Source organism: Dryobates pubescens, chromosome Z, assembly GCF_014839835.1.
Source record: "Dryobates pubescens isolate bDryPub1 chromosome Z, bDryPub1.pri, whole genome shotgun sequence".
NCBI lineage: Eukaryota > Metazoa > Chordata > Aves > Piciformes > Picidae > Dryobates > Dryobates pubescens.
Window position 1 is genome coordinate 90,273,384 of NC_071657.1, and position 245,015 is coordinate 90,518,398.

The 245,015-nt window shown below is 39.3% G+C and overlaps 1 protein-coding gene across 1 annotated transcript; it reads left to right on the plus strand.

Moving 5' to 3' along the window:
* The first annotated feature begins 70,961 nt into the window (after window positions 1-70,961).
* NIPBL (NIPBL cohesin loading factor) lies at window positions 70,962-243,084 on the plus strand. The gene is made up of 47 exons (XM_054179014.1): window positions 70,962-71,267; window positions 141,608-141,751; window positions 144,256-144,421; window positions 145,537-145,667; window positions 153,007-153,106; window positions 154,652-154,803; window positions 155,852-156,012; window positions 158,535-158,628; window positions 169,945-170,577; window positions 182,696-184,219; window positions 199,645-199,827; window positions 203,418-203,615; window positions 203,788-203,859; window positions 203,948-204,037; window positions 205,104-205,207; window positions 206,636-206,722; window positions 209,272-209,503; window positions 210,256-210,407; window positions 211,192-211,272; window positions 212,308-212,408; window positions 213,984-214,122; window positions 214,344-214,426; window positions 215,390-215,522; window positions 216,498-216,641; window positions 221,483-221,572; window positions 221,826-222,040; window positions 222,137-222,239; window positions 222,819-222,917; window positions 223,019-223,165; window positions 224,605-224,739; window positions 226,106-226,204; window positions 227,337-227,390; window positions 228,553-228,661; window positions 229,437-229,573; window positions 230,944-231,084; window positions 231,423-231,516; window positions 231,623-231,777; window positions 232,042-232,132; window positions 235,598-235,771; window positions 236,288-236,478; window positions 237,284-237,391; window positions 238,660-238,860; window positions 239,272-239,418; window positions 240,517-240,812; window positions 241,104-241,278; window positions 241,882-242,067; window positions 242,632-243,084. The coding sequence occupies exons 2-47, from the start codon at window positions 141,688-141,690 to the stop codon at window positions 242,995-242,997; spliced, it is 8,337 nt and encodes a 2,778-aa protein (XP_054034989.1). The 5' UTR covers window positions 70,962-71,267; window positions 141,608-141,687; the 3' UTR covers window positions 242,998-243,084.
* Window positions 243,085-245,015: the final 1,931 nt, after the last annotated feature.

Here is a 245,015-nt window from a genome sequence, read left to right on the forward strand (position 1 = left end):
CACAGTCTCAGGCTGCACCAGGGGAGGTTTATGTTGGATGTGAGGAAGAAGTTCTATACAGAGAGAATGATTGCCCATTGGAATGGGCTGCCTGGGGAGGTGGTGGAGTTGCCGTCATTGGAGGTTTTCAAGAGGAGACTTGATGGGGTGCTTGGTGCCATGGCTTAGTTGTTTAGGTGGTGCTGGATTGGTTGATGGGTTGGACGCGATGATCTTGAGGGTCTCTTCCAACCTGGTTTATTCTGTTCTGTTCTATTCTATTCTATGAAGCAAGCAATGGATAAGGTAAGTGTAGAAATGCTATTTACCATATCCAACACCACCAGATTGAGCACTTGACACTACTGGAAGAGTATTTTAAAACAGAAAGCTTAAGCTAGTAAAAAGAGAATACAGCTTTACAAAGTGGATAGCAAACTTTGGAACTTGGCTGTCACAGGATGTTCAGGCAAACAGCATAATAGTGGAGGCAAGAATAACAAGTTCAAAAAAGGATTGTACACATTCATTAAAAAAAAAAAGAAAGAAAAAAATACACTTTTAAAAATAAAAAATAAACAAACACACATTAAAAACAAAGAAACAAACAAAACCCCTAACAACTAAAAGCAGATACCAAATGGACAAATCCTCCAGCATCTTTACAACTTTGGGAGGTAAGGAAGTCAACTACAGAAGTGGCCAGCTCACATGCTTTCACTAACCAATGCCACTACTGCAGGACAGTGAGAAAATACTGGATTTAACAGAACATTGGAATGAACTAGTGGGACATTAATAGTCTGTTTACTTTTTTTCCACTGCTCTCACAACCGAGCCCATTCTGTTATCCCCTGGTAGGTATCCTATAGCACCAGTATTTCCTTCTGTGGCTTTCCATTTCACTGACTTAAGTTCTGCATCTTGCATAAAGTAGTCATCCTCGAGCTGCAGACCCATGGTTAGTATCATTCTCCTGTCACACTTGTAATGGTGTGTGTGCTTATGTGTATGATATGTTATCTTCCTTTGCAGCAAGCTACAAAGTTCTTTTGTTAAACTTTTTACAAAACTGATGTGACTTCCTAGGTACAGATCTATCTTCCAGACACAGAGCAACAAGACTCACTTCCTACAGCTTCTAGTAAATGCCATTCTGCATTTCGGGCAAAGCAAGAAAGGCCATGCAGCAAAGAAAATGCTGCATATTCTCATGTCCTGTTTTTCTGTTCCTTAATCAACTTCAGCAAATCCAGCACACCGTCAGAGCAGCCTCCTAAGCATTGATACAAAGCTGTACAGCTGCATTCTGCAGTTTTCCAGCCAACCCACTTATTGCAGAGAAATCTTAAAGTCTGAAACTTAGAGACTTCACCTCATTTACATACACTTACCTGAAACAGAGGTTTGCATTATGATGTTTCTGCCACTTCAGACAATATTCTTTTAAAGAATATTGGGGAGTTACTGTGACTGTGAAAACAAAAACTCCAGAAAACAAACTCCTTTCCAGATTTGTCTCATTCTTGTGATTGGAGAGAACAACAGCAGATAAAGACAGACAGTAGTCCTCTCCAGTAAGTAATCACCTGTTAATGAAAGTGCTGTTCATATCAATCACTGAAGAGCTCAGATTAAAATTTCTTTTAAATTAATTGGGTTTATTTTAATAAATTACATTATTATGGATTTGTTAATACAAGTTATTTTTTAAGTTCTATAGTTAGCAAATCTGTGAATGTACTTTCACTTTTATCCCAGAATAAGGATACATATAAATGACATATCATAAAGATGCCACGCTTTCTCGGTCTTGCAAGATTCTGAGCATTAGAAGTTTCAATTGTGTTTTAAAGCAGTTTTTAAAAGAGATGCAGAGGTTTGCACCATGTGGTAAATCATACTTACCAATTGATTTTGAACCCCTCTAATGCAATTATGTGGTTGAATTAGTGACGAACATATATATCATTAGTGGTAAAATCCTAGGGGCTCCAAATAGGTGATATCTCTACTCTGGCTAGTCTGACAAGCATGATGGAATAAGAGACTCATGTTCCTTCCTGTAACAGGTCAGGCTGGTAAACATTTATAACTCAATCACAGAGCCATCATTCATTGGTCTGATTAGTTGCCTTTGCCAAGATTAATTGTTCCTTCAGCTGACATCATAGAATGAAGTACAAATATATAGCAAACTCTAAGGAATAGCAGCTCTGTTCATTTAAATTTTACCTCTTTTCATCTCTCTGCTTCTTTATTCATTCTTCACTCCTGCCACTTGCTTTCTGCCTGGCAAATTTTGTGCGTTTAGATACATTTTCTGTTAAGAAAGAGGTCTCATTAAAGTCCCTCTCAGAGGCTGGACACTGGCCATCTGCCCTCATGTTATGAAATTGATTGAGACAAGAAGCAACACAGAATTTGTTCCCACTCCCACACCAGAAATTTTACATCTAAAAGCTTCACTATATCAATGCTGTGGTCCAGAATATGCAGCATCCCTACCACATCTATTTTCAACCTTTGTAGGGGCAGAGCTCGCCACACAGAAAAGTGCAGAGGAAGCTTGAACTATACATGTAACCAGCAGCCCTGCAGAAAAATACAGTTCAATGACTGCAAGCTTGTTTCCTCCTCCCTTCATCAAGACGATTTATGTATTTGCAGTAATCCCCAACACCAGAGGGAAACACACCCCAAACTCTCTGAACAGTGTGAATTCTTTGGTCTGCCTGACATCTAGTGGTCCTAAACAGAAATATTTTTATCAACTTGGAATGTTTTTTTCCATCATTTCCCATTTGACCAGTACACACTCGGTCTGAACATCATGTGAAATTGTAGTGTTTCAAATAGAGGGCCTGTGGCCTTTACTATAATTATTCAAATTAGCATTCTTATTTGAATTCTTCTTACCATTCAAGCTATGCAAAGAAAGTTAAATAGAAGTATAGACTTGTCAATCAATATTCAAGACAGCCACTTGCTATGTTTTTTTCTCCCCCGATATGCACAAGCATATTGTAGCAGAACACATGACAAATAACCAGTAAAATAACTATACTATGCCACACAAACATCCTTTTTTTTTTTTAAGAAGTTTCAAAATGCAGATTTTTCCAGAATAACCATATTACCTTTAGACATGGCACTCAGTACAGCTGATACATGCTTTATCTTGGATTTTATTTACATTACTTGTCACTTCAACGTGTCCAGAGAAGGGCAACAAGGCTGGTGAGAGGCCTTGAGCACAAGGCCTATGAGGAGAGGCTGAGAGAGCTGGGGCTGTTTAGCCTGGAGAAGAGGAGGCTCAGGGGTGACCTCATTGCGCTCTACAACTACCTGAAGGGGGGTTGTAGCCGGGAGGGAGTTCATCTCTTCTCTGAGGCAACCAGCACCAGAACAAGGGGACACAGTCTCAAGCTGCACCAGGGGAAGTTTAGGCTCGAGGTGAGGAGAAAGTTCTTCATGGAGAGAGTCATGAGCCATTGGAATGGGCTGCCCAGGGAGGTGGTGAAGTCACCATTCCTGGAGGGGTTCAAGAGGGGATTGGATGTGGCACTTTGTGCCACAGTCTAGTCATGAGGTCTGTGGTGACAGGTTTGACTCAATGATCTTTGAGGTCTCTTCCAACCTCGGTGATATTGTGATACTGTGATACTTTCATTATTCTGACTTAAGGATTTCTTCTCTCTTTCAGCAACAATTTTCAAAAAGACACCCATGAACCACTGGTGTGAAGTGCACTACAAAAAACCCCAAACCAACCAACCAAACAAAAACACCAAAGGCCACACCCAGAAAAGGATAAAAGCTGAAAATAGTTGTGGAGTGGTTTTTTTGCAAAGGGCTGGGTAGAAACTCCTTGCCATTCATCTTTAGCCACATCATTTCAAAGCCTAGGAAACAACAAAAGGGCAGGCCAAGAAAAGGAAGAGAAATTATATTGGAGGAATGGAAAACCTTCTAACTGAAAGGAGCAGAGAAAGAGTAGAACTAGTTGGAGTGCTACCAAAGAAGACTTTAACTGACCAACATCTCCATTTAGTGTAAACATGTGCCATTTATGCTCTGTTTTAATGGAGAAGCAAAGTGGCAGCCCATAAAAGAAGAAGATGAAATTTCACACATTATAGTTACTTCAGATTATATTGAGGGGAAGACTTCAATAGGATCCAAAAGAGTTTCCATCTGGTCTAGTGTGAGGTGTCTCTGCCCACAGCAGAGGGTTTGGAACTGGATGATCTTTGAGGCCCCTTCCAACCCTGACAATTCTATGACTTTATGATTCTATTTATAAAGACAATAAGAGCATCCATATTCACTTCATATAAATTGATATACAAACTTTTTAAAGGGACAGAATTTCTCACGCATCTGGACAGCCACCAGTCTCTGTGTGCCAAGCCCAAAGAAAATCCCCCAGGGCTGTGCTAGATCACACGCTTTCTTCAGCAGTTTTGCACTTTCTCTGAAGCTTTGGCTTGGTACCCTTGCCAAAACCAAATTAACGAATGAAATTAAATGGAAGTCTGATCCAGAATAGCAGTTCCCATGAATCAAATTACCACAGCAGTATGTGAAAGCAAGAGATATATGCATTTATTACTGAGGGACAGGAAGGCTTAAGAAAGCAAGAGCGTGTGAGCCATGTGCTCTCTTATCATTGATGCCAAAACCATACATATCCTGTTGTGATTTTACCTAGCTCCATTTTGAAAGCAATTAGGATTTGGATTTTTACCTCTATCATTATAAATGGGAACCTCTTTATTAACCTATCCAGTGACTAGGATCATGCTTTTAATTTTCTTTTTTATAAACTATTTTATATCCATTTGTCCTTATTCTACTTTCTAGCACACAGGCAGCTCTTATTTGCCATGCTATTTCAGTATTCCCTCTGAGCTTTCCTTTGGCTGGACTAAGAGTAATTTTCAAGTCTACTCCTATGTATCTTTGCTCCCCTGACTCTGATAGCACACTTGGGCACTTACCCTTCTCACATATAAGTGACCAGAATTGCTAATTGTATTTCAGGTGATTCCAAGTTAGGGATGCATCAAAACATTAATTCTTACTAACAGCTACAAAATACTCTCTGATACATCCCAAGATCTCCTTTACTGCTTTATTACCATCTCATTCTTTCTACATTCTTTCTAGAGAATTTTCTCTAATTCTCTCCCAGGTTGTAGCAAAACTCTTAGCAGTCTCTAAGTGAAATGACTTTGTGCTTTGCACAAATGAATGTCATTGCATTCAATGGATACCTGACTTCTTTTTATATAAACATTATTAATCGAATCATTAAGACTTATGTCAAGAGAGGAACTTTGCTAGTAATCCGTTTCAATGTTACTCTTCTCTTTTTCCCTATTAACTAGTGTTTTGAAGTCCTGGGCAGTTCTATACAAACCACTTTTCTCCAATTCAGTTAACTATTTTCTTCAAGGTATTGTACCAAACACTATGTTGAATACCAAATAAGTGGGGTCTAGCAAACTGGTTTTGTCAAGAACATTAGTAATATTTAGAAAGAAAGTTAGAAGCCTTGCTTGGCTTCTAACCTTGTGAATTCATGTTGCCTTTTATCCTGTTCCACTTTAGAGCCCAGATCTTACCAAAAGTCTTGCGATTTTTGCAAATTCTTGACAATCTGCTACACTCAGGCTTAACTGGTATCACACCAACAGGGACTTCAGAGAGATTCATACAGTGTAAGTGTCTTTCCAGAGATGAGATTAGGCACAACCAACATTATCTTTGACAGATCTTTATCCTATGTACTTTCAAAACCTAATACAGCTGTGAAAATATCCAATTAATGACACATACTCTTGTTAGAAGTATAGCCTGCTGTTCACACTTTCTTTGCAACAAAATATTACCTTTCTTTCTTACTCTTTCCCCATTTAGAACAGTAAAATGTATTTAATGTTTCAATAATAATCTTGCTATATGGATAGACTGGATATTCCATCGTCTTCTTTCTTGTAGTCTAAATAAATCCTGCTTTCTCCATCTCTCTTTATGAAATCTTTCACAATCCTTTTATAATTTATTCACATTCTGTCTGGGAGTTTCTCCAGTTTATGTAATAATATTTCAACTATTGTATATTCTAATTTATTCATTATAATTTACAGTATAGTTTCCCTGCAATCCTGTAATTCCTGTTTCAAGCTAGAATGAATCTTGGTAACTACTGTGGTGAGTATTTGTTTTGCAACATGTACACAGGGATTTGTACAAGCAAATATACACAATGTCTGCCTGAGTCTGCTAACCAGTGAAGCAAATGTTTGATGTTGTATCATGCAAATTCATGAAGCATTTTTTTTTTCCTTTCCTCTACAGGCTTAAAAACTTGTCAGTTAAATCATTCTACAATTAATGTATACTGGTTTTGATTGCTACTTCAATATAATTATTATCAAGACATAAATATCTACCTTTTGTAAACAGTATCTAAGACAGATATTTAGACTTAGTATTTCTATGAACAGCACAAAATTTCTATTGGTTTCCACAATATTCAAAATTTTTCAAAGAACATTGAACTGAAATTTCAGTTAATATGTAACTTTCAGCTTCAGGTCTTCCTGCAATAACTCATCATAGGGTAATCCAGCAGTGACTGCAGGCCTAGTCCTGCACTCTCTGAAAGAGACAGATCTTTGTTAACAGCTGCTCTTCCGCTGCGCTCATATTGCCAGCAAAAGGGTGCTCTTCCTTTGGCTGATTCTTGGTTAAAATAAAAGGAAAGTGCCTTTTCATTTCACAGTTGCACTTGTCCCAGAGGTAAGCACTAGCCCAGTAAAAAGCTCTCAGAATGGAGGTGAAAGGGGACAGTAGGCCTGCATCTGCTTGAAATTGTATCACTACATGGAAAAGAATTTTAAATGCTGAGCTACAAATATTATCTTTCTGTTGCTTGGTGATTTGGATATGCAGCTGTGTTCTGGCCTCTACTCCAATGCACAATTTAAATATTTGTATTAAATTGTCAATTACTACAAATACACAGACACAGCTTGAAACAGGCTGTGAAATCCAGAGATTTTCTTTTTTGAGTATAGGAACAGCCATGTAACTTTACCTGCCCATAAATTAATGAAATTCTGTTTGAAAGAAGGTAGGCATTTTGATCCCATGATTCCACATGCAGTAAAATAAAAGATTCTCAGGACATAGAACATAGGGATGCAGACATTCAGAATCATTATAATAGAGACTCTTGGAGACTTATCTTTGCAGTCTGAGCCTTGCCATGCTTTAAGATCTCCCATCCTGTTCTGCAAGGGATTCCTAGGGATTCCTAACTCTTTTCACATACAGCTTTTCCACATGTAGAAGGCTTAGTAAAGTCCTAGCACTTTCTACATTTTATCCCTCTTTTTAAACACCAATTTATCAGTTTGGCAGCAGATATAATTTCATCTATCTCACAGATTTATTTTTTTTATGCAGAACTGTTTTACTTTGGAGTTCCTTCTTGTATCCTAATTCAGAGCCTAAATGATCAATTTAGTTTTTCTTTCACTCCTTTCCATCACAGGAGTAACTAATCATTTGCTGTCAGCTCCGTAAACACTGTTGCAGCCATTTACAGGCTTGAATTTCAATCTTTTTGTCAGAACAACCATGATGAAAGTGCTTGAATATCTGATGCAAGAGGGCAGTCCCAAGGTGGTAACATTCATGACACCTTAACATGAACCGCTCTGTTTACCTGTCTCAGAGATCAACAGTTCCCATAGCTAGTCTCCTCAGCTCCCCTGCTGCTCGCTATGCTTAATTTGGCAGTGGGACTTTCAGAGACATGCTCTCTTCTCACCTTCTGCTCCCCTGTGCTTAAATGAAATGGGATAGACAGGTTGCTGTCCTGAAGCAATCTCAGGTTTTATAAAGAGGATGTGTTCCAGTCCCAGGTAGCTTTCCAAGTTTCCTGCTTTCTGATACTTTATGCTAAATAGTGACAGAATGTCTGAGTCCCAGAAACCTGGGCTTGCATGAAAACTTAGAGGGGAAACTTCTGTCTTCTGCAGCTATGGAAACTTAGATGATTTCATAATCAGTCCTACTTGAAAGCCTCTTCTTGTAAAAGGCCAACAGAGCTTCCAGCTGCTTTTATCTACTTATTTTCAGAGTACAGTTTCTGATTTTGTTATCATTGTGGGTCACACTGCCCCTTAATTTACACAACCCCTTAATTAAGCAGTAATGAAAAGCTCAGTGTAGAATTTACTCAGGCTTCACCACCCCCTCCTTCCCTCACCACCATTATATCCTTTATCTCTCCTCTCCCTCTTCCCTTCCCTTGCAAGAGGAATAGGAGAGATGAATGCAGGTCAGAAAGGTGTCCTGTTGGGGTGGAAATCATATTGTAAAACCTAGGTCTAGTGTTCCTCTTACAGCACCAACCATAGGGACTGCAGCATATTTTCTTCTTGGAGTCTCGTGCACCAATTTCCCACTGATCATGCTGAAAGACACTCCTTTGGAATGGAAATGCCCTTTGAGGCATTCCCTTTAATGAAAGGAGATGACCCTGTCCCATATTAAAATATTATGCTGGTATCTGTCACTTCAATTACTTTTCTATGCTAAGAATATGCTTTGTCCCTATCTGCAAGCAGATGTCTTGAAATAGCTAGATTCTCTTGGGGAATCAATTTCTGCCAGAAACAGCAAATCTGCCTCTGTCTCAGTCTTTCAAGCTCACGTGACTAAATATCTCACTGTATTTATAGGTTATTGCATCCAAGTTATGTTTGCAGCCACAGTTCCCCCACACTGAAGGTCTTTTACCACACTTCCAGGCACTCTGAGAAAATCCAGTTTTTGGCACCAACTTGTTTATTAGTTTTGTATCATCTGATATGAGAATTGAATGCTACAAGGTGACCCCGCCCCTCCCCTTCCAGTTTATACAGGATTCATGCATGCAACATTCAACACTAATTTGAAGTAAGAAACCTCAGCCACACAGACATTGTAAACATTTTAATTTCACAGAGTTATTATTCAGCCAGCATAAAAATGCATGAGTCAGATGTGAAAAAGGATGGTTCAGTAAGCAGTCCCAGCGAGGCAGCAGCACTCTGAACTGCTGCCTGGGAAAGGGAGAGCTGGTGGGAGCACCCTCAAATAAGGAGGTGCTGATTGTATCATGCATGACAGAGATGGAAGATGCATTTCTACAACAGGAACAGCAGTCATGTGTCGGTACCTTTGAAATACATTCTGAACATTAAGTATTAGTTCTACCCTCTGTGAAATCTGAAAATGTGTGAAGCAAAAAGCACACAGGGCAACAAAACCATTATGAGGCACAGACAGAGTTACTGGGGGGAAAAAAAGCGTCTCTAGCATCACCTAGATACATTCAGGGCCAGTGGGATATTTGAGGGTCTTAGGAGCAAAAGAAGCAGACATGTAACTGTAGCCCTGGGGAGGTCTAAGGGTTCAGTAGCACTTACTCTCACCCTAGGGTGACAGGGCAGGACATCTATTAATGACTTCAAAATGAAATGCCAAGAAACTGTAAGTCATGCATCCATGGGAATCAGCCTCACCCCAAGTATTCAACTGTTTTGCATCCCACTGATCTATAACTGGGAGATCCTGTTGATCTCCCTTAGTCTTAATTGTGCATAAAGCTTGATAAAACTCTGATGGTGCCTGCCTGTAATATTTGGGGAGGAGCGGGGGGGGGGGCAGAAAAGGTAAGTGGAAACACAAGACAATGGTGGACTGACAAAATTACTTCTACTTGGAGCCAACGGGGCAGTTGCTGGGGCAAAGGTTAGGGACAGCCACAGGACTGAAGTGCTGTCTCTCAGGAGCATTATCAGCTGGGTGAAGCCATTCCTCATCCAGGCCCAGAAATAACAAGACCTGGAAGCAGAGTACAAGCAGCATCCATCTATGCTGCTCAGTAGAAGGTTAGACATCAGGGAGTTGGTAACGCTAATGTCTGGTAATATGAGGAGCAGCATTTGCTTGGGAACAAAGGTACATTAGTTTGGGTTAGACCCTGTGAACAATTACTTCATATGAGAGTAAGGGAAGAAAGGAGTGGATGAAAAGAGGGTGGATCACCAGAGAAAACCCCCTGCAGCAAGGGCAAAGCTGTCACAACCCCTCCCCCCCTCTACTTTCAAGATGGGCGAAACCCATCACAGTGATGAAACTAAGAACACCTTGATAATTAAGATATTAGAATGTTGCAAATGTGAAGCACCCAGTTCACCATCTCATTTCCAACCTTTATTGATTTTCTTGGGATTACAGTATATATTCTGCTCCAAAAGATGTTTAATCAGGTCTTCACTGTAAATAATGATTGAAATGTTACTCTATCCCTACTCACCAACCTCTATACAGGACAGATCCTGTACTCTCCTTCACAGGAGTCTTGGGGACACAAACTACAGAGACAATCATCTTGGGGGTGTGACTTTCTCATTAGAAACCATGAGCAACAAACCTAAAATTCATGCTGGACACAGTATACATCTTTAGTCATTGCTGTGCAGCTCTATGACAAGTTACAGTTGTATGTCTGACCTCTTAGAAAAATTCTTAGTGCATACTTTGTACAGGAGAACAGAATGAATAGTTGGCATCTAGATCAGTGTTACAGATATCTGTGGCCAAAGGCAGACATGTTTTTTCACATCAAGTGTGCTGCAGGAAACTACTATCTCCATGCTCTCAGTACATAGCACTTGTGAGGCAATGAGACTGAGGTTAACTTTCACTGCAGGTTGAGGCTATACAGGCATTATGAAGTTCATAGACTGGAAACCCAAGGTTTATGAGGTTCACAAATAACACAACCCAAACTAGCACAAAAGAAGGCTGCTAATCCTATGTTACTAGAAAGGCATATCCATAGAGCCAAAAAGTGGTTTTAAAACACAATGGTCTCTCACTGCATTACACAGCAGAATAGTGACTACAAGAAAATGTTGCATCTTGCAAACCTGGTTCAACACATCATAGAATAAAGTATTTGGCATCAACTAGAGATGGAAAGGTTTGAATTTAAATTTATTTTACACAAATTGGGAAACTCCAGAATAACTCCAGCTTCTCTGCATGGGTCACTGTCTACTGTTTCTTCTTGTTGTAGGTCCTTTCTAAAAGAAACAGTCTTATTCTATTCTATTCTATTCTATTCTATTCTATTCTATTCTATTCTATTCTATTCTATTCTATTCTATTCTTCTGTGGTGTGATGTGCTATGCTGTGCTATGCTATGTGATTCTGTTCTGCTTCATTAATTTAATAACAACACACAGAAAAAAGGCAAATCTACTTGGCAGTCTGTCAAAAACCATGTAAAATTGCTTTGGTGTACAATTAGGTTTTTCTCCACATTTCTTTTCAACACTTCATATACTTCCCAGGAAAAATATACTGTAGACAAATCCAAGGAATACTACAGAGACGGTGGTTTTCAATGAGTAGTGACAAATATTTGTGGCATGTTTGAGCACAATGTTGTCCAGCATGAGTCAGAGGGAGTTTTAGCTTCTTTACCTAATGAAAATTAGTATCTATACACACAACACACACACACAAAGAAAAAAAAGGGAAAAAAAAAAGGAAAAAAAGGCACCAGGTTGTGTGTATAATTACATAGTTTCTTTCCAATAAGCATTAGTGACCAGACTCAGCATGCATGTGCATTTTAGATCAAAGGATTCATATGTCTTGTCTCACTCCTTCTGCTATTTTGTCATTCTCTTTTAACACAGCTCCAGGAACTTTAGCCTCATAGAGTAAAAGCTGCTTGCGTTGTGTAGGCTATCATCCACTAAGTCTGGAGTGATCTTTATTTCCAGGATGAATATCAGAACACTGAGCAAGCATGGTTCATACAGTTTAAGAAGGAGAAATGGGCAAACAACACTCCCAGTGTGTGCAACTCACTCCATTAATGGTGTCTTCTGTGGAAAATTGATGCTTCTCTCCTTGTGCATCTGCTATAGAAAATAAATGCACTTCCTTGGTGCCAAAATGTGGTAGCTGGACTGAATGTCGATGGAAAAAGTACAAATCTAATGCAAGCAGCACAAAGCCACAAGAGGATGGGAAAACCAGCAGTGCAGATCTTCTTGTATTATTGGTCATGTTACTTACTTCAGATCATTACAACTAGAGCCCCTCTGCACACAGGCAAGATTAATTACACACTGAGGTAAATCGTGGGACACTTGGACTGAGGCAAGACACACAGTAATTATGGGGTCAGAAGGAAGTCAGCTGGCATTTGCAGCCTTTTAGGAACTGCTATTTCTCAAGTTAGGGCTTGGTCAGGTTCTACTGCTCTGTAGATGTCCAATGGCATGAGATTTAACACATCCAAGTGCCGGGTTCTGCACATTGGCCACAGCAACCCCATGCAGAGCTACAGGCTGGGGTCAGAGTGGCTGGAGAGCAGTCAGGCTGAGAGGGACCTGGGGGTGCTGGTTGACGGTAGACTGAACATGAGCCTGCAGTGTGCCCAGGCAGCCAGGAGGGCCAATGGCATCCTGGCCTGCATCAGGAACAGTGTGGCCAGCAGGAGCAGGGAGGTCATTCTGCCCCTGTACACTGCACTGGTTAGGCCGCACCTCGAGTACTGTGTCCGGTTCTGGGCCCCTCAGTTTAGGAAGGATGTTGACTTGCTGGAACGAGTCCGGAGAAGAGCAACAAAGTTGGTGAGGGGTTTGGAACATAAGCCCTACGAGGAGAGGCTGAGGGAGCTGGGGTTGCTTAGCCTGGAGAAGAGGAGACTCAGGGGTGACCTTATTACTCTCTACAACTACCTGAAGGGAGGTTGTAGACAGACGGATGTTGGTCTCTTCTCCCAGGCAAGCAGTACCAGAACAAGAGGACACAGTCTCAGGCTGCGCCAGGGGAGGTTCAGGCTGGATGTTAGAAAAAAGTTCTATACAGAAAGAGTGATTGCCCATTGGAATGGGCTGCCTGGGGAGGTGGTGGAGTCGCCATCATTGGAGGTTTTTAGGAGAAGACTTGATGGGGTGCTTGGTGCCGTGGGTTAGTTGTTTGGGCGGTGTTGGATTGGTTGATGGGTTGGACGCGATGATCTTGAAGGTCTCTTCCAACCTGGTTTATTCTATGTATTCTATGTATTCTATGTAGTCACCCAAGATCTGAGCATGTGTTGGTCAGAGGGTGTTTAGGGGCCAGTGACCACAAGATAATTGAATTTTCAGTATTCGGTCAAGCTAAGAGGGGCAGCAAGAAGACCTCCATTCTGGACTTCCGGAGGGCGGACTTCAGGCTACTCAAAGAACTAACTCAGAAGGTTCCTTGGGAAACAGCCCTTAATAACAAATGGGTCCAGGAGAGCTGGACCTGCTTCAAGGAGGAACTCTTGAAGGCGCAGGAACAGGCTGTGCCAATGTGCCGGAAGATGAGCCGCCGGGGCAGACGGCCAGCCTGGATGGGCAATGAACTTCTAAAAGAACTAAGGGAAAAAAAGAGGGTGTATCACCTTTGGAAGAAAGGTGAGGCAACCCATGAAAAGTTTGAGGATGTTGCTAGGTCTTGTAGGAAGAAAATAAGGGTGGCAAAAGCACATTTGGAGCTTAGACTGGCCTCTGCTGTGCAGGACAACAAAAAGTCCTTCTATAAATACATTAATAGCAAGAGGAAGGGCAAGGACAACCTCCACTCCTTGGTGGACACGGAGGGGAATGTTGTAACAAAGGATGAGGAGAAGGCAGAGTTATTTAACACCTTCTTTGCCTCAATTTTTTCTAGCAGGACAGAATGTCTTCCAGACAGCTGGCCTACAGAGCTAGCAGAAGGAGCCAGAGAGCAGCATAGCTTTTCTCTGTTCCAGAATGGGGTAGTTGGTGATCTGCTTAGCCGCTTGGATCCCCACAAGTCCATGGGACCGGATGAGATCCATCCTAGGGTGCTGAGAGAGATGGCAGATGTGCTGGCCAAGCCACTCTCCATCATTTTTCAGCAGTCCTGGCTCACTGGACAGGTCCCAGATGACTGGAAGACATGAGAGTAAGTGAGAAGAACATAGCCCCTTGTGGTACAATGGAAATCTGATGGCTTTAAGCCCTATGGCAGCCACAGTCCTGGTTCTCAGGGGAGACAACAGGGGACAGAGGTAGCAGGAGACAAATGTTAGGAAAGAAAGACTGGTTGGCACTGAGGGAATTGTTTATTTTTATCTACTTGGTGCATATATAAGTAATCTTTACTTGAGCTTTTTGTATAATGAGCTAAGTCAGTTGCTGGATTTTTTTTTTTTTCCAGTAAGCTTGTAAGGTGCTGGGAGGGTCAAAGACAGATCTTCAGACTTGGTCTTACAATGCTCAAGCAATGTCAAGAGCAAGAAAGGTGTGAAACATATTACGTGATGCCTCAATGTAACACATTTCCTTTAAAATCCATTGGTTGATGATGTGACTCAACTAACATTTTATGCAAACTTTCATCTGCTTGTGACTCCATGTCAAGAAAAATGTTAAGGCTAATGTATTTTGCCTAGCTTTTCCACTTCATAGCCAGCGAGCAAGTCACATTTCTTCTCTGTTGGTCATACATTGCTTGTAGCAGGTCTTAGAGAGCACAGTGCTGGCACCCCAAGCTCACAAACCAGGCCACAGAAGGTCATGTAATGGATGCAGCTTAGTCTGATCTGAAACAAGATGCATGGATGTGGTGGAAAAGGAGGAAGAAAGCATACCATATTGTGGAGAAGAGGTTATTAATTTATGAATTATGAAATATGAATTATGAAAATATTACTTTTATTAATATTATAAAATTGTTAATAACCGATGAATCACCAACTTATATACATGTTCTAGTGCACGTTCGTGAAATAGATCCCATAAATGGCTTAGTATTATGATTAGAACTTATTTGAACTAATTACAAATTATTTCTGTATTTATATACAAGAAGGGTGCAGTTCCGCCGCTTGGCCACTAGATGGCGACCCGGCGGGACGCGGCGGCTTCTGGTCGAGTTGATGGGAGGGCTCGATCCTGTTCGAGGCCGATAGGCTGGTCCCGGGCCGGGCCGGCCCTCAGAGTCGCAGGCTCGGCTCTCGCGGAACCGGCTCGCGCGCAAGGGCGGGGCGACGGGGTTCCGGCCGAGCAAGGGCTGCAAGTGGGGCGGGCCCGGCAGGCGTCGGCCCGCGTCGGCAGGTCTCCGGGACTGAGGAATACAGTCTCGGAGACAGGAATGCGGCAGATTCAGTATCTGGGCATAGTGTGCCTTCACCACACATACCACCTGTGCACTACCTGTCCCCCTGTGAAGGCGCAACAGGCGCACAGCTCACATCCTTGCCAGGAGTAGGAGGGCAGGGAATAGCAGTGCACAGCAGGAGGAGAAAAGTTGAGAGCCACTGAATTACATCTCTACATTCAAAGCAGGAGACTGACAGATTAATCTGCCTCTCCTGTCCTGCACGGCAGCTGACAATGACTCTCACCTTTCATAGCTTAAGCAAGGTAGAAACAATGGGTGTCAATATATGTCCTATTATTGCTTAATATCTGTACCCATTAAAATCCAAAATTATTCCTGTCTTGGATAGGCAGATGCTATGTTGGGTAAAATCATGACTGGATGGCCAAGCCCAGGGAGCTGTGGTGAATCCATCTGGCAGACAGTTAACGAGCGATGAACCCCAGCACTCACTACTGGGACCTGTTCCATTTAACATTTCTATCAATTATTTGGATGAGACGATTGAGTGTATCCTCAGTAAGTCTGCAGATTACACCGAGCTGGGTGGGCATTTCAATCTGCTCTGGAGGGCTATGAGGCTCTGCAGAGAAATCTGGGCAGATGGGTTAGATGGCCATAGGCCAACAGCGTGAGATTCAGTAAGGTTAGGTGTCAAGTGCTGAAATCAGGCCACAACAATGCCATCCAACACTACACACTTGGGGAAGAGTGGCTGGAGAGCTGCTCAGTGGAAAAGGACCTGGGGGTGTTGGCTGATGGCCTGTTGAATATAAGCCAGCAGCATGCTTAGGTGGCCAAGAAGGCCAGCAGCATTTTGGCCTGTATCAGGAATAAAGCAGGTCTAGATTGTCCAGATCTACTCAGCACTGGTGAGGCCACACCTTATATACTGTGTTCAGTTTTTGGCCCCTCACTACATGAAGGATGTTGAGGTGCTGCAGCATGTCCAAAGAAGATAAGCTAAGGTGTTGAAGGGCCTTGAACACAAGTCTTATGAGAAATGACTGAGGGAAATGGGGTTGTTTAGTCTTTGGAAGAGAAGGCTGAGGAGTGACCTCATCACCTTCTACAACTACCTGAAAGGAGGCTCAAATGAGGTAAGGACTGGTCTCTTCTCCCATGTAACAAATGACAGGACAAGAGGAAACAGCCTCAAGTTGTGCCAGGGAAGGTTCAGGTTGGTACTATGACAAAATTCATCACAGCAAGGACTATGAGACACTGGAACAGGCTACCCAGGGAGGTGGTAGAGTCACCATCCCTGAAGATGCCTGGATGTGATGCATGGGAATGTGGTTTAGTGGTAGTAGCTTTGCAGTAGTGGTGGGATTGTGAGCTCTAGGTGAGCAGCTGGACCTGGTGATCTCAAAGGTCTCATCCATCCTAGACAGTTCCAGTCATATATAATCATATGGTTACCCTAACACATGAAAGCAAGCACAACCTGCACCGGATGCTTTGTCTGTACTCTGTGAAATCACTTTTTCTGGTGGAATGCACAGAGAGGAACAGAGGTATTTCAGCTGTAGGCTGTGGGCACGATATGCAAGAGAAGAAAACTACGCAAAGAATTTTTTCTACAAGACAAAACTGACAGAAAATGCCACTTTATTTTCTAATAGAAAGTAATGTAGGCTATCTCCTTAAGGCAAGGATGCATTTTCCTTTTAGTTCCTTTAGGTTATGACCTATTATATTTCAGGAGCTTCATGACATAATATGAAACTAATTTGTTGAGGAATGTGACATATTATTCTTGTTGTTAATTTTTTATTGAAAAGAACATTCTAGAAAGGATGCTGTACAAGACACCAGGCCTGCTGTCAACAGATGGGGGATAACTGTCTCAAAGGTGGGAAAGGATCCTGAGGCAAGAGCTAGCTGGTCTCATTGAAAGGTTTTTAAACTAGTCTCAGAGAGGAATGGGGATGAAACCAGGCTTGCTAGAGAAGAGTATGGGAGCAGCATATCAGTTCCTGTGGGACAATATGGTAGTAAGGTACTGCAGTCACCCATCCCAGTGGAGGTAGGGGGGTGATAATCCATGCATCAGTAAAAATGTATAGGATGGTGACTATTGAAGCATCTGGGAATGGCCTAGAGGGAATTGGGGCTTCTCCCTCCGATAAGGTCACAGGAACATTAGCCCCACTGAAGCATACCTATACCAATGTATGCACCATGGACAAGAAGCAGGAGGAACTGGAGGCCATTGTGCGTGTTCAGGAGGAGACTTGACAGGATGCTTGGTTGCATGGTTTAGTTGATTAGGTGGTGTTGGATGATAGGTTGGACATGATGATCTTGAAGGTCTCTTCCAACCAGGTTTATTCTATTCTAGTCTATCAAGAAAACGATGACATAGCTGCCATCATGGAAACATGATGGGATGACTGACATTACTGGAGTGCTGCAATTCATGGCTACCAACTTTTCAGAAAGCCAGGCACAGAAGGTGAGGTGGTGGGGCAGTCCTCTGTGCCCAGTAGGGATACAGATGTCTACAACTTAATGATGGTGATGACAGGCTTAAGTCTTTACAGGTAAGAATCAAGAGCAAGGCCAACAAGGCAGACACAGTGGTGGGAGCTTGTTACAGATTGCCTGATCAGGATGATGAGACTAATTAAGTACTCCATAAGCAGACATTTCCCTTACCACTACTTCTTATTCTGGTGAGGGACTTCAACTTCCCAGATGTGTGCTGGGAATATAATGCAGCAGAGAGGTTGGGGATGTTCAGTTTGAAGAAAAGGAGGCAGATGGGATACCTTATTGCTCTCTACAACTACCTGAAATGAGGCTGTAGTGAGGTGGGTGTCGGTCTCTTCTCACAAGTCATAACTGATAGGACAAGAGGAAATGGCATGAAATTATTCCACGGGAAGTTCAGCTTAGGCATTAGGAAAAACTTCTATACCAAAAGGGTTATCAAAAGCTGGAACAGACTTCCCAGGGAAGTGATTGAATCACCATCCTTGGATGTATTTAGTAGCCATCTAGATATGATGCTAAAGGATATGATTATAGAGTCAGATAGTGGTTAGTCTTGATGATCTCAAAGGTCTTTTCCAACCGTAGTGATACTGTGATTCTTTACATATGGGCAAAATGGGTTCTGGGTAAAATAAAAGAACTAATAATTTCCCTTTAGTCATAATCTGCAATGTTCTGCAACAGATAGTTTCCAGCCCTTTATACAAAGAACATGAAATTCTTCTCATGATGTCTATTATCTGTTATTGCAAGCATGTTGTTTGTTCTTATCAGCAATGATGAATAGTCTTATTACCTTGGACTTTAAAATTAAAGTCTCTCTATTAAAGCATTATATTGGAAAATATCTAGGACAAATTACTATATTGGAATTTTCTAGGACACTAAAATCACTACAGCTTATTTGAAACTTACTTTTGCAATTTTTACAACCAAAATAATTTCTATCAGTTGAAGGATGGTGTACTCAATCAGAGCACAAAATCCTGTTTGATTTCATATTGATATTGAAATGTAATATCATTGCTGCATTAACTGTGCTTCCCCTGAGTTATTCCTCAAGGCAATGTTTTCCTCGTAACATAAAACCCCATTTTAAACTACCAATTCGTACCACCAGAGGGCAATGTGATAAGCGTGATTTTACAAGGTACATTAGAACGAAAGAGTGAGCTCTAAACGACACTTTCATATTAAACCCCCCTTTTATGAAACTCAAGATACATTATCTCACTTATTAAACATTTTCATCATTCTGCTTTTCATAGAAAACAAGAAACTGTACTGCATATCCATACACCAAGGAGTCACCAGGCTATTTGAAAGAAGGCATTCTGGAGAAAATGATAACAAGAGAACAGAGCATCAGTAACAATTCCTGTTGATTCTGACCCACCGAATTTGTACTCTGAGGCAGTGTGGGATGCTGAGGGCCTAGAAGGAGAAGGAGCTATCATATATCAGTGTGTTTTCAGGCAGAGAATTAAAAAGTGTTCAATTAAATACGTATTTAAAAAAAAAAAAAAAAAAAAAAAGAGGTAAACTTCAGTTAATTTTTAACATCTATTGATGTTCAACAATTGGATATAATAGCCCATGATGCCTTTACTACTGCTGGCAAGAAGTTTATGTACAAAATCTCTTCCAAACTTGTGTATGCAAATACTGCCTTACAAAAGAAAACCAAAACTCTGTTATTATAGAGCTGACCATTCTGTTAAATCTAACAAAGCTGATATGTAACTCACTGAAATGTTGATCAAAACTGGGGAGGAAAGAACTACAGGGAAATTGGTATCTAAAAGGAGTAGACAGTTTCAGAAGTCATGTTTATTCTTACAAAACTCATACTGCAGTCTTAAATTAATGTAATTTGTATGCAGAGTAACTAGATTTCCAATTAGATTTCAAACATTGTCTACACAGTCTTCATGTCCATTTAAGATCATTCAGGTCAGCTGAGAAAGGGAAGACATTGACTCAAGACCAGTGACAACAGTAGGAAGTTCAAGTCTTCTTACATTGAAATTACAGGGGTACCAGTTTATGAACAAAAGCCCTACTTAGAGTTCTTCAAATTGCATAACAGTTCCGAAAGGAACTGACTATTTTCCCACACAGGAAAATTATTACAGAGATTAACTCTCCCCAGTTTCAGTATAGTAACATTCTCCCAGGCAGCCAGTACCAGAACAAGAGGACACAGTCTCAGGCTGCACCAGGGGAGGTTTAGGTTGGATGTTAGGAAGAAGTTCTATACAGAAACAGTGATTGCCCATGGGAATGGGCTGCCCGGGGAGGTGGTGGAGTCATCATCATTGGAGGTGTTCAGGAGGAGACTTGATGGGGTGCTTGGTGCCATGGCTTAGTTGTTTAGGTGGTGTTGGATTGGTTGAGGGGCTGGATGCGATGATCTTGAAGGTCTCTTCCAACCTGGTTGGTTGTTGTTGTTGTTGTTGTTGTTATTAAGGCCCAAAGACCTGGCTGGGATCTCTTGTTGAAACTTCAGAAACCTTAATTTGTGGGTAAGAAGTATAAAACTAACAAGATAAGAGACAGGAATAGTGTTATCTTGATGAGGATGGAAATGACCTTCCATTTATGGGGTTTACAGGGCTCCCAAAGCCTGGTAAAATCAGCTTGATTTTATAAACTAAGTGCTTATTTTGTATAGACAGACAGGAGTTTCTGGAATATGGCTTGTCAATCAAAAGAAAGACATAATAAGAATAGCTACAAGTTTTGCACAATAAAAGTATGCTCATCAGAGAGAATCAGAAGAGAAGAGCTCAGAAAGGAACACAATTGCAGTAGTGCTGATGCTTTGCTTTTAAACGTTATCTTCCATCTCATGAAAGTATTTTCCAAAAGGTGTGAAAACATCTGAGAAAATGGAAGGACAGGATCTGACTTAGCCAAGGTCAAGAACAGGAACAGAAATCTATCTCCACAACCACCTGATCTGCTCCCCAAGAAATGTTTACTCTTTACCTTGTTTAAAGTACTGTTTTTCACATGAGACTTTTCCTGTCACTGAGAGAGCTTGATAAGCCTTCAGTAGCACTGAGAGGTAAGTGTGTGTAAGTGTGTGTAAGTGCAAGCTTCTATCAGGAAGTTCTGCTTAGCCAGTAGTTGTAATACGTGCACACCACATATTCCTGTCATGAGTGGGGATGGCACACATGCATCCAGTTTTGAGAAAGGTCATCTGACACTCAGAATCTACACAGATTGTAGTATATTTGCACAAAGTTTGCACATGCTAGTACCACATTCAAGCAAGGCCTGCAAATAATCTGCAGTGTGCCATGCCAGGAGAACACATCTGTCACTGCGTGGCTAAGGCCAGCACAGCAAAGAAAATTTGCGGCAACTCAAAGGTGAATCTGACCTGTGTTCTGGGCTGCAGGCCTCTTTTGCATTTCAGTTTAATTCAGCACAATTTGATCTCCAAGAAAGAGTATGTAATGAGGACAGAAGAAAAGCAGAAAACAATTCACAAACATGCAGTCTAGCTGTAATTCTCTACCATTTAATGTTTAAGTCAAAACAGAGCATCTTCAGGATACACAGCAATGAGAAAGTGGTGACAGATCCAACTACTTACTTTTAATCTGCAGGCACCAGCCTGAAGATGGTTTCATCAACAGTGCGGTGGCACTTGCAGCAACTATGTCCTTTGCCCTGGACAAAGCACAGTACTTGAAGTAATTCTCAAATGCAAAGCCAAGGTGTTGAATGGCAATACGCCAAGTGGTTATGAAAGGTGTTTAAAATGAGCACTGAAGGGTAAAATGGTACTGAAGCGTTATGCTCTGGTTTCCCTGATGTTTGAAAGTTGTTTTACCTTTAGCTCTCTTACCTCTAGAGTGCAGTATTGGACAGTTAAAGTGGATTTGAATTCTCTTGCAACCCAACAGAATAATGAGCCCCAAAGTGTGGGTGATTTTGCCTTAGTCACGTTTGGCAGAAGCTGATTTTTATTATTTTCTAAGTTTGGAGGAGAAAGCTCTAATACTATTTACAGTTTCCTAGAAAAGTGTAATACTATTTATGGTTTCCTAACATGAAGCACCCAGTTTTCCTGAAGAATGTGTTAGGTTTCCTATGGCCTGGACATCTAAGGCTAAGATACAGTAGACAATTAAGAGTCTGGACCTTACATCATCAATTGTTCTTTACATGTGAACAGTCTCTCACCTGAATGAAAAAAAAAAAAAAAATTAATAAGAAAGGTAAAGGATTTACTAGTCCCAAATATCACCAAGGGAAGTTTAGGCTCAAGGTGAGGAGAAAGTTCTTTACTGAGAGAGTCCTTAGCCATTGGAATGGGCTGCCCAGGGGGTGGTGGAGTCACCATCTCTTGAGGAGATTGGATGTGGCACTTGATGCCGTGGTTTAGTGATGAGGTCTGCAGTGACAGGTTGGACTTGATGATCTTTGAGGTCTCTTCCAACCTTGGTGATTCTGTAATTCTGTCACGTGTAAGAACAGTCCGTTTCAAATATCATCCTTGCAGAGTTAAAGTCATACCAACAACATGCACAGAGGAGAGTGCCATAGATTAAATTTTTGTACAACAGGACAACAGGAAAGGAAAGTTAACCAACACTTAGAGTGATAGTGTATTTATGGCTCCAAGTTTAGAAATTTTGAGGTGAGCTATGTATGTTCCAGAGCTGTTAATTTACCTGCTATGGTAGCTCAGGTATGAGTTAACATACTTATCTGGATTGGATTATGCTTCAAAACAGAGAACAATTCAGGGAAAACTACAATAAATGTAGCAGGAGTATGGATAGCAGGATCAGGATTATACAGGATCTCAGAAGCTTTTTAGCTTCTGATCCTAATTCTTAAAAAGACACATCTAAGCTAGAAATTATGGGTTTATAATTAATAAATAAATCCCAAACCCAGAAGCCCTTCCTAGGTTACTCTCTTCAAAACAAATATTTTAAATCTAAATTAAAAACCCTCTACCTGTAGCCCTAAGGATGAGTTAACTCATATCTTAACCACTTTGCTTGAAGTATCAGTTGATGTTTAAGTTCCTTAATATTGTTTATCATTCTCAGTCTCTTCTTGTAATCTTGGCAGAATCACCACTTCTCTCAGAGGACTGATTTTGAAGGCTATTTGACTAAGAGTTTAAGAACTGCATTTTTAACACTCTCCCATGCTGTCAATTTAGCTTAATTCAACTCAGACAACATGACTGTATCTATGACTTCTTCTCAAATTTCTCTTCCAGTCCTGGTCTTAGAACTTCACGATGCAGAGCTGTGTTGTAATCATGAATGACTTGACTGAAAAAGGAACCGGGAATAGATGATACACACTGACTTTGAAGCAAAGACATCTTTGTACAGAACCTATTACACAGACCTGCTCTTTATGTCTCTGGTCAGAATTTTACATAAAGAAAAGAATGAAGGAATGGTAAATCTATCCAGCCCACTCTTCCTTCCTAAGCTACACAATTTGTAGCTAGACCTGTCTGACATGACAGCTTTAAACTCTGCCGTGTAGCAAGATACTTGTTACTTTTCATTAACGTGCAACACCAGCAACCCTCAGAATTTGTCATTTCAAATAGTACTGCTCGCATGCCTGCAACCTCTGGATCTTCTCTTCCAAATGTTTCCAGCACATTTACATTGCTGCAGCAAAGTACAAAAAAATCAGATTCCTCTTCTCCAAAACAGTTTTGTAAACATTCTGGTATTTACTATTTTTGAAAAAAGAAATTGCTGAGCTAAATGGAATCTCACATTTTTATGGATTTCATAAAACTTAGTACCACAAAATCTAACAGAGTGTTTCAAAGATATTTTTCATTCCAGATGGAATACCAGTGTGTTAAAGAAGACAATTCCTGAAGGGTTTGCACAAAAATGTTTTGGATTATTTATTTAACTGCACATCTTCTGAAGAGTTAAGACTTATCCAAAACAAAACAAACAAGATTTAAAAAAAACTTCTTTCCATCTTTATTTTCTAAGTAAAAAAGCTAAAGAAATGTTTTACACCCTCCAGGTTTAGAATTTCATCTGTGCCTAAAATAACTCTGAAGAGTCAGTCAGTAAAGTTGAAAACTAGGAGAGTCTATCTGGCTAATATAACAGACCCTTTTGCTGGCCTGGAATAAGGGGGACAAGAAATGCCAGGCACCTAGTCAGCATTCTTGCTTCATTCTACTTGTCTTAGTGTTTTCTCAGCTTAGCCCTTAATACATCCTTAGACAAACTCATCTGCAATATGGGCCCCAACCTGTAACACAGGCACAAACTAAAGCAGCTTATAGGAAGCTTTTTGGTTAACCTCTCGAGGTGAGGAACAAGGCTCTCCAGCTTCCTCTCATAGAAAGGTAATAGAAAATCTTCGGTGCCACAGCAAATACTTGTGACTTGACAACTGAATTCTGAACAGATGAATTGTATCAGTAAACTGTATGATTTTCTAGGGTATCTGAGCAGAACTCTAGAGCACCGTCTTGGAGAACTGCTGTGGTCTTGCTACAAAACTGCTTTCATTAAGGAACATTATAGAAAAACCTGTCAGTATTAAAGATCTGTTTATCTCTTTTACTTATCATTGAAAGTGCACACCCTAGCAGCCTCTTTAAGGGTTAAACACTCAGGTCAGCATCCTAAGAACTAGTGGAAGAACTTCCTAGCAGCATCTCCTGTCCTCACTACAGTAATGTGTTGTAGGAAGGCTGGATGGAGACCTGTCACTGAGTAACAGGAGAGGGTTGTTGTTAGTTTTGGTTTTGTGGGTTTGTTTGCTTGTGTTTGGTTTTGGTTTGGTTTGGTTTTCCTTAGTTGCCAGAGATTTCCTCTCCATAGCCTAAAGGAGATGTGTATCTCCAACTAGAAAAAAAAAGACTTCTGGAAAACATGACAGAAAAGGACATAGAGTGTGTATGAGTGAGAAAATGGGGGGGAAGTATGGAAGAGATTTGCATGAGGTCCCAGAATTTCTAAGGTCAGTGCTGCTTGAAGACTCACTCCATGTGTGGTAGCCCCTGGCTGGTTTTTTAATAGATCTTGAGTTTAGAACCCAGAAGAAAGAGACGTTGAGCTTTAGTCAGGTTGAAACACATGGCCAAGTCTGCTTGCAGCATATGCTAATTTAAATGCTTGTTGCAAACGCCACAGCTGCCCAACCAGCACATATTTTCTCAGTTTTTGTATCGTACACTTATGAACATTTTAATTACTACTTTTCTACAGTGCCAGCAAAAGCCATATGCCTTTTTCATTTGTAAATACACCCTTAATTTTCACCTCTGCTTTCCTAAATTACACAGTGCAGAGGAAAAGATGGAGAGGGAATGGAAATATTTCTTCTAGAAATGCTAAGTAACAAAAATTGACAACTAGACACAGGTTACAGTTAGCACTTAGATGTCCTGACAACATCCTCTGCACAAATGAAAGTACATGCTGGAATCCACTAGTTAACACAACTGAGAAGCAGCTTAAATACCAAACAGAATGAATTTGCAGCTGAAGTTCAAAGTGTACCCATGCTGTAAATCTGTATTACAGAAAGAATCTTCCCAGGCAGAGAAAGGCAGGTAAATTCCACTAACTTTACCTTCTTCTTGCCAGCAGGTAAATCTGATAGATGTTGCATAGGAACGCTTGTTTATCCCTTGTTGGATTTTTGTTTATCATGTACAGATGAATCCCACCTAGTGAATGCGATGTCTAGTATTCTGAAGCAGTATTACATGAAAATTCTGCAATGTTACCTACACCTAGTAGAGTTATATTAGCATTGTCCTAACCCATCAACAACATCCCAAGATGTCAGTTCTTAGCACAGCTTGCTTGTGCCATTGTTCAACCATTAGCAGTGGAAATAATTCTGCTTTTCTAGTACATTGTAAAGTAACTGAAGTCTAATGCTCATTTAAATAGCTTATTTTGGACACTATGAGTGTCTAAATAGGTTGTTTTAGATACTGAGTCCATTTTAGTCTTAAGGTGTTTTATGATCCAAGGTGAGTCTTACAAAAGTCCAGATACTTAATCTGTAAGTAACACAATGGGTACTTTGGCAGGGGAGTTGGACCTGATGATCTCTGGAGGTCCCTTCCAACCTCTAATGTACTGTGATACTGTGATAAGACTCACCCTCTGGAACTGAAGTCCCTATTTACATGATCAAAGCAGGAAGTTTCCTATGGTTGGAAACCCATCAAGGGAAAGCACCAGGATATATATATTTCCAAAAGTTTTAGCAGAGAAGCACTCCACAAGCTGGAGTGCCTATATCCTCTGGTACTAACCAACTTCTACACTTTCCCCACCCAGACACAGCTTTTGGCTGTGTAACGTGATTTGAACTAGCCAGCGTTCACTGTTTAAATGGCACTTCTTCCTCAGGGAAGGACCTTTTCTCTGGAAAGTGCCTGATTCCTGAGATTCCCTACCCCACTTTGATCCTGACAGGTCTGCAGGTTGCCTTGCAGTCCTGCCTTTCTTCCCTCCCAATTCTTTAGATGATAAGGCTGCAATGATATGACCTATACTGGTGACCCAGCGCAGCTATTAGAAGAATGTTGATCTGTTTATCAAATGAAGCCAACTAAGAAAAAGAAGAGGCTAGAGAAATCAGAGCATATAAAAATACACTATCCAAGTAAAAGAAAACCTGACAGAAGTAATCTTACTTAGAGGCATGTAAAAGGTATTTCTCCAAGGCATGGATGTGAATTCAGTTGGCCTGGACTGGTATTTTAAACTAATGATCGAGTTATTCAGCAGCACAGAAACACTGTTAGAGACCAGCTATGATTACTCAGCTGAAAATGTGTTTGCACAGTGTGAATGAATGAGGAAGCACAACAGGGATAGAGTACACGTGAAAGAAGATTATAGCAATACCATTAGTTTGCAGAAGAATATCCTACATTAGACAGGCACCACTTTCTGTGAATGACTGATTGAGCTGCTCTTAAATGTAAGCAATTTCTCAAATCACAAGTGTCATTAATTGCTTCCACACCTATTGGCACCTCTTGTAGGCTTTTCTTCTCATTACACATTGCCCTTGGCTCCTTCTACCTCTGATGTCTGGTCTGAATCACTTCACATGATTCTGCACTGAATGCATTTTGAGACACTAAAGAGATAATTAGAATAGAATAGAATAGAATAGAATAGAATAGAATAGAATAGAATAGAATAGAATAGAATAGAATAGAATAGAATTAACCAGGTCGGAAGAGATCATCAAGTTCAACCTATCATCCAGCACTACCTTATCAGCTAAACCATGGCAACAAGCACCCCATCCAGTCTCTTCCTAAAAACCTCCAGTGATATATAAAAATTTTGGAGAATATCAGAACTGTTCTGATATTCTCCAAAATTTTTATATATCACTGGAGGTTTTTAGGGTTGCACAATGTTTGTATCAGACATAATTTTCCACACATATTATTTTTAAAGTATTAGCATGGAACATAAAATTAATTGCAAGTTAAAAAGTAAAAAATGGATGTATGCATACTAGTCCAGACAATTTTATATTTGTACACTTTAATTGCTGTTTTATGTTGCTGTTCTAAAGTAGTGTCAATGGGTTATGTATTCATTCATTTTAGCTAAGGTCAGCTTTAAACTTGGGTTACATACTGAGCATTAAAATAGTAACCTATATGGAATCAACAACAGAATAGAATCAACCAACCAGGTTGAAAGAGACCTCCAAGATCATCAAGTCATCAAGTCCAACCAGTCACGAACCCCTATCTAATCAACTAGAACATGGCACAAAGTGCCTCATCCAATCTCTTAAACACCTCCAGAGACACTGACCCCACCACTTCCCTGGGCAGCCCATTGCAATGGCAAATCACTCTGTGAAGAACTTCTTTCTAAGATCAAGCCTAAACCTGCCCCTGCACAGCTTGAAACTGTGTCTTTTTGTTCTGTTGCTGGTTGCCTGGGATCAACCACCTCCTAGCTACAATCTCCCTTCAGGTAGTTGTAGAGCGCAATAAGGTTTCCCTGAGCCTCCTCTTCTCCAGGCTAAGCAACCCCAGCTTACTCAACCTCTCCTCATAGGGCACCCCCTATGGCATCCCAAGGTCAACCCCTCAGCTTGGTTGCCCTTCTCTGGACATGTTCCAGCAACTCAACATCTTTTCTAAACTGAGGGGCCCAGAACTGGACACAGGACTCAAGGTGTGACCTAACCAGTGCTGAGTACAGGGGCACAATGACTTCCCTGCTCCTGCTGGCCACACTATTCCTCATCCAGGCCAGGATGCTGTTGGCCCTCTTGGCCACCTGGGCACACTGCTGCCTCATGTTCAGCCAGCTGTCAACCAGTACCCCCAGGTCCCTTTCTGCCTGGCCACTCTCCAGCCACTCTGACCGCAGCCTGTAGCACTGCATGGGGTTGTTGTGGCCAATGTGCAGAACCCAGATAGATCCATAAAGGAAATTACTGAATGTTTACTACATGGGGTTTTCTAAGGAACAGGAGAAACGTTAATTTTCAACTGATCTTGCCTGCTACAATGATTTCCTCTTTGCTTCTACATTGAGATTCTGCTCCATACCATCTTAGGGATAGCCTAAAGTGATCACCTCTCTGTCACTGACCTACATGACCATTAAGGTCAGATAGTACCTTAAGATACTTTATTTCCTATTCAGACACAAAAGGATACTGGTTTTTATTTAGCCTCCACAAAAGACCTTCATATACAATATAAACTTCTAAGTTTACTTACAGGTTCTTTTATTTAAACTTAGTGAAAGATTGCTCTTATGTTCCTTGTATGATCTTTTACAGATACTGGGGCAGGAATTGGTTTGGGGAAGACTGAATTTTTATTCTGACACCCAAAACCCCAACCAACCAACCAAAACAAAAACAAAAGCAAAAAAACACCACCAAACCCACACAAATATATTTTCAAATCAGAGTCTGAAAACACGTTTTTTTAATGTAATGTAAATTACTTGAATGACATATCCTTTAGAATCTCTTGGAGCTTCAGTTCCATCAGATTGCGTGTTGCTTTTGTCACTCTTCATCATATTCCTTTGCAGACTGTTAGTATCAGTTCTAGATACTTACTGTTTAATTAAAATAATCACTTTTTAAAAGGCTCCTCTGCTTTTTCAGTACTGTGCAGAAAGACACACAGGAAAAGAGAGACATCTGCACACAGAAAACTGCCTGTTTCCATGAGCATATCTGACAACCTCATCCCAGGAGCACCTGGGAAACCAGGACTATCCCTGTTAGTCATAAAGCTGCTTGAACAAATTTTGGGTGATGCCTGCTAACTGTCACACTGAGCGGCATGGATCTCCTCTGTCAAAATGAGCAAATTAATAGAAAGAGAGCCCCAGTGGGAAGCACTTGCATATGTATTACTGTCTGGAGCACAGGGTAATATCAGGACTTTAAAATGCACACTATTTACTCTGTGCAAGATGCATGTAAATATGGATAACAGCGACATTCTGATTCAGTTGTCATTGACTTGTTACAATTCAGAGGATTTTATGAAGTCAGTGGTACAATCTCCTCTGTCACAACAGATAAAAATATCTATTGTCTAACTATTATAACCTATCAGTAAACAATACTTCTATTGATCTACTGACTGCATCAGATTCTGAGTAGTAAGAGTCTTCCAAGTTATTGATCTACAAACCAAATGTTGTCAGTGGACTTTCTCATAGTTGACAAGTAGCAAGGGCAGCTTACTAGCTTCAGAATTTTTGGTTCACCAAGCAGAAGGAGATATTGTGGTCTTGCCTATGTCTCTCAGAAGTCCTCATTATGCCATTAACTTCTGTTAGAGTAGCTGTAGCTGGTCTATTTAAATTTTTCAAGGGCTTGAGAGAGTCTTCCATGTTGTGGTGGTTTGGCCCTGACCTAGGGGCCAAATGCCCACCAAAGCTGCTCTATCACTCCCCTTCTTAAATGGACAGGGGAGAGGGGAGAAATATAACAAAAGCCATCAATAAGATCGAAGCAATTTAATAACAATAATAAGTAAAAGCAATAGACCTCATGGAAGTGAAGGCACAGAGAGAGAGATGTTAGTCTCTATTTCCCATCAGCAGGATGATGGCCAGTCTTGGGAATCAGAGCTCTCTAAGCTTGATGGTTCCTTAGGAGGACAGATGCCATGGACAAATGCCCCCACTTCCTTCTTTCACTTCATTCTTGTATCTGAGCTGATGTCATATGGCATGGAATTCCTCTTTGGCCTCTCCCTCACCCTCTCCCTCTCCCTTTCCCCTCTCTTTCTCCCTTTTCCCTCCTCCAGGGAGGACTGGGGGAGGAAATGTATATCAAAAGCAAATTACTCTAAACAATCAAGGAGTGTTAACAGACTATGGAGTTAACTATGTATGGAAGTCGAGGCTTTTGACTAATGTCAAGGATGTTAGTAGAACTAAGCCAGTTTAACAGAGGATTTGTCCTGATAAGGATTTTATAAAGCTAGCAAAGAAAAAATAAAGGTTTTCATTAGCCAGTTCCAGGCATCTTAAGGGGGCCTACAAGAAAGCTGATGAGGGACTTTATTTAGAGTGTCAGGCAGTGATAGAACTAGGGGAATGGGAAAAAATTAGAAATGGGTAGATTCAGATTGGATGTTAGAAGTTCTTCACCATGAGGATGGTGAGACACCGGAACAGGTTGCTCAGGGAGGTGCTAGAAGCCCCACCCCTGGGTGGTTTTAAGGCCATGCTGGATGTGTCTCTGGACCATCTGATCTAGCGTGAGGTGCCCCTGCCCATGGCAGGGGGGTTGGAACTAGTTGATCCTTGAGATCTCTTCCAACCCTAACAATTCTATGATTCTATCGTTATCTTCCCTGGTCACTATGAAATAAAGGAATATATATTTATTTCCATTCTCTTTGTACTTGCAATGTCAAACAATCTGTAGAATATGCTAACCATTCCATAATTCTTGTATTTTTGTAAAATAATATGGTAAAATAACCTCACTATAGTTATGATGGAAGAGGAAATCCTGAAACTAAGCTGTTGTCTCCAGTCAAGTTTGAGAGTATTTAGTTTGCACTGCAGCCCACGTGTTAAGGGTGTGCACTATTAAAAATGACTTGTATGGTCTATATTCCCACCTGTGTCTGCCTGCAGGGACCTTCTGATCACAGCATTCTCGTTGTTTAGTATGACATCCTCAGCAACAACAATTCAGAATGGAGTTTGCAGTAAACAATCATCAGAACCTGAACTTATTCCTACCCTTTTCATCTGTGTCCATTTTCCCTGAGGGTGTCAGGTCTCTTATATTCCAAACATCTTCACTCTTAGTACTGAAACTAGCTTTTAAGGCTAATGGGCACGGCAGCTTCTCAACAGAGAAACTAAGGAGATTGTTATCCTAAGTGTTGGGATGAGTCATTCCAAAATAAAATTACATGTTTACATATCTCTTTAACCATATTGTTTTAATTTATATTACACTTACTGCTATGTTTCAGTCCTTGCATCTCTGTGCCAGAGAAGTAAAGCCAACCCAAAGATACTCTCTTCAGACCTCAACTCAGGAATTAAACAGATACACAATACTTCTACAGCTGAATCAATTTAATTTTTTTACTACAGGTCAAAGTAACTTATTTGTATTGATTTTTCTGAATTATCAAAGCTTTGCTCATGTTCTGGTTTAAGACAGCCCATTATCACAAGCCATGCACACACAGATCAGGAGGGAAAGTAATACCAAAACCAACAGCCTGGCTTGAGATAACGAGTTTAATGAGATGATACAATGTACAATTACCATAGTTCAGAGAAAAGCACAGCAGAAGAAGAAGCAGAAGCCAGCAAGGAAACTAATTCCCCAGCCCCCAAGCCAGCAGCCAGCCCAGCAGAAAGGACCAAAGCCCCAAATGAGGAGAGGCTGAGGGAGCTGGGATTGTTTAGCCTGGAGAAGAGAAGGATCAGAGGTGACCTCATTGCCCTCTACAACGACCTGAAAGGTGGTTGTAGACAGGAGGGGGTTGGTCTCTTCTCCCAGGCAACCAGCACCAGAACAAGGGGACACAGTCTCAAGCTGTGCCAGGGGAGGTTTAGACTCGAGGTGAGGAAAAAGTTCTTCACTGAGCGAGTCATTCGCCATTGGAATGGGCTGCCCAGGGAGGTGGTGGAGTCGCCGTGGAGGTGTTCAAGGGGAGATTGGACGTGGCACTTGGTGCCATGGTCTAGTTGTGAGGTCTGTTGGAACAGGTTGGACTTGATGATCCTTGGGGTCTCTTCCAACCTTAGTTACTGTGATACTGTGATACTGTGAAAACCAGAAACTGGATGCAGCAACAGGAAGCAGGGAGCCTTTCATGTGACAACCTGAACTCCAAGCCCCATGATACTTTGCTCCAGCCAGCACTTTCATTTTAAAACAGGCATGACATCAGCATAGTATGGAATAGTTACCTGCAGATTCAACTGGCTTAACACGCGACAGCTCACTCCTCTTTTCAGAGTTTGCTTTGGCACTTTGAAAATCTAGCACCCTGAATATTGTATTTTGTAACACAAATCACAAACCCCTATTGCATTTATAACACAACCTAAATCTTACTTTTCTTTTACATAGAGTGAAACAAAAACATACATTTCTATTCTCATTTGCAAAAGGCAGTTAGCTTTTAGGAGGGAATAGGTTGCCATTTCCATACAAACCAGACTCCTCAGAACTGTATTATTCTTAGTTTTGTACCTTGCAGTTGGAAGGAGTCATAGTAAGGATATTAGAACTGTTGAAAATACTTCTTTGCTGACCTGCATGTTTTGTAACAAGGTGTAAGACTTTCTCTGCATAGGTTGTGAAAGTACAGGATTCCTGTAATCTCACACTCATGCAAACTGGTGTATCTTTGAAGCTTCGCAGTTTCTGTCATTGTTCTTTTCATCCAGGTATTGGATGAAAAGAACACTTTGTTTCAAACCTCCAGGAAACACAACACTCAACCTCATGAAAGGATTCTGTATTGCATCTCTTGATGCAAAGTGGAAAACTATAGTGGCTCTTTATTTTCAGGTCCCTCAGATCCCTCCCTTTATTTTCAGTTTTCCTCAGGCAGGCTGAGAACATTCTCTCTGGAACCTTCAGAGTTCAGTAATTTCTGAATCTCACATTCATTTCCAATATGCCTATCTAGGCCTCAATACATATTTTTTGCTTGTCCTGTTTACAATAAAAAGCACATAAAGCTTCATTTAAATATAATCACAAGATGGCATGTGAAACACATTATGTCATGAATCACATCAATGACAGACTAGAAGAAGAAAAAGAAGCAGCAAACAGGAAAAGAGCATTGAGTAGAAGAAAGTAAGAGGAAGAAGATGCTTCATTTATTAATGCAATACAAAAGGAGTTACATCTATGATTATTCTTGCATTAATCTGTCATCTATACAGTGTTTTCTAAAACACAGCAGTTTCACTAAATGCTGCAATCTTTCTTTCTTGTTTTCTTTCTTCCAATTTTAAGTTTCTTAATATTTTTCAATCATAATGCTTACATCTACCCGTGCTACATATTGATATGACATCAATTGCAACCACTGTGATCTCAAAACGGTCTCCCTCTTTTCTTCCTGAGCTGTCACTTCATTCTTCACATTTTTGATGCAGGAATCTATTACTCTCCCCTCTAATAACCTGAGTCTCCAACAAATTGCCCTTCCAATTGTTCTGTTTTTAACATAGGCATTAATTCAGCAAAGTAAAAATACAGTCTGCCATGAGTAAGTTGAAGTACCTGGAGTCAAATATGAATACTGGTTTCCAATGAAACAGACCTTCCAGTATTGTGTCAATAATCATGACTTTACTGCATAGATATCTGCATTCCCCTCCAAAATTCAAATGTACAATCTGTACATAACTGTTCTTCAAAAAATCTGACCCTAATCAAAACCATGTATTTCAGAGAGCAGTTTATTAAATTGCCGTAAGAGAATGTGATACTTATTCATCCTGCAGTTGTTTTTACTCTCAATTTTGCACTGCAGTATTTAAAAGGCATGAGTTAAACTGTAAAAATTACTTTCTTTGATAGGAATTATAAAAACCATCAGACCAAAAAATTCAGAGATGTTTCCTGCTTCTTTTACAATATTTTTTTTAACTATATATTCTGACAATTATATGTTTGTCAAGTGCATTCATCTATCTAAAATCTATATTCTGTCCAGACTTTGACTGAATCATGATATTTTTATTATGTTAGTAAAGAATAAGAAATTTTAATTAAAACTAATGTAAGTTTCACATATTATTTATTCTTTATTAAAATAAGTCAAATATTGAGACAGTTCCAAGATAACACCAAGAGTTAATCTGTTAAACACAGTTTATGGTGCGCTGGAGATCCACTGAAAAGTGCAGGAGTGCAAAGTGGCACTTTCAACTCCCACCTACAAAAAAGGATGCAATATTACTCAGTGTTTTCATGAGAGACTCAAGGCAGATCATTCTTTCCTCTACTTGTGTGTAAAAGAGAACCTATCTTCAAGCAAGCAGTAAGATTTGGTTCCATAAAAAAGGTACTTTGCTTTCATTACAGCTGGTATAAAGAAAGAACTTCTAGTCATCTTTTGGCTCTCAAGAAAATTGTTAACTAGGTCAACTTTTAAAAGAAAATCTATTGTGTCACTGAAATGAAGTAAAAAGTAGAATTAAATGTTGTTAGACAGTCCTTTGGAGGGGGAAACAACACCACCCAACAAACAAAAAAAACACCTTATTTTTTTCAAAAAGCAAGTCAACTAAGGCTCAAGTGAGGCCTGCAATTGTAGAGAGGAAGCTTTATCTACAAATACTAAGTATTAATCTTACATCTAATCCTGTAGAATAGCCTAGTAGTATCAAGCAGGATATTCAAATACTTTCCAGTTTCCCTCTTAACAGGATTATCTGTCAAGATTACATTTTACTTCTTTCATTATTCACTCTGGTGGTGAAACTGCCTTCCTCTCCTATCACAAATGGCCTGCAAATATCCAGGCTGGCCAGTGGGGATCAGTAGTATGTCATTTCATTCCATGCAGGTGGCAGCAGAGTCTGGAAGCAGAAATTTCCCTACAAACTCTACTAAGAATAGTGTGTTAAAATGTTGCATTTGTGGAAGGATGATGTGGATGTGGTAGGGCACTTACCATTTAAATGCATGTTGACATACTTAAAGGCTTTAAATATTACAGAATGACAGGAGAGTGTGTGATACATACACACTGGTACTTTAACGCAGCATGGCTGTGAACAATAAAAAGCATTAATTGATGTCCAATCTGTAGAAACAGCATGTTGTTCCCATAGCTGCTTCTTGTGCATCATTCTGTTTTTTTAAACACCTTAAGTGCTACAATCTGCAAGATGCATTTAATATATTAAAACCAAAGATTTTCCCATCCTACTGCCATAGTGACACAGTATTCAGAGGGAAGGCATCAGAAAAATAATCTTCTTCAAGAACAGTAGCATTTTCTGACACACAGTTAAAAATTAGGAAAATGAAATTGGCAGTTCTGAAGTGCAAGTATAACAAAAGGGAGGAGTCCAATCCAAACATTCCTCTTGCAAGAAAGAGTACAAGCATTTGCAGTGAGCACTTTACAGCCCAGAATAAAGTTCCTATATTCTTTCACTGTGTTTTCTTCACTACAGGGTAGATTCCACTTAAACATATAAAAAATGGTATTTTTACCTTTAAAAAAAAAGAGACAAATAACATGCAACAGATCTTGGTGACTACCATGTATCTCAGTAGGGTGAGATATCACAGAATTGTAGAATGTTTTGTGTTGGAAGAGACCTCTAAAGGTCATCTAGACCAACCCGCCTGCAGTCATCAGGGATGTCCTCCACTAGATCAGGTTGCTCAGAGCCTTGTCAAGTCTGACCTTGACTATCTCCAGGGATGAGGCCTCAACTACCTCTCTGAGCAACCTGTTCCAGTGTTTCAACACCCTTATGGTAAATAACTTGTTCCTAACGCCCAATCTTCTCTAATTAAAAACCATTTTCCCTCATCCTATCACTACAGGTCTTTGTAAACAGTCACTCTCCAGCCTTCTTGTAGGCCCCCTACAGGTACTGAAAGGCCACTATTAAGTTTCCTCAAAGAGCTACCTGAAGCATATTTGTTGATAAAGCACATCCTGTAAATAAAGGCACAACTGAGCACTGAAAGTATATGTTTGGTGATCAGAAAATCTTCTAAACATGACCCTGACAATGAAAATTACCTTCCCATTTGTGAGGAATGTCTCACTGCTGTAAATTTATTCTAGCAGCGATTCTAAAAGCACATTTCCTACACAGAAACTTGCAAGCTGGACTGATTTTCTGAATCATTCATATGAGTCTGTATGTGTCTGTTCAGAAGGGTACAAACACAAATTATAACAAATAATTAGCAGCACAATTTGAGAACAGAAAATTATCTTTTTGAATGATAAAGTAAGTTTCTAATTCTTACTGTCAGAAGGGCTAAGAATCCATTAGAGGAATAAGACCAATAAATCCATACCATTCACTGCTACAGGAAAATCTATCCAAATCTAATAGTAATGAAGCTGGGTTTGAGTATAATGTAGCCTTACAATAATTTCCTGGGAACTGTGAAATACAAATACTGCTTTGTACAGAATGCCATCATAGGGAGCAATTTTGTCTCAATAACCCCAGTATATTTCTCTGCTTCCAGATGCTTGGAATATATTGTGTTGAGCAACTATCTGCATTTCGTCTCTTAAAATCTTCAGATTGCATTATTATGTGTTTTTCCTTTAAGATTGCTTTGAGTTCTATTCCCTTCAGAATACTGTTCAAGCAGCTCTTTGCTTTTGTCATTGGTAGTTAGTTGAAAATCTGTCTCAGAAGTTCCTGTCTGTGCTTGTGTTCCACATTTAAAAATCAATTGCAAAATGGCATTATAATTTTCTGAAATGTGGATGCTGCCCTACAGAAGTGTAATGCAACTTCCAATGACCACAGATCCAAGAAGCCACTTGAAAACCTAACAATTGGCAGTCTTCCTGCCAGTTGTTAAGAAGGCATCATCATTTCTTCAATGCCTGGACTGTGGTTGTAGTCTCTGCTAAGATGTAATATTTCTGTAGATGTCCCTGAGATGTACTCAGCCATTTTCAGTGCTGAAGTTTATTATTCTGAAGCTTGATGTAAATTGTAAGATTCAAAAGGAAACTGTGTACTTACACATCTCTAAGACTTGTACAAATATAAAAGAAATCTCTTTCAAAGAATACATCTGAACTGGGGACAAAAGTGGTTTCAAAGTTGTTATCTGAATTTCCCTGTAATAATTTTGAAAGATTCTACCTTTGTCATGGATTCTAAGAGGAGAAGATGTCCACAAGTACCATGTACTCCATTAGTCTGTCAAAATGGCACTATCCTATTTTATTGCTATTTACTCCTTTTTGTTGCATGCTAGTGGAGATACTTTGCATGTAGTTTTGAAGTGATTTACTCTTCCTTGTAATTAGATGACATAATTAAAACACACTTCATATTATGTCACTGTTTCTTTTAAAGAATGGCATTTAAGTTGAGAGGAGACGAAGCTCATAAAATGATGACAGCGTGCTTTGATAAGATCATCCCTTTAGCGAATTCTTATGGTACTGAAAGGTTAATAATTTTTCTTTCTTAAGAAGCCACACTTTAGAAAGGCAATCTTCATTTGAATAGTATACTGTAAATTATTTGAGAGCTTATGAAAATGCTTCCATGATACCAACATTATTGTTCTCTTAGAAAATGCAGCTTCCTAAGGGAACATAGGAAACTTTGTGGCATTCTCAGCTGGCTTACACAGATAGGTGTTTTCCCACGAATGACTCATTTTTCTCTGTTTGGAACTAATTCACCAGTATTGGATGAATGAAGATATCTGTTAGGTAATCATAATCTTTGTCACTTGCTGTTACATTTTTCATCATTCTGCATTTGCTCTATACATTTAATTTCTCTCTTCCTCTTCCCCTTTCAGACAAAGTACTACTATAAAAATTAGTTTTATCATGCTTCTACAGAAATGCTGTTAAAGATATCCCTATTTGGCTTTTAGGCTGAGATTTCCAGATATTGATAACCTTTGATTCAGTTGCATTATAGTGCAGACAATTTGCAGACTTTTAGTTGGTAAATACCTGTTGACACTTGCACTACCAGAGCAGGAAGTGGCAGCACAGTGGAAGGAGGTGTGTTGGCTTACTCACTCATTGGATGACTGCCAGCTAAGTAGGCCACAAAATATGAATGATTATCTGAACAAAATATGGTCCTGGTTTGAAGGAAGCATCACTGTATCTGCCAACAACTTCCTACAAGGCCTTGAGCCTGTCACTCAGGGTGACATTTGTAATACTTCTGAGTTTCATGTTAAGGTCTTAAGTACACTATTATGAAGGAAATTAAATGGGTCCTCAGCTGCAGAAACCTAGGCGGGGACAAGAATCTAGCATGTGTTCTCTGTTGTTCTGATCATGATTCATGCTGATCTCAGCAAATTTGTGTCCTTGCCTAACATAGCCCTCCAAGAGTAGCTCTGCAAGCCTTATGGCCTGCTACAGTTAATCAGTATCTTTCAAATACTTATCAAACTTCACTTTAGAAAGATACAGGTTGCTCACTGTAACGTCTACAATTAGAAAGGAAAGCTCCCATGAAACTTCATTTCCTTAGTAATTACAAGCTTTGGATTTTTTTCCTATTTAGTTCTTATCTTTAAATATGAGCAGCCTAGATTACAGAATCACAGAAAACATCCATTTGGAAGAGACCTCAAAGATCATCCAGTCCAACCTGCAACCCAGTTTAGGGTCAATCCTAAACCATGTCCCTAAGTGCCAGGTCCGTATGCTGCTTAAACACCTCCAGAGACAATAACTCCACCACTGCCCTGGGCCAACCATTCCAGTGTTTGATAACCCTTCATGTGAAGAAATGTCTTAATATCAAGCCTGAACCTCCCCTCCCCCCTCACCCCATGTCACAGCTTTAAACCATTTCCTCTACTTCTGTCACTTGCCACCAAGGAGAAGAGGCTGGCCCCATCTTCAACTTCTCTTCAGGTAGTTACAGAGAGTGATGAGGTCTCCCCTCAGCTTCTTTTTCTCCAGATTGAGCAACCCCAGCTCGCTCAGATGCTCCTCGTAGGCCATGTGCTCCAGGCCCTTCACCAGCCTCACTGACCTTCTCTGGACATGCTCCAGAACCTCAATGTCCTTCTTGTAGTGCGGGGCCCAGAGCAGAACACAGTACAGTGTGGCCTCACCAGTGATGAGTACAAAGGGATGATCACCTCCCTGTTTCTGCTGGCCGCCATGTTTCTAATAAAAGTCAGGATGCCATTACAGTCATATGTATCTTTTATTCCTATAGTAATTATTCCTTGTTGCTGTAGAGAATGCTTTCTCTGACCCATGTCAGCCTAGCTATGATATTTTTCCTGGTTGTCATAAATAGTCATCCATGCTGGTTAGCTTTGATATCCCTTGTGTTTACCATCTCAAACCAATGAATCACTGAAGTTTGCCACTCATTTTTGTTGTTCTTCTATCATCACTGTAAGTTTTTGCAACGTGTTACACCTGGCAATATTAAAAAATAACAATCCAAGAAACCAAAAAAGCCTCAAGAACACTCATAATTTAAGAACTTTGCCTTTTAATTATCTATTCGCCCTAAACAATATTCTTTAACTATCCCAGACTGTGATGGTAGTGTAGTGATTTTAGTGCTAACTTTACGTTGAATTTCAAAGACTGCTGGGCATACTCAGCCACTGTGCTGCTGAGCAATTCTCCATCATTTTTGAAAGGTCATTTTTCATCTTCAAAAAGGCCAAGAAGGTGTGACCCAGTAAATCAGAGGCCAGGCAGCCCCACCTCAATCCTTGGAAAGGTGATGGAACCACTCCTTCTGGAGGTAATCCTTAAGCATGCAAAGGTAAAGAAGGTTATCAGGAGTGGTCAGCATAGACTCACCATGGGGAAGTCATGCTTAAGCAATCTGATAGCCTTCTATGATGGTGTGACTGGGTGAACAGATGAGGAGGGAGTGCTGGATTACATCCTCATAGACAAACTCTCATTACATCCTCACAGATAAACTTAGAACTGTGGGTTAGGCAAGCAGACAGTGAAGTCAGTTGAGAACTGGCTGAAGGACAGAGCCCAGAATGTGATCAGTGGAGCAGAGTCCAGTCACGGGCCTGGAATTACTAGTATTCCTCAGGTGTCAGTACTGGGTCCAGCCATGTTCAACATAATCATCATCAATCTTGATAAAGAAACTGAGTCAACGCTCAGCAAGTGTGGTGGTGATAGAAGACTGGGAGGAGTGGCTGGCACACCAGAATGAACGTGTACACATGTGTTGGATGTTCTTTGCATGGATGTCTAAGATGAACACATCCTGAATCTTCAAAGTAAATGGTGAAGGTCCCAGCTCTGAATGCTTGACAAGCACTGTTTTCACAAGTAACCATATTTGATCACACCAGAACACAAGCTCTGATTAACCACTCTGAAAAGACAATTCCACAAAGTGCCTGGTCCTGATTCCTGACTATTATGGGTTGAATGAGATCCCCCAACCATTTATCTTTCAGTAAATGTGCCCCCAGGGACCAAATCCACCACACTTGGAATTTGGAAGTAAAAATGGAATTAACAAACAAACAAACAAAAAAACCCAAACAAACAAACAAATACAGCAGTATAAAATGCAATAAACATTTACAAAATGTATTCACATACATATACGCAGTTTAACAGCTCACACAAGTTTCCCTTGCCCCTCCCTCCCACCCCCACTTAGGGACAGAGGACCCCAAGGTAAGCTCAGCCTTCCCATTCTCCTTGTACCTCTTACAGAAACCAAATAGAAAAGGCCCAGGGTCAAAAGGAATACAGCACAGCCTGAATCCCAGGGGTGAAGCAGCAAGATCCAGCACCCAAGAGCCAAGAGAGAGCAAAAGAACTCTGCTGCAAGATACAAGGTTTGGAATGATTTTAACCTACCTTTATTATTCTTCAGACCAACTGAATTAGATGGACTTATCATTATTATAATGTAAACTCTGAGGAGTCCTCCCCTCTTGAACTGTCCAAAACCTCAGGAAAAGCTTGCTTACAATTATTTAAACTGTAACAATGACTGGAGCAGTCATCTATCAGTTCTCAGTCCCTGAAATAACAAATCACACACATCAATGAATGACACACACAAACACTGTCTGCAGCAGCAGCTGCAAAGAAAGGTAAAACAGAAGGAGAGAAAAGAAAAAGGTAATATAACATAAGTAAGAACAGGGGATAATAAGAATTATGGACAGAAAACCAAAGTGACAGTTTCAAAATACTCCACATGCAAAGAAGTTTTGTAAGCAATGGTTTGTGGCCCCCTCAAACATTTTGCTTTGCTGTTTTGGAGGAAACAGGTTATCTTGGAACTTCTCAGTAGCTATGAAATAAAAGGCCTGGATTTATTTCTGTGCAATAAGTGCTGCTTCAAAGGACTGTATTTTGCAAAAAGCAAATACGAATGGTAAACATTTTAAAAACAGGAGGTGAGCATTACTTCCAGACATTCCATTTTCATTTTCTTTCTCCCAAATGAAAGGATAATTAACTGCAATAGCTATAAAGTATATCAACATGTGCAATAGTCAGATATTTGATGTAATTGTCAGCTGCACGAAAGCAAAAAGTAATCTTATTCTCACAGTTTATTGCTATAATCCTAGTAATTAACTCTTCCTTATCACATATAGACTTCCGAAAAGTGTGAACTGGCCCTCCCTTATGTAGTGTAAATTAATAACAGAATTCCATATAAATATCCCAGTTTAGGACACACAGCACAGTTAGCCTAGTGTGATTAAAATAAGCAAATTGAACCTCTCACAGGCTCTCGAACTTTTAACAGTCTGTCTCTCTTCATTGTGTCAAATAGTTTCACTCCTAAATACAGCCTATCATATACCCCAGCAGATCCAGAAATAAGTAAGAAAACAAATCCAAGCAAGCAAACACATCTCAGTAAGCAAAGCGCAGAATTTGGTGTGGTGGGTTGAAATTACCCTCCAGCAAATGGGAGAATTAGTCCCAAGATAAATCACCAGACTAGCTCAGAAGGAAGCAGAATGAAGCTACATTTACAAAGAAAGCAAAAAAATCCAGAAATATAGAACGCAATGAATATGTACAAAATATACATACATATGTTTACAATTTAGAAACAATGCAAGGACCCTCTTGAATTGTTCCCAGATCCCTCTGAATAATCCAGGGGGCTGCTCACAATCTCCCCTCTCCCTCTCCCTTCCTTCCCTTTTTCCCAGTACTTCACAGACACAATATACACCAGCAGGTCAGGAAAGAGAGAAGGGAGCAAGGAAAAAGCAAAGACTGCAGAGAGAAGAAGCAAAAAGAGACAGGTATGTATATGCAACTAACATTCATCCTCATTATTAGCAAACCAATGGAATTATACAAGCCTATCAGTAATTTTCCTTTTGTATCCAATGACTAAATTTACTCCCTTTTTTTCCTCAAAGATGTCCAGAAAGTTCCTATTCTTTGTTTATAGTTAGGACACTAACTTAAGGCACTAAGCTTTAAGCAGTAACAGTCTGTAACCCTAAAAGCTGGTTATCATTTCAGCTGTAGATTATCAGAATTACACAGTGAAGCTCAAGGTGAACTTTTTTTCAGAACTGGAGAGAGACTCAGCATAATTAGCATCACATCTGATTTTTGCAACCCATTTCACACTGATGGTTTTGGTTTCTTTCTGTTTATGAAATATCTAATATTCTCCATTTTATGAGTGAAGATGAAAGAGGTGTTTTGAGTTGATGTCTGATGAGTGGTATAGAGAATAGATGTTCTGCATCCACAAAGAAAAATAGTCTACTGTGGTTTAAAATAGTAGGGATTTAGCATGAATCTATAATTGATAATGACAGAATCATAATGAAGGGAAGAATTCTGAAAGGGCATTGTTTTGTGGCCAAAGTAAATAAAAAATAAAGGAGATAATAAATTATAATTTTGCAAATATAATTGCATAAATAAGGCATGTTGAGTATCAGTAACAAGAATACAAAAGCTTGTAAGGTAATCATAAGGGAATTATAGGCCTGTCAGCCTGACCTCAGTGCCAGGCAAGATTATGGAACAGGTCATCTTGAGTGCTGGAGGGCTGAGCCCAGAGAGTGGTGGTGAATGGTGCCACATCAGGCTGGCAGCCAGTCACTAGTGGTGTGCCCCAGGGATCAGTGCTGGGCCCCATGCTCTTTAACATCTTTATTGATGATCTGGATGAGGGCATTGAGTCCATCATCAGTAAATTTGCTGACAACACCAAGCTGGGGGCAGGAGTTGATCTACTGGAGGGTAGAGAGGCTCTGCCCTCTACCCTCTGCCCTGGAGGGCACTTCAAAGCACTGTGAAAAATAGAGCGATCAACCCCCCAGATTTGTTTTGTACATTAAAATAAAGTATTTTAAGTGGTTGCCTCTTACAGCCACTGTCCTGCTGGATGTGTGCAGAGTGCATGATTCTCTCTAGCTGACCGACTGTACACTGTGAAGAGCTAAACATTAACATTCCATGTGCGCCAAGAACAACATCACGACATGCTGGCACCTCTTATTCAGAAACGCTTTTAGCTTATATATATGGTTGGCTTTTATTGGTTAAGTGATTGATAAGAAAGAGAGTTTAAACAGCTACTCTGAGCGATACTGGACATTTAGGCAGTTAGAGCTTCTCTAGGGATTCCTACGTCTGTTAGCTACTTTGTCTGTTAAGGGCTTCTGGGAGTTTGTCTGCAAGGGACTCCAAGACTCTAGTGCTGAGAACTCTACAAAGCAGTAATAAAGGACTACTGAGAGGACTTCTGACATTCTCTGCCCTCTCCATTTCTGGAATTTCATAACTAGAGCAGTAATGGGGTTCGTACCTTCATTGCCCCATTGGACCCCATTATCAGGAGTTACGATGACTACAACAGCATCCCGAAATGGGGGAGTGATAGATGTCCTTTGTCTTAATAAGTAATTATGGCATTAGAATTTTAAATGTGATGAAGTGATAAAAGGGTGAAGTTTTATAGTGAAAATTAATTATCTACAGACTTGTGAGTATGCCACCCATGGAACATAAAGAATCTGTGAGTTCAAATAATTTCCTCCTCTCAGCGCACAGCTTTTTAGTCTCCTCTTCCCCAGTGGCTGCCTGTCACATCTCTTTTTCTCAAAGTAACCAGAATTATTGCAAAGATGAACAGGCAAATGTTGGAATAATACTTTCAACAAAGTCGAACAGTTAAACATCACTAAATTAATTTTTACAACATTAGGAGAATAAAAATTAATTACTACAACTTCTGATTTAGGTATTTTCTAAAATAGGTTCCCTTTTGTCTCTTGTCACAAGCAACTACAATTTTTCATAAACTACTGCCATAGTTGCTTACATCCAGCAGCAATAATTCTTCAAAAGACAAACACTTCAAAGAATGAAACAAGTGCTGTCTGTGTTAGCAAGTAGCACAGGGCAACAGGAGTCAATTTGTGCAGTGGAATCATTGGTGCTGAGAATGAATGTCCTTTCTTACAGTGTCACAAGCCTCAGTCCGATGAACGAAACCACTATCACTGATTAGACTGCACCGGGGCACTGGTGTGCACATTTTGGTTTAGTGTTCTCCAAGACTGTTTTGCATTGCAGACGAAAGCTAAGTGGGATAGATAGTTGCTTCAAAATTAAAAATAAAAAAATAAAAGAAGGTACATTTTCAACTAACCTGTCGATGCTAAGTAAATAAAGATCCAGTATCGTGGTCTACTGATAGAATAGTGTTGTAGAAAGCCATTTTTTTTACAGTAACATCACCCTAAGAAAAGGCATTGTGGACACTTAGAAAATTTGGAGATGATCACAGAATAACAGAATTACTGAGGCTGGAATAGACCTCTGAGATTACCTTACTGAAACCAAAAAGATGTTTCTTTTCTTGTTTACTATTATTCTCTGGGTTACCCACCACCCAACAGTCTTGATTACGGGTCCCAAATAGTGAATGAAAATTAAGACATTACCTGTTCCAGAAAGATTACATTACCACCTTCAAATATGAGGAAATTAGAGCAATAGGCTGGTGCAAGGAAAGGGACAACAGGGTAGCAGCAAAAGAAGAAAGTTTTGTAAAACACTCTATATAACTGCTGGTAAAAATCAGCACAGCAAAGTCATTATAGGCATCATAGGAGAAGATTTGGAAAAGAATTGTCAAACAAACTACTTCATCATTTTTGTCACAAGAGTTTTTTCTATTCACAGGGACAAGAGAGAAAGAAAACTGATCTGCCTGAGAAGAGCAGGTCCTTTTTGGGCAGAGAAGACTGTAAATTTGCTGGGTTAAAGTCTGAAATCAGTCTTCTTATACATCTGTAATCCAGTGAAGCAGGAAGGCTGCTAGTAATAAAACTGGTAGAGGACAACTAGTGGGGTTTTTTTAATTGCAATAATTAGAACGGGAATTACTATGACATGAAAACAGTGTCTGTGTTCTTACTTTGGAAAATGCAATGAAACTGAGTAGCTACATAATTTGCTAGAAAATGTTGCCTGGTGTACTTCTTCAAGATGTACTCCTATATTTATTCACATCTGTGAAAAGTAAATAAGGTAAATATAACTACATAGTCATTTGCTTCATAGACACAAAAAACATCTACCAAATATACAGTGCAATAAAATTAGATGAATTTGGATTTCCTATTATGCTTACCTTTACTTGGAAAATGTTAACCAGCAGAAATAAAAATTAATTATGCACTTGAAGTAAAGTTAATTTCTATTCTGGAAATTACCTTTACATTCTTTGTCTTTCCTATTATCACAAAGACTGTGTAACACAACACAAGAGCAAAATTGTAATAGCTTGTTGGAATAACAGCTGCTCGTGAAAGTCATGATAGAATCTTTAAAGCTCAACCTTATTTCCTTTTAAGTGCATTGGAAATCTTTATCAACAGTATTGGATTTTAGATCAGACCCCTTACCATCACTGAATGATTCATCAAGCAAATGCATGAAATACACAAAGCAAAACTATACCACAATCATAATATATAGCTAAAACACATAAGACACTGAAATGTGGCATTTGAATTAGAATCCAGGCAACATACAGATGAAAAGAAAGCAGGGTAATTGGGACCCAGTTCCAGTGTTTATGCAGGAAAGTCATGATCATCACCATTGATTTGAAATTCATAACCCCTTATTACCTTGGACAATTTCAGCTTTGCTTACATCCTTGAAGCATCACAGCTATCACACCACTTGTGTACTATCTGAAATGTAACGTATGAATACTGAAGTAAAGAAAATAATAGCAGTTATCAAAAAAACAGAGTTTTTCATAGCAAGCTCTTTTCAACTTGAGAAAGATTTGAGTCATCTACTGTGATTTACTCTAGTCTGTGGGGAAAAAAAAACAACCAACAAACCAAAAACAACACACAAAAAAACCCCACCAAACAATAAAAAGTTCAAAGGCAGCAAAATTTATTTTTCACTAATGTCCATACTGTTACTGTCCAACATGCTCCTTGATTGCAACTTTATGCCTAAAATTTCATTTAATATGGTTTAATATTTTAAACATAACACAACAGTCAAGACCAACTTCAAGACAGCCACTGCAGCAGCAGCTAGGAATTATATCCTGTGCACCCTGCTTCTGCTCAGTTTTGGGGTTTGGACTAGATGATCTCCAGAGGTCCCTTCCAACCCCTATAATTCTGTGATATATACAATAAATGCTCTGCAAATTTGTTATTTAATGATAGGCATAACCATAAGGTTTAAATAAAAATATTAGATAAAATCAGTTCTCCATGAGAAAGAATTTTGACTTTGTCTTCCTTATATTACTGTGGATCTAGAAGAATACATAGAATACATAGAATAAACCAGGTTGGAAGAGACCTTCAAGATCATCGCGTCCAACCCATCAACCAATCCAACACTGCCCAAGCAACTAACCCACGGCACCAAGCACCCCGTCAAGTCTTCTCCTAAAAACCTCCAATGACAGCGACTCCACCACCTCCCCAGGCAGCCCATTCCAATGTGCAATCACTCTTTCTGTATAGAACTTTTTTCTAACATCCAGCCTGAACCTCCCCTGGTGCAGCCTGAGACTGTGTCCTCTTGTTCTGGTACTGGCTGCCTGGGAGAAGAGACCAACATCTGTCTGTCTACAACCTCCCTTCAGGTAGTTGTAGAGAGTAATAAGGTCACCCCTCAGTCTCCTCTTCTGCAGGCTAAGCAACCCCAGCTCCCTCAGCCTCTCCTCGTAGGGCTTATGTTCCAAACCCCTCACCAACTTTGTTGCTCTTCTCTGGACTCGTTCCAGCAAGTCAACATCCTTCCTAAACTGAGGGGCCCAGAACTGGACACAGTACTCGAGGTGCGGCCTAACCAGTGCAGTGTACAGGGGCAGAATGACCTCCCTGCTCCTGCTGGCCACACTGTTCCTGATGCAGGCCAGGATGCCATTGGCCCTCTTAGCTGCCTGGGCACACTGCAGGCTCATGTTCAGAAATACATTAATACAGGTACAAACCCCATTCACTCTAGAATACGATGAATTATTACCAAAAAAAACCCCAACATGTTCATCATCAATGTCTCATTGGAGAGATTAAATTTGTTGGTAGTCTTTGTTTTAAGCTTGCATTCCAGCTGGAACCTAAAAATGGAGGTCTTCTGCTTTTAACATCACAACGCAAATCTCTACCTGCATTAACAAATGACAGTAATTCAGATAAAACTATGTTTATTTACCTTTCAACAACTATGTACCTTCTTCTCACAGCTGTCCTAGTTCTGTAAAAGTAAATTAAAAAATCTAAGAATCACAAAGAATTGAAAGGAAACTCATTTAGTCCATTCTCGTGCCCAAAGACAAGATCTAAGTTTTTCACAGCACCTATACTTATATCTTCACTGATAAAGATTCTACAATCTGTCCAGGCCATCTACTTCATTATTTAATTACCTGAGTGTGAAAAGATTGACTTTTTTTTTTTTTTTCTCTAATGCTTAATGTAAATCTTCCTTCCTGCAAAGTGAGCTATTGTTTCTTGTCCTATCCAGAGAAAACTAGTGTTTCCATTTTGCATACTCAAATACAGTTCTGAGAGCTTCGTCAAGTCTTTCTTCCTTTTGCTAGACAACCTAAATTCATCCAAAATTCTTAGGTGAGTCACATTTTTCAGCAGGTTATTCTCATTGACCCTTTGTATCTTATCTTCAGTTGCCCAAAACTTTCTTGAAATACAGCAGCCAAGACTGAACAAAATACTCTGGTTTAGGCTTTATCAGTTTCAAATACTGTGGACATACTACTTCACGTATCTTACTAATGATATTTTTATTTAAGCATCTAAACACTATGCTTGATTATTGGACAACAGGACGACAATGCTGATAATATATTCAAGACAGCTACAGTACTTCCTGGTTTTTCTTTACAAATTTGACATTTTCCACCCCACATTTTGACCATTATTTTTTCATTTAATTTCCCTTAATTTTCTATTCATAGTCCTACACAAAAACACTTTAAGCTCATTGTTTCTTTTTGAGGGTTGCTTTAATTACTGTTTTAATAAGATATTTAACTAACATAATCTAGAATATATATATTTTTTTTGTGGAAAGTGCATCTTAATATCAATGTTATTTTAACACTTATTTCTATGTTTTGTTCCATGAATAATTTCTGAACAATCTAAGAGGTAGCTAATATGTTTGGCTAATAATAGCATAGTACAGCTCTAAGGTCTGAAGCAATAGCTACTCAGAGTCCTAAGGAAACTTAAGAAAATTAAATGGTTGCAGAATTAAATGGTTGAGCAGGGAGGTCATTGTGCCCCTGTACACTGCACTGGTTAGGCCACACCTCAAGTACTGTGTCCAGTTCTGGGGCCCTCAGTTTAGGAAGGATGGTGACTTGCTGGAACAAGTCCAGAGAAGAGCAACAAAGTTGGTGAGGGGTTTGGAACACAAGCCCTGTGAGGAGAGGCTGAGGGAGCTGGGGTTGCTTAGCCTGGAGAAGAGGAGACTCAGGGGTGACCTTATTGCTCTCTACAACTACCTGAAGGGAGGTTGTAGACAGGCAGAGGTTGGTCTCTTCTCCCAGGCAGCCAGTACCAGAACAAGAGGACACAGTCTCAGGCTGTGCCAGGGGAGCTTTAGGTTGGATGTTAGGAAAAAGTTCTTACAGAGAGAGTGATTGCCCTCTGGAATGGGCTGCCTGGGGAGGTGGTGGAGTCGCTGTCATTGGAGGTTTTCAGGAGAAGACTTGATGGGGTGCTTGGTGCCATGGGTTAGTTGTTTGGGTGGTGTTGGATTGGTTGATGGGTTGGATGTGATGATGTTGAAGGTCTCTTCCAACCTGGTTTATTCTATGTATTCTGTGTATTCTACAATTAAGAAATTTCTCTGAAAATCCACATTTCAATCTGTTTGTTGCTCTAGCACAATATGCCCTTAGTGAAAAAGAAATTAAAGCAAAATGTTATCATTGAACACACACTTTTGTTGATCAGACTAGAAAGGAATCACATTGCCCATAGTAGCTACCTAAACTGTAACAGCACTATTTTCAAATAAGCTTTTTCCCAGATAAAAGACACATCACACTGCTCTTCCAAATTCTGAGGGCTGTCCATCACTGCAGACATCTGCTATGCAAATTAAACTTCTGCTCCATCTGAGGTTGTACAAGGAGTGATTCATCGTTGTAGCAGGGCAGGAAGTATTTGCACCATTAACCTTCTCTGAGATTTTACTGGGGGAAGATTTCTTCACAATTTTGATGTGATTATGTGTGAGTCATGTTATGGAAACTACCATAAATAGAAACACCTGTCATTATGTCTTGGCCGTGGACCTAGCATCTGCAGTCATACCCATTTGGGGCATAGTACAGACTCCAAATGATGCTTTAAGACAATTGTGAACATTTTTTACACTTTCCTGTGACACTTTCATTATCAGAAAGCCTCTGGTCTAAATTATATTACCAGAAACTGACACAATTTAGGAGTGTAGATGAATCCTCAGAAAGTTTATTTAAAACAGTCTGTTTGAAATAAGAGAAATCTCATAGTGATCACTAAAGTAACTGTTGCTCTACTACCAAATCTGAATACTAAACTAGCTTGTAGAAATAATATTTGTCTGGGGTACCAACAGCTAGAGATTATTCCTCCAAAATCAATCATTTCTTTTGCTACACAAATCTTTTAAAAACTGCAACAGAAAAAAAAATAAGAAAGAGAAAATTTTTCTTTTCTTTAATACATTTATATGGGCCTTAAAGGCCCACAGATGTCAGACCCCCTCAAATGAAATCATAGAATCATAGAATGTCAGAGGTTGGAAGGAATGTCCAGAGTTCATGGAGTCCAACCCCCCTGCCAAAGCAGAATCACTTAGGGTAGTCTGCACAGGAATGCATCCCCATGGATTTGAAAGTCTCCATTGAAGGAGACTCCACAACCTCTCTGGGCAGCCTGTTCCAGTGCTCTGATACTGCAAAGAAATTTCTCCTGGTGTTGAGGTGAAAACTTCTGTGTTCAAGTTTGTATGCATTGTTCCTTGTCTTATTACTGTGCACCACCAGGAACTGTCCCCTTTCACTTGACACTCAACCCTCAGATATTTATAGACATTGATGAGACGCCCCTCTCAGTCTCTCTTCAAAAGAGAGATGATAAAGTTCCCTAATCATCCTGGTGGCTCTCTGTTGCACTCTTTCCAGAAGGTCCCTATCTCTCTTGAACTGGGGAGCCCAAAACTGGACACAGTATTCTAGGTGTGGTCTCACTAGAGCAGATTAGATGGGGAGGAGAACCTCCCTAGACCTGTGGACGCATTGTTCTTGATGCAAAACAGGATACCATTGGCTCTCTTGGCCACAAGGGCACATTGTCATCCCATGGAGAATTTGTGACACCGAACTCTGAGGTCATTCCCCATAGAGCTGCTTTCCAGCCGGGCAGCCCCTAACCTGTACTGGTGCCTGGTGTTATTCCTCCCCAGATGCAGGACCCTACATTTATGCTTAATAAGCTTCATGAAGTTTGCCTGCGCCCAACTCTCCAGCCATCGTTGGATGGCTGCACAGCCTCACAGAGTGTCACCCACCCCCCCAGTTTTGTATCATCAGTGAACTTGCTGAGGGTACTCTCAATCCCCTCACCCAGGTCATTGATAAAGATATTGAACAAAACTGGACCCAGTACTGATCCCTGGGGAACACCACTGGCCACAGGCCTCCAAGTCTATGCTGCATTTCTTGGACTTTTCTATGAGGATGTTATGGGAGCCTTACTGAAGTCAAGATACATGATTTCCACTGCTCTTCCCTCATCCAGCCATTTGGTCATGGTTTCATAGAAGGGTATCGGATTAATCAGGCAGGATCTTCCCTTGGTGAATCCATGTTGGCTACTCCTGTGTGATAGTTTTAGGCTGTGCCTTTAAGAAAAGGACAGCTAAAGAATTCTCTAGCTGAAATGTTTAGGTGTTAGAAAGGAAAACAAACATAATTCTAAACTAATTTCATTGGTAGATCAGTAGAAATGTGGCTTTAAGAACCCAGTCTGAGTTCAGTTGGTGCCGCGTTTTCTCTTCTGTTCATGGCCTGTGCTGACCTTGGACTTATAAGAAAACTAACTTTTCCTTAACAACTGCTTTGAGCTAACAAAATTTCCCTTAATATCCATTTTCTCTCTTTAATCTTTTTTGGGAAAAGGGGAGGAAGGGGGAAAAGGGATTTTGGGGGGAACCTGGGGTGGGGGGGGCAGGAATTCTCCTCTGGAGGGAGTTTCTGTGTTACGTTCTTTCCTGTATATTTTTGTATATGCTGTAAATACTGTATATTTTGTATATATTCCTTGCATTTCATTAGGCTTGTAAAATACAGCTTTCTTTTTCATTCACTTCTGCAACTGAGTTAGCTGTGGTTGATGTGGTGGGAGGATTAAACTTTCACACTACCACATCCTGATAACTTTCTTGTCTTCCATGTGGTTAGAGATGATCTCCAGAATGAGCTGCTCCATCATCTTTCCAGGTGAGGCTGACTGGTCTGTAGTTGCCTGGATCTTCCTTCTTGCCTTTTGTGAAGACTGGAGTGACATTTGCTTTGTTCTGGTCATCAGACACCTCTCCTGTTCTCCATGACTTTTCAAAGATGATGGAGAGAGGCTCAGCAACAGTATCAGCAGCTCCCTCAACACTTGTGGATGCACCCATCGGGGCCCATGGATTTCTGTTTTCAGTGGCTACAAGTGAATGCAATGTTCACAAACTAATAAGAGAAAACAAAATACTCTGCATATGTAAACTTCTATGAAAGAAATGAAGGGAAGGGAAGGGAAGGGAAGGGAAGGGAAGGGAAGGGAAGGGAAGGGAAGGGAAGGGAAGGGAAGGGAAGGGAAGGGAAGGGAAGGGAAGGGAAGGGAAGGGAAGGGAAGGGAAGGGAAGGGAAGGGAAGGGAAGGGAAGGGAAGGGAAGGGAAGGGAAGGGAAGGGAAGGGAAGGGAAGGGAAGGGAAGGGAAGGGAAGGGAAGGGAAGGGAAGGGAAGGGAAGGGAAGGGAAGGGAAGGGAAGGGAAGGGAAGGGAAGGGAAGGGAAGGGAAGGGAAGGGAAGGGAAGGGAAGGGAAGGGAAGGGAAGGGAAGGCAGAAGAAAAGTAGGGAATAAATAGCAGAACAAGATAAAGATTGAAGTGAACTGCTCTGTTGTTCCACTTGGCATTGTTTTCTCATTTCATTTATCTACCCTGGCTGTATCTAAACTCTAAGCTATTTGGGGTGACTGTCTGATATTTGTCAGTAAAGATTACTGGAGTTCTGTATTAATAGGCAACTATTATAAACAACATGTATACTGCCTTTCACACAAACTCACTAGGTTTTTAACAACCAAGAATGAGGTTTAGAAAACAGATTCTGCACTTCAGACTAGAAAACTGGAAATTGGCTAAAATGAAATGGGTGAATGAGTCAGATGCCAGCAGATAAGGAAGAGAAGTTGATAGTGCCAACAGTGTCAAGAAGCATTGAAAGCAAAGAGGGGAAGCTCAGATTAAAGGACTGGAAGTCCCCCTGAGGGTTGAAAATTAGACAGGAGTGAATCCCTGTAGCATGAACATGGCTTTCATTCACAAACATGAATGTTTCTAACTAGAAATACGGTGTTACATAGCTCCCAGAAAATTGAAATTGCCCAAGCCAAAATGCTGTTGGAGAAAATTCTAAGATAAATTCACAGACAAAGTGTTATCTACAGAAAATATTAATTAACATCACAGCAGTTTTTTTGTGTGTATACCTAATTCCAGAAGGACAAACTCACTATTTTCAAAGAGCAGTATGCTGAAAGTGTAAAATTTTCTGTGAAACCTTTTCATATGTTTCTAAATTTCCTATAGGAAAGATAATGAAAACTAAGATAAACAGATTGACAGAATGGTAAAGGTTGGACCTCTAGAGATCATCTACTCCAATCCCTGCTCCTAAAGCAGCTTCACCTAGATCAGGTTGAAAAGGATTGCTTCCAGGTGTGTTTTGAATATCTTCAGAACAGATTCCACAACTTTTCAGGGCAGCCTATTCCAGTGCTCTGTCACTCTCAAAGAATTTTTAACTCAAGTTCAAATGGAATTTCCTTCATTCTAGTTTCTGGCCATTGCCCCTGAAAAGAATCTGACCCCATCCTCTCGACCCCTGCTTTTTAGATATTTATAAGCACTGATAAGATCATAGAACAATAGATTCATTTCACTTGGAAAAGCTGTTTAAGATCATTAAGTCAAATAATTATCTACCAAGGCTGGTGGTAAACCATGTCCCCTTGCACCACATTCCCTCCAGGGACAGGCATTTAACCACATCCCTGGGCAGCCTATTCCAGGGTTTGACAGCCCTGAAAGGCTGTGAAGAATTTTCTTGTAATACTCAGTCTAAATCTCCCCTGGTACAATTTCAGGACATTTCTTCTCATCCTATCACTTCTTACTAGGCAGAAGAAATCAACATTCACCTCACTACAACCTCCTTACAGGCAGTTGTAGAAGATCTCCTCTTATCCTTCTCTTCCCCAGGATAAACAGACCCAGATCTGCTGGCCCACTAGATACTGCTGGCCCACTAGACAAGGGGCTGGGGCTGGGCCAGGGCTTTCCTCAGAAAGGATGGAAATGGAAGACAGAAAAGCTGTAGTGAGAAGAACCTGCTACTTCTTTAAGTGATGAATAGAATAGAATAGAATAGAATAGAATAGAATAGAATAGAATAGAATAGAATAGAATAGAATAGAATAGAATAGAACAAACCAGGTTGGAAGAGACCTTCAAGATCATCATGTCCAACCTATCATCCAACACCACCTAATCAACTAAACCATGCAACCAAGCATCCTGTCAAGCCTCGCCCTGAACACCCCCAGCAACAGCGACCCCACCACCTCCTCAGGCAGCCCATTCCAATGGGCAATCACTCTCTCTGTGTAAAACTTCCTCCTAACCTCCAGCCTAAACCTCCCCTGACACAGCCTGAGACTGTGTCCTCTTGTTCTGGTACTGGTTGCCTGGGAGAAGAGACCAACGTCTGCCTCACTACAACCCCACTTCAGGTAGTTGTAGAGAGCAATTAAGGTCACCCCTGAGTCTCCTCTTCTCCAGGCTAAGCAACCCCAGCTCCCTCAGTCTTTCAGCCTTTCCTCTTAAGAGAGAAGATCCTGGTCCCTAATCATCCTTGTGGCCCTCCACAATACTCCTGTTGTGGCTTCATTAAGGAAGAGTAGAAGGAGAGAAGAACCTCTCTCAAACTGGTAATCACAGTCTTCTGAATGCACCCCAGAACAGTTTGACTTTTTGGCCACAAGAACACACTCGTGGTGAACTTACTGTCCAGCAGGACTCCTAGGACTTTCTCTGTGGAGCTGCTTTCCAGAAAGTCAACCCATAACCTGTACTGGTGTTCACAGATTTATACAGAATCTGCTCTTCTAGCTACAGAAGTCTTTCAGATAACTTAATTTTAAGTTATAATAGCACAGAAATACTTGTGGCATATATTTAATTCCTGTTATTTTTTTAAAGTTGTACAGCATGTTGAGTTTTGAGTTACCTACTGTTTAATTATTACTCTCAGTTCAGGCTTAAACTAGTTTACAAACTTAGCATACACTTGTAACAAATAGTATTATAAAAACTACATAAATACATATGTAGCTGTATAAATATCAGTTATCTGTGAGGTTTTATGGGATAGAAAGGGAAATTAATGTCTCCATAATTTGGTTGACAGGATTCAGATTTCTTTTTAAATCAGAGCAAGACAAAGGTGGAATAAAACCTGACTGTTTAAGAGACATTGACCTACAGCAGCATAGCATCTCAAATATTCTTGCTATGGCCCTGCAAAATTTGTCAGATTTGAGGTTTTTTATAAAATATTACAAACAATATCCTTGTTTCAGGAACAACAATGGTGGTAATGCCCTTCGACTCAATATCAGCCTGTGTTTAGAGATTTCTCCTCTACTTAGCTGGCTTACTTGGATGCAAGATTGTCTTTCTGTCCCCAAACTCAAGCTTTCAAAACTAACTTTATTATTCAATGCAATATGTTATATTTTCATGGCCATGGTCTGTGTCTTAGAAGTACCTTTCTAGAAGTACCAGGCCTTGACAATAAGCACTGAGGTACCACGTAGATGATGGGAAGCAGTAAGAAAACTACAAGGAAGAAAGAGCTGTGGACTAAATTCAAAAGCAGCCCACGCTTATAAAACTACTCAAGCAAAGAGGAATTTTACCTGTTTATTTTAAAGAAAGGGAAGTTCCATATGTGATAAATAAGTGAAACTTTGAATTGTTACCAGTTACTGCTGAATGTATAATTACTTTCCCACAGCTTTGTAACATCCAGTTGCCAAAATGCTTATATCAAGAATGTTTTGTTATCAGCACCTGTCTTTCTAGCTCCAAAGTCTGCTGCTTTCTAGCTCTGTCTCGTAGCTCCAAAGTCTGCTGTTGTCACTACATATCTAAATCCTGTTGAAAAGCAGTTCCACACAATTACGGCCTTCCACAGAAACATTCATGCTGCATGAATTGATAGATAGCTACATGCCAAGCTAAGCCATTCTGAGTTAGGCAAAAGATTATGACTGATACCATTTAGAACGTCAATTTCAAAAATATGTCTTCCTCCGAAGCATCCTAGTAAGTTTTGCATATTAGTATTACCACCACATTCTTACACATTAATTACCTAGAATCAAAGACCTTCCCCTTCCCTCTAAAGTTCATCCATTCTAATGTTATCACGGAGTGCTCTCTCTACAAACCATGAAAGCACTTTGAAAGTACTTTTAATTATCCGCTTGTATCACGAGTGAGAAGGTATTGCTTCTTGTTGGCCCGGAGCGTTAAGCTGCTGTCCTGCCAACACGGAAGCCACAACTGTTCCTCTATCACCATCTAGTGGGGAAGATGCCAGCCGCGCTGGGGCCACAGACCTGCGGTCCCAGCGTCACACCCGAGGGCTTCCGCCGCTGTGACCGGCACTGAGCTGTACGCTTCGCACTGAACGCCGCTTTCCGCAAACCTGCACGTAATGCAGCTGAACTTCATCAGTATGAGAGCGGTTCCTGACAGACTGCCCTAGCTGAAGTACTTCACATGGGGCCCTGGGCAACCTGATGTATTTCGAGGTGTCCCTGCTTACTGCAGTGAGGTTGGACAAGATGACTTTTAAGGGTACCTCAACCATATAAACCCCATGCAATCTTTATGTCCCAAGATGAGTTAGTTCTCAGATAGCAGACTGAACCTAATGTTAACTCAGAGATGCAAAACAAACAAACAAAACCAAAACAGCCTAACAGCCCTTTTTAAACCTTCTAACATTTTGGAGAGAAAGAGTCATCATATTTTTGAATGCCATAAATTCTGTGCTTGAAGGTTAAAAAGTAAGAAACTGTTCCTTGTTCATTACAAGTGATGGGTTTCTTACAAATTAATGAGCAGCAAAACTGGTTACTTTAGGGAAATAGAACAACTGGACAAAATTTGCTCTACACCTAAAACTAGGACAAGAAAATGAGACCAGTGGAAAAGCATGTCTTTGGGATAAAAATATATACATATATATATTCAAAGAATAAAGGAAGACTTCTGGAAGTTCCATTTCTTTTTGGAACTTCAAAGTAATAACTAAAAAAAATGGTGAAGGAAAATTTTATTTCCAAACCAAGTGTTATATCCAATAGGGCTAAAATTTAAATGTGTTTATGGTTATCTTCAGGGACATTAGAGGGAAATGACAATTATCACTGGGGCTTGGATATTTTGGTGTAGGGTCTTCCAAATTAGATTTCGGCTATTAAAGGGCATCATTTGTCTCTTCATATGTCACTACAGAGTTTGGCATTCTTTTTCTGACCCAGATATGTATTTCCATAATAAATACACTTCTTGTAAATACAATCCTAATGCTGAATTTCTGTTAAGGAAGACATCTGGCAAATACCTTGAGGGACATCCGGTTTAAAGCACTGCAAAATGGTATTGCTACGGACAACTTAAATGTTGCAGCCACTGTTCTGAGGGCAGCTGCTGGACGCGTGTAGAGTTCATGATTCCTTAGCTGACCGATTCCTTAGCACGCTGCCTAGAGCAAAACAATAACATTCCATGTATGCCAAGAACAACATCCTCACATTAGCACACTTTGATTGTAACATGCTTCAGAAGCCACCTCCTTGACGTGCTGGCACCTCTTATTGGGAAAAGACACACACTCAGAGCAATAGTCTCCCTCTGTCACTTTTGGGTTAGAAGCTTAGGTAGGAATGGCTTCTTTTAGGGCTGCTAGTGACTTCTGCTTCTGTTAGTTTGCTCCTCTTCTGGCTAGGGCTTCAGTGTAGGGATGCTGCAAGGGATATGCTTTGGACTTCCGTTAGCTGCTTTGTCTGTTGGGGGCTTCAGGGACTACTTCTGAGACTCTATAATGCTGGGAATTCTACAGTGCAGCAATAAAGGACTTCTGGGGAGAACTTCTGAGATTCTCTGCTCTCTGCATTTCTGGAATCTTGCTGCTATACAGCAACAAGGATCATGCCTTTATTCGTCCCCCAATGGTGGGCTGTATCGGGGCAGGCAAGAAAAACAACATTAAATATCTACTAAAGGTGGCTGAGATGCCTTCTCCAAGGAAAGGCTTATGGCTGTTCTGAGAGATTGAGCCCAGAGCAAAAAGATTTATGCTATCTCCTTTATTTCTGAAGGAAGAAGAATAACCTGTGGATTTTAAAAAATAAACCCTTGTGAGAAACGAACTCACTGCTGAAATTTATAACCAGTTTATTATAAAATAAAGGCAACGCAGCTCTGGGCGCATAGCGAGTTTGCTAGAGGCGCACCTTAACAACACGAGTTGAACTTATATAGACGGCAAACATACATATTAATGTATTAAAACGTACATATTCATATATTCCCCAGCACGCTCCCACCCCTCTCCATCAGGACTGAGACAAAACCTGCACTTTTGACTGGCCAGTCTTTAGACCTTTTGGCGCCTCACCTTTCTCTCCCAATGCCCCAGACAATACAGACCATCACGAACCAATCAGCCCAACGACCGAACCCCACGGCCCTTGCGAAAGCCAAATATTAAAGGCAACACAATTTCTCACACCCCAAAGAATCATAGCCATCTGTGAGGCTGTAGTTTGAGAGTAAAAAGTCTCACTGGAGAGGGGATCAACAGAATCAACCATCTCTTCGAAAGCTCTCAGTGTTTCCAGCACTTCCTCATATGAAAATGGAAGCTCTACCTTTGACTAAAGAGACGTAAACAACAAAATTTACTGACTACAGCATCCTATCTTATCTTTTAATGTTTAAACTTGCCCAAGTTCTCTACACAAACCCAGACACTGTATTGCACAAAATCTTGATTTATTGTTGATACTTTGCAAAATGGTTTCCATGTCTTTTTACTTCTAATGGTTATGGTTACAGTTGTACACCATGTATCCTTTCTAGATTATAAAATTAGGCCTTATGTTGAAATATAGACCAAATGTACAAAACACTTTTCAGACAAGAAGTTATACAGCTGGAAAAGAAGATATTCTGGTAATTCCTAGTTTATTATAGGAAATAGCAGTGTTCACAAGTTGTCAGACACTGGCACAGCCAACTCACCTTGCTTAGTCTTAAGCCCTCTAGGAGCTGAAATTCATACCTCTATTCATATAACTTAGAAGGCTTGTGGAGATAGCACTCCTACACTAGTGCAGGGGTGTCCTGGAAGAGGCATTAACGAGGAGCCTAATAGGCAGGCGTCGTTAAGGCTGCCGGGAGGGGAGTGGAAGCTGAACTCGATCCGCAAGCCTCACGTTTCAGAGAGGCTACTGCACGTGTCAGACGCCATGAGAGAAGGCGTGTGCAGTTTACTCGCCACCTAAACGTTTTGAACTGATTGGCAGGATTTGAATGCCTAATGTGCCATTGGGCTGTTCAGTTTTCAAAAAGAGAATTTATAGGCGACCTCCTATAATTTTTTTCTCACTCGTTGCTCGTCACACTCATAGCTCGCATGCTCGTTACTCTCTCACCTCTCTCCCCTGTCCGTTAACGGGATTCAAGGCGGCGACAAGCACCCTACTTGCTCCTATCTCCAGAGCAATTAGCTTTTGTTTTAGCAGCACAGTGCTAAAGTTGGGCCTTCACTGCAGTAGCCTGCTCTCTCATGTCCTCTGAATTTGTGGATAACTACGAACTCAAATACCTCTTCGTTCAGCAAAGGTTTTGGTAGGTAATAGCTCTGCGGTTCGTGAGTAAAATATGCTATTTTACCTGGTTATTTCTGAGGTTTATAGCTTGTTACCTCTTAGTTAGCTCCGTTGTGAACTCGACGGTGGTTCGTCTATGCCAACCGAGGCAGCAGTGCTGTTTAGTTTCGTGTGCACAGGGAGATTCCGTTTTGTTCCTCTGTATTCCAAGTTCTGATTGTTCTAGGCTGCTACTCTACTGTTTATTAGCCTTCTACCATGTGTAATCAACCTGTAATCGACCGGGCAAACGAACCTGAATGAATTGGCGTGGGAAAACTATTTTTTATATTTAATAAATAATATTCCTATTTTATCATATTTCTGGCCAATAAATTTATAAACTACAACAAGGGGACACAAAGTTCTTGCAGAATTTCTACCAGAACTCTTTCCACATGTTCTCTGCTACCAATACATGCCCAATAAGATTAATAACTTGGAGTAAAAGCAATTTTCCTCTTTTTTTACTTTAACTTACTTGTCTTTGTTCCTATATAATGTAAATGGCTTTTATTGTACAGTTCAGTGTGGTTCAGAGCATTTTGCTATGGGAATTAGAGAATAAAAGAGAATGAAGAGAGGTCCGAAGAAAAACCTCAGTCTAGAAGAGATGCCAAAGATGGAAAATACTGGAAGAAAAAAACCTTTAACTGCCGACATTAAGGTCAGGCAAAACTCAAAAATCAATCAATAAATAAATAAATCCAGTGCCATGAACCCAGGAGACAATATGAAGAAGGGAAAGGGGTTTATAGGATTAAATATAGCCAAGAAACTGAACAGACTTAGACAAGAAAAGGCAATATGTTACATGCTTTTTTTGGGATAGATGAACTTTTTTTTCAGGGGTTGAATAGCTTTTTGAGGAGAAGCAGAAGCAGAGAAATGGAGTAATAGCTGAAAAGTTGAAAATTTTGTCTAAATAACCTCTCACATTACATTTTATTAAAAGATAAGTAAATTTCCTGCCATTTTCTTTAATTCCCCAGCATTTGCAATTGGGAAAGATTAAATTTTTTAAAAAATCCATACTATCTTAACACAGACACTTAAGTATATAAATTGAGAAATGCAGTTTAGGGACCCAGGTTTCACATCTGGACTCCTCTGTCTCCAATTACTGCTCAAGGGGTGAGAACATTGCTGACCTGGGGATGCAAGTCAGCACCTACAGGGCTTACAAAGTTCTCCACTTTAACTTTAAAAAGAAAGGAAAAAAAAATACCAAACACAAACAAAGAAACAACCTCCCCCCCCCCACACACACACAACATGTTATCCACGGAGTATTACAACACTCATTAAGCAGAGAACATGTTGGATGACTTCATCTGATGGCTTTTAGGTACATCTTGAGAGCTGGCAGTCTTTTACTGGATTTCACACTCTAAGCGTGAGGCAGTTCTTGCAAGTCTGACTTGTCTGTGGTATTCAAGTGTGGCAGAACTTGCGACAATATCCAGGTCTCAAAAAACAAACACAAAAAAATAAACCACACAACTTTGTGCAGGGTGATGTTGGGGTTTGGCAGAAAAAGAGTTAAAACCTGAGCGTCGGCGCAGAGGAACCCAGCGGACTGTTCCATTACCTGGGGAGGGGGGCGGGAAATCTGCTTACACATTGTTAATCACTCGCTGCAAAGCTGATGACAAATTTCAAAAGGAGAGTAATAACAGTCGCAATAAAGTACGAGGAGCGGATCTATGAGTCAAAAGAGATGAAACTGAGGTAAAATACTGAAGGCGCCTCTCTCCTTTCTCCTGTGTGGGTAAGTTCCACTCAGCCTGGTTTGAGGGAGGGGGCGAGGCGGCACCCCGGTAGCGTGTTTGGGGCTGGCAGGGCACTTTAGGAGCTGTTAGGTCGACTTTTTTTTTGCTTCCGGAATCACCAGACCTTTCCTCTTCACTGGTGCAGTAGCTTTTCCTTACAGGCCTCGCTCTCCTGAACGAACCTGGGAGAAAAAAGGGAGGGCGTGGGAGCGGTGATGGGAAAAGGGGTTTGGAGTGACAAAGACGCAGGAAGCGGCCACGGCGGATCAGTTTGGAGAGGCGCTCAGTCAGGAGCCCAGTGGCTTTCCTTGTGGTAAATAATGTAATCTGACGTACTAAGCCAACAGCTGTTCAGCAGAAGTGGAATAATAAACAGGCTTGGTTGCATCGAGTCTTGAGAGTAAACGCAAGTATCTCGACCCGATTCCATACCAAGTGTTTGAGAACTGGGCACTGAGTGACCGAGACCCACCACAGGTACTTCTCAGCAATATGCTCGGGCATTGAGGGCTTCTCCAGACATCCGATTACACCAATGTTTTGTGGTATCAGATATATCGTGTTCTTTAGGATTAATTTAAAACATCAGTGTATAGAAAAACTACTTCTTGGCAATAACATTATATTGTGGCATCTTTGATTTTGATGCCTATAATAATTTCCGAAGTGAGTTCTTCAATCATCACCTAGATGGAAGGAAACTGAGGGCGTTTAAAATCTTCATAGTTGGTTTAAGAGCAGCTATTAAACATGACAGCTTTCCATCATACTAAAAATGTTTCTGTACAACCACAAGCATGTGCAGTGCTTCCCCGGCAACTATAAAATGCCAAGACTGGGAAAATCTGAAACTTAAAAGTAAATCAAACCTGCACACACACAAACACAAGAGGGGAAAAAAACCAACAAAAAAACCCGGTATTACCTTTGAAAAGCTAAACTCATTTTTTTAAGAAACATTTTCTTCTATATGATTAATATGTCTAGTCCCCCAAATTACTCCTAAACATCAGCTGAGTAGTATAAGCAGTAATACTGTGGTAACACACAGTGTGTGTGGAGAGTCCACATAGTTAAGAGGAAGATGTAAGACATTGAACTACATTGTAACTGTAATGGTGGTTCCCCTTGGATGAACCAGTGGAACAGCACTAAAAAGTCTGGCTTAATCAATGTTCCTTCACTGATTGTTTTTGTGGATAAATAAGGACTTCACTAAGCTAGCAAACTGGAACCTTTCTTGAGCTCTACATTAACACATTAACAAAAATAGAATTTAATTTAAAAGTTGCATTCTGGTTTTGCAATCAAAGGGAAGCATGTGTGCTGGAGGAAATCTATTAGATAGTAACAGTACTGTAACTTTTGGCTCGGTACACAGGCAGTTCCAAGAACTTCTCCTTTAAATTTCTACAAATTCCAAGGGACAATTAGGAATATTCACTATTAGTCTACAGCTACCAAAGCATGTAGTTGTATCCCTATAGCCAGATTTTTACAGGTCAGTAACTTCCTTGAAATTACATGTGGAATTTTCTATTTCAGGCATTTTGGCATCAGTATATATCATTTTGTTTGAAATTTTGGGGAACTGGACAAATGATATCTATTACATGTGAAGAACACCAGCCATAAACAAGTCACATAGAGACATCTCTGAACTGCTTTTAGAAGAAAACGAAGCTGGTAGAGGCCTGGTAAGAAACATTTTCATTTAAAAACACACAATTGGTTTTATTATTCAGAGGGCAAGTTATTAAAGGAGTGAGAAAAAAAGTACAGGTAACTACTAAGGATAATCAGTTTGATACATCTTGAGTGTTGAACATTCTAATGTATTGACATACTAACTTTGTAACGGCATGAAGGTCGTCAGAACGCTGTGTAACAGTGTTTATAATAAGGAAACAAAGCCTCACAGATAGGCTCTAAACTATCTACGTGACAGTCCTTACCCCATAAACCACGTTACACTTTTGAGCTAATAATTGATGATATAGGAATACTATACATTTTTCTCACTTTTCAAATTCTAGCAAGGGCTTCATAAGAATATCATGACTGTAAAATCAAGCCTGATGGTTCCCATTCAAAATTAAAATGGACTAGAAATAGCTGCATTTACCTCTAGGAATCTAGGTTTTTTTAAAAAGCAAACTAAACCCCCAAACTTCCAGTAGTAATTGCTTAGATTTTTCATGAAACTGCATTCTTAAGGAAAACACTGATGAGAGAATATCAAGATGGGTAGCCTGTACATCTCTACTCAACATGCTCCTTTGCTGGACAGTCAACTTCAGTGCTTCTGAAGATTACGAAGCAACATCCAATTTTTCATTGTGCAAGCAAGAGGCTAAGCTATTCATAAACAATCATAAACTGCACAATGTGTACATTTTAAATGAAAAACAAAACAAAACAACATTTGTACTCTATAGTCTAAATGAAGTTCCTGAAACTAAATACAAAAAACTGCAAAACAGAAAGATGACATTTTCAAGTCTGCACATATATGACAATTCTTGTGAAACCCTATTTTCATGTAAGTAGTTTTAATGCAACACTATACTTTAAATATAAATTTTATAGCATGGGTTTTACAATCTCTTTACCACCAGATTATCCCTTGTTTAACTGACTTTTTTAATCCGAACATTATTCAAACACAAATACCTTTCCTACAGTATTAAAATGGCATACTCACCAAAACAAGTTTTACATTCAATGTCTACTCATATGACATTTTTCATTTGCATCTATAAACATTTGATAAGTCCATAAACACAATTACCAGAAAAAATAAAACCAGTAAGATAATTGCTTATAGAGAGAACGGTTTTTAAGGCAGTGGATTCTTTTGAGATGAACAGGTAGGGATTAACATTTTGGATTATTTTTGCCACTGAAGAAAAGTCAAAATAGGGAAAGATAAGTAACTGCTGTCTCTGCCTTTGTGAGCAAGTAAGAAAGAAGCAATCCAAAGTATTAGAGAAAATACAATCTAATGGCAGAGAAGACATAAACGTTGTCTAAAAAAACACAAGAGAAATAAGTAAGTACTTTGACCAGAAGAGAGTGATCACTAGTGAAACCTAGAAATTAGGGGAAACAGCAATGGGACCATGGAAGGTATGAAAATAGTAAGTAAGTTCAGGGGAAAAAAATCTAGTGAGTGAAAGTATAAAAAGTATTTTTATGATGCACGTGTACATATTTTCCTGACAAGAAAATTAATATTTTGAATGCTGCCAGGCTATTGTAATTCATGGATCTGTTTATAAGGCAACTGTCTTACAGTAAAACTGTACTCCCTGCTATGTCTTGGTTAGTGCGTTATCTCTAAAAAACAAACAAACCAACCCAAAACAAATAAACAAACAAAAAAACACCAAAACCGCCACCAAACAACAACAACACAACCAAACCCCATGACATCAGATGTTTTGATGCATTCTGTTTATAGATACTGTGTATACTTTCTTATCCTCTGAAACTATGGAATAATGTCACTCAAAGTCTCAAGTCCTTTTTTGGTTGATAGTATCTTCAATCTCTATTGCTGCTGTTTTCTTAGAGCTACATTCTTAGTGATTGCTGAGGCCTGTGGGTGGGTTTCTGTGTATTTTCTGAATCTCTGTCTATAGCATTTTACATCTTTTTTTCCCTACACATGCCTGTCCTCAGTATCTAGCAAAACATGTGCCACCCACATGTGTTTTTATTTTGGATGGTGACATGTACCCAAGCTTTCTTTGAGGCTGTTCTTTTTCCAGAGAGTTTAAATACTTCTTAGAGTGGTTGTAAAGAACACTCTCCATGACAGCTAGCTGTAATATGTTTTATCAGACAGCAACATAATGGGCAACAGGCCACCTTGACAAATTAAATCCTGCACAGAAAACATACAAGCAAAAGCACAGATATACAGATTACAGCCTTTCCATGGTATCATCGTTAATAGGAGTACTTGCAGTGGAATGCAATCTCTACTGGGAATGCAGTAGAGAAAGTTGGCAAACCTACAAAATGTTCAAAAGTCACCCAAAACTATAAATTAACACAGTTTTTACATAGCCATTGAATCTCTCGGTTTACACTTCAGTAGCTGAAGGACAGAAAAGTTCTGCTTTGTTTCCAAGATGCAGTTTTAAAACACTTAAACCAAGAAACTTTTTAACATACACAGTTTGGATAGTCATATCTCTGTCTTAAGTATGTTTTTACTGACAAGTTCATTAAAAACATAGCGGCAAGGCATTTTAAGCATGATATGGTGCGCTCAAATTTTTTTTAATACATAGAATTATGTCTTCCTGTGTGATCAGGTATAGGTGATCCTGCTCCAGCAGGAGGTTTGGACTAAATGATCTTTTGAGGTCCCTTCCAGCCCTTAACATTACGTGATTCTGTGATTTCAGCTTGTGCTGAATACAAGAGTTCTTAAAGCCAATTTTTAACTACAGTGTTTTGCCAGAGGATGAATATTCACATTGATTTACTGGTCCATGAAGCTGTGTTGATTTACCTTTACACCTTAAAAAGTGAAAAGAAAAACAACAAAAAAAGGCTGAATGCTTTTCTCTCTCAAAATGATCCATAGTGGCCCTCACAGCTCTTGCATGCAATAGCACAGGATTTCTTACTTAACTGACATGCTGTTCTATATCTCTGTTATAAAACATAACAGTAAGTTCTTTTCCCAGTACCTGTCATAACCAAGACAGTATACAGTTATATAAAGCTCAAATTAAATAAGAAAATCAATCAAACAAAACAAATTATGGGAAGTTACAAGAAGAATGGTACATGCTTCCTTTCTGAAGTTCACCAATGGTCAATCCACAAAGTGCCTAAAGAGCATTTTTACTCAGATTTCAGATTCCTTCCAATGACAATGTATAATTGGCAATTTATCTTCACTACAAAAACAACTATTAGGTCTGTTCTTAAGGCCCCAGTATAAAATTTCTGGCACAGCCTACTTGTTCAACAGGATAATCTTTCCTGTTATATAACTGATTTTATTATTATATATGTTTTATAGTCTAAATTACATGTTTTGCATTATCTTTTAACTTTATTCAGAAACCCTAGGGCCTTCCATAATAGCATCTGTGAGATACCAATGCAAATACTAGAGGTCTTCCATCACTTTTCCTCTGCAGAGAACTGGGTTTTGTCTTTTACAAATACACATTTGAAAATGTATAGCTACCACAGAATACATATTGTGTTATCATACAAACAGAGGCACTTTCTTAAGATGGTAGAGATAGTTAGTTTGTCACTTAGAAAAAAAAAATGAAAAAGTATTATTTAATATTAAATTCCTGTTGGCTGATTATGCCAAATGAATTTAAGAAGGAAAAAAAATATTACCTCCATCCGTCTTACTGGAAAAAATACAAAAATTGGAAGTCACCATTAAGGTGTAAGCTTAGAGCAAGTAACTACACAAATATTTCACTCCTCAATCTGCATGCTTCTTCATATTTTTCTTTCACCTATACCACAAAAAGCCTCATCAGACAGTTAGGCTGTTTACTTCCCACTTCTTACTCCCTAGTGAATTCATTACATGGACTATTAATTGCTTCTGTGAACTAAAGTCAATGCAAAAAACATAACTTTATTTTAGTTGCCATTATTACATCCTTCCTACTCACTGTTGTAGTCCAGCCTTAAGATCAGGTTCTTAATAAATTGAGTAATTTTTAGGATGACAGTAATGATTGCATTACTAATAACATTCATATAACTAGCTCCCAAGGTTTTATGAGAAAGTTCTTTTCAATTATCAAAAAAATATAAAACATATATAACAATAGTATTATTATTTTACTGACACATGATGTTTATTTATAAAATCTGCCCAGAAATATATACTACCTGTAAATTACTAAAAGGTAAACTATAACAATGTTTGTGTACCCAGTTAACAACTTAAAATTACAGGTGCTATTATGTTATATGAGCCATTAAAGGGGAAAAAAATAGACGTTTTTCACTTACTGTATAGGAAAAGTCAAATGACAACAAGCATCCTCTAAGAAAACAGTGGTGCCAGGTCTATTTTTGCTGTAATACTGCCTGCCATCCATAGTTTATGAAGCTGAATAGCCACTCGTTAGAGAGTTAACATCAGAATGAAGAGTGCAAAGAGATCTTTATACTATATTCAACAGTGTACATGCACTGTCTTTGCCTGTAGAATGCTCATCTCAGTATGCAGTTGTAAGGAGCAGAAAGAGAGGTACCTACAATTTATAATGTATTTTGTGAAGATTACTTAAGAAGTACATTTTAAAAACAGTACTGTCTGTGTGAAGATCTTTAATTCCTGCTTTGGAAAGATGCATTAAAATATTCTTTGAAGAACAAGAACAACCAATTGTCCAAATGGCTTAGATTTATGGGAGCCCAGGCATTTGTTTAGGGTAGAAGACACAACCTTCATTGATGTCAAAGGGAGTAGGATTAGGTTCTGAAGATTTATCCTGAAACTTGTAGTTCATTTTCAGGACTATATAGGTGTGGATTTATCAGGGAAAATCAGAGAGCTTTGCCTTCCTGTGCACTGCCACCAGCTTTGTTCAGTTCAGTATCTTCTCCTTAGTGTGCTACAGTCATAGTTGTGTGATTGCATAGGTCCTCCCATATAGATTAGGACTACCTCCACTCCACTTGACTAAGACCTTGAACAGAAGCTATGTTTAAAATATCGCAATATGTTTTTCAGGCAATATTCTGAAATACTTGCTTTATCACTTTTTCTGGCCATTTCAAGCACCACGAGATGAACCCCAAGCCATACTAAAGTATTTACTTGGAACAAAGTGAGCCTTCATTCTGCGTTAAGTTGCTGTGAGTGGACCTGCACAGACAAAAGCAATAAAAGGAACCACCTGTCAGAACATAGTTGAAGAATCAGATCTTTCCTTTTAAAAAGTGGATTGCAATAACCACACATAAAATCATATACAAAACCACACAGAATTACTATGGTTGAAAAAGACCTTAAGATCATCAAGTCCAACCACTATCTAACTCTAATACCTAATGGAATAAAAATTCAATTTCCTTTACAGAGAAAAAGAAAATTCTGATTTGCTTATGTGTGTTATAACACCACCTTCTAGGTGAATTAATCTCTTACAATTAGTTGTTTTCTTGTGCGGGTAATAATATAGTACTCAGGCGAAACAGCCATTTCTACAAATTCTTTTAGTTGAATGGGATTTTAAAAGCATAAAATGCTACAGAGACATTCTCACTAGAAAATTCTGACTGAAACAGCAGACAGGTGCTGTCTCTCACCATTATGTTTGTACTGGCTAAACCGTATTTGGCATTTGAAGAGGAGAATTTCAGCATTAACATTTTACTTACACACTAAGTCACCAAGTAAGACAAAAACATATTACATAAATAAATGACTAAAATCACAGAAAGACTCCATTGACATGAAATGGTAACAATCTGTTAGAAGTGGACTGAAGGCTAAGTTTCTATTTTTAGAATCACATTTTCATGTGTATTCCTAGGTGTGTATGTTCACATATATATGGGTATGTGAATTCCAAATATGTAGTCCATTAATATTCCCCCCCTTGAGTTTAATATGCTGTAAATAAGTGCAAAGACTTACAAACATATTTGTCACACCAAATTACTTGCCATTACTTCAAATGGGTAACAAAGTTCTAAGTGCACAATTATAGGACTAAGGCTTTTTACATTAACTTGGAATAAAGGTTAAATAAGACTTTTTTCAAAGTGTGCTTAACTCTCTCACCATTAAACTTAGATGAGTATGTAACATGTAGATTTACTATTTCCAGTATTGAATTACTGTATTCTCCAGGGCCGTCTTCATTTCTGTACTTTCAAACAAAAGCACATAATTTTGTAAAATGAACTTTGATTCATCCAACGCTATGAACTTAAATAGTTATTTGAGCTTGAGAGAAGCATTTAAAATATGGATTAAAGATGTTATTCAGGAAATCCTAAAACTTGGAAAGATTTAAGTACATTGGTGTAAGATATTATCATTCTGTGAAAATAATATCCAGCCAGAGCTGAACGTGTGTCTTTATATGTCACAGGGTATTTACAGTCGTCTCCAGTTGTAATGCCGAATCCTGAAGTCGACAGACAAGCAAGACTTCTAGAAATCAAGGAATTTTTGTCCAGGGACTGAGGAGCAAAATGAGGTGAGTACGACGACATGCAGTTAATCAGTCGGATATAAATGCTTCTTCTCTATTATACTGCGCATGATTATTCACAGTTTTACCTGTACAGAGGAGCATCAGAAAATCTTTCAGATTAGGATATTCTCTTTCACCACACACGCCTTCACAACCCAAATTAAAATATTTCCAGTAAATCTGGTGGTGGCGGGGAGCATCAGCCTCCTGCGAAAGACCCTTCACCCGAACATCAGCATTTCCCCCCGTGTTGGTCCAAAAAGGGTTCGATGTGTCCACCTGAAAACCTCTTGCCCCGGCGAAGCTTTCCTCATCGGTTGTTCCAGTACCTGCGACACAGCCTCTTTACACCCACAGGGCAGGGCATGAGCAGTAACAGCGACTCCAGCGACTGTCCCGGATCTGACACACCTCATGCATGGGGTCGGCGGGAGACTGCCGCCTTGGTGGGTTCATTTTGAGGCACCTTTTTAGGTAAGCCTCCTGCGAGGTGGCATTTTGCAGTCCTCCTCACCACCATCGTTAGGGATGACAAAAATAAGAACCAAAATGTGAGTTTTTTTCAGTGGTCACTTCTTCACAAATTGCTGGCTGCCTTCCTTTCAGCGCAGTTCTCAGCGTAATCTCCGATCTTGTTCCGCGTAACAAAACGAAAGGGAAAAAAAAAAAAAAAAGAACAAGAAAAAGAAAGAAAACTCAGGCAGCAGCCGAAGGGTTAGGGAAAGCGAGAGAGCCGCGCCGGGAAGGATCAGTTGTGCTCGCCGCCGCCAGGCGAGGCGAGGCACGGCCAGGAGGAGAGAGCTGCTCCAGCTGCGGCGGCGCTGGGAGGGGAGCGGCACGGCGCCGAGCAGCGCAGTGGCGGCGGCGGAAGCGGCTCTGGTTGTGTGAGGGAGCGGGCGGGCGAGGAGGAGGCAGTGGAGGGAAGGGGGAGGCTGTTAGTGTTTGGCGCCGGTGGAGGGAGTCATTCCTGCAGCTGCACTTCCGGTCGGCATTTTGTTCTGAGAGGGAGCGAGAGAGACACACACAGGATTCTTCCCCCTCCTCCTCCTCCTCTTCCTCCTCTTTCCCCTACCCCCCTCCCTGCTCGGTACCGAATCACCGTGCCCAGGCTGCCCCCTCCCCCCGCCCTCCTGCACTCGCACAGACAGAAAGAGCGGCAGCGGCGGCGGCCCCTTGGCAGCGCAGGCCGCCCCCCCCCCGCGGCTCCCCGGCCACCCTTCTGCTCCCCCGCGGCTCGGAGTGTGTCTCGGAACCGGTTCGGCGCGGCCCGGCCCATGTTGACGTTGTGAAGCAGGCTCAGGGGGAAGGGATTTGTCTCGGCCGCTCGCCCCCCGGCTCTACATGTTCGCTGCACTGAGGAGGAGACGGAAGAGGAGCCAGCCCCCCTCCCGGCCCGGATTATTGTTGTTATATTATCTTCCCTCCTCCTCTTGCTTCGCGGCGGCGGCGGCCCAGCGGCGGCGGCTTCTCTGAGGAGGGAGGGGGGCGGATTTCTCTCCCCCTCTCTCGGATTTTCGTTGGATTCAGACGCCGATTTGCTCAGGTAATCCCCCCTCCTTGTCTCCCCTTCCCCTCCCTGTCCTCTCCAGCAGCGGGTCGGGCCTTCCAGCGCAGGCGGCCCAGCACTGCCGGGAACAGAGCGAATTAGCTATTATCCAGGGCAGAGGGGCATAAGTAGCAACCGGAGGCATTTATTTCGCAGGCCCCCTTCCTGCTCACTTGGGTTTGGCGGAGGAGATTGGTTACTCCCGGGCTGCCGGGAGGCTCAGGCCCGGTGGAGAGCGCAGGCCCGCCGGCCAGCGCCTTTACTCTAGCTCGGGGATTAGAGAGGCGAAGCGGCTTCCCAGTGACAGGCCTCAACCCGGAGAGGAGCAGCAGGAGGAGGAAACAATACAATTAGCCGCAAATGTGCACTGATCCTTTGCCATATTTGCAACTTCACCTACGGCAAGGAAGCAAGGTCCCAGTGCAGACAACCCCCTGAAGTGGGGAAGGACTAAGTGAAGGAATAGAGGATGAGAGACAATGTAAATACCCAGGAACAAAAATACCACCTCTTCGCTATTGCTTTCCCCATCTAATCAACTGCATTTGAACATTCAAAAGTTTAGATGCTTATGGATTTATAATGTAGAGAGATTTAATCTCTAAAAATACAGCGATTGATTAGTGTGTTTAGCACTTAGTATATTTATAGCATAAAATTAGTTCTTGTGGGCTAATTGACACAACACGGACACCTGCAGACGCCGGAAATACAGATAGGCAAGCATATTCTATCAGGTCCACAAAGTCTCAGTGTCTGTGCTGTATACATTACAGGAATATGTACTGAATGTAGAAGAAATACTATGTTATGCTTCTAACAAATGGAAAACAGGAGAGGGATTGTGTGTATGTGTTTATGCTGTGACTGCTGTGTTTATGACTTTTAAGGGACCAAGTGAGATCTTAACCCAAGGTGAGGTCTTACTGAAAGTACTTGAGAATCAAACATAAATTTAATTAAATTGAAAGTGAGGAAAGCTTAAAAAGTGTCATCCTTTCTTGTCAGGCTATATCACTTTGCAATCCTGAGGTTGTTATTGGCTGTTTGTGTCCATGATGTTTGACTATGTAATTAGGTGTCATTTTAACAGGTCAAATGTGTTTTGTAAATGACTGTTGATAAAGTGTCAGGTCTTTATACATAAATGGTAGCTAATTTTCAGTAAAGTCTTGGATTTGTGTGATAGAGTTAAGAGTGTTACTAAAAATTGAGATAGATTTAAACCAGGCACTCTGTGAACTAGTAATTTTCCTAGAGAAATGACATAATTTAGGGAAATTTCAGGATACAAAGTTTCATCTTTCATATAGAAAGGAAATTTGTAATTGGCAGACAAGTATTGATTACATCATTTCCCTGTTTCTCAGGTGTTTCTCAGTTGTTCCGGCAAATCTGTTGTAATTACAAATGGTTAATGTATCTAATAGAGTAACTTTCTATTACATTGGTTAGAGTCTTACAATAAACCCGTGCTATCCTGCCTCTGAGTGCCCTGATACATGTTTAAAAGGGTGAAGTTAATATAGCTGTCACGTAGAAGGCGTGTTTTTAATGCTGTAAATCCGTGTAGTAGTCAGTAGCGTGTCCATGATTTGTATTGGTCAGGGAGCAGTTTGAATTTTAAAAAGCCTGAAGATCCTGCTGAGCCCCAATCCCGGCCTCCCTCCCTCCCACTAATCTCCCATTCCTGTCTTTGTGCTGCCTGGTCCTGTTAGACACTGTTTGCAACAAGGCCTCAGGCCTACGTGCGTGGAGACGAACCATTTACACTTCGAAAAAGCAGCTTTTTATTTTTAAACTTCGTGAATTGCACAGGGAGCCACTAGTTGTCTTTATCTGTCCTTGTTTCAGTGTGTAGTGAGAGAATTGCTGTTTTCTGTTGGTCTGTAGCATGCTTAGAGGCCAAGTGTAACTGCTTTACAGGAAAGAAAGGACTGTGCCTAAGTAGTTGCAGTTCTTGGGTTGTTTTCATCACTAGGAAGCGGCATTCGCTCTGGCATATCTTTTGTCGCGTGTACAAGCAGCTTTTGTTTTAACAAAAATGAGTTTGTAATGATAACAACCGCAAACCTCTCTGGCTTATTTTTTGTTTAGGAAGGTTTGCTTTAAGTACACCAGATATGAGCAGGAAATGAGCTACTGTACGTATGTAGTTCCTGTCAAGTTTATCTAGCCAGGGTTGTGTTTACAGTGCATTTGTTTTATGGGGGGGTTGGATATTTTTTTTTTAATCGGAAAATATGGGGTTTTGGTATGAAAAATATTTATAGAGCGAAAGATAAGATGCGGTCTCTTATTTTTCTTGACTTTTTTTTTTTTTTCCTTTCGGTTTTGTTCTGAGCCATACATGATTAATCCCAAACTAGTTGCTTTATCACACTTTATGTAGTTGTAAATTTATTTATCTCAGAGAAATGTGTTTAGGATACAGAAGTATTTAAAGTGAAAATGTTTATAAGAGGACTTATTTTTGTTTAGATTTTTTTTTATTAGCACATTTATTAAGAGTTTGTGTGTGAAGTAGTACTGTCAATTTCATACTACTTTTATATTACAAGTTCATACTGGTCCACTGTTTAATCACAACAGCTAGATACCTAAGGAGCATTAACACACTTTGTGTTATAGAAATACAAAATTAAGAATTCTCAAGGTGTTAGTTGTAACACAAATTTTAACTGAAAGAGGAAAATATGTTTTTCATGCTATCTTCCGGTTTGTACACTTGGATTCGTTTCCTGTGTATACATTTTATTTTTTTTCTTCTTTCCTCTCTAATTCTTAAGTATTTTGCCTGAAGTTATTGGGAAAAAATATTTTTCTGAAGACTCTTGCTCTCTTCTAAAGCTGTTTTGTTGTTGTCTCATTTTGGTTTTGTTTGTTTGGTTTTTATGTGTGGGTTTTTTGTTTTGTTTTTTAACTTATAGTAATTTTTTTTTCCCACATTTGGAATGTTTAAATTTTGATTTAAGAGAAACAGACCAGGATTAGAGATGAAAAATGACATCACTAAATGCTTTTGCAGATCACTGTTCTGCATAAGAGTACAGCTATCCCCAGGCAACCTTATTGCGTGTTTCAGACTCCATGTACATTAATGTTCATGTGACTCTTCTTGCAGTCAAAGCAATGGATAATAATTTCCTTGGGACAGACCCACTGTCTTTTTGGTTGTGTTCATATAATGGTTAGGGTAATGCAGCCTTAAATGTTTTATGTATGCAGTCCCCTACAATATAAATAAATCTATATTTTGAAGGACACAAGATGCAAAATAGCCAGGGATTGGTATAACAAGTTTTCTGTTGCAAATTTTCTTGTGCTCTGTGGCAAGTGTGATACTTTTATGTGTTTATTGTATTACAAAGTGTTAAAAGTCATGACATGGAATGTATATTAATATTTCATAGATATTGCACAAGAAATATAAAGTTGTTGAAAAATTACTCTGACTGGAAAGAATTCTATTCTGAATATCTAGACCTAGGAAAGAAATTAAGTCATGCAATTTAGAAAATTATGCTTTCTAGAAATTATTCTAGAGGAGTGTATAGTATTTCATGAATGTGTGGACACTGACAACAATTATGGGCATACTTAACTGGAAAAATGTGTATAGCGTTAACTTCAGAATTTGATGTCTGATAGGTATAAGGTGCATCACCCAGTGTTAGGGTAGTTTTCTGATGTTATGAAATACAGCGCTAGAACTATTTAACCTTTAAAAAAAATACACTATTTCAGTGTGATGCTGCTTATTTTCAGTCTTTGTTTTCATATGTCTTTATTAAAAGTGGTAAAAGTTAGGTGAATTTCTGATTTTGAATCATTAGCAGTAATGAACATTCAGTTGTGCAGAGACACTTAAAAAGAAGGGCTTGAAATTGATATACTTGGTTATAATTGCTAATAACGCTGTACAATAATGATCCTTTTTAATAGTCAAAAAAGGAAGTCCTTTGGAAGTGACAGTTGATAAGGTCTTTACTCTTAAAAACCTTCATTTAAATTAATGTATACTTACGGGGTTTATTTTCTTCAAGCATACCTCTTAGCTGCTATTCTAACCCCCAAAGTACACGAAAGAAGGGCTTTTACCCTGGCAGTAAGGAAGTTGTGACTGAGGAGATCGTGCAGGACCTGTAATTTGTGTCTCACTTCCTGTTCCTACTGTTCACTATGAAAAAAATCTCACTAGCGAAAGGGAGGAGAAATAGGATTTTGATCCATCCCTGTAGAAACTAGATGGAATTCCAGTCAAATCAAATATGGTTGTTGATACTGTACTTGAAGGTGACTACTTGGTTTATTGAAATAACTAAAATAAACAAATATTGAAGACTATTTTTCAGGTTAAAGTCAGAAAAAAATCTAGTAAAATTCCTTTTTATGGCTTTAGTAGTGATACTATTTCTGCAGTCAGAGGTCTCAAAACTCTTTATATGGGTAACCTTTGTAATTTTTCAGGTTACTTCTGATTTGAAGTGCTTTGTGGTTTTTGTAGCAATATGTATGTACAGACATGCAATGCATTTCAGAAGAGCAGTGTCAAAAAACACTAGGCTGCGAAAGTAAGGGATTTAAAGAAATAGCAGACTAAGATTACAGAAACAAGCATGACTCAACCCTCTTCTCTATACACTGGGCCTTAAAGTGTATTATTGTGTCCCCCAACTCTCATAGGTCCAATTCAATGCCTCATACAGTGCAGGGGAAATGTCAGCTGATTGTCGTAGTGTTATAATCTAGTTTTCATATTTATTTGTCATTCAGTGTGCAGCCTGCGGCCTTATTGCCTGCTGTATACATCCCAGTCTTTCCTGAATATGTTCATCCTCTAGTTTGTAGGAATTACCTGAAAATAGATGTGTACATTTCACAAACACTAGAGAATATTTTTATTTGCACATTTGTGAAATACTATTTCTGTTTTACAGCTGGAAGACTGAAACTGAGTCAAAATAGGGAATTTTAAAAATGCTTGTGAATCTCCTTTAATTTGACATGTTTTATTATTCTGACTTGTTAGAATTACTTTACAGCACTTAATAAGTTCATAGTGTTTTCTTTGATTTTATTTAAGATTGTGAGTGCTTGCATTTCAAAGTATCAGGCTCGTTGTTTCTGATACTGGATCCCTAAGATATATAGAACAAGATTTTGCTGGTAGCCTTAAACATCTATTAAGTTTCATCTGTCTTGCTCACACCAACAGCTGGAAAAGAATAGATATCCTGTCCTGAAAAATTAGAAAGAATCACCCTCTGTATTGTGAAAGAAACTAAAATCTCTTAAAGTTTATCAGGAAGCAAGGAGACAACTAGATAATAACCCAAATCCCACAAGCAATTAAATGGCTTGTCTGCAGTACTGGAGGCAGAAGCTCAAAATGTTATATTTTGTTACCCTCCAGGCTTACTTGTTCCTGCTGAAAGTTATCCTAAGCATTGGTTATTGCCTGTTAGGGATAAAACTCTATGACTCTTAAACTGATAATTGTTGTAGCCGATGTGATCAGATTCAAGAGAAACCACTGTAGCCTGGTAGGCAGACCATTGACATTGCAATGTCAGTGTGTTGCCAGCTGCTCTATGGGTCTGTTAGGAAAGCAAGATGATCATAAGGTGTAGTAAGTTTGTTCCTAGCTGGACCATTGCTTCTGGGGTGTAGGAAGTCCAGATTCAAATGCCTACTCTGAACCAGGCTGAGAAGCACTTGAGGTTTTTTCTTGTTATGTGGCTTTTCATGTCGTATACTTTAAGCATGGTGCAAAGGCTGTGAGTATGTTATAGAACAGTAGAATATGTAGTGCTCAGCCTTTTCTTTTTTTCTCTTTTTTATATCTGTATCTTTACTTGCAATGGAAGTTTTCTGAGAAAATAGGTTTGTTTGTTTGGTTCATTTAATGTCTTAAAAGAAAATCTTATTTAGAAAAATGGCATTTTCCAGCAAAACGTATTTTGGCTGAGAAAGTGTTTGTAATCAGTTGGATATATTAACTATGTTTTATTTAAAATCCTTGGTTAAGAAGTGTAATCATATAACAATAAAATGGGTTTGGTTGGAAAAGACTTCTAAGGTCATGGAGGGCAACCATCAAATCTAACACCACCATGGCTTTTAAACCATCTCCCAAAGTGCCATGTCTGCACCTTTTTGAATACCTCCAGGGATGGTGGTTCAACCACTTCTCTGGGCAGCTGATGCCAATGCCTGACCACACTTTCAGTAAAAAAAGTTTTACCTAATATCCAGTCTAAACCTGTGGTTCAACTTGAGGTCATTTCCTTTCCTAATATCACTCAATACTGGGGAGAAGAGACTGGCCCTCACCTCACTATGACATCCTTTTGGGTGGTTGCAGAGAACAGTAAAGTCTCCCCTCAGCTTTCTCATCTCCAAACTAAACAATCCCAGCTTCTCAGCTGTTCCTCATAAGACTTGTTCTCCAGACCCCTTCCCCATGTTCAATGCCTTTCTCTGTACCCACTCCAGCAACTCAGTGCTCTTCTTGTAGTAAGGCCCCCAAGCTGAACACAGTATTTGAACTTCAGCCTCATGAGTGCTGAGTACAGGGGAATAATCACTTTCCTACACTATTCCAGGGATGCTCTTGTCTTTCTTGGCCACCTGAGCACACTGCTGCCTCATGTTCAGACAGCTGTCAGTCAACACCCCCAGGATCCTTTCTGCCAAGCTGTCCATGTTGTGACCCATGCTGAGAACTTGGCACCTGGCCTCATTGAAGACTTTATGATGGCCTCCAGTCATCAATCATCAGCCTGTCAGAGCCCTCCTACCCTCCAGCAGATCAACACTCCCACCTAACTTAGTTGTCACATGCAAACTTACTGAGGTTGCTCTCGATCTCCTCATCAGGATATTACCCAGGAGTGGTCATAGCAGTGAGCCCTGGGGTACACCACCTGGGGCCACCACCTAGATTTAACTCTATTCACCAGCACTCTCTGGGCCCAGCCATCCAGTCAGTGTTTGATCCAGCAGAGTGTATGCCTGTTGAGGCCTAGGACAGCCAGGTGGTTATGTTGTTGTGGGGGACAGTATCAAAGGCTTTACTGAAATCCATTGTATCATAGTAGTATCACAGTATCAGTCAGGGTTGGAAGGGACCACAAGGATCATGTAGTTCCAACCCCCCTGCCATGGGCAGGGACACCCCACACTAGATCAGGATGGCCAGAGCCTCATCCAGCCTCCAGGGATGGGGCCTCAACCACCTGCCTGGATAACCCATTCCAGGGCTTCACCACTCTCATGGTGAAGAACTTCCTCCTCACGTCAAGCCTTAATATCCCCACTTCCAGCTTCATTCCATTCCCCCTAGTCCTATACCTGATATCCTGAGAAGTCCCTCCCCAGCCTTCTTGTAGGCCCCCTTCAGATGCTGGAAGGCCACAATTAGGTCACCTCGGAGCCTTCTCTTCTCCAGACTGAACAGCCCCAACTCTTTCAGTGTGTCCTCATAGGAGAGGTGCTCCAGCCCTGTGATCATCCTCATGGCCCTTCTCTGGACATGTTCCAGCATGTCTATATCTATTGTAATCATCCACAGCTTTTCCTTCATCCACCAATCAGGCCACCTTATCATAGAAGAGAATGAGGTTCATTAAGTGGGAACTGCTCTTCATGCGCCAGTGCTGGCTGGGCCTGATCACCTGGTTGCCCTGAACATGCTGCATAATGGCACTCAAGGTGATCTGCTCCATGACCTTCCCTGGCACTGATGTCAGACTTAGAGGTCTCTTCCTTCTGGTCCTTATTGTAGATAGGTGTCACATTTGCCAGCGTACAGTCATCTGGAACCTCCCCAGTTAGTCATGACTGCTTGTAAATGTGGGAAGTGTCTTGGTGAGTACTTCTGCTAGCTCCTGCAGTACCTTTGGGTGTGTGACATCCACTCCTGTAGACTTATGTATGTCTGAGTGATGCAGCTGGTCACTAACCATCTTCTCTTGGATTATGGGGGCTTCATTCTGCTCTCCATCTCTGACTTCCAGCTCAGGGGGCAGTGTTACCAGCAAATAACTGGCCTTACTGTTAAAGACTGAGGCTAAGGAGAAATTGAGGCCATCAGCCTTTTCCTCATCTTTCACCACTGTTTTCTTGTGAATCCAACTAGGGACGGTGGTTCTCCTTAGTTTTCCTTTTTCTTTCTTCTTTTTTTTTTTTTTCTTTTTCCCCCCTAATATATTTGTAGAAAGACTTCCTGTTTTCTTTAACAGTCAAATCAAATTAATTTCCAGTTGTGCTCTGGTCCTTCTAATTTTCTCCCTGTATAGCCTCACAACAGCCTTGTAGTCCTCCTGAGTGGCCTGCCCCTTCTTCCAAAGACCATAAACTCTCCTTTTCTTCCTAAGCTGCCACTGAATGTCTGTATTCAGCCAGGCAGCCTTCTTTTCTGCTGATGTGTCTTTCAGCACATGGGGACAGCCTGTTCCTGCACCTTTAAGACTTCCCTCTTGGACAGTATTCAGCCTTCCTGGACTGTCTGGGCCTTCAGGACTGCCTCCCAAGGGACTCTGTAAACCAGTCTCCAAAACAGGCCAAAGTCTGCCTGCTGGAAGTCCAAGGTGGCAAGTCTACTGACCCCCCCTCATTACTTCTCCAACAACTGGGAACTCTTATCAGATATTTTGTGATCACTGTGCCTGAGACAGCCCCCAGCTGTTGCAGCACCCACAAGGCCTTCTCTGTTTTCAAACAGCAGGTCCAGCAGGATGCTTTCCCTAGCTAGCTCCATCACCAGCTGTCAGGATGTTATCCTTCACATGCTCTAGGAACCTCTGGGGCTGCTCCCTCTTTGGTGTGTTGTATTTACAGCAGACTAGAGGGAAGTTGAAGTCTACCTTGAGAACAAGGGCTGGCAATCATGAGACTTCTTCCAGATGCCTAAATAATGTCTCACAGAAAGCATCTCTTTTTACTCTGTAACTCTTGATTTATTTCATGGTATATGTGCCACATGTCATATATGAAGCAGAAATCCTGTGGAAAAGAAAAACCAATGGATGATTATTTAACGAATATATATGGTAATGCACAAGGGACTAACTTGTAGGTGTAAGCCATCTTAATTCTGACATATCTTCATACTTTAATGCTTGATTTTATAGTACTGACATTTAAAAAAATATGTTGTCATTTATCAAGCTTCTTGAATAAAACCACACCTGTGATAGCTCAAAACAGAGATATGGGTTGCACTAACACTATGTCTTCTGTGTTGAGCAGGGTCTCAAAACAGAGGTTACAAAAACTTTTTTTCTGAAATTTTGTTTTCAAGTCTTAGGTTTTTCTAGAGGCTGTCCCTTTTTCTTGCAATCTAGTTTCTATTTAGATATGTGGCTTTCTCTTCTTCCTCACTATGCTTGCTAGATATTAGGCCAGGAGTGGGAATTTGGGGAGCCCTCATCAGATCCTACACTCAGGGACTATCCTAGCACCTGTAGGAAAAATAATCTGGAATCTTTGTAGTCTAAAAGCTGGGGAAAATTCAATATGACTATATTAAGAGTATAGTCCCAACTTGTGGAGAGTACTTTGTGGTGATATAAAATCAGTTTAGCTTAGGTTTAGATTTTTTTTTTTTTTTTTCATCTGAAAGGAGAAATTTATTACATTTCTAGTTCAAACTCAGGAGATATAATTGCCTTTTACTATATAGATGCTAGGTTTTCCTTTTTATCTTTTCTTTTTCCTGCCTTTTTTTTTTTTGGTTAATAATGTGAAATGGATTTTCTTCTATTAGCATGCTCAGTGATGATTGATTCTTCTGGCAGCTTCCTTAAAACCTCGTGTTGAGGCATAAGCTGTAACAGAGTAAAACTACAGTGTATCCTATTAAAATCTGCCAGGTACAGGGAACTGAAATATTGTTGTAACAGGTTGCTAGTTGACTTTAAGACTGCATGTTTCTCCCAACTCCTTTCTACAGGTAGGACTGGCAGCAAAGACCCTCTGGTTCCTGACACTTAGTATTTAAAGACACAGGTTTTGTTTCTGACCTTGCTAGGCTTCGCTCATGCTGAGTGACTGGCCTTTATTAACTGATTCTTCTAATAGTGCTAAAAAACCAAATACTTCATCAGCTCCTAAGGATCGTGCTAGGGAAAAATAAAATAATAATTTAAAAAAACAGCCCCCTAAACATTACAACTTATTTCTGACCCTTTTTTCCCCCTTTCAAGTAATTGGAACAACCTCTCTCTTTGGAAAAGTACTTGTAAAATTTAAGAATGAGGTGACTTTTTGCATTAGGGATGTGCATTCTGTAGACATTCAAAAATGTGTCCAAAAATGGGGCAAGTTACTAGTGTCTGAAAAATGAGCTGACTTCTCTGATTAATGGTGAAAAATCTTGTAGGCATGGCAGGACTTTCCAAATGAGTACTGTTCTAAGCAGTGAGATGTGGTGCAGATTCTTAGTTTCTGGTATTGTTTCCTGCTTATCTACAGTGCTGATTTGTTTCAATGTGGAAAGTGCAAGAACTGAGGTTGCAAGTGGCTAGAATTGGGAACACCTGGAGGAGAAGAGTGGTAGATGGGCACCAGACTTACACAGAATGGGGAAGAAGTGAGAGTTTGAAGGGCAGGAATTAAAAGGAAGGTAAGAGCTTGGTGTTCCTAAGGAAGTAATGATTGAACTGTGAGGACTGAATAAAGGACCTCTGGGGGGCAAATACAAGTGTCCTTGAGGAGAGCTACAGGAATTTCTGTGAAACAGCACTAAGCTGAGACAGAAGGGATGCATTGGAATTGGGTGTACAGTCAAAGGAAACAGTGCAGGGATGGGAGTGGGTAGGAAATATGCACCGAAGGAGCCTATAAAGGGGAAGAAGAACAAATTGCCTGAGAAGACAGAAGTGCAGAACAAGGGTTGACTGGTCAAAGAAGCATTATTTCACACACAGGAATGTGTTTGAATTGTCTTTCTTTTGCCCCATAACCCACCCTTTTTTTGTTCCCCTAAACTAAGGAAATCACATGGTACCAAAAAAACAAAAAAAAAAAAAAAAAAAAGGCAGCTCAGAAATGTGGATTATTTGTTTGTAAAAGCAAACAATAGGGAGTTTCTTCGTTCAGGTTACCTGTCTGCATTTGGCATCTTTGTCAATGGGCTCAGGTAGTCTTTAAGTGTGTCATCACTTTTTTTTTTTTTTTCCCTAACAAGAAGATAACTGTTTCACTGTGTGGAATTAATTGAGTTGTGTGATTTGTGGTATTTTGGGGTTCTTTCTGTTTTATTTTAAAAATTCCAACAAAACAACAGCAGAGTGTATTAGTATAGTGTAGATTGGGCTCTAGATATTGTTTATTTTGCCTTGGGGAAAGGCTCTTTTATATATTTATTGATGATCTGGATGAGGGCCTTGAGTCCATCATCAGTAAATTTGCAGGCAACACCAAGCTGGGGGCAGGGGTTGATCTGTTAGAGGGTAAGAGAGCTCTGCAAAGTGACCTTTACAGGCTGGGTGGATGGGCAGAGCCCAGCGGTACAAGATTTAATACATCTAAGTGCCAGGTTCTACACATTGGCCACAACAACTCCATGCAGTGCTACAGGCTGGGGTCAGAGTGGCTGGAGAGCGGCCAGGCAGGGGGGACCTGGGGGTACTGGTTGACAGTAGGCTGAACATGAGCCAGCAGTGTGCCCAGGCAGCCAAGAGGGCCAATGGCATCCTGGCCTGTATCAGGAACAGTGTGCCAGCAGGAGCAGGGAGGTCATTCTGCCCCTGTACTCAGGACTGGTTAGACAACACCTTGAGTACTGCATCCAGTTCTGGGCCCTTCAGTTTAGGAAAGATGTTGAGTTGCTGGAACATGTCTAGGGAAGGGCAAGAAAGCTGGTGAGGGGTTTGGAGCACAAGCCTTGTGAGGAGAGGCTGAGGGAGCTGGGAGTTGCTTAGCCTGGAGAAGAGGAGGCTCAGGGGAGACCTTATTGCTCTCTACAACTACCTGAAGGGAGGTTGTAGCCTGGTGGGGGTTGGTCTCTTCTTCCGGGCAACCAGCACCAGAACAAGAGGACACAGTCTCAATCTGCACCAGGGGAGGTTTAGGTTGGATGTTAGGAAGAAATTCTTCATAGAGAGAGTGATTGCCCATTGGAATGGGCTGCCCAGGGAGGTGATGAAGTTACCATCACTGGAGGTGCTTAGGGGGAGACTTGATGGGGTACTTGATGCCATGGTTTAGTTGATTAGATAGTGTTGGATGATGGGTTGGATGTGATGATCTCGAAGGTCTCTTCCAGCCTGGTTTATTCTATTCTATTGACATTGTTTCCAGTCCCCTCTGGTATGGTGAAACATCTTTGGTGCTCAGTGTGTAATCCTTTGCCTTAATGACATCACATAATTAAGCTCTGCTCAGAGCTTTCTTTGACATGTATTGCAATATGGGAATGCTTCACAAGTATATACTTATTTTTACAAATGTTTTTGAAGAGAGTGTAATCATGCGGCTTTGGAACTGAAGTGTCTTTGTAACTTTGCAAATATAACTGGAGTAATTGTAGGACTGGAAGTTTTTTTACATCATATTGTGTGTGATAATTTTAGAACAGATTTTGTTAGTTTTGGTTGCAAATATGACTAATCAGTGCTTTATCAAATCGGGCTTTGGAGTATGCAGAAAAGAAACCTGAACAGAACACAGAAATATTTACCATTAGTAGTAAAAACAGAAGATTTCCAAGAGTGGGATTTTTATGTTTCCTCCTGTCTGATCTGCAGCTCTTTCCCTTCATATTTCTCTTACATTTTTACTTGAAGGTGGAAAATCATAGATAGAAGAAACTTCACAACATTATGAATAGTCTCTGATTCATTTCTAGGGCAGGTCCCTCCTTGTAAGGTGAATGAAGTCAGGGCCTGATTGTGGGAGGAGAATGTTACACAGTAGTAATATAATCTAAGGACTGTGTCAGAATTCTTGAGTGCAAGAGACATTTATTAACTTCTAATTGACTTCACAAAGGTAATCTTTCAGCCTGGGTGTGTTGAATTTCCTGGTAGAAGTCTAGAAAGTTTTATGTTGATGCACAGTAAAAGTAATGTATTACTGTTTATTGATGTGAACTTTTTTTGTGTTGAGTGTTCTATTTTACAGTGTTTTTTTTTTTTTTTTTAAGTTAAATGTTTAAAAAATTAATAATAGGATTTTTAGCATATGGAAATGCATTTATTACATTTTTTAAGCATTGCCTTGTAAACCAGCTGTCATAGTGCAATAAGTAAAATTTTTAGTTGTTATTTCTACATCATAAAAAGGAATTGAAATGAGATCAGGAAGGGACTTGAGTGACAGTGAAAGTCTGGGGGGGGTGGGCATTCAGATTGGAACTCCCAACTCCCTGTAGTGCTGAAAGAGATCCATATTGGTTGTTCAACAGAAGACATTGAAGAGATTTGTGCTTCCTGAAAAAGAGCTTAAATAATTTATTTCATATGTAATCGTAATCTTTTTCTTCTCTGTTCTAATTAACTTTGTACTATGATGTAGTATCCTTGGACAAGAGAAGGGAATGCTCACTACCCCATGAAGTCTTAGTCAGTCATCAGCCCCAGTGGATAGTGACAAATACATGCTGGGACTGAGGAAGATTTTAGAATCTGTGTGTTTGTTATCCTGAGCAAGTGTTCTTCCTCTGTCCTTCTGAGACTTTTGAATGAAAGCTTTGAGGCAAGTGACTAGTAAGCAGTGCCCAGTTTTGTGTGTTAGGCATGGGCACAGCATGTGTATGACTGGGCTTTCCTAGTCTGAAGATCTTGCCCAGGTTCAGCTGTAAAATGTGTGTAAAGGTGCTTAGTTCTTCAAAAATAGTGGCAGTTCTGATGTGCACCAAATTAAGCTGTAGGTGAACTTTCCTGGTGATAATTGAGGTGACTTAATTTTTTACGGAGTTGTAGGAAGACAGTGTGCATTTTAGGGTTACTATATTAAAGATTGTTTTGAGTTAGGGGTCTGCATATTTACTTGCTGGAATAACTGCCTCTAGTTCTATCTGTTATGATGTGATGATTAGTCATGTTATTTATAGAAATAGATAATTTATTTTTACCACTTAAAGTATAATTAAAATACTCGAGTAATTACAATTTAAAGTGTTATGGTTTAAATTTTGTTTTTTCTGAAATTCTCTAACTATCATTACATGAATGAGCCCTCATAATACTGGAAGGCAAACATTTTTTTTCCACATCACACTGTAATCTTAGCCTGCAACCTGGAGAAAGAGTAATGAAAGTTAGTTACTTAGTTTAGTGACATGTTAAATTATTATACTGAATTAGTATGCCTCTGAACAGGAATTGCTCTTTTTCTGTAAATATTTGTGGTTATCCCTGACAAGTCCTTTATCTAGACTCAAAGTAGACATGATGTCATGGGATTAAAGTTCTTAATCACATCTTGAACAATAATTAGCCAATGAAATCTTACAAAAAGATCTGTAGGACTTCTGAGAATCTGACATAACTTCTTAAATCCTGATAATTTAAAATCATTGCATGCTCAGCTACATTGACTGTTCAGTTGTTTATATATAGCCTATAGCAGTTGCACATAACTTGGTTTAACGTTAACCGTGTTTCATTGCTAGTTAAAGAAGGCTGAATTAGTTGGCATGCTTTATGGGCTGAGTGTATATGCACAATTATTGAAAGTCAGCTGATGCACAGTAACTTGAGAGTCTAGGCTAATCAATTTGCCCAAAGATGGCTGACAGTCAGTGTCACCATATGTGAATTTTAGGAGAGAACAGTGTTTGTCTGAAGCAAAACTGTTGAAAAACCTCCTGCCTGCCCTTAATTACTGACACAAGTGTAAATCTGAACAAGTGTTTTGGGAAGGACAGTGAAAATGGGTGAAATATCTCATTATAAAATACATTGATTTTTTTGAAATCCTGTTAGAAGATACAATAAAGTTGGTTATAAGCAGATAACTATTTTAAACAAGAACATAAAAACCTTATATGAGTTCTATGATGATGAAAGTTCTGTGCTTATGCTGTATTGTAGAGAAAAACAAAGATTAGAAGGTAGACATACTTTGGTTTTAAAGGTGGCTTTCTGGAAATAGCAGTTATGAAAGATAGTAAATTTGCTGTACAGAACTCTTTTTTTTTTTTTTTTTTTTTTGTAAAATGGCATTCACATTGATGTGGATGTTTAGTTTCATGTGTGTTATTTTGATGAATAAATATTCTATCAATCAAGTTGCATCCAGGTTCATTAATGGGACTGTGTGTAAACTTCTACTTTAAAATTTTACCTGTGAATGGCATGCTTTCATTGAATTTACACAGGCTTAACTACATGACAGATACAAACTAATTTGGCTCCTGAAATAAGTGAAAATTACAGATGGACTTAAAATAGCCTAGTCTGTAAATGTCAGGATATTCTAATACAGTAAAATATTTATTCACTGAACTTAATGATTATAGCAGTGAATAGTCTTATGTACACCGCTGTTTAGGAACTATTTGGTTTTCTTTAGTAAATTCATAGATTAGATTTACCATATTGACACCCAACAGTAGCTTTAATGGTTCTCTTGTACTTAGTATTGTTCAATAGCTAATTCAGGGTTTGTCATCATTATTAAGCATTTTATCAGTCCTTGTAAGTTAAAGATATTTTTATTTGGGAGGGATGGTGTGGGGATGGATTGTGGCCTGAGTGCTAATTGCTAAGATGCAATCTCTCGCTTGGTGTGATTTCTTTGCAATAACTTTGTGAACTGAGCATAGTCCATTCAACACTGATGTAGCTTACTAACATACTAATCAGTGGTATGTTTATATATATGTTAATGAGCTTCAGACAAATGGATTTTTTTATTTTTTTGGGGAATCACCTGTTTAAAAGTCTTTTATGTATGGTTGGATATTGACTCAGATACTTGTCCACTGAAAAGCAGAGAGTCCTGTTTCAAAATTTTCCTTTAAATCTTTCAGAACTAAGAAATGCTTACTTGACAGTGAATGTGTCAGAAGATCTAGAAGAGGATGTTTGCTCTAAGTAAACAGTAGGAATAATTAGTAGTAGAGCTCAAGTTCCTTGTAATATGAATCTGGAAAGCACAAATGGATGTTACATTATGTGAGATAGCAGTTTAGTACTATAAAGAATGTTATTGTTTATATGAATTTGTCTCAGACACAAATACTATCATGTGCCAAAGGATGCCAACAGTTATGTCAAACATCTGGCCTGGGAAGACTGCTTGTGGCTCTGCAAGCTCTAATTTATGATCTCCCATAGCAGCTGTTAAAGAAGAAGAAAAGGATTATAAATTGAGGTGTGCCCTTGGATCATGTCCTGTGAGTTTAATTTGAAGAGTTTAAGTTAGTTTTTTCCAGAAGTAAGCAGCCCCTGTTACCACAGGAATGGATCTCTTTGTTGCTGCTGCTTAGCTGCTCTCCTCTCAGTTACATGTTTTAACAGAAAGGTTAGTATCACAGTATTAGCAAGGTTGGAAGAGACCCCAAGGATCATCAAGTCCAATCTGTCCCAACAGACCTCACGACTAGACCATGGCACCAAGTGCCATGTCCAATCTCCCCTTGAACACCTCCAGGGACAGCGACTCCACCACCTCCCTGGGCAGCCCATTCCAATGGCGAATGACTCGCTCAGTGAAGAACTTTTTCCTCACCTCGAGTCTAAACCTCCCCTGGCACAGCTTGAGACTGTGTCCCCTTGTTCTGGTGCTGGTTGCCTGGGAGAAGAGACCAACCCCTTCCTGTCTACAACCACCTTTCGGGTAGTTGTAGAGGGCGATGAGGTCACCCCTGATCCTTCTCTTCTTCAGGCTAAACAATCCCAGCTCCCTCAGCCTCTCCTCACAGGGCTTGTGCTCAAGGCCTCTCCCCAGCCTTGTTGCCCTTCTCTGGACACACTCAAGTGTCTCGATGTCCTTCTTAAACTGAGGGGCCCAGAACTGGACACAGTACTCAAGGTGTGGCCTAACCAATGCAGAGTACAGGGGCACAATGACCTCCCTGCTCCTGCTGGTCACACTATTCCTAATGCAGGCCAGGATGCCATTGGCCTTCTTGGCCACCTGGGCACACTGCTGGCTCATGTTTAGGCGGGTGTCAATCAGCACCCCCAGGTCCCTCTCTGTTTGGCAACTCTCCAGCCATTCTGACCCCAGCCTGTAGCTCTGCATGGGGTTGCCGTGGCCAAAGTGCAGCACCTGGCACTTGGACTTGTTAAATGCCATGCCATTAGACTCTGCCCATCTGTCCAGTCGGTCGAGGTCCCTCTACAGAGCCTTTCTGCCTTCTAACTGACTAACATCCAATCCCAACTTGGTGTCATCTGCAAACTTGCTGATGACTGACTCAACCCCCTCATCCATATCATCAATAAAGATGTTGAAGAGCATGGGGCCCAGCACTGATCCCTGGGGCACACCACTAGTGCCTGGCTGCCAGCTGGATGTGGCACCATTCACCACCACTCTCTGGGCTCGGCCCTCCAGCCAGTTCCTAATCCAGCACAGAGTGTTGCGGTCCAAGCCACAAGCTGACAGCTTAGCCAGCAGTTTACTGTGGTGGACGCTGTCAAAGGCCTTGCTGAAGTCCAGGTAGACTACATCCACAGGCCTTCCCATGTCCACCAGGCGGGTCACCTGATCATAGAAGGAGATCAGGTTGGAGAGGCAGGACCTGCCCTTCCTAAATCCATGGTGGCTGGACCTGAGCCCTTGGCCATCCTTCAGGTGCGCAGTTATTGCCGCCAGGATAATCTGTTCCATCACTTTCCCTGGCACTGAGGTCAGGCTGACTGGCCTGGAGTTTCCAGGTTCCTCCATCCGTCCCTTCTTGTGGATGGGCACCACATTGGCCAGTTTCCAGTCATCTGGGACCTCTTCAGTGAGCCAGGACTGGAAGAAAATGATGGAGAGCGGCTTGGCCAGCTCATCTGCTAGCTGTCTCAGCACCCTAGGATGGATCCCATCCGGTCCCATGGACTTGTGGGTGTCCAAGTGGCTCAGCAGGTCCCGAACTAATTCCTCATGGATTTCTGGGGCATTACACTGCTCCCCGACCCTATTACCCAGCTCAGGAGGCCTACCTTGCTGTTAAACATCGAGGCAAAGAAGGTGTTCAGGACCTCAGCCTTTTCCTCATCTTCAGTCACCATGTTCCCCTCCAGGTCCAGTAAGGAGTGCAGGCTCTTCTTGCCCTTCTTTTTAGCGTTGATATATTTGTAAAATTGCTTTTTATTGTCTTTCACAGAGGTGGCCAGTTTCAGTTCCAACTGGGCCTTTGCCTCTCTAATTTTATTCCTACATAATCTAACCACTTCCTTGAACATACTTCGAGAAGCCTTCCCCTCCTTCCAATAGTGATACAGCCTCTTTTTTGCCCTTAATTCCTCCAGGAGCTGCTTGCTCATCCAGGCCGGTCGCCTTCCCCGCCGGCTCATCTTTCGGCACATGGGAACTGCCAGTTCCTGTGCCTTCAAGAGCTCCTGTTTGAAGTAGGTCCAACCCTCCTGGACCCCTTGGTTAGTGATCACGCTACTGGAAAACAGGTCAGAAACTCGGTAATTTGATGGCCTGGATGAATAGCTATCAAAGAACAGTGTCTCTGCTGGTGTATATTCCATCTAAATGTGAGGAGGAACTTTGTTACATGAAGGGTAGTGGAGCACTGAACAGGTGGTGGAGTCAGTCTCTGTCTCAAGTCATTCAGAGCCTGCCTGGATACTGCCCTGTGAACCTAATGTCAGGGTGGGGGGGTGGGGCTTGGACTAGACCAACTCCTATCACTCTGTGATAGGTGCCACAGCAGGAGATGTAAAAAGGGAAGAGTGAGAACTAGCTGCTCTATATTGCTACTTCAGTGTATATGTCAGTCCTGATGCAAGTTTCAGGTAGTTAAGGCCTAATTGGCTTCTGGTTTCTGTTCCAACGGTGTGTGAACAAGACTAGAAGGGTGTCAAACTTCATTTTTAATGCTTCTGTGTTGCCAGAATATTCACAGAAATATGCGTAGTTTCTGTCTTTGTGCTAAAGTAATTAAGAGTTTGGAGGGAAAAAAGGCAAATTGATTTATTTCTTCAACAATGGCAGAGCTGCAGAGAACTGAGAATCTTCTCCAAAATGGGTCCAGTCCTCAGGCACCTCTCCTGTCTGCTACAATTTTGCAAAAATGACTCAGAGTGGAAGAGCAACATCAGCCAGCTCTCACAGCACTCCTGTGTGCATCTTATCATTGCCCATGGACTTGTGAATATTCAATTTGTTTAACTGATCCCTAACCCAGCCTTCATTAACTAGTGGAGAGTCTTCCCTCCTCCAGTCTCTTCCTTCATCGAGGGGCTGGAATTCATAGGGGAGTAAAGACTGATACAAAGAAGGCATTCAGCAACTCTGCCTTCTCTGCGTCCTCAGTTATCAGGGCTGCCTCCTCACTCAGCAGTGGGATCACACCTTCCCTATTCTTCCTTTTCCTACTGATGTATTTGAAGAAGCCCTTCTTCTCTTTAACTTCCTGTGCCAGTTTTAGTTCCAAGAGGGCTTTTGCCTTCCTTGTTGCCTTCCTACATGCCCTGGCAATTACTCTGTAGATCTCCCAAGTGACAAGTCCCTTCTTCCATGAACTCTAAGTTTCTTTCTTCCATGAGATTTCCTTCAGACGCTCCTTGCTCATCCATGCAGGTCTCCTGGCATGCCTACCCCATTTTTTACTCAAGGGAACATACCTATCTTGAGCTTGGAGGAAGTGGCATTTAAAAATTGACTGACTTTCTTGGGCTCCTTTACCCTCCATAGTGTTATTCCTGCAAGTGTATCTCTAAGGAGTACAAAGATAGCCCCGTAGAAGTCCAGGGTTGTAGTCCTACTTACTGCCCTGCTTCTTCCCTGCTTCTACCCTGTGTAATACTAAATTCCACCATGTTATGGTCACTGTCACCAAGGCTGTTCCCAGCCTTAATGTCCCCGATCTGTCCTTCTCTATTAGTTAATACAAGGTCCAGCTCCTTGTTGGCTCCTCTACTACCTGCATCAAGAAGTTGTCATCAACACACTGAAAGCGCCTTTTGGACTGGCTGTGCCGGGCTGTGTGGGTTGGCCAGCATATGCCAGGGTGATGGAAGTCACCCATGAGTACCGAGGAGTGTGTACTAGAGGCTATGTCCAGTTGACTCTAGAAGGCCTCATCAGCATCTTCTGATTGATTTGGTGGTCTACCTTTCCATATCCCTTAATGCTTACCCACAAGCTTTCAACCCATTCTACCTCCCCCCTGGACAGAACCTGACACATTACAGTTGCTCTTGCACATAGAAACACAACCACCTTGCCTTGTTGGTCTATCTTTCCTGAACAGTATGTAGCTATCCATCCCACCATGTTTCAGTGATACCAATTATATCACAGCCATGCAGTCAAAGGCAGATCTCCAACTCCTCCTGCTTATTCCCCATGCTCTGTGCATTGGTATATAAGCATTTCAGAGGGGGAGTTAATCCATTAGTTTTCACTCTTGCCATCTGCCCACTCCTGGCCACCTCCATGACCACCAACCTACCAGTGAGCCCTGCATGTGCTGGTGTTTCCTTGTTGGCCATTACTACCCCATGAGCCCCTGGCTCATCTCTGTGAAACTTACTGTGTTGTTGTCTCCCTAACATGCTGCATGGCAACAGGCTGAAGGCCCTTACTAGCCCCCCATCCCTCCCATCCTGCTTATGTTGTCTATCACATGAAGGACTGGTAATACCATTATTGCCCTTCTCTTTTGCATCTACTTGATAATTCCCAGGTTCTTCAGTGAGTCCTAACTCCTTGATAGCTCTTGCATCTTCCCCAACACGTGGCTCATTATGCCCTACGTCCCCTGAAGTACCAGTGGAGCTGGCATACCACCTCTCAAGCATTCCAGGCTTGTTCCCTCCAAGCCTGGTTTTTCCCCTTCCCCACTTTGAATCTAGTTAAAAGCTCAATTAATGAGCCCACCCAACCCCTGCAATATAAACCTTCTTCCCCTTTGAGAGAGATGCACCCCATCTGCTGCCAGCAGACCTGGTATCATGTGAGGTGACCCACGGTCAAAAAATCCAAAGTCGTATTGGAGGTACCCGGCTCGAAGCCAAGAATTGATCTGGTGAGTCCTTCTCAGTCTTTCTAGGTTGGTCCCTGCAACTGGGAGGATAAAAGAGAACACTGCCTGCACTCCCACTCCCTTGACCAGTTGACTCAAGGCCCTGAAGTCTCTTTTGATAGCCTTCAGCTTTCTTTTTTCAAGGTTGTCATTACTTATCTGGAAGGTTAATAATGGGTAATGATCTGTGGGCTGTACCAGGGTAGGAAGCCTTCTTACCACAAGAAGACTAGTTATCAGCTTCAGTTTTCCCTGAAAAATACTCCTCTACAAATAAATACTGATATCAGTGCTTTGGTTTATATCTTACTTTGTACATACTCATTTTTATTCATCTCTGAATTCTGGTAGGCAAGCAAGTATAGCTGTTTTTCTCACAACAGGATGGCCTGCACACTTACTTTAGGATATTTGTGAATGCTTAATTTTAAAGTAGTTAAAAGATACAGTGATGATAATCCAGTTTCTTTTGTGTTCCAATGTTTTTTTTCAACATACATAAAACTCTGTGACACTTCAAGTATAACTTGCCTGCATTTTAAAATCCATCCCTGGCTAGAAAAAAAGGAATGTTTCATTGCAAAATTTTGCACTTCAGCATTGAAATGGGCTGCACAAGAAGGTGGCGGAGTCACTGTCCCCAAAGATGTTCAAGAAAGGATTGGATGTGGCACTTGAAGCCATGGTTTAGTTAGTCATGAGATGTTGGGTGATAGGTTGGACTTGATGATCTCAGAGGTCTTTTCCAACCTTATTGATTCTGTGTTTCTATGATTATGGAAATAAAATGCTCAGCATGCAATTAAATCAGTTTATTTATTAATTTGATTTATCTGCATAGTCACTTATGTATCTGTAGCATGTGGGCCTTTGCATTAGCAACAGCTGGGAAAATAGAGCTGTCTGACTTCAGTAGTAGAAAGCTTTGTATTAAAGCCTGAGAGAAATTGAGGGCTATAATTAGCTCTCTGTTCCAGAGCAGTGAGTTTTAGATCCTTAAGAGAAGATGGTCATCATTTGGAATGAAGTGCCTGGAGAATTAAGTATATGGAAGACAAGCAGAACATCTGTAGTTTGGATATAGGCAGGGATGGAAGGTTCCAGTGTTGATAGTCTTGGTGTGATCCTCTGAGGTCTAATCTTTGATATATTTCGAGTATGCTTTCTAGAAAGGCCACATGAATATTTAAGTAACAGAAATTTGGAACATCCTTAACTAAACCAAAACAAGTCTGTGTTATGCTGAGGTACAGTTTTCTGCATGTTTTTAAAAAGTATAGTCTTTTTTCATTGGTAAAGACCTGCTCATCTCTCTCCCTTCCTACCCTGCTTCCAATTTTGAAATTGGCTGTGTGATCGCTAACTTGTAAGCCAGTGAAGAAGACACATAAATAAAAATCTTTCTTGTCCTGTTTTACTTTGGAGCATTGACAGAAGAGTTAGTTTGGGTGGAGTATGAATGAGGCTTTCTCTGGTTTGTGTATTATGAGAGATTAACAAATGAGACCTTTGCAGGTGTGTGATGTGAGCAAGATTTAATGGCTTTAGTCCCTTTCTCACCTTGCAAAATATGAACAGATGTATTTAGGTTTGTGTGAAAAAAACACCCTATTTCTGAGGGGGCATATTTGTTGATTTGCAATAATTTCATAATTTGTTTTACACTATTTCAGTGCTTAATTAAAATTATTTATAAATTATTTAGGAATGACAACTTTCAAAGTACATCACTAAAATTCTGGAAATCTTTTGGCTGACTGAAAGATGTTCACAATGAATGCAGCTCAGGTTGGGAGTCACCTGGCTTGAGAGCAGCACTGTGGAGAGTGACCTGGGGGCCTTGGTGGACAAAAGGCTTGACCATGAGTGAACAGTGTGCTGCAGCGGCGAAGAAAGCCAACAGGATGCTGAGGTGCATTAATAAGGGATAAGGATGTCATTCTCCCACTCTACTCAGCACTGGTCAGGCTGCAGCTTGAGTACTGTGTACAGTTTTGGTCCCTGCTATACAAGAAGGATGCAGACAGGCTGGGAAGGGTCCAGAGAAGGGCCACAAGAATGATCAGAGTGGAAGACTTGTATAAAGGAGGGCTTAAAGAACTGACTTTGTTCACCTTTGAGAAGCAAATGCTTGGGAGAGACCTCATAACCGTGTACAAATACATAAAGGGCAGCTATCATGAAGGAGGAGACTCCCTTTTTACAAAGAGTCACAAGGCTAAACACAAGGGAGAATGGGTACAAGTTGCTTCTGGGGAGATTCAGACTGGATGCCAGAAAAAGTTTTTTCAGTGTTCAAACTATTGGACATTGCAACAAACTCCCAAGGAAGGACAGTTTCAGGGCCCAGCTTGACAGGGTGTTGGGCCATCTCATTTAAATGATATTCTTATCCTGAAAGTTTGGACTAGATGATCCTTGAGGTCCTTTCCAACCTGGTACTCTATGGATCCATGAAAAAACAACCTACAATTTTCAGTAGAATAGAATAGACAACTCTGCATGCATCTTTTTTCCCAATACACTACTTGTGTCCTTGGCTTTTTGGGCAATACAGAATTGTAAAACTATTTTGGTTGGAGAAGACTTTTAAGATTATTGAGTCTTATCTCACTCTATGTTATGCTCTGGATTAGCGTAGATTAATATATTGTCTTCTTCACTTACTTCTGTTGAGTTTTAGCTATAATACGAACTAGTATGAAATGTTTTAGTTTTCTGCTCCAGAGCAAAGTAAATATAATGTATGATGCCACTGATCAAATTTCTGGAAAAGTTATGTCAATAAAAATACTTAGATTAACATTTGAAAGTGGTATTTGTGGGGAAAAAATCTAAGTATATTGGATGAGCAATTAGTCTGTAACTGTAGTGTTTCATTTTGGAAATACTGTAATGGTAAAAAGGTGAAACACCTTAGTTCTGTTATTTTAAAATAAAGCCTTGTGCTGGGTTGAGGCAGCCCCCTCTCCCCACCACGGGCAGGAATAAAACACTCAGACAAACGGATTGCAAAAGTGATGAAAGTTTAAATAGAAAGCAGTGAATGTTACAGAAAACCCAAAGCGCAGTGACAAAGAAAGATCCCAAAGCAAACCCAGAGCCATCCCATTCCCACCTGAGGGTACACCCAAGACCCTCAGGGCTCCTTCTTCCCCCTCCCTCTGCTGGGCTAGTCTCAGCTGGCCAGGCCTGAGACTGCCCATCCCCCTGTGGCCTTGGGCCTAGCCAGGCCCAAAGCCAGGAGACATCTCCCCCAGTTACCGGCTGGCGGAGGAGGAAGAAAAGAGAAAGTGCCAGACCCCGCACTGGATCTCATAGTGGTGCAAGGAATTATGGTAGGAAATACACACAATTTCCTGTGTCCATCCCTCTGGGCTGGACTTTTGGACACAGGAAGTGAACACATCAGAGGGCACCCAGCTCAAACTGCAACAAGTCTATTTAAGTAGGAGCATTTTCTAAGCTATGTCCACTTTGACAAATAACATTTTATAATAAGACATTCTAATTACAAAAAATCACAGTCAGTTTAGGACAACCCTTTCCCAGGACAGCTGTCTGGAACAGAGGATCTGCATAAATCTTTTCTTACCAGCCATTAATGATGAGGGAAAGGAGATTTTCACTTGTTTTTCTCCTCTGTACTATATTTTTAAGGATTTTTTATGCTGTAATTTAATCTGAATAATGTTCTGCATCTTCTGGCTTTCTGGTTTTGTGTGTGTATGAGGTAGGAGCTGTAACATCTCTTGGAGATCTTGAAAGTACTTCTTGCATTTCCTGTTATCTTCTAGATTCTGTCACAGTCCACTTCAGAGAGCCTCAGATAGCTTTGACCTCATGGGTTATTTTAAATTTTGAAGAGATTACAGGAGATGGCTAGAACTTCTGGAGGAAGTTCAGTTGTCTTGGCACTAGTATGGATTTTTCTGATGTTTCTTTAGCAAACAAAAATTCTTATTACCAGATGTGAATTTAGAAAATGAAAGGCATGTTGTTAAGGTGTCTATGTAGTTCAGTTCACTTCTCATTTATAATGCTACTATGTTGGGGTTTTTTGGTCGTATTCATATGGCAGGAGACTGGTCGTTTACAGCTTCCCATTTTCAAGACTGCTACATTAAATTTTTCTTAAGTTATAAAAAACTACTATATGTGCAATGATTGTTGTAACGCTAGTTAGGGAAATTATGGTAGTCAATGAGGTATAGCTTTATAGCTGAATTTTCTAATTTCTTATAAAATAAAATTAGCAGTAATGCAAGTTTGACAGTGGGAAGCATAAAAACTATTAATACAAGATTTTGTGCATAACGCATAATTAAGTTAGTATCTATTTTCAGAGTATGTGAGCTCATTAGGAATGACCATGCAAAGTCAGTGCACACTCTAACTTGTTGAATAGTTACTTTGTTTAGGTACTTTGTTTATCTGAACTACTTTCTCTAAAATAGGTGGAGCAGGAGTTTTGGAAGTTACTAAAATTAAGCTAGTTTATTAAACCAGTTGATTCAGAACTGTTGAGTTGTATAGAGAAGTATCTGAAATACAGGGCTCTGATCTTCTGACTATCTCCAACTGGATGAATAAGGAAAAATGCTTTTATTCAAAATTGATAAATAAAAGCTTTCTATCAAGTATGGGTGGGTAGATTGTTTTATGGAGTTTGGTTGGTTGGGGTTTTTTTGGGGGGTGGGCTTGTTTGCTTGGTTTTTTTGGTAAGAACCCTCGTTTAACACTGCACTTTAATTTACAGCTGTGAAAAGGACAGTATCTAAAAAGTAAATTACAAAGTTGCAATAGTGCTGTTGCATCCAGTCATTACATATTGAACTACATACTGACTGCTGAGATGTCTGTTCTGGTTTATGTATTTCCCCTTTGTTTTGTGTTTATGGTGGAAAATGTAGGGATATGTGTTTGCTATAAATCATGTTTCCAAATATGTTGTTGTATGCAAGAGTTTAACTGAGAATACTGAAGTCTGAAATCCTCTGATAGTTTTCAAGTTCTGCAGTATTTCTTCTCTTAAACCTCATTTTGATATTGATTGCCCAGCCATGCCTGTAACTACAACTTTAATCTGCCTAAGTGAAAACAATTGTTAATTTAGGTATTGTTATAAGGAAAGTGTTACTGGACAGAAATTTTTATTATGAGCTCTACGGTATTAGTCCTGTTTGTGTTACCAGTTTGGGTGTATTTCTGTGTATGGGTGTATTTCTGTGTATGGGTGTATTTCTATGTATGGGTGTATTTCTATGTATGGGTGTATTTGGGTGTATTTCTATGTATAAGAGAACTCACAAATGCGTGATTTGAAAAAAAATTTGAGTACTGAGTAGAAAAAGTACCCAACAGGCAGTCAAGCTCTGACTGTTAAGATCCTTTCTGATTCCTGAAAAACAGCCTTTTAGAATATTTTATTTGAGTATTATCATAGAATGGTCAGGCTTAGAAGGGTTCTCTGAAGGTCATCTAGTCCAACCACCTCTGCAGTAAGCAGGGGCATCTTCAGCTGGATCAGATTCCCCAGAACTCTGTCAAGCCTCACCTTGAATATCTCCAGGGATGTGGCCTCTCCAGGGATGAGGGCTCCAGAGCTGGATGCAGTACTCTAGGTGAGGTCTCACCAGAGCAAAGTGGCATAATCACCTCTCTTGATTTGCTGGCCACTGCTGGCCAGTTGCCTTCTATTCTGTTTTCTGAAAATGAGGACAACATATCTCCCTGTATTGAAAATAACTTGGTTTTTTTCCTCATAATTTTTTTCTATCCATCTGAATGTATTAAGCCATTGAAATAAGTTCTATGAGACCAGACCTCTGTACTTCAAGTTACTTGTCTAGTATAATAGCTTTTCAAGTTCTGAGCTTGAAGAATGAGTGGGTAAAACATGGTAACATGATGCAGAAAGGTGATACTACTGCAAAAGGTAAAACTCAAAGCTTTGAAGCTTTTCAAAGTTTGCAGCATATTATCAGCAGGGTAGTAGTTAGATATCATACACAGCTTGCGCCTTATAGCTCTTGAAAATGGATGATTGATACTAAATTATTATGAAATGCTTTTTTCTACCTACTGCTTGACAAATCTTGGTCACATTGTGGCAGAAGTTGTGAAAATTAGTCTCTTTTTTAATTAGTAATATTATTATTTAAAGTTACCGCTAGAATTGCCATAAACTCATTTTGAGAAGTGTCATATAAATAATGCTCCAAGTGGAGGCCAGTGACATGTGGAGTCCCTCAGGGATCAGTACTGGGACCAGTCTTATTTAACATCTTTGTTGGCAATATGGACAATGGCATTGAGTGCGCCCTCAGCAGGTTTACTGACAACACCAAGCTGTGTGATGCAGCAGACACGCTGGAGGGAAGGGAGGCCATCCAGAGGGACCTTAACAGGCTGGAGAGGTGGGTCCATGCCAACCTCATGAGGTTCAACAAGACCAAGTGCAAGGACCTGCATCTGGGTTGGGGCAATCCTGGGCACTGATATAGGCTGGGCAGGGACTGGCTTGAGAGCAGCCCTGAAGAAAAGGACTTGGGGATGCTGGTGGATGAGAAGCTCAACATGAGCCACCAGTGTGCAGCTCTAAAAGCCAATCACATCCTGGGCTGCGTCAAGAGAAGCATAGCCAACAGGTTGAGGGAGGTGATTCTCCCCCTCTGCTCTGGTGAGAGCCCACCTGGAGTACTGCATCCAGTTCTGGAGCCCCTATGACATGAAAGATACAGACATCTGGAACATCCATGTGGACATCTGAACATCCAGAGAAGGGCCATGAGGATGATCAGAGGGCTGGAGCACCTCTCCTGTGAGGACAGACTGATGGAGTTGAGACTGTTCAGCCTGGACAAGAGAAGGCTCTGAGGAGACCATACAGTGGCCTTCCAGTATCTGAAGGCAGACTACAGGAAAGCTGGTGAGGGACTTTGTAGGGTGTCAGGTAATGACAGGGCTATGGGGAATGAAAAAAAAAAAAAAAAAGAAATGGGTAGATTCAGATTGGATGTTAGAAAGAAGTTTTTCACCATGAGGGTGGTGAGGCATTGGAACAGGTTGCCCAGGTGGGTGGCAGAATCCCTATCCCTGGAAGTTTTTAAGGCCAGGCTGGATGTGGCTCTGGGCAACCTGATCTATTGTGAGGTGTCCCTGCCCATGGCAGGGGTTTGGAACTTGAGGTTCCTTCCAGCCCTAACAATTTTTTTTAAAGAATGCATTCCTGCAGTCTGTTGGTGAAGTTCTGCCTTAACCATGTATTTTGAATTTAACTTCAGGTTTGCCATTTGCTTAGCGTAGGTCTCACTGAATTCTTGTATAAGGTTACCTACCTTAGACAAATTATACCTTAATCTCCAAAAAGGTGGGTGATACATCACTGAGACAGTATTAAAGATTCTCCTCATTTTTACAGCCAAAGGCTGACTTTCAGTACTTCCTCATAACTTTCCAGAAGCTCCAGGTGCTGGAAAGCTCAGGCTGAAGCTGGTAAAAGTGAGAGAAAACTTTCTAGGCAGTGAAACTGCTTTCCAGAGGTATTAAAACCACAAACAAGTGTTGTAGGCTTAAGAATTAACTGGGGGGGGGAAATTAAGTAAAAGCTTTAGGATAAGAAGGGTGTATTCCTTTGCGTTAGGCATTACCTAACATGGAATCTATTCTTAGTTGAAATCTGTTGGTAATAGGGCTGTATTTGATTGTGAATAGTCTAAAAGCTGACACGGTCTATGATTATTACTGTTCAGGAAAGAAAAAAATAGAGAAAATATTGCACTTGAATATTTCATAGTGTTAAAAATTTGAAGTGCATTCAGTAACAGCAAAATACTGGAAGCAATTCTTAGTGTGCTCTGGAGCCAATTTTTTTAACTTCTCTGATTTCTCTTATCTGTGGTTTTAAAATCAAGCTTACTCCTGTGAATATCCTCATGTGACCAAGGAATTGCAGAAACCTCTCTTTTCCTTATGGTTTGTCTTCTTCACAGTACAACAGAAATGCCATGAATGCCTACATTAGCACAAAGCATAGTAATTACATCAAACTGAGGCCATCTATTTTCTTTAGCTTTCCCCTCTGCTCTGTTCAGTGGACAGCCTTATTTCCAGCTCCAGGGTTTGTTTCATATTTTATTAGTTTTCAGATTGTGCATGTTCTATTCAACGTTATCACTTTGTAATCAAGGGGAAGAAGAGCAACAAAACCTAAATCCAGAAGTTCTGATATGGTTTCAAAGTGCTTGTTCTCGGTAGATTTGGTCATCAATTTTGTGATGTTCGCTTCCAAAAAGATGGAGAGAAGTACAAGGATGATGCCTTTGCAGAAGCCTAATTCCATGTTCACAGAACCCAGAAAAGCATGGAAATAATTACCTACAGTTTAATAGACAAGTTGCTTCCTGTCCACCACATCTTACATTGATCCTGTGTATTTGCCTGCATGGTCAAAGCTCATATTAAACTCGGATTCATAAAACTCATAAAAAACTGCATAAAAGTCAGATAACTTTCTGCTCCTTGAAAGGCCAGTGAACAAGTCTGGGGGACCCATAAATATTTCTGAGAAATGCTACCACACAAGGCCATGCTTTTCTTGCCTTTTCATAAAAGTGCTGCTTATTTTCTAGCATTTATTAGTGCTGTCATTTATCAATCATGAATTCTCTTGGGTCATTAAGGTATTTGGAGAGAATTACCTGGTATTATTGAACATGTATCAAAATATTCCTGAACCTTCACTCAGAAGCTTTTACTGGTTTGAAGACGTGTATACATATTTTGGAGCTGGAGGTAAGGTTGTCCTCTGAGTAGAATTCAGGTTAGAGAAGAGCTTGCTCTTAGTATCTGAAATAGGAACATGTACAGCATGAGCCATTTTTGGTGGACAGTAAGGATTAATTTCAAAGTATGCAATATATTTACAAGTGCTTTCTGCACAATGATACATAATGGATAAACTATCTACATAAATACAGCTGTTTCAGACCTCAGCTGTGAGTTGTTTTCAGTGAATCTATTCTTCATTCCAGTGACCTGCTAGGTTTTTGTTGGCAAGTGAAACATCAAGTGGAGTTTGAATTTAATTCTCTGAAGACCACCACAGATAATTATTGTACAGTATAGAAATAGAAATGTTGGTGATTTTGTTCACTTCCTAGTCTGTTACTGGAAAATTGCTTAAATCCTGGATGTTTTTCTCTACTGTAATACTACAGAAGGCCGGAGCTTGCTAGTGTTGTTACGCTAATGTGTTGCAGAGTAGTGTAAGGTAGTTTCATGAATTCTGCAGAGCAGCATGAGAGAGATCCTTCAATCATCTGGTTCTATTTGAATAGTAGACATTACAGTGATTGTATGCCTTTATTTTGATGTGGATATAGTATTTGGTGTTATTTTAAATCCAACTAATTTTGCTTTATTCTTGCACTTGGTTTTTTACATACTGACACTTAAATAATTATACTGTCAGAAGATTGTACTAGAATAGTTGAAGGTTTTTGTCAAGTGTGTGGGACCCTGTAGGGTGTTTGACAGTGGACTGAGTGTCTTTTTCATCATTGATGTTCAGGTTCCCGTGACCTTTCTTTGGTTTTGTTAAAATTTGTAGCTTTTTGCATGTACATGTATGTGTGTATATACACACACACACACATACATATATATATATGGTGTCAGGTAAACATGCTGGGTTTTAATTACTACCATATAATGTTCAAGGCAGGCTTGAGAAGTGGGCCCATGCCCCTGGAGGTCCAGAAGGCACCTGGGTCAGTGCAGTCTCTGGCTGAAGGATGAAGGGATTGAGAGCAGCCTTGTGAAGAAGGACTCGAGGGTACTGGTAGATGAAAAGTTAGACATCAGTCAGCAACATGTATTCACATGCATCCCAGAATGCCAGCCGTATCCTGGGCAATGTAAAAAGACGTGTGACCAGCAGGTTGAGGGAGGTGATTCTGCTCCTCTGTTCTGCTCTGGTAAGATCTCACCTGGAGTACTCCAAAGCACCCCTCTCTGGAGTCCTCAGCAGAGGGGAAAAGATGCAGAAACAGAAACACAGAATTATTGAGGCTGGAAAAGACCTCTCAGGTCATCAAGTCTCCGCCTATGACCCAACACCACCACAGCAGCTGAACCCTGCTACCAAGTGCCACATCCAATCTCTTCTTAAAGACCTCCAGGGATGGTGACTCCAGCACCTCCCTGGGCAGTCCATCCCAGCGCCTAATTCCCCTTTCTGTGAGGAATTGCTTCCTTATATCCAACCTAAACCCTGGCACAGCCTCACACCATGCCCTCTTGTCCTGTCACTGGTTGTCTGGGAGCAGAACCTGACCCCCACCTGGTTACAGTTTCCTTTAAGGTAGTTGTAGAGAGTGCTAAGGTCCCCTCTGAGACTCCTCTTCTCCAGGCTGAACACCCCCAGCTCCCTCAGCCTTTCCTCATCTGACTTTCCCTCCAGTCCCTTTCCCAGGCTGTTCACTCTCCTCTGGACTATGGCTGTGCCAAGTCCCTTCTTCCATCAACTGGAAGTATCTTTCTTCCATGAGATGTGCCCTGCAGCAGCTGCACAGGGCACAGCACGGCCTGGGATCTCCCCTGGCCAGGGATTCTCTTTCTGGCACTTATCCCCAGCTGCCTGTGGCCTTGCCTGGATGGACCTCTTGGAGTGATTCTATAGGAGGGTCACAAAAATTATCGGAGGACTAAAACATCCCTCCTGTTGACAATCTGAAATGCACTGGGATTGTTCAACCTGGAGAAGAGAAGGCTCTGGTGATATCTTACAGCCACCATCCAGTTCTTAAACAGGGCCTACAGGAAACATGTGGAAGGACTCTTTATTAGGGAGTGGAATGATAGTATGAAGGATAGGAGTGTTATGCTGAAAAAAGGTGAATAAAGATTAAATATTAGGAAGAAATTCTTTACTGTGCAAGTGGTGAGGAACTGGAACAGATTGCCCATGGTAAGAGGTTTGGAATTAGATAACTAAGGTCCTTTCCAACCCAAGCCATTTTAAGTGTCTGTGCTTCTAAGAATTTGAAAATAGCTGTAGACTGAATTATTTCATTTGATCTGTGTTCTTAGAGATTACATCACTTTCTCAGCACTGTTTCTGCTAGTCACTTATATTTATACACCACAGTGTTGATCTCTTCTCCTGAGGGGCCAAAAGGTGCAGGACAAATCCTAGTTTTTCTTGGTATTTCTGTAGCAGTAGTTTCTCTTGATCTTTGTGTGAAGCAGTAGGGACAGTGTGGAAGAAAGCCTGGCTAATGAATAGAACTGAGAGCATAAGAAACCAGTAAGACATAAAATAATTTAATTTGATGGAAAAAAATTTTTCTAAATAGTATTTTGAATGAATTGCTGGGAGCAACAGTAGTAGGAAAGGAGGCACATTTGGTTTTGCTTTAGTCACTGAAAATACACAGAAGTAATCAAAGGAAAATAAAGAAATGATTGGTGTGTCTTAATCCAGCTCTTAATTACATTAGAAATTGAAAATATATATTTCTTCTTGGATACTCTCTTTCAGGACAACATTAGGTCATATGATTCTTACCCTCCTATTTATGTACTCTATTGTTCTTTCTCATCAACATGAATAATGAATTTGAGACAGTGCTGTGAGAGCTTTCAATGGCAGTAAGCCACTGAAACAGTTCAGCTGGTACAGGGAACTTTATCCTGCACGTTGTGTCAGCACCTTTACTGCTACTACTTTCAGCATTCTCATTCTCAGGTTGTCCTGCATTAGTTGTTTTGTACGCGAATGTCCTGATGTGTTAGTTTAGAGAAAGTAATGGGACTAACTCTTGTCAACTGATCATGCTACTTCTTACTCCATGTTAATGCAAGAGTAAATGAAGTGCTTCCTGATGTATAAAGCACGTTTTCTAAGGTTCAACTTCCATTGTCAGAATGTGATAGCATGCTCTTATATATTGACCGATGCACATTAGCACTTCTACTATATGTCGGTTTCAAAATTACAGGAAGTCACATGCTGATACACAGTAGCCTGCAGAAGACAATATTGACAATATATGGAGGAAATATTGATAACTACAGTTCCTGGACTGAACTAAATTAAAACTCAGTGATTCATCAAGAAAATTAATAAAATCCATTCCAGAAATACGCAGTTTTCAAAAGTGATGAAAAGAGTAGCTCAGCTGTGTGACTGCCTTCTAAGCCCAAAGCTTCGGTAACCTTTCAGTTTCAGGAAGCTAGGACAGTTTGCAAGTACATAAAGTAGGTGATGATCTCTGAGGTCTTTTCCAACCTTATTGATTCTACGATTCTATGGAAATAAATAAAGTTCTGTTTACAAGTTTATATAAACTTGTATATAAATTGTACCTTGTATATGACAATCATCAAGCGTTCCATGCTTTTCAGGAATAATACTGTTCAAAAGAGATTTCTGGTGTGGATAATGCAAAGAACTTGTAGTGAATCTTGAAATGGATTTTGTATACAGAAGGGGCAAATGGTAGAGGAAACTGGAGGAGGTGGAATAAAATACGGTATGAGATAAAATGTGTAAGTGATACATAAAATCAAGTGGGGAAAAAACTGCAAGTTCTTTCAGCTGTGACATTACAAGGTAGAGGTGGAAGCTGATTAAAGATGGAAGAGGAGTAGGTGGGCTTTGAATGTGCTCAAGACAGTTGTAACAATGAATTGTGATGTGGACCTTGAAGAAAAAAATCAGTCTGAGACCAGATCAGAAATGGCATGATCAGTTGAAAAAAAACAAAAAAACAAAGAACATGCTGATAAACTGGAGTGAGTGTGACAGGGCCATTGAGATGGTTATGGAGCTGAGGCATGAAAAGCAGCAGGAGGATCTGAGGTAACTACATTTGTTTGCCCTAAAGAAGAGAAAACTGAGTACTGATGAGTACTTGTAAAGAAGACAAGCTCCTCTGAGGTGCACAACAAAAGAAGCAACAGCTTCTGTTGCAATAAGGGAAATACTGATGGAATTGAACAGGAAAGAATAATCATAATGAATCTCCATCCTTGGAAGTATTAAAGAATTGACTGGGAGGGCCCTTGGTAGCCTGATGTAACTATGAAGTTGCTGCTGCTTTGAGTAGAGAGTAGAGAGTCCGTCCAAGGAGTCCGTCCAACTTCCATTTAGAATCACTTTATACTCATTGCAACAGGAGTTGCTGAGGAAAAGTATTTTAGTACTGGGCGAATTCAATCTTACTTGGATGACATACTCAACATAATCCATGCATGAATGTAAAGGTTTGTTTAAATGTAATACTTAAAAGTTTTTCTCCTCTATGAGTTACATAGTACCTGTCGTGAATTTGATGAAGTTAATTTCAGCAAGATTAAGATCTACATCTTAAAAGGTACCTTTTAAAATCTGTTTTCAAATTTCTGTATCTAATATACATATCCAGTTTGTGAAATTCTGTGTTTAAATGATTGAAGACAGAGTGGGAATAGTTGTAGTGAACTATCTTGGGTAGTGTTGTTTCCTGCAATGTATTACAGCAATTATAATTTCAACTCCAGTCTCTTCCTAATATTTTTTATTCTTTGCCTGCAGCTCCTCTGGATGGATATTTTTGTAGATAGAAGTTCTATAGTTTTAAGTCAGTGATCTTTTTTAAAGAATGTATTTCATTCTTTTAGCTACTGGAAAGTTATATGCTACAGGTAAGTGTAAGAAAGAGTGTTCTTTTATTATGAAGCAGTATTAACCATTAAAAATCATTAATAGCAAATACAGTATCTGAAGATGCCCTTCTCACTGCAGGGGGAGTTTGACTAGATGACCTTCCAACCCAAACCATTCTATGTTTCTGTGATGAATCTATAAGCTGTTTAAAATGATTAATATTGTTGCAAAGATCACTTGTGGATTTTAAGTTGCTAGCTATTCTCAATACGAAGAAGAGTGGGAATACCTGTCAGGAGAAATTTCATGTCTTTGAGAGCTGCAGAAATAAACTGAAATTTTGGTGCCAGATGCTCATACATTTACAGATTTACTACAAGAATTTCTGCCATAATCAGGCAGCTTTTGAGCTGAATAGGATGGAAGAAGGATAAGATCTGTGTACATTAATATTATTAGAAGAGACAGCTTTTTAATCTGTCAGGAGAGGTATGTCTGTGTAGAGATGCTGAAGTATCAGAGTATATGCATTGAGATTGCATTGGTCCATAGTTCCTTCATGCTCAGGTTAAAAATAAATCAGATACTATCAAATGTACAGGATAGTAAGACTCAGAAAATTTACATGAAAACTTACTTTGCAAGAGAAGACTCACCATTATTTACAGTGCTGCATTCTGAACTAAATTGTTTACAATGGCTTCTGTGCTGTAGCTGGTTCAAGTCACAGAATCCACCAGTTTGGAAAAGACCTCTTAAGATCATCAAGTCCAGCTGATCAGCCAACCCTATCTAGTCAACTACAACATGGCACATCCAGTCTTTCTTAAATGCCTCTAGGGATGCTGACCCCACCACTTCCCCAGCTGGGCAGCCTATTCCAACAGGCAATCACTCCTTCTGTGGAGAACTTCCTAACATCACAGTATCATAGTATAACTAAGGTTGGAAGAGACCCCAAGGATCATCAAGTCCAACCTGTCCCAACAGACCTCACGACTAGACCATGGCACCAAGTGCCACGTCCAATCTCCCCTTGAACACCTCCAGGGACGGTGACTCCACCACCTCCCTGGGCAGCCCATTCCAATGACGAATGACTCGCTCGGTAAAGAACTTTTTCCTCACCTCGAGTCTAAACCTCCCCTGGCACAGCTTGAGACTGTGTCCCCTTGTTCTGGTGCTGGTTGCGTGGGAGAAGAGACCAACCCCTTCCTGTCTACAACCACCTTTCAGGTAGTTGTAGAGGGCAATGAGGTCACCTCTGATCCTTCTCTTCTCCAGGCTAAACAATCCCAGCTCCCTTAGCCTCTCCTCAGAGGGCTTGTGCTCAAGGCCTCTCACCAGCCTTGTTGCCCTTCTCTGGACACGCTTAAGTGTCTCAATGTCCTTCTTAAACTGTTGGGCCCAGAACTGAACACAGTACTCAAGGTGTGGCCTAACCAATGCAGAGTACAGGGGCACAATGACCTCCCTGCTCCTGCTGGTCACACTATTCCTAATACAGGCCAGGATGCCATTGGCCCTCTTGGCCACCTAGGCACACTGCTGGCTCATGTTTAGGCAGCTGTCAATCAGCACCCCCAGGTCCCTTTCTGTTTGGCAACTCTCCAGCCACTCTGACCCCAGCCTGTAGCTCTGCATGGGGTTGTTGTGGCCAAAGTGCAGCACCTGGCACTTGGACTTGTTAAATGCCATGCCATTAGACTCTGCCCATCTGTCCAGTCGGTCGAGGTCCCTCTGCAGAGCCTTTCTACCCTCTAACTGACTAACATCCAATCCCAACTTGGTGTCATCTGCAAACTTGCTGATGACTGACTCAACCCCCTCATCCATATCATCAATGAAGATATTAAAGAGCATGGGGCCCAGCACTGATCCCTGGGGGACGCCACTGGTCACTGGCCGCCAGCTGGATGTGGCACCATTCACCACCACTCTCTGGGCTCAGCCCTTCAGCCAGCTCCTAACCCAGCACAGAGTGCTGCTGTCCAAGTCACGAGCTGACAGCTTGGCTAGGAGTTTGCTATGGGGGACAGTGTCAAAGGCCTTGCTGAAGTCCAGGTAGACTACATCCACAGCCTTCCCCACATCCACCAGGCGGGTCACCTGGTCATAGAAGGAGATTAGGTTGGTGAGGCAGGACCTGCTCTTCCTAAATCCATGCTGGCTGGACCTGAGCCCTTGGCCGTACTGTAAGTACTGTGTGATTTCCCTCAAGATGACCTGTTCCATAATCTTGCCTGGTACTGAAGTCAGGCTGACAGGCCTGTAATGCCCTGGTTCCTCCTTCTGGCCCTTCTTGTGGATGGGCATCACATTGGCCAGCCAGGGAATTACAGACCTGTCAGCCTGACCTCAGTGCCAGTGGAGGTTGTCCATACCCCTCCTCTTGTCATTAATTTTTTTGTAAAAGCATTTTTTGTTGTCCTTCAGAGCAGTGGTCAGTCTAAGCTGTAAATAGGCTTTTTCCTCTAATCTTTTTCCTACATGACCTAGCAACATCATTAAACATTTCCTGGGTTATCTCCCCTTTTTACCAAAACTCGTACACCCACTTTTTTTCCCTTAATTCATTCAAAAGTTGATTGCCCCATCCAAGCCCGCTGTCTTCCTTGCGGCTCGTCTTATGGCACACTGGGATATCCTGTTCCCGTGCCTACCAGATTTCTTTCTGGACCCCTTTGTTTTTAAGGGCTCTTTCCCAAGGTACTTTCTGAGTTAATTCTTTAAATAAGCCAAAGTCTGCCCTCCGGAAGTCCAGAGTGGAGATTTGTTGATGCCTCTCCTTGTTTCATTGTATATTGAAAACTCAGTTTCTTCATGGTCACTGCACCCCAGACAGCTTCTGACCACCACATCTTCCACCAGCCCTTCTTTATTTGTAAACAGCAGGTCAAAGAGAACCTCACCCTTGGCAGGCTCACACAGCAGCTGTGACAAGAAGCTATCCTCCATACACTTTAGGAACCTGCTACACTGCCTCCTCTCTGCTGTGTTAAGTTCCCAGCAGATATCAGGTGGGTTAAATTCACCCACAAGGAGAAGGGCTGTCAATCTGGTGGCAGCCTCCAGCTGCTTATAGAATAATTCATTAACTTCTTCATCCTGATTGGGTGGTCTATAACAGACTCCAACCAGGATGTCTTCCCTGTTGGATCCCTCTTAATGCTCACCCACAGGCACTCAACCCAATCATCCTTAATGTCTAGTTCCATGGCATCTAGAGCCTCCCTGATGTACAGGGCCACCCCCTCCATCCCTTCTTCCTTGCCTGTCTCTCCTGAAGAGCCTGTAGCCATCAATTACAGTGATCCAGTCATGTGAGTCATCCCACCATGTTTCTGTGATGGCAACTACATCATAGTTTTCCTGCTGCACCAAGGCTTCTGTCACCTCTTGTTTAAGTTACCTGTACTGCGTGCATTGGTGTGTGTGCACTTCAGGTTGGGCTGCTGATTGTACTCCTGACCCTTCAGCTAGCTTAAAGTGTTTATTGAGCGGTAGTCTTAATATTTCACCTATTCATGCTAAATTCCCAAGCTTTTCTTCTCTTGTTCTGGGCTTGCTTTTTTTTTCCCCTGCTGTTAGATTTGTTAAATCTGTTGTTAACTGCTTGGATTCTACAGCTCTGTCCATAGGAGGTTGCTAATGGATGGTACAAATGAGCTCCCTAAATACCCTGGAAGGGTTCACATCTAGAAAGGAGAGGAGCTACAGGCAAAGACAATGCAAGAAAAAGGAATATAAGCTGGTTCTGAATAATTCAGTCCAGAAATTGATATAAAGTCCTAAAAATTGAAAGAATGATATTCCTTCATCATTCTTATTGGAAGGTATAAAGTTTAATGAGTTAAGGAAGAAAAACCAAAGTACATGATGTGATATAAATAAGGGTCTGGACTTAATGATTGAGGAAGTTCTTACATCATAACTAGTGTGGTAAAATGTTTAATAATTTCCGATGTATTTAATGTGAAAAAATAAAATATGTAAATTGCAAATGTAGTCTACCTGGACCTCAGCAAGGCCTTTGACACCGTTCCCCATAGCAAACTCCTGGCCAAGCTGTCAGCCCATGGCTTGGATGGGAGCACACTGCACTGGGTTAGGAACTGGCTGGAGGGCTGAGCCCAGAGAGTGGTGGTGAATGGTGCCACATCCAGCTGGCGGCCAGTGACCAGTGGCGTCCCCCAGGGATCAGTGCTGGGCCCCATGCTCTTTAACATCTTTATTGATGATCTGGATGAGGGCATCGAGTCCATCATCAGTAAATTTGCTGACGACACCAAGCTGGGGGCAGGAGTTGATCTGCTGTAGGGTAGAGAGGCTCTGCAGAGGGACCTGGACAGGCTGGACAGATGGGCAGAGTCCAACAGCATGAGATTTAACACATCCAAGTGCCAGGTTCTGCACATTGGCCACAACAACCCCATGCAGTGCTACAGGCTGGGGTCAGAGTGGCTGGAGAGCAGTCAGGTGGAAAGGGACCTGGGGGTGCTGGTTCATGGTAGACTGAACATGAGCCTGCAGTGTGCCTAGGCAGCCAGGAGGGCCAATGGCATCCTGGCCTGCATCAGGAACAGTGTGGCCAGCAGGAGCAGGGAGGTCATTCTGCCCCTGTACACTGCACTGGTTAGGCCGCACCTTGAGTACTGTGTCCAGTTCTGGGCCCCTCAGTTTAGGAAGGATGTTGACTTGCTGGAGCATGTCCAGAGAAGGGCAACAAAGTTGGTGAGGGGTTTGGAACACAAGCCCTATGAGGAGAGGCTGAGGGAGCTGGGGTTGCTTAATCTGGAGAAGAGGAGACTCAGGGGAGACCTTATTGCTGTCTACAGCTACCTGAAGGGGGGTTGTAGTGAGGCAGACGTTGGTCTCTTCTCCCAGGCGGCCAGTACCAGAACAAGAGGACACAGTCTGAGGCTGCACCAGGGGAGGTTCAGGTTGGATGTTAGGAGGAAGTTCTACACAGAGAGAGTGATTGCCCATTGGAACGGGCTGCCTGGGGAGGTGGTGGAGTCGCCATCACTGGAGGTTTTCAGGAGAAGACTTGATGGGGTGCTTGGTGCCATGGGTTAGTTGTTTGGGCGGTGTTGGATTGGTTGATGGGTTGGACGCGATGATCTTGAAGGTCTCTTCCAACCTGGTTTATTCTATGTATTCTATGTATTCTATGTATTTTCACTGCTTTCAAAGGGTGGTTTATAGGGTAGACTGCCTTGATTTTCTTGTCTTTCCTACTCTGTGTGTAGTGTTTGTTGCAAAAATCAAGTCCTTCAGGTTCTCATAATGTTGAAGTTGCTTCTCATCGTGCAGCTTGAACAAGAGTGAAATTTTTGGCAGACTTAGAGATGTTGTCTGTGAAATGAAGTACAGTAACTGACTCTGAGGAGGAGCAGAGGACTCAAAAAAAAAAATAAAGAAGGTGGATTCTCCTACAGAGACTCCTGTCACATCCATAATCTTGAAGAGTCATTGGTAGATACTCCTCATTAGTCTGTAGCATCTGTGGTGTCAATGTGGTTTAGCTACTATGTAAAGTAGAATTGGAAATGCACCTCTGTGTTTCCATTCTGGAATGATAATGCTGCACTATATTCTTGAAGTTCTCCTTCATCCATTGTAGAGTATTAAATCCGCAACAATGTTAACATTTTGTTTTAAAGGAATAATTCTGGGTCACATTGATTTTTGTAGGCTATATGGCTTGCTGATATTCTAATCTGTTTTGGTTATATGTATAACTTCAGTTCATTTAATTTTTATATTGGGAGTACCCACTTAGGATTTTATCTTTTTTTACCATTACTTTCAACTTTATGGTCAAAGTAAGCTAGTTTAGTCTTTCTCTTTTTTTTTTTTTTTTTCCTCTTTCCACCATACATTCCTCCCAGTGTCTAAAAACCTTGAGCTGCAATTACTTTCCATGGCTTTGACTTGTGATCAGGCAACTAGAACTGTGTGAGTTAGCATTAGCGTGAACTTTGTGATGTGTAAAATACATAGCTTATGCATTATGGTCGTAAAATAGTAAGGAAACAAAAGGAAATTTTCATTTTATTAATGAAGATTTTAATTAGAATTATAGTCTGTCATCATCCATTGTGTTATACCTTTTGCATGTAGTATCTGTAAGTTTAGATGGTGAGGAGATTACATCTAGTTTATTAGAGTTACTGTTTTTAAATGTTAGGTGTGTTACTGTTTTAAAATGTTACATTACTGGTTTATTCCACATTTGTTAAAACTTAATAAAATGTTTTTAAAAGAAAAGAACTGTGTGCAAACTGAACGTTCTCAGGGTAATGAGTGACTTAGTCTTTTGAGAGAGATTTTGCATGGAAACAAAAGTTAGTTCATTAACTTACACTGACCTGAAATAGAGACATTTTGAAGCTGCTGGAACAAGTGCAGGACCTAAAAGAGATAAATGATAAAACCAGTATTAGAGGGTCTAAAAGTTTGGCTGCTTTGTTGTCTTAGTCTTCAGTAATCTGATAAAGAGAAAAAGCATGACATTGTCATTCTCTGCTGGTTAGTTCTGTAGTTTCTTGTAAATTATGCAAAGTATGGTTGAACAATGTCAAAAATACTGAGTAATTTGTAAAATACTCTGTTGTGTCTGCAGTAAAATGAAAATGGTAATATATCTGTACAGGTAGTAAAAAGCAGCAGTCCAGTAATTGACAGTGTAGTTCTTTGCATCCAGAAACTGTAGCTAACATTAAAAACTGAATCTTGGGTTACTTACTAGTTAGATTTAAAAAGACCAAACAAAGCCGAAACTATACAACCACAGAACTACCATGTGCTTCAGTTTTGCAAGGGCCAGTATTTGTCTTTCTAAGGTAGGTCTCCAAATGACACCAGCAGGAAGTGTGTAAAAAGAAGTGTCAAGATCATGCTTAGTGTTTTTTTAGAAAAATCTTTACTACTTAATACATGCAGATTTTTCTTCATTTGTAATAAGTGGTTGTCTGAATTTCCCAATTTAAACTATATCTGATGACTTTACCCATACCCAGACAAGGAGACAATTCTGTTGGTTTTAGGGCAGCATTTATTGTAACAAAATTCCTGGGAATTACATTTTCAGAAGATGGAAGAATATTTTATGTTTTGTTGATCTGTAGATACTGATACCTGAAAGACAGAATGAAGCTTTCTAGAGGTCAACCAGCACAAACAATTTCCCTCTTACTAAGACATTTTTTATCATGGGTGTTACAGAATTGATTGTTGCTTTGGTGGGAAATTGAACTCCAGTAGATAATACAAAGAACAAAGAACTACTGTTATGCTTTTTAGTTTTTCAAGTACAAGATTTTAGGTATGCAGAGAAGTTAAGATAAATGTTTTAGCATCTCTGAAGAAACCTTACACTGAGCTCGTGCTTGTCTATGATTATTATTAATGCTGTTTCAGTGTTCAAAAGGATATAATACCCTGGAACTTTAAAAGCCTTGTATTTCCAACAAGAATTACTGGAGAAGTTACCCTTATCTGGAGTTAGAAATTGTGTGCGCGTGTATATGTACATTATACATACGTGTGTGTGTGTGTGTATATTTTACATAACAGTTGACATGAATGAAGCCTGAGACAAAGTAATTTTGTATGTTAATTTGAAAAGTTAAATAAGTTCTAAGAGATCCTTCTTTTTGAGCAGCCTATTAATAACAACTGAGTCAATGTCATTAGTGAAACACTTCAATGAGGCTCATTATCTTTACTAGTATTTTCGGTGTTAGAATTTTGCATTTATTTCACTGTAGTTTCTGGTTTTCTTTCATCTTTGTGTGTTGAATCCTGAGATCTCATACAAGTTGCAGAGTTCATTGCCTTTTTCTACAGCATTTTTGATCTTTGATTTTATTTGCCTATGTGGCCAATGTTCTGTTAAAGTGAGCAAGTTTGTGTTCTAAATGAATGGGGATAATTTCTTTTTCATCAAATTGCAGCTTATTGAGGGAAAATCACAGTATCACAGTATCGCCAAGGTTGGAAGAGACCTCGAGGATCATCGAGTCCAACCTGACACCACAAACCTCATGACTAGACCATGGCACCAAGTGCCATGTCCAATCCCCTCTTGAACACCTCCAGGGACGGTGACTCCACCACCTCCCTGGGCAGCCCATTCCAATGACGAATGACTCTCGGTGAATAACTTTCTCCTCACCTCGATTGTAAACCTCCCCTGGCACTGCTTGAGACTGTGTCTCGTTCTGGTGCTGGTTGCCTAGGAGAAGAGACCAACCCCTTCCTGGCTACAACCACCTTTCAGGTAGTTGTAGAGAGCAATGAGGTCACCCCTGAGCCTCCTCCAGGCTAAACAATCTCAGCTCCCTCAGCCTCTCCTCATGGGGCTTGTGCTCAAGGCCACTCACGAGCCTTGTTTCCCTTCTCTGGACACGTTGAAGAGCCTCGATCTCCTTCTTAAACTGAGGGGCCCAGAACTAGACAGTACTCAAGGTGTGGCCTAACCAATGCAGAGTACAGGGGGACAGTGACCTCCTTGTTCCTGCAAAATCTTGGTTTAGGTGGAGTAGATAGGGATATTAATATTGAAAATAGCCTATTTGATTTCTTTTTTGCTTTACACATTCCCTCCCCCCTACCCCCTCTTTACAAGAAGCCTTTGTAGAAAATTTTTCTGCTTGCTGTATGTTGGTTTTGTATATGGCTTCATTGTCTTGATGAAGCTTGCATTGTTGCTTCCCTGCATAAAGGAAGCATACTGATCCTGAATGCCTCCAGATTATGTCCAGTAATTGTGGTGTGATTCTTTAACATGAAAGGAAACCATGTGAACTTGCCATGTGCACTTGAAAGACACCTTAGACTTTGTTTAGGAGAGCAATTTCTTTCCTGCACACTACATACTGCAAATTTTTTAGTTGCCTCTTTGCATAAAGTCTTGCTTTAAGAAAAGTCATTTGCAGTCAGCAAGCTTTCTGAATCAGCACTGTAGAATGCATATGTGAATATTTGCACTGGATCTCGTGCTGATATTTTGAAGAGCTATTATATGTAGCACAGGCACAAGCAAGGAAGTTTGTCTGCTGGAGGGTATTATACTACTGAACATTTGTACAAACATTTTTATTAATAGGCTTACATGGACCTATTAGACTAGAATAAACCAGGCTGGAAGAGACCTTCAAGATCATCGCATCCACACTATTATCCAACCTAATCAACTAAACCATGCAACCAAGCACCCTGTCAAGTCTCCTTCTAAACACCTCCAATGATGGTGACTCCACCACCTCCTCAGGCAGCCCATTCCAATGGGCAATCACTCTCTCTGTGTAGAATTTCTTCCTAAATTCCAGCCTGAACCTTCCCTGGCGCAGCTTGAGGCTGTGTCCTCTTGTTCTGGTACTGGTTGCCTGGGAGAAGAGACCAACATCCGTCTGTCTACAACCTCCCTTCAGGTAGTTGTAGAGAGTAATAAGGTCTCTCCTGAGTCTCCTCTTCTCTAGGCTAAGCAACCCCAGCTCCCTCAGCCTTTCCTTGTAGAGCTTGTGTTCCAAATCCCTCACCAACTTTGTTGCCCTTCTCTGGACATGCTCCAGCAAGTCAACATCCTTCCTAAACTGAGGAGCCCAGAACTGGACACAGTACTCGAGGTGCGGCCTAAGCAGTGCTGAGTACAGAGGCACAATGACTTCCCTTCTGCTGGCCACACTATTTCTGATGCCTTCTTGGCCACCTGTGCACACTGCTGCCTTAAGTTCAGAGAAGGAAATTCCTAAAAGTTTCCTTTAGTTGTTCAGTTGTACAATGACAGTGTATTTCGGTTTGAAGGTCAAGGATAAATGTCTTTCATTCCCTGCAATTTGCCAAAAAAACCCAACCAACTGATGTGAGGTTTTGGGGGATCATGTAGGTAATGGTGTTTAGCTCCTGCAATAGTTATAATGATACAATGCATGTCTCCCTCAGAAGAAGCCATATAAAAGTCTCACTCCCATGTCTTGTAATTTCAGTCTGACAGCATTAACATATAGACAGTATTATGGGCTGCTTTTTGTCTTTATTCTTTGGTTGGCTGTTTTTTTCCCTTTTCATTCCAGGGTTGAGGGTATATATAGAATACAATAGAATAAACCAGGTTGGAAGAGACCTTCAAGATCATCGTGTCCAACCTATCATCCAACACCACCTAATCAACTAATCAAGGGCAACTTTGTTGCCCTTCTCTGGACACGCTCCAGCAAGTCAACATCAATACAACTTTATTAGGGAGAAATCTACTTGTGAGAGAGAAGTACATAAGAGAACAGAGAGTAGTAGTTTCTGTTACTGACTAAGTCTTGAGACTTGTAGGATTTGATATCTCTCGACCTTATAATCAGTCTGTCCTTCCTTTTTCTTTCTTACTGCTTTTTTACATGAAAGAAAATCTTTTGCGATACATGTACCATACAATAATTTCAGCAGGACTGGGTACACAGAATTTCAGGTTGCAGGATCAGATGATGATGTTTTTCTTGCAAAGTGAGTAGTAAATTTCTCAAAAGAATCTTCAGTGTGAAGTCTTAAAAGAAGGAGTCTTAGCACAGCACATGAATCACTGGCTTCAGGGGAAGGCACCAATGAGATCTTATTTCAAACAAAACCCAACACAAGCCCCAACAAAACCCTGCCTTATTTTGGTGGAGAAAAGAGAAGACTTCTTGTAGTTAACATTTTGGGAACCAAGGGACTTTATTGGAAAGATAAATCGTTTTGCTTGCTTGGAAGTATGCAATGTATGTTTATGCACTTAAGCTGCATTGAGACAACTTCTAAAACATGGACAGTAAATTAGCGAGAACTGCTGTTTTTAAAGCAAAGTACCTCAAAGTACTGTGATGCTTTCTAGAAGGCCCAGCTATATAAAGTTTACATTTTACACATACTGTGTACTCTGAAGAAACTGCAGAATTTTATGTTGTACTGTTAAACAAGAAATGCCAACAAACATTTAAGAGGAAACAAATTGTCGTCTTGGTGTTCTACAACTTGTCTTGTGTTCTTTTTCCTGCTAAACTTTTGACTGCAAGGCTTGTGATATGCATTATTAATTGAACTAAGGACTGGTTTTTATTTTATAACGATATTGTATTTTCTCCACTGCAGACATACTGATATCTATTGAGGATGTTTCTGAGAGTGGAAACATTAAATAGAGTAAAATATTTTTTCCATTAGGAATTAATGTAAATGAGAAGAGCTGTGTGGATCTGAGAATTACAGAATGGTTGACCATCACCCATTTTTGCAGTCATGATCATACTAACATGATTTGTCATATTTATCTGAAAGAGCAATGTCATATCATGCCATTGACAATGGCAAGGTTAACGTATCTGCCCTGGTGAAGCTGCAGAGAGTACTGTGTCCAATTCTGAGGCCCTCGGGGAAAGACAAGGAACTGCCTGAAAGAGTCCAGTGCAGAGCCACAAGCATTCTTAAGGAAGTGCAACATCTCCTTTCTGAGGAAAGGCTGAGGGAGCTGGGTATCTGTAGCTTGGAGGAGACTGAGAGATGACATCATTAGGGTTTATAAATGTGTGAAAGGGCGAGTGTCAGGAGGACAGAGCCGGGCTCCTCTGAATGATGTCTGATGATAGGACAAGGGGCAGTGGGTGCAAGCTGGAGTGTAGGAGGTTTCAGGTAAATATAAGGGAAACCTTTTCATTGTAAGGGTGATAGAGCACTGGAACAGGCTGCCCAGAGAGGTCATAGAGTGTCCTCTGGATACATTCAAAACCTTCCTGGATGCATTTCTGTGTCACCTACTCTAGGCGATCCTGCACTGGTGTAATGGGTTGGGGCAGATCCCCTCCCCACCACAGGCAGAAATAACGACTCAGGCAAACAGATTGCAAAAGTGATGGAAAGGTTAAATAGGAAAACAACAATAAACAACAATGAAAGTTTTACAGAGACCCACAAGCACCATGATAAAGAGAGAGATCCCAGAACATACCCAAGAACATCCCATCCCCACCTGGGGGTACACCCACCCCCAACCCCCAGGGCTCTTTCCTCTCCTCCCCACAACCCAGCCTTGGGCCTGGGCAGGCCCAAGGGAGGCGGCTCACGCCATTTTACCTAGGCAGCAGCAGGGGATGAAAGAGGAAGTGAAGACCCCGCATGGAATTTTTATGGGGGAGCAGGGCATTATGGGAATGGAATACCTGGTTCCTGTGACCACCCCCTGGGCTGGGCCCACCCTTTGGGACCTCCCAGGTGTGGCCTGCGCAGTGGCATCTGGGCCAGCACCCAGCCTAAACCACCACACACCACCCCTTATTCCATACCATAATCCCTGCACCCAGAACATATCATCAAATTAGAACTCTTCTAATGACATGTCTAGCAACAGCCCATGTCTTCTTCTGGGCGTCCTTCCACACAGTCTCTCATTCAGGCTCAAGCATCAGTCCATTCCAGTTGTTCTTCCTCATATGATGGAACCTCCCAGCGACGCAGTCCTTCTCCTGCAGTGTGAATTCCTTGTGGACTCCTTGGGACATCCTGGTCACCTGGAAATACCTCACAACTTCTCAGCCGAGCCTTTATTCGCATTTACAGTTACTCAGCAGCTTTTTTCCACCCCTGGGGCAAGCCAGTCGGAGCAATCAGGCTCCATGACCGCTTTTTCCATCCCTCCAGGGATGCACTGAGCTCCTGTGTTAACCAAGGCCCTGTACTTCTGAAAGTGTGAAGTGCCAGGCCACTGGATGTACACATCCCATTAGATTCTGTTATCTCCATTATCCCTCTCCTCCCCCTGGCGGGAGGCAGGGCACCCCTAATTATGGGGAACATTTCCACAGGTGCAACAAGCACCCTGTGCAGTGTTAGAACTGGAGTCACTGTTGGAGCTGTCATCGTTGTCCTGGGGAACTGTGGAAGTAACAGCTACCCTTCTGGTATTGCTACCCCGGGTTCTGCCACTTTGCAGTTCCCTCAGTCTCCTGAAAAGATTAGAAGTTGGTTAGCCATCCCACCTGTTCATGTTCTCACCAAACTGATCACGCAGAGTTATCCAAATAGTCATACATGATTGCCTTGGTGGTCTGCTTTGGTTTGGTCTGTTTTGGAATGACCTCCTTGGAGGACGCCTATTCCTCACAGCTGAAACCTGCACCCACCTGGAGGACGAATTGGAATTATCTCTTTCTGCCAATTGGTATATGGAAGCTTTGATTTCATCCTTCAGCTCTCTCATGCAATCCTTTATCTCACTAGACAGAGTTTTAATGGCTGAAACCAAAGATACACGTGTCAGGCTATCATCCAATTGTCTTAGTTGATCAGTGAATTGGCCAACCGTAGGAGGATCTCCACCATAATTTCTTGGCACAATTCTGCTTGCCAAAATATTTGCATAATTGGAAGGAGCAAGTTTGATGAGCTTTTTAGCAAGACCTCCTAAGGATCTCTTTAAGCTGAGAAGCACCACTGCCAGCTGCTGTCTTAGCTGCATCTCCATCCTGTGATGATCTCAATAACTCAGCTATATCTCTAAGACGAACCTTCTCTTCATCTCCAGCAGGCCCTTTCCTAGCAGAGGTTCCCTCACCGGGATCAGTCTCCTGCTCTTCTCCTCCATTGGCTGCATTAGCTCCTGGATCTGCTTTGGCCTTTCCACCTCTGGTTTTTAAGACTGCTACTTGTTTCACTGGAGCTGTGTTTGAATTTACAGCCACCTTAATAGAAGCTGACAGGTCTTGATCTAAACCAGCCGCCATGGGGGCCCCTTCCAGTCCTGTCATGGCGGACGGAAATGACCTTGCAGGGTGCTGCAATTTATAAACTTTCCAAATTTTTCCTCTAAGAGCACTGACATAGCAACTTTGTTGATGAGTTGTGTTAGACATCTATGAAAGGTCTTGTGTTTGATGGTTAGTAGTTCCAATAGCTATACCAAAAACTTCCATGGACCAGTAGGTCTGTGTTGGATTTTGTAGTTCATGTGTCAGTCAACTGAAAGTGAAAACTGTTCCTGTTGCAGATGACTGTTCAAGAGAAATTTTCATTACTTGTTTTCTGAATGTGCGAGTAAATTTTTGTTCTGAGGGCAGAATATTTTAGTGTGTATTTATCCTTTAAATTTTAAGACTCTTTTTGTAGTACATTCATTTAATCAAGAATTTATGATCTGATAATTCTTGAGGTATGTGAAAGAACATTGATGATCTGGATGAGGGGATTGAGTCAGTCATCAGCAAATTTGCAGATGACACCAAGTTGGGAGCAGATGTTGGTCAGTTAGAGGGTAGAAGGGCTCTGCAGAGGGACCTCAACCGACTGGACAGATGGGCAGAGTCCAATGGGATGGCACTAGTGGTGTGCCCCCGGGATCAGTGCTGGGCCCCATGCTCTTTAACATCTTTATTGATGATCTGGATGAGGGCATTGAGTCCATCATCAGTAAATTTGCTGACGACACCAAGCTGGGGGCAGGAGTTGATCTGCTGTAGGGTAGAGAGGCTCTGCAGAGGGACCTGGACAGGCTGGGCAGATGGGCAGAGTCCAATGGCATGAGATTTGACACATCCAAGTGCTGGGTTCTGCACATTGGCCACAACAACCCCATGCAGAGCTACAGGCTGGGGTCAGAGTGGCTGGAGAGCAGTCAGGTGGAAAGGGACCTGGGGGTGCTGGTTGATAGTAGGCTGAACATGAGCCTGCAGTGTGCCTAGGCAGCCAGGAGGGCCAATGGCATCCTGGCCTGCATCAGGAACAGTGTGGCCAGCAGGAGCAGGGAGGTCATTCTGCCCCTGTACACTGCACTGGTTAGGCCGCACCTCGAGTCCTGTGTCCAGTTCTGGGCCCCTCAGTTTAGGAAGGATGTTGACTTGCTGGAATGAGTCCAGAGAAGGGCAACAAAGTTGGTGAGGGGTTTGGAACACAAGCCCTACGAGGAGAGTCTGAGGGAGCTGGGGTTGCTTAGCCTGGAGAGGAGGAGACTCAGGGGTGACCTTACTGCTCTCTACAACTACCTGAAGGGGGGTTGTAGTGAGGCAGACGTTGGTCTCTTCTCCCAGGCAAGCAGTACCAGAACAAGAGGACACAGTCTGAGGCTGTGTCAGGGGAGGTTTAGGCTGGAGGTTAGGAGGAAGTTTTACACAGAGAGAGTGATTGCCCACTGGAGTGGGCTGCCTGAGGAGGTGGTGGGGTCGCCGTCGCTGGGGGTGTTCAGGGCAAGGCTTGACAGGATGCTTGGTTGCATGGTTTAGTTGATTGGGTGGTTTTGGATGATAGGTTGGACATGATGATCTCGAAGGTCTCTTCCAACCTGGTCTATTCTATTCTATTCTATTCTATTCTATTCTATTCTATTCTATTCTATTCTATTCTATTCTATTCTATTCTATAACTTTCCTGCTGCAACAAGGCTTCCAGCTCCTCTTGTTTGTTACCCATGCTTTGTGCATTAGTGTACATGCACTTCAGCCGGGCTGCTGGTTTCACCTCTGGCTCCAGCATATCACTCCCTGACTCCTGCCTGGGAGGAGTGGTTTCAGCCCCTTCCCCCTTCGAATCTAGTTTAAAGCCCTATCTATGAGACCTGCCAATTCCCTTCCTAGAATCTTTTTCCCTTTGAGGGATAGGCCATTTTCATACACTCTGATCTTTCCCCTCCTCTGGGACAGATGTGCTCCATCTTTTGCCAGCTGACCTGGTGCAGTAGAAAGTTTTTCAAGATCAAAAAACCCAAAATTCTTTTGACTACACCAGCCTCTAAGGCACTTGTTGACTATGGCTGACTAGTGCAGCCAGCAGGACCAGGGAAATGATCCTGTACCTGTAATTTGCACTGGTGAGGCTGCACCTTGAATACTGTGTTTAGTTTTGGCCACCCTACTCCTAGAAGGGCATTGAGATGCTAGAGTATGTCCAGAGAAAAGCGGCAAGGGTGGTGAGAGGTCTGGAACACAAATCTTTTGAGGAAAAGCTGTGGAAGCTGGACTTGTTCAGCCTAGGGAAGAGGAGTCTGAAGGGAGACCACATTGTTCTCTGCAGCTACCAGAAAGGAGGTTATAGTGAGGTGGGGGATGGCTTCTTCTCCCATGTAACAAGTGATAGGATGAGAAGAAATGGCCTCAACTTGCACCAGAGGGGGTTTAGATATGGAAAATTTCCTTCATCCAAAGGGTCATTGAGCACTGAAGTAGGCTGCCTAGGGAGGTAGTGGAGTCACCATCCCTAGATGCTTAAAACACCTTTGGATGAGGTGCTTAGGAGCATGGTCTAACAGTTCTGTACAAGGAGAAACTGGGTTGTGGTTGGTATTATCTTAAGGTCTTTTTCAACGAGGTGATTCTATGGCAAGAGATTTAACACATCTAAGTGCCAGGTTCTACACACTGGCCACAACAACCCCATGCAGTGCTACAGGCTGGGGTCAGAATGGCTGGAGAGCAGCCAGGCAGAAAGGGACCTGGGGGTACTGGTTGATAGTAGGCTGAACTTGAGGCAGCATTGTGCCCAGGTGGCCATGAGCTCCTGACAAAACTCAAATGCAAAAGGGAAATTAACTGTAAGCAGGGTCAAGTGAACTGGGAGCATGCAGGACTGTCCAAAATTTAACGAAACTCAAGATAAAGTTCAGAAGTTTAAATGGCACTGTGCAGACAGAATGTGAAGGAGTGGGTGATACACCAAATCAGTGTGCTGTTCTTCAGCGGGACCTTAATGTGCTGGAGAACTGAGCAAAAACATTTCAGCTCAACAGAAGGAGGTGCCAAGTTCTGCATCTGGGATTGAATAATCCCAGTATAGTCTGAGGGACAACTAGCAGAGAAGCAAGGTGGCAGATCTGGTTGGAGATGTCCTTGCAGAGTGGTTAGATAAGATGACCTTTCAGGGTCCCTTTAAACCTGACGCATTATGTGGTTCTGTGTAATTCTATGAAAATGGTTTGGGGTCTTCGTGGAAAGAGTTGATTATGAGCCAGTAGTATTCCCTCTGGCAAACACGGGCAAATGGCATCCTCTGCTTCATTAAGAGCAGTGTTGCTGGAGGGTCAAAAAAAGGGGTCCTTCAGCTCTGTTTGTCAGTAGTGAGATATCTGGAGGGCTGGTTTCAGTTCTGGACTCTCTTGCATTATGGGTAAGATCCACACATCTGCCTGTCTCAGAGCCCTAGGGCCCTTGCTGTAACTGGCAAGATTAACATTTGCCTCTTTTCCAGTGCCTCAGTAAGGACTTGCACTGAAACAGGTCCAGAAAGTTAAAATAATAGGTAGATTAATTTATGAAAGTGACAGATACAACAGATTCAGGATTGCTGGGAATAAATGCACTAGCTGCAAGTGATTGAGCTCAAGTTCATAAATCGTGGGTAACATCTGACCCAGCTGGATATGTAGGTCTTTGCAATAGTGCTGATATAGAAGTGTAGCAAAAAGTGAATAGTCAGTGTGTAGTTCTTACCAAGAAGATGTCCCTGTCTTAGGTGAAGGAAAAGCAGCACAGCCTGTCAGCTGTCCCCATCTCCTCAGTCCTTCTCCCCAGAAAGGTATTTCTCTTGTGGTTTTGTTTTCTTTTTATATATTTTAACACTGCCTGTCTCTGCCTTTATTCCCAGAGATAACAAACATCTCTTCTTTATCAGCATCTCAAACGTTCTTCCAAAATGCACTACATTAACCTGCATTCCTGTCACACAGCAAGCCAGGAAGGTAATGCACAGGCTCTTCAACACAAGAAAGGCTTAAGAAGTCTTAAGTTAGTCTAGTGAAGAGCCAGGAAAATAGTTAAGGGATTAGAACACCTGGTATATGGGGAGAATCTGATAGAGTTGGAACAGTTCAGCTGAAGGTTCAGGGGGTTGTTACCAATATGCTGCTAAAATCTGTGACAAAGTCAGACTCTCTTCAGAGGTGGCCAGTAGCAGGACAAGAGACAGTAGATGTAATCTGAAATACAAGTTGATCAAAACCTGACAGAACTCAACCCTGAGCAACCTGCTGTAGCTGATGGTGTTCTGAGCAGGGGAATTGGACTAGATGGCTTGCAGAGGTCCCCTTCATCCTCAAATCTCAAACAGGTGACTATGATATTTTTCAAAGATAATACCCCTAAGTCAGAAAAAACTTATTCATGGTGTGCAAATCATCACAGTTGGTATGTGTCAGTTATCTGTTATGAAATTCTTTTATAGCATTGCTTCCTGATTTCAGTAACTTATCTTTCATATATTTTAGTGCCAGGAAATGCAAAATCTGCTTGCAGAAGTGGCAACATACTTTATCTTTTTTTTTAAGGCTCTTGCATTAGCATATATAGGAAGCTTTATCTAAGGTGCTAAGAGAGCTGGCAAATGAGCTGGCCAAGCCACTCCAGCATTTTCCACCAGTCTTGGCTCACCAGAGAGGTCCCAGATGACTGGAAACTGGCCAGTGTGATCCCCATCCACAAGAAGGGTCAGATGGAGGAACCTGGAAACTACAGGCCAGTCAGCCTGACCTCAGTGCCAGGGAAAATGATGGAGCAGATTATCCTGGCAGCAATAACTGTTCACCTGAAGGATGGCCAAGGGCTCAGGTCCAGCCAAGATGGATTTAGGAAGGGCAGGTCCTGCCTCTCCAACCTGATCTCCTTCTATGATCAGGTGACCTGCCTGGTGGATGTGGGGAAGGCTGTGGATGTAGTCTACCTGGACTTCAGCAAGCCCTTTGACACCATCCCCCACAGCAAACTGCTGGCCAAGCTGTCATCTCATGGCTTGGACTGCAACAATCTGTGCTGGGTTAAGAACTGGCTGGAGGGCCAAGCCCAGAGAGTGGTGGTGAATGGTGCTGCATCCAGCTGGTGGCCAGTCAATAGTGGTGTCCCCCAGGGATCAGTGCTGGGCCCCATCCTCTTTAATATCTTCACTGATGATCTGGATAAGAGTCAGTCATCAGCAAATTTGCAGATCACACCAAGTTGGGAGGCGTTGATCTGTTAGAGGGTAGAAAGGCTCTGCCGAGGGACCTCAACTGACTGCACAGATGGGCAGAGTCTAGCAAGATGACATTTAACAAATCCAAGTGCCAGGTGCTGCACTTTGGCCACAACAACCCCATGCAGAGCTACAGACTGGGGTCGGAGTGGCTGGAGAGCTCCCAAACTGAGAAGGACCTGGGGGTGCTGATTGACAGCATGAACCTGCAGTGTGCCCTGCATCAAGAATAGTGTGGCCAGCAGGAGCAGGGAGGTCATTCTGCCCCTATACGCTGCGTTGGTTAGGCTACACCTCGAGTACTGTGTCCAGTTCTGGGCCCCTCAGTTTAGGAAGGATGTTGACTTGCTGGAGCGAGTCCAGAGAAGGGCAACGAAGTTGGTGAGGAGTTTGGAACACAAGCCCTATGAGGAGAGGCTGAGGGAGCTGGGGTTGCTTAGCCTGGAGAAGAGGAGACTCAGGGATGACCTTATTGCTGTCTACAACTACCTGAAGGGAGGTTGTGGACAGGCAGATGTTGGTCTCTTCTCCCAGGCAGCCAGTCAGAACAAGGGGACATAGTCTCGGGCTGCTCCAGGGGAGGTTTAAGCTGGATGTCAGGAAGAAGTTCTATACAGAGAGAGTGATTGCCCATTGGAATGGGCTGCTTGGGGAGGTGGTGGAGTCACCATCATTGGAGGTGTTCAAGAGGAGACTTGATGGGGTGCTTGGTTGCATGGTTTAGTTGATTAGGTAGTGTTGGATTGGTTGATGGGTTGGATGCGATGATCTTGAAGGTCTCTTCCAACCTGGTCTGGTCTATTCTATTCTATTCTATTCTATTCTAAGTAAGAAATATGGGAACAAAAAAGAAGATTTAACTTTTTGCCCCTTTTACCTGAAACAGAAGATGTATTAATTCTAAAAGAAAACCAGATAGTTATAAAAGATCGTACTAATAACTTCAGTAAACCAGGGAAAGTTAGTAAGTGTTTCTCATGAACAATGCTGGGGAAAAAAAAAAAGCTATTGGACTTCTGAACCTTATCTTGGGTTTCATTAAATTTTGGGGCCTTAATATTTGATTAAATTTTTGCCTTATGAGTGGTTGCACTCTCTTGATTTTTGTTCATACTGATACTGTAGCTGTGGTCATTCTTGATTTAGGGAGGAAAAATTACACATGGTCTCCTAAATGCTTTTCATAGTAGAACTGTGCCCTAAATGACTAAAAAGGGAATGGTTACTTCAAAGGCTGGTAGTATAAACCTTCCCAGTTTCCTGAAGTTATTATCTCTAATTTATTTGCAGCTAGAATTTGTTCATGTACAAGACACAGGAGAATTAAACTTTATTTTAATATTAACAACTCCTTTTGTCCATTCTGTATTAAAAAGCAGTAAGGTCTTCCTTACTAAATTTAATTCTAAAGAGACAGCCAAATATAATAGAAATTTTATAGGAATGATTGACTGCTTGCAGCTTTTCAGGATTCTCTGTCTTGCATAATGTCCTGGACACTGAAATAGTGCTTTAGAGGTTAGAGGTTTTGCATGGTTTGTGAAAAATAGGTACCAAAATTGCTTTCTGAACAGATAACTTGGAATCAGCAGAAGAGCTATGGCAGTTCCTGTCCTTATTCCATCTAGCTTTAAAATTTGCGGCAAGGAGTTCTTCTGAAGTACTTTTATTTTTCCAAGTGGAAGTGAAATCTAGTCAAGTAATTTATAGGAACTAATATAATAAGAAGTTTTTGTGGAATTTTTATGTCTGGCAGTGTGTATCAGGGAGTATTCCTCTGTGTGGTTTGGTTTGGTGTGGTTTTTTTAACCTAGAATGGCATTTGCATCATGATTCAAGCTGTCAAGTTTTGTGTGACCTATTACAATAATCACAGTATCACTAAGGTTGGAAGAGACCTCAAAGATCATCAGACCTCATGTCACCACAGACCTCATGACTAGACCATGGCACCAAGTGCCACATCCAATCCCCTCTTGAACATCTCCAGGGATGGTGACTCCACCACCTCCCTGGGCAGCCCATTCCAATGACAAACAACTCTTGGTGAAGAACTTTCTCCTCACCTCGATCGTAAACCTCCCCTGGTGCAGCTTGAGACTGTGTTCCCTTGTTCTGGTGCTGGTTGCCTGGGAGAAGAGACCAACCCCTTCCTGGCTATAACCACCTTTCAGGTAGTTGTAGAGGGCAATGAGGTCACCCCTGAGCCTCCTCTTCTCCAGGCTAAACGATCCCAGCTCCCTCAGCCTCTCCTCAGAGGGCTTGTGCTCAAGGCCTCTCCCCAGCCTTGTTGCCCTTCTCTGGACACGTTCAAGTGTCTCGATGTCCTTCTTAAATTGAGGGGCCCAGAACTGGACACAGGACTCAAGGTGTGGCCTAACCAATGCAGAGTACAGGGGCACAATGACTTCCCTGCTCCTCCTCCCTTAGGAGAAGGTACTTGCAAGGTCCTGACGGAAGACTGAATTGAATAGAGGGAAATCCGTAAAGGAAGTTAGATGGTCAGTACAAGGAACCACCATACACGTTTCTGCAATAGTTGCAAAGGCTTTGACCATTGCTTTGAAGCTTATAATGAAATTTCAGGTTTATCACTTACAATACAAGATACTTTGGAAGAATTGACCAGTTGGCCCAAACTGCATGTTATGCATATATTTCATATTCTCCAAAAGAAGAGAAATGAGAGGCATGTGCAATGGAAGTAGTTAGCTTTGATTAGCTTGTTATTAATGACCATCTTGCAATGGTAATGTCATGTTTAAGGTTATGTACTATTCCAAGTAGTTTATCCTCAGCAAAAATCTGCAGGTGTATTAAATGAAAGTTAAACAGAAGTACAGTATGATAGGGATTGGAAGGGATCTCTGAAGATCATCTAGTCCAGGGTCCCTGGTAAAGCTAGTTTGCTGAGAATAGGTTGCACAGGAATGTGTCCAGGTGGGTTTTGAAAGTCTGTATAAAAGGAGACTGCACAACCTTTCTGGACTGTCTGTTCCAGTGCACCATCACCCTCAAAGGAAAGAAACTGTAGTAATAGGATGAGGAGAAACAGATTAAAGGTGGCAGAAGGTAGATTTAGACTGGATGCTTTCCATTGAGGATGATGAGACTCAAGAATAGGTTGCCCAGGGAAGTTATGCTTGAATGGGACCTTAAACAACCTGGTTTAGTGGAAGGTGTCCCTGCCCATGGCAGGGAGGTTGGAACTAGGTCTCTTCCAACACAAACCATTCTGTGCTTCTATGAAAAGATGCCTCTTGTCATTACAGCCATTTCTAATTAGCTTTAAAAAGACAGTTCCAGATGGAGATGTTGAGATGCCCATTTCTTTTTGTAAGGTGCATTTAAACAGTGTGTTTGGTTTGGGTTTTGTTTGCTATTCTTACTGCTTAAATGAATTTTTAAAATTTTTATTTTAAAAAGACTGTTCAGTTATATTAGTTTCTAAAATAATACACAGGCAAGATTAAAAGGCAAAAATTAAAAACTGCAGCATAGGTTAGCTTTGGGAAACAAGCAAACAAGTGTAGATTTAATTCTTTGCAGAATTGAGTGCAATTTCTGGGTTGTTGATATGCTTTTACCTTGTTTGTGATAGTTTTCTCAGTTGTATATACTTGTGTGTGGTGATGTGTTAACTGTAACTTACATGGTCTAATATGGTGAACTTCAGGGAGAGTTGTCTGCTTTGTTACTGTCAGTGTCAAGATAAGAAATGTTATATGCAGCTTTCTTTGGTGCCTTACTAATCTAAGGATCCTTACTTTTCCTTAAAATGGAAATTGAGTAATTGTCTATTTTTAGAGGAGAAGTTGAACAAAAGTAGAATATTCTGCAATTGTTGGAAATACTAATTTTCTTAATGTAATGTTGCACAGTAGATTGCTTACACTTTTTTTTTTAAATAGGATACTTCAGGTTTTGGGAGATAACATTCTCAGTTTAATAAAGTGTTGTCTAAATGATTGTGTCTGGTTTGGATTAATTTTTACCAGAGCAAATGAATTACTAGAGCAAATCTAGTAGTTAAATGGAACATACATTGAGGACAACTGCTAAAGAAATAAAAGACAAAGCCAGCTGGTACATCAGGGGGTTTTGATGTTGTATATGTCTGTTTGTTTGTTTGTGGGTTTTTTTGCATTTATCGTGGGTTGGGTTTGTTGTTTGTTTGTTTGGTTTTTAAATTCCCCTCCCTCTCCCCACAGTTTCTGGGAACTTGACGTTGGTCTCCTTGCTTGAGCAGAAGGTTGAACAAGATAACCTTAAGATGTCACTCCCCACCTCAAACATTCTGTGATTTTGCGGAGAAAAACATTGAGATATGCAAAATTGTGGATGCATGAGCACAGTAGTAGTCCTCTATTTCTGCCTTTTGCTGTAAAGCATGGGGCAGGGAGGGTTTTGGTAAAGTTAGAAGGAATATATGCAATGTCTTTGGTATTTGTTGGGGACCATCTGCCTCACTGGTGCTAAAAGGCATTGTTCAGTTGTAGTGTTAGCTTGGTGATGGTAATGTGTAGTCCTGTCGAATTTAAAGTAACTTCTTTTCAGCTGATCTTTGCCCTGCTTACTGAAAAGGAGAGCTCTGCAGAAATACCTACATGAGCAGACCACATTTTATGAAGGAATGGGACTAATATGTAAATCATGTACACAAGGAAAGTTACAAAGCAGTTGGAGCAGGAGAAAAGCAGGTCAGGAAACAGTAAGTTTGTGTGTTGTGCCTTCAGTTTTGCAAAGTGTAACTTTTTACTCACTTGTGCTTGTACTGTCCTCATAGTTAACAGTAAGTCCAGTTCCCTAAGAGGGTAGGAATCTCAGATGTAGTTACTGATGTTGTTTATCTATACTCATTCTTCCTTCTTCTTCTGTACGTGCATATGCAAGTATGTGTGCCCACCTGTCTGAGGAACTGAGCTGCAGCTTTCTAGTTCTGTGACTCAGCCTCATCCTTGGGAATTGTGAAAGACAGCTGGCAAAACATAGATGTAAAGGTGCAGAACAAAACTAGACTGTAATACAATGACATTAAATTAAAAATAGTGAATCTCACATGTGGGGGAAAAGGACAATCATATTAGTTTTATAGACTGTTATGTAGGACTTTTGGCCTTTTCTGCCTTGTCTAACCTGGAATTACTATGGAAGGAGGAGGTGGCTGTTATAGAGGGGCTGTGTTCTGTATTTTTCATGTAGTCTTAAGTGAAATTTCTAGTACAGATCCTCAAGTGGGAAAGTTTCTTAGTTATTTTGTGTTATGGATTATGATCCTGATTTGCTCCTTAACATGAAAATAAAATCTACTATTGATCACCCACAGTCTAATCTCTTTACATGATCTATAGTGTTTTTACCTGGTCTCTACTGGTATGCCTTGGTTTTGATTATTTTCTCCCTCTAGACTGACAGTGGTTCAATCTTGACATGTGAATAGTAAATCTTATGTTTTCTTTTTATTGTTCTACCCACCTTTATTCTGATTGATAAGTTTGTACCAGAAGTTGTGACAGAAATTTAGAATCTTAGAATTTTTCCTGTCTCAGGGCTTATTAATAACTTTGAATATGTGTGATTTTTTTTTTTTCAGCTGTAGTCATAGTTTCTTATGCTGTGTCTTTGAATTAATTGTGCTCCAAAAGCTTAACTGACTAAAATATATATGAAGAAAGGCCTTTAGTGACCAGACTGTGTTTGCAATTGGGAAAAAAGATAGCATCTTGGCTGTTATTGTTTTACATTATTGTTGTTAATATCTTTGTTTAGAATGTAAATGAGAATGATAATTTAATAGGAAGATAATTTTAAAAACATAACCATGAATGAAAGAGACAGGGACTCCTGACACTAACCATGCTTTTCTAGTCACAAAATCATGGAACTTTTAACTGTTTTTCATTGGCAAAATGAGGAAAAAATTGTGTGACTGGAAGATGTGTAAAATCAACTGCTACCTCTGGAGGTTTCTTCTCACTATTGTACAAGGGCAGAAATGCAGGATTAAAAGTGGAAAAGACTCCTGAATGAAAAAGGGTTTGGTTCAGTGCTTAGTCACTAGGTTTTTAGTGTGGTTAATTATAGACAGAAGAGTCTTTAAAATACAAGTAAATGTCAGTGCACAGCTGTTTCTAGGAAAGAGCAGCACCACTACTAACATAACTGAGACATTCAAGAAAAAGTGGAAAAAACCAAAGCTGCTACTTCCACATTCATACCTGTCAAAAGTATTATGTTAATAAATGTGTGATGCAGACTAAAGCGTTCTTCATTTGACAGAGCTGACTTAACAAACCCTTTTAGTTGCCTCTGCTCTTCAATACACCTCTTAGCTTTTTTACTTTCAGTAAAATGACCCATATCTTTTATCAGCTGCTGCCTGTGTGCCTGATCCTTGATATAAAAAAAAAGAATGTTAGAGGATATTTATTGCTTAAAAATATGGAAAAGGAGCCATAAAACTCCCTGAATAACTCCCTGACAGAAGTCCCTAACTCCCTGAATTCTGCCTGACAGAAGATTTAGACGCTTTATTTTGCAGAACTGGTGAACAGAATTACCTTGTGGTATTTCATGAGGGGATGGACTTTGCAGATGACACCAAATTGGGTAGGAGTGTTGATCTGCTGCAGGGTAGGAAGGCTTTTCAAAAGGATCTGTACAGCCTGGATCGATGGGCCAAGGTCAGTTGTGTGAGGCCAAGTGTGGGGTCCTGCACTTGTGTCACAACAACAGGAGCAATGTTTACATGCTTGGGGCAGAGTGTCTGGAAAGGTGTATGGCAGAAAAGGACCTGGGGATGCTGACAGACAGGTGTCTGAACATAAGCCAGCAATGTGCTCAGGTACCCAGGAAAGATAACAGCATCCTGGCCTGTATCAGGAGTAGAGTGGCCATCAGGAGTGGGGAAGTGATAATGCCCCTGTGCTTGGTATTGGTGAGGCTGCACCTTGAACACTGTGCTCAGTTATGGGCCCCTCACTACAGGAAAGACATTGAGGTGCTGGAACATGTCCAGAGAACAAATCTTTTGAGGAGTGGCTGAGAGAGCTGGGATTTTTTAGTCTGGAGAAGAGGAGTCTGAGGGGAGACCTCATTGTTTTCTACAACTACTTCAAAGGAAGTTGTAGAGGATGGGAATCATAGAATCCTAGAATTGTAGAATGGTTTGAGTTGGCAGGGGCTTCCAAAGGTCATCTAGTCCAACCCCACTGGAGTCAGCAGGAATATCCTCCACTAGATCAGGTTGCTCAGGGACCCCTTTGTTTTTAAGGGCTGTTTCCCAAGGTAACTTCTGAGTTAGTTCCGTAAGTAATCTGAAGTCCACCCTCTGGAATTCCCGAGTGGAGTTTTTGTTGCTGCCCCTCTTAGCTTGACTGCATCTTGAAAACTCAATTATTTCATGGTCACTGGACCCCAGACAGCCTCCAACCACCACATCTCCCACCAGCCCTTCTCTGTTTGTAAAAAGAAGGTCAAGCAAAGCATTACCCCTGGAAGGCTCACACAGCAGCTGTGATAAGGAGCTATCCTCCATACGCTCTAAGAACCTTCTAGACTGCCTCCTCTCTGCTGTGTTAAGTTCCCAGCAGATATCAGGCAGGTTAAAACTGCCCATAAGAACAAGGTCTGGTGATCTTGAGACAGCCTCTAGCTGCCTATAAAATAATTCATCAACCTCTTCATCCTGGCTGGGTGGTCTACAACAGATTGCAAGCAGGGTGTGAACCTTGTTGGCCTTCCCTCTAATTCTCATCCACAGGCACTCAACTTGGTCATCCTTAATCTCTAGTTCCATGGTATCTAGAGCCTCCCTGATGTACAGGGCCACCCCTCCACTCCTTCTCCCTCTCCTGTCTCTCCTGAAGAGCCTGTAGCCATTGATTACAGTGCTCCAGTCATGTGAGTTGTCCCACCACATTTCTGTGATGGCAACTACATCATAACTTTCCTGCTGTACCAAGGCTTTCAGTTCCTTGTTTGTTACCCATGCTGCATGCATTAGTGTAGATGCACTTCAGCTGGGCCGCTGGTTTCACCCCTGACTCCAATTTACCACCCTCAGACTCCTGCGTGGGGGGACTGGTTTCAGCTCCTTCTCCCTTCAAATCTAGTTTAAAGCCCTGTCAATAAGTCCTGCCAAATCCCTTCCTACAACCCTTTTCCCTCTGTGGGATAGGCTATTCTCACATGCTAGGATCTTTCTCCCCCTCTGAAACAGATATACTCCATCTGTTGCTATCTGACCTGGTGCCACAGAATGTTCCCCAAGATCGAAAAACCCAAAATTCTGTTGGTGGCACCAGCCTCTGAGCCACTTGTTAATGACACCTGCTGTCCTGTTCCTTTTAGTATTCCTTCCTGCAACTAAGGATATTGATGAAAACATTACTTGTGCCCCTGACCCCTCAACCAGTTTTCCCAGAGCCTTGGAGTCCTTTTTGATTGCCTTAGGACCTCTGGTTTCAACCTCATTGCTCCCCACCTGCGTAACTATCAAGGGCTAGTAATCAGAGGACTATACCAAACTCAGCAGGCTTCTGGTAACATCTCTGGCCTGGGCCCCAGGGATGTAGTAGACTTCCCTGTGGGAAAGATCTGGCCAACATATGGGGATTGCCCATTGGAATGGGCTGCCTGGGAAGGTGGTGGAGTCATCATCATTGGGGGTGTTTAGGAAGAGACTTGATGGGGTGCTTGGTTGCATGGTATAGTTGATTAGATGGTGTTGGATGATGGGTTGGACGCAATCATCTTGAAGGTCTCTTCCAGCCTGGTCTGGTCTGGTCTATTCTATTCTATTCTATTCTATTCTATTCTATTCTATTCTACTCTACTCTACTCTACTCTACTCTACTCTACTCTACTCTACTCTACTCTACTCTACTCTACTCTACTCTACTCTATTCTATTCTCTGTTCCCCTCAGGAGGGAATCACCATTAACAATTACCCTCCTCTTTTTTTTAGGGAACAAGTCCTGGTATGGGGGGCAGGCTGTTTTGCTTTAGGCAACACCTAAGATGGTGTGTCATCTGTCTTCTCAGTCACCTCACTCTCCACTTCCGTTGCCCCATACTTGTTTTGCAAAGGCAGCTGGATAGTTGAGGGGAGCCGTGAAGGTTTTCTCTTGCCTCTCCTAACAGGGACCTGAATCCATCCCCTGCTGCTTTCTTTGACAGTTCCATGTCCTTCTTGTGCTGGGAACCCCCGAGCTGAATACAGCACTCCTGATGCGGTCTCACAAAATGAGGGTAGGGGGCAGAATAACCTCACATGACCTGCTAGGCGTGCTTCTTTTGATGCAGCCTAGAATGTATTTGGCTTTTTGGGCTGTAAACGCACATTGTCATGTCATGTTGAGCTTCTTGTCAGCCAAAACCCCCAAGTCCTTCTCAGCAGGAGTGCTCTCAATTCCTTCATCCCTCATCTTGTATTCATACCAGAGTTTGCCCCAACCTACACTTGAACTTGTTGAATCTCAGGAGATTTACATGGGCCTGTCTTTCAAGCCTGTTCTCTCAAGTGTGTCGGCCACACTATTGAGCTTGGTGTCATCATCTAAGTTGCTGAGGGTGTGCTCTATGCCACTGCCTATATCATGTAGAGAACAGAAGCTGCGTACTACCCGTGAGTAGGTATCCGCTCTCTGCACATGGCTTAGTCTGATTTTGTGATGGTCTGTTTGTGTCAATTCCCTTCCTCTGTTACCCCCAGGAAGAATTACTGCCAGTGAAAAGCACTTAACTGCTTCTTTGAATTTACCCTGGTAGAAATGTGTGCACTCCTGCAACAGGGGACGCGTTTGCCTTGAATCCACAGACTTTTTGTGCTTCCACCACCTTTACTGGTGTTTCTGTTGCTATTTTTGGGGGCATCAGTGCTGCTACTGTCACACGGGCAGTAGTGGTGTTACTGTCATTGTTATCAAATAGAACCGCAGAGATCAAAGGATTGTGACAGTAGCCATAGAGAAAGAAGCTAGTGGCTCTAAACTTCTCCGCTATATGTTACTTTATATTTAGTAGCAGCTTACAGTTGACCCAGTGCAGTACTTTTCACTAAGGCTTCTTACCTTACAGTGGTTGCAGTTTATAGTGATTTGAGTACATAGTATTGTAATAGTTTTAGAAAAACACATGTTAATATTTATTTAGAAATAGGTGATTTTTATCTCAAGCTTTAATTTGTCACTGATTCTGGTAACATCCCACTTTATGGACAAACCATAAAGATTTCATTATTACACTGAATTCCATCTGCTTCTGGGATTTCTGTATCAATATTATGTACATACTTTAAACTTAATGGTTTTATAAATTTTGATGTGCTTTCATGGCGTTTTGTTAGTAATAATTAGTACTCTGGATTACTAGTACCACAGCACCATCCACACACTTCCCCCCCCTGCCACGCCTCTTCCCCCTGTGACTGCCTCCACTTTCATTGTTCAAGATAAGATTCGTACCAGGTGGCTTCACAGTTTCCTGTATTACTTTTAACCTTAGACAGCTGATTCAGTGATTAACTACTGTTCACCTGTGATAATGATTTTTTTCTGAGATTGAATTAGTATTAAGATGCTTTGTGTTGAATGTGTGTACTACCCACTATCCCAGCCCATCCCAAGGTAATTAAGTGTTAGACAATGTTTAGGCAACTACAGCTCCATCTTTAGTTTGTTTTGGTTTTGTCTTTTCAGTATTTCTGAAACTATTTAGTTCTTGAAAACTTAACTGTCCTTGTATCAAACTGTAGTTCCCATAGAAACCAGAAATCTGCCCTCTTGTGGATAAATCTGTATTACATACCTCAGTCACGTCTTATATGAGTAACTAGAGGATATTCATCCATTCTGTTTCAGCCTCTCTCATTTGTTACAGGTTTAGGGGTTTGGTTTGGTTTTGTTTGTTTGTTTATTGATTTGGTTTTGGTCTGTTGTTTGGTGTTTTTTTTTGTTGGTTGGGTTGGGGTTTTTTGTGTCTCTGGTTTTTTGGTTAGTGGTTTTTGCATGTTGGGGTTTTTTGTTTTGTTTGATTGTGGGGTTTTGAGTGTTTGGGGGGATTTTTGGTTGTTTTTTTTAATGGACTGGTAACTAACAGGAAAAGCAGTTTATTGTAAAATGTGGAAGTTTAAAGTTGTCTCTGAGGCAGGTGTTAAGTTTCTAATATCATATTTACAGACTTAAAAGCAAAAGTTCACTGCTTACCTGAATTATCAAATAGCGAGTGGTACTGAGTTACTGTGAGCATTCAACTGCAGAAATCAACTTTGTTGCTGTGGTTTACATCAGTATGAGTGCTACTCAACATAAGAAATTAAAACCGCTTTCAGAGTATTTTCATTCTAAATCAAGGTTTTGTAATCTATATGAAATAAAATATAACTGAATTTAAAGTATTACATTTAATAGAATGCTTTTTAAAAAACCCAGACATTGAGATACAATATCATAGCACTTCACTGAAAATTAATTTTAATCCTCCTAAATTTGTCTCTAATCTTCTTCATATTAATAACTTATACATGATTGACCTAATAGATTTTTTAAATCCAAAAATATAATAAGTCAAAGAATACCCTAGAGTATGGGGGAATTTAACATTTAAACATGCCTAAGAAATTTCTGAATGCTGACATTGGTTTCGTATTATTGCATTACTACTGAGCCTGTGCATTACTGCACAGAATGACCTTTCCTTTTAGTTTTGTTTTCATGTCTATGCATAGCTACACTGTGGAAGAACTGCTGTTTTTCTTAAGGAGACAATAACATTTTTCAGCCAAGAGGAACATTTCATAAATGTAGAGCTTGAATCTTTCTTTGTTGACCAGTAGCCAGCATCCTCTTCTTGTTTCATAATCAGGTGCTGCAATATCTGAAAAAGTACAATTACAGATTCTTTCTTTTTTTCTTGGATTTTTTGTGGCGTTATTTTTTGTTTGTTTGCTTGGGGTGAGGATAGTTTTTTTCCTTCTCTAGTTGTAGTCTCTCTTCTTTTCACTGGACAAGCACTGTCTGTTTGTGTAAGTTTTCACAATTTACTTTCCTCCTCTCTTCCTCCCGTAATTTTATTCATGCCAGTCCATTATCTCTAAAGATATATTTTCTTTGTGTTAGTTTTCTATCCTGCCATTAATTCCGAACTCTGATAAGAAATGCAAACTATAAAGAGAGACAAGATGTAGAGAGGATCCCTGTGATACAATCAAAACCCTGTGCCATGAGGGGAGTCACTATTTTGTGTGCCCCTATTGCAAACTTTTGTAGCAACTTCAGCCAACACTTAATCCAAACAACCCACAAAAATACCCAAACAACAAGAATTTTCATTGAGATATAAATTTGCTGTAAAGGAAACAGACTTCACTGGCAAAACAAAACAAAGATAACATACAGGATTAACACTTTAAATACATACTTATTGCTCATAGCATAACTTCGGAAGTAGTACTTGAATTGCTGGCCTGGCTTGGCTTTGCTTTATTATTGTGATGATAGTTCTTTCATATATTATTCTCAGTATGTGCTGCCATTTTACCATTTTCCTTTCACTCTGGAGTTCTTTGTATCATTTCCTTTTTGCACTGAACTTTCTTCCTCTCTGAAATGTCATTTAGGATATGGATTGTTTCTTAAAGAAGCAAGAACCTAAATATGTATTTGCTGAATAAGCAAGTCTTCATTTGCATACATGTAAATGGTATTTCTACTTGTCCATTTGAACTGCTATACTCCCCTTTGATGCGTTTTTTAAATGCTTTCTAATGCAGCAGTTCTTTCATTTCCTTAATTCATTTCATATAACTGACAGGTTTATTTTATCAGTCTAGAGGTAGAAATGCTGTACTTCTGGTAACAGCTACCATACAAAACTGATAATGTAAAAACATCTAAATGTTTAAAAAGTTATGATGCATCCTCATGTGAGCTGCTACAATGTAGTACTTCATAAGTCTTGCAAAAAAAACCCCAGAAAAGAACATATCACAACCCCCCCAACTAGTCTGCCATTAATTCTTGCAAACAAAAACCAAAACAAACAAAACCTAAAAACCACGCACCACCAAAACCCAACTAATCTGCCATTAGTTCATGCATGCTACTCCAAGATTTTGTATAAAGGAACTCTTGTCTTGACCTATCTGTTTTTTTCCTCTAGCTGCTTGATATTTTAATTTCCTTAAATGAGTGAGTTTCTTAATGTTCTCAGTGGCATCAAATCTGAGTTTAGTTTCATTGGATATCGGTCTTTACTTCTGAATCCCACCTTGTTTGCCAATTGCAGAGCAGATGGAATCTTGCTCTTAACAAACTGATGTAATATTTGGACCCATACATGGTTTCTTCATGTTGTTTGTTGTATAAACTAATCCCATCAGCCTTTCTTTGTCTTTTGTTTACTCTCATGTATTTACTCACATCATCATACTTACAGAAACTTTGTAATGTAAGAGAGATTTCTTGGAATCATCATCCTTAATTCCCAGCTGCTGCAGGCAACCACATCCTGTCCCTTCTGTGATTATCTGTATGATCAATCTTTAAAGTAGCAGTGTTGCTTATCTCTAATTCTCCAAATGGAAAACTGTTCCAGAAAGTGGTAGCTCTGATGAGGAGAGTCACTGTTAAGATTTTCTTCTTGCTTGCTTTCATACTCCCATTCATAGCTGTATTAGCATTGCACTGTAGCAGTTTTCCATTTTAACCTTCCACTGCCTTAGAGGAACCATACCCCCTCTTGACCTTTGTTTTGTAAGCTAAACAAACCAACCCCTAGTACTCTGCTCTTTCAAAGAATGTTTACTCTTCCCCCTTACCACTTGCTGCGCTGTCAGGTCTGGATCTTGCCAATTCAGGTCTTTTACCATGTGTCTGTGGAGAAGGTCCCTAATTTAAGTATCTGATTTTGGAGGAATTCTTTACATTGCTTATCTGTATAAATTTAATTAAGGTGGCAGCAATAATAGGAAAGAACTTGAACTAGTCATCACAACCACTTAATTTTATAGCTTTTGCAGGTGACCAGGAAGGGAAAGTGAACAGATTTTTCTCCCCACTTCTTGTTTTCTGCATTTTCTGTGTTGTATACAGGATTTCCAATAATGCTCACTAGTGACATGGCCTTCGCTATGTTACAGTTTCAGTCAAGAGAGGACATCATCAGGCATGAGGTTTTTATTATACACACAATTTATGTGAACGATTTTTTTAAATTAGTATCTTTTCAATGAAAATTTAAATTCTAAAACCCTGTGAGTTTGCTGTTTCTGATTCATTGTGGGAAAAGTTAGGTCCTCCTCTGTTTCTTACACTTTTAAAAAAAACTTTCTGTTAGTTATTGTTATCAAGAATTGTGTATTTATGGAACTTATTATGGAACTTGTATATTTAACAAACCACTGAAATTCTCTGTATATTGGTATTAGTTTCAGGTTAAAAACTTGATTATCAGGTAGTAATTGAAACTGCTGCAGGAGTTTTCTCCTGGGTTAAAAACCCCAAGCACAAAAACCCACAGGGAATATGTATCTGTAACAGTTTTGTCAATCAAAATTTTGTATCTGTAATGTACTACATCTTTAATGAACCAACATCATTTTATGGTGAGAATGAGACAGTGGCCAGTGCAGCAAAGCAAGTCAACTCATTGTCATTTCTGTTTAACCTCAATACTGTTTTGGATTGTTTGGGGTTGGTGGTTCTCTTTTTTTTCCAAAGAATTTCATTTTGTGGTTCATGAAAACTTTGATCAGGAAGAAGACATATAACTGGAGCTGGAGAGCTCCCAAACAGCGAGGGATGTGGGGGGTACTGAGTGACAGCTGCCTAAACATGAGCCAGCAGTGTGCCCAGGTGACCAAGAAAGCCAACGGCATCCTGACCTGCATTAGGAATAGTGTGGCCAGCAGGAACAGGGAAGTCATTGTGCCCCTGTACTCTGCATTGGTTAGGCCACACCTTGAGTCCTGTGTCCAGTTCTGGGCCCCTCAGTTTAAGAAGGACATCAAGACAGTTGAACGTGTCCAGAGAAGGGCAACAAGGCTGGGGAGAGGCCTTGAGCACAAGCCCTCTGAGGAGAGGCTGAGGGAGCTGGGATTGTTTAGCCTGGAGAAGAGGAGGCTTAGGGGTGACCTCATTGCTCTCTACGACTACCTGAAAGGTGGTTGTAGCCAGGAAGGGGTTGGTCTCTTCTCCCAGGCAACCAGCGCCAGAACAAGGGGACACAGTCTCAAGCTGTGCCAGGGGAAGTTTAGGCTCGAGGTGAGGAGAAAGTTCTTCACCAAGAGTTGTTTGTCATTGGAATGGGCTGCCCAGGTAGGTGGTGGAGTCACCATCCCTGGAGGTGTTCAAGAGGGGAGTGGAGGTGGCACTTGGTGCTGTGGTCTAGTCATGAGGTCTGTGGTGACAGGTTGGACTCAATGATCTTTGAGGTTTCTTCCAACCTTAATGATACTGAGATACTACTGTGATAATGTTCCATTTCATCGTCTTGCTTCAATTGGTATTTATTTATCAGCAGTGATATTCTGTGCATTGTGATTGGTTTGGCATAAGAAAGAATGAGATATTACTAAAGAAATGACAGTGATCTCTTGGTTTGTATGTATTGTGTATGTAATTCTCAAAAATGGTGGCTTGTAAAGTAAGTGTAATCAAATCATTATTTCAGTAGCTTCAGCAGATAACATAAACACAAAAGAATTTGTTTTACTGCTTTCCAAACCTATGCATAACAGGTAACTGCTTATATGTTTAATTATTTTCCTTTATTTTGTATTCAGAAAATAACATATTCAATTGTTACCATTTCATAAGTATGATTAGTGTAGTGTAATATTTGATCTTTGTAAATTTTTTGTTTGGAACTGCAGTTGAAATATTACAGTGACTTTTTTTTCGTTTAGCAGTATGGACTTCACTACAATTAGTGAAAACTGAGTGAACAAATGCCGTTTTCAGAAGTTAAATGTATACTGTGCTGGTTTGCAGGAAATAACCAGTGTAGTTAACTGGTGGCTAAACTTTTTGATACAGGAGGTGATACAATTTCTGTTTGAGCAAATAGTATTAAAGATGTATTTTCAGATCAGTTTTGAAATAGCAACTACCCTCAAAATAGTACTAAGATTTTGTATATGTCACTTTGTTTATGCCTTGATTTTTGTACATGTAAATCTATTTTTGTTTTTGCTAGCCTTGTCTTGCAAGAAAACTGGGAAGTACTAATTATTTAAACTTGTTATTCATTAAGTGCCACCTACTGCAGTATGATGAACTATCTAAAGTTTAGTTCAAATTTTGAATTGGTACTGTATAATGTTAGCAGATTTTCTTTTGATTGTCTTGTCTTGCATGTTTTTTTACATAGCTGTTTCTGAGACCAGAAGTTTGCTGCTCAATTGCTTAATACTGTTCGGTATTTAAAGTCTACATTGTTCTATCCACCCTTGACAGGATTTACTTAGTGTGCAGCTGAGGATATGGTCTGTCTTTCATATATGTTACTGAACTTAAAGATCAGAAAAGCAAACTGAGAATCTTTTTTCTTCTTTTTTTTTTTTTTTCTCTTAGTGCTTGGGAGATGGGAAGTAATGATAGCTGGCACCTGAACTAAAATATCTGTTTAGGCACTACTATCCCAGAACTTCAGGATGAATGGGGATATGCCTCATGTTCCCATCACTACTCTTGCAGGGATTGCTAGTCTTACAGACCGTAAGTACACTTCATTTTCTTGTCTTTGTTACGCTATTTTCTACCTCTTCAGTAAATACCTGTGTTTTCAAAATAGGAAATAAAGTTATATTTTAAGAACTCTTAGAGATAATTTTATCCCAAATCAGATTTGGCAACAAAAACTTCAATTTTGTCACTGCATTAAATTTAAAAAGCTTTTCAGATATCCTCATTTAAAGAGGAAATGAAATGTAGGTTAAAAAACCCCTAGGAAACTCTGGAACAAAAACATTTTGTCAGTTTGGAATAGCATTCAGTACTCCCCAAATAAAGAAAAAAGTATAAATGATAAACTATTCCTCTAAAACATACATCGCATCATCTTCACTGAGAGAAGGAAGAGGGAGAGAGAAAGCATTAGACTTAACTAACTAAAATTGTGGAATATCCTGAATATATTTGAAAACTAATTTTCTAGTTTTAGACAATGTACAAAAAAGTCACTGTAATTAATAGATGCAAGGAACAGCTGCTAGAATGGTAATAAGCAGCTGAATTTTTTCTAAGCTGTTCACCTTACAGAAGTAGATGAGGTATGTACTGTCTTTAAATACATTAGGAAGAAAAAAGAACTGTTTGCATTAAAAGATGTCACAAAACTAAATGTTTATAATGTAACTGAAACCAAATTGATGGTGGAAACTAGGAGGGATTTCATTATTACTGTGGTAAAGATAATTAATAGTCCTGGAGCAGCAATTGCAGTAAGAGCAGTTTGGACAAAGAGGATATTTGGACTCAGTGACCCAGTGTGCTGCTTCTGAGTTTTTGGTTTTATTATTATACTGTTGAAATGTGGGGACTTCCCAAGCGACACTGAAAGTATATGCCGTCAGTTGAACTTAATTGCCTACACTAAAACAATGATGTATTGAATGAAAAAAAACCACACCAAAAACAACACAAGAATGTCTTCATATCCTTTTGATATTCTGAAGTATCACATTGAAAGATGCTGGTTATGTATAACCACATATGTGCAATAGTGGGCCACCAGGATGAGATAATAAGTTTCTGGGCTATGTGCAGTTTTCCAGCATTAAGGATTTGCTAAAGAAGGTCAAAATGATGATAGGTTGGACTCAATGATCTCAAAGGTCTTTTCCAACCTGGTTAATTCTAGTCTAGTCTAGTCTAGTCTAAAATACTTAACTGGCAATAGTCAATGGGCAGACTGAATTTGCTTTAATGAGATCAGCCCTTGCATTAGATGTGTTTTCTTCTTTATCAGTTGCTTTTATTTAATGTATAGAAATTCAAGGGCAGCTGAACTAAAGGCTTGTGACTGCTGGCTAGCTAACTACCTGAATATATACGTTTTATAAATAGATTTTGCTAATCTTGCTACTGTCTTTCCAAGTTTCTGTTATGTTCACAGTAATTTGATGCAAATAATGACAGCTAGCTATTTTAATGTATTATACACTTCCATTTGAATTGAAATTTAGTTCTATGTACAGTAATTATATATGTTATATCAGGGAGAAATACTCAAATTCTTTCCCCCCCTTTTGTTTTTAACAAAGAATTTTAAAAATATATAAGAGCCAAAAGAGTGTATTTTGCATAGGATTACTGGTTTTACTGAAGCTATTTCTAGTGCTTCAGTGGAAACCTTTATCTCATGGGTGCAAACAGCCTAGTCTGCTTGGTTTTGTGGACCTATGAAAGTGACTTTTATGTAGCTAGCTTTTTGGCCTCTTGTGGTTTACTCTGGTCAAGGCTTCTTATGTGGAAGAGTTTCTTCGTTCAGTCTAGGCCTAAGAATGTCCTCTGAAGGTATAGCATGCTTATTTAAAATCTGATTAAAATATTGTAGTGGGTGTTTGCGTTAGATCCTTTAACCAAGGTTTCTGAATAGGTATATCGACTGAATTGACATTTTCATAATCAACACCACTAGCCTTTTCTTGAAAAGATGACTAACACAGAAATAAATATAGCAAGGGAAGAGTAAATTGAGGATTGAATTAGTGGTTTAAATTGGTTGTTGAGTTATTTGGTTTAGTGGGCTGGGGTTTTGGTTGGTTTGGTGGTGGTTTTTTTGGTGGGGTTTCATATTGAAGAGCTGAGTAGAAAACTAGGTATATAGTCCTTACACTTAAAGTACTGCATGCAACTGCAAGGATTTTACATTTCCTTCTTTGTCAGTGCATTTTACTTTATGAGAAAGTGGCCATAACATATTAAATAGCCTAATATTTGATAAATTTAAAACCATGTTTTTGTTCATAATACTTAACACAGTTAAATATTTTCAATATAGTTCTATAGCTTGTAGACTTGTCTGTATTACTTTGTAAAACAGAGTCCAGCCTTTTGTGTATGTGGCTCATGATTAAAAAAATGTAATCCAGAAATCTTCCCTGTATTTCAAGGTAGTTGTCAAGTTTCCTTTCTTAATTACTTTATGAAGTAAGAAGATGTCTGTGTTTGTATGCTTGTGTTTCCCGAAATGATTCTGAACACCTTTCTGATAACAGTTTTGAACCAGCTGCCTCTTCCATCACCATTACCTGCTACAACAACAAAAAGCTTGCTTTTCAATGGACGAATAGCTGAAGAGGTGAACTGCCTTCTGGCTTGCAGGGATGAAAATCTGGTTTCACAGCTCGTTCACAGTCTCAATCAGGTGTCAACAGATCACATGTATGTATTTTGAACTTCAGCTGTATCAGATCACCATCCCTCTTCCTAGAAATGAAAATTAAATGGATCAAGGATGTTTGTGAGAATCTGAGTATTATAACATGTAGGTTTTTTATTAAGCTGACTTAGCAGATGAATGCTATATGAGTCAGTTAGAATATGCATAATTATATGGCAGCGCTTATGCATAACTCTGAGGGTTGTTTCATAGATCTGCTGCTCTTTCCATTCTTGCTAGTTAGGAGGGCAGACTTTGTGGTGTTGATTGTGCAATACTCATTTGTGTTCTTTTTTTTGGTTAATAATGCATATAGACAAATGATATACCTACTATCACACAAAAAGAAAATATTGAGACCCCCATGTAAGACCCACATCAATTCTGGTTAGGTGTTGAACTTAAATATTTGAGTGAAACCAACAAATTTCTGGTTTTGTTGTTTTTCAATTTTTTAATTTTCTCTGATGTCCTTTAAATTATGTTACATTGACAACACTGTCTTTTTCCTCCATGGTCCAAGCAATTGTTTTGATCAGGTGGAAGTAGCTTTTTTAAGTCCTCAAAGCAAACAATAAGTGAAAGCATGGATGCATTTATAGAAAATCCATTACAGTCTTTTTATGCTTCAGAGGGAATTCTGTGATGTCAAAGATAGGCCAATTTCCCTTTTCAAAATAAAAGATTCTCAAAGCATTGGGCTGCACTCTTGAATGTTTTACATTCATGTATGTGTTATTTTCACTCCTACAATAATACTTTTTTGATGTTATGCCAAAGAATTCTTTTACAGAGAAGACCACAATATAAAAGCAGACATGTATATATAAGTGCTTGGTAACAAAATGAAGACTAGTAGGAACACCTCTCCTGTCTTTTCTTGAAGGAAAGAGGTTAAAAATAAATAGAGACAGGGAAGAGTGCTTGGGGTTTTTTTTGTAATTTAGACTTGGGTGTTGTTTTTCTATATTTTAACATTAAATTGTCATCTTTCATTTTGGTGTTTGGTTTGGTTGTGTTTGTTTTGGTTTGGGGTTTGGTTTTTTTACTTGACTTATAGTTCCTTATAATTTGAAAATGCATTTGCCTCTTTATTTGCTTACTTCCACAATTCCAGAGAGTTGAAAGATAACCTTGGCAGTGATGATCCAGAGGGAGATATACCAGTCTTGCTGCAGGCTATCCTGGCAAGGAATCCTAATGTTTTCAGGGAGAAAAGCATGCAAAACAGATACGGGGTTCAAAGCGGTAAGGATTTTGATTGTTTACTGATTGCATTTTATGCTCTGTAAGTTTAGGGGACTTATACTAACCACAAATGTTCATGGAGCACAACTGTGATATTTTTGCCTTCCTTAGTATTTGACAGTGATGTAAAGCTTGACATCATCTAAGAGCAATTGTATTATAATAAGCATGGAAATAAACTCTGCCAGGTATTTTTATAAAAAAGAAAGCTTAACTTCACTATGAAATTAAGGGTGAATAATTGGGGTTTATTCTAAAATAATGTAAATTTCTTTGTGCCGAGGTTCATATATTTGTCTTAGTAAGTGATCGCAATTGGAAAAATGTACCTTGATCTTACTGAGTATCTTTACAATTATAGTGTTCTGTTGCAGATTGTAGTTCTTAATAGCTCTGGGGTGAAGAAGAAGGTTGAAGGAACCATACTTAACAGCCACTCCCTGCCATTCCTTCTGTCAGCAGTTTTTGATGCCCAATAGATTTTATTGTTTTGACAGCTCATTCTCTTCTGAGATATAGTGAAATGTACTGCTAGAGAGCAATGGTTGGGCCGCACCTTGAGTGCTGTGTCCAGTTCTGGGCTCCTCAATTTGAGAAGGATGTTGGGACACTTGAATGTGTCCAGAGAAGGGCGGTGAGGCTGGGGAGAGTTCTTGAGCTGAGGAGAGGCTGAGGGAGCTGGGGGTGTTTAGCCTGGAGAAGAGGAGGCTCAGGAGAGACCTTGTTGCTCTCTACAACTACCTGAGGGGAGGTTGTAGCCAGATGGGGGTTGGTCTCTTCTCCCAGACAACCATCACCAGAACAGGAGGACAGTCTCAAGCTGTGCCAGGGGAGGTCTGGGCTTGAGGTGAGGAGAGTTCTTCATGGAGGTAGTGATTCGCCATTGGAATGTGCTGCCCAGGGAGGTGGTGGAGTCACCATCATGGAGGTGTTCAGATAGGGATTGGTTGTGGCACTGGGAGCCGTGGTTTAGTTGTCAGGAGGTGTTGGGTATTAGGTAATAGGTTGGACTTGATGATGTCTGACGTCTTTTCCAACCTTATTGATTCTGTGATTTTTTGATTCTGTGATTCTATGATAAAGAAGGAGAGAGACCAAGCAAAGGATTAATTGAACAGATTCTAGCTGTAAATACAGAGAGACACGTACTGTTTTTTAAATACCAGACTGTGAAAATGAGTAGGAGAATTTCCCATGTTCTTGCAGTGTGTGGATAAAGGTTTGCTAGTACTTTAGACCTGTAGATAGAAGTCCACAAGGAGTCCACAAGGAATAGGAAGTGGCAAGTGTTTTTGGAGGAGAAAATTAATAAATTGAGATGATTAGGTTTATTAATCTATGTTAGTAGGTAAAAAGCTATACCATATTTGGAAAGTAGTTGATAAGGACAGAACATGTAATATTCCTTGAAAGAAAACAACCATTTCCTGGAACAAAAAGGCAGTGCTAAAAGTTTGTTGATACATATATCCTGAAATTTAAGCTCTGAATACAGTCTCTAGTGCCTGTGTTTAGTGGTAGATGTTGTGGAACATGATTGACCAGCTATGGGAAAAAATTGTGACTGTCCTGACAGTTTGCAGAATGGTCCTCCAAAGAACACAGGCTTGATTTAGTTTTCCACCAGTTTGTAGACTAAAATACTTAGTGCAAAAGGGAGACATCATTTTTAAAATCCTCTGTTCCAGCAGAGGATTTTGAAAGAAACAAGACAAACCCCTCTCCTACAGTTAGTGTCTTTCAAATTTTTGCCAGTTCTGTGCTTTACAAGAGAAACACTTCTGCAGCCTGATTCAACAGGTTAAGAATAATCCTTAATGAAATAAAAGCACCTGTGTATTTAGTAAATGTGCTTTAGCCTGTTCTTGAATCACAGGACTGTAGAATCATTAAGGTTGGAAAAGACCTCTTAAGAACATCAAGTTCAACCATCAACCCAACCCTGCCATGTCCACTAAACCATGTCCTGAAGTACCACATCTACATGGTTTTTTTAACACCCCCAGGGAAGGTACTAGCACAGATTAAAAAATAATTTAACATAAAACTCAATACAGTTGATGTTGTTTTAGTAAAATTAACACAGTGGCTCCAGAAAACCAGATAATCAGATGTTAAAACTACCTTGGTTATTTTATTTTATTTTACGTAATTATGAATGTTTGTATGAGTGCAAGCATTGCATTGTAAGAGTGAGATCTGAAAACTGTAAAGAAAGGGCAAAGAGGGGAAAAGCACAGCTTTGGACAAGAGTATTTTAAAAGAGGGAAGGCATTGGAATGAGTTTTTGGAAAAGCTAGGAAAAGTGTGACTTCATTTTCAGTGGAAGAAGGCCACAATCATACCTGGAAATAAATGGCTCTTAAACCTAGATGCTGTCAGTTTGTGCCAGCCGTATTTGCTGTTATATGTCCCATTCAGATCTCCAAGGCCAAAAGAGGCTATACTGATATGCTGGGGCATCAAAGGCTGGGGTTTCATTTGCTTTCTGAACAGACATTGTAATCTCGGTACAGTTACAGATTGTAGAACAATTGTAGGTTTGGTAGAGATCTTAAGTAATACATTTGGCTAGCTAGGAGAATGACGTTTAGGCTCTCTTCCAGTATTTCAAATTCATGTCTTCTGCTTTTCTTACTGTATTACTTCTGAGTACTGTTCATATGCCTTTGCTTGAGTCCGGAATGCAGTGAAGTCAGTGTTGGGTATTGTGACCCAGTATTTGTAGTACCCACAATTGAGAAGGAATATAGTGGGACCTCCAGTCTAAACCCTCAACGTGGTTTGGGCCTATTCACTCAGTGTCAGTTCCAGCATTAGTATGGAACAAGTGAACACCAACTCATTTCTCCTAGCTTTTATTTCTAGTGCAAGAAGAGGAGGATCATCTGGCTAAAGAATTATGGTAAAACACAAAATAGAATTACTTATTCCATAGTTCATGAGTAGATAAAGATGTCCTTAGAAAGCTTAGTACTATAGTTTGGTTTGTTATAAGGTAAAGCATAAGCAGAATTCTCTGCGTAAGGTTTTCCCCCAAGTTCATATTGACCTGCAGCTCACTAAGTTTGGAACAAGAGTTGGTTTTATTTATGATGAGCAATGTGTGCAAGAAGAATGTATTATGTGGATGCTTCTTTTGCTTTGTGTTCTGAGGGGGCACACTTCACCTTCCCCCCAACTCCAAATTAAACATGGTGGCGTATTTAAGGTCACGCAACATAGTAGCAATGTTTGAACTCTTATTCCTTAACTTTTCATAACAGTTCTTCTGTTGAAATAATCTTCATACATCTCAGATTTTTTAGATTACATTTTTAGTTATTTTTTTTCAGAATGTTTTCTAACACCAGAATGCCTGAACAAACGGAGTCATGTTGCCATGCAACATCTGGCCTAACATTCTACAAGACCTTTTTCACCATATGGCATAGAAAGTTCTGGGTGCCATCCTGCAACTACATCTGGCTTGTATGAGTGTATGAGCAAAGTTAGTTATTTAAAATTAAGACACTATTTAGTTTCAGGTTTTGTAATAATGTTTTCTCTTTTCCCTCTCCACACTTCGGCTTTGTCTTTCAACACAACAAGCTCATGCAGTACTACAGGCTGGGGTCAGAGTGGCTGGAGAGTGGCCAGGCAGAGAGGGACCTAGGGGTACATGAGCCTGCAGTATGCCCAGGTGGCCAAGAGGGCCAATGGCATCCTGGCCTGCATCAGGAACAGTGTGGCCAGCAGGAGCAGGGAGGTCATTCTGCCCCTGTACACTGCACTGGTTAGGCCACACCTCGAGTACTGTGTCCAGTTCTGGGCCCCTCAGTTTAGGAAGGATGTTGACTTGCTGGAGCATGTCCGGAGAAGGGCAACAAAGTTGGTTAGAGGCTTGGAACACAAGCCCTATGAGGAGAGGCTGAGGGAGCTGGGGCTGCTTAGCCTGGAGAGAAGGAGACTCAGGGGTGACCTTATTGCTCTCTACAACTATCTGGAGGGAGGTTGTAGACAGGCAGAGGTTGATTTCTTCTCCCAGGCAACCAGTACCAGAACAAGAGAACACAGTCTCAAGCTGTGCCAGGGGAGGTTTAGGTTGGATGTTAGGAGGAAGTTCTACACAGAGAGAGTGATTGCCCATTGGAATGGGCTGCCTGAGGAGGTGGTGGAGTCACCATCACTGGAGGTTTTCAGGAGGAGACTTAATAGGGTGCTTGGTTGCATGGTTTAGTAGATTAGGTGGTGTTGGATGGTAGGTTGGGCATGATGATCACGAAGGTCTCTTCCAACCTGGTCTATTCTATTCTATTCTGTTCTGTTCTGTTCTGTTCTGCTATGTGCTGGAGGATCAGCTAAAACAGTATATTCCAATCGTAAAGTATTCGTGGTATCACTTAGGGTTCAGAAAGTCTCATTTTAAGCTAATTATCAGAATGTGGATTCTGGGGGATTAAAATCTTGCACATCTTTCCATAAACTCCATTACCTGGATTTTTTAATTTTTTTTTTTTTTTTTTTTAATTTGTAGAAGAATTCAAGTGCATCTGTGCCTGTAAAAGGGAAAAATTATGGACATGCAATTTCACTTAAAGCATATATTTAATTGGAAAAAAAAATTACCCATTGATGATCCATCCTAGCTTAAGCATGCAAAATGCTGTAGTAGAGTTTTAAGTGTACAAGACGGAAGAAGGGGCAGTGGGTGGAAGTTGAGGCATAGGAAGTTCCATGTAAACATGAGGAAAATTTTTTTCACTGTGAGAGTGACAGAACACTGGAACAGGCTGTCCAGAGCAGTTAGGGAGTCCCCCTCTCTGGAGATACCTGGATGCACTCCTGTGTGATCTGGTATAGGTGATCGTGATCTGGTAGGGGGGTGTGAACTAGATGATTTTTTGAGGTCCTTTCCAGCCCTAACATTCTGTGATTCTGTGACTTTTTTGGTGACCTTGAGCTTCATTTTTTATGTAGTGCATTCTTTGGCATTCAGAAGGAATGTTAGATTGTATTTATGCATATCACTTTTTTCCAGTCAAAAAGCAATTATGGTCAAGACTGGGACTGTATGTTAAGCAGACTCATTCTAGTGGTGTTACTGCTAGGATGATGTTTCCTCAAACTTGAACGTTACCAACATCCAAAATTAAGCTTGCATTTAAAATAGATACGGAAATGCACAGTGGAGCCATAAATCTGCTGCTTAGAGACATGACAGCAATGTAAAAAAATGTATTAAAAGATACTTTAGTGCTAGTGACCAGAGACTAATTTCAGCTCCTTAATTAAACTAAATGGGACTTACTTTTACTGCTCTCTCATTACGTCATTATTAGGCATACTTATTAACTGGGTTTTTTTTGTTTCTTGTTGATTATTGGGTTTTGTTAGCTTTTTTTCTGGGGGTGGTGTGGCGGTGGTTGTTTGGTTTTGGATTTTTCTTTCTTTTTTCCTTCATTTAAGTTGCCTCAACAGAAGTAATGAGAGCTGTCCATTGCAGAATAATTTTTTGATTGTGTTTTTGGTTTTTTATTTAATGGCATTAAAAGTAGTTTGACCTACAGGGTTTTGTCATTCTTTTAAAACTAAACCTACCACATCTATTGTTCCAAACACGTTTTAGATTTAGGGTGGAGGAAATAGATATATTTTTAAAGTGCAGTCTGTGCTTTAAGCATAGAGTTAAACATCTGTTTCTGAATGTTAAGGGCTAGTCATTTGACTAAAATATTGAACCTAGCTGCATTTGGAGTGGCAGTGAGAAGTGAGCAGGCAGTGGGCATGTCGAATGCTGCCCCTACAGCTTCCTCCTCCCTTGTCTTCATGTGAGCATCCATTTAAATAAATTTTGCATGAGTTGAGGAGTCTCCTTCTGTCCAGACAACGAAATGTCCTCTCTGTTGTATGGAGGTACTCTCTTTTTTTTTTTCTTTTCCCGCCAGCACAACGTGGGGCTTTCACTTCTCTGGAGTAGTAGTTTGCCTGTGCTAATGCACTTGGAATGCAGCACTTCACACCTACCGAGAGGTAGTAACAGCTGCGTTCCTATGGGATTATCACATCTCTGCTGGAGAGAGGGGAAAAGAGGGTGACAGAGGGGACTTCTGAGGCTAGTTTTGCTTGTGTGACTTTTGCAGTAATTGAAACAGGTGATGGTGGTAGAGGAATTGACAGTTCCCAAACATTCTCGATTGGCAACTTCTGTCAAACTTCTATCTAATGTTTGGTTTAAAGTAAGTGTGGCTTTTAATGTTCTTTTACTCACAGCTGTGGATCACTTGCTATGACTTCCCAAGCTGCAGTGTGCACATGAATTCTGACGGTTTTACCTGCAAGGCATTCAACTGTGTCAGTAAAATAACTAAAATCCATTTAAGTTATTATGTTTGTGCATCACTTCAACTTCCAGTGTCACGCTGTCGCTAGGGAATTCTTTTTATCTTCACTGAAGAGATAAATTAAATAAAATTTTAAAATCCTTTAAATTTGCCCTAATAACAATGCAAGTAATTTGCATCATTAAATTTTCCTTAATAATGGTGAATTATTCTCTTCTAGAATATTTCATTTGGAAAAGACCTACTATGATCATCGACTAGATCATAGTGGCTACATGGCCACTTCAGGGCTGACCATAAATTCAAGGAAATTATTAAGGCCATTGTCTAAATGCCTTTTAACTTAACTTCAGGCACATTGGTACTTGTGGCTTGCCAGCTGGTACAGCTTCTGAGGTTCCAAAGCAAGGCTATGGGGATGAGTCTACAGGCTGTGGGAGCCTACACTTCTGATATTGGTTCTGCTTTGCAGTTGAAATTACAAATTCCTAATAAGTGTAGTGGAGGTGAAATAGAAGATTTGGTCCCTAGGTGGAAAGGAACCACTGAGGTTCTATGGGAACAGTGAGAACATCTTGTAGCACTCAGCCTGAGGTGACTGTTTTGTGGCCTAAATATGGGAGGGATTAAGTTCTCTGTGTTATTCTGACTTGTGAAGTTTCCAAATTGTTAACTTACTAGCACAATTAGTACTGTTCACACCAACACCAGGGTGTGGGATATTTGCCCTGTTACTTTTTTTTTTTCTATTTACTAGTAGGTTTTGACTTGGAAGCTTTAAGGGACTGAAGAAAGAACTACTATTAATATTTAAAACTGAATTATCACTGCTTTAGGGAACATTTTTTAATGTCATGATGTAAGATGTACATCTTACATGGAATCACTAATTTCTAATGTTTTCTGACAGTTGTGGATAGATGATATGGTTGTCTGTAAAGTTGTAATATTTTTGTATATAACAATTTATTGAATGAAATGTGTATAAAGTAATACTGCTGTCTTCTTTTTAATAGGGATGATGATGTCACAGTTTAGTATTTCTCAGAATTCCATGCGTGGTAGTCCTGCATCTTCCAATTATCAGCAAACCACTATCTCACATAGCCCTTCCAGGTAATGCTTGGTTTTAAATAAGGTGGGAGGGGCAACAAACTGCAGATTTTTCCTACAGTAACAGTCAATTTTTATTGCAAATGTGTGAGTAGAAGGTGATCAGAATCAATACAAATTTTGCATTTTTCTGACAGCAGAGTGACTTTCTTCAGCTAGCAAAGAAGTATCCTTCTCTCAGTGAATTAGTCCTTGTATTCTAAGGATCAGTCATGATTCTCCCCACTCTTGCTTCCTCCCGTAATTTTGGCAAACTTTCTTTCCTGGAGTGCCCCTGCCTCCTGGCACCCCTCCAGCTGTTTTTTTACCTGTGACAAATGCTGAAACTCCTGGAAGGAGGATAGGAGAGAAGAGGCTAATGTCTACCAGTGTAACAGGAGGGTGGGAAAGAAAGCTTCTAAAATCATGGAGCACTGTTGTAACGGTTAGAGAAAACAGGATTACCCCAGTAGTTTGGCCACTCTTTCAGCAGCATCCTCATCATCTTTATGGTTTTGGGTTTTTTGAGTGTTGACGAGTAGCACCCAGGCATTGTTAATACAGCAAAGTACTCTGGACTAGAGAAAAGCATTCTGCATGTAGTTTGAATTCAGTTATACTGGGCTTTAAAAGATTTAATAATCAGTTACTACATATAATTTTTAACATAAACTTAGTTCATATTTCATTTTAAGTTACTGTGATTATTTTAAATGCCCTGTATCTGCACTAAAACAATACACTTTTAAACTTTTGTATCTAAAAAAGCATACTGAAGATTTTTTTTTAATTGACTGTTGCAATAAATACTAAAATCTTGAAAGCCGTGCAAAATCCTTTTGTTAAATACTTTGCTATTTCTGTGAAAGCTTATCTTCATATTTTTGTTATTTTTGAATGGAGGGTTGTGAAAGTGTGTAATGTGCTTTGTGAAGTATTTATTTGGTTTGTTTTTGTTTTGAAAGGATCATGTGAGGATGTAAGTTACAATATATATGGATTATTTTTGTGGCTTCATATCTGTTGAAAGAATGGTCGTTCTAAGATGAAGATAAAGCCAGTGAAAGTATAAGTCGTTAGTGGGCTTGGGGTCAGACCCTGCTTAACTGTCTATTCCATTCCTATATCTTAGCAGTATTGTTCTTTTAAAATTTACTAGAAAAACAATACTTAGAGTAGATGTCTCTTTGTTAATCCCAGTGGCCTCATTATTAGTTAAAATGGTCACTTTCATTCACACTTCTAGGACTAATTTGGAATTGCAGACCTTAATTTAGTACATCTTTGTGTCACTGTTTCCTTTCCCTAGGTGGAGGTCTTACGAATCTTTTTATTCTTTACTTTTACTAATGCAATACTTAAGCTAGGAGTCTTAAATAAGAATTGAAGTCGGGAAGGTATCAATAGCTTAAAATAATGCTTTTGAGTGAGATTACAGAGTGTGTTGGAGTGAGTCTTTTATTTTAAGGAAGTTGTAGTCTTCTGAATGTATAGTATTCCAAAGAGAAATAATATATTTGGCTAAATTTGCTTTTGTTTTGGTTTGGTTTTTTGTCTAATTATTTGTAGCCGGTTTGTGCCACCACAGACAAGTTCTGGTAACAGATTTTTGGCACAACAGAACAGTCCAGTGCCTAGTCCATATGCTCCTCAAAGCCCTGCAGGATACATGCCATATTCACATCCTCCAAGTTATACACCACACCCTCAGATGCAACAAGGTAAGTCTGTGATGTTTTGTTCTCCTGTCTTATGTCAGCTTTAACTTCAAGTAAATGTTTCATGGCTTTTTTAATTTCTTTGAAGGAGTTGCTTAATGAAAGTATTTCAATTGGTAGGTATGTTTCAGCTTTGCTTTCCTGACAAAACAGAGTGGTAATATATGCTTTATTTTTCAAATCTGAAATAAAAGGGAAGAAGAAAAGATTCATGTTGCGTTGCTCCCCTGTGTATACTCGTTTTCTGTAGTTGTCATGTATATATGACAATAGGAAAAATAAACCCAAAAATGTTCTATTTGCTAGCTGTGGCCGTTATTCCCTTGTACTAGTGAAAATCTTTTTGAACAATGTAACTAAATTTTTGTCTGCCAACTTATTTAGCCTTACCAAACGTTTTTAGTGTCTAAGCTGGATAGAACTGTGCTTAAGGTATGCGGTAGCTTACAAAGATGAACTTCAGAATCAATGGACTTCTTTGTTCTTTCCTTTACTAAAAATAATCTTGAACAACATGACACTATTAAAGTATCTAGGCTTTCTATTTTTTTTTTTAATGTTGGTAAGTTGAATTCTCATTGGATTGTTTTAAGTCATTTGTTCTTAAAGTTTAGTGTTGTGTTTAGAATATAGATAGCTGTTCTGTACGTAATGTTGTATAAACACTTTGAAAATTACTAAAGATAGAGAATGCACATGAAATAGAGGAAAACAAAGTTTTCTATAACCAGTAAAAATTTGATAGTACCTTTAATTAGGGTACATGTGGAGAGAAACTAATAAGGATAGATGCAGAGATAAACTTGTCTAACTTGTACATGGAATCTAGGTTTTAAACCATCTTGAACACTGAAATCTTGGATACCTAATTTTATTCAAGGTATTTGTTGCAAACAATTTCCATCAAAAGTTCAATTCTTGTTCAGATTTCAGCTCTCTTGCATCAAACTCATTAATATCCTCTATCATTGTGTTTTCTCTGAAACTTTTTTTAAAGAGTTAACAAATATGTGAATATATTAGTGTAGTTACTTACATTTTTTTGTTTCAGCTTCAGTATCCAGTCCCATTGTCACAGCGGGCATGAGGAATCTCCATGAAAATAAAGTTTCAAGTCAGTTGTCTGGAAATTCTGCTAATCATCATGCTGATAATTCTAGACATGGATCAAGTGAAGACTACCTACAGATGGTGCACAGACTAAGCAGTGATGTATGTTAATCTTAATCAGTTTATTATGATAAAGCAGGTATTTTACTATGATAAAGCAAATACATATTTAGCTGCCTTAGAAGTCAGTTATTTTACTGTTGTTGTTTTTGACATATAAACCCACAGAAAACATATTTCTGTTTCAAATGTGTGTGCTCAGCCATGCAGCTTTAATGTGTGAAATTTAATTTTCTCTAGATCTTTTCCCTTTGAAATAGTTTTAGCATTCATTCTGATGAAATGAGACAATTTTTCTGATACATGTGAGAGTATTCCTAAAATAGAAGTTTTTGGTTACATGTCAGTATTTGATAAAGCTTTGAACTAGGAAACTATATATGAGGCCTTCTGAAAAATCTGTCAGCTGTAGTACAACTGGCACTTACACCCAAAAGGTCGTCTACCTGGGTAGTTTCTAGTTAACAAAAGTAGTATTTGCCTGTGTCACTGGCAGTTGCAGTGACCTCTCCTCTCCTAGTAAAACATATATAACAGGAAGTTATTAAACCTTTTTTCAGTACATTGGGGTTTTGGTTTTGGTTCTTTTTTGGATCTCTTGCAAGTCTAAGAAAAGAAAGGTTGGACAAAAATCAGCTCCATAATTTCAATGTAGTAAACAAACCAGTAACTCATCAGGAAATTAACTTACTTTACAGTAAAACTGTACAAGCATAAGATACAGTTATTTTTATTGTGTTGAATCTGAATAACAGATTTCTATGCAAATGAGGATTTCCTCATGAGAGACAACAACTCTTTTTGCAAGCACTGTGTGGCCAAAAGAAAGTGTAATTAATAGGACATTGTGAGTTTTAGCTTTTCTGTGCTGTGGGACAGTTGAAAAAAATCTAATAGAATTGTTTTCTAATTGTGTGTGAATGGTGAAACTGATGATGTCACCTTTCTTAGGAAGTAATATTCTTTGAATTTTTAAGTAGTTTCAGTCTATAATTTTCAAACTCTCATTTTCCTTAAGCAATGTCAACTACACCTTCCTGCTGCATAACATGCGCAGTGTCCAGTCTATGGCTGTGCATGTGGAAATTGGCTGTTTGGCCACTTGGGGAATCAGGGAGGGGAATGTGTGCTTGCCTATCTGTGCAGGCTTCTGTCTCTTTGGCATGCCAGTTTAGCTTTCTAACTCTACCAACAGCTGATCTTTTTCATACAGATACATAAAAATCTTATTACAGTTGGGCTATATAACATTCTATTAATTGGATTGAAATAGGTCAAAACAATAAAAGGTATTTAGCAGACAGATAACAGAGATTTGAAGGGGGGGAGAAAATTACATGAAAGAGCTGCACGTATTCAGATACCTTAGTAGAAGCCACATTAGATACTAGTGAAATGACCAATTTAATTAGGAAAAACAGATGAAATAATTGTAGAACTTCTTTGCAGGCTTCCATTGTATGACATTATTCTTTAAAGACAGGACTTTTTTCAATTTATAATTATAAAAATAGTCTCTTCATAGGCATAGGGTTTGTTAGTTTATTCTTTCCCAAAACTTTCCTATAGATGTTCTATACAGAACAGTGCTAAAAGTGGGAAATAACTCTTCTATTGATGTTTAAATATAGTTAGGGCATTGAGTGACTGAGGATACTGTGACCAGCAGAGGGCTCCATGAAACCAATAAAAGATCCATATAGAACATGATGTGGGAACTTGGTAGTGGGTTTCATATTTAATTTTAAGATAGTGTGGAGTTAAGAAAAACACACTTACATTATTAAAGGTAGAGTTAGTATTATATCACAAATATTATATAATAAATTATGGATTTTATTAAGTGGTCCCTGTGCAAAAATGAGAAGATTGTAGAAGTTGTTTGCCGTGTTGGAGAAGTGCTTCATGTTTCCATTCAGTTGTTTCCTATCTAACTTTTGACAAGGTAAAACCACTCCTCACGCAACTCAGACAGTTGCGTTGTACATGATACTATTTCAGCTGCTGCAGTGGGAGTGCTAAAGATTTTACTCAGGCCTCTGTGTGTGCTGAAAGATATTAACAGAAAGTGTTCATTTGTGTAACTGTGAAAGTAGGATGGTATTCTATAGAAGCTTTAAGGGTGGATTAAGTGGAGAAAAAAAAAGGTGATTTTGTTTTAAAGATCTACATTTTATGCTTAATTTCTTTCAGTTTGTATTTTCTAGAGGTCATGTATTTGATTTTCAGTTCTTTAGTGTGTGTGCTTGTTAAAAAAAAAAAATCAAAATGGAGTCTTAGCATAAAACTGAAGTTCTTATTTAGCTAGAAGACATATACATGTGTGTATGTTCTGTTTATAGATTCTTCTTAGGGCTGATTGTGCTTTGAAATATTGCCCATGTAGTGGTGTAGTGGCAGTCTAAATTAACAAAGAGTTTTATATAAATAAATATTGTTCTAACATTTCTTTTGTGCCCTTTTGATTGGTCCATTCCATTTTATCAGTGTATGTACTAATTTCTGCCTTTATTGTGTCAAGTGTTCATGTTAATAATGTTAATTTTTTATCATTGTTGCTTTAGGATGGTGATCCTTCAATAAGGAATGCAGCATCTTTTTCTTTGAGGTCACCACAGTCAGTCTGCTCTCCAGCTGGAAGTGATGGAACCCTTAAAGGTAGCCTAGCAGTTATATATATGTCAGTGTGATTTTTTTTCCAAATTTTTAAGACCAGGTAGTTTGAAGAGATACATAGCTATTCCTCCCGCAATCAAATAGTACTACAGAGTGTACCATTATGATTTAGATAGAGACTTGTTTTCAAACCTGTTTGAGAAGAGATTTCTGGAGGTCCAAAAGTTGACTAATTATTCTTCAAAACTAAGCTCGAATTTGTGGAAGACAGAAAGATTTAAAACCCTTTCCAATATGAGGGTAAATTATTTATAAGAGTAATTTCATTTGCTTTGCATAAAAAGTGGTTTAAGGGCAACATTAAGAGTACTGAACCCTTAATCAGCTCCCAAGACTTTTAACATGGAATACTTGTCTTAACTTCAATTATGAAATTCTAAGAATATGAAATTAAAAGTAGAGTTCACTTAATATAGATAGCATAAGTGAAGCCTGGAAACCTTACCTGTGGAGCAGGAATAGGGTGAAATGTCTGTAAGTTGAGAGGGAACACCATAATTCTTTATGCTAAAATCTAGAATGCATACTGCTGGTATTAATATTATTCCCAAGAAGCAATGACTGAGATACATGAAATTTTGCAATGTAGGGATTTGAGCACATTCTTGCTGATTTAAGTGGCAGAAGTAGAAAGATGCAACAGTGCTTTCTTCTCTTTTGCCCCTAAACAAAATTGAGTCTTTCCACAGGTTAAGCACAGGTTAAGCAGAAAGGGAGAAAAGGAAATTCCAGAGAAGGTGAAGATATTGGTAGTGTGCAGCCTGGATAAGAGATGTCTTTGGTAGGGATTGACCGTGGAGCAGCCTTCCCATACCTAGGAGGGAATTGTCAGAAAGACTTCAGCCTTTTCAGTGTTGTGGAGCAAGAATTAGATACAGTGGACTTAAATTGCAATTGTAGCTTCTGTCTAGGTTTAAATATAAACTTCTTCACTGTCAGGACAGCCAAGCTTTGGAAAAGGTTGCTCAGAGAATCTGTGAATTTTCTGTATTTGGAGGTTTTCAAGATTAGTCTGGGTAAAGCCTTGCATAATGTGGCCTTGATTACTCTGCTTTGAGCATGAGGCTAGACTAAAGACCTCCTAAGGCCCCTTAACCAAATTGTCCTGTGATCATGTGACTGGTAAATGATCTTCTGGAGGCATAAGCTGCGTTAAACAATGATAGAAGAAACATGGCTCAAGTGGCAAGTGAGAAATGCATATATAGCATGTCAGCAGCTTAAGTATTTCAAGAGGTCTTGTGATAAAGGTTTTATAAGACTTGTGTAAATGACAAAGACTAAATATGATTGGTTTTCTTTTTGTGAGCTTATCAGTTTAACTGCATTGTGAATCTAGGTTGCTTCCACTCAGATACATGATTGCTGCTCATCCAGAAGAATATTTGAATTACCTTTTTGGTTAAAGTAGATGCTGTTTCCATTAGCTGTCTCACAAGTCTATTTTGAAGTCTATTTTGATACATTTTCAGATTATTTCTGGAAACAATTCCAATGTATAGTTCAGATTGTATTATTTCAGCATAAGAGGGGCTGGAAAAGTGTAGGAGGAGCTTTTTGTTTATTTAACTGTATGTTAGTTTCACTGAACTACTGTTACAATGATGCTACTGTTTTGCCTTCTTAATGGGATTAAGAAACCTTAATTGAGAGAACCAGTTTGTGATGCTGCAAGAATCTTGTCAGACAGTTATTCTATCTTGCATTTTAGAAATGTGTGGGAAACATGGATAATTACAGTGTAATTTAGAACATGAGATATCTGACAGTGAGGTTTTGGCCTATGATTGGAAGTGAAAGTTGTGCTGATAAATTTTCCAGTGATGGATAGACAGCAAGTATCTAGGCTGAGAGTTTTGTTTCTGTTCTCTTTAAGCCTTCAAAGTTTAGCTGACAAGTTGCAAACTTTGACATAGGAAATTAGCAAAATACTTCATTGTGTGTTTGGGAGGACAAATAGACATCATCAGTCCAGAGAAAGATCTCAGACAGGATGTTAGAATATCTAAGCTTCCTTAGAAACTGGAGGCAATTATTGCAGGTACAGGTGCAGACTGCAGTTCTGTAATTTTAACATGGAAGTCATGACTTCTGGAGCCTTGGAAAAATGCAATTGCACAGTCTTGAATTACTTTAAACTGAATGTAGGGGGCTGATTAACAGAATCTGAATGAGGAAGAAGTTTTGGTTGCATCTTGGGCAAATGTTGGAGAGATGGTGGAAGTTACATTTGCTATTTTGGCTGGTTGTTCACTTACTTGATGGAGTAAAATTTAGACTACAGAAATCTTTTCTATGCTGCTTCTCCAGTAAAGACACCAGAGCAGCTGAAGTTTTAGCCAGAAGTTCTAGGCTGGTTTTTATTGCTCTTTTTTTTTTTTTTTTAACCTTTTATGCTATCTTCTGTTACCACATCTACTTTAAAATTGATTTCTGCAAATCCCTCTATAAAGTATTAAAACGGAGTATCTTCATCTTGTTGATCTTGCAAAGTATTCTTTAAGAGGCCAGTTATGGGCTCCTCAATTTAAGAAGGACATTGAGACTCTTGAACGTGTCCAGAGAAGGGCAGCAAGGCTGGTGAGAGGCCTTGAGCACAAGCCCTATGAGGAGAGACTGAGGGAGCTGGGGTTGCTTAGCCTGGAAAAGAGGAGGCTCAAGGGAGACCTTATTGCTGTCTACAGCTACATGAAGGGTGGTTGTAGCCAGGTGGGGGCTGGTCTCTTCTCCCAGGCAACCAGCACCAGAACAAGAGGACACAGTCTCAAGCTGCACCAGGGGAGGTTTAGGCTGGAGGTGAGGAGAAAGTTCATCACAGAGTTATTAGCCATTGAAATGTGCTGCCCAGGTAGGTCGTGGGAGTCACCATCCCTGGAGGTGTTCAAAAAGGGATTGGAGGTGGCACTTGGTGCCATGGTTTAGTAGTCATGAGGTCTTGGGTGACAGGTTGGACTTGATGATCTTTGAGGTGTTTTCCAACCTTATTGATTCTATGATTCTAAATTCCATTACCAACACAGATTTCTCATAAAAATCCATTATCCACTTTTCCACTGCTATGGGACCTGAGAATTTTTTAGTCTGTGAAGTTCCAAAGAGAAGAATTAATATTATTTACAGTCCTGTTTCCTAAACTCCTGGAAAAACATTTTTAAGGACTAGCAACAACTCCTATGAAACAATGAAATTTTGCACTCTTTTCTAAAAATAAGTTGTGTTCCCTACTGCAGTTTTGAATGGTTATTTTCTGAGTAATTTGGAAAGATTACTTTTATTTTCTTAGTGATTTTTAGGACTTCTCCAGAGAGATTCTTCTACACTTCATCTCTGAATGTATAGTAGGTTGCAAGAAGAAATGGGAGTCTTTTCAAATCTGTATTACAGACTTCAGTTCTCCCAAAGGTACTTATTAAGAAAAATTATCACACCCTCTCTCACTCAAAAGAAAGGTGGAAGAAATGTATTCAAAGACTTTTTTTTTTTCTGACAGGGTCAAAATAAATATTCATTCTTACTTCAAGTCATAGCTTTTATGCACAATTGCTTCTGAACACAGCAGGTCCAAAGTAGAACAGTGAAAGCTGAGTTTTCCATGAAACATTGAAAGCTCTGAAGAAAGTGGTGGGACTCTTTCCTGAGAACTATTTAAAGACTAAGTGGGAAGTGAATAAAAAAATCCTCGCAAATATGTGTTCTTCTTTGTCCATCTCATCTGCTAACTCTTTAAGCTTGAATTTTAAATGAAGTTATTCTCCTTGAAAACTAATGTCCACACTGTTAATCAAAATAAATTATTGTTTCCTTCTGTCTAGTGTAGATAGAAAGAGAGAAGATTCCCAGTGAAAGATTCTGTAATTTTAAAAAAGATAGCAGGAAAAGACTTGGGAACTTCTCATCTCATGCTGGAAGAGCTGTACCAGTATCAGTCCCAATAACTTCCATCATCTTCTTGTTGGTTGGTTGGTTTTCAGAATGTGGAGTTTCCTTGTTCTTGCCATGCAACCTGTTCAAATTCTATTCTCTTCTTTGTTGCAATTAGGTATGACACTTCTTGGGAGGAAAACAGTTCAAGTCCTTTTATTTTTTTATAGCAGTAATTACATATGAAAAGCTGTTACAATGTCTTGCACTAATCTTCTACAGACTGGACAACATGGTTTATTTTCTATCATCTTTACATAAGTCATTTCGGACTGTCTTTGATGGTTTTATTAGAATTCTAATTGATCTGTATTAGTCTTGATGTCATACTGTCCTAAATTGTAGATACAGCTCTCAAGACACAGAAGGATGACTAGTAAGAAAAGTACTGTAGACAACTTTGAATGATACTACTATACTGCATGAGAGTAGAGGGGTTTTTTTGCTGATAACTTAGATCCATACCACAAGCTGTTTACAGCATATTGCTGTCTTTCTGTGGGGCTCATCTAACTTCCTCTTGTGTTGTTAGAATTGTTCTTTCTCAGATTACTAAGAAGTTTGTCCTTCTTACTGAATTTCTTTTGTTTCAAAAGAAAATGTTGAATTTTGAGTCTGTTTTTAAAAGCAGTTGTGGATCTCTCAGACTCGGCATCAAAAGCTGTTACGATATTTACATTAAATAAAACACTTTCTAATTGTCTTACATGGAAGTTATTAAGGGCAAATATTTTAAACTATTGAGACAGTGCTCTGGAAAACTGCACTCGTTCATCTCTACTCCCATAATCCATTTTTACCAAGAACAATTTCACAGAATCACAGAATGCTAGGGGTTGGAAGGGATCTCAAAAGATCGTCTAGTCCAACCCTACTGCCAGAGCAGGATCACCTATGGCAGAGCAGGATTGTCTATACCAGATCACACTGGAATGCATCCAGGCGAGTTTTTAATATCTCCAGAGAGGGAGACTCCACAACCCACCCTGGGCAGCCTGTTCTAGTGTTCTATCACCCTCATGGTGAAAACATTTTTCCTTGTTTACATGGAACTTCCTATGCCTCATCTTCCACCCATTGCCCCTTGTCCTGTCACGGGCATGACTGAGAAGAGCCTGACTCCTATTCTTCTCCAATCTTCTTTGACCCAGCTCCCTCAGTCTCTTCTTGTAAGCAAGGTATTTCACTCCCTTAATCGTCTTTGTGCCTTTGCAATGGACTCTTTCAAGCAGTTCTCTGGCTTCTTGAACTGAAGGGCCCAGAACTGGACACAATATTCCAGATGCAGCCTCACCGAGGCACAGTAGTGGAGGAGCAGAACCTCTCTGGACCTACTAACCACACCCCTTCTAATACACCCCAGAATGGCACTGACCTTCTTGGCCACAAGAGCACATTGCTGGCTCATGGTCAGCCTCCCATATACTAGAACCCCCAGGTCCTACTCCCCTTCACTGCCCTCCAGCAGGTCAGTCCCCAACCTGTACTGAGGTTGTTCTTTCCCAGGTGCAAGGCTCTACACTTGTCCTTGTTGAATCTCTTTAAATTTCTCCCTGCCTGATTCTTCAGCATAATTTTGCAATAGGATATACTGCTATTTTGGAGTATTTTTGTCTCAATCACATTTACTCAACTTGTTAGGGAAATTGCTTTGAGGAGCTATATAGAAAGCCATGCTAAAGTCCAGATGTGGCACTCAGTTGTCTTAAATCCACAAGACCTACTGCTTTACAAAATAATTATTTTTTTTATTTGATGATATTTATGCTTACAAATTAACTTTGGAATATGATCTCTTTGTTCTCTCAATCCTTACAGAGAAATTGTTTTACTATGTACTTAAATTATATAGGCTGTAATAATCGAGCAGTCTTACCACCTTTTTGAAGGGACTGTTTTTCCCTTTTCTTGTCTGCTAGAAGCACAAAATCTCAAGGCGATGATTACCAAAATTTGTTTGTCAGTGTTCCAAGATTAGTTTTTCTAGTCCCTTTTCCATGAGAACATTCTGTTTATGTGGGAAGTAGTAAATAGGATCAGCTTTTATTAAATAAATGAGTCAGTTCTGTTTATATATTTTAACCGCAGTCTTTTAAAATCTTCAGGCAGTGGTGTATTCATCAGGTTCCAGCAGTAGCAGCTTCTTAGCTCTTCCAGCAGGCAAGCATTAGTACAAATGCAGTATGTATGCTCTGGTTCTTTTCTCCTTTGCCAGCTTCTGGGTTTAGGAACTTATTTACAGTATAATTAATCAGAAGTGGTCTGATAATCCACATGGTAAGACATATGCGTTCCTTAAAGCCTCTCTTTCCAGTGAATTTTCCAGTAAAAAGTCTGGAATGCTGCATCGAGTTTGTACAATAATTTGGTACCTACTTAAATAATGTTTCCACAGTCTTGAGGATCACTTTGGTTTAAAAAAGCATAGCATTTGAATGTTCCTGACATTTCTCTCTAATGTGCTATCATCCAAGATGTAGACATTAGCCTTCACTTGTTCACTTTTTCCATCTTTCATGCATGTGGAACAGTACTTTGGGCAGGAGAGGATGTAGGATGGGCAAAAGACTTTCTGACAGTATCTGGGAACCTTTACCTGCAGAAGAGTTAAAGGAATAGAAAGATACTGGTTTGAGTGCCCCTTTGGATGTTGTTGTGCAGGTAGAAAGCTAGTAACTCCTTACAATTCTGTAAAGTGTGTGAATCCTAAGTTCTTGGTTGCCTTAACACTTGTTTTTTAACCACATGGACCACAACAGATAATGTTATCAGTGCTGTGACTTCAATACATCAGCTTTGAAAAGCGAAAGGTCCATTCTCTGAAAAGGCTTAGGGATGATCAGAGAAACTGTCAAGAATTCTTACATAAGATGAAAGTACTGTGGTGTGATTATAAAGTGTGCAGACAATAAACATAAGATGGAGAGGTCAGCGATGTGTGTAAACTCCTGAACAGAAGCTTATTTGTGTGCTATCCAAGTTGCTGATGCACAATGTGTAAGTGAAGCCATTCCAGGGGTAAACAACGAAGAAACGGTTTCAAAACTTCACATATTCTTAAGAAAACTAAGTCACTGTCAATGCAATGCATTTTATAGTTGCTTGCATTATAAAGAACATGGTAAGAAATCAGTCAACAGAAAGATGTTAAGACAGCAGTTGACAGTAATATTCCAAAATTCAGTTTACTCCCGAAGATCATTTCCAAACGTCATCATGACTTCCTACATGGACAGCATTTTGTAGAAAAAGCATTCTCAACTTTAGAATTTCAACTGGATCAGCAAACAGATCATAACTCTTTGTGTATTCTTTCTCTAAAAAGATTTATTCTGTTACCTGTGAGTTCTGTAAAAGTTTTGTTTTCAGGCACAAGTATTCTCCAACAGGAAACCTTGTAGTCTACCTTCAACAGTAATAAGCACAGCTCTCTCTGTATATTTTGTCTGAAGTCTAAGCATCCAACAGAGTGTAGTACATGGTTCAGTGTGTGATACCTCTTTAGGTAAGGTGCTGAGAGATCTGGCAGATGAACTGGCCAAGCCACTCTCCATCATTTTTCAACAGTCCTGGCTCACTGGAGAGGTCCCAGCACACTTGATGCTGGCCAGCGTGATGCCCATCCACAAAAAGGGCCGGTTGGATGAGCCAGGGAATTCCAGACCTGTCAACCTGACCTCATTGCCAGACAAGATTATGGAACAGGTCATCTTGAGGGAGATCACACAGCACTTAAGAGGATGGCCAAGGGATCAGACCCAGCCAGCATGGATTTAGGAAGGGCAGGTCCTGCCTGACCAACCCGATCTTCTATGATCAGGTGACCCATCTGGTGGATGTGGGGAAGGCTGTGGATGTAGTCTACCTGGACTTCAGCAAGGCCTTTGACACTGTCCTCTACAGCAAACTCCTGGCCAAGCTGTCAGCCCGTGGCTTGGACAGCAGCACTCTGCGCTGGGTTAGGAACTGGCTGGAGGGCCGAGCCCAGAGAGTGGTGGTGAATGGTGCCACATCCAGCTGGCAGCCAGGCACTAGTGGTGTGCCCCAGGGATCAGTGCTGGGTCCCATCCTCTTCAATATCTTCATTGATTATGGATGAGGGGGTTGAGTCAGTCATCAGCAAATTTGCAGATGACACCAAGTTGGGAGCAGGTGTTGATCTGTTAGAGGTTAGAAGGGCTCTGCAGAGGGACCTCGACATACTGGACAGATGGGCAGAGTCCATTGGCATGAGATCTAGCACATCTAAGTGCCCGGTTCTACACACTGGCCACAACAAAGCCATGTAGTGCTACAGGCTGGGGTCAGAGTGTCTGGAGAGCAGCCAGGCAGAGAGGGACCTGGGGGTACTGGTTGACAGTATGCTGAACATGAGCCTGCAGTGTGCCCAGCCGGCCAAGAAGGCCAATGGCATCCTGGCCTGTATCAGGAACAGTGTGGCCAGCAGGAGCAGGGAGGTCATTGTGCCCCTGTACACTGAACTGTTTAGGCCACACCTTGAGTCCTGTGTCCAGTTCTGGGCCCCTCACTTTAGGAAAGATGATGAGTTGCTGGAATGTGTCCAGAGAAGGGTAACCAAGCTGGTGAGGGGTTTGGAGCACAGGCCCTACGAGGAGAGGCTGAGGGAGCTGGGGTTGCTTAGTCTGGAGGAGGTTCAGGGGAGACATTATTGCTCTCTACGACTATCTGAAAGGAGGTTGTAGCCAGGTGGGGGTTGGTCTCTTCTTCCAGGCAATCAGCACCAGAACAAGAGGACACAGCCTCAGGCTGCACCAGGGGAGGTTCAGGCTGGATGTTAGGAAGAAGTTCTTCATAAAAAGAGTGATTTGCCATTGGAATGGGCTTCCCAGGTAGGTGGTGGAGTCACCATCACTAGAGGTGTTTAGGAAGAGACTGGATGGGTCACTTGGTGCCACGGTTTATTTGGTTAGATAGTGTTGGATGATAGGTTGGACTTGATGTTCTCAAAGGTCTTTTCCAACCTGGTTAATTCCGTTCCATTCCGTTCCATTCCATTCCATTCTGTTCTATTCCATTCTGTTCTATTCCATTCTATTCCATTCCATTCTATTCTATTCTATTTAAAACTGCTGTCTATGGTAGAGTGAAACTGTTCCAGAATGATGCTTCTTTTTTCTTGTCACCTCAATACATAGGTATTGTAGCTTCTGAGCCTCATTATAGCCAGAGATTTAATTATCGTTCGACATCTCAGAAATAGGTGAAATTATTTGACAGAACACATACTCTTAAAATGTAGCTTACAGGCTTTTAATATCAACACCTGCGAGGAATTTTCCTTCAGGAGGAAGATACACAAAAACGTCTCTTCATAGTGCTGCCTCAGAGAGGGGAAAACTTTAGTTTTGAGATTCTTCATTTACTGGATTCTAAGTGTGTTCAACAGAATTCACTGAAATCCTCCTTCCCAGAAGAATACCAAATCGTAAGAATCTTGTCACATTTACTTGCGAGTTTAGGACAAGTGAGAACCAAATCTGTGTCCTCTATTTGAAGTGTAACTGAGAAACAGCCAATGTTCCATTGTTGCAACTTCACAAGTATCCATTTGAGAGTGAATTCAGGAGTAAGATCTCAGCAAGATCTTAGTGAAAAGTTTTGAGCTGCTTCTAGTATTTGCAGAAACAAAAGTGCAGGTTGTATTTCAAGAGTGATTATCATGAGCGTAAAAGAAAGTGGTAGCTAATGGTTTCTGCTATATGTTACACTAAGACAATCTTGTAAATTGTCAAAAGAGATGGTGGTAATTGGAGTGGAAGCATAACAGCAATAGGAATCTGTGGTGAAAAGCACAGATGGGCACAGGAGAAACATGTTCATAGGGTGTAGCCAGGAATTCAGTAGTGGTGGTTGAGTATGTTACCTAATTAGAGGAGCAGAAGTGTAGTAGTGGAAAGATCTTGAGAATTGGAATGAGTCAAGACAGAGATTCCTAACATTGTAGATCTTATTGGAAAAGTATGTAGAGTTGATGGTCAAGGAGTAAGAAGGAAAACCCATGTCATGACTTTCTGTTTACATACAGATTTCTCACAGAATGTACTAGGGAGAGAAAATAAGTTTAGCAGTTAATGTAGAGTTGTCGTCAGTAAAGGCACATCTTTGATATGAATTGAAGCTTTGCTAGAGGTATCTGTTCCTTTTTTTATATCTACAGGTTAGTACATTACTTAATGGTCCTTAATATTTGTTAAAATACCTGTTAGAAGTTTAAGCCGTGGGATAAAGCTACTTTCTTCAGTAATGTTTCTTGAATGAAGTACATGGGGACCTGTATTCCAATTAGAGAATCATCCAGTTGGGTTTTGATTGTTAAAAGTATGACCTGAACCTGAAAGATTAGTAATAATCTCAGTCACTGCTTTCTTAAAATCAGTATTTCCCAGTAAATGAAAGGAATCTGATAAATCTTTGCTTTAACAAGAAGAGGCTGCCCCTACTGGTCCAGCCATTTTCCTCCCACAACAATATTCCTTTTTAAACCATAGATTGTATCTCAAAATTATGCCTGGGACAAGTTGAAAAGCTCCTCTGTTTTTCAAAGCTTTTTGAGGGAGCTAACCATTATGGGTAGCTGATTTAACTTGAGAAAATTTAAAAATAAAAATTTAAATGTGATTAATTGGGGAACATTTCTGATAATACCCTCTCAAAAAAATTCTTTAGATACATGCAAAATCTGGAAGGAGTGCATGTAGAAGTGAAAATATATATGCTTAAAACAAAAAGGGGAGAATTAAGATAGGGAGTGGTAGAAAAATACCATAGTGTTTTCTAGATACTAGTGAGTGGAAGAGGTTGGAGTTTACTTAAAATAAAGTAATTTTTTTTTAATCAATAATAATTTTTAAAAAAGAAAAGTCAGGAGATTGTGTATGTTTGAATGCTTGTTTTGTTGGGGGGATTTTTAGTTAAAAATATGTGGCTGAAATGGCTAATTCCTATACACTAATCGTTAAATCTTCATCACTGGACCTTATTAAGAATCTTTTGATCTTTCCTTTTTCTGTAATCAACTTGCTTTTGTTGACCATTTTCTAGTAGTTTATATTCTGAACCTGCAGGTACTATTTTTACTTACTCCTTTTTGGTGGTGGGTTTTTTTGTTCCATCTTCTCTGAAACGATCCCTTCTCTACCTGCACTGGGCTGCTAAAATTCCTAGGAAATACACTGCAGCTATCTGGATTACATCTTGATCTAGGAATTATGTACTTCCTACCAATCTTATTTGGATCTTTCATGAACACAGATATATGTAGAAATACACATTAAAATTATGTAGGTTATATTTAGTGTGTTTTTATATAAACATGAAACAACATAACTGTTCAGTTTTTCTGAATTATTATTCTAGGATCAAGACAACCTTTAATCCAACAATCTCAGCCTCCACCTTATTCATCACCTAGAGATGTTCCCCCAGACATATTGTTAGATTCTCCAGAAAGAAAGCAAAAGAAACAAAAGAAAATGAAGTTAGGCAAAGATGAAAAAGACCAGACTGAAAAAGCTGCAATGTATGATATCATTAGTTCTCCTTCCAAGGACTCCACTAAGCTTACATTAAGACTCTCTCGTGTAAGATCTTCGGATATGGACCAGCAGGATGATATGCTTTCTGGTTTGGAAAACAGCAGTGTGTCAGAGAGTGATATTCCTTTTAATGTGCAGTACCCAGGACAGACTTCTAAAACACCCGTTACTCCACAGGACGTTAACCGCCCACTAAACGCTGCTCAGTGTTTGCCGCAGCATGAACAGACAGCTTTCCTTCAGGCACAACAAGTGCCTGTTTTACAACAGAACACTTCAGTTGCTGCAAAACAACCTCAAACTCCTGTGGTACAGACACAGCAACAGGTTTCGCAACAAGGAACAATAACGTCATATGATGAAGTAGAATTGGATGCATTGGCTGAAATTGAGCGGATAGAACGTGAATCAGCTATTGAAAGGGAGCGATTTTCAAAAGAAGTGCAAGATAAAGGTAAAAGGATTGTGTGTGTGTGTATACACTATATATATTATTTTTATATATATATATGCATATAAACCCCATATATACATATAAAAAAATCTTCCTGTCATTGTCACATAATTCAGTTCTGTTTACTCAGTGTAGGTTCTTCTGTGACATGCATCTCCATTCCTCTCCAACAATGATCTGTAATCTCTCATATACGCATATTTTGAATATCTAGTATTCTTAATGAATGGAAAGAGATGTTCTTCTGTTTCAGAATTCCTTTTAAGCTACTCTTATTTTGAACCATGAGACTGAATGAAGTACAACAGATGTTGTTTATAGTTTCCAAAATCGCATCAGCACCATTAGTTACAATTTGTAATAAGTTTTGGTAGTTGAATCTACCCATATTGCCTAATCTAAGAAAATACAGTAAAACTCTTTTATCCCATTTCTGTTCGTATCCCCATTTGAACCTAACATGAAGGAGGTGGTAGATTAAAATCATACTTACTCTTTTAAAGGCAGTGTAATGATTGGATAACATGTATTACTATGTTGTCTTCAATGTTCATTCATTGTTGTGTAGGCATTACAAGCTTTAGAGAACTACCATGTATCTATATGTTCCCTGACACACAGACAGATGGGCATCTGAAATGTTTTCTCTTGACTTCAGTACCTGTACTGGTTGTCTTAACTGATTACATTAATTCTCTCCTCTTTGGGGCTTTTTTGTTTTGTTTTTCTGTTGTTAACTAGTTTTAAGGTCTTAGACTTCAGAAATCTCAAAAGTATATGTAAAACCTACATGTGAATCTTAAAGATAATACATATTTTATAAATTAAGGGAGTGATAGGTTAACAAATATCTTTCAGAAGCTTCATCTGTACTGTGTTTAACTTCTGAGAAAAAAATAATCTTCTATCATTTAATGCTAATTTATTTGACAATTCCAAGAAAATTTTTGAAGAATGTGGAATGGTGCAAATTCTGATTTTGGAAGTTCATAGATGAAAACAGCCAATATTGGACACACTTACATTAATGCAACTGAATTGACATATGGGTTGGGTCTTTAACCAGAAGAAAGAGCACAAATTTTCTCCTTAAGATTTTTTTCTGTTTCTTACAGCTACAGGGAGGGAAGAGAGAAGAGAGTGTGTGTGTGTGTGTGTGTGTGTGTGTGTGTGTGTGTGTGTGTGTGTTTACAAATGTAGTTGTTGCTCTAACTAAAAGGTTTAACTTAGATTTTTTTTTTTAATTTGGTAACTAAATCAAGTCTTTTTAGGAAATATTAACTTGTGAATATATGGAGAAAATATGTGCTCACCTGGAAAGAGATTTCTGCTGTCTTCAATTTTAAATTATTGAAATGGGGAATTTGTTACTTTGCTTAAATCTCTTATAATCATTTAAAATTTGTTGATGGAGAGCTTGTGGTTTGTCTCCTAATGCTTCAAACATGACTTATAACTGTATACTTCACATATAATCCCCAGCATGTTTTGGCTGAGAAGCATCTGGAAAAATACACTGTGTTTTTGGTGGTGCAGAGCATCTTTTGCACATTGGAGCAAGACTAAAACACGCTCTCTTCTGTTCTGGCTTTCAGGAAATACGGAACATTAGGTGTAAAGTTTGTTTACCTAAAGTACATAGCCACAGTATATGTTTCTTTCGGAGAAAGGAACAGTTTTTATAGAATGTGAACTCTCCCCTTCACCACTACTCAATAACCATCTTCACAAATAAGGATCCCAACTTTATGCTTCCCTTCTACCTTCATCCTGTGGCAGATCTCTTCCTGAGCTTCTGCAATTGCTGTGAATCAGGTGCAAGAGTTGCCTTATATTGGTTCATATTTTTTGGTTATGCTTTTGCCATTGCTTGCAAGTTTGTACTGTGTCTACAAGTTATTATACTTTGGGATTGTTTTAGTTACAACCATTTGATTTGGTGTGGCTGTAGGAGTAAACTTCCTCATATTGCTCCTATGGAAATGTGTCTGTTAGAAATATATCCAGTAACTTCTATATATGTCATTGATTTTTTGCAAAACTGCTTACTATATTTATGCAAAAGCCTGACATTTGTGCATTTTAATACCTATACTGTAACTTCAAATCACATTATGTCAAGACATTGTGTGATTGTAGCAAGTACCTTGTCTAACTAGAACAAGAATACTTATTGCTAGAGTGCTAGATGGTGCTTTACAGTAGGAAGTGTCCTTCTAGAGAACTTACTCAAGATGCTAGCACATGCTAAAAACTGCATGAAAAATCTTTTCTGCTTTTATAATCAAAGTGTAGCAATGTGCATTGCAGTCATACTACATTGAATAGGTACACATTGTTTTCCGTAAACTACTTTGAATGGAATTGTACTCTCAAGGTTTGATCGAATATTAGTGGTCTTTGCTGTTCTTTTTTACTTACACCTGAAATCTCTAGTACTATGCTTCATCGGATGTTTTCAGATGCTTTCTTTTTAACAGTATGGCTTTGGATGGATATGACATGTTCTTATTTAGGCTTGGAATCAGTAACGATCTGTTCCGGAGGAAAGGCAGGATTTGGTCAGGGGGTCTTGCCAATTGTTTTGCAACTTCTACACTTGCCTTAGCCATGCTGAGGTTGAAGTCTTACAGGTGGGAAGTGGGGATTGGAGCGGAGCCCTTCAGTAATTATAGTCCTGCTGTAAGAAATTGTTACTTCTAGCATAACTTAAAATATTTAGCTTCCACCAAGCAAAGTCTTTTGAAGTGGGAGGCAGTCTCTGCTTCAGGATTTTGCAAAAGTGCCTTCTTCTTTGAAAAGCAACATATCTTTCTGGAGCCTGATTGTCATGTGTCTGCATTTTGAAAAAGGAATTCTTAATGGAAAAATCACAAATGTGAACACTGGTAGACTCAACCTAATGCATTTCAAATATGCATAATATAGGCCTTCTGCATCACATCTTTGGTCTCTTTGGATCCTGGAGGAATTACAGAATGTTAGGGTTTGGGTTATATGGCCTCTTCATCATGATAGAGAAGTGTGAAGTTAAAAAAATTAATTTCATCCATGTCCTCTGTGTGGAAGGAAGAGTCCATTTCCTCTTACTACTTTTTCCATCAAGGATGTCTTGCAAGTCATTGGTCTGTATCTGTTAATGAAAAGAGTAGTTGGAGATACTGAATAGCCTCAAAACAAATAACTAAGTCCACAAAATGCGACATATCTCAGGTCTTCAGTCCCCATTGCCCCTCTCACAATGGATTCTATAGCTTCGTCAAATAAAAATTCTGCTCATAATGTTAGATCATATCTTCTCTTTCTAAAAGATGTGTAATATTCCAGGTAGATCCAACTATTACTTATGAATACAATCTGAGGTTTGTTTTTTGTTGGGTTTGTGGTTTTTTTAAAGTATTTTGAAAGGGCTGATACAGAAAGGGATTATTTTTTCCACAACAATTAACCACAAATGAACCATCCTCTGCTAGGTGCATTGTGATACTTTGATTATACAGTTTCTTCAGAAAGATAATGAATCTTCATTCACTCTTTCTTCTTTTCTAAGCACTGTCAAAAGTCACATTTCCTGTATTACTTGGCGGTGTGGAATACTTTTTAAATAAGTTAAGAGGTCTATATTCTGAACATATTTTCTGTTCACTTCACTGGTGTTGTAAACTCTTCACATTCTGAAGTTGACTACTCCAAGAAAGAAATCCTGCTTGTATTTTAGAAAACTTAGAAATCCCAGGAATGTCTATTCTACTCAGGAACTGTTTTTTCCCTTGGCTTGGGGGTGAGGGGTGGGGGAGTGAATCTTGAGAGAGAAATTTCATTCTAGTAACCTCAGTTCTTTATATTAGTTTGTATGTTGCCACTGTTCAGATACAAGTGGGATATTTTTATGTGCGGTCCGTTAGTCCAAAGATAGTCACTTCTGGTCTAAATGTTTCCTAAAACCTTACAGTAAGTTCTTCTTTTTCATCAAGGTTTAGACCTTCTACCAAATGAATTTTCAGTTTCAAGGTTTATACCTCAAGATCTTTCATGTTTTACTAAAAGCTCCAAATTCTGTGAATCAAAAATATTTAAGATATTAATATAAATGGAGCTTCGAGCCTTCTGAGAAGGAGAAGAGGGAAGATAACCATGAAAATTTCTTAAAAAGGCAGAAAGTAGCCCATCTTCTATCAAACTCTTTTCTGAATTGCTTTAGTTTTGTTATTTTAAGAGTTGCTGAATTTTAACATGAGCTCTTCCAGACATAGTATTGTATATACACTGTAGATTATAGGCTGCTTTGAACACACTTCTATATAATACAGTTTCTTTAACAGATTAAAGTGTTCTACTTCTACTTACAAAAGGAGCTTTTCTCTGGAGTTCGTGAGAAGATAAATCATTAATCACTAACCATTTCATTGGGACGCTAATACTTTCTTAAGCTTAGAAGCATTGCAAGTGTTTTTAAAAATGAGGCAAACCTACTTGTACCTGTTTTTTTCCCCTATATATTTTACCTCCAAGGATCCATTTTACCAACTCCTTTGGAATCTTATTCTGGATTCTTTGAATTAGGAAGAAATGAAGCTGTAATAACTTTATTTCCAATAATTGGATCAGTTAGGGGGCAATTGGATGCCTGCTGCAGGCCCTTTTGGTTTTTTAGTTTGTTTCAAGCCCATAGCAGCAGAGACACACATCCCAAGCGTGTGAATCTGCCGGAACAAAACTCAAAACTACAGTTATAGGTAAGTAACCTTTTTGTCTTACCTCTTAAATTCTTACCCAGCTTCTCTGCCTTTCTCCCCATTTCCTGTCTTCCTGTAAAAATTCCCAAAGAAACTAATAGAAAAACACTATTAAGAATGAATAAATTATTTATATCTGATTTTATGTAGCACATGAATGAAATGTTAGAATATGTAATTATAACCAGTATATTAGCATTCATTTTAAAAAATGTGTTACAGGAGTTTTTTTCTTAAAAAATTGAGCTACAAGTGTAGTCATTGTTATAGTGATCTTGCAATGATTAATACCTGAAGATAAAATGGGTCTTATGTAGTAGGACAGGGTGACAATTAGGTATCATGTACTTTGTGTATACAAGCTTTCATTAGGTCTGCATTTCGTAGTGTGACATAATGGATGAAACTGTCACCTTGTATAGCTTTCCCAAGAAAAAGCAGCCTTGCAACCTAGAGTTTCTATAATGGAGAGAGACTTTTTTGTTTTCCTCTCTCTGTTTCTTCTGACATGTTTTAGGAGAAGAAGAAAGAAATTCCTCTTCTATCTAGAGAAATTAAAATGACGTGGTTGCAGTGTTTCCATCTATGTAGGGAAAAAATACTTTTGTATGTTTTTGTAAAGAATTACATACTGATTAAGTTAAAACAAGAGTAAAAAGTAAAAGGCAGAGGTACCTTTTTTCATGGCATTTACTTTTTGCTTTTCTTCTGTAGCATGGAATCAAATTCCTCTTTATCTCAGGTGCTTTATGTAGAATAGGGCAGAAGCTTGCTATTGTAAGGAGGTATAAGAGAAAACTAGCACTGAGTAGTTTGGCAGGAAGTTGTATTTGTTTGGGTTTTTTAATCTGTAATGTGAACTAAGATTAAAAAGTCAAATATAACTAGATTTGAGGCATATGTCCTTGACTGTACCTGTCCAGTAATAACTTGATTTTGTTCTGGGACAGTCACTTATCTATAATGGATTTGAATCTTGATAAAGAAATTGAATATATAATTAACAAGATTTATTAAGAGTTCAGTCGCAGCATTTCTATAGATCATTGTCACTAAGTTTACTCAAACATCGACCTAAGGCAGCACCGACTTTTTCCATTACCATGCAGTGCAAATGTTACTGAATCTAGTTAATTAAAGATATTTTTGAACACAGGGTGTGGTGTCAGAATAAAATAATTGTCTGAAAGGGTGATTTCAAAGTCATTGTTTATTTTCAAAGTTTGATGGCTATATAAATGGAAAAAAATTTGGATATGTTAATCTGTAAGCGATACATAAATAAGTAGTTTCCAGAAGTCTACTCTTAAGTTGTGTTGCACTTTTCTTGTGAAATTGAATGCTGCATTTTGTAATTCAAAGTAATGGCACTTCATATTTTGCTCAGATATTTTACCAATTTAGTTTACAAAACTATAATTCTACAAAATCACATGGATAAAACCCAGCATTTGTGTCATCAAAAACTATCTCAAAGAAAATTATATTGTTTATTAAAGCAGTATTCAAGTCAGGGTGGTGAGGTTACAGCTTCCAATCTCTGAACAAGTGTACTTGTTTGATTATATCTTTCTGTAGTTCAGTTCTTGTTCTGTTCTAGCGTAATATTTCTTTACTGTTAACTATAGTTGACAGGGAGTAATGAGTTAAGTAGAAAGATTGGTAAGATCATGTTTAATTCTCCAGCTACACTGATCAAACTATTGTTATATATAAGTAAGCACGCAAAATATTGCCCAAATGAAGATTCTGAAGTCTGCTGCACCCTACTTATGTGGTCTTTTTGCATTTTGCCCTGAGTTTGGACATCCCTCTTGATGATGGGCTTTCCTTCTTGCACGGTGGTCAGAAGTGTAATAAAGTCTTAACAGATAGCATCTTTTTCTCTTCAGACGCTCAGAAATCCAGCAGCTGAAAGCCCCTCTGGTCTCTACAGAGACTTTGGAATTATGTTCTGTTCTATGAAGCTTCTGATAGCATATTCATAATTGTACTTAGTTTCTTCCATAAGGGAGCAAGCAGTAAGAAGAAAATGTTTTGGTCATCTTCTGAGTCTCTTCTTCAAGGGGAGAAGCTAGTACTGTGCAAATCTTTTCTGCTAATGGGAAGTTCAATTTTTTGTTTATAGGAATATACCCTTGGGAGTTTAGGTGAGAATAATCTTCTCATGGTCAGTAGTTCTGAATGTTTATGAAGGAGTAGAAAGACAAGAATAGATTTTTGCCCTCACTTCATTGATAGGTCATCCATCAGTACCATTAAAATAATTTTAAGCCTTCCTTATACCCAGATTAGATTTATTCATTTAGAGTCTTGTGGTCTATAGAGCACTGTTGGCTGGGGGGGACAGGACACTTGAGCAACTTTGACAACATCTGTGAAAAGTAACTAAGAAAATAAAAGGTTGTCAGTAAACATAGGTTTGTTACTTAAACATATAGCTCTGTGTTACCTGTTGAAAATTACTAATCTTGACATTAGCTTAAATAAGATAAGATGGTAATTGACCTCTGGCTGAATTGTCTAATGGTGTTAAAAATTGGAAAGTTTTACAATAATTGCATAGGACTTAGTTCTGTTTGTAGATTTAACTATTACAAATGAGTGAAGACATATCCTGGTAATCTCTTAGCAGTGTTAGAGTTTTAAAATGTGAAACACTTAGTTTTGAAAAGAAGAAAGTTTGTACTGGAGTCACTCAAGTGGTTCATCCAGAATTCGTCATCTTTGTGGTTCTGAATCACAGTATCACAGAATCAACCAGGTTGGAAGAGACCTCCAAGATCCTACTATTGAAAATACTGAAGAAGAGTACATTCACATTTAATCATCTTGGAGATGAAATATCCAGTTGTATCCCTTAAAAGGTGTAAGTGGGGAAAGTGGTATTTCTCTGTTGAATCTTCAAGATTATTCAAGATCATTTGGACATCTCTGGATTTCTGAATCTCTGAATCTACCAATCAGTATTAATAGAATGGATGTTTACAGTTGTGCTAAAATGAAGTTTAGTAATCATGCCCATAGTTAGTATTTGGACTCGTTACCTTTTCACAGGTACCTACTGAAGGCCCATTTCAGTTTACTAGGAGTAGCAGTTCCAGAAGTTTTTTAGGCTGTCATCTTATCTTCATCTGTTGAAGGAGTTTAATCTGGGCCTTAAGGCAGTCATCAAGTTTGCAAGAGAGCAGTATCATCAAAGATGTCAGCACTGATAGTGTTCTCACTGCTTCTTTGGAAAGATTTCAAGTTAAATGGAAGAATGAAGACAGTTCTTTAATACAGATTCCCTCATCCAGCTGCTGTCCCTAACACTTGCTTATCTTCTGAGCGTATCAGTGGATATTCTTGAAATCATCATTCACTTGCAGTTTCAGCAGAAATGTATTTGATGGTATCTGGTTATTCCAGTGTAGTGTGTGTTTGCACAAAGATTCTGCATTAGTCAACTTCTAAAAATACCTATTGCTTTGACATGTAGGTATTTCCAAAGATGAAGGCTAAAACCTGTCCACAGGAATGCTGTTCTAAAGAGGATACACAAAAAATAACTGCTCAGAAATCCCGATAATATTTTTTCGATTTCAAACTTGTGGTTCCTGTAATGTTTTGTTTCTTGCAACTGCAATGATCCATTTAATATAAGAGAACACCTCTAATGTTTTTTTAGAATAAGGTGGCTTGCCTGTTGGTGAGCATGTTGCAATGTAAAGACAATGTCCATGTGGATTTACCAAGCCAAAAGTATGCATACATAAAAGAATAACTGAGATCAGACTGTGCTCTGACCTGTCATGACTTTGTTCAAGGAGCTGAACAAATGAATTTTAATGATATTTCTGAAAAGAAAAGAATCTGAAAAAAGAAACCTAAACACTTAATATGTATTGTAGTCATAAAGCTTTTGTGTGGCTTACTACCTTTTATTATGAAAACTATTACAAAGAAGGAAGCAAAACAATATCCTTACTGTACTTTATTGGTCTCAAGAACTTGTGAGCCTGCACATTTAGAACTGTGGCAGGGTTTGAGCCTAGGTTTGCAAGGTTTGAAAGAAAAAAATTAGTCTGATTATTTTGGCAAAGACTGATATCCTGATAATAAAAAGAAATTATGTTATCTATGGAATAGAGTGGATGATGTTTGGATGCTGATACCTCAAGGATAAAATGTATGTTTGAATGGATACTGTAAAAGCTTCTAAGTTCATCTGTTCATCAAAACTGTAAGGGGTCTTGGGACTCATGACTTAACAAAGTAGAGAGACGCAAACTTGCACGTATTTGATTGTAAGAGAAGACATGAAGACATCTGTTTTCGGAGGGTAATTACTCTTTCCTCTCTGATTCTATGTTGACTGTCTCTCATAGTTCGAAGTGAGAGGAAGATTTTGTAAAGCCCTTGAAGCTCAATGGTCCATTTCAGATTTCTGAAGCTGTCACGGCAACTTTAAAAGTTTTGTGCTCATTCAGTGGAGTTTCTTCACTATGCTTGATGAAGATAGTAGTACTCTGTTCTCATCCTACATTTTATGCCCTAGTTCAACCTCATATTTTCATATACTTGGGCCAACGTTTTTGTCCTGGATCCGGAAATCTCATAGATGCAAACCAGTAATGATCAAGCCCAATTCTGAGGATTGCCATCAAGATACACTGGGAAAATTAAGAAGTCTGTGAGTAATCTGTAACTCTGTCTGCAATCACCTTGCCATTTAGAAAAAGAAAACTTTGAAGGTGTTCCTTTCATCTCAGATAAGACATCAGCATATTGTGGCTATAGTAATTTTCTAAAACACTGGTATTTGTATAGTTGTCAAGAGAAACAGAGAACATGCATCATCAAAACTCTACCTAGAGGGAGTATATATGCCAAGATGTGGTGTGATCATCTACTTATGTTCTTAACTTTAAATTTGACTTTTTGGATAATGTGGATCAGCAGTGTTTTGAGCCTGGTCAGTTACAGAATCTTTAAGTGATAAACTTGCTACTACGTGAATTGGTTTGGTTTTTTACCTTGGAGCCTTCAGCATGAGCGCTCCAAAAGGTGGGTGTTGGTTGATCCAGCCACAACTCTTTGAGGCATTGCAGGTTCTGGCTGTCTGCTTTGCTCCTGTAGTAGGGTAAGCAGAAGGAAACATTTGCTTGGCTGACTCATACAGCCTGGTGAGTTAATGCAAACAATCTTCACTGATGCATTAGGTGATATGCTCGATAATGAAATGCGTTTGTGGAAATATGAAGACATGTTCCCTTCTGCTGTAGGTGATAACCTCTGTTAAAAGAACAGGGCAGATAACAGTATTGTCCCATGGTAGCCCGCAAATGTTAGTGCTTTGCAGGACTTTTCCAGTGTGGCTGTTATTTCAGGGTTACATTGAAAAAGCTGACTGACTTCCCTCAGGATACAAATTTCTTAGTTTGTGTTTCAGTTTTAGTTGAGAATAAAGGTAACGATATGTTTAGACAATGCATTTATTGATGTATATAGGATTTTTTTAAATAAGAATTAAACATTAAGACCTATCAATCTGGGAGCTTTTACCTCATGACCATTCCTAAGACCTGCCATGAAACTCAGTCAGGTCAAAGTGCTCTGGTTTTAGGGAGAAAAATATCTGTCACTGAATGAAAAGGAAAAAAAGTTAATTAATTTCCTACACTACTGGTGAAAATGTATATAAGTTCTCATATGAATCCAACAGTTGTTGAACAGCAGCTGAAAAGCTGCATCTTTGATTTGACAAATTTATCTTGTTTCACATGTCTATCATACAAAGTTGGTAGACATTCTACAGGTTTTTGTTTAAAGTTGAAAAATTCGTTATTTCCAGTTGCAGGTTTTCTGTGTGGTGTTTATTGCATCTGTCTTTATTGTCTTCTAGCCATTATATGTTGTACATAATTTTTGAGTTTTAGGAAGCTAGAGATGCATGAATAGATTTGGGAATAAAAATCATGTTCCCATCACTGGAACTGACCGTGTTACTACTTGTTATTGTGTTCTAATGTGAATTTTAGGAAACAATCCATTAAATAAAGGATGAAATAAATAAGAATCTTCCAGAAATATAGAAGAAATTAGAAATCAAATGCTGTAATTCTATTGAGAGGGGGGTGGTGTGTTTTTTTTCCATTAAGTTTATTTTCCTGTTCTTTGATTGTATCCTCTCTACTATTCCTTTCAAAAAAGAGAGGTGGCTCATTGCATGTGGTGATAAGGCACCACAAATCTAGGCTCAAAATAAGTGATTTTTCTTATGTTGCATAGGTAGACATCTTTGACAACAGGTATACAACAGAATTTCCAGCCTGTGTTTAGTCGTTCTTTAGACTTAAAATCACATTCTTTGCTTATACAGAAGGCCATTGCTTTTTTGACAAATTACAAAAGTGTAGCTGAGAAGTAAGAAGGTAAGCCTTAGTGTGGGCAGTGGTTTTGTTGTTCAAGATGGAAGTTGGAGTACTATGTTGGCAATAAAAACACATCATAGTTTTTATGAATAGAAAATACTCTTGGATACTTCCATGTGCTTCTCATTTTTATGATTTCTACCAAATTATAGAGCATGCAATGGGCTTACCTGTTTGTTTGGGTTTTTAATACTAATTATAAATTTAAAGGCCTATTGTTAATTCAAGCTCTTGACACTACATAAAATTATCACTGAACTTTTCATTTAATCCATGAAAAGTGTTATGGTTACAGAGGGAAAATAAGCTTTTAATTGTGTAGTGACCCCTACCTGATGCTATGTGTTATGTTAAGACTCCAACTCTTAGTATACTGCTTTGTTTCAAAGAGAAGCAAGAAGTGTTGGTGCTATTTTAATCATTCTTGTGTTCATTGTTTGTGTGTTCCCTGGCTAAAATGTATGTGGAGTCCAAGTAATGCACTGAACCAAGTTGGGAGACCATCTGTCTAGTCATTGCAGATCCTTGCTTAGTTCATGAGTCTGCAGAAGAGAATCTCCTCGGCCTAAAAGAAAGTTGTATAGGTGCACCTTAACATTGCTTCAGATATAACAAATTTGTTTGGGGGAATTTGTGTTTTTTTCTTTTTAAAACTTTTTACTTTTTTCCTTTGGTATTTGGGTATTGCAGCTGCTTTATTATGTGGTTCTCTTGGGAATTATACAGGGACCTCAGTTTCATACGTTTTTGAGGGTGGATTTTTTTAATGATCAATGACTCTCAGAATGGAAGTCTGAGTACATTAAAAAATATTAGTTAACAAAGCTTTATTCTTGGTATTGAATTGGTTTTGATGTGTGTGTACATAACATTCTGAGGAGGATTAATTGATGGGAGTGGACGCTTTTGTTTGTACATTTACCTATCTGTATATATAATTTGTGATTTTTCTCTTTTAACTTTTAGATAAGCCTCTGAAGAAGCGAAAACAAGAAAACAAGCCACAAGAGGCTGGAGGTGCTACTGGAGGAAACAGAGCAGCTTCTCAGGAGACAGGTTCCACAGGAAATGGAACAAGGCCAGCGCTGATGGTTAGTATTGATCTGCAGCAAGCAGGAAGAGCAGACTCTCAGGCAACAGTAACTCAGGATTTGGATACCATCAAAAAACCTGAAGAAATTAAGCAGTACAACGACGGATTTGTGTGTGTTCCCCAAGAAGACACTGTTGGAGTTCCTAAATTTAAACCTGAAAATCATCCTGAGATTTTCAGGAAAAAGTCAGACTTTGAAGGTCAAAAGCCAGATATCCAGCAAAATGAAAACAGACAAATGGAATTTCAGCAAAATGAGAGCAGAAGGTTGGAAAGTAAACACGAGAACAAACAGTTAGAAGCTAAGCATGAAGGCAGACAAATGGAAGTGAAACTAAATGAGAACAGACAGGCAGATTCAAAACAAAATGAGAGCAGGCAAATGGAGATGAGACAAAATGAGGGAAAACCAAATAATGGCAAACAGGAAATAAGGCAGAGACCCGAAACACCAAAACAGAAGAGCGAAGGCAGGCCTGAAACACCAAAACAAAAGAGTGATGGCAGGCCTGAAATGCCAAAACATAGACATGATAATAGGAGGGACTCCAGTAAACCATTTTCAGATAAGAAAATTGAAATATCTAGGCATAAACTAGATATGAAATCTGATCCTTCAAGGGTAAAACCTGAAAGTAGATCTGATCCAACAAAACAAAGGCCTGATGGGCGTTCAGTTTCAGATACACCAAGGCGTGACCATGATAGCCTTAAACAAAGATCTGAGGACAGGGGAGAGTCAGAGAGATACAGAGGAGATCCATCCAAGATTAGAAGACCTGAATATTTGAGATCCTCAAACAAAAATGAACATGATTCTAAGCATGGCATTAAATCCGATGGTTCAAAACCTGAGAAATTTGAAAGGAAACATAGGCATGAGTCTGGTGAATCAAGGGAAAGGTTTTCTTCTGGGGATCAGAAATCAAGACCTGACAGCCCTCGCATTAAACAGGAAGGTAAAGGGGATTCTAGTAGATCACGACCTGACAAACCTGGTTTTAAATCGCCCAACAGCAAGGATGAACGAAGGACAGATGGTAATAAAAGTAAAGTAGATAGTAATAAAGCGCATGCTGAGAATAAAGCAGAATTTCCCAGTTATTTGTTGGGTGCAAGATCTGGTGCATTGAAACATTTTGTCATTCCAAAAATCAAGCGTGATAAAGATGGCAACATTACTCAGGAGTCAAGGAAAACTGAATTTAGAGGTGAACAGAAGGACAAAGTAGAGAAGATTGGGCTAGTTGAAGATCTGAATAAAGGAGCTAAGCCTGTAGTTGTTCTTCAAAAGCTTTCTTTGGATGATGTGCAGAAATTTATTAAGGACAGAGAAGATAAATCAAGGGGCTCTTGTTTTAAACCTAATAAGAACAAGTCAACCAAATCTAATAAAGGTAAGATGTCTTTTAAAAAATATTAACTGCATTATATCTTTTACATTCCTGTTCATTTAGACTTGCTGCCTCTGTGGTGGGAAATTAAATGCAAGTGTTTGGTAGGTAGTTTGTGTGCCTGCTTACATGATGATTTGGGGAAACAAAGTGAAACTTGTCTATGGGCTTGTCAGTACTGGTAATCTTGCTATGATGTACCTGAAATGGTTTTCTTGCTCTAGTGCAAGAACCTAACGTGGTACAATTATATAGTCTTAAGCTATACTTTGGCTACAGTAGTTTAATCTATGAAATGTAATTGCTGTATGATTTAAACTGGTTCAAATGTGTCTGTGTAAGGGACTGGTACTACTACTCTAACTAAATCAGCGTAGCTCAAGTGCCAGGAAGTAGTATATGTATACAAACCCTAAGATTCTTTAATAGTTTTAATTGGAACTGAAATGCGGTTTTCCAAGGTATATTCGATGTAATCCAGTAAGAACACAGTTACAAATAGTCGCATGCTTCCTTTGCACTATAAACATGACTCTCTTATGGAGACTCCATACTTGAGGCTGTGTGATCATAAGTTTATAAAAAGGTTCTGTTCTTAGCAGAATCAGACATCATCATTGTCTTTAGGATACCATTATATGCAGAAAAAGAAAGGAACTGGTAAACAATTGGCTGGCATTTTCAAATTAGTAATACAGGCAGGAAATAATTCAGAATAGTTAGTAGCTTTTATATTTGCTTGATTGTTTCTTCTGCAGATTAACATTTAAATAAGATTAGTTTTCCTCTTGGTGCTCCAATTTTGACTTCAGTTTCAGACTGAATTAGATCATTTCACATTGAAATCAATGGTACTAACTTGTCAGAGTTCCTTTCTTTTTAATGTGTAGCAATTAAAATAATTTAATTTCTTACACAGTTATGTTTATAGAGTTGTCACATCTTAAAATAGATCAAATGGCAAGGGAGAGGATTTCAGCTGTGTGCAGGATGATTTATGAATGCAGTTTCAGGTATATCGTGAATTCAAGACAAATGTTATCTTGCATAGTCTTCATGTTTGTGAATGTATAAAAAAATGTTTATGTGCTCATGCAAAGAGGTGGTATCTGTATAGTAAATATGTTGTGCTATGTCTGCTCTCTATGAACTAATCTGTTCATATTAGTGCTTAAAGGCTTAACAATTCAGGCCGTATATTACTTATTTGTGGAATCTGATCCTCCATGTCAAATGTTTTCCCTCTATCCTGGAAATATCATTTTCCCTGTCCATTTTTTGAGGCTTAGAAGAGGGGAAAATTCCATTTCTAATCATGAATATCTAGAGTTAAACTTCAAATTATGACATTTGTTTTCAGTTTAGTCTAAATCAAATGAAACCTTTACATTCTTCATAGGGAATGCTGAAATCTTTTTGATACAACTCAGCTCAAGCCTCAGATTGATTTTTTTAATTCAGGCAGTTCTCTGTGCAGAAAAATATGTACATTTTAGAGCCCTCAGACCTATATATAGTGCATATATGCTTTATACAATGTTTCTGAAGTACTTTTTTGTAGTCTGTATTGTATGTAGTTATTTATATAAAATGTATTAACTCTTACGTGGTTGACATGATTCTATTAGCTGTGTCACACATGAGCAATGCATTAACTTTAATGCCAGGTTTATAACTTTTCTGCAGTGTTTTTGTATATTTTTTGTTTTCTGAAATTGTATACAGCTTACCCTTAACTAACTTGGGACTTAGTTTCCAGGGAAAGAAAATGTTGTCATCCGGTAGCAGTATTTTGCTATTGTATTCAAAATAAGGTTCTCAAATGATAGTATAAATAGGTGTTGTTGAATGAATAATATTGTAACTATGTTTCTCTTAGAACAAGTTTTGAGTGTGCAGCTAGCTAGATTTTGAAGTGTCTTTGAACTTCAATTTTTCGTGTGGATTTTTAGGTTTAGGGTTTGGGGTTTTTTGCCCAACTTCCTATTATCTTCCTAGAATATATTATGCTGGATCATGAAGTGAATGTCAGTGTTTGAAAAGGTTTATAACTTGTAAAGGTATCTTCATAAGCCAAAGTCTGTTTGTCAACAGCTAACTGATACAGAAAATACTCATGCCATTGCCAGTGTCCTCATTCCAGTTGTGTTCATGTTTTCACTCTGTGCCGTTTCTAGTTAGAAACATTTAAACATGCTAGGAAATGTAATTTCCATGAACATTCTTTAGTTCATCCTATACTTCTTGATAGATTGTAGCAAATCTTTTCTAGAGCTGCCTTTCAGCAGCATTCCACTGCTCTCATCCCTCTTACTCCATGTAGCTTAGTACATTTTGCTTTATCTTTTCTTATTTCCTTGTATTTCTTGTCCTCTGGGTTTTTTGGTTAGTTTTTTGCATTCCCATCCATCCCATCCCTAAGTCTTCTGGCTTTGTCACATACAACATTGTTGCTGTGATTTGTCTGAAATCCAGTTCGTAATAGGATTAGTTCAGCTAGTTCAAAATACCATTTAGAAGGTCATTCTGTCTTATAATATCTGTTCATTCTAAAACTCACTAGAATTGACTTGTTTTAAGCTAAAGTTAATGCCCTGAAAACTTAAAGTCAATACAACTTTTTACATTGTTACAGTAAATTTTGAATATGAAAACCGTACCTTTATTATGCATAAGTCTTGTGTATTGCAAAAAGACAAAATAACATTTTAACCAATTTTTATAGACAGGTTTGAAATTTTGCTAAATTATTATATGAATGGGAGGGATAGCCACAGAACACAGCTGCTGATATTGAATCATCCCAAAAATCCTTTCTGGTATTTACAAGGAAAAGGCAGGTTTTTATTTTCTCTCCTGATCTTTGAACATTTCTCTGACAGGTTCGTTCTAGCTCAGAGGAAAGTTATGGAAATATTTGTCATAGTATTTTTGTGAAAGGTTTTTATGGTGAAATTTGTGACTTGTTTTGTCCTGGTCCAAATGGATTGTAACTTTTTTTCTCTTGTGATTTTAACATTTGTGAGTGCCTTTTATCCTGGTTTTAATGAAAATATTGTTGTGGAGATCCATGAAGCTGTGAGTTTGTGCCTACAATGCGGAGGTGGTGTTTGCTATCTTTTCTTTTTAGAGCTTCAGGAAATACCTTCTCTGCTGCTGCTTAGAGCTATACTAATGATCTGTGTTGGGGTGGGAGGTGTTAACAGTTTCACAGTGAATTGAATTCTGAACAATGTTTTCGCTGTTGAAGTATGAAATGGATATCAGTAATGAGAGAAACTAACTGTCTGAGATGTCTGAGTTGGTTCACAGTATGTTTGAAGGATTGCCTTTCCCTAAGTAAGTAGCATATATATAGTGCAAGTTTTAATTCTAGGACAAACGAGTGTGTGTTCTGCTAAGACTTGTGCAGAAATGCCTTTTGGGTCTTCCAGTATCACCTGAAAAAAGAGCTTGTTGTTTAAAAACAACATAACAAAAATATCTGAATGCTACTCCTTCATTACGTAGATTGTTACAGGATTTCATTGTCATTACACCACAGAACTTAAAACACAGGGCTTTATTGCTCACTATATCTTCCTAAATAGACTGCATTCTATGCTGCTGTGATCTGAACTGTGAGTGAAGACTTGCCAGTTCTTCAAAGCTGTGCTTCACACATGCTTTATCATTTTCATGTTGTTGAGTTAAGGCAGCACTTCTAGATTGTTCTGTGTTTGTGTGGGGGTTTCGTGCTTTGGGGGTTGGTTGTTTTTTGTTGCTGTTTTGTTTGTCATGTGTTGGATTTTTATTTAATTCCAGGTGACCTTTTCAAATCCTGTAGTAACTGTAATTTGGCTTTAGTGTAACTTGATGGTCAATCTTCAAGTTCTGTCAAAGCTGGAAGCAGTCTCAGAGACTCAGAGTAAACAATTAGGTGCTCATCTTCAAGGTAGTAGTGTCAAGAAAGAGTATGAAAAGCTGTATTCATGTTATATTGGCTCAGTGATCCGACCTGTGGTACCTCTTACAGACATAGCTGAAAACAGGACAAAAAGGGAGTATAAATTGCAAGCATTTGTTTAAATACTTCTTATATAGAGCAGTTCTGTAAGGACAAAATTAGCAATCATTTGAGAAAATTAAGTTATGAATATTAACGTATTGAGCAAATTTTAGCATTCACTCAGATTTATTTATTTCCATAATAAGAGTTTCTTGATGCTGAAACATAACACTGTTGTACTCACTGAAATCATTGTGGCAAGCAGCTGTGCTGCAAGGAAATAACTGAAGTGAAAACTTACTCCTTTGGAAAGGAAAGGCTGCAACTCAGTTTGCTTGCTACAGGTTGTGTAAGGATTACCATTGTGAAGGCCTGTAATTTGCCAGATCTGAAATTTTAAATGGCAGACTTGGAGTTCCTGATACCATTTGCATGCATGTATGAACACCAGAGCAGTTACACACTAGGCATCTTGCATGAGCATGCAAATTTCTGTGAAGCTCTGTGGAAACTTATGCCACATTTGGTGGGAAAAATGGTATACTTAAATGGCTTCCAGCAAGAAGTATTTTATAAAGAGATTTCTCAAGTGAAGTTTTGAAAATTTCACTTAAATTCTAAATTGGGCTGGAATTCTGGAAAAAAGCTATTATAAGAATTCTCTAGTCATTGTGAGGTATTAGTGACTGCCTTGTTTTAACTTGACTAGGAGATTGAATATTAGGAAAACTGTATTCACTGAAAGAGTTGTAAAGCCTTGGAACAGGCCGCCCAGGGAAGTAGTGAAGTCACCATCCCTGGAAGTGTTTAAAAGATGTACAGACGTGGTGCTGAGGGACATGACTTAGTGATGATCTAGCAGTGTTGGGTTAGCAGTTGGACTTGATGATACTAAAGGTCTCTTCCAAACAAAAAGGTGCTGTGGAATTACTCTCTTGCAATGTCCACATTCTTCTCTTAGTCAGCAAACTGGCTCCGTCGAATTTTTCAAAGCCAGAGCTAACAACTGGAATGTAAGCAGAGAGTCTGAACCTGTTCTTACATGTAGCCTGAGGCTGAGATCTTTCCCTTTGGGCCAGTACTGGGGTAGATGAGGAAAAATTATTTTGAAAGATGTGTTCAAGCAACCTCTGTGGATTGACACAGAATATATTTCATCTCACACTAATGCTCTCCCTCCTGCTAAATTAATTGCAGCAGAGAATCCCATCTGTGGTGGGATTCCCACCCTCTTTCTTGCTACACTCAGGAATTCTCCTGTCATGGATGTAGTCAACAGGTGAAGATAAGGGACTTCATACCCTTATTGTAGAATGTAGCTGTACAGCCTTCCCATGAGTTTGAAGACAGAGAATGGAAAAGAGGAAAGCTGCTGGAGTAAATGCCATACTTTTGAGATTATTTTCACCAGCATTCATTTGATAGTCTGTTTTTCACCTGCTAATATGATATCAAGATAAAAGCAGCACTTCCGTCTTATGAGCAGATGTACTTTCTTGTACCTTAAATACCTCTGTGAGACAAGGATTGCACTTTGCCTGGTTTTCCTCTTCTGATATTGAAACTCTTCAGAGCACCAAATTATTTGGAGGAATGTGAAGCTGGTGAGCAGGGGTCTCTGATCACTAAGGGCTTAGGTGTGCTATACAATGAATATACTGAAGTTTTAAGGTATTGCATGATGGAAAGAATGTAATTAATAAGTGGCTCAGAGGCTGGTGCCACCAACAGAATTTTGGGGGTTTTTTTGATCTTGGGAAACTTTCTGTGGCACCAGGTCTGCTAGCAACAGATGGAGTACATCTGTTCCAGAGGGGGAGAAAGATCCTAGCATGTGAGAATAGCCTATCCCACAGAGGGAAAAGGGTTGTAGGAAGGGAATTGGCAGAACTCATTGACAGGGCTTTAAACTAGATTTGAAGGGGGAAGGGTCTGAAACCAGTTCCCCCAGACAGGAGTCTGAGGGTGGTAAGCTGGAGTCAGGTGAAACCAGCAGCACAGCTGAAGTGCATGTACACTAATGCATGCAGCATGGGTAGCAAACAAGAGGAGCTGGAAGCCTTGGTACAGGAGGAAAGTTATGATGTAGTTGCCATCACAGAAATGTAGTGGGACAACTCACATGACTGGAACACTGTAATTGATGGCTACGGCTCTTCAGGAGAGAAAGGAGAGGGAGAACGTTGGAGGGGTGGCCCTGTACATCAGGATGGAACACCATGGAACTAGAGATTAAGGATGATGAAGTTGAGTGCCCGTGGGTGAGAATTAGAGGAAAGGCCAACAAGGCAGGCATCCTGCTTGGAATCTGTTATAGACCACCCAACCAGGATGAAGAGGCTGGTGAATTATTTTACAGGCAGCTAGAGGCTGTCTCAAGATCACCAGACCTTGTTCTTATGGGCAGTTTTAACCTGCCTGATATCTGCTGGGAACTTAACACAGCAGAGAGGAGGCAGGCTAGAAGGTTCTCAGTGTATGGAGGATAGCTCCTTACCATAGCTGCTGTGTGAGCCTACCAGGGGTAAGGTTTTGCTTGACCTTCTTTTTACAAGCAGAGAAGGGCTGTTGGGAGATGTGGTGGCTGGAGGCTGTCTGGGGTCCAGTGACCATGAAATAATTGAGTTTTCAAGATGCAGTCAAGCTAAGAGGGGCAGCAACAAAAACTCCACTCTGGAATTTCAGAGGGTGGACTTCAGATTACTTACAGAACTAACTCAGAAGTTACCTTGGGAAATAGCCCTTAAAAACAAAGGGGTCCAGGAGGGCTGGACATACATCAAGAAAGAACTCTTGAAGGCGCAGGAACAGGCTGTGCCAATGTGCCAGAAGATGAGCCGCTGGGGCAGACAGCCAGCCTGGATGGGCAATGAGCTTCTGAGTGAATTAAGGGGAAAAAAGAGGGTGTTTCATCTTTGGAAGAAAGGTGAGGTAACCCATGAACTGTTTAAGGATATTGCCAGGCCATGTAGGAAAAAAAAATTAGCGAAGCAAAAGCCCATTTAGAGCTTAGACTGGCCTCTGCTGTGAAGGACAACAAAAAATCCTTCTATAAATATATTAATGGCAAGAAGAGGAGCAAGGGCAACCTCCACTCCTGCGTAGACATGAAGGGGAACATAGTGACAAAAGATGAGGAAAAGGCAGAGGTACTTAACACCTTCTTTGCCTCATTTTTTAATAGCAGGACAGGTTGTCTTCTAGACAACTGGCCTCCTCAGCTGGCAGATGGAGTCAGGAAGCAGGATAGTTCCCCTGTAATTCAGGAGGAAGCAGTCAGAGACCTGCTTAGCCACTTGGATCCCTTCAAGTCCATGGGACTGGATGGGATCCATCCTAGCGTACTGAGAGAGATGGCAGAGGAGCTGGCCAAGCCGCTCCCCATTTTTCAACACTCCTGGCTCACTGGAGAGGTCCCAGATGACTGGAAGCTGGCCAATGTGATGCCCATGCACAAGAAGGGCTGGTTGGATGAGCCAGGGAATTCCAGACCTGTCAACCTGACCTCAGTGCCAGGCAAGATTATGAAACAGGTCATCTTGAGTGCAGTCACACAGCGCTTACAGGATGGCCAAGGGATCAGGCCCAGCCAGCATGGATTTAGGAAGGGCAGGTGCTGCCTGACCACCTTGATCTCCTTCTAGGATCAGGTGACTGCCTGGTAGATGTGGGGAAAGCTGTGGATGTAGTGTACCCGGACTTCAGCAAGGCCTTTGACACCATTCCCCACAGCAGACTCCTGGCCAAGCCGTCAGCCTGTGGCTTGGACAGCAGCACTCTCTGCTGTGTTAAGAACTGGCTGGAGGGCCGAGCCCAGAGAGTGGTGGTGAATGGTGCCACATCCAGCTGGCAGCCAGCCACTAGTGGTGTGCCCCAAGGATCAGTGCTGGGCACCATCCTGTTCACTATATTTATTGATGATCTGAATGAGGGGATTGAGTCCATCATCAGTAAATTTGCAGATGACACCATGCTGGGGTCAGGTGTTGATCTGTTCGAGCGTAGAAGACCTCTGCAGAGGGACCTTGACAGGCTGCACAGTTTGGCAGAGTCCAAGGGCATGAGATTTAACACATCTACGTGCCGGGTTCTACACACTGGCCACAACAACCTCATGCAGTGCTACAGGCTGGGGTCAGAGTGGCTGGAGAGAAGCCAGGCAGAAAGGGACCCTGGTTGACTGCAGGCTGAACATGAGCCAGCACTGTACCCAGGCAGCCAAGAGGGCCAATGGCATCCTGGCCTGTATCAGGAACAGTGTGGCAAGCAGGAGCAGGGAGGTCATTGTACCCCTGTACTCAGCACTGGTTAGGCCACACCTTGAGTCCTGTGTCCAGTTCTGGGCCCCTCAGTTTAGGAAGGATGTTTAGTTGCTCGAACATGTCCAGAGAAGGGTAACCAAGCTGGTGAGGGGTTTGGAGCACAAGCCCTTCGAGGAGAGACTGAGGGAGCTGGGGTTGCTTAGCCTGGAGAAGAGGAGGTTCAGGGGAGACCTTATTGCTCTCTGCAACTACCTGAAGAGAGGTTGTAGCCAGGTGGGTGTTGATCTCTTCTCCCAGGCAACCAGCACCAGAACAAGAGGACACAGTCTCAACTGCAGCAAGGGAGGTTCAGGCTGGATGTTAGGAAGAAGTTCTTCAGAGAGAGAGTGATTGCCCATTGGAATGGGCTGCCCAGGAAGGTGGTAGTCACCATCAGTTGAGGGGACTGGATGGGGCACTTGGTGCCACGGTTTATTTGGTTAGATAGTGTTGGATGATAGGTTGGACTTGATGATCTCAAAGGTCTCTTCCAACCTGGTCTGGTCTGGTGTATTCTATTCTATGCTAAATTAAATTTGCACACGGAGAGATAGCCAGAATTTGTCAGCTTTAACCAGGAGTCAGGTGGCTGTTTGCACTGCAAGTGCTTGAGTGCTGTACTGTGACAATACTTAACAATTTTAAAATGTTTATTTTTCACACAGTTTTTATAAAGTAGGGAAGAACTTCTACCCTCTTTTTAAATTACAGTTATTTAGCTGAAACAGAACCTTATCTACACAGTGGCAATTCATTGGTGTAGTAGTTCTTGAGTGTGGGAAATGGTTGACTTAAATTTCTAAACACTGAGAAATGCAAAGTTAAGATTCATATCCTCATCCATGAAAGTGGGAAAAAAAAGTTATATTTTAAAATACAATATATATGGAGAGAGATAAATATGAAGGAGCAGTACCTATAGTTTTGGTTACTACAAACTATTAGCACACAGAAATGGAGAAGACAATATGTATGGGAGGCTAATTTGTGCAAAAGACTTTACTGACATAAACATCAGTTTTGAAATTAACTTCATGGGCAGTTTTTCTTCAAGCAGTTATATATAGATATATATATATGTATATATGTACACACATTCGTGTATGTATATATAAGTCTATATATGGTTCATAGAGGCACAAGGATGATTAGGGGACTTGAGCATCTCCCCTGTGAGAACAGAAAGACCCCTGGGGCTATTTCATCTTGAGAAGAATGAGAAGGGATCTCATCAGTATGTATAAGTATCTGAGGGGTGGGTGTCAAGTGGAGGGCGCCAAGCTCTTTTTGCTGGCACGCAGTAATAAGACAAGAAACAGTGAGTTCAGATTTGTACATAGAAGATTTCACCTCAATATGAGGGGAAACTTTTTTACAGTGAGGGTTATGGAGCACTGGATTGGGCTGCCCATGGAGGTTGTGGAACCTCCTTCTCTGGAGACTTTAAAAACCCACCTGGATGCATTCCTGTGCAGGCTGCCCTAAGTGATCCTGCTATGCCAGGAGAGTTGGATACCATGATCTCTTGAGGTGTCTTCCAACCTCTGATATACTGTGATACTGTGGTACACCATAATAGACACATGTGCAAACAGGCCATTTTGAGGTCATAAGTATTTTAAAAGTCACTGTATCAGCTAAATGACACTGACTCTTTTCATTGTCTTTTACAGTTTGGGATGTAGGAATTCAGGGTTTAGTTTTCTGAATGTATTTGGATCTTAATGGCTTCTTAGTTCATAGGAAATTGCACCAAAATGTAAACTCTACATCCCTTTTTGATAGTTCAGAAAGTGAAGATAGATCATTACTTGAGAAGATAACAGAGTTTATTAGTGTCGGTTTTGATGCTATGGCAAGAAAAGCCTCTGCAAAGCTGACCTAAGGATCAGGAAGAATTATCCATTTTCCCACAGCTGCTTCTATGAAGTTGTTATACTAAGACAGACAAAGTTATTATTAATACACAGTCCAAAAATGATTGTGCTGCCCATATTGAATGGGTCCAGTAAAGTCCACAATGTTGTTTCCTCTTTGGTTTTTTTTTTTAATGCTTACCCATCTTGAAGGCATTCATCTGCCTGGATCTGGGCAGAATTTTGCTTTCACATACAATCCTTCTGAAGATTAGATGTGCGTGAATATTAGCTAATTGTTCTACAAAATTGAAACTACCCATTAAGTTAAAAAAAAAAAAGCCATGCTGAAGTTTGAATCAGATACGTGTCTTTCCATTCTTCTTTTAAGGTATATGCAATGAAGGGAGGTACTGCATCCACTGGATATTTGTAGAAACCTTCCTCCTATAAACCTTTGAAAAGCTTCCCAGATTAAAAAATAGTGGAGGAGGCTTATGGACCAATTAATTTTTAGCTAACATTCTGTGACTGATCTGTATTAAGTTTTATCAAGAACTGCTTGGCGAGAAACCAAGTATCTTGACGATTAGTGAATATTCAGTAACAGCTCAGAATGCTGAGTCTTTGACAATGGCAGTAAAGTAAAACCAAGAACTTGTTCTTCATCACACAAATGGTATGTAAGTCATGGGCAGCATTGCCTGCCTTTGTAGATTCACTGAAGAAACGGCTTTTTATGTATGCAGCTCTTTGAGGTTAGTTGTTCTTAGACCTATTGTGTAACTTGTCCTTCAGTTTTATTAATGTGGGGTAAGGTAGCATACTGTTCTTTAGTGAGACAAAATTGTTGTGTTGGGTTTTTTTGTCATGATGGTGCTTTTCCTTTAACGTTCTTATTTCAGTAGTTACAGCAGTTTAAGGGTATGTGTAAGTGATGTCTGTAGAAGACACACATTGCAAAGAATGGAATTACTACTCTATTGATGAGGACAGTTCTTCAGAAAGCTAATTTATTAGGACATTCTTTTTAACTTGCAGAGCAACATTTTAGCAGTGGTTTTCTCCTTGCCTATATAAAAAGTCATGCAAACTAGAGGTGAATGTAGCTGATTAAAGTGGAAATGTGAATGTAGGTACCAAGTTTTAGCAAAATTAAAGAAACTGAAAAACTGAAAGTCATCATTCAAATTTTTGTGGATTCATTCAAATGGCTTTGTGTTGTATTTACTTGTTTGTTTTTTTTAAGTATCCCATAAACTGAAAAGACACTAGCATGAGTTTTGTAAATTAATGTTTGTTGCCATGTGACTGAATTTTTAAAGTGAACTGAATTCTTTTTAATGACTTCTTTACTGCTGCGAACAAACTTGAGTCAGAGGGGATAGATTTCCACTAGACAGAAGGAAGAAAGTTTTTACAGTAAGAGTGGTGAAATGCTGGAACAGATTGCCCAGAGAGGTAGTAGATGTCCCATGCTTGAGAACACTAAAGGTCAGGTTGGACAGATGTCCGAGCTATCTGGTCTAGGTGAAGACCACCTTGCTTACTGCAGGAGGGTTGGACTAGATGACCTTTATAGGTTCCTGACAATGCAAAACATTCTATGATTCTGTGAAAAGAAGGGAATTAGTCAGATGTTTCTGGTGAAGATTGGGGTGATCTGAGCCAACATAAGATAAGGAATTAATAAAATAAATACTACCAAGCTCTTCATTGGAGTCCCACAGTATGTACTATCACTGAATTTATTTAAAAAGGATGTACATCAGAATAACAGGTACATATGTAGCTGTGCTTAGCTTTTTTATATTGCACAAGTGAAACTTTCTAGGTCTGGTTATTGAGAGTCTTCAACAGTTACAGAAACTGAGGGTGCAGCACGCTTGCTCCAGGAAACATTGTCATAGAAAGAAGAAAAAAAAAAAAAAAAAGTTAAGATAGCATATAGAGAAGTTGACAGTAATTCTGTTTGGTTTCTTTTCTGCTGTTCCCTACTTCAATAAAGAAAGTTTTACATATTCCCTAATACAAGAGAAAAAGGGTAAGGTTATACTGCCACCTATCGTAGTATCATAGTATCAGTCAGGGTTGGAAGGGACCACAAGGATCATCTAGTTCCAACCCTGCTGCCATGGGCAGGGACACCCCACACTAGAGCAGGCTGAAATAGCTGTAATTGGAGAGAGTGCCATTCAAGTGTCAGCTGAATGTAGCACTGCAGACTATAAAGAGATTGGAACTTTAGAGAAGAAAATTAAGTTATTTTTCCAATTATTTAAAGTAGTTGCCTCCCTCCCCCCCCCCTTTTTTTTTTTAATATCACTGTATAACTAATACTGTCATAATTGAGGAAAGGTTGAGTAGTGGTCTTGGGAACAGAATCAGTGAAGAAAGCAAGAACAGGTAATCCTAGAGAGTGGGAGAGTAGTAGTGTGTTGGTTTTGCTTGGTTTTGGGGAATTTAATGCAGCTTTTCTTCCTTTCCTTGGATCTAGACAGGTTAGATCCAGTGGGATGAGGCTTAACAAGACCAAGTGCTGGGTCCTACATTTTGGTCACAACTACCCCAAGGAACACCTGAGACTTGGGGAAGAGTGGCTGGAAGGCAGCCCAGTAGAAAAGGGTCTGGTGGTGCTAGTTGGCTGGCTGCCTGAACATGAGCCAGCAGTGCACCCAGGTGGTCAGGCAGGCCAATGGCATGCTGGCCTGTATAAAAAAACAGTGTGCTCATCAGGGTAGAGAAGTGATTGTGCCCCTGTACTCAGCCCTGTTGAGGCCACAGCTTACGGCCCGTCTTCAGTTCTGGGTGCCACAGTGTGAGAAAGATGTTGAAGTCCTGGAGCCATGTCCAGAGAAGAGCAACAAAGGCTGGTGAAGGGTTTGGAGGGCATATTGTACAGAGTGACTGAGGGAACTGGGTTTGTTTAGTCTGGAGAAGACTAAGGGAAGTTCTTACTGCTCTCTACAACTACCTGAAAAAGCAGATTGTAGTGGGGTCTGTGTTGGTCTGTTCTCCCAAGTAATTAGTGATAGAACAAGAGGAAATGGGCTTAGGTTGGATATTAGGAAAAAATTCTTTACTGAAAGAATGGTGAGGCATTGGCATAGGCTTCACAGGGAGGTGGTGAAGTTGACATCCCTGAAGGTGTTCAAGAAGTCTGTAGATGTAGCACTTCAGGTAATAGTTTAGTAGTCATAGTAATTGAGTTGGATGCAGTGATCTTAAAGGTCTTTTCCAACCTTTATGGTTTTAGGATTCTACTTGTAGCTAGCTTTTGCAATGTCTTCATCTGGCCATATTTAATATAGGCTTTATGTTACGTGTGTAGTCCTGCTGATTTCAGTGGAATTACTAACAGTGCATAAAAGTGAGATAACCAGGGTATGAGGCCCTCTAGCCAATTTCACTGGTGGAAATTGTCTTAAAACTTGGGCATATGAATTTTTCTGAAGTCTGGGGATGGATATAAGCTAATTCTTTTCAGGCACTGCAGAGTCATACAAAAAGACATGAAGTATTTTGGTGGGGACACCACCAATCAGGTGCATGGCTGTGCAGCATCCAGGTTAGACCTAGTTGTCACCTGCTTGTACACACAGAAGATCTGATCCTGTCTGAGACGGCATATTTCTGTATCTTCAATCAAGTACCCAGCCTGCAAGGTGCATTGACATCACAGCACCATGGTCAACCACACTGCAAAGTGTTTTCTAGCCTTTATGAAAGCAGTATTGAGAATTTAGGTAGCTTTGCCAGGTGATGATTAGATAAGAATGGCAACAACACAAATAAGAGTGACCACAGCACAGAGGGAACCTGGGGCAGCTTTCACTGTCAGTTTTACTTCGTAGGTATTTCCTCACCTCAGTTTGAAAATCACAGTATTTTAAGTTAATTCTTTTTTCAAAATGCACTAAAATGAGGTAACTTCCTGGGCGTAATTGGGAATTGTAGAAAAATAATTTTATTATCCCTGGTTTGCTTGTAGGCAGTTATTATGCATGTAGATGTATGTGAAACGAGAAATATATGAGAGTTTTTTAAAAATTCTTTTTCTGGAAACTTTTTTCTCATATTAAGGCTGTTCTCATTCAATTAAAGATACTTAATATAAAAAATAAAAGGGAAATTAAAAAAAAGGGAAATAAAAGGGCACAACTAATATTAGATTAGAAGGTAGGATATAGGGAATTAAAAAAAAAAAAAACAAACAACTTTTAAGAAATTATGTTAGTGATATAGTGAATACAATGAAAGCCTGGATTATCATCCAGAAGATAATTTTGGGTGGAATATGTGTATGTTTGTATAGCATATTTTCTGGCTTATTAGTGTAATATGCCATGGGAAGGAGAGAGAGGTGCTTATGACAAAGGTATTTGTTCTGATGTTGGAAAAAAAGGTTGACAATTTAATCTGAAAATCTTCATGTCCATGCAGTAGGACTTCGATGCATAAAGATAAGCCATCAAATAAAATCTCAAGAAAAGCTTTTGAATCAATTTGGTCTCCATGTGTTAGAACTTTCAGATGCGTACAGGTCTAATTGTAATTTCAAAATGTGAGGAGGATGTTGTAATGTTGTCTGCCTATTTACCTCTGTGGCAAAGAAACCTGATGTTGTCTGGCTAGCTGTTTCTCTACATTAAATAAAAACTTTTGAATGTGCTTTGTAACAAAATCAAGCAAAAATTTGGTTTGCATTTGTAAAACTACTAGTAGGAGGTACAAAAAAAAACCCTGAGGCAGAGCTTAAGTTGTCAATGTTTTGGCATGAATTTATGGATAAGATCCCAAAGGTTCTTCCATAGCTCATTCCTAGTTACATCAAAAGGGAAGATTACCATTTCGTGTACGTCGAGTAATATGAATGAGAATAAATAGAGCTGTTAATGAGGCACAAGGAATTTATTTACCTTAATTTGCCTGCATTGTTAAAAAACTTGTTAAATTCAGAGGGTGAACTGAAATAAGACAAAATTTTGTGGAAGTAATGTAGGGATGTCTTTAAAAAAAAAAAAAGTTCATCAATTTGTTTATGTTTATATGCCTGACAAAATATTTTGTTGAAGGAGGTATGTGTACAGTTTACTATGTTAAATTAATTGTAGTGTGAACAAAAATGTAACTTTGAAGAGGGCTGTCAAGTACATCTTGCTATATCTTACTGTGGTATTATTAGTGGGTATACTGTAAGCATTTCCTGAGAAAGGACTGTAGTGTTGAGCCCTTATTTTTGTCTTCAGGTTTACATTTGTTCTTCTTACTCTCCGTTAATAGGTAGCATAGATCAGTCAGTTTTAAAGGAGTTGCCTCCTGAGCTCCTGGCAGAAATTGAATCCACCATGCCACTTTGTGAACGTGTGAAAATGAACAAGCGCAAGCGTAGCACAGTTAATGAGAACCCAAAATATGCTGAAATCAGTTCTGATGAAGACAATGACAGTGAAGAAGCTTTTGAATGTAAGTAGCATGTGGTTCTGTTCCTACTACTAAAGAAAACTAATATTTTGCTTTTTTCTGAAGTTGGCTGAAAACAAGTTTGCTCTCCTGACAACTATTTGGACAAGGACCCTTTTAAAAAAAATACTAATTTAAAAGAAAAATTAATTTTATTTCTGTTTGCTATTCCCGATTGCCTTATGGGAAGCTGCTGCCTAGATCTTTTGTATTTTCAGTTGTCCTATGAAAGATTCTTAGCCAATCAGATTGAAAAACAAATCCCCTAAAGCAGCAGAGAAAACTTGCATACCATGATAAACTGAGAACCTTACTGCCCAGAATTTTCTTAAAATATGGCGCTCTGCTTAAAAAAAATGGAGCTGCTTTTCATGGGTTCTCAAAATACCATTTGCTGACAATACTATTCTTGAATTAACTGTTCACAGAGAGGAAGCTTGTAGTTAGAATTTTGCTGTGAAATCAGGTAAAGTTCCTAAGTGTCAAGACATGGTTACATGCCTCTAAGTAAGGAAGGGGTTTTCTAGTTGCTAATAAGAACATGGTTAGTTTGTCTCTGTTCAATTATCAACACTGAAGAGAAGCTCTATTAAAATCACTTCAATCTGAGTGAACTCCTTAGCTGTGTTACCCGTGCAGGACTGCAGGACAACTGCTTATTGTTAACCTGAGCAGCTGTCTTGCTTACAGTGATATTTTTTCCCAACTTTAGACTCCTTCCACTTTTGCTTAGATAAACATCATCATGAATATTTGTAAAACACAATATTTTGATTTTTGCTATTTCTTAGGGTCCAAAAGAGAAAGGTTAGTTCTTCTTTTTAATATATTTCAAGTCCTTGTCCAACACATCAGCAGTGCTTATGAACACAAACACGAAAAAATGGTAATAGTGCTACCTCTAATCTTTATCAAAGGAGCAGAAAATAATATTCTTCTGTGTGTTTGGTTTTCCTTTTAATTCTAATGGAATAATGCTGATTGCAGAACAAGTATGACATCTTAAGATCATTTGTAATCTGACTTGATTGATTTTCTTTATTCAGAATTCTGTATTCTGTTTACCATATCATCACCTGTTTATGATGTTAATAATCTGGAAGAGTGAATAAAAAACATTAAGCAAGTAAAGCAAAATTATTTAAGTTGCTCAGGAATGGAGAGAATTGTCAAAAATTTCAGATACTTTGCCCTACCTATTAGCTATAGTGGCAACTGAAATTCTTAAATGCGAATGAAGGAAGACTTGCACAGTAATTGTATGTTTTAAGGGATTCTGGATTCATTATATCCACTCAAGGGATCTGGCCATCATTCTAACTAATTCAGTAGGAACACCTGGTGTAAACGTAATTTACTGTATTTCTCAAAGGATACTGTAGAACTGAATAGAATTAAAATGAGACAAAATGATCAGGGGGTTGAAAGATTTGTGACAAGCACAATGAACAGATTTGTACTGTTACAAATAAATATTTCAGAATTCTTTTGATTGTCTAGAACTGAACTCCAAAAAATATGAAATAGTGATTCTTATAGAAGAAGAGTTTCTCTGAATATCTCAGGACAAAGGGATATTTTATTGAGTTGAATGATGAGAAATTAACATTTTATCAAATCATTCTCATACAATAAGTGTTAAATGTATTATTGTATATGTGTTTTGCAGAATTCAGGCAGAAATGGGGTATTCATATTCCAAATAATCTTTATTTGTATATAAAAGCAATAATAATTTGTGAAAAGTTTTTCTTATATTTTTTATCAATTTTATCTACTTGAAAATAATTTGGGTAGCTGTTCCCCTGTTCATTTTATTTGCCTTGCAGAACGGTCACAACCATAACACATTCTGTTGTGTCATGCAGCATTGATAAACTGATCAATTTACTATTCTGCTGAACAGCAGTATTGAAAGTTACTTTTCTCATGGAGATGAAGCTGAGGTGACAATTCACCTTGTTGATTTGTAAACTGTGGAGACGGATGCCATAAGCCTCCACAAAATACTGTGTCACTGGGGAAAAGAGTTAGTTTAGATGTTTAAAGTCTTCCTATAAAACATCTGTTTTCTTCAGTATGCTCACTAGAGGTAATCAAGATGGTCCTCTGTTTCTTCAATCACAGCTGACTCTCAGTCATTTTAGAGGGTATTATAACTCCCAGCATGATGTATATGACTGTAATGCGTCCAGAAGCAAGTCTGGTCTTGAGAAGAACAGCTCAAACCCTGCACTGAGTTATTGGCTTGGAGCATTTCTGTGCAGGAGTTTTGTACTGGTTTCAGAAGTGGGAGCCCTCCAGGGTGCCCTGCAGAGCATGAGTATCACCTCACCTGTCAGTGGTTTTTTTTTAATTAATTTTGAGCCCAGACTGACTATTGACTATATCCTGGTTACATATACCAGGTGTAACCATATCCTCCCATCTTTCCTATGCTTCTCAATAAACTAGGGTTGCAGGAAGAACATGTCAATTCAGTTCCAGTTCTGTACACACGCTTGGAGCCATTTTACTCAGAAGCAACTCAATGCAACCATATATCCCTAAACTATAGTAGGCTTTGGTGGAGATACACTGAATATATGCCCTAATAGCTGTCTGTACATTCTCAGCTAGTCTAGAACGTGATGACTTGGAGCTGATTTTGTCCTGTTACGTTAGATAATGGAGAGTTGGCTGCTTTCATAGATGAAGGTTGCTTTCTCTTCCGTATCTTTTTCTCTGTTACATATTAGCATTCCCTGCCCTTCAATACACACAAGAGTTACTTTGAAAATAAGTGAACTCTGCCTTCCACTCCCCCATTTTATTTCCACCATATCTGTTTCTGTATAGAATGTTCATCCCCATTGCTTGAATATTCACTTTACTGGGATTTTTGGTCTTGGCAGAAAACTGATTACAGTCACCTTCTGTAGTACTGACTTGCCCAAAATTGTGATTACAGCTTTCATCTTTGCACTGAATTTCCTGCAATATTTATCAAGATAAAAGTTCATTCAGTTTTCTTTGCTAAACAAAATATCTTTAAGCAACTAGATTGCCAAGTCTCATTGGCTCTTGCTGTGTTAGATTGGCAAAACAATCACTGAATTTGAGTGTAGACACCCAATTAGATACCTGAAGAAATTATCTTAGTGTTCTCTTGTGAAAGATTGAAACATTTTTATTTGTTCCACCTTCTTCACTCTGCTTGAAAGATCAAATGCTCAGTAAATCTGTATTTTGAAGGGTTTTCTGATGTCTTTGCCAGTTTCAGTCACATTTTTCATGTAATTCAAAAGAAATTCTTAGAATATTGACATAACAGAATTTTATGTAATAGTTTTAGAGCATTCACTTATTCTACAGAGCAGTTTTACAGTAGTGTTCAACTAGCAAAGCATAAAATCATGTAAATTGGAGCAGACATTTAAGATCATGAAGGTCAACCATAAACCTAACACTGTTAAGTCCACCACTAAATCATATTTCTGTCTTCTACATCTATTCCTTCCTTCCTACATCTTTGAAATGTATTAAAGTCTTTAATTTTCAGCTATTAAAAGTAGAATTTTTGTACTTATAACAAAAATGCATTTAATTTCTAGCTTCTCGTAAAAGACATAAAAAAGATAGAGATGAAGCTTGGCAGTATGAAGAACATGACAGAAGAACTTCTGGTGACCACAGGAGAAGTGGTCATTATCATGAAGGAAGGAGGACTTCTGGTAGTGGGCGTTACCGTAATCGCAGTCCGGATGACTCTGACACAGATGATTATTCTCCTCCCCCTAGTCTCAGTGAGGGTAACTGATAGTTTTTAAAATTCAATTTTTATTGTATAGTACTGTATATTTTAACTTATATGTTAAACATTTTCAACATCTTTACATGCAGAATTGAATAAAAGTGTATGAAATTTAAATAATCCTATATTTCATTTTTGAGATCTGTTTCACTCTTTATTCTCTTAATTAGTGGCCAGGAAAATGAAGAAAAAAGAAAAACAAAAGAAGAGGAAAGCTTACGAACCTAAACTAACACCTGAAGGTATTTTTAGGAAATTGGTTTTTATCTACAGTTTATGTTTTCTGTTTTGTATATAAAATAATTGTTCTCAAATTTTTTTCTTCACCAGAAATGATGGATTCTTCTACTTTCAAAAGGTTTACTGCTTCAATAGAGAACATTTTGGAAAATTTAGAAGACATGGATTTTACAGCTTTTGGTAATATGTCAGAAATTTTCTAAATACTGTCCCCATTTAGAAATGCACAAAACACCAACAAAATTGTGTCAGTATTTTTTAACTACCTTCTTGATGATTATATGATGCATACTAGGGCATAGGGCATTTGTAAGGCTTCTACTGCGAGTGGTGACCTCTACCTTTTAAATTTCATACACTGCTGCAGGAATAAAATTCTCTTTCCTTCTCCATGCAGAGTACAAAGGGGACATAAGTCATAATGAGACAAATAATAGTCCTCTTGAGTAGAAAGCATATCTCTTCGGGGTGTCATCAGGGTGTTACGTTCTGTCAAACGTATTTTTGTTAATAACAGTAGCATAACATGATTCTCTTACTAGTAATGTCTGAGGCATATAATTTTGCATCATCTGTGGTCTTTGACCCAAGTGAGCTTCATCATTCAATTCAAGCAGCAGAGTCCTTATGCATTTATGGGTTATCCACAGAATCACTATATGCTCTTTACCTGTTTCAGTGAAAAACTAGCCATCTTAGTAGAATTGTCTGAGGAAGTAGTTCAGTTTGACCAAGGTGACTTTCTATTGAAATATAGTACAAGTCTTATTTTTTTTCCTCTGCCATCTTTGTCATAAGATTAGAATGAAAAGAGGATCATAATAAACAAATCACTCCAGTTGTGAAATTAATAATATGTGTATTACCCTTCCCAGATTTGACCTTCAAAATTAGTACATAAATAACTTGAGATTTGTTTTACTGAAATGAGGGTGATAACACAAGAGCTGCAGTAAGTGAGCTTAACTGTATTAAAGTAATTTATGACTTTCAGAAATAGATGCCTCATGTTAGGCTGTTAAACAGTATTTCAGAACCAGTCATATTTAACACATTTTAACAAACAGATGTTGTCATCATCAGTCCCCATTAGCTGATAACTGTTTGGAACATGCTAGCTATTTGGAGAATCCATTTTCTTTCTTCCCTTGATTTTTTCAGTGTGGCTCTAAAATATAATATTCTTGAATTCTAATTAGAAATGTGATTGTTAAGTTTTCATTATTTTGTGGGTTTTTTTTTAAAGGTGATGATGATGAGATTCCACAGGAGTTGCTACTGGGAAAACATCAGCTTAATGAGTTGGGTAGTGAATCTGCAAAAATCAAGGCAATGGGCATTATGGACAAGGTACAACTTCATAATCTTTAACGCTTTTTGAACATAGAATTTTGGTAAACACACAAAACCTGATGTCTCCTGTAGTGATATTCCACCCTCTTCAAGTGTGCGTGTGTCACTTTCCTTGTCAACTGTGTTGTGCCGCTACTGACTTAGCTGAAATGATTAAAAACAGCTTAACTCTTACTCTCTGAAGCTGAAATGGTTTTGTTGAATAGTCTTTCTCGGTGTCAGTGCCGACTAAATGCCAATATATAATACCCACCCCTGAGCAGTAAAATCTGAACTAATTAATCTACTTTCATAAAAGCATGTCAGCCTATGGACTTTGCTTCTTGCAACTGATGTTGAGCAACCACAGTAAACCAGAACGTGCTGTCAAAGTAAAAAAAATGCACCCTTTCTCATGTATAAGCCATCAGTGCAATGTAAATGTGTGATGTCCACCCATCATAATACTGAATTGCCTATTTCCTCCATCTCTCCACAAATCCCTTTCAAACGTAACAGATTTAACACCCTGGGTGATAAGAAGGGTCATTTTCTGTAGATTGGATATTGTGGTTTCTTTGCCGTGCTCTTCCCAACTTCAGTTCAAGAGAACTTTTTGTTGATAGAAGCTGTTGGTGTCGCACCACTATAAAGAATGTTCTTGCTTTTGTCATCTCCTGGAACTCTGGGCTGTGGGCACTCTTATGTTAGACTCTCACTCTGCCTTCTCTTGACCACTTAACTATGTTTGTGAAGTGGCTGTGAAGCCACTTAGTATAAAGGTCACTTGGAAGGATTTTCTCTAATCCGTAATTTATGTATTCTTCCTGTACTTTTCATCAATCTTCCTGTCTTCCTTTGTCATTCTCAGTGTTTCTCTTTTCTGGTAGTTCTCATTCTCAAACTTTGTTTCCTATTTTTCGCACATACTTAACAGCAGAATTTTGTTTCTAAAGGTGTAGTGTCTGGATGAGTCCAATTGGCTGTCCTTGAGTTCAGCATATTATACAAGTTATTTAGTTATAATTCTGTAGTATTTCTTAGAGTTTGAATTAGTTTTTTCAGCATGCTATGTCTTAAAATGTAACAGTATTAAAAATACATTTCCTTTTTATAAGCACTCAAGTACCAGGGAATTTAACTTTACAACATTAATGAGAAAGGCAATTTTAAATCTACTTCTATGTATTCTGCTGGTAGAAAATGCAATTTGATTGCAATCTTAGAATATATTTCACCTAGTTTAGTTGTATTATCAGCATTCTCATTTGTTCTGTGTCAGAAACCACAGAAGTTCAGATCCAATCCTTATCTCAAATCTCTTGTAATTTAAGTGTTTTATATTATATTACAAGTTTTGTTCCTCATCCATGGACATTCTGTTCAGCAGTTTGGAAGTCTTTATGTTCCTGCAGTTGTTTTGATGTGTTTCTTTCCTTGTTTTAGCTCTCAACAGATAAAACAGTGAAAGTCTTGAATATATTGGAGAAGAATATTCAAGATGGATCAAAGCTTTCAACATTACTTAACCATGTGAGTTTCAAATGTAATGTCACAACATTGTGGGGATTAGCTTTCTTCACTTGAGTCCTGTTCAGTGATAATTTTGAATACTCGGTGTATATGAAGGGAATTGAGATTGACAGATTTTAAGATTTGAAGTAAAATTCACTGTGTTATGTTTTTTTGGTCATAAACATGTTTTGCTATAGTACTCTGGACTACCTGGTGCATTGGACACAACTGACTTTACTTTTATTTCAATTTTAAATATTGTAGTTTCACCCCAAACTGTTCATGGAAAGTAGTGTAATTTGCACCTTTAAACATTTTTTTCCTACTTTTGTGTGTCCATGTTCAATGAAAGTAGTTTGCCTAGAACACATTCTTCTGAACATTAAGAAAAGAGGTTTAGATTTGTTCTTAAGCTGAAAAGTTAAAATTGTCAGTGTAAATTAAATTAACAGGAAGCTTGTTAATTCCACAGTTTTTTCCTAATACACCTAAAACTGCTTGGGGATTTGGAGTTTTTATGAGGTTGATAAGTGATATACCACATTTCATGTACTTCTTTTTTTCCACCCTTCTAGTCAAAGCATTATTCTAGCAAGAATAGAGTTCTTGAGTTTTTGAAGAATTTGAACTTGCAAATGAATACCAGAGACACTTTATTTTTACTTAAATACTTTCATCTTAATACTTTCTACAGTTTTCAAAGCTATATTGTAGAGTTCTGAATGCCTTTAGCAATACAAAAAAAATAAGTGAAAAGAAAGTGCTAGTTTACCTGTTCTGCTCCACTTGATTAAGTCTTTATGCTAATGCTTTTAAAAGTGATATTTTTCTTTTAGCTTTTTGTAGTAAAATTCCAGATTATTATCCATTTATTAAAATTGCCTAATAGTTGCAACTACAGGATCACAGGATGTTAGGCGTTGGAATGGACCTCTGGAGATCTTCAAGTCCAACTACTCTGCCAGAGCAGGAACATAGTGGAAATCGCATAGGAATGCATCCAGACAGGTCTTGAAAGTCTCCAGAAAAGGAGACTGCACAACTTCTCTGCAGAGCCTTTTCCAGTGCTCTATGACCCTTAACACTAAGGAAGATCTTCCTCATGCTGACGTGGAACTTCCTTTGCTGTAGTTTACATTCATTGCCCCTTGTCCTATCACATGGTGCAAGCAAGAAGAGGCTGTCCCTTCCTTCTTGACACCCCACCCTCCTATATTTATGTATATCAGCCTTCTCCTCTCCAGACTAAAAAGTGCCAGGTGTCTCAGCCTTTCCTCATAAGGCATGTGCTCCAGTCCCTTCATCATCCTTGTCGTCCTCAATCAGACTCTCTCGAGTGGATCCCTGTCCCTCTTGAACTGGGCTAGCTAGCCCAGAACTGGGTGAATTCAGAGAAGCAGCTTCAATGATAAAACCAGCAATCTTTAGCCAAACAAGTTTTAGATTTTTCTTTTAAATTCTATTAAATTTATTTCAAATCATGTTGGCAAAGAAAGCTTCTGCTAAAGGAGTAAGCTAACTTCCTCCGCAGTGCAGTGAAGATACCCTGCCTTTGTGTCAGGGTGTTTTTTGGAGGCAGAGTACATATTCTCTTTATTTCCAACCATAATAAGGGAAAAGGAAACATCTAAAACATCTTTAGTGTCTCATTTGCATAAGAAGCAAATGTTTAAAGCTATTCTATGCAAGACATGCAAAGGGATCAGGATCCTGATGTGCAAATCCATTTGTGCCATATATATAAAATGCACTGTGATATTGGTTTAGATGCTTTTTTGCTAAAGGGAAAAGGTGGTGTGGTTTCACCAACCTGCTACTGTTACAAGGCAAGTCGACAGTGTTGAATAATGGCATCATCCATGTAGGAAAGATTCTTTTACTCTGTAGGCTGTATCTGTACCAGAGAAGCTATGAAAAATTGTACCTGGTTTTCTAGAAGTAATGTTACTACAATATAAAAGTAGTGCTGGGTAGTCATAGTTACTCTTGTGTGTGTTTGTTTTTATAACTCATACCACACAGAAACAGAGAGATTTTGTACCCCGTGCTAAATCTTTATGGATGTATTCAATAAGACATGTTTTAAACCCAATGCTAATAGATGGTTTGTCTATGAAGCAGTGACTTGTAACAATCTTTTTGTGTAAAAATCCTCTGTAGTGGTAAAAATTAGGTTGATCAAAGCATTGGTGTACATAGGCCACTGAAGAAAACATGAGGAGGAGGAATTTATATTTTGCTTAAGATACATCAGTCTGAGGAGGAATATCTGACAGTTGTCTTTCATAGTGCTTCACAGTGATAAACAGAAAGCTTCTTTTTTTGTTCTAGCAGAATCCAGTGAGACTTTGAAGACTTGCATCTTAGGGAGACATATTACAAGCATGTTGGTAGTAAAACAAACATTAGTTCACGTCTAAAAAAAAATCTATTTTTGTATCAAAAAGTAAATTAAAAAATTTATAGCTATATGTAAGTATATTAAGGTAATGTTATTATCTTCTACTTGGTAAAGATAAAATTTGACTTCCCTGTTCACATTGTCCTACTTTTCCTGCCTGTTACAGAACAATGACACTGAAGATGAGGAAAGATTATGGAGAGATCTTATTATGGAAAGAGTGACAAAATCTGCTGATGCTTGTCTTACTGCCATCAATATTATGACATCACCAAACATGCCTAAAGCTGTATATATTGAAGACGTAATAGAAAGAGTTATTCAATACACAAAATTTCATTTGCAGAACACTCTCTATCCTCAGTATGATCCTGTGTATAGAGTGGACCCTCATGGTGGTTAGTATGCTAAGTCAATGTCAAAAATCTTTCCCCGTTAAAAAAATTCCAAAACATAATCTACGGTGATGAAAGTGATATGACTTTCTGGACTAGGATTTTTATATGCAATTCCTATAAAGATAGTTCTTGTCATACACAGCATCCTGAATTAGTGCTTTGTGTTAGTTTGACCACAATGAAATCTAGAGTTTAAAAAAAAAAACAAAAAAAAAAACACACCACAAAATCAATGAATGAAATATGTCCTCTGAATTAGTTATACAACATCTTGATTTACAGCAATAATAGCACAAAATGAAGTAATATTTAATGCAATAATGTAAACAGAATATTTGGACTGAAGTATTTAGAAGTTTGTCTGAATTTCAGCTTCTATTCTTATTTATTATATGTATGAATAGGTAATTTCATAGTTAAAATCTCTATGTAATGATTTATTTCAGTAAATCCATTCAGCATTTAGTGTTTTTAATGTCATCACATGCACACCTTTAGATGTGGGTGTCCAGCTTCAAGAACCTTTTTGAAAATCTTAGGTCCAGAACTTAGAGCAATTATGAAAAATTAATGCTATGTGAAATTCTTTCTTTCTTGTCGCCTCAAAATAGTTCATCTTTGGTGAACAATTGGATTACAAAGCTGTACTCATGCAGTTGTTCTGGGGACACTTTTTGAGGAAAATCAATTGTCTTTGTAATACTTGATATGAAACACTGAAAAAATTAGTGAAGAAACTTTTTGTTTTCTAGGTGGTGTTTTAAGTTCCAAAGCAAAACGTGCCAAGTGTGCCACCCACAAGCAAAGAGTTATAGTAATGTTGTATAACAAAGTTTGTGATATTGTCAGCAGCTTGTCAGAGTTGCTAGAGATACAGCTTCTTACAGACACAACTATTCTTCAGGTAAGTTTCATCAGAATTTATAATATTTTTCTTTCCCCAGAGAGAATATGAAGTTATAATTGTCACAGTACAAGAAGTATGAAATCATCATTATTGACTGGTTTGTAATCATTAGTAACTGGTTTGTTGTGTTGTAGGTAATCTGCAGGGAAAAAAGCATTTAATGTTCAAATCTTTGATAGCTTTTTTATATATTTAAAGAAAAGTTTAACTTTACTGTATTGAAATATAAAGTCAAAGAATCATTAAAGTTGGAAAAAAACCTTAAGATAATGGAGTACAACCATAAATCTAACACTGCTAAGACAACACTAAACCGTGTCCCTAAGTACATCTATCTGTCTTTGAAACACCTCCAGGGATGGTGATTCCACCACTTCCCCACTTCCCTGAGCAGCCTGTTGTAGTGCTTTACAAACTTTTTCATGAACAAATATTTCCTGCTACCCAACCTAAACCTTGCATGGCACAACTTTAGTCCATTTCCTCTTGTCCTATCACCTGGAAGAAGCAGCCAACAGCCACTTTGCAACAACCTCCTTTCAAGTAGTTGTATAGAGCAATAAGGTCTCCCATCAGCCTGCTTTCGTACGGGCTAAACAAGCTCAACCACCCCTGACAGGACTGAGTCTTCAGTATTCTTGAATAACTTTATTTCCAAATAATATGCAGTAATATGTCATGTTGAATCCTTTACCTGCTGAATGAATAACCTACTTGTGAAACTGCATAAATACAAGTTTGTTAGTCAAATATATGTAAAATAAATTATTTCCATTTATAGGTATCATCTATGGGGATAACACCTTTCTTTGTAGAAAATGTCAGTGAGCTACAGTTATGCGCCATCAAATTAGTGACTGCAGTAAGTACTTCTTAATTTGCAGCTTTATGTTCCTGTACTTCTGAGAGTTATTAGAGCCTATTGCATATGCTCTATTTTCTCTGGAAAAGAATTAGAATTTACAACTAATTTTATTCTTCCATGGGTTTAGTTTGATAATGTAATCTAGGAACAATATTAAAATCTCCCTGAGTTGCCTCTATTTGCAGAGTAATCAGTAGGAAGAAAGATGCTACTTAAGCAAGGAATTTCTTAATTTTGATTATGTAGTTTAAGGTATAACCACAACCCCCTTCCTCTTAACTGTCCTTTTTTGTCTTAAGAAATCTTAGCAATGTGAATTTCCTCATTTCCCACATGACTATTTGAATTTACAATGTGGAATAAGGTATAGGAGTAGTAGGATACTTAAAATGTAGTAGAAGAAATTCTTTTCCACAGAAGCAATGGCTATATGAAAAGATCAATAGGATGGACAAAGTATTATTTCAGGAAAAGTGCTGCACAACTCAGATGTGTTTATTCAAGCGGGAATTTTCCATCTTTGTAAGGATCTGCCTAAGTAAAAGGAGAGGCAAATTCTACAGTCCTGACCCTCTAAATTGAAATAATGTCATCTCAGGCAAATATTAAAGCTTAAGTCATGAAGTAAAAACTGATGTCTTAAGTGCACTTGACAGCCATACATGTGTTTGTGTAATTTGTTACCAAATTACAGCTCTGTGCTGCTGGATTCTGAAAGCTTAGCAGTACACCCCTTGACTTCCTTATAGAATAAAATCTACCATTCACAGGAAATTTTAAAACATGTTATTGTTAAGATCTATTACATTGTTGTAATTTGAAGATTTGAAAAAATGCATATTTGAAAAAGTTTGTATTTTATAAAGAAATGCTTGCTTTGAAAAAACAATCCACTAATAACTGAGGTCTACATTTTAAAAAATTATTATTTATTTTTAAAATTATTATTATTTATTTTAAAAAATACATTTAACAAGCAATATATTATGTAACAATGCATAATTTTCTGACAATCTTGTAACTGTTAAATAGGTGTTCTCCAGGTATGAAAAGCATAGACAGTTAATACTAGAAGAAATTTTCACTTCGCTTGCAAGACTACCAACTAGCAAGAGGAGTTTGAGAAACTTCAGGTAATTTCTAACATAGATTAATAATGTGTTGACAATATTATTTACAGTTTTGTAGGTGTAGGATTTGGAGCTTCAGTATTAACTGTTTATGTAGGTATCTGCAACTGGACAAGATGAGTTTTGTTAGAAGTTGGTACTTCAAAATAATGACAGCAGAATTACTTAACAAATGTCTTGTAATAATCACTGTTTCTTAGGCCATTATATAATAGACCTGGTTATAAAAATAATAGAAGGAAATCTGTCTAATATTGCTTTGAATGAATTCCATTTATGGACTATTCCGCTCAGTTTATTAAGTGTCTTTTAAAGCACTTAAGCTGTATTTCAGTGCATCTCCAGAATAGTGGTATAAACTTTGGTTCAGTCTGAAAAAGAATCTGATTGGAACTGGATTTCAGATAAAAAATAAATTGGGATGCTTTATGTAATTTTAAAACATTTGTTATTAGTGTTATTTTGTTCCTTGCTTCCATACATCTTGCCCTCAGAAACAGACAAATTGTGAACAGGGTGGGTGAACAAAGCATACCCAGGGAAAGAAATGCACTGAAACTTCAAAGCTGAATTCAGCAACACTAATGTTAGCATAAGTTCTTGTTCCTGGCACTTCCTGTTTTTTTATCATGAACATCAGACATATCCAGCAAACAGGGAGGTGACATAAATAATACACTCCCTAAATTGGAACCTGTACCAAAAGGAAGTCACTATATCAAAACCACAGTGACTTCACTATTTATCTGTAGAGTCCTAAATCTAGTTTGTTAAAGGACAGTCCCTAACTGTGACTACAGACTACAGTACAGCTTACACAAAATTTGATATGAAAATATTTTTTAACAGTAATAAAAAATAACTTCATAAAGATGATAATTACAATTGATTTTGTGCCCAGTTAATATTTTGATAGAGTGATGTCAGGAATTAACACTTTTTCATATTGTGAAGGGTAGCAATAGATGATGTATATATGGGTAGTAAAGGTCATACTGTTCCTCACGTTATATCATGGGAGAAATACGGAGTGTATTCACAGTAGTCTTACTCACTTAAAAGACACACAACATACTTAACAGACTATGAACTTCAGCATGTAAGTATCTTTATGTTATGTCGGATTACCATTGGTGTAACTCTGGTAGAGGTCAGTCCAGATCACTATTTTCTCTTGCATAAAAGTCCTGCATGTTTCACATGCATTGTTGTCTTAGCAATTTCTTTCTTACATATTATACAATTTGGTGTATTTTTTTCTGTTTTGTGCTGGAAATGGATCCAGTACTATACATAGTAAGTAGTAAGTCTGCTTGTTTATTAAATATTCCTGTAGATATTTTTTTTTCTTTTGCTGATGGACTTCACAGACCAACTCGGGGCTGTTTCAGTTCATCTCTTTGGCCTGAGAACAATACTTATATCCAAAGTATCAAATCTTATACTGCATAAGACAGAAGCAAGTGATTAGATAAATGTGTGGAACACAGGGTTGTAGCTGTAATGGTCATTTTAGAAAGATAGGGGTTTTTGTTTGGTTTGTCTTTAGTTTTAATGTTAATTCTGTCTCATTAACAGGTTAAACAGCAGTGACACAGATGGAGAGCCTATGTATATTCAGATGGTAACAGCTCTAGTTCTGCAACTTATTCAGTGTGTGGTGCACTTACCATCAGCAGAAAAAGATACTAATTCAGAGGAAGAATCAAATAAGAAAGTAAGATTTTTTTAACCTTTTTTTTAAATCCATACTTTTGTTTTTTGGTGTGCAGAAATGACTTTGCGTATTAGTAGATATAATACTTTCTTAGGGTTCTTTAGCAATCAAACATAATTTTATATCTACTGCAATTGATGTAGGAGAAATCCTTATGGGGAAATTGTCTTTCTGCTTATATTAAATAATCGACATATAATAGACATACCTTGTTATTTTAGGTGGATCAAGATGTGCTTATTACTAACTCATATGAAACAGCCATGAGAACAGCACAAAACTTCCTTTCTATTTTCCTTAAGAAGTAAGTACTGTTGCATTCATTAATGTATGGATGAAATCTAAATGGAGTCTGACAGAATTATAATACAAACCTAACCACTTTGCAATGCTAAATATATATTTTATCTATTTTATATTTTTATATATTTTACAGCAAACTACTTTTCTAGACAAAGTATTTTATGGAACGGAAGTGCTGCAAAGTGTTTTTTTTACATTTAAGAGACTGTTTGATAGTTCATGAGAATATGTTAGTCATCTGAAGGCTGGAAGAGAAGACTAAGTCGTATTTAAGTGGTGAAAACATATTTGTTCAATGGGCAGAATGGCAAAGATATAGAAGTAATTTCTAGGTTTTTTTGTTCAATTCAAATTAGAAATGTCAATAGCTCAACAGAAGGGGGAGAGGGGAAATGTACCTGAATAGCCAAAGCATTTCTAACAATAAATCCAAGATTTTTATTCTGATAATTTCTACTGTGAACTGAAAAGCTGTTTAATAGCTATCTAGCAATCTCTTTGCATAGTTCTGGTATCATTAAAGCTAAATGTCCCACATAGAAGAGAAACACTATGAGTTATGTTACCATTTCATTCTTTTACATTCTCTTTTTAACCTTTGTGGAGTATAATGCTGAGATACCTTATCACTCTTCGATAAATCACACTAAGCTTAGGGTATGTAGACACACCACTTCCTGCAAAACCCTGCTGTAGCTTGAACTTTACAATTTTAACTACTTTGTCCATCCAAGGAACACAATTCTGCTTTAATGGCAGTGAAATTTGGAGTGATAAGTGCTTAAACTATTTATCTATATAAATTAACCAAATTTTCTGTGACATTTCAGACTTTTTTTTTGAGAATTTCATAAAACTGATTTTCTGGTTAAACACAGGATTACTTCTCATTATGTCAGAAGAAAAGTTTAAATGCCTCTTAAATTCACTTACCAAATGCAATTTTTTAATTTTTTTTTAACAGATGTGGCAGTAAACAAGGGGAAGAAGATTACAGGCCACTATTTGAGAATTTCATTCAAGATCTTCTTTCCACAGTCAATAAACCAGAATGGCCAGCTGCAGAATTACTACTTAGCTTATTAGGAAGGCTATTGGTAAGGAATTCTGGGGGTTTAACTACTATATTTATTTTTTTGTTATTACATTGGAGACTAAACCACTGAAGCAATGCTTCCTGATGGATACATGTAAGAAAATTGAGCATTACTACTATGTAATACACAGATAATAAAATTTGGGTTAGCAGATCATTGATACGGAACTTTAATATTAAGTATCATAATTAAGTATAGTTTCTCATGGAAGTCCACTTCCAATATTCTATGACATTTTCAGCTGGGAAGAGTCATAAGATCACAGCATGCTTTAGCTTGGAATAGTTTTCTAAAGGCCATCTAGTCCAATTTCCCTGCAGTCAGTGGGGAATGTCTTCAACTAGATTAAGGTTACTCAAATACCCATCCAACCTGACCTTGTATATGATCAGGGGTGGGGATTTGACCACCCCTCTGGACAGCATGTTCCAGTCACATCTTACAGTGTAGATACTCATTTGGAATAAAGTCAGACTAATAGCTGTAATTACTCATACTAAATACCTTCTTGGGGCTACTCCTTTAACATACAACCTGAAAACAATGAAGTGGTTTGGGGTTTTTTTCTCAATAATAGCATTTATTTAGGATATTTTACAGAACGTGAATATTTTTGTTGATGTAGTTTTTGAGAGTTTTTCTTCAGCATTACACAGTAATTTGAGTTCTTTATACTTGTGCAAATAATGAGGAAGTTGCAGTTAGCTGCTTAAGAGTTATACTGTTGCAAAGAGTATCTGTGTGCTAGTTGTCATTTATTTTATGAAAATTACTTTATTATAAACTCAGGCATATTTGTGGAGAGAGAGACTCATTGAAGCAACATTAATGTATAGTATCTGATGTAGTAGTAAATAATTTTATGCAGCATAGAAGCTAGATGTAATTTTTAATAAGGCTAAGCAATATCTTCAAGAAGAATCTCAGTTGCACAAATAAATATTTGGTTTTAAGAGCTTATTATGGTTTTCTTAGGTTCACCAGTTCAGTAACAAATCCACAGAAATGGCATTAAGAGTTGCATCACTTGACTATCTTGGAACTGTAGCTGCAAGACTGAGGAAGGATGCAGTCACTAGCAAAATGGATCAAGGATCTATAGCTAGAATTCTCAAACAGGTTTGTGAGAGATGCCTTGACAGAAGAATTAAGATGTATCTGTTCAAATACTTGAGAACTTTGAAAATGTTTTTTAAAAAAGGAGAATCAGTCTTCATTGTTCAGATCTGTGAATCAAATCAATTTTTAAGTGTCATATTTGTTAGCTCATATCTTCCATATACCATCTCTGTAGTGATCATATGAAGTGGTTAATTACAGTGGTTAAGCTATTTTTTTTTGTGGCAATGCAGAGGAAATAATGGAGAAACGGGTGGATTCTGTCTTAAGAGGCCTAGAAATACATACACACATGCATTTGCTATGACAAAGCAGTAACTGAACTTCTGGCACTCATTATCAGGCTTTAGAGAGTCAGACCTATAAGGATAGCTTTTATGTGAAATTGATGGAATTGGTCACCTTCACTTCTGCATGTTTTTCATTAGTATATCTCTTGATACACTGATGTTCTGGACTTGTAACTGTATCTTTCTCCACTTGCTGATTTGTGCTGTATTTGTGGCAAGAGTCTCAGTCTGTGCTGTTCATGCAGAAGTTATAAAGTTGCAAGTTTTATTGATGAACAAGCAAAATATTTTGTAGCTGAACAGTTCTAAGCCAGATATTCTTTTTCTGCTTTTATTGTCAATATGAAATACAGTTAGTTGTGGAAGTCACAATTTATCTTTGTTCTGGGTTTTTTACTTGTTTAAAAGTAGTTAGGCAGTTAAAATTCACCAAGCAATCACAGTATCACAGTATCACAGTAATTAAGGTTGGAAGAGACCCCAAGGATCATCAAGTCCAACCTGTTCCAACAGACCTCACAACTAGACCATGGCACCAAGTGCCACATCCAATCTCCCCTTGAACACCTCCAGGGACGGCAACTCCACCACCTCCCTGGGCAGCCCATTCCAATGACGAATGACTCGCTCAGTGAAGAACTTTTTCCTCTCCTCGAGTCTAAACCTCCCCTGGCACAGCTTGAGACTGTGTCCCCTTGTTCTGGTGCTGGTTGCCTGGGAGAAGAGACCAATCCCCTCCTGTCTACAACCACCTTTCAGGTCGTTGTAGAGGGCAATGAGGTCACCTCTGATCCTTCTCTTCTCCAGGCTAAACAATCCCAGCTCCCACAGCCTCTCCTCATAGGGCTTGTGCTCAAGGCCTCTCACCAGCCTTGTTGCCCTTCTCTGGACATGTTCAAGTGTCTCGACGTCCTTCCTAAACTGAGGGGCCCAGAACTGGACACAGTACTCAAGGTGTGGCCTAACCAATGCAGAGTACAGGGGCACAATGACCTCCCTGCTCCTGCTGGCCACACTATTCCTAATACAGGCCAGGATGCCATTGGCCCTCTTGGCCACCTGGGCACACTGCTGGCTCATGTTTAGGCGGGTGTCAATCAGCACCCCCAGGTCCCTCTCTGTTTGGCAGCTCTCCAGCCACTCTGACCCCAGCCTGTAGCTCTGCATGGGGTTGCCGTGGCCAAAGTGCAGCACCTGGCACTTGGACTTATTAAATGCCATCCCATTGGACTCTGCCCTTCTGTCCAGTCGGTCAAGGTCCCTCTGCAGAGCCTTTCTACCCTCTAACTGACTAACATCTGTTCCCAACTTGGTGTCATCTGCAAACTTGCTGATGACTGACTCAACCCCCTCATCCAGATCATCAAGGAAGATGTTAAAGAGGATGGGGCCCAGCACTGATCCCTGGGGGACGCCACTGGTGACTGGCCGCCAGCCGGATGTGGCACCATTCACCACCACTCTCTGGGCTCGGCCCTCCAGCCAGTTCCTAACCCAGCACAGAGTGTTGTGGTCCAAACCACGAGCTGACAGCTTAGCCAGCAGCTTACTGTGGGGGACGGTGTCAAAGGCCTTGCTGAAGTCCAGATAGACTACATCCACAGGCCTCCCCACATCCACCAGACGGGTCACCTGATCATAGAAGGAGATCAGGTTGGAGAGGCAGGACCTGCCCTTCCTAAATCCATGTTGGCTGGACCTGAGCCCTTGGCCATCCTTCAGGTGCGCAGTTATTGCCGCCAGGATAATCTGCTCCATCACTTTCCCTGGCACTGAGGTCAGGCTGACTGGTCTGTAGTTTCCAGGTTCCTCCATCCGTCCCTTCTTGTGGATGGGGACCACATTGGCCAGTTTCCAGTCATCTGGGACCTCTCCAGTGAGCCAGGACTGGAGGAAAATGATGGAGAGTGGCTTGGCCAGCTCATCTGCCAGCTCTCTCAGCACCCTGGGATGGATCCCATCCGGTCCCATGGACTTATGGGTGTCCAAGTGGCTCAGCAGGTCCCGGACTAATTCCTCATGGATTTCTGGGGCATTACACTGCTCCCCGACGCTATTACCCAGCTCAGGAGGCCACTCATCCTGGACTCCTACCTTGCTGTTAAACATTGAGGCAAAGAAGGTGTTCAGGACCTCAGCCTTTTCCTCATCTTCGGTCACCATGTTCCCCTTTCATTCATCCACTTGTATCTGCAATTTAACATTGGTTAAAGGCCAGAATTTGGAACACAACTTGCATACATATTACAGTGACACATATTTAGGTAAACCTGTATTATGTGCATTGTAGACATGTTTTAGAATCTAGAACTCACTAATTTTGAAAAAACAAACAAACAAAAACCCCACAATGCACCATCTTTTTGTCTTCTGTAACATCATTGACTGCAAGGACCTGTGTATTTTGGTGACATCTAAATTAAAAAGGATAGTTTATGGGTTTAGTTTTAAACGATTGAGGTATCTACCACCTTTCTGGGCCACCTGTTTCAGCCTTTCATTACCCTTATTGTAAAAAAATTCCTAAGAAGTCTACAGCAGAAAAAGATCTCATCCTTGTGCTCTAAGTGCAGAAGTCGTCTAGGTTTCTCAGGAGTTGTCTTCGAGTTATATAGATATAAGTGCTAATATAGCTGCCTCAGTTGAGCAGCTCTAGTGGTAGAGTTATCCTGAAGAGGGATAGTGGGGACTAGGCAGATGTGTGGACTCGGTCTCAAGTCAAGTCCCTTCTCCCCAGCAACTGGGCAGATCTTACCCCTGGGGGTTCCAGTCCTCCGGTGGCACAGTGGGCTCTCCCGGTTGGTGTGACTGGCTGTGACGACACTGGGCTTCTCGGGCTCAGTGAAGGTCCTCCTTCTGGAGATAATTCTCAGGGCTCCTTCTCGTGATGCAGAGGCTTTCAGTATGCCTGCATGTTTGAATGAGAGAAGGCTTGATAGCAGTGAGCTTAATGGCAGAGGCTATAGCTCGAGCATTATCCTCCCGACCAAGGAGAGAGACAAAGTGAAAGAGGGGGGCAATTTGTTTACCAACTGGGGCAATACTTATAGATTCCTCAAGGCTGGGTTTAACTCTCGTAAGCAACTGACTTCAGTGTATAGAAAGCATGAAGCTAGAATTATGCCCATACTTGGTATTTGCAGGAGCACTGCATACACTGGGTGCATGCTGGCCTGGCTAAGGCCTTGGCTTTTGTCTTCCTCCTGAAGGAGGGGAATCTTGTCCACATGCTGGGACAAGATTCAATATCTGCGCATAATGTGCCTTCACAACAGCTTTATGCAGTAGGTAACATTTTTCACAAAATGTGTGTTTGTTCTCAAGCACTTTGATTGATAGAAACTTAGTTGAATCTCAGAGAGCATGATTCTTCAGCGCTAGAGCTCAGAGGTGTTTGGGAAAAAATTCTGTAAGTCCTTTCCTAGATTTGGGACACTTGGTGCACTCTCTCTGTATGGATGCTTTACCACTGGAAACAGTTATACTGAATATTTCTACAAAGATTTATTAGTTTATTTGGTATTTACCATGCTGTAGTGGTGTGATGCTTTAGCTCACACACACTAACAAAGCACAGCTAAACTCAGCCGGAGAAGCAAATAGAAAGCTGTATTTTACAAGCAAAACTACACTCTACAATGGAATGCAATGAATATATACAAAATATACAGTATTTACAACATTATACAGGAATTTACAGGAAATATCACAAACACCAATCCTCCCAAGGAGAATCCCTCCTCAGGTTTCCCCCAAACCCCTCTCCCCCTCCTTCCCTTTCCCCTACTAGTTACTTAGGTGAAAAAAAGAGAGAGAGAAAAGGATATTAAGGGAAATTTGTTAGCTCAAAGCTGTTGTTAAGAAAGTTAGTTTCTCTTATCTTACCAGTTGTAGTCCAGGGTCAGTTGCATGCTCTATGGCCAAGAAGCAAAAAGTTAGACATACTGAAGCTGGAGTGAGGGAGGGAAAGAATGTTAGTGATATTTATTATGGTACATCTCACATCTGACCAATGAAATTCATTTAGAATTAATCTTTGGTTTCCTTTTTACACCTGAACATTCAGCTAGAGAATTCTGCAGCTATCCTTTTCTTAAAGGCACAGCCTAACCTGTCACACATACTTTTTTAATACTTGTTTCATATTCCTTTTTCTTTAGTTTTTTGTCTTTTATCCCTTTATTATCTGAGATGTCACTGTTCCAGTATTTAGTGTTGGTGAGACACCTAATGGTGTCTCTTATAGGTTAGAACTTGTGTCAGTCTGGTATGTGTGATTTCAGCACTTCAGGGTTTTTCCATGACAGAAGGTCTTCACACAAGTTCAAATCATCAAATCAGTCACCATGTTTTAAAACAAGTCTTTTTCTGCTCTTTAATATTTTTCTGACTATTTGTTTCAGTCTCTATGCAAGTTTATAGGTAATTGGTTAAAAAATTGTGTGTTCTACTGCTGTCAAAACAACCCTCTTCAGTGTATTTTACATATGGACAGGCAGATTTTTCAGATGATGATTAGCACTGTAATATTCTGTTCTGTAATTTTGACAGGTTTCAGGAGGAGAAGATGAAATTCAACAGCTGCAAAAGGCTTTGCTGGATTATCTGGATGAGAACACAGAAACTGATGCATCATTAGTGGTAAATTTCAGCTGTTACCAAGTATATATAAATATAATATCAGTAATGTGTGTGGAGTAAAATATTTTCAGTTATGTGTATGGAGTAAAACGTTTTTCAGTTATGCGTATGATAATACACCAGTTATAATCCTAACTTACGCAGCTGATCCTGTTTTCCAAAATATTAATGCATTAAATTCAGTTAATCTCATTGCAGATCTATTAATTTCCCTTTTCTGTGTCTGTTTGGTTCATTTTCTATGCATCTTCAGTTTTCTCGGAAGTTTTATATAGCTCAGTGGTTCCGTGATACAACTATGGAAACAGAGAAAGCAATTAAATCTCAGAAGGATGAGGATTCATCTGAAGGAACTCATCACGCAAAAGATGTTGAGACTACGGGACAAATCATGCATAGAGCAGAAAGTCGCAAAAAGTTTCTTCGCAGCATCATTAAAACTGCTCCATCTCAATTCAGTACATTAAAGTATGTTTCAGTGCCATTTACATATTAGCCATACGTTTGGCATTTTAAGTCGTGTTTTATAAACATGTCCTAATTAACATGCGGAATTTGTTGCAGGATAAATTCTGATACTGTGGACTACGAGGACGCATGTTTGATTGTTCGCTATTTGGCCTCTATGAGGCCGTTTGCCCAGAGCTTCGATATTTATTTGACACAGGTAAACTCTGCAGGAAGTCTTAATACAGTGAAACAGAGTTGGTTTCTGATTCCAGACACTTTTGTGGTAGGGTGCCATATCTGTTCATTGTTGAGCATGAAAGTCATGATAGCACTATGGGCTTTCATACTGTTTACTGATTAAATAAGTGATTGATTCTTTTTCTGTTTATGCATTTTGTATGTTACATTGTTAATATTATAGTATGTGACATTCTTAATATTATCATACCCAAATCCAATTCTTCCGTTAAAAGAATTATAGTGAAAGCCACAACTGAATGATAAGAGTTGTGTTTAAAATTAGAGGATTTTAAGGTACGTACAAAGCCTGTGTAAATACGGTTTTGACCAGTCTTAGATGTAGCAATCCTTAGTAAACATCCATGCTCAGCTACCAGTACCATAGAACACCACTTGCATGCAACTTGTTACTGTTGATAGAAGATATATTCAATTTTTAGTAGGCAGATATTTTATTTAATTTTTTTGCATGTTATTACGATGCATTGTTTGCCTGTTAAACATTGTTTACTGCCTTCCCAAAGCAACTGAGTCTTTGTTTTTGTTTTCTTGTTAGATTCTGCGTGTACTTGGTGAAAATGCAATTGCTGTTCGAACAAAAGCCATGAAGTGTTTGTCTGAGGTTGTTGCTGTAGACCCCAGTATCCTTGCCAGGGTAAAAAAAGAAATACCCATTGTGCACGTATGTTCCTACATCATCCTTAAGAGAAACTTCTGTTTCTCACTTTGAATCTCTATTTTGTTTGTTCTTTTTAGCTGGATATGCAGCGAGGTGTTCATGGACGGTTAATGGATAACTCCACTAGTGTACGAGAAGCAGCTGTGGAGCTGCTTGGCCGGTTCGTGCTCTGTCGTCCTCAGCTTGCTGAGCAGTATTATGACATGCTGATTGAAAGAATATTGGTATGGTGACTTGTGATATTTTACAATAATGCAGCATTGGAAAATCTGGTTTTTATTGAGTTTATATTTTTAATAATACAGAATAACGTGGTCCCCCAACACTTTCAAATACTTCTAGGGATGGTGATTGCACTGCTTCCTTGGGCAGCCTGTTTCAGTACTTTACAAGCCTTTCTTTGAAGAACTTTTTCATAATACCCAACCTAAACCTCCCATGGCACAACTTAGGGCAATTTCCTTCTGTCCTATCACTTGTTACTTTTGAGAAGAGGCCAACACCTGTCTTGCTACAACCTTTCAGGTAGTTGCAGAGAGTGATAAGGTCTCTCCTCAGCCTCCTTTCTCCAGATAGAACAATGAGATTGTTGCTCTTTCATTGCTCATATGACTTGTATTCTTGACCTCTTTTTTGCCTTTCTTTGCCTTTCTTTGGACACACTGGCACCTCAGTGTCTTCCTTTGTAGTAAGGAGCCCAAAAGTGAACACAGTATTTAAGATGTAGTCTCACCAGTGCTGAGTACAGGAGGTCAGTCTCTTCCCTAGTCCTGCTGGCCAGGCTGTTTCTGATACAGGAGCAGATGCTGCCAGGCTTCTTGACCACCTGAGCGCGCTGCTGGCCTGTACTCAGATGGCTGTCAACCAGCACCCCCAGGTCCTTTTCTACCAGGCAGCTTTTCATCCACTTTCCACCAAGCCTGTAGTGTTGCAGGGGGTTGTTGTCACCCAATTGAAGGACCTGGCACTTCACCATTTTCAAACCTTATTCTACTGGCCTCAACCCATCAATCCAGCCTGCCCAGATTGCTCTGAACTGCCACCTTCTGCTCAAGCAGATTAACACTTCCACCAAACTTGGTCTTCTCTGTAAATTTGCTGAGGGTGCACTCATCCCCTCATCTAGATTACATATGAAGATGATAAAGATTTCAAAGAGAACTGGTTCCAGTACTGAGCCTTGGGGAACACCATTTGTGACCATTTGCCAGCTGGGTTCAACTCCATTCACCACAACATTTTAGTCCCAGCTATGTTTTTATCCAACAAGACATCCACTGATCCAAGCTATGAGTAGCCAGTTTGTCCAGGAGAATGCTGTGGTAAAACATTGTCAACGGCTTTACTAAAGTCCAGCTACAGCCCTTCCCTCACCCCCTAAGTGGGTAGACCTTGTCATAGAAGGAGATCAGGTTAGATGGAAGGGCACTGGAGGCAGTATTTCAGCTTTCAGGGGACTTGCCGAGCACCTTTAGAATTTTTAAAAGTAAAGTGGTACAAATTTTGTTGATCTTCTGTATAAATGCAATCCAGAATATTTTAACTGCCTTTTCTGGGAAAGTTTTATGTGCCACATTAGGTCATCATCAAAGATTAATTCATATAATACATTAGTTAATATTTCTGATTTGTTTTCAAGAATGTGATGCTTTTCTCTTCACAGGATACTGGTATCAGTGTCAGAAAAAGAGTCATAAAGATACTGAGGGATATCTGCATTGAACAGCCAACATTTCCCAAAATTACAGAGATGTGTGTGAAAATGATTCGGAGAGTCAATGATGAGGAAGGCATTAAGGTAAGATGAAATGTATCCTTCAGAATTTTAATTAGCATTAGTTTAGTGTTTGTAAAATTTGACAAAAAATAATCAGAAGTATTCCTCTTTTAAATATTTATTACTTTTGTTTACTTCTAATTTTTGGAGCAGATACCTTAGCTTTCTAAAATACTCTTTGAATTGTTACATCTTCTTGATGCTCTTGCAGGCAATAAAAATATTTTAAGAAAGGTTTTTTTCCCAGGTATTTTTTTGTTCTTGCAAGTGTTTTCTCTTGTACATCTTTCTTCCAACAAGTAAAAATGGCATATAATTTTTTTTCATCAAAATTAAGTATTGTCTATAAAACCAGCAAGTTCTGCATATAAAACCCATATTTGTCTGTGCTGATTTTGCATTAATTCTGAATATTCAATGAATCTGTTTTTCCCCCTAAAATGATACTTATGTCTACTCTTTGTGCAATATACATTCAGAAGGGCACAAAATTAAGACTGTGTTAAATCATGAATCTAACCCAAACCTGGTCTTGTTTGGTTTGGAAAAGTGACTTTCAAATTGCATAATTAAGAGCAAACCTGTAATAATTTTGTATTACACTTTCAGTAGGTTTTGAAATCTTCAATTTCAAATCTGCAGCACATATTTTTACCAGTTGAGTATGTTAAAGCCAACTGGACTTCCAAGATGACTGTTGAGAAGCAGATGAACAGCTGAATCCAGCATACTGCTGGGAAAGGGAGATGACCATGCTCTTTCTCCTTCTTCCCATTGCATGTCTAACAACACCAGAAAAAATGAGGCATTATCTTCAATATGTATTTTTTTATATTTCCATGAATAACGAGTGCTTCTTAAAACCATATGCTTTATGAGTAATTTGAACATCTTTTTTTTCACTCTCATTCTATTCCATTTTTTTTCCACCATCCAAAAACACTGGAAGGGAATGTACGTCTTGTGTTTGGGGATAGAGACATGGCTTCTTTCTGTTTCCTGCCTTGTCACAGCTATTTTGAAAACTGAAGTTCTCTACCATTGCTGCTAGTTCTACTCCAGAAATCATAATCTTGTGTTCAGTTGTCAGCTTCTTATGGTATTCTTTTTCTTGAGAAATGCCAATTAATGCAGGAAGGTGGCATCTTCATTTTCTGTAGTGTCAGTTCCGAGTCATCATTTTCCTAAAGCTTACTTGGAAGTCAGTATAAATTCTTTAATAGTACATGTGGATCTATCTCAGGTAATGCTTTCTACAACAGTCTCAGTTAGGTTGAATAGTTATGAAACTGCATCTTCAACAAATCTGTTGTATTGGATGTATCAGACATAACACTTTTGCATCAAGACAAGTTATTTATTTTTGGTCATTCTTCTTTCCCTTCAGAAATTAGTAAATGAGACATTCCAGAAGCTCTGGTTTACTCCAACTCCACACCATGACAAAGAAGCAATGACAAGGAAAATATTAAACATCACTGATGTGGTATGTTAAACAAATTTGAGTTTTGTGTGCATAATTCCATTATGTTTTTAGAATCTTTGAAATGTTGCCTGCAGTTTTGAAGAATATCAGTTGTCAGGTGGTTTGCTTTTTATATATCCTGGCATTGAATATATGCCAAAATTACTCATCTGTAGGAAACTAAGTGATCACTAATCTGCTGGCAGTGTTAACTGGGACCACACTATATTCAGGTTGTGTAAAATACTTGTTCAGTTAGAACACAACAAGTTTATATTATATTTAACAATAAGATTATTCCAAGATCTGTTAGTAGCAGCATGTAATTAAGCCTAAGAAGTTGTCTCTTAGAAATTTTTGTCCTCAAAAAATTCATAACATTTATTTTGAAAGGGTAATAAGCCACTTTATCAAAACAGGGTCATGTTTTCACTCAGGGTAAGCTAGTGTCTGCCTAATTGTATCCACTTTTTAGGAGCAGCAAATTAAATAACATGTCTCCAAAATACCAAAATCTGTTTCAAGTAAAATGCTTTCATTTGTAATTGAAATGTGAGGTGTTTTAATATCAGTTATACCAATATGTAAATATCAAATAAAAGTATTCGCTTCATTACATAAAATCATGAGTTTAAGCTTCATCCTGCTTTACAGTATTTCTACAAAATGGTAAGCCGGTGTGCATTTTTCCAGACTGAGAACTCGGTCAGTTTGACTTCATCTTAACTCAGTTTTCCTATGAGTTCTGCTTTGGAGCACATGTGACCAGTTCCTGATGCATGATACCAGGGAAGGCTTGGGGGTTTGATATAAAAATACATCTATATATACCTGCATGGTAATTTTTGGTATGTTAGGCTTGTATTAATGTTTTGATCTGTACAAAATATTCTACAATTTATGTTAGAGCCAGTAGTCTCCAGTAAAATGCATAGGCTTTGCCTTGTATGAAATACAAATCTAGTCACTGAGAACTGTTTCTCAAATGCAGAAGACAGCTTCTGATCTCCAAAGATATAAAATCATTGTGCTGAATGCACATGAAGATATATTTGTGCGTTTTTATGGGTCTTTTAAGATTACATTTGTATTGAAATAATTTTTCTCAGGTGCACTATCTTATTAATCAGTTTACTCTCAAAAATACTTCTAGGTTGCAGCTTGTAGAGATACAGGGTATGACTGGTTTGAACAACTTCTTCAAAATGTAAGTAATGAATTTTGAACGTACCATACAATCACTGACAGAATTTCTTTGGATACTAAAACACAAAGAAGGGGAACTGAAAGAACAGTCCTTTACAGTAGACAATTTCAGTTCATGTTCTTTAAACATCTCACTTGGTTTTGTATTATCCTTGGTGCAGTTTTGTCTCTGACATTAGTTTATGTCTTTCCATACAATGTTTTAAAATGCTTCACTTCCTGATTTTGAGAAGGGTATTGTTTGTTTGTTCTTAACTTCATAGTCCCTTTAATAATGAGTAACATAAATTGAGGTCCACAGCTAGTATAATTAATTTCTGAAATGAGACATCTAGTGCAATGTAAATATTCATTTAAATGGCAGGTAAGTGTATTCTCACATTTAATACATTTGTTACACAGTTTCTCAGAAGTGATTTTCAAAGCATTGGTTACTTCTACATTATATTTTACTCTGATATTTCTAAGAATTGAACTGGTTAATTTTCAATCCAAAATGCATTTTGGGTTTTACTTTAGCCTGGAGTGCCATGAAATATATAGGTATCCAAGTAAACCAGAGATCCTTAGTGCTTGCACTGAAGAAACTGATGTAAGTGTGATCTCTATCCTTGTTTGATACTAAAGGATCTTCTGGACATGTTTTCAGTGCCTGAAATCATATGGAAAAAGGCTAACTGATTAAAATGTTCAAAAATCTATGTTTCATATTTGACATTTTTGCTTAGTGTCAAAAACCCTTCCCCTTCTGAATTTGCTTTTTTTTTTCTAAAGTCTTTTAAAAGCCTTCTGACTTCTGACTGCTGGCAAAGATGGTTACGTTACTGTTTTTTGCATTATTTCATTGAATAAAGTTAGCTTTAATCTAGTGCAGTAGTCAGTAGAATTTTTCTGTGTTTTTGTTGCACTAATTTTTTTCATTACTTCTCTTGCATTTTGGGATGGGCTATTTTCTTGATTGTTTTTTGGGTTGGTTTTTAGTTGGTTTTTTTTACTTCTTTACTTTTTGTTCACTACATAACTTTAATGGAGAAGTTAAATAAATACTTCTGTAGTATAAAATTCCTTGTGTACCGCTGCAGTAATAATTACGACACCAGCATGTATCCATTGTAAATTAATGCATCCTTAATACTAAAAATTTTCTGTTTCATCCACTACAGCTGCTGAAGTCAGAAGAGGATGCCTCATACAAACCTGTGAAGAAAGCTTGTACTCAACTTGTTGACAATTTGGTTGAGCACATTCTTAAATATGAGGAATCTTTATCAGGTACTATTATTTAAAACTGAGTAGATAACTCTTTTGAATTTTGTCTGATACTGCAAGAGTGGTTGTTCAAATTACTATCACAAAAAGTTACTCTTGGAGAACTCTTGTTAAAGAAATGATGGTAACGAATTACTGCTTTTAAGTTCATTATTAACTCCTGAGCACTGTATAACAAACAATAAAGCTTTCCTAGTTTTCACTACCTAATCACAACAACAGAACTCCTTTTAAAATAATATCTTCTAACTTGGAGATGTGTAAAACTAAAATAAACATGGCAAGCTTTTTTTTCATTAGCATTTTCCACAGTAGTAACAGGAATCATCAGCTGGGTCAGTATTCTGTTTGCAGTACACAGTTTAAAAACTAGTGATGCCTTTGAAGTATCTATACTTCTTTCTCGCATTTCATGATCACATACAATTGTTAACACATTGTGTTCTCATCTCTAATAAGAACGTGCTGCATTGATCTTAAAGGAGATTTAATACTGGATGAGATGCTGGAACAGGTTGCCCACAGAGATTGTGGAAGCCCTATCCTTGGATTTTCTTAAGGCCAGGCTGGATGTGACTCTAGGCAGCCCCATCTAGTGGAGGGTGTTCTTGCCCATGGCAGGGGGTTGAAACTGGACAATCCTTGGGGTTCCTTCCAACCCTGACAATTCTGTGATTCTGTGAAACCAAATATACAAATCATGTTTAAGCCATGTATTTTTCATTGCTCAAATGTCACTTGGACTTAACCTGGTTCTGTATTTTCTAATCTTTTACAGATTCTGACAACAAAGGTGTGAATTCTGGTCGCTTGGTTGCTTGCATAACCACTTTGTTCTTATTCAGCAAAATCAGGCCCCAGCTAATGGTCAAACATGCCATGACCATGCAGCCCTACCTGACCACTAAGTGTAGTGTAAGTAGACAAAATCAGTATTTTTTTTCCTCCCCCAGTAATTAAGCATGAAAATTAATGGCTGTCTTGTATACTTGATGAAATTATGGTTTTATATTGTCATTATAACTTCTTAAAATACTGGATCCTTTTGATAATCTCTGTAGCTTCTAAGTTACTGTTTCTTACCAGTGCCTTCACATTTTACAGCCAATTGAAATTGATACCTGTGGTGCCTCTTTCTTGTGAGGACTAAGACCCAGTTTTTCACTTGTTATGAAATAATTTCATAGAGTGATTAATATTTAACACATATGAATCCTAAGACTAGAGGTGTGGTTCTGTAAGATAGATTGTTGTATCATATAGCAGATATATCAAAAGAAAAATGTCCTACTCTATCATTTACTGTACTTCAGCTCTCACTTTCCTAGATCCTGGTGTTTAGTATTCCTTCCTGTAAGACAGTTTAGCTCACAAAAGCTGTATTGCTGAGGCCTCCCAGTCCAGTAAAATGTCCTTTCTGTTCAAAAACCTTGCAGCACCTTCTGCCATTTTGATTAGTACTGTTGGCTCAAAGAAAGTTATGTTGGATCATGCAGCCGTGGCTCAAGGCTGGGTGGGTGGGTGGCAGCAATGCATCAAATCAGATTAGCTGCCCAGGGCAAGCTTAAGAGTAATTATTAAATGCATCATAGGTATAGCTTAGCATTTTCCAGTTCGGGTTTCCAGGAGTGTTCTTTAGGCACATTTACAAGAGGCTTTTAGAGAGTCTTCTGATCAAACTGCGTAAGAAAGCATTACCTGTTTATAGGTTTTGTACTTAGAAGATGAACTGTAGAATTACCACTGTCAGCATGAATATGTTAAATAGCTTGATAGTAGCATTTATCATCTGGATTAATGACCTTTATTTGTCAACATAAAAAAAAAAAGGTAAATTTCTACCATGGTGTCATGGTGTGACTTTAATGCATAAATGTTTTCCATAGATTCGTCACAATACAGACACAGTCACAATAATGTAAACCGGTAATAATTACCATTGTAATTTCTATGTTTGTGCATGTCATTACCTGTTTTGCTTGAAGCACAATGAGTCATAGCACAACTTCATTTTGCTGCTGACGCCTATTTCCAGATATTGTGTATTCTATAGTGTATATTGGGAAGAATTCCTAAATTTATCATACAACTCCAAAAATTTATCAGGAACAAAAGCTTTTGGGTCTTTAACAGCCATGATGAGAAGTGAAATTCTACACATAGGGATTTTCTTTGTTGTTTACATGAACTGTTTTTTTTTTTACTATAAGGCATATCAGTAATACTTAGCTTATGGGTAACATGGTCAGAAATTAAGTTACATGCTATAAATGCTATTATTTCAGACCCAGAATGATTTCATGGTGATCTGCAATGTTGCAAAAATCTTAGAGCTTGTAGTGCCACTGATGGAGCACCCAAGTGAGACCTTTCTTGCCACTATCGAGGAAGACCTTATGAAACTCATCATCAAATATGGCATGACAGTAAGTTTTTAATCACTGCTATTAAGTTGATTCCATTTCATATGGTGAAATACATTGCTTGGATTTAAAGAAAGTCTGTCTTCATTATGAAGGTAACTTCTCAGCCGTAAAAGAAAAAAAAGCAGTGTACTTGGTTTAGTGGAGTTTGTTTTATTGCTATATTTTTATGATTTTGAGCAGGTTTTCAGAGCAATGAAGATGGGCATTACATCCATTAGATTGTTAGTTTTGGTTCAGCATTGCCATTTTTTTTTCTTTTTTTTTTTTTAAGATAGCTTTAAAAATATCTCCATTTTAACTCCTAAATATGTAATTTGTTTGTTCTTTCTTGCTCCTAGGTTGTTCAGCATTGTGTGAGCTGTCTAGGGGCTGTTGTGAACAAGGTCACCCAGAACTATAAATTTGTGTGGGCCTGTTTTAATAGATACTATGGTAAGAAAAATCATGTGTAATTGTCACTTCCTAGCTTTGGCTACAAGTCTGTTGTTAGATACACACCACAATTAAACAATATGACCAAACTTTTATCTTGCCGTAGGTGCACTTTCCAAATTAAAAAGTCAACATCAGGAAGACCCCAACAGTACAATACTTACTGCCAATAAACCAGCACTCCTTAGATCACTTTTCACTGTTGGAGCACTGTGTCGGCATTTTGATTTTGATCAGGAAGATTTTAAAGGCAACAGTAAGGTAAAATGACTTGTATTTAGTTGCCGTATCTTACATATGTTGAATGCTTTAATTTGAAAGCACAGTATTTCTAGTCCCTGAAAGCTAAGTATATCTTCCTTATGCCTACAGTATAGCTTTTTAGGTTTTTGAATACATGATTTTTCAAAGGCCATGCAGTAAGATGGTTTCTCCTTCTCCTTTTGATATTTGTGCTTTTTATAAGAGATTAAAAACATCTGTTTCATCTTGAAATAGCTATTATTTTTGTTTTAATTTGCTCAGGTTAACATTAAGGATAAAGTACTTGAACTGCTGATGTATTTTACAAAACATTCAGATGAAGAAGTGCAGACAAAAGCTATTATTGGCCTTGGTAAGACATAATAGTTTTTTATTATTCTGCTATAGTAAAAGTCTAGATATATCAGTAGAAACTTGTGTATTTGTGTAGTGCAAGCAAGTTTGATTAAAATAAAAATTTACTGTGTGTTTTGTTTGCAAACTGGCTATAGAAAAGTTGTCGACAGGTTGCTAGTTGCACACTTTGCAGCAGAGTGGATGCTTTAGACAGTGTGGCCAGGTCTAAAAGCGCAGCATATTTCCAAAGTAACATAGGTGTTCTTTTTTCTCCACATGTAAGTATGTTCTAACTCCAAACCCTGCTCTTCACTCCACTAGCTGTGGTTAAAAAAACTACTGAGAAAAGTGCTAGGAAAAGTTTGAACATTTTAAGTGTACGAGCAGATAGTCTGCAGAAATCAAGGGAACTCTGACATTTTATACCCTGTTTGCACAGCATTGAGGTGATGTCATAGGCTAGATAATACAATTTGTTTCAGGATTTTAGCAGTATTTCAGTTTAAAAATAGATTCTTTATTTGAAGGCATTAGTACAGTATGTGACTTTCATTAATACATTAAATGCCACTGAATGCGTCGTATCATGGTCTTCCTCTGCTTTAAGGACAGAGGTGTATATGTGAGAGGATCTTATTTGGCCAGACAGGGCTTGGTTTGTGGCTTAGTCTGAAGGAATTTGTCTCCCAGGCTTATGCTCTTGCATTGTGTAGTTTAACTGTGGACCAGAATTTGCTGCTTTCAATTGCTCTTTAGGTGGCTTTTTAAATATCTTGAAGGACTTGGGGAAATTGGTTGTTAAAAAAAATTAATAAAAGCCAGCAATGTAAGCTTGTAGCCCAAAAAGTCAGTCACATCCTGGACTGCATCAAGTGAAATGTGACCAGCAGGTAAAAAGAGGTTATTCTGTCCTCTACTCTGCTTTCTTGAGACCCTACCTGAAGTACTGTGTCTGATTCATGGACCTGTTGGAGTTGGTCCAGAAGAGAGCTGTGAAGATAAGGGGCTTGAACACTGCCCCCATGAGGACAGGCTGAGAGTTGTTCTTGTTTAACCTGGAGAAGAAGAGGCTCCACAAGACCTTATTGCAGCCTTTCAGTACTTAAAGGAGCCTACAGGAAAGCTGGAGAGAGTCTCTTTGTCAGAAGTGTAGTGACGGAGTGGGGGTTAATGGTTTTAAACTGCAAGAGGACAGATTTAGATTCTACCTAAGGAAAGAAATTCTTCACTGTGAGGGTGGTGAGGCACTGGAACAGTGTCGTGGTTTGGGAGACCAATTCTCCCACCACAGGCAAAAAATAACAACTCAGAGAAATGGATTGCAAAAGTGATGGAAACTTTAAATGGGAAAATAATAAAAACAACAATGAAAGTTTTACAGAGAGCCACAAGCACCGTGACAAAAGAGATCCCAGAACATACCCAAGAACGTTCCATCCCCACCTGGGGGTACACCCAAATCCCCCAGGGCTCTTTCCTCCCCCCCAACCCAGCCTTGGGCCTGGGCAGGCCCAAGGGAGGCAGCTCACACCATTTTACCTAGGCAGCAGTGGGGGCAAAAAGAGGAAGTGAAGGCCCCATGTGGATGTTTTATAGAGGAGCAGAGGATTGTGGGTGAAATACCTGGTTTCCTGTGACCACCCAGTGGGCTGGACCCTTTTGGGACCTCCCAGGTGTGGTCCATGCAGTGGCATCTGGGCCAGCACCCAGCCTAAACCCAGAGAAGTTTTGGATGCCCTGTCCCTGAGACTGTTCAAGGCAAGATTAGACAGGCCCTTGGACTTTGGATAGGGTCTGTCTTCCTAGTCATAGTCATGATGGCTTTGCTCATGGATGTGTATAAGGTTGCACTTCACAAAAAGTTTTCTAAATTATAGACTGAATGGTGATTGGGTTTAGGGGAAAGCAAAAACAGGGGTGGCTGTCAGCTGACCACCTTCTGATTATTTTTTTTCCTCTGTAAGCTTATCAGTCCTTAATGATATCTCAGGCACCTGTTTTCAGCACTAGCTCCATTTTGAGGGTAGCTGTGGAATGTATGGAGATGCGTAGACAAGCTAATTGAACATCTGTACACAGTGAAGGCATTGTATAAAAGTGTGTACTTTACTGTTGGCAATTACTAACGTGTCATTTTGATGTGGATGCTCAATGCTTTTAGTCCTTGCTTTAAGCTGCGTTAATGCTGTTGAGATATTAAGCATAACCATGGGGTTGATGGCTGTGGTTATGCTTCTCTTCCAGATATGTATTTGCAAGGCAGGTTGTGGGTATAGAATTCTGTTAGTAAATTTAGCTTAACCTGTAAGTATTTAACAGGTAAGGTCTTACTCATCCAAGGTCAGTGCTTACTCTTAAGACTCTTAACAGAATGAAAACAAAAGTATGAAGAGAAGTGGTGTGAGAGCAGTCCCAAGATGTGAAGTTAGTGCTTGAAGGAACACAACAGGTGCCTCTTTTTATCTCCTACAACAAATTCTTGCATCAAGTAAGACTTTTTTTTCCCCACTTAATAGAGAATAGAAAAGTAAGAATTTCTCTGAGGATACTGGTGTTTTATCCTCCTTTAAGTGAATGAAGGAAAAAAGTGTTATGGGTTAAGTGTAAAGGGCTGTAACACATACGTGCATGTGCTTTTCATTTTTAAAACTAACCTTAAAAAAGGGGCTAGACTTGCTCAGAGCTGGTCAAGTTGCAAACCTCAGTATACACCCGTATAGAGTGCACAGTTTTACCACACAGTCCACAGACCATCATTGTTCCTTTTTCTCCTCTTTCCCCTCCTCCTCACCTGCATCTTTCTGCTTCTTATTTTGACATTTAAATGAGATCTTAAGCACACTGAGATCTTGCTCTGGACCTGGCATGTAACCTGCACTGTCATTTCTGTCTATGAAAACTTTTCTCAGTCTTCCCTTTGCTACAGCTATTTTTATATGTTGCTGTTGCATAATTTTGTTTGCTTTCTTTTTTTTTTTCAACTCGTTCGTCTTTTATGTTCGTATGTTTTTTCTGTGTGTTCATTCACACATTCATTGACAAGAGGAAGACTGCCACTAAAAACTGTTCTCTAGTGAATATCTTCCAACAGATGTAGTCTTGGGTATGCTACAGATTGCTATTTAGAGAAGACTTTAATAAGTATATGAATAGTGACAGGAAGAGGTATAAATTTTACTGTGTTCACTGTTGTTTGAGAGCTTGTTTTCTTTAAAGATTTTATCTCTAAGTACTTGTTTGGGGTTTTTTTCACATTTGCTTTGCCGCCGTATGAACAACTCTTCACAGTTTCAGCAGAATGTTTCTCTGCACAAATGTATTAGAAAAACAATGGATGATTTTTACTAGTATTCTTCCCTTCCCTTGCTGTATGGAAGAGATGAAGTTCATGCCTCTGTTTTGAAGGAAGACTGAAAAAAAACAGAAATATACTTTCTAGATGTAAATAACATGGAATATTTCCTCTTTTTTTCACCCTTAGGGTTTGCATTTATACAACACCCAAGTTTAATGTTTGAACAGGAAGTGAAGACTCTGTACAACAGCATTCTTTCGGATAAGAACTGTTCAGTAAACTTAAAAATCCAAGTATTGAAAAACCTCCAGACCTACTTGCAGGAGGAGGATACACGTATGCAGCAGGCAGACAGAGACTGTAAGTCTTGAGCTTTTCTGTGAGAGCGTGGCATGCAAACCAAAACATTCTTGCCCGCATCGCTTTGTGTATGTGAGCTGAGTCACTTAGGATACTGTTCCCATATGATTTTCAAAAATTCATTATGTGTGCAAGTGTATACACACATTGGGCATATTATTTACTTTCAGGATGTATAAATCCTGGAAGCAATCCAGAATATATAATTGCTGTAATGATGGTAGTAAAAACTTTCTGTCAAAATCCCTTCTAAGATTAATTTGCAGAGAGAACCATAAATTTGGTAATTGAAAAACTTGTTAAGGAACAAAAATTATGAAGTCATATCTCTCTAGATTTCTGATGCATATTTACCAGCACACTGATTGTTCAGTGTTTCATGAGATCATAAACTCACTTTTAAGATACCTGAAATGTGTATTTATCGTAAAGCTTAAAGATCAGCATGCATTAACTAATGGCAAAGCTTACAATTCTGCGTTGGTGAGTTTGCTATTCCTTTTGTCCTTTTTACAGGGAAAAAAGTAGCAAAACAGGAAGACCTGAAAGAAATGGGTGATATTTCCTCAGGGATGAGTAGTTCCATCATGCAGCTATACCTCAAACAGGTCCTTGAGGCTTTCTTTCATACCCAGTCCAGTGTACGCCACTTTGCTCTAAATGTCATTGCACTGACATTAAACCAGGGTCTCATCCATCCTGTTCAGGTATAGTAGCCTTTTGTAATGGGACATCTTTGTTACTCAGACTTTCAGAGAGTTCCACACTTGCTACATAATTTTCCAGCTTTTCTCTTCCAGCTGTGTTGCAGTATTTTCATATTGTAGCAAGAGGCCTTTAAAGAAAACATATTTTTAAATCAGTTTTCTGTTGTTTAGCCAGTCAGATTCCAAATGCTGTCTTTTCTGTTTTGGATCAAGGTATAAAAGCTCAGCCAGCACCCAAAGAGCATGTACAGATGTACATTGGAGCATATTTCTGTTACAAATTTCCCAATAAATTTTCTTCATTTGATTCTTTATCCTGGAAAATGTGTTTGCTTGTATCCACATCAATCCCCACACTCAGTCCAAACACTATGGAATTCCACAGTTGCTGTTAGAACTTTAATTATCCTCTGCATTATTCTTTGTGTATTTTTTTGTAACTTTTTATACTGCAGACATTGTGCATGTTCAAAAATAAGCAGTGTTTTGGGAGTTTTTTAATGGCCTTTTTTATAGTGTAAATTGACTCTAGAATTTGAGAGAGAGGGAAATGCTACCTCAAACCTCACAAAACTTCAATGGTTTATAATGCTGGCCTCTCATGTACTTTGTTTTAATTGCTTGCAAAAAGTAGTCAGGTAGTAAGTTATATATAGCTTCCTATTTTCTGCTTCCTATTTTCTGCTTTCCATTCTACCTTCTGCAATAGTTAGAATATATGAAGAACAGTAGCATAGCAGAAGAGCAAAGACTGGGGAAGAGGAGTTACAATAAGTCTGAATATTCATATTGTTTGTTTTTCAAGTGTGTGCCATACTTAATTGCTATGGGCACAGATCCAGAGCCCTCTATGCGAAATAAAGCTGACCAGCAGTTGGTGGAAATAGACAAAAAATATGCTGGGTTCATTCACGTAAGTAGTTCTGATTTAATATATTACAAATACAATTATGTTCTCCAGTGGTTTGACACCTGAGTATGCCTCAGTAGCAGGAAAAAACAAAGTAATAGACAAAAACTGTCAGCAATTGTAAAAAGTACCTCAACTCTTTCCCCTTGTATGGAGATGTCCATTTTTACAAATAGAAAGTCTATAATAATTAGAAGTGTCAGTCCAAAATTTCCTTTAATTTATGATTCACAGTAATATTTTCTTCACTGAACTGTACTTAAGAGCATTTATTTGATAAGAAGTAAGAGCAGGTGTTTCGTAACATTTAGCAATGACTTTCCTGTATCACTGGACTAGAGAAGAGAACACCTTCTGTAAAAATCCTTAGTGTACAGGTAGTAGAATACTAAGCCATTAAGGCTTTATAAATTTTAATCTAAGCAGAAAGAGTATAGGAAGCTATTTAGATCTGAGGGCTCTTGCTATAAGTTAAGGTACAAGGGCTGTGTGAGGACTTGTGGAGTTGTGTCATGGTGCCAGTAATTCCATTTAAGATCTGAAATTGAAGGTGCAGTAACCTGTCCTTATTTTGGAAGGCCCCATTCTGGGTTATTTGTGTGTATTACATTGTGGCACTTTCCATACCTGCTTGTATTCCACTGTAATTGGAGCACTGCATTGTTGATGGCGACCAAGCAGGTAGCTAATCCTTTAGGTGAAGGTACATGAAATTTGATATCTAGGCAGCTGGGATTTAAGACAGTGTATTCACAAAGCAAAATCATTGCTGAACGGCAGCAGAGGTGCTATGAGGAGAACTGGATATACAGCCTAACTAGAGATTCCAGGGGTTTTTTTTAAGGAACCTTGAATTAAGTAAAATCAGATGGAAATGGCAGCACATATGCAAATTAAAATAAAATAATTTTCTCTTTGTTAGTCGTCTTGTACTAATACTGACTTGGTTGCTGGTTTCTCTACTAGCAACATCAGGGATGCATATTTGGTAAAATATTCTATTCATATATGCATACTTTTCAATATTCTTGAAAACCATTCAAATTGGAATACCTGGCTGTAGTGGGTAAAACAATTAGCTAGATGTTTGTAACAGAATTTAGAATGAAAGCCATTCATGTGACATACTGATCTCTTCCATAAGTTCTTTATTAAGCCTTTTGCCAACCTGAAAGGTAGAATTACCTCTGGTGATCATCCACTTAACAGGAGTAGATCTTACTGCTTTGAAATCAGTGGCTTGAAGAAAAATAAATACATTTCCATTTCAGATGAAAGCAGTGGCTGGTATGAAGATGTCTTACCAGGTACAACAGGCAATTAATACCTGCCCAAAAGATCCTGTAAGAGGTTTTAGACATGATGAATCATCCAGTGCATTGTGCTCACACCTGTACTCCATGATCCGTGGGAACCGTCAGCACAGACGAGCGTTTCTAATTTCTTTACTGAACCTCTTTGATGATACTGCAGTAAGCATCATGTTTGCTTCATTTAGAAGAAATTAAAATGCAGAACTTACAAGCTTAAATTGTCCTTTTACAATATATTTTTGTGACATTATTATTGATAAATTTATTTCCATAATGTACTTTGTAATACAAGATATTTACCTATGATATTACCTATATAATAGAATGCATTTGTTACTTTTGCATCTTTCTGTACTTTCCTGTACAGTCTGGACTGATCAGAAATAATGTATCTTGAGGTATGACCACATTTTGCATGTATGCATATTGTTTAAAATGGCTTTGGGGGTGTATGTAGAACAAAACTTTTTATCACGTTTTTGCTTAAGACTGTTAGGAGCACAGGATAAATGCATAAGTCTGAAGTATTGGTAAGTGTAATGTTCTATACTTTTTTCTTTTAACTTCCAGAAAACAGAGGTGAATATGCTTTTGTACATAGCAGACAATCTAGCCTGTTTTCCTTATCAAACACAAGAAGAGCCACTGTTTATAATGCATCATATAGACATTACACTATCAGTTTCTGGTAGCAACCTATTACAGTCATTTAAAGAGGTATGTGTCTTTATATTTTTGTGTATTTGTATACAGTTTCAATAATAAAATCCAGTTTTAATAGTAAAATCCAGTTAGCTGTTTATTTTGTTGTCAGGTAGCTGGAGGCAGCTGTATTAATGTCACCTAAGAGAGTTTAAATACATTGTTTATGGCAAAAAAAGAGTGCACATTACATATTTTACTAAGGTAGCATATTAGAGCCTGCATCATGGTATAGTATCTGTTGCTATGGCAATACACAACCCTGTAAGAAAAAGGCCTCTGCTCCTTAAAGACTTCAGTGTCTTTACTTCCTGGACAACTTCAACAGGAGAAGGGACAAACTGTCAGGAAGCAAGTGCATTTCTAGAATGTCTAATCTGACTAGCAAATCCAGTTCAGAGTTGATGCCTGGATGCTTTGAATTCTCCATTTTTCATCTGCTAGAAAGAGTACATTCTTCAGATTGGAGACTTAAATTTAGCACAGCGCAGAAAGGAGATCCTGCTTAGGACTTCTTAAGTTCTGTGTGATGAAATATCATGCTATGTGCAGTAATAATACACCTGTGAAACTCTGCAGCTCAGTGAGTAGTAGAACTTACTATTGTTAATAGTGTGTATGATCACTTGAGTATTTCTCTGGTCAGCAGTGCAATTAGTGTCATAAATTTCTAAGACACAAGTATTAAAACCATCTTGGACTAGTCTGTGTCAGGGTACATATGGAAATCTGGTGACACAGAAATGACATGCAGGTGAAAGAAAAGTGGAATTTTCTTCCTGATACATTGGTTTTGGCCTTCTGCTTTTACTGCCACTGCTAACATTGAGCAGTCTTTTATGAATAACATGCCAGTGCAATACTTGTTCCTTCGGTTGCTCTCTATCCAGCTTGCAAAAAATGTGGGCTTTGGATGAGCTCTTCAGCATCTTTTCACCATAAATACCTTTTTTTATTTTTTTTTTTAATACTGAATTATAAATTCATAATATTGTCCAAAGAATTCTTGCTAATTTAAGCCAGTAGTGATTCTGTAAAGATTTTGTTTTTAGAAACATACATGTTGCTACTTACTCTGATTTTGGAATGTGTGTTAATTCCTCTTTCTTGCAGTCTATGGTGAAAGACAAAAAAAAGGAAAGAAAACCTTCATCAGATGAGGAAACAGAGAGTGACAGTAACAGTGGGAGTGGGAGTGAAAGCGAAGAGGAAGCTTCTAAGCCTCGAAGGTTACGGAAACGAGTAGATTCTGATTCAGATTCCGATGAAGAAAATGATATAAATTCTGTGATGAAATGTTTACCAGAAAATTCAGCGCCTTTAATTGAATTCGCAAATGTCTCCCAAGGCATATTATTACTTTTAATGCTGAAACAGCATTTAAAGAACCTCTGTGGATTCTCTGATAGGTAAGAGCATTTAGATATAGGTCCTCTTTGTATCTAGTGAGTTCTTTGTAAGGACTTAAACTTGGCAGGTTTGTTTTATTAAAAGTTGATTGTAACTAACTGTTTAAGCAGCAATTTGTGTAAGCAAACATATGAAAGTTTGGCTTAGAAAGAACAATGTTTTCTTTTCTTACCAGGATGTGGAATGATTAACATAATAGGGACTTGTACTGAATCTCTTAAAGGGTTTTCCTTTATAAATTGCTTTGGAATTTCCTCAAAAGCTCCTTCATTTTATTTTCTTTAAAACAGTAAAATTCAGAAATATTCTCCATCTGAATCTGCAAAAGTTTATGATAAAGCGATAAACAGGAAGACAGGAGTGCATTTCCATCCAAAACAAACTCTGGATTTTCTGCGGAGTGATATGGCTAATTCCAAGATCACTGAAGAAGTGAAGAGGAGTATAGTAAAACAGTACTTAGATGTAAGTTGCTTTGCAGAAAACCCCAAATCCTTTCTAACTAGTTAGGACGCTGTAAACTTGAGAGCAGCTCTGGGTGAATGTTCTGGAATGTTAAGTTCCTGAAAATCTTACATGATATACTGAAACTCACCACTTTCTTTCAGGGTGTTTAGCAGGACGATCTTCCATAGACTTCTAATAAGTTCAAACGCAGTGAAAATTAATTTAAACTCAAAGATGTTATACTTTGTGGGGTATTTTGCAACTTCTGGCATCCATCTTGTATACCTCTCCCTATAATTTGTTCGGTTTAACCCTGTTTCCATCACAGAAGCACAGACTAGATCTAGAATGTTTAGTCACCCCCCAAATCTAGAAATACCAGTAAGAGAAAACTTGCAGTTTTGGAAACACAAGAATAAAGCTTTTACATATCTACCAGAAAAGGAGAGAGAAGTAAAAAGTTTGTAGAACAACATGTCACCTGTTCAAGTTTAAAGTTGTCTGCCTTTTGTTCTATTCTGTTTCCTTACCTTTCTGTTAATATTTTTTTGTTTAATGTAGTGTGATATAAATATCTGTTTTTAAAGTTGCAATGTGGGCTAATCTGGGGTATTTTAACAGTTCAAGCTCCTTATGGAACATTTGGATCCTGATGAAGAGGAAGAAGATGGAGAGGTGTCAGCTAGCACAAATGCTCGAAACAAAGCAATTACCTCGCTGCTTGGAGGAGGCAGCCCTAAAAACAATGCAGCTGAGACAGAGGACGATGAAAGTGATGGGGAGGATAGAGGAGGAGGCACTTCAGGGGTGAGGCGGAGGAGGAGTCAACGTATTTCGCAGCGTATTACGTAAAATGATTTTTATGTGCTTATAAATGTCAGTCTATTATATTAAATGTACACCAAGTAATGTAATCCACATGAAAGAAAGCATTTTGTAGATAGAGATTCTCTACTTAACCGTTTATACAACTTTTGTAGAAAGTTTAACAGAAAAGACAATAAAAAAAACCCAACAAACAACCTAGAAAATTTATCCCATATAAAAAGTTATTAATTTTCCTTTGGAATGTACTGTGTGTTATCCTTTTTATTGTTGCCAAGTTTTTATGTAGCTTTATGATTCATGTGTATATATAATTTTATATATCAATAAGAGATAAAGACACGGGTACAAATTAAGAGTATGTGGTTTTACAAGGATATGTTAACCCCTTGGCGCTGGCGGTCGCGGTGCGTCTCATTGCCGGCAATGGAATGTGTGCCGGGAAATCCCAACTCCCGGCGTCAAGGGATTAAAAGCAATAAAAGCAATAATTTCACTAAAGTTCTTTTGTGTAACACTTGGTCTTTTTTCCCCCCAATGTTTTAGTCATTGAGAAGGTCAAAACGAAATTCAGACTCTACGGAGTTGGCAGCACAGATGAATGAAAGTGTTGATGTCATGGATGTCATCGCTATTTGCTGTCCAAAGTACAAAGACCGACCACAAATTGCAAGAGTAGTACAGAAAACCAGCAATGGCTTCAGTGTTCAGTGGATGGCAGGCTCCTACAGTGGCTCCTGGACTGAGGCTAAGCGCCGTGATGGCCGCAAACTGGTGCCTTGGGTAGACACTATTAAAGAGTCAGACATTATTTACAAAAAAATTGCTCTAACGAGTGCTAATAAGCTGACTAATAAAGTTGTGCAGACTTTACGATCGCTGTATGCCGCCAAGGATGGAACTTCCAGCTAATGAATTTGTACATGCGGCCAAATTTACAGGAATTGAAATAACAGAAAAACTTGAAATACCAACTTTCTGGCAAAAAAAAATAAAAATAAAAAAATAATAAAAAAAAAAAAGTCATTTAAATGAAGAGTAAGAATGGAACCTGGGACGCGGGAAAAAGAAGGAAATGTTTGGTAAACATTTTTGTGGGAGCTTCCTTCGCTGTTGTGCAGCAGAAACTTCTCAGTTCATTTTTACTCCCACTGTATTATAGTTTAACAAAAAAAAAAAGAATTGTTTATATCTTGGAAAAAAAAAAAAACTTTCTGTTTTAAAAAAAAAAAAGAAAAAGAAAAAAAATAAACAAGTGAATGTTGGAAATTAGTCTGTTAATGTTCTTAATAAAGTGTTCTTGGAGTTTAACCTAGCAGCGGATGGCTTTCTTTAGTTTAGCCCAGTTTCCAGGGAAGCATTGTTTTTCCAGGCTGTAAAATGGCAGAATCTCCTGGATATATAATTTATTCTGTTGAAGAAAAAAAAAAAAAGGAAAAAAAAGAAAAAAAAAAGAAGAAAAAAAAAAGGGAGAAAAAAAAGCATGCAGTATCTATGACCTATCTGCAGGAGGATTTTTTGTAAATGTAGATTTTGATGTATTAGGTCACCCTGAAATAATACAAGAAAAGGGATCCCCAGCAAATCTGGTGGAATGAATACTGCAATAAATTTTTTTACTTCTCTTTGTTACTTGTCTGTTTCCATTTGAATTTCTTATTGTAAAGATCTGTTTAAATCCATTTATATTATTTTGCAGTCTTTTATGTAAAATTTACTATATCAGTGGTTTTCAAAACAAGACATGAAATATTGTTTATACAGTTTGTATAGGCTGACTTCTGAATAATTGGTATCTTTTTATTTTTATCCCTTTAAAGGGTGTAAACACAAGTTAACTCCAGGGGTTTATTGTATCCTGCAATATTTAGTATTAACTATATGATTTAGCACTGTGCCAAACACATTTTCAAGAGTACATTTTGATATAAAAAGAAACTATAGTTTATTCCTTGTATGCTTCAGTTTCTTTCTAATGCTGTCCAAGTGGTAATTTTTAATACCTTAAACCTGGGGAAAGCTGAATGACTTTTCTGCTTGGGTTAACTGGCCATGTATGCATTTCTGTGGATTAATAGAGAGAGATTTGTGTCAAGAGGAGATAGCTACCAGAATCTGAGCAGTGAGTGGATCTGGGTTAGTACGCTACATTCCTTCACAATTTATTTTTTAAGGTTTGTATATTAGACTACCTTTTTTTAAACCAAAAAAAAAAAAAAAATTGAAAGATGTTTTCACATTTTGTAAATTGAAAAAAAAAAAAAAGGAAGAGAAAAAAAAATCTATTGGAAGCATTTGCTTCAACTGCAGCTTTTCACGAGCAGTTTGCCTTCCTAGAGAGTAAGAGAAGCAGTATATTTGCAAACAGAAAAAAATAAAGATATTAAAAAAGGTAAACTTTTCAGGGGACTGTTAAATCCTACTGTGCTTTCAAATGCATTTATCTACAGCAGGTGTTCCTCAATAGGTGAATCTTTCTGTTATGGTTATTTTCTTTTACAAATTTAATTTATGCTAGGAGGCCGTTTTTATGAAACGAGCTATTCTAATGCATTCTTTGCATTGTGAGGAGTAGTAACAGTATTCCAAAATACTCTCCTGTATTACTAACAGAAAATAAAACCCCAAAATTAAAATGAAATTATTAATAACTCCTCAGAATCTAGTTAGTGATTGTTGCTATGGGAAGTGCTGTTTTGCTCTTTCACCACTGGAATTTTTGTCATCAGAAATATTCTACTTTCACTGTTACTGGTACTTTCTTCGCTGTACTTAATAAGCCAGCACTGAGGCTAAGATAGGTATTGTTAAAGTAGGGAGAAACAGAAAAAGCAGATGTCACTCCTCTGCAGCTCTGGAAGTAGTGATGGTGTGGTGATGATGATGTGGTGAAGCCCTGGAATGGGTTGTCCAGGGAGGTGGTTGAGGCC

What these genes read in the sequence shown, in the direction of transcription:
- NIPBL (XM_054179014.1), top strand. Translation starts at nt 141,688, where the DNA reads ATGAATGGGGATATGCCTCATGTTCCCATCACTACTCTTGCAGGGATT. An exon ending in GATTGCTAGTCTTACAGACC is followed by an intron (nt 141,752 to 144,255) that starts GTAAGTACACTT and finishes TTCTGATAACAG; the next exon opens with TTTTGAACCAGCTGCCTCTT. An exon ending in CTGTTTTAATAGATACTATG is followed by an intron (nt 231,517 to 231,622) that starts GTAAGAAAAATC and finishes ATCTTGCCGTAG; the next exon opens with GTGCACTTTCCAAATTAAAA.